The 288358-nt window shown below is 36.2% G+C and overlaps 10 protein-coding genes and 1 long non-coding RNA gene across 16 annotated transcripts; 5 read left to right on the top strand and 6 right to left on the bottom strand.

Annotated features, from left to right (window-relative positions):
- Positions 1-11416: 11416 nt before the first annotated feature.
- Positions 11417-46926, bottom strand: LOC125650732 (degenerin unc-8-like). Its single transcript, XM_048879255.2, has 11 exons — positions 46355-46926; positions 40184-40244; positions 38209-38400; positions 36622-36728; positions 33552-33715; positions 19943-20162; positions 19527-19593; positions 16144-16201; positions 15602-15669; positions 14135-14213; positions 11417-13288 (listed from the first exon to the last, which is right to left on the bottom strand). The coding sequence occupies exons 1-11, from the start codon at positions 46902-46904 to the stop codon at positions 13103-13105; spliced, it is 1752 nt and encodes a 583-aa protein (XP_048735212.2). The 5' UTR covers positions 46905-46926; the 3' UTR covers positions 11417-13102.
- A 42452-nt stretch (positions 46927-89378) lies between these two features.
- Positions 89379-91881, top strand: LOC125647629 (uncharacterized). The gene is made up of 4 exons (XR_007360032.2): positions 89379-89598; positions 90191-90349; positions 90516-90626; positions 90817-91881. It is a non-coding gene; the product is annotated as an uncharacterized LOC125647629 (long non-coding RNA).
- LOC125650752 (uncharacterized) lies at positions 91789-93655 on the bottom strand. 4 transcript variants are annotated; one of them, XR_008803307.1, is made up of 4 exons: positions 93408-93655; positions 92952-93085; positions 92458-92696; positions 91789-92114 (listed from the first exon to the last, which is right to left on the bottom strand). XR_008803307.1 is itself a non-coding variant. In XM_056166373.1 (3 exons), the coding sequence occupies exons 1-3, from the start codon at positions 93503-93505 to the stop codon at positions 92530-92532; spliced, it is 399 nt and encodes a 132-aa protein (XP_056022348.1). In that variant the 5' UTR covers positions 93506-93655; the 3' UTR covers positions 91789-92529. The 4 variants fall into 4 exon arrangements, 1 of the variants encoding a protein (XP_056022348.1); XR_007361083.2 differs by having other exon boundaries at positions 93386-93651; XR_007361084.2 differs by lacking the exon at positions 92952-93085 and having other exon boundaries at positions 93386-93655.
- Positions 93656-124794: 31139 nt separating this feature from the next.
- On the top strand, positions 124795-133121 carry LOC125650734 (uncharacterized). Its single transcript, XM_048879258.2, has 3 exons — positions 124795-125439; positions 130116-130488; positions 130872-133121. Exons 1-3 carry the CDS (start codon positions 125248-125250, stop codon positions 131939-131941), a joined length of 1635 nt encoding a protein of 544 aa, XP_048735215.1. The 5' UTR covers positions 124795-125247; the 3' UTR covers positions 131942-133121.
- Positions 133122-154393: 21272 nt separating this feature from the next.
- On the bottom strand, positions 154394-177035 carry LOC125650743 (calmodulin-lysine N-methyltransferase-like). The gene is made up of 11 exons (XM_048879272.2): positions 176922-177035; positions 176143-176309; positions 171827-171888; positions 170127-170187; positions 168041-168095; positions 167638-167701; positions 165714-165780; positions 161176-161250; positions 160806-160869; positions 158548-158676; positions 154394-154631 (listed from the first exon to the last, which is right to left on the bottom strand). Exons 1-11 carry the CDS (start codon positions 176997-176999, stop codon positions 154554-154556), a joined length of 900 nt encoding a protein of 299 aa, XP_048735229.1. The 5' UTR covers positions 177000-177035; the 3' UTR covers positions 154394-154553.
- A 173-nt stretch (positions 177036-177208) lies between these two features.
- LOC125650744 (3-hydroxybutyryl-CoA dehydrogenase-like) lies at positions 177209-194681 on the top strand. Its single transcript, XM_048879273.2, has 7 exons — positions 177209-177365; positions 179414-179550; positions 181236-181341; positions 185598-185692; positions 187508-187604; positions 191694-191792; positions 193435-194681. Exons 1-7 carry the CDS (start codon positions 177317-177319, stop codon positions 193725-193727), a joined length of 876 nt encoding a protein of 291 aa, XP_048735230.1. The 5' UTR covers positions 177209-177316; the 3' UTR covers positions 193728-194681.
- A 15942-nt stretch (positions 194682-210623) lies between these two features.
- Positions 210624-216211, top strand: LOC125652841 (uncharacterized). Of its 2 annotated transcripts, XM_048882274.2 has the most exons (5): positions 210624-210774; positions 212619-212735; positions 213595-213706; positions 213851-213974; positions 214288-216211. In XM_048882274.2, the coding sequence occupies exons 1-5, from the start codon at positions 210697-210699 to the stop codon at positions 214700-214702; spliced, it is 846 nt and encodes a 281-aa protein (XP_048738231.1). In that variant the 5' UTR covers positions 210624-210696; the 3' UTR covers positions 214703-216211. The 2 variants fall into 2 exon arrangements, with proteins under 2 accessions (XP_048738231.1, XP_048738232.1); XM_048882275.2 differs by lacking the exon at positions 213595-213706 and having other exon boundaries at positions 212619-212730.
- A 12159-nt stretch (positions 216212-228370) lies between these two features.
- Positions 228371-231438, bottom strand: LOC125651436 (uncharacterized). The gene has a single exon (XM_048880023.2). The coding sequence runs from the start codon at positions 231146-231148 to the stop codon at positions 230156-230158; it is 993 nt and encodes a 330-aa protein (XP_048735980.1). The 5' UTR covers positions 231149-231438; the 3' UTR covers positions 228371-230155.
- Positions 231439-233421: 1983 nt separating this feature from the next.
- Positions 233422-246768, bottom strand: LOC125651008 (neuroglobin-like). 2 transcript variants are annotated; one of them, XM_048879609.2, is made up of 4 exons: positions 246411-246768; positions 244025-244181; positions 236288-236519; positions 233422-234249 (listed from the first exon to the last, which is right to left on the bottom strand). In XM_048879609.2, the coding sequence occupies exons 2-4, from the start codon at positions 244174-244176 to the stop codon at positions 234094-234096; spliced, it is 540 nt and encodes a 179-aa protein (XP_048735566.2). In that variant the 5' UTR covers positions 244177-244181; positions 246411-246768; the 3' UTR covers positions 233422-234093. The 2 variants fall into 2 exon arrangements, with proteins under 2 accessions (XP_048735566.2, XP_048735567.2); XM_048879610.2 differs by lacking the exon at positions 246411-246768 and having other exon boundaries at positions 244025-244877.
- Positions 246769-277502: 30734 nt separating this feature from the next.
- LOC130055025 (uncharacterized) lies at positions 277503-279235 on the bottom strand. The gene is made up of 2 exons (XM_056166174.1): positions 279230-279235; positions 277503-277871 (listed from the first exon to the last, which is right to left on the bottom strand). The coding sequence occupies exons 1-2, from the start codon at positions 279233-279235 to the stop codon at positions 277503-277505; spliced, it is 375 nt and encodes a 124-aa protein (XP_056022149.1).
- A 423-nt stretch (positions 279236-279658) lies between these two features.
- LOC125650843 (uncharacterized) lies at positions 279659-286512 on the top strand. The gene is made up of 3 exons (XM_048879391.2): positions 279659-280438; positions 282041-282187; positions 285703-286512. Exons 1-3 carry the CDS (start codon positions 280273-280275, stop codon positions 285924-285926), a joined length of 537 nt encoding a protein of 178 aa, XP_048735348.2. The 5' UTR covers positions 279659-280272; the 3' UTR covers positions 285927-286512.
- Positions 286513-288358: the final 1846 nt, after the last annotated feature.

Raw genomic sequence — 288358 nt, 5'->3', positions numbered from 1 at the left:
ATCATACATAGACATGTAGCCCTAAGTAAACCATACATATACATGTAGTCCTAAATAAACCATACATATACATGTAGTCCTAAATAAACCATACATATACATGTAGTCCTAAATAAACCATACATATAGATGTAGTCCTAAATAAACCAAATAAATCATACATATACATGTAGTCCTAAATAAATCATACATATACATGTAGTCCTAAATAAATCATACATATACATGTAGACCTAAATAAATCATACATATACATGTAGTCCTAAATAAACCAAATAAATCATACATATACATGTAGTCCTAAATAAATCATACATATACATGTAGTCCTAAATAAACCAAATAAATCATACATATACATGTAGTCCTAAATAAACCATACATATACATGTAGTCCTAAATAAATCATACATATACATGTAGTCCGAAATAAATCATACATATACATGTAGTCCTAAATAAATCATACATATACATGTAGTCCTAAATAAATCATACATATACATGTAGTCCTAAATAAACCAAATAAATCATACATGTACATGTAGTCCTAAATAAACCATACATATACATGTAGTCCTAAATAAACCAAATATATCATACATATACAGGTAGTCCTCAATAAACCATACATATACATGTAGTCCTAAATAAATCATACATATACATATAGTTCTAAATAAATCATACATATACATGTACTCCTAAATGCACCATACATATACATGTAGTCCTAAATAAACCATACATATACATGTAGTCCTAAATAAACCATACATATACATGAAGTCCTAAATGCACCATACATATACATGTAGTTCTAAATAAATCATACATATACATGTAGTCAAAAATAAATCATACATATACATGTTGTCCAAAATCAACCATACATATACATGTAGTCCTAAATAAACCATAGATATACATGTAGTCCTAAATAAACCATACATATACATGTAGTCCTAAATAAATCATACATATACATGTAGTCCTAAATAAATCATACATATACATGTACTCCTAAATAAACCATACATATACATATAGTCCTAAATAAACCATAGATATACATGTAGTCCTAAATAAATCTTTCATATACATGTAGTCCTAAATAAATCATACATATACATGTAGTCCTAAATAAACCAAATAAATCATACATATACATGTAGAACTTATACGGTACCAATTTTGATGCACCAGATGCGCATTTCGACAAATAATGTCTCTTCAGTGATGCTCAACCAAAATGTTTGAAATCCGAAATACATGTAGTCCTAAATAAATAATACATTTACATGTTGTCCTAAATAAATCATACATATACATGTAGTCCTAAATAAACCAAATAAATCATACATATACATGTAGTCCGAAATAAACCAAATAAATCATACATATACATGTAGCCCTAAGTAAACCATACATATACATGTAGTCCTAAATAAACCATACATATACATGTAGTCCTAAATAAACCAAATAAATCATACATATACATGTAGTCCTAAATAAATCCTATGTATACATGTAGCCCTAAGTAAACCATACATATACATGTAGTCTTAAATAAACCATATATATACATGTAGTCCTAAATAAATCATACATATACATGTAGTCCTAAATAAACCATACATATAGATGTAGTCCTAAATAAACCAAATAAATCATACATATACATGTAGTCCTAAATAAACCATACATATACATGTAGTCCTAAATAAACCAAATATATCATACATATACAGGTAGTCCTCAATAAACCATACATATACATGTAGTCCTAAATAAATCATACATATACATATAGTCCTAAATAAATCATACATATACATGTACTCCTAAATGCACCATACATATACATGTAGTCCTAAATAAACCATACATATAGTCCTAAATAAACCATAGATATACATGAAGTCCTAAATGCACCATACATATACATGTAGTTCTAAATAAATCATACATATACATGTAGTCAAAAATAAATCATACATATACATGTTGTCCAAAATGAACCATACATATACATGTAGTCCTAAATAAACCATACATATACATGAAGTCCTAAATGCACCATACATATACATGTAGTTCTAAATAAATCATACATATACATGTAGTCAAAAATAAATCATACATATATATGTAGTCCAGAATGAACCATACATATACATGTAGTCCTAAATAAACCATACATATACATGTAGTCCTAAATGCACCATACATACACATGTAGTCCTCAATAAATCATACATATACATGTAGTCCTAAATGCACCATACATATACATGTAGTCCTAAATAAACCATAGATATACATGTAGTCCTAAATAAAACATACATATACATGTAGTCCTAAATAAACCAAATAAATCATACATATACATGTAGTCCTAAATAAACCAAATAAATCATACATATACATGTACTCCTAAATAAACCATACATATACATGTAGTCCTAAATAAACCAAATAAATCATACATATACATGTACTCCTAAATAAACCATACATATGCATGTAGTCCTAAATAAACCATACATATACATGTAGTCCTAAATAAATCATACATATACATGTAGTCGTAAATAAATCATACATATAGATGTAGCCCTAAATAAACCATACATATAGATGTAGTCCTAAATAAATCATACATATACATGTAGTCCTAAATAAACCAAATACATCATACATATACAGGTAGTCTTAAATAAACCATACATATACATGTAGTCCTAAATTCGGACTATCTTAATCAACAAAACAACGAAAATCATGGAGTCACATGATATAGAAATAAATGTCTTTGTATATATGTCTTGTAATACTAAATCAGTCTGTTTGGTATCGCAGTTTCAATTCATTTCGTCTTCCTTGCAATCATATTTCACCATCAGTTCAATATTGGTAGCTTTCACTCCACTGAAACTGAATATGTAACTAAAATATGAAATGTCAGAAAAATTACATCTTCATCACTCCACTGTGCTCCAAAGACCGTCAACAAGAAATTCCAATTATGCACTAATCAACCCATCACTCAAAATCACGACCACCGCATCTGAAGTAAAGAAACACATCACCCGTACCTGTTGTTCATGTGAACACTCAGGAAATCACACCACCAATTGTCTTCTTACTACTAGCAGTTCTGAGTCTGCCATTACCGCGTTATACTGCATCACTCAACATCGGGAGAAAACGCATACATTAAACCATGGAATTCGGATAGGATCAATGTCGTGCTATCTTACTACCAACTTTTGTTTGTTTGTTTACATTTGTTCGAGAAGTTTTGACTCATATCGAGATGTCACCAGCTGTAGATGAAGTGCCACAAATTTAAAACTGATGCTTGGGTTACCGGTACGAGCCGTATCAGTGAGGATCTTTTATCGTGTCTACGACAGGGTATCTCCATTTTTGAGGTAATATCCGAAAACCCCAGGACCCAAGATGCAGAGCGTTTGGCGAAAGAGCAACCTTTACCTTTGATTAACTCAGCCATGTCATGAGAGTGGCTCGAATTCACGACCTCTCAGACGTCCTAACCACTAACGGTTTAATATTGAACTTAAAGATCGATCGATGGTACGATGACATGATGGCGATGCCATTTGAATCTAACGTATCATCGTTTCATATATGTATCTCATCTTCCAGACATTGTTATAACGCCACAATCGGTCAACATTTCGATAGCAGGATAGCGAACGATTGCAAGTTAGCATGATAGCGAACAGCGTGCCTATATCCATATTATATATCAGACACTTTATAACAATGTAAAACTTATACGATGCGCATTTCGACAAATAATGTCTCTTCAGTGATGTTCAACCGAAAGTTTTGAAATCCGAAATAATAGTAAACTTGTAGGCCCTAAGAGCTATTTTAGGGACAAACAGAGTGCCAAAAAAAGTGGAGTCAAATTTGTCTAAGGATAAGAGCTATGCATGAGGGAGATAATCCTTAATTTTGAAATGAATTTCTAAATTTTATCACAGCAATTCAATATACATCCCTATTTTCAAGCTAGTAACGAAGTACTTAGCTACTGGGCTGTAGAGACCCTCGGGGACTAACAGTCCACCAGCAGAGGCATCGACCCAGGGGTCATACATTTCAACAGTTAAAAAGTTTGAAAAATATTTCTTGACTGAAAATAATGCTTTTCATAATTCAACCAAAGTGTTATGTTTCATTGAGAAGTGGGTTCTCAGAGAAACGGTTCTAACCGAAATTGAAGAGTTCCACAACTATCATTCTTCAATGAAACCCAGATGTATACACTGTATGTATTCGGAGAAGGAAAACAGTTCCAAGATCTTTTTCTCAATCAATTTTCTGGTTCCTTGCCTCTCCTACGTAACTTGGCAAAGATTAACCAGTCATTCGTTCAAATGAAATTTGCATTTTTATATTTGACTACTTCTTAAATAATCAAGACATTTCGAGTTTTTAGGGAGAGGGCTAAAATAGGCTATGCCTGCTGCCCGATCCCATTCACTTTGTGAATAAAATATAGTTAAGATTAAAGATATTTCGAGAAAATATTCTTTGAGGAAGAGTCCGGTGTCCTTTGATAGATAGATGTTTTTGAATTTTACCGGAAGGTCGCGAGTAAGAGCCCTACTCAATGCCATGGCCACGTACGTAGACGTGAACGTATGTAGTAATTTCTCCGTCGCCAAACGCTCGGCAGATAGAATCACGGGTCTTTCGGATATGACCTTACAAAATGGGATCCATGTCGCAGCATGCGTTGGCACTTTAAAGTGTCCCCACTGCTACTGTCGCTTGAGCGCTAAGTATGGGTCTATATTTGGGGCATAAATCAAGCAATCTATTTGTTTTGAAAAGCGGGTTGTGATTAGTGTGCTGTCGTTCGTCTGGACTTTTCCTAAAGAATGGAGTCGAAATTGGTCATTTTCCTGTAGATACTGATTAAAGGTTTCCCTGCAGACGGAGATACGGAGTAACAGCTCCATCTGTAGTTGTGTTCACGTCTAGTGCAGGGAAGTCCTGGGAAAAATACCATCTTCTTTCGTTTCCAAATTTCTCTCTGCAGATCATCGTTTATATCTTCTTGCCGACACATCTTACTGGAGAAAGATGTTATGTATTTATCTTGTTAGTATTGTAGTACTGTAGATTCCTGAGTATATGCGGGGATTTTTATCACGTCTATTAGCGAGAACCACCACTCGTTCAATAAAATTATTCGCTTTTATTTTCACATTGCATGATATACATGTACATGTAAAACCTTTTGATCAACAATCCACTCTCGAATTCATGTTCTCAGGAATTCGACATCTACGCGTCATTTCACGTGTAAAATAAGAGATGTACAGTAAATACTTTTTTGTGAAGAAAAAACCCATCTTATATGCTGTCTGTTCTATTATTCTGCTGTAGGTTTCATTGCGTTTACCGAAAGTGGTATTAATTTGGTCTTGATATTTTAACTGTTCTTAGAGGGTTTTTTAAAAAAAATTTAAGCTTTCACAGATCGAGTGCTTGACAGAGAATGGTGTAACATGACCAGAATACAATCTCTCACAATAGCTATTTATCTCATAATTAACGTGGTCAGAACATAGCTAATCAAGATCTGGTTACATGATGACGAGATGATTTATAGTCCAGACTTCCCGGCAGGTGCCCTGCTACGATTGGTCAGTTGTGACGAGGTATCGGTAGCGGTCGACCCTCGGGTCTTCTTAAAGATCTTGGGATCTAGTAGCAGTGGATAGGTGCTACATGTATACTGTATACGACAATTGATCAACTAGTGTAGTGACGCTAAAAAGCAGAACCATAGCAATATATTTGTGAATAATTTATTCTTGCTAATCTTCTGTGTGAATGAAAATATGACGATATAGAAGAAAGATTTATTTTATCATTTTTGTCAAGAATTGCACCGGTTCACCAGTAGTAGAATGACCCTTTGTTGATAAATCATTAAAAAAAAAGGTGTCATCAAATGTTATTTCAAATCTGTTAATGTGAGTCAATGTATGATTACAAGACGAACGAGACTGCGAATGATATGTTCTCCTCAAACAGTCCCTAAAAGAATGATTTGATGTCCCCTGGAACAGTCTTTGAAAGGCTGATTTTCCAGTCTCATCTACTGTAAATCACATTTTGTTTCGTGCGAATATTATTTACGCAAAACTTTAGTTCTCGCGAATAAACATTTATATGTCTAATAACATATTTAAGCAATAAATGATTCGTGAAAGTTATGTTTTGGGAATAAATACATCATTATATCCATGCGAAAATAAGGTCTCGCGACATATAAAATTTGTCTACAGTATTTCAGAACTAACATTTGGTTGCTGTTTTGTTTTCTTCTGAAATGATTAATCCGCCTGTGACATACATAAAAAGGTAGCAATAGCATTTGTAATTGTGTCAAAATATACACACAAGGCGTCCCGTCATAAATTTTGTAAAGGAAATCATGTACAGGGTAATCGTTTATAAAAATACAGCTGATCATGATGTATGTTATATTCATGTTCCACGTGGCATGTTTCGGTGAAAGAAAGAGAGATGTAATAGATAGATAGATAGCTAGCTATTGTATAACATGACGAAACAGAAGGTCAACAGAGTTTTGACCGACATCATCAAAGCAGGCACCGATGGTCACTGAACAAGCCAGCGGTGCTGAAATTATTCTACCGTGTAATTATGAAGTCTGCAATCAATTAATTGAAAGAGAAAGTGAACTTCCCACATGCATTTCCAACAAACAACAACAATGAAAATAATTGCAAAACACCATCTAATCAAAATTAGACTTGTAAATTTCCGCCCCTCCGCGATACACTCCATGCAATTTAATTAGTCTTGTTAATTCCTCTCCTCTGTGATACAGTTTATACACCGGGTTGTATGGAGTGAATTCGTAGAAGAGCGGAATTCATTATTAGTCTAAGTTTGATTTGATTGACAACAGTTCCTAAAGGAAAAGTCTCAGAGGTTAAAAATAGATCGCAAGTCGATCACACGCGTCTGACCGCTAGTCAAACGATTGGCTGGTTGGATGTATCCACTCAAGAATCTTTCACACATATGGAGACGTCACTATTGTCGGTGAGAGGCTGCAAAATTTAGGCCTATGCTCGGCACTTACGACCATGAGCAGGGAGGGATCTTTATCGTGCCACACCTGCAGTGACACGGGGCTCGGGTTTTGCAGTCTCATCTGAAGGACCACCCCATTTCGTCGCCTTTGACGAAAAGCAAGTGGTACTAAGTCGGTAAAACGATAAAAATTCAAGTCAAACAAATACTTGTTGAATGTACGTCATAATTAATATCTAAATTGATGTTGTCTTTTTATCCCAATTAACTTGTATGTATTGATATATTTTAAGAATAGAATTTTCAATGTCTAAGTGGTAATTTGATTTACTTCATAAATTGCAACAGATTAGAAGTCACAAGAAAGGAAAAAAATTATGTCTGGTGTTTTATATCTCAGATATTACTAATTACACTGCCCCCCGTCCCATTCTCATGATTGTAAGATGTTCCATTCTCATGATTGTAAGATGCCCCGTTTTCATGATTGCCCCATTTTCATGATTATAATATGCCCCATTTTCATGATTATCTAAAAGGTGAAGATAACGAACAGTGATCAATGTCATAACTCCTATAAGCAATACAAAACAGAGAGTTGGGCAAACATGGACCCCTTGATATGACAGAGGTGGGATGAGGTACCTAGGAGGAGTAAGTATCTACTGTCGACCGGTCACACCCGCCGTAAACCTTATATTTTGATCAGGTAAACAGAGTTGTCCAAAGTCAAAATGAGTATGTCAAGGACGGTCTGAAACACGTCAGACAGAATTTGACCCAATGATACATGTAGGTTGTATTGGCAAACTAGATCGTTTTAACGACCATAGAATTTGGGAAATGTTGACTTTAAACGAGACTGTTGGAACCCCTGCACTATCAACTTGTTTGTCAGTAGCCTGTTTCGATTTAAAAACTGACCATACGCAGAACAAGCTCTTGTGTATCGAATCAGTTGAGAGATATAAACACCATAATTATGTAGGTGATAATGGAATATTGCTATATAAATATGGGAATTTGACGATTGAGAAGCTGAAATCATCCCGTTTGTCATAAAGTTGAGTTGTTAGTTTGCCGTTAATATCTACTTTGAAGCATAAGTGGACGACTCTGTGGTGTATTTTACTTCGCGTTCACAGGGATATATCGAATCAACATATGACTGAAAATTATTATTGTTATTAGGTAAAACTTATACGGTACCAATTTTGATGCACCAGATGCGCATTTCCACAAATAATGTCTCTTCAGTGATGCTCAACCGAAATGTTTGAAATCCGGAATAACAATGAAGTTTTAGAGCTAAATAAAGCCAAAAACAGCGTGCCAAAAAAGTGGAGCCAAATTCGTCAAAGGATAAGAGCTATGCATGAGGGAGATAATCCTTAATTTTGAAATGAATTTAGATAATACGTCGTCGATATATTTAAATGTCGAATTGAAGGCCACAGCAAGAGAACTTTTATTCTGATGTAGAAGTTTTTGAATAAATTCTGCTTCACGTAAATATAAGAACAGGTCAGCTAACAAAGGAGCACAATTCGTGCCCATGGTAATTCAAACAGACTGTTGGAAGACTTGATCACCAAAGACCACAAAGATATTGTCAATGAGGAACTCCAGCATATTTTCTATTTGAACTTCAGAGTACTTGTGCGTGGAATCAGAGTGGCGTTTAACAAAGTAATTTTTGGATGACTGATCACTACATGTAGATAGGAATATTTGCGTTTTGCATTTTTGTTGAATACGGAAAGAAGCAGCTATCTATGATGTCAAAAAGTCTAGACTTCAATTTATCGTGAGGAATGGTCGTGTAAAGTGTTGAAAATCATACGTTTTGATGTTGTTGATTTGAGAAAAGTTTTGCGATTTCAAGTCTACTAAAAGTTCTTTAGAATTTTTTAGAATCCACATTTGATTTACACCATATGCGGAAGGCCGGGGTTCGAATCCCGGCCGCGACAGACCTCAGTCGTTAAAACAGGTAGTGGCAGTTCCATTGCCAAACGTTCGGCATTAGGTGTGAATGTCACGGGTCCTTGGAGATGACCTTAAAAATGGATGTCCAGTGTCACAGTAAGTTCGGCACGCTAAAGAACTCTCATTGCTCAATGGCCGTAAGCGCCGAGCAAAGGTCTAAATTTGAAGCCCTTCACCGGTTATGGTGACGACTCCATATAAGTGAAAAATTATCGAGAGAGACGTTAAACAAGATACAATCAATTAATCCTAGGAAATCCCTATGTCATAATGTCTGACAGGAAGAGTTTGGTTTGTGAGCAAACAAACTCTGATGGAAGTTTGCCCGAGTGTCATTTAAAATTACACAATATAGAAACCAAAGAACGCTACGTCATATAAAATTCACTCACTTAGTATAGAAATATCAACATTTATTTTCATCTACTAGGTAACGTTTTACCCATCTCCTCTGGCCGCCATCTTGAAATGGAAAAGTAGTCGGGTACTTCATGAAACGTACTCGCATCGGAATGTAAGGTGTTGAGAATGGCCAGCATGAAAATTGTGGATCTACAGATTAGAATGAGTGTTGTCAGGTTATTTGGAATAACTCCGGACACGTCCATTAAGTCCGGAAATTGTCCACGGTAAGTGGATATTTCAAAGCAGGGAGAGGATGTTGTTTCACATTTTCATGATTGCTGACGGAAATTAAGTATATATAAAATGCTGGTTCTAATTTGTCTTATGTTCACGTGACTTGTTGGCGGTGGAACCACGTGTCAAATTAGCAATGTTGTTGAATCTAATGTTGCAAAATAACGTTGGTGAATATCTTTAGCTTGTTTAAGAATGAGATAAGAAAGAAACCTTACTGCATTGGGCTAGACTCATTAAATCAAAGAACCATATAAATAAATGAATGAAAAAATCAAAATAAAACATTTTGAAGTGTGTTGAACGAATTTGACACTTAGTTTTCAGAGTACGCAGCTTTTTGAATTAAGTTATGTTGTAATAACGATACAAGTTTCATACTTTATCCCTTTATTCGTACTTCAAAAAGTGAAGAGGCATCATTCTATCCAGTTATACTTATTAGAAATTATTTTTATATGGATTCTGATGTTAGTTTTAAATACTGTGTGGAATCCATCCATAGTAAAATAAAATGAATTATCTCACATGTTTTGTAGTCATTGCATTTATTCATTGTAAATATGCATGAAATACTGCATTGTGTAGTTCTCTTTCCCTGTAACATAGGCGACAAGCACTTTCCAGATGATTGCAAATGGTTAAAGAGAGACAACTCTGCTTTCATGTAATGAGACTCCAATACTTCCCTAATGTACAGAGACTTCACCAGCTATAGGTGGAGTGTCCCACCTTAAGGCGCGTAGCCAGAAAGAAAATGAAGTATACGCGAAGTATGGCAAGTGGTCTGGGGGCCGCCTTGAGGAGTGTCTTACCTTTACCGGTCGCGGCAGCTCAGTTTCATAATCGGGATATAAAATATCCGAAAGACCCGTGATTCTCACTTTTAAATGCCGAGCATTTGGCGTAGGAGCAATCACTACCTATGTTAACGTTTTAGGTTTGACGCGACAATGACAGGAGTGAGACTCGAACTCACGATCCAAGTTACGAAGCAAACGCTCTACCGTAACATGGGACCTCCGTTTTTTAAGTCATATCCGAGAGACTCGCGACTTTCATTTATAATGCTGGGTGATTGGCGAAGAAGTAGGCATTCGCATATTTGGTTATAACATATATGTATAAGAGTGTGCAAGCGGATCTAACATCAAATTTGCTTATCTCCACCTTTCATCTCACAACTGATGCGATATGCAGGATCTTGTTCTGGGTATGATTAGTATTTAATCGAGGCAGGCTACCGACAAACAAATTGGTGTTACAGGGGTTTCAACAGTCGCGTTAAAGTCAGTATTTCCCAAATTCTACGGTCGGTATAATGATATCCTTTGCCAATACAACCTATCATTTGGGTCCAATGCTGTTTGACGTGTTTCATACCGATTGCTAGGCCGTTCTTGGTAGATTGATTTTGTCTACAAATTACCCAGCTTACCTAATCAAGATATAAGACTCACGGCAGGTGTGACCGTTCGACAGGGGGGGGGGGAATGCTTACTCCTCCTAGGCACCTGATCCCACCTCTGGTAGATTCGGGGATCAGTGTCTGTCCAACTCTTTATTATGTATTCCTTAAAGAAGTTCTGAGATCGATCACTGTTATCTTCACCTTTTACAATAGCAAACGAATTAAGCAGAATGTTGGTAACATAAAAACACCACACTGATTTGGAAATCCTTTATTCAGCATTACAGTGGTGTTTTGGAAAAAACTATATCAAAATGTGCTCTATATAAAGAAATGTGGTGAAAATAATTTTACAAATATTTTTGGGACGCCCTGTAACAAAAGAAATGTAGCTGAAAACATTCTTTCCAGTTCATCCCTGTTCGTTGAATATAAATGGTTAATTTGGAATGGGTAAAAATATCATGGTTTTAGGGGGAAATGAGTGGGTCTTAATATTGTATACAATCCTTTTAAAAAAAATTAATTTCACTTCCTCTTCTTCCTGAGATGGAGATTTGAGTTCTTGGGTATGTCCACACCGCGAAAAGTAGCAGTGTTGTCACCACTAAAACTGCAGTGTAAGTATATGTGGTGTAACAGTGGAATGGAAATTTTTCAGAGTTGTGCACCCTTTTCCGCTTTGGCTATGAATTCGAATTATATTATACCAATACAGGGGGTTTCGTCGCACGAAATTAACAAACAAATAAAACAATCAATATTTTAAACTAGTTTCTGAGAGGTTAACGGTATTTGTGTAACAATTTGCCAAGTAATTAGTTGAATTAACTGCAATTACTGGGTTACAATATATATATATATATTTCAATACTAATCAATATAACAACAGAAACAAAGCAAAATTATCCTGTAACATTCTGTCGAGTAATTTTACATGTCACGTGTAGACAAATGACGTTTCAAAAATATTTGTAGAAAACGCTATACATGTACAGTTATTGAACAGTGTAAGAACATATTCTCCATATATATTACGATGAAATGGAAGTGAATTGACAAAGCAGAAAATAGGATATTTCTTCTTTTTTTTCTGGAACTTTGTGTCTTAAGCATGGTATTCCTGTGAACGCCAGTCTGACCGAAAGTTAGATGAATTCTTTTTATAGTAAATAAAATCTCGAATAATTTACATCGTTGTAATACGAAAAGCGAAGCTTGAAAATTCAACGTTAAAGCAGCGAAAGCGTGATAATGTACATCAGCGAAAGCGTGGGGATTTACAGCAGTAAAAGCGTGGTGATTTACAGCAGCAAATACTTGTAGATTTACAGTAGCGATTGATCCTTGATAAAAAAACATTTATGTATGTAACAAACAGTGTCCAGAATCATGAAAGGTGGATGGATTTCCTAACAATATGGTACGAAGGGGAAGGTCGTGAAATGTCTAGACGAAAACAGTGTGTAATAGGCAGAACAATCACAAAACAACGTCATGTTTTATTGCAACAAATCTGATTCCGGATTTTATAAAGAATTGTTATTTCAAATTTCAAAACGGGAGATGGACACAAAAAAGCACTAATCCGCATCCTGAGGTGTTTTGCACAAATGCAATGTGACTGGGATTGGTTTGCTGTAACTGCGTTACATACATGTACGTGTAACAGGCACATCCTCTCGCTTCTTAAAAGCAAATTTAATTCAACTAAAACAGTCATCAAATCGAGCCACATTCTATTTGAAAATTAAAAAAAACCCCAAAAAACAAACAAAAGATCATCACGATATACCTGTGACGCTGGATTGTGAAACTAAAATTAGAATTTGATTTTAACATATCTTCAATTCAGGATTATGGAATTTAAATCGTAATCTGCTTTTGTTGCAATAAAACAAGACATAACATGTTGAGTTAACAGAATAATGAACAATGGTGATGTTAAGACGCAGGCGTGAACGTTTGTATTGGGGTGGAGTCCTCAGTGCGATGTCTCTTTGAGAAGAACTTCGCAGTACATAATCGGAATAGCGACATGGCGAACTCCACGATTTCACCGACAGTGATGGCAGACAACCCAAGCCACAGTCCTAACTGTCCCCCAACGTCCGAAATCAGGTTCATAGACTGCAAAGAACAAATCGGCGAATAAAAATCAGGTTCATAGACTTCAAAGAACAAATCAGCGTATAAAAATCAGTTAATAGACTGCAAAGAACAAATCAGCCTATCAAAACCAGATTCATAGACTGAAAGGAACAAATCAGCCAATTACACCAAGAAAGAAACGATTATGTTTGTAAAACATGTTTATTTCTTGTAGAGATAACTTTATACTTGCAAAACTACTGAATTAATGGCATGTATGCATCAGTTTATGGGAAATTGCGATGACAAGATGTTTTAAACGGACACCAAAACACATCAGCTGAGCCTCCAAACGATGTATAGTAATCTTTTTCTACACTATACATGTACATGTAACCTTTGGGTTTGAACAAATCAAACTCTCATAAATTCTAATCCAACTGTTTTGTAACCTGTATTTTGATTGGTAATTGTAATTAGGGTTGAAGAGGTAAAAACATTTGTTGTGGCGTCAGAATAAAATGATACACAATATAACGTTCGTGTCTCTAATTTACATGGTTTGTTTAATCAAAACAAGATAAGGAGCAAACGCTGTAATCAGCAAACAAAATATGGACAGATTCATTAGAGGGAGAATGACCGTCTCCTCTCCGGATCTGAGGACATCAACATGATGATCGCTACACCATATTAATGTCATCATATGAAAAGGCAGAGGCTAATTATTCCCTGTATAACATGACAAGGGATCGATATACACAAATGGCTGGCAGCAATTGATAATCAATCTAGATATCAAGTTTTGCTTTCAAAATTAATGACCTTATGAACACGTACATGTGTAGCCTGTCTGCGGAAAGCGGAAGAAAAGAAAAACCTCACCTCATATCCCTTTTGCGATTCGATGCTTTCATACATCATTTCTGCGAAATAGATTTCGAGTTTCACCAAATTACTGCCTCTGAAATTATTATGAATATATATATATATATATAAAAATAGATAGATAGATATAAAGCAGAGAAAATTTCACTTTATTTGGATAACCACTTCCGCCCCTACCCGGGAGTTGAACTCACGACATGCGGAAACAAATCTCCTAGCAGCTCATTGCTATTTCTGTGCTTTATATATATATATATATATATATATATATATATATATATATATATATAAAATAGTTACTTTTCGCAACGATCGGTAAAAGTATAGGTAAAAAATAAAACACGAAGACGTTTAGTAAAGCTTTAGCGCTTTCATTTCAAATCATCTGCTATTTGTGACGTAACGTCGATATGTTACTAAATGTAAAGCTTCTGAAGATCTGAAATGAAAGCGCTAAAGCTTTACTAAACGTCTTCGTGTTTCATTTTTATTTTTTACCTATATATATATATATATATATATATATATATATATATATATATATATATATATATAAATACACACACACACACACACACACATACACACACACACACACACACACAGAATGATACACTGTTGTACTGAGTGATAAAATGGTTTCGTTGTAAGCGTGTTTACTGACGATGGTGCAGAGAGACACTCTAAAACTCCAAAAGCTGAAAACAAACAAAACGTCTACATCTTAAAATCATCGAGTTTAATACGTGGCAATAGAAAAATCTGTTCCCACCGAGCATCAAGACTAAACCTTTTCAATTTAGTTTTCTAAAGTTATATATATATATATATATATATATATATATATATATATATATATAAAGCACTAAAATCAAACAACACTCAACATCCAAAGTGTCGGATCTAATAGTAGATACGGGGTCAAATAAAAAAGGATATAAAAAAAAAGCACTAAAAATGACCAACGACACAAACACCAGTGGATTGTCAACTTTTCGGGACGATAGAGTATTTACATAGAAAAGTAAGGAAACTAAAAATACAACTAAACTACAAAAGCTTATAAGAAACAAAACATCTAAATATTAAAATTATCGAGTGTAATATGTGGCAATAGAAAAGTTTGTTTCTATCGAGCGTCAAGACTAAACTGAAATAATCATTCCTACCCTATCAGACAATTCACTGTTGTTCGTCGAACAATCAGATTGTCAAATTTCCTTCTTTAGGACAAACGGAAAAGTTTACATAATATGGCTAATAGTAACAGCGAATGACGAAACAACAAATAAAATACATCTAGCCCTAAAACTACACTAAATCTTCAAACGTTTTTACACCACAGACTACATGTCTTATTTTGTATTAAAACCGCTATATTTTTTCTGCAATAAAGATTATCTATCTCATCAGAGTATGTTTTGAAAAAAAAACCCGAAGTCATGAATAACGGGAAAAGCATACATTTTGTCTGAATCCTCCCTTCCCATGAACTCGCTTGTTGTCATTTTCATCCGCGACTCAAGGTAATTCTGTAAGAAAGATGTTTCAAGAGTATGAGATAAAATTCCCCATCATTTCCAAAAGTAAAAAACGAATCAATGAACGAATACGCTAACAACGAATTCAAGCGAAGATGATATTTATTCCTCTGCGAAAGGAAAATAACGAAAATTCTATAGGATATAACGAACTCTCTTTATAACGAACTGTTTTTTGCTGGACTTGGAGAGTTTCTATAACCGGGGTGGTACAGACGTGAAAATCTTGAGAACTAAAACATCGTTTTCGTCATAAAGCATCTTCCAAACCTATTCATTGAAGAATTTTGCATTCTTCTACATCATTAAATTCGCAAGTGAATAATGTTTTCCAGCGAGATATAACAATGACGCGACCGCGTCTGATGGTAATGTAGGCGTGTTTTATTGACACTCGTCACAACATACCTTGTAGGCGTCTGATGGTAATGTAGGCGTGTTTTACTGACACTCGTCACAACATACCTTGTAGGCGTTTGATGGCCAGGTAGATGCAGTAACCGTTGTCTCATACTTATTTTCTCTGTAAGAAAAAATGAAGATAGTTAACTGATCAATCTCACAAATCCTAAAAAGAATACAAAATTAAGAGAAGGGCAAACACGAACCCATGTTCACACGCAACGTGGAATGAGGTGCCGAGGAGAAGTAAACAAACCTTGTTAACCGGTCACACCTAGCTGCAATAATGTAGCCCTCTCTGATTTTTTTTTTTTTAGGGAGAGGGCTACAACTCCTTAGGATCTCCGTAATGGTGCAAATGCGGGAGTGATTCACTCCCGCAACATTTGCGCTCATTCTAAACATTTCCTGACTTTCTTTACGTAAATAAAATGATATTCTATGTTTCTTAGTCATTATATAAATTTACAACCTGCAACTTTAGATTTGTGAGGCTCTATTCTACCGTTTTCAACAATTTCGATAAATTCCAATTTCTCGATTCATATTTGTGCGCCATGTTTGATGTACTGAAGTTTCAACTTCCGGTTGTCAAGTCATTTGCATATGCCATATAAGGTAGTATTTACATCAATGGACAAGTATGGAGGCGAAAGCTATTTCGTCGGTATTGAAAAGGTTTGAATTTAATATCAAGTTAAAAACCGAACAGCAGAGTGTAAATTCTTTCTGCAACAATATGATTTTCCTTTCTTTGTCGAAGTGGCTCGAGTAACTACATTTTCGCGCTGATTGTCAATGATTAGGCTTTTCATTAGATCCACCTACGAGATCTCGCGATAACAAGCATGGCGGAGCAGACGAAGAATTTTGCATGCTGTACATTATATTTAATGAAAAACACCTTTATTAGACGTGCCCGAGCACAAAGCTGGTACTCCTTTTGGTGTAAACAACATTTGGGAGTAATACACAGAGTTTATTATCGGTTATTCATAAAATTATTTTGCACCATTACGGAGATCCTATGGAATTGTAGCCCTATCCCGAAAACGTCAGAATAAAAAAAAAATTGGATAGGGCTACATTATTGCAGCTAGGTCACACCCGTCGTGACCCCAACACCTCACATACCGAATAAAGTTAATAGTGATAATGTAATATTGCTACACAAACATGGGAAGTTTAAGACATAAGGATAAACCTAAGGACAGTTTATATTTTGTAGATGAAGTTGTGTTGTTAGTTTGTCGTTGGGTGCTATGCTCAATAAAATCCAAATACGAAGCAGATATGGAAGAATCCGTGGGATCTTTTATTTCGAGTTCACTGAGATATATTGAATGATATAGCATGAATGAAAATGAATATTGTTAATAGATAAAAGCTGAAGATAACGAACAGTGATCAATCTCATAAATCCTATAAGCAATACAAAATAGATAGTTGGGCAAACACAGACCCCTGGACACACCAGAGGTGGGATCAGGTGCCTAGGAGGAGTAAGCATCTCCTGTCGACCGGTCACACCCGCCGTGAGACCTATATCCTGATCAGGTAAACGGACCAATCCGTAGTCAAAATCAGTGTGCCAAGAACGGCCTAACAATCAGGTAAACGGAGTCATCAGTAGTCAAAATTAGTGTGTCAAAAACGGCCTAACAATCGGTATGATACAAGTCAGACAGCATTTGACCCAATGTATTGGCAAACTACAATGTAGATTGTTATAACGACCATATAATTTGCGAAATACTGACGTTAAACGAGACTGTTGAATCCCCTGCACCATCAACTTGTTTGTCATTAGCCTGCCTCGATTTAAAAACTGATAATATGCAGAACAAGCTCTTGCGTATAGAACCAGTTGAGAGATATAAACACCATATGCAAATGATAATGGAATATTGCTACATAAATAAGGGAAGTTGACCATGTAAAAGTTAAAACTATCCCGTTTGTCGTAAAGTTGAGTTGTAGTTTGCCGTTAATATATGTTTTCAATAAAATATCTAAGTATGAAGCAGAATTGGATGACTCTGTGGTGTCTTTTATTTCGAGTTCACAGGGATATATCGAATCGACATATGAATGAAAATTATCATTGTTAACAGATAAAACGTCGTCGATATATCTAATTGTCGAATTGAAGACCACAGCAAAAGATGTTTTCTTCTCAAGAAGTTTTTGAATAAATTTGGCTTCATAAGAATATAAAAAAGGGTCAGCTAACAAAGGAACACAAGTCGTGCCCATTGGAATTCCAAGAGACTGTTGGAATACAAATGTTTCTCTTGACAAAAGTTAGTGCTAAGTAGAATGTGAAATAGATAAAACTTCTTCGATATATGTATCTAAATATCGAATTAAAGGCCACATTGTATTATACAATCATGTTAGCTTACGAAGGAGTCCAATTTGTGCCTATAGAAATTCCAAAATATTGCTCGAAGGTCTGATTACCAAAGACTATGTAAATATTATCAAATTCAACTTCAGAGTAGAATCAGTGTGATTAACAAAGTAATTGTTTGGATGACTGAGCACAATATATGAATATGTCTGTGAGTTTTTTTAATTGAAGAAACAGCTGTGTATGATTTCAAAAAGTCTAATCTCTAATTTACCCTAAGGAAACGTATAGTGTAAAGTGTTAAAATGTCGTACGTTTTGATGCTGTTGATTTGGGGAAAGTTTTGTACTTTAAGATGAACTAAAAGGTTTTTGGTTCTTTCCTTTACAGCAGTTAATATTTTCGTGATGAGTAAAGATAGGGTTGGGTAGAACATTTACTGGATCCTGCAATGTATCACTGTTGGTAAGTTTAATTGATACAAAATCACTTAATGATACAACATCCCATAGATATACAGCACCACTTCATGATAAATCACTTATTGACACGAGGCTTTTAAAACATGGATGCAAATGTAAATATAAGTAATATTTGTTTGTCTATTCATTTCAAACACCAATGCCTAGATGAGTAGCGCACTAGGTTAGCACGTCGACTGCTGAACTGTAAATCGTGGGTTCAAATCCAGGAGTTTTATTTTTTCTTTTCAGATTGCTTTCTACTAAAACTGCATTTTTGACTAATTAAAGTAAATTTGAAAGTTTTCGGTTTCAAAATATTGTTGTACATATCTTCCACTTTTCATCCATATCAAATTTCTCTGTTGTAGCATTCCTCCTTAAAATACAACATCACTAGATGTTTTATAGCATCACTGGGTGTTACTTTTATTACGTTAAGTGTTTCAACAGCAAAATGTACATGTAGTGTTTTTATCATTACGTTAATTATACATATATGTTTAATAGATGTACAAAGTTTTATAATTCTGTGTTTATTTCTTGATAATACTCGATTTCGTTTAACACGATCTCGCTAAATAAGAGATGGGTAACATTCTCACGAATAAACTCCAATACGCAATACTTACTGGCAGTTGTCCGGACATTTTTCATCACATGTGTCCCAAGTGGCGATAGATTTCATGCCGCAGATCGCTGTGAAAAAGTGTATTAAAAAACAAAAAATGTACAGAGAGTAATGTTTTACAAACAAGAAACCATCAACACTTGCATAGGAATCTAATAAAGATATATGAAGAATTAATTTTTACAAAGTGTTTTGTCGAACATTACTTCAAAATAACTGTTCCTTGATCAACAAATAGTTTAGGTAATGCCGTTTTTATTATCAGTTGACGAGGAAAAGTGATCTCTCTTGCAAATACTGAAGTCGCAATTGGGGGCATATTTGGCGAGTGAAATTTTGGCGGAAAGTTATCTAATCGATAAAATAAACCAAATTCATCACCCGCTATATGGTACGTTACTAACATAATATACCTACATGTGGTTTCATTGTTGAAATCACAGATACTGGTATAGTTCTTTGGAACGATGAAGTTTGAGCATGCGCAGTTACAATCTGTCATCAGTGTATGCTGGTAACACGACTTCATGCACGTGCGTTTAGTGTAGCTGTAGTCATATCTCTTCATGTACTCGTCTACGATGGTTGGATTTTTAGAACAGTTTCCATGTATGGGCTCCAAGCGGCTTACGTATACCTAAAGACATAGAGAGGCAGATATAGGGCAGATATCGAGATATATTGTAATGGTTTAGGTTAACCATTGTTGTTATTAAACCTATCCATGAATCATCAATACTTTTTAGCATCTAAACCTCCATCAGAGTCAACACCGTCATACTGGATGCGGTGGTAAAGTGGTGTAATCGTTCCTTTCGTGACCGAGAGGTCGTGGTTTCGAGCCACGCTTTCACACCAAGGCCGTATTGATAGTGATTGCTCTTTAGCCAAACGCTTTGCATTGAGAATCACGAGTCCTTCAGGTGGAATTATTAGAACCATGGTTTACTGTCCCGGCAGGCGTTGGTAGGTTAAAGAACCCTCACTACTACGGCCCTGAGAACCATGGTTTACTGTCGCGGCAGGCGTTGGCAGGTTAAGGAACCCTCACTACTACGACCCTGAGAATCATGGTTTACTGTCGCGGCAGGCGTTGGCAGGTTAAAGAACCCTCACTACTACGGCCCTGAGAACCTTGGTTTACTGTCGCGGCAGGCGTTGGCAGGTTAAAGAACCCCCACTACTACGGCCCTGAGAATCATGGTTTACTGTCGCGGCAGGCGTTGGTAGGTTAAAGAACCCTCACTACTACGGCCCTGAGAACCATGGTTTACTGTCGCGGCAGGCGTTGGCAGGTTAAAGAACCCTTACTACTACGGCCCTGAGAACCATGGTTTACTGTCGCGGCAGGCGTTGGCAGGTTAAGGAACCCTCACTACTACGACCCTGAGCGCCAATTCTACAGCTGGTGAAGTCTCAATATGAGCGCAAATTCTCGAATAATGAAGATCCCCCTGCTCAAAGGTCATAAGCGCCGAGCATAGGCCTACATTTTGCAGCCCTTCACCGGTAATGCTGACGCCTCCATATGAGTGAAAAATTCTCGAGCGAGACGTTAAACAATATGCAACCAACCTTACATTGCTACTTTGCGTATATATAAGTAATTGAAGTCTTGTTATACGACCGTCTTTAGACGGCATGTATTATGGTATAGCGATGTTTGTCCGTCCGGTTTTTATTTTCATTTCTCTGTTACATATCAACCAGAAACTTGCTATGTAACTTCCTGTTGAGTCACTTTAGATCATATTGCAGTTTTGATTCATTTCAATCTCTCATGCAGGAGTTTTATCCCTTTATTTTAAAATTAATGTTACATGAAGGGTATATGATTTTCTTCAACTGTTGAGAAAAGTATACGTTGTTGAACTTAGTCAGTTTATAGGAAATTTTATCAAGTGAGTGCATGGTTTTACCTTTTAACTCTTCAGTTTTCAAACCTATTGCCTTTGTAAATAATTAACGTGAAGATGTGCGGATTGCAATGGTTTTAATTTTCAATACTTTTCTAATTTTCTTCTATGCTTAATCTTCTTTAATTTTGGGGAAATATTTCCCACACAAAGCTCCTGGTTTGTCTATCTACCTCCTGTCACAAGTTTTTAAGCTAAGACATTCTATCCATATGATGCAAAATAAAGTATGTCACAGCTTTTTGATGGGTGATACTACCTTAAACAAGAGCCTCACAGGCCTTATCGGTCACCCGAATATTAGTTATAAGTATCACTAGTCTCAAGGCCTTTGAAATCTAGAAAAAAATGTCCTTGAAAGTGCCTATAGCGATGAAAGGCTCTACATACTATGATATACATGTATGCAACATTAACACAATATGACTACTTTGGACCCATCCTAAAGTTAATCCTTGGTGTTGCGAAATTCACAAGTTTGGTACATCCTTTTCTGCTTTTCCTAAATATGCATTTAGTTTTTATACCATATCAGCAAACTTCAAGAAGAATTTCAAATGATAAAGAAAATATAATCACTCTAATGATTTTGGTTCAACCCTGGAACCAAACCCTTACTCCCTAGAATCATGAAATTTACAATTCTGGTAAAGGACTACCTACTCCTTCTACATATCTATATAGTTTCAATTTTGTACATGTATCAATAGCATTAAAAAGGTATTATCTAAATCCTTTACATGTATATACCAAGTTTGGTCCCTTCCTGGAGTCAGAACCTCTACCCGGGGATCATGAAAGTTACAAATTTGTTGAAATTGGAGGGATACAGATTATCAAATTACTTTTTGCACTTTTATTTGAACTTCCACAAATATTGATATTTAATTATTACATTCGAGGTAAATTATAGATTATTGGTATTTTGAAAATAATTTACATACTCAAAAGAAGTCTTTACTCCATTAAAAAGTAATGCTTATTATGTAAAATAATTATCTCAAGTTTATGTTCTAAATACTGAACCTTTATAATTAGTAACTATTTCAAACGGTAACTAATATTTCTATAACGCTTGAGAAGTAGCAGGTGTAGCTATGAAGCCCGTGTTTGCTGTAAAGAAATTCGTGTTTGGAAATAGATAATTATGCAGATCAAACGTTGCGGTATCCGACCGTCAATTTTCTTTAATGATCCATTTGTCTGATTTTTTTCTATTGGTCAAAAATATTATTGGTATTGTTAACGTTTTTTTTTTTTTATTTCTGTACTAAGTATTAAGTTTATATAGTTTTATGCGCTTAAACGGAGCACATTAGAATGAAATATTTTCTTCAGTAGTATGATCGATATGATATACTTTTGTTGCTATTTTCCCCGCGCTTTTTTTGTTCGAAGCATAAATCACTAGTCTTAAAACCCGGAGTCCCATGCCACAGTAGGCATTGGAATGATACAGAGCCCTCAAATTTATTTATTTTCACTCACACCATCCATCAGTGGTACATGAGGTACAATAAATAATAAAAGATAATGGTAAGTCGTCTTAATTAAAGGGAAAGGCAATCCAAAAACTTTTTTACATGATAAATGATAGGATTAATTATATGATAAAAATTTGTCATACTATTCTGTTGATACACGGCCTAGGTTCGCCTCAGTAATAATTTTAAAACGTTAAAAATTGAAATTCCCGTAATCTATAGAGGCTGCCATGAAGCGGAACTCTTTTGTATTCAAGACCACAAAAATAAATAATTTTGACGTCACATCGTCTATTCCGTTATTGATGAGATTCTAAGATCATCAAAGATGTGTATGTGGTAGATTTTAAGAATACATTGTAAATAGGTGGACGCCTTCTTGTCAAGCAGTTAATTACACTAATGCGAAGGGGAGATGTGAAAAAAGCCCCCTCCCCCCCCCCCCCCCCGAAATTCCTGACCCAACAAATTTATTTGAAAAGAAAATACTATGTAAACTATGGATACATCATTTGCGTAATGACAAGTTGAGGTTTGAGACATGTACATGTATGAAGAAACGAGTACCATCTGCCTGGTCTACGACTCGACAGAACGTCTTCTTTTCTTAAATTCTTCTTGGGAAAGAACGGGCTCAAATATATACGACTCCAAACTTAACTGTTCGTGAACTGTCATGTTTACAGTGCTGCTGATGAAATATAAAGGAAACGACGGTGTGACGTAATGAATTAAACTTCAATGGCTGCTCTCTTAGCGGCGGGTAATTTGAAATATAAGATAGATTAATATTGATTTAATTGTTAAGCAAGGATTTTTGGTGTTAAAGAATGCCATTTACGATATCAATAAGTAATACTTTATTTATAAAGGCAACAATGTGGTTAAGGTTGCCTTTCCCTTTAATCGTGAATACACAAAAAACTAATAATAATAAAAAAGAAAATACAAGACAAATACATACTAAAGCTACAAACAAAGGAAAAGAAAAGGTAAGATATATAAGTTATGGAGGACAGACTGCATCATAAATTTTAGTTATAAAGAGACCGAAATTTTTCAACGATTTAAAACTTGTGTTTGACATAATCTCACTAAACTTAAGTTTATTTAGTTCATTACAAAATCTGGGATGTAAAAACTTTTTCCTGTAACTAGCTAATGAAAGGTGAAGGTAACCAACAGTGATCAATCTCATAACTCCTACAAGCAATACAAAATAGATAGTTGGGCAAACACGGATCCCTGGACACACCAGAGGTGGGATCAGGTGCCTAGGAGGAGTAAGCATCCCCTGTCGACCGGTCACACCCGCCATGAGCCCTATATCCTGATCAAGTAAACGGAGTTATCTGTAGTAAAAATTAGTGTGCCAACAATGGCCTAACAATCGGTATGAAACACGTCAGACAGCATTTGACCTAATGATAGGTTGTATTGACGAACTAGATCGTCATAACGACCATAGAATTTGCGAAATGCTGACTTCAATCGAGACTGTTGAAACCCCTGTACCATCAACTTGTTTGTCAGTAGCTTACCTCGATTTAAAAACTGACTATACACAGAACAAGCTCTTACATATCGAATCAGTTGAGATATATAAACACGAAATGCAGGTGATAATGGGATATTGCTAACTGAATATGGGAAGTTTACGATGAGGAAGCTGCAATCATCCCGTTTGTCATACAGTTGAGTTGTCAGTTTGCCGTTAAAGGGACTGGTTCGCGGTTGTTGTTTTTTTTAGAAAGAAATTTTTTATTTTTTATGTTAAGAATTAAGATTAGAGCTCATTTAATGTTGACAACCAAAATTTGGACCGTCTGAATGCAAGGATAAGAGCAATGTTTTAGGTTTTATTCTGTGTTATGTAAACAAAGACTCGAGTCTTTTTGTAAACAAACAAACCAGTGAAACGTTTATTTTGTAATTTTAGGCATCTTCATTTTGTGCCGTCACAAAATTTAACTTTTAAATGACACATTTTACCTAAAGTATACTTGATATGTGATATATATGATATACTTGGATCAATATCCATTTATTTTGAAAACCCCGTAAACAATAACACACCTCATTCTTTGTTTTCAAAACAAATAATAAACTCTCCATAATGAGCTTCTGTCATGATGAATAACCTTAATTTTTGGTGAAACCTTCTTAACATATTAGACTCTAGATTTTGATCATTTAAAGTGAAAAACAAAATTTGGAGGAAAATCGTGAATCAGTCCCTTTAATGTCTACTTTTAATAAAATATCTAAGTATAAAGCAGAAGTGGACGACTATGTGGTGTCCTTTATTTCGAGATCACAGGGATATATCAAATCGACATATGAATGAAAGTTATCATTGTTAATAGACAAAACGTCATCGATATATCTAAAAGTCGAACTGAAGGCCACAGCGAGAGATTTTTTCTTCTCACGTAGAAGTTTTTGAATAAATTTTGCTTCATATGAATATAGAAACAGGTCAGCTAACAAAGGAGCACAATTCGTTCCCGTGGGAATTTCCAACAGACTGTTGGAAGACCTGATCACCAAAGCCCACGAAGATATTGTCAATGAGGAACTCTAGCATATTTTTTATTTCAACTTCAGAGTACTTGTGCGTGGAATCAGAGTGGTGTTTAACAAAGTAAGTTTTTGAATGACTGATCACTAGATATGAATATTTCTGTTTTCCATTTTTGTTGACGAAGCAACTGTCTATGATGTCAAAACGCTCAGTCTTTAATCTATCGTGAGGAATGGTCGTGTATAGTGTTGAGAAGTTATAGGTTTTAATGTTATTGATTTGGGGAAAGTTCTGCGATTTCAAGTTTACCAAAAGTTCTTTAGAATTTTTTAAAATCCACATTCGATTAACACCACTTCTGGCATGTGTAGTCGCACAGTAAGTTTGAATTTTCTCCTTCACAGCTGTTAATATTTTCGTGAGGAGCACTTACTGGATCCAGCAATGTATCTTTGTTTGTAAGGATTTTTATGTAGTTTAGGAATTCAGTATAGGTACGGTAACTCATATTCATTCGACCCATTGACTGGAATATTAAATGTGTCTAAAACTGAAGCATGTTTTTGAATAATTTCATCTTCTGAATGGGCAGTTGGAGTATAAGTACGATTACCAAAAGTGGAATTAATGCCAAGTTCGTTTAAAATACAGTTGTAATAATGAGCCTTACAAACAAAGACAATGTTGTTACTAGCTTTGTCAGCTGGAACCACAAAACATATTCCTCATGTAACCTATCTAATTGTTTTATCATTTCTGATTCCTCTTATGCCTTTAACCCATTCTGACAATGTATCAAGTTCTTTTTCATATTTAGCCCATCGTCTGGCATAATCTTCGACAGAATTCATAATAGAGATGAAGCTCTGTCGCCAATTAAAAGACCGAGGTTCTCTGTATTTAGGACCATTTAGAATAAGAGATTTGAGGTCCTCATTTTCAACTATATCAACATCACCAGTAATGACATGCCCAACTGGAATATAGTTGAAAAAAGATGAAGAACAAGAACACGTTGGTGGATTACGTATAAGATGGTCTATATCTAGGCAATGCAAAGTTTGTTTTTAATTAAAAAGTTTGAATGCAACAGTAGAAGTATAGCTGTAGGAAATACAGGGTGTAGACTTGAACTTGAAATAAGTTGGAATACACGACTGAACCCTTTTATGACGAAAAATGTTGCTTATGTTGATGACATCTATTCCTTTGTTTGTAAATTTGAGCTTAAGGAACTGATGGCAGGATTTGGAAGGATTATCATCCATGACACGTGCTGGTTTAAAGAGCCTGTGATAGGCAACATCCATAATCATAGAGTTCAGTTTATATTCAGGTGTTGAAAAATCCAAGTATAGACTAGCCATAGCTTCTTCAAATAACGTGTGTAAAACTCTCAATGGAACAGAGTAAAGTTTTGTACGAATATGATGTGGACCTAATTGTTTGTTGATGTAAGGCAAAAGTGAATCAAACGTGACATCATTTCTACTTGGTCTTTTATATGAACGATGTCCATGACTCCGTTTCCGTCTTTGGTTATTGGGAAATAGTCCCATCACATTCACGTTATTTCCTTGTGAACTAGTCAAATTTCCTACATCATATACATTATCATTGCATCCATATGGAAATGCAGTGCCTAGGTTCCCGATCCAATTATTTGCATTCTAAAAACAATTACGGTCATGGGCGCCATGAATAGGTTAAAATTTGTGGCACTGCACCTAATACTGATAACTACGAAAGCCGGATAGGCTCATTTTTGAAAAGTAAAAAAAAATCCTTAACTCGTTATAACGAGTTAGTATCTCGTTATAACGAGTTAATTATCTCGTTATAACGAGTTAGTATCTCGTTATAACGAGTTAGCTATCTCGTTATAACGACTTGATTATCTCGTTATAACGAGTTAGTTATCTCGTTATAACGACTTAATTATCTCGTTATAACGAGTTAGTATCTCGTTATAACGAGTTAGTATCTCGTTATAACGACTTAATTATCTCGTTATAACGAGTTAGTATCTCGTTATAACGAGATAATTAACTCGTTATAACGAGATAATAAACTTGCAATAACAAGATATATTATGGAAACTTTGTAGGTCCTTCTCAAGATTGTTCCTGAAATCTAAGATTAGTTTTTAAACAAGTCGTTGCAATAATACAATTACATGTACTTAAAGAAATAAAAAAGAACCATTAAGAGAATCTGAAAATGTGTTCTTAATCTAGATTTTTCAGAGTAAAAAACACATATCAACTTTGTAAATTTTGGTATAAATGCCAGTATACTGTAAAAGTAAATCACCACAGTACCCTGTATATTAATTTACCGATGTTTGTAAGTAAATATATTACTTATCGGTTATACCTTTTTATGGTGATATAACATAAATAAATCCAATCTGCTGTTGGCTTGGGTCTATTAAAAGCATGAATTTAAAGTACATGTAGTATTAATTTTCTTTGCAAGACAGATATGTCCTGCTACCTGCTCTATCTTCATGAAAAGGTGAAGATAACGAACAGTGATCAATCTCATAACTCCTATAAGGAATACAAATTTAAAAAATGGGCAAACACGGACCCCTGCATATACCAGAGTTGGGATCAGGTGCCTAGGAGGAGTAAGCACCCCCTGCCGACCGGTCACATCCGCCAAGAGCACTATATCTTGATCAGGTAAACGGAGTAATCCGTAGTCAGAATCCGTGCGTCAAGAATAACCTAACAATTAGTATGAAACACATCAGACAGCATTTGACCCATGAATGATTCTGTTATTTATTGGTGGATTGATAATTCAAGCACGTAGAACTGTTTTTAAAGTGAGAGAAGTGGTAGGGGTAATCTTCTGAGAAGTTGACGTCACAATTGTCTATACATGTAATTCTTGACAAGCAAAATCAAATAAAAAAGAATGAAAATCCAAACTTTAAAATCCGGGATGGGGTGGGCGCAAGTGAAAGCACACCCACAATATTGTAATCAGAGGGGGCGGGGTTTAGCGAGTATTCGTCCTTTTCTACATGAGTTCAATTCATTATATCAATTGGTAGGACGTTCTTTACATAGTAATTTCAACCACGGATTACTTGTTTACCTGATCATTAAAACATTGTTGTGACGTTAGTTTTTTGTCTTGACAGTACTTTATTTTTCATACTGTACTGAACATAGTCCAGTATTATTAAGAGCAGGCCAATATTATGAGAAGTACTGTTTTAGACAGAACAATATTTTAAGTAAGATACAAGACTCCGATGGTCTATTATGTCAGATACGGGACTGATAACTCGCCGCTACGCGGATCGTACCAGTTCCGTATCTGACATGATAGACCATCGGAGTCTTGTATCTCTTACAGATATAGGGTTCACGGCTGTGTGACCGTCAACGTTCTTTACCTCTACTTGTTCAAGCCTACATCCTTAACACTCGATATACTTTGAAAAAAGGAAATAAAAGGGAGAATAACCCAAAATATCTTACTTTGGATTGCAAAGAAAGTTTTTAATGTAGAAAATAACGGTAAATCAACGCTGTTAAAAAGGGGGAAGGGAACTTTATTTCTTGTACTAACAAGCTTGCATAAGATGTATAAATATATCTATAATCTCAAAAGAATCATCAGCATCTAGGCTGGCTGATTTTTGCTCAAATATGAAATTAGCTCAAACATTTTGCCAAAGCATTGTTGTATTTACTCGACTTGTTATCAAAACGACACAATTTACATTTATTCTTGACAAGGGAAAGTAGGTATTTTTGTTGAGTAGGAAACAAAATGAATCATCACCTGTTAATTTGTTTGAAGCAATAACTAACATTTTCTTGTCATCTTTACGACAAATAAAATCTTGCACAATAGTCATTATGAAATAATCATCTGCAATTCAAAAAATTTCTAATCAGTTTGTCGAAATTTTGGAAAGTACAGGCCCTCCATAAATACTAATTCGTTATAACGAGATACTTAACTCGTTATAACGAGATAACTAACACGTTATAACGAGATAACTGACTCGTTATAACGAGATAACTAACTCGTTATAACGAGATAGTTAATTCGTTATAACGAGATACTAACTTGTTATAACGAGATAATCAACTCGTTATAACGAGATAACTAACTCGCTATAAAGAGATAATTAATTCGTTATAACGAGATGCTAACTCGTCATAACGAGATACTTAACTCATTATAACGAGATACTAACTCGTTATAACGAGATACTTAACTCGTTATAACGAGATACTAACTCGTTATAACGAGATACTTAACTCGTTATAACGAGATACTAACTCGTTATAACGAGATACTTAACTCGTTATAACGGGATACTAACTCGTTATAACGAGATACTAACTCGTTATAACGAGATAATTAACTCGTTATAACGAGATATTAAATCGTTATTACGAGATACTAACTCGTTATAACGAGTTAAATTTTTTTTTTTTTACTTTTTCAAATATGAGACTATCCGGCTTTCGTAGATAACATTCCTATTAAGACCGGGGAACATGAAGTGGCATAAATTAAACATACAGCATTAGTGGTGTTCATATGTTACATTCAAAATATTTGACGTCACAATGCAAAGCGCGGATGCTAACTCAACGCGGATTTTAAAAAAATCTCAGCTTATCGCCGCGCACGGGAGGGAACATTTTTCAGCATGGACTCCTTTGAAAAGATTGGATCGAAATTCCAATTTCTAAGTTGATTTTCAATTCACTTATATGTGTTCCAGTGTAGGTAAAGCCCAAATTCATACACTATCAGAGCAGGAGGAAAAACAGCTACTACTTGTGTGAGATTTATATAATAAAAGTATTTTCCTTGTACAAAAGAAACATAATTATTAGTTCAATCAGCTAATCACAGAACAATAAGCGGGTAACAGGCCCAAAAATATTTATGCAAAATTTAATTCAATCACGCATGTGGTCCGTATACTCATTGTAGCATATTTGTAGGTTAACATTTCAAGAAAACGCTGTATGTGTATATGGAACTTGATTTACGAAAAAGGCTGTCCCTATTTCTCATGCATATTTACGCATACTATATTGCTATCGCAAAAAAAGTTAATTGCAAGAACTAGGAGGACTCTCATCGTCAAGTATAGAACTGCGTTAAATTATATGTGTATATTGTATATAATAATAAATATTAATTGAAAGAAGAAAAAAAACCCACTAAATTAAATTTCAACACATGCGCTTTCAATTCAAAAAGGTTTTGCGGATCTTTAGTGCGTTTCTCAAAATGGCAGTTAGAGTCAGGAGTTGATGCTATGTAAAATTAGCGACTCAGATACGGCGAACATGGAGAACTTTATTAAGGTATGAGGAATTAAGTAGCGTATATTTGATGTGATATCTTAAGATCCGAAATCTTCCACTCTAGTCTGAATTTCGCTGCTGTCATGGGCGAGAAACCACCCGATGACCTGGATCGGTAAATGTCCTAGTAAAAATAAACTGAATGACGTATATATCGTTTATTTTAAGAACCCGTGGCTTGAAATTCGGCATGCGAGTAGTTAAAACGTTAATCTATGCAAGGAGACCGGCAAGTTACGCATATCACGCATAGTTTCTGATTTTTGGGGCATTTGAAGCGAGTGAGTAGATTTTTATCTAGGTCAGAATTAGACCCCTTTCTCTATATATGGTATCACTGAGTTCGGGCCCAAACGGGCTTAACCTCTGTGCATCCACCCGTTGCATTGTGACGTCAAATGCTTTGACTGTAACGATGGACATCACGAATGCTGTATATTTCATTTCTTGATTGAATATTGTTCTCGAGAATATTTCACTCATATGGAGACGTCACCACTGCCGGTGAAGGGTTGCAAAATTTAGACCTATGCTCGGCGCTTATGGCCTTTGAGCAGGGAGGGATATTTATCGTGCCACACCTGCTGTGACACGGGACCTCGGTTTTTGCTGTTTCATCCGAAGGACCATCCCATTTAGTGGCCTTCTATGACAAGCAAGGGGTACTGAGGACCTATTCTAAACCGGATCCCCACGGGAGCCACTTAATGTTCCCCGGTCTTACTTACGACCCTTTGAGCAAGGCATTATTATAGAAATAAATTTTGTTATCGAAAATAAATGAAATCAGAATGTTATACATATTAAGTATATGTATATATAACAGAAATTGTTTTTTATACATTGCAGGAAAACTGATATACATCAGGAACATTAGGGAATACAGAAAGAAAACTTGAAAACAAAACTTTTGATGTATAGAAAACACATAAAAAATGGAACCGTATATCATGAAAGTGAAAAATATAGAATGAAATGGGTAAAATTGTAGCAGTTGACATGCAATAGAAATGTCATTATGAAAGTGCATTTGCTTGTTTTTCAGAAATCTTTTTTATCTGATCCAATCGCATAAATACGCTATACAATCATTTAAGAAATAAATTTCGTGTTTAAAAATACATGAGGATATGAATTGCAACTCTCTTCACGTCGCCATACTTCTCACTGATTCACGTCGGCCAACTTCTCACTGATTCACGTCGGCCTACTTCTCACTGATTCACGTCGGCCTACTTCTCACTGATTCACGTCGGCATACTTCTCACTGATTCACGTCGGCATACTTTTCACTGATTCACATCGGCATACTTCTCACTGATTCACGTCGCCATACTTCTCACTGATTCACGTCGCCATACTTCTCACTGATTCACGTCGGCATACTTCTCACTGATTCACGTCGGCATACTTCTCACTGATTCACGTCGCCATACTTCTCACTGATTCACGTCGGCATACTTCTCACTGATTCACGTTGCCATACTTTTCACTGATTCACGTCGCCATACTTCTCACTTCTCACTGATTCACGTCGGCATACTTCTCACTGATTCACGTTGCCATACTTTTCACTGATTCACGTCGCCATATTTCTCACTGATTCACGTCGGCATACTTCTCACTGATTCACGTCGCCATACTTCTCACTGATTCACGTCGGCATACTTCTCACTGATTCACGTCGGCCTACTTCTCACTGATTCACGTCGGCATACATCTCACTGATTCACGTCGGCCTACTTCTCACTGATTCACGTCGGCCTACTTCTCACTGATTCACGTCGGCATACTTCTCACTGATTCACGTCGGCATACTTCTCACTGATTTACGTTGCCATACTTTTCACTGATTCACGTCGCCATATTTCTCACTGATTCACGTCGCCATACTTCTCACTTCTCACTGATTCACGTCGGCATACTTCTCACTGATTCACGTCGTCATACTTCTCACTGATTCACGTTGCCATACTTTTCACTGATTCACGTCGCCATATTTCTCACTGATTCACGTCGGCATACTTCTCACTGATTCACGTCGGCATACTTCTCACTGATTCACGTCGCCATACTTCTCACTGATTCACGTCGGCATACTTCTCACTGATTCACGTCGCCATACTTCTCACTGATTCACGTCGCCATACTTCTCACTGATTCACGTCGCCATAATTCTCACTGATTCACGTCGGCATACTTCTCACTGATTCACGTCGGCCTACTTCTCACTGATTCACGTCGGCCTACTTCTCACTGATTTACGTCGGCCTACTTCTCACTGATTCACGTCGCCATACTTCTCACTGATTCACGTCGGCCTACTTCTCACTGATTCACGTCGGCCTACTTCTCACTGATTCACTTCATGAAGTACGCCGGTGTGAAGCGTCGCAGTTTATCCTCATGTATTTTAAAAACAAACATTTCTTATATCTTCATTCTACTTTCATTTCTGTCGGGTTTCTTTGCCGTTGAAATAGACGTACTAAATTTATCAAGATTCATAAGCGCGCTGTTGACAACTGCTGCGCATTCATGAGGAATGACTATTACTGCAATTTCTAAAGAAATCAAACGCAAAATCATTGTAAATAATTATTGCAAATTCATTTGAATGAAATCAAATTCAATATACGCATATTGTTCAGCGTTTTCCAAAGCAGTTGTAAACACCTTTAAAATTCTGTATGCAAAAAGTAGTTCTCAATTCAAGCTGTAAGATACAGTTAAAACAATATTCACCCTTTTTAATGCGACAGAAGAGGCGAAGCCAGGTGCGATTGTGAAACCATCATCTTCCGGAAACGGGTACGTCCCTCGTTCGTGTATTGATACACGAATTCCGGCATCCGGTGCAAGAGCGGAAATGTACTCGGCTTGTTGGATGTTGAATTCAAGAGTCAGTCCTAAAATATTTAAAGAGATATTCATCTGACACATTTTTATCTAAGGACAGAACGTCAAAGTTAAATCATTTGGTATATGGAAAGTGAAGATAACAGTGATATCATAAGAATACAAAATTAAGAGCGGGGCAAATACGGACCCCTTGAAACACCAGACGTTGGGTCAGGTACCTAGAGGGAGTAAACAATCCCTATATACCGGTTACATATACCATGGGCCCTCCACCGTGATCCGGTAAATGGAGTAAACTATAGTTAAAGTAATTCTGAAAGAATCACAGTGACGTAGTGTCCTTTATTTTTGTACCCCTTATATAACAGTTCCTATTTAATTCTACACGAAAAATGTCCAATAATTTCACTGCTCCTGCGACTGTTGGACTGGAACTGTTAAATCGATTGTTATAAAAAGCTGTTGACCGACGTAACGTCATATTGCGCTAAAACGAGTTATCTTTCCTGTCGTTTGGTAAACAAATATGGCGGATGAACGACGCTTTGGCAGTGCATCTGAAGAAGAAATTCAGGCAATACTCAAAAGCAAATACAGCCGAAATATGAAAAATGTAAAAACAGCAGAAAACAAACTTAACGAATATCTTCTTATTTGTTTCCCCATATGGGTATAACAAAACAGTTGTTGACCAGGGTTTCGGGCAACAGTTGATCTGTCGGACCGTCAACCCCAGTCAGCAACTGTATATTGTGGCAAGTACTCATTATCTCGCTCGAGCTGTCGTTGAGCTTCTTGATTAAAGTTTGTCGACCGTTTATTCGTTCCCCTCCTGAGTTTGTTAATTAAGACGAATGAGTCTTTTAAGGAGAGATTATGAGGATGTAGTGAGAGCAGAGACATGTTGGTAAATACATCTCAAGAACTATTCGACCTGACGAAATCAATCAAGCTTGCTAGATTATACAATGATATCAAGTGTCTTAGAGTTATGACACCTGTCATATTACCTGTGGGGTTAATATTTCACTCAGAAGAACCACTCAGTTATGGTTTTTAACACACAACCAACATCATGTAATGTAGATTCAAGTTCCTTCAAACAAATAGCCTCTCTTTCTCTCACTCGGTGTCCATGAATGTTAAATAGATTATCTGGTCTAAAATATCTATTAACGCATTCTCCAGGTAGTTACGTGTATTGCAATAAATTGTGTGTTTTTACTTTTATTTCTGATGGACAGCTTAATGAGATTACACGGAATTTACGTATTAAGTGAAATACCATCGGTGTTGAAATGGATGGTCCATTCATGAAATATTTATTTCAATGAATTGAAAGAGACCCGAATGTTGATTGCAGTACTCCGACCTCATCCAGTTTTAATTGCTATTGATAAAAGCTTGATTTTTTCTGGCTCGGTTAACCAAACAATCCTCATGATTAACCTTTCCTTGCAGTAATTAATTGCAGTGTAGAATTTCTCCCCTCGACTTCAGCTTTGTTTGGTAGATTTTATCTCGACGACTGTTTTTGAGTAGTAGATCGATATCGAACAATTCCAAACAATTCATATACATGCTTATTGTCCCTTTCTTTTCACACACACATCAAATCGTAAAATAATTTCCTATTTTATGCACCCGTGAATCCCTCATTGAAAAAACAACCAAACAGTCTCACGTTGACATTAACCAGTTCAAAATACAAAACAAAAGGACTACTTCCATTGTCAATGCGATTAAATATACTTCACTTTATTTATACAGTTGATCAAATCATTAATTGGCGAAAGCAAAGAAGTCTCTTGGGAATTTGAGAACACATCAAAGAGAATATGAAATAATTACTATGAATTTCAAGTATTGTATTTCATATTGCAGGAAGCGAATGTGAATGACATACTGGAGTTAATTATTTCGTGTATGGGAACTTATAGATAGGTCATTTAAACGAATAAGTATTTACGTCATACATTTTTATTATGGCTTGTAGGTGATATTTGATGAAAACATAAACCAATCTCTTTAAATGGGAGATCACTTAGAATACATGTAACGGAAGTATTGTTAAATGGGAGATCACTTAGAATACATGTAACGGAAGTATTGTTAAATGGGAGATCACTTAGAATACATGTAACGGAAGTATTGTTAAATGGGAGATCACTTAGAATACATGTAACGGAAGTATTGTTAAATGGGAGATCACTTAGAATACATGTAACGGAAGTATTGTTAAATGGGAGATCACTTAGAATACATGTAACTGAAGTATTGTTAAATGGGAGATCACTTAGAATACATGTAACTGAAGTATTGTTAAATGGGAGATCACTTAGAATACATGTAACTGAAGTATTGTTAAATGGGAGATCACTTAGAATACATGTAACTGAAGTATTGTTGTCCCTAGTATTTCAGAATAGAGAAGTAAAATACAGGGGACTTTCGATAACTCAAAACCTTAATTCAACTTCGAGAGATCGGAGATCGAGTCCAATCCGGATATTAAAGGTCAGACCATAATGGTTCAGATTGTATAGTATGAAATAACTTAAATGGCCAAACATGTGAACGAGGACTGAAACTATTGGGAGTGAAGCAACAGTAAACTTACGGTGAAAAAATATAACATGCTGAAATTCAGTTGGTTGGTCGACCTCTGCACTTGATATATATAAATACTAGATACGATATAAATTAAATGCTATTATTTATAGTTCTAATTGCCTAGAATTTCTAACTGGCATCCTTTTTGAAGATTTTAGCTATATATTTAAAAATATTAACAAACAACGTTTTCAATTTTTATTTTTTTACCTACTTGTAAGGCTACTTTGCGTGTAAATATTGCTTCACATACCGACCTTGTAAATATTGCTTCACATACCGACCTTGAAGAGATTCTAAATCCTCACACCAGTACAGCTATATCTAGAAACAGCCTTACCCATCAACGGGCCCGCATAGAACGTATAGAGAGCAGGATTGGGGTCCTTAATGGAGTTGAACGTGTAACAGTTGCCGTATTTACTGTTATGCAGGTAGGTGAAATTCCTACAACAAAATCACGAACAAATTAAAACGTATTTTAACAACTGTATATCAATAGTGGCGTCGTGGACTGTTTTGAGTCTTCATTCCTCTGTATTCACAGATACTTTTTTGTTCTGAAGTCCCAAAAGATACAAATCTCGCCATTCTCTCACCAGTAGGGGAGTTAGGCAAGCTTCACTTGCACATCTGTCAACGCCTTTGTATATATCATTTACAGTGGGGGCTTCATCTTTCCGTTTCATATTATTTACTTTTAAAAACTGGTATACATTTTCACTCCAAACAGTAAATCTATTCGTTTTCACGGGCGTGCTTGCCACATTGAATGCATTACTGGATATTTTGGCCATCATTTCTATTGTTTATATACATATTATGTAATTAGAAATGGATTATTTTCCAAGCGTTGACAGATTGTGTAACGCGCCTTTTGGTGAGAGAATGAAATATTGTAAGCACTTTGACGCTTTTATTTGTGCTAGAAACCAATAAATGAATTAGCAAATAAAGACTTTGAATTCGTAAAGAGTATTGAAATGATTGCATTGTGTAATTCTACGTTCATATTTGAGAACGTGAAAATAATGAAAAGTGATCATATGGAAATATATCCAAGATAAACTAACAACCCAACTTTATTATAAACGGGATGATTTCAGCTTCTCCATAAATAAGTAGCGACATTCCTTTATCACCTGTGTATGGCGAGTATGTCTTTAAACAGATTCGACACGCGAGATCATGTCCTCCAAATGATCAATTTTTAAATCAAGGAATACTACTGATAAATAAGTCGATGTTAAAGGGTTTACAATAATCTCTTTTAAATACAGCATTTCACAAATCGATGGTCGGTATTATAATTCATATTATCACTACAAATAGGTCCGGTAGGAAAAATGAGATGATATTGTAACTAACGAAGGAAAATACACAGTGGGTATCTAAATAGTGTATTTGTTAGAAATCATTTGCCAATTGACTATCATATACGTCTTGATCAATGAAACAAATATAAAACTACACTATCGTAAATTCATTGATTGTATATTGTTTAACGTCCCTCTCGAGAATTTTTCACTCATATGGAGACGTCATCATTGCAGGTGAATGGTTGCAACATTTAGGTCTATGCTCGGTGCTTACGGCCTTTGAGCAGGAAGGGATATTTATCGTGCCATACCTGCTGTGACACGGGGCATCGGTTTTTGTAGTCTCATTCAAAGGACCGTTCTATTTAGTCGTCTGTTACAACAAGCTAGGGGTACTGAGGACCTATTCCGCTATCGTAGATAATCAATGTATCTCATACTGAATTTCTTCCTGTGTCATAACTGGATGTTTAGATTCACGCAATATCACGTCATTCAACTGCGCGTAACAATCGGAAGTACTGTTATCCAATGGGTGTCGGTTCAATCTATAGTTTTTCCAATAAATGACATATACCACATGTATTATAATATGGACAAAATCTTACGCAGGGGAGCACTGGTGCCCAGAGAAGACACAGTTGGTGATCATGTCTGTCTTTTGATGTCCGTATGCTTCTATAGCGTCATCGTCATATTGAAGCGCCAGGGAGGCGTATTGTGTCATGGCGTCCATCTCCGAGGAGCTGGTCTTGTAAAACGAGTCCGCAACTGAGGCGTTGTCTAGCCCGTCCCACATACTGTGAATAATCATGATAATAATTATATTATAATGTGGAAACTTCTTCTTTTGTATAATGTTCATACAGTAACACACGCTTATAAAGAATACTTTTATAACCAATCCACGCTTATTGCGAAGTGATATTTATTCCTATATGAGAGGAAAATAACGAAACTTTTATTGAATGTGACGAGGTTTGGGTATAAGGAAATGATTTTTCGCTGGCCCTTGAAATTCGCGATAAATATGTTTTACTGTAAATATTTTTTTTAATGTTTTACAAGCGACGGGGCCGGTTAAGATAGAGGTAGGAAACAGTGTAACCAGCTTTGGAATGCTGACGTCATACCGCGAGGATCTGTTTTTCCTTTACTTTGATAAAAATAAACGTTACACACGGTGCCTAACGGACGTAATTCTTTGTGTTAACGGCCATTGATGATATAATAATAATAAAAAAAAAAACACCAGTAAGCTTCACAATCCCAAATATTAGCGTTATACTTTTTAGCGTTAATGATTATAGGTTATAGACTTTGTATGGGAAAATATGACGACCGAGTTTTTGGCGCGTAGACGGACCGAGCTTGCGAGGTCCGTTAGCGACAAAAAACGAGGTCGTCATATTTCCCATACAAAGTCTATAACCTTTTTATTATATACTTTCAATTTCATTTAGAAACTAACAATAATTTTATTTTTAACAATAACTATCGGTTTAACTGAGTAAAAGATGAAAAATTTGAAAATTAACGGCGTAGAAATTTGATTGTGACGTAATGTTTGCGGGCCGGAATGTTTCCGGGCATATATCGTGTGATATATGCCCGTAAACTTTTAAAGAAAAAAGAAGAGATGAAATTGAAAGTATATAATAATTAAAGATATCGACCGTGGACTGATTTAAATAATAAAACTCATTTATTGTGTGTTGTTTTTGTCCTATCACCGGAACGCTTACTGAAACAGCTATATCATCGTTACAATACATTAACCAATCAATATCGATGTTACATCAAAGTTCCATTACTATTACGAATCTAAATTAGATACATAATCACAGCCCCGATCCCCACAAACCGTATGACTTGCGCAATACACGAGGCCATTAGGATTACCATTTCTACGACCCCCTGGTCTTATTGAATGACACCATCTATGTGTTAATTCCACGGATATATGTTGCATTAGCCCATGAAATTGATAACTAACAGACCAGATGAAGTTTTGTCTAGATTATTACGCTTTTATGAATCAACATAATATATAAATAAATCAGTGTTTTATTAGAACGATAAATAAGGCGTCTTCTTCTGATCAATGCTATCTTGACTACATATAAAAAATAATCATATTCTACGATTAACGAGTGCATCTCCACCCGGCAGTGTTTGACCCTTCAGATTTCCTGGAGGGAGATACCAACACAAAACTTTGATGACATTATTCCTTTTCAATCAATGATAAGTCGGTCACCTTAATTAAAATTTCACTTCTCGTGTCAGTTATTGAGAAAACATTTCCTGGTAGTGTTGAGCTTTGATAGCATCAACCCTTCAATTACATCAGCCTATACTCAGTATTGGAACATTTCCACCACCCACCACCCTTTTTTGTTACCCTCAGTATATATGTAGTCATAACAATGCATCTATTACATCTGGTGCATAAAAATTGGTACCGTATAAGTTTTACATGAAGACAATTTTGATATAAATAATAATGATATCTTTCTGTTATTATTACAAATTGCAAATGATACAACTACGAATATCATCAGCTTATGGTGGAAATTGAACCTGAATCCGAGCGTTTCTGCTAGTTCCGTCATGTTGTAAGGTTCCTGGTCGGGTCCGGTGCCTAGAAGGGATAAAAAGTTTTGTGTAAATCATCAAGACAGACTTTATTACAAATTATCATTTCAAGTATTTCTAAAAAAGAAAATGAAAGAAATATAATTTTATACACTGAACATGATTTGTTATTATTTCAATTGTTTTTCTAAAACATGCCATTCGAAAATATTCTGTATTAACTATATACTAATCAAAATTTGATAAGGATCACTAGGTTATATGTGTGTAATTTACCACTAACATAACAAAAGACATACATTTGACTCAGAAACGTGTTTACTCAGGTTATGAATTAAAATTCATGAACGGCATGAACTTTTATCAATACGGAATGCTTGAAATCTGATAACAACACCAAAAGGCATTTCATTACAAAAAGTTAACAGCAAACCAGAGAAAGAATTACACAGTTTTGGGGGATACTCCATCATTACACTTAGTCGATGAAGTGCCATTACCGGGTATGGCCTCTCCTTGCATCAATGACGGCTTGACAACGTCGAGCCATGCTGTCAATAAGCACCCGGATGTTTCCAATGGGAAGGTTGTTCCACTCTTCCACGAGGGCGTTTCCGAGTTCTGCCAAAGTCGTGGGTTGTGCTCTACGGCGTGAAAGGGCAACCTGCAGCATGTTCCATATATGCTCAATCGGGTTCAAGTCCGGCGAGCGCGCTGGCCAGTCCATACGGACAATTGTCTCCTGCTGAAGGTACTGCTCCACCACCCTGGCGCGATGAGGACGGGCGTTATCATCCATCAGGATGAACTCAGGGCCAACAGCACCAGCGTAGGGTCTGACGTAAACATCGAGGATCTCATCCCGGTACCGCACCCCCGTCATTGTTCCTCTCTCCAGGACATGAAAATCTGTTCTTCCATCCCTGCTGATTCCACCCCAGACCATGATGGAACCACCACCATAACGGTCATGTTCATTGATGTTGGCATCATGGAAACGTTCACGTTGTCGTCACCACACTCGGTGCCTCCTGTCTGTAAAGTCCAAATAATACCTGGACTCATCGGTGAACAGAACTTGAACCCAATCGTTCTGTGTCCAAGTGACATGATCTTCAGCCCAGTCCAATCGCTCCCGCCGGTGTCGAACAGTCAGAGGGACTCAAACACATGCCCTTCTCGAGTTGAGACCTGCATTGTGAAGCCGATTCCGTATCGTCTGAGTGGACACATTCACACCGAGGCGTTCAGGAGGTCGTTACGTAGGCTGGTTGCTGTCCAGAAGGGATGGCGTCGTGCCTGAAGAGCCACAAAATGGTCTTGGCGTTAAGTTGTCGACCTCTGACAACCACCTCCATGTCGGTGTGCTGCTGTACCAAAAGTTTGCTGTCGGTTCCAGGCCCGGTTTACAACGCTCTGGCTGACGTTTAGTGTATTTGCAACGTCACGTTGTGAATAGCCAGCGTTAAGCATTCCAATACATCTGTCCAGTTGTTCGGTCGTCAGGCGACGCCTTACACGTTGAGGGGGCATTGTGTTTGATAAACGTAGTGTAAACACTCAAGTGAGTTTGAAATTTTAGAAAGAATCAGACACCGATGCCTGAGTGAAAATCGTGCAATGGTAGCCAAAGCATAAACTGTGATGTGAAACGCATTTCCCATGGCATGAAATGCACGTGCAAGTTTGTTGAAGACGTTTTTGATTTCACTTGGACACAATATTGCCAGTTATGCAGTTATTAATTTTTTTAACAGAAAAATATCTATGATCCTTATCAAATTTTGAGTAGTATATTATTGAAGAAATGGTTATTTCCATTATGGGGTCATAAAACACTTCCTATGTTTCTATGTTCCCTACATTACAGACTCGATATTTAACCCTTTAACCCTGTCAGTCCATACTGTTAAAACTTATAAGTCACTCAGTTACTTGTGTGTCACAATGCTTTTATCAAGAAACACAAACAATGAAACATCAAAGGAATATTACCGACAAAACGTTGATGATGTAAATGTGCAGCATATTAACACACAATCAACGCAATATTAAGAGAATTTACTGTTAGCATTTCTAACATCAGGAGTCTCGTTTGAGGTTTTATTTTTAGCATTTCTAACGTCAGGAGTCTCGTTTGAGATTTTATTTTTAGCATTTCTAACGTCAGGAGTCTCGTTTGAGGTTTTATTTTTAGCATTTCTAACGTCAGGAGTCTCGTTTGAGATTTTATTGTTAGCATTTCTATCGTCAGGAGTCTCATTAGCAGAAAGGTGAAGATAACGAACAGTGATCAGCAGCACTATATTGAAAACTAGCTTTATCGCTTAATATGTAATCCTGGATAAATAAAGGCCTTATTATTATTATATCAATCTCATAAATCCCTTAAGCAATACAAAATAGATAGCTGAGCAAACACGGACCCCTGGACACACCAAAGGTGGGATCAGATGCCTAGGAGGAGTAAGCATCCCAGTCGATCGGTCACACCCGTCGTGAGCCCTATATCTTGATAAGGTTAACTTTAGAGTCTTTGTTCGGAGTTCGTTGTTGTTAATATATTTTACTATTAGCATTTCTATCGTCAGGGGTCTTTGTTAGCAGTTCGTGTTTGTTAATAGCATTTCTATCGTCAGGAGTCTTTGTTAGCAGTTCATGTTTGTTAAGATATTTTACTATTAGGAGTCCCGTTAGCAGTTCGTTTTCTGTGCTATATTCGATAATAATCTCTCGTGTGTTTCTTGTCGAATGCTCAACCCCCGGAAACTTTTTACTAATAGTATATGCAAGGTTTTCGGTTATTTTCTAGAAGCCTTGTCATTAGCAAGGAACTCAGTATTACTTTGCTATCAAAACATGTTTCTGTACATGGGATATGTTGAATTCCAAATAAGATTTTAAACGAATTTTCTTGTTTGGAAATCTGAAATTACCTACACTGTAATAATCTCCTTAAAATTGGGGAGGGGATCTTTTTTTTTTTTTTTTTTTTTTTATACATACGATATGATACTTGAAAACCAGTAGATATATATACAATCAAACATGAATTTCAACTAAAACTTCAAATTAACTTTGTGCGCATTTTTATGATTCAGTGTTTTTAAAAAATCATGCAATTTCTTATATACGAGGACTGTTCGGTATGTAATGTGTATTGTACCACAGCGCGATAACGCTTTGCACGATTTCATGGATGATGATACTCTCGAATAGCTCTATTCAATACCTCTACAACGGTATAAACATGGGCCTTTTTAAACTTACAGTCATTTCAATAGAGCCAGTCGTTGACCACTGTTGTAAAGATGTTTGGAAAACGGGTTGAGAATATTGGAAATTAGAACTTAATTAAAAGTTCGCACAAAACTCGGTCATTCGGTAATGCGGATTTTTACTGAATTGGGGGAAGTTTATAGGTCTGACAAGGTATTTTATGAGACAGTTGGTAGGTGGAGAAAGACATTTCTGACTGGCACAGAGTCTGTCAAAGATGGCAGATACACGATTCGTGATATTGCCAAAGCTGTTAGCATATCGCTATCGTGGGTGCATTTCATTTTGAACCGTTATTTTGAAAGTACGAAAGATTTCTGTCAGATGGATACCGCATATATTGACAGATGACCAAAAACGGGTACGAGTACAAACCGCTAAGCAATTGCTCAAAATGTTTCCCAAATTCAATCAAAGACAATTTGCAAACATTGTTACTAGTGACGAAACATGGGTTCATTATTTCGAACCAGTAAGAAAAATTGGAAACAAAGTATGGCTAACTAAACACGGTAGAAGGCCATTAGTTGTCAAAAGGACCATAAGCACAAAGAAGGTTCTTTTTTGCATATACTTTTCATGTGATGGTATAGTCATACAAATTCCGTTGCCGAAGGGCAAAAGTGTTACAGGTCGGTATTACCGAGATGTTATACTAAAAAAGCTAAAGAAATATTATCATCAACGACGCCTTGTGTCAGGATTTAGGCATGTTCGTCTACTTCATGATAATGCTCCATCACATACATCTGAGCTTGTGAAACAATGTTTGAAGTCGTCGGAGGTTACCGTCTTGCCACACCAACCATACTCTCCAGATATAGCCCCATGCGACTTTTTCCTTTTTCCAGAACTTAAAAACTTCTTATCTGGTCGTCGTTACAAGTCCCGGCAAGCCCTTGGCTCAGCCATCAGTCAGTGCCTCAGAGGTCTACCTAAATCAGCGCACCGTGACGTATTTCAGAAATGGATAATCAGAGATTGAAATTATGTATCTCAAACCGCGGAGAATACTTTCAAGGGATGTAATATTCATTTCACTATTTGAGTCGAATGCTTTTGAGATATCGTACAATACACATTTTATGTCGAACAGCCCTCGTACATATTTAAATATTGCAACAAAATAACAATTCCCAAAGTAACTAATGTAATAAATAATGTAAAAAAGTAACTAAGCTACACATTTATTTAAAATATACGGAAGCTCATTTAGGACCTATTTAAAAAAATTAGTTTGAAGTAACGAATTTCATAATTCGTTATTTCGAATCTATTTGTTATTTCAAACTTTAAAATTCGTTATTCATTAAATGTGTTATCAGGAATTTGTAAACTTTGTAATAACGGATTTCAAAATTTGAAATAAGGAATTAAATTTGAAATAAATAATTCTGAAATTCGTTATATCAAATTACAAATGTTCTTATTTCGTCACGAAATTGTTTTTATAAACTACTCGTTTTAACAGTTTTAACGAATTCATATCCGAATTAATGAATTCAAAAAAATTATAATTTCAAACCATTTAATATATTCTTACGAATTCTGTAATTCGTTATCACGAATTTATACTACATGTACTTCAATATCAACGATTTTATAAACTGTTATATCAAATTTGATATAACCGGGCCATTTCTAAAATTCTGGATTTCCCATGGGGACGAATTGTGCTCCTTTATAAGCCGATTCTTATGAGGCAGATATGAGAGACTGTGGTGTCTTTTATTTCGAGTTCACTGAAATATATTTTTATTAACTGATAATTCCTTTCATTTAGACGGAACAAATAACAATGTTGTGCTTACTCTTACAATGCTCAATGCAACACACACACACACACACACACACACATATATATATATATATATATATATATATATATATATATATCTCCAATAATAAAAGTCAAGAAACACAAAACTCGAATAACATTATGTTATTCGAGTTTTGTGTTTTTTGTGTTTCTTGACTTTTATTATTGGATGTATTTACTGTATCAAATACTGAATTCTTTTTTTACTATATATATATATATATATATATATATATATATATATATATATATATATATATAATCCAAATAGAAAGAGTTTATATATATCATACATACTAGGTAAAGTCCTAAGCTATCCACTATCAGAACAAGAGGAAACAGCTTAAATATGTGGGAATTATTTAATAAAAGTATTTGCCATATACAAAAGAAACTAAAAGTTAGTACTACAGCGAGTTCCTTTTATCTCATATATTTTCTTTCTTTTTTATTCTTTTACATGTACTTATGTACTGTTCTTTCTTTTCTTATTTGTTCTCACATTTTTATATTTTCATATATGTTATATGATACATTTTGTGTTGCTTGTAGGAGTTATGAGATTGATCACTGTTCGTTATCTTTACCTTGCATCATTACTATAGTATATTTATTTCTTGTGTACTCTCTGCAAGAAGGAATAAAGTATTGAAATAATGAATGAAGAAGAACATAATTATTAGTTCAATCAGCTGGAATAAGATATTGAATGAAAACGAATGAATAAATATAATTTATTATCTGGAAAAGTAATGGACAAATATAGCATTGCTAAATATGTTTCCTGGCAAACAGTTATATTCAATGAAAGTGGATCTCTTCACATATTCAAAAGCTCGTCAAAACCCGTTAATACTGATCAATTATCTTATAAAAGTTTTGGTGGGTATCTTGTGTTTGGAATGATAAAAAAGTGGTTCGTTTGGAAATAAACTATTTTAAAGTCCAAATTTCGCTGTGATGAGAACAGATATGTATTATGAGAAGAGAGATGTATAAACATTGTTCTAAGAGAGCCTGGTCAGATTTCGCAGTGACGAGAAGAAAGATGTACTTACTGGGAGAGCCCTGGTCAGCCGTTCGATCTCGCAATTTATCCATGGCTTCGTTGTAGAGTGTGTCGTCTGTTTTCAGATTAAACGTGTCCGTCAGCCCCGCAAACACCGATTCCCCGAGCTTACATTTCTTCAGTGGATTCCGGTTACACACGGTCACGCTGGGGAAAGCCAGTTTAGCCGCCGATTTTAACTCGACTTTGACTTCCACAGGGTAGCTGAAATATTTATCAAACAGCCAGTAGCACTGTAGACCCAGCCAGGCCATGGCGGCTATCACGAGAATTAGCCAGATAATCTTCTTCAGTATAGTGTTGGCTTTCACCACTCTAGCAATAGCAGTAAAACTAGTTTCGTTGATAAAGTCTTCAGTCCTTTCCTTCAAACTGATACGGTTTAGGTCATCCAGATTTTTCTTGACCAGTTCCCTAAAGTTTGGTTTTTTGTCCGTGAAGGCCTCCAAGGGCACAAGGTCAGTTTCGTTTACTTCGGGAGGGGGCAAATCTTTGGTCACTTTTTTTCTAATCACCCTTGGTTTTGGTTTGACGTCCATATTGGTAGCCTGTGTGGAATTTTCTGTTGGGGCTGCCGATAATATTTTTTGCATAATCGGATGGAAATCACGTGACTTTGCACGGAGTACTGGGTGTATTCAAGTTTTAATTGTTTGCTTCCATCGTTCGTGACTATACTTCAATTACGCTAATGCTTTGCAATACCATCCACGTGATAGAGATTGGCAAACATCGCTTAATTAACACGACTAGAGATAATGTGTATTAATTTGTGACTAAGCGATATTTCACATTAAATTCTCGTGATTCTTTCAAAACGGAACAAATTAATTAACAATTGTCTCTTAAATATTGGAAAGCAATTGTTTTCATGCATTGAAAATACTTTTGGTTCCTCATATTGGTATTTTTCTTTCTTTTTCGTCACGAATGTTTCACAAAAAATACAAAATAAAATCAACTTTTGTTTTGTTTAGCTTACTTATGACATTCATTCAACATCAAGTGATATGATTGAACTCTCTCGACATTGTGGATCACAATTTATTTGAAGATGGTAATTACCCCATAAATTCAGGCAGATAAATATTGAACCTAGTGCATATCAATACTGAACTTTAGGTAACTCAGTAGATACACTCTGATCGATTTATTCTACTACCTTTAAGCCTTTCAATTATAGTAATGATAATTGGGAATAATACACACAAGTTTTCATTTAATCAACTGAAGTATTCATTGCTTATATGCAAATGTAGCTAAAGATTAGGACAATTACAATTCATGATAAGACAAGTGTAATATAGATTACCTGAAGACATAATCTTTTCGCAAGAAAAAGAAACGCTAAAAGGAGATGAGTCAACAAGAAAAGCACAGAAATATAATTTTATATTGATACAAGATATTCGACAACATTGAAGAGATTTATAACAATGTTGTGCTTTTTCTTCTTAGGTAAAAGGTCAATTACGAAGTGAAAAGATTTAAAATATACCGAAAAGGAGAAAACTCACACATTCCACAAGCATAAGGGTTTATTCCCAGTTGTATTTATTTTTTTTTTTGGTCGAGCTCAATTATTTGGTTGACAAGCGTTTCATAATTCACAATCGTATCTTGTGAAAACGTCTGCCCTTACTTACTTTTACAAGCTGTTTTTGAAACGTCCAGTGGAAGTTGAGAGGATGACCAACCATAACTTGGCATCGACATTGTCTGTTGTATTTCTTTGCCACATCCTTAACACATTCTTCAAGAAGACCCGTTTCCCCGATTATACTGCGGGAGATCCGAGGGTCGATCAACTACAGATGTAGAATTGCAATACCTTTCATCAAAAAGCTATTCCCCAGATTCTATAGTAGGGATCCGTGGGCGATCGGCTAAAGTAAGAGGAAACGGACCCATCAACCACTTTCTGGATGACCCAATCATCCCTGATCTTTAATAAGACCCTTTCCTGTTCCCAGGGGGATCCGAGGGTCGGGGTCGATGAACACAGATAAAGAATTGAGTTAGTTTTCTTCAAGAAGCCCATCTCCCGATTATCGCGTGGAGATTCGTGGGCAATCGACTCCAGGAAGTGGATATGGACTCGCGCGTCATCTTTAGGAGGATCCAACCATCCCTGGAACCTCAAGAAGACCCGTCCCCACGCCAGGGAATCCGAGGGTCGACCGCCACCGACATCTCACCGCAAAAGTGTCGGGCAGTCTGCACTATAAATACATTCGTCATCAGAAGAGATCATTTAAGCGAGACAGTGCAAAAAGAAATGTATTAAAAGGCTAGGGTAAAATAAAGTTAAGACACCAGCAGGTAGTAGTTAATGGGGAATTAAAGTTCGGAATCGGGGTGCAGTAAATCGGAAGGAGATTTAGGCACCTGATTTCCATAGTGAAAGGTGAAGATAGCGAACAGTGATCAATCTAATGAAATAGGAAGCCGGTACAAGAATTACGTGGCGAAGGAACCCAGTCACAGAAAGAGACATCTACAGCCTCTGTTACGTAATTCAGATCAATCATTAGCGCTGATGTAGAGTTGTAAGGAAAATTAAATACATTCAGAAAACTCATCTGCACTTACAATCGGAGTGTGATATTCACGTTTTCTAATTTTTGAAACGTCACTTACTGGCAATTACATGTAACATACCACTTTAAACATCAAACGTTTCATACAATGTAGGGAGACATCTTTCCTGCCGGTGGCCATCTTTGTGTATGTCGAAATATTGTTTTCCCCATGTTTTGCGCTTGAGCTAGAAACTGTTTTCGCTGTCATTTTCATTTATTTACAAGTGTGTCATATGTCTATGTATAATTTTCGAGTGACGGTTTTAGGCTGAAGCTCATATTATTCACTATATAGGATATGTTTAATAATTTGTTCAAACTGTGTTATAAAAAAACCTCAGTAATCCAGAGCTAAGAGGCTAAACGCAGTGTTTGGACACGCGAATGACATGAAATAGTTTATCTTTAGAAACACGTGTTCACAGCTTTCTGTTATTCGTGTAAATGCCTTCCCTTCTAGACATCGACGTCATGTTCTATTCTGTTTAACAGAAGCTTCTGTTTATCGATGCCATTAGCTTTTACATTGTTTTTCTTTCACAGGAAATTATGAATCATATTTAGTATTCAGGTTGATTTAGCATTGTGATATTTACCGGTAGCTATTATCTTTTAGATCGTAGGGGCCCAACTGCAAATAACTTAGAAAAAACACTTCACGGTTTTCGAACGCATTAAGCATTCATGAATGAGTTATCATTCTTGGCAATACATCTATCACCAAATCAATATTATTGATAAATTAATGGAAAAATCACTATTCATTGTTACGCATGTTATCATGCACATCAATATTAGCTTTCGCATATTTGGAATACAAGTACGTTACAACAGAGAGAGGTTTTGTTTAAATGCACGGTTTCTTTATGGATTGTGTTGATTTTGACGAAATCAATTCCTATGTTTCTGTTTTTATCACTAATTCATTTAGATAGCCTGTCTCCGGAGTACAACCCACTCAACGTTTAAGTCCTCACAGATTGACACTAAACCGATGTTTCGCCAAATTAAATACTCGTGAAATATACATTGTTGTAAACGTACTTAATTCATTGAGTATTCCCGTGGGGATCCGGGTTAGAATATATCCTCAGTACTCCCTTGCTTGTCGTAAGAGGCGACTAAATGGGGCGGTCCTTCGGATGAGACCGCAAAAACTGAGGTCCCGTGTCACAGCAGGTGTGTCACGATAAAGATCATTCCCTGCTCAATTGCCATAAGCGCCGAGCATAGGCCTAAATTTTGCAGCCCTTCACCGGCAGTGATGACGTCTCTATATGAGTGAAATATTCACGAGAGGGACGTAAAAGAATATTCAATCAATCATAATTCAATGATGACCATATGATCCGTTTATTCATGATACGATAATAACATCTAAATTGCGCTAGCTGTTATACAAATTGTGTGTAAATATGAATCCATTTACTCCGCCGCTGCCTTCACATTTAAAAAAAATCTTTAAATATTTATTTCATATCATCAGGATAGATATGAATACGGAATACCAATCTTAATTATGATCTGTGTCGTTATTTCTTCTTTAATGTTCCATACTTGTCGGATTCAACAATAACTGTAATGGTATGAAAAGATGATTTTAAACAATGAGAGCTGGATTGTTAATGTAGAACATGATCTGTCAAGTATTGGTTTAGGATTGGTTTAGAATATTTGTTTGAAAAGTCGTGTGTGAATCAGCTTAAAGATTATAAAATAACAGAATTAAGAATACTGGATATTTACAAACAAAACATAATGTCATGTCTATCAAGTTCACCAAAGAGTGTTCTTGATCAACATTTAATAGATAACTTTTGCTTACAATCATATCTCAAAAGACCAATAAACTTAAACGAATAAAACATCATCACTAAATTCTTCACATTTTTTTATATTGAAAAAGGAAGACCTAACAATGTTGTAAGGACTGTGAGGCTTTGTAAATTATATTATTATAATGATAGAAAAGATGGGTTTCATTTAATCCTGAAATATCCATTTTACATCGATTTGAGAAAGAAATATACCAAGGGTTTCTATTATACAAAACCAAATGTCTTTAAATTAGTTAAGCTCTTCAGTGAAAGGTGAAGATAACGAACAGTGATCAATCTCATAACTCTCATAAGCAATACAAAATAGAGAGTTGGGCAAACACGGATCTCTGGATATACCAGAGGTTGGATCAGGTGCCAAGGAGAGTAAGCACAAATGAACGACTCTGTGGTGTCTTTTATTTCGAATTCACTGGGATATTTTGAATCGACATATGAATGAATTTTATTATTGTTAATAGACAATACATCATCGATATATCTAAATGTCGAATTGAAGGCCACAGCAAGATATTTTTTTCTTCTCATGTAGATTTTTTTTCTTCTCACGTAGAAGTTTTTGAATAAATTCTGCTTCATAGGAATATAAAAACAGGTCAGTAACAAAGGAGCACAATTCGTGCCCATGGATATTCTGACAGACTGTTGGAAGACCTGATCACCAAAGACCACGAACATATCAATGAGGAACTCCAGAATAATATTTTAATTCAACTTCAGAGTACGTGTGCGTGGAATCAGAGTGGCGCTTAAAAAAGTAATTTTTGGATGACTGATCAGTAGATTTAATAATTACGTTTTTCATTTCTGTTGAAGATGCAACTGTCTATGATATTAAAAGTCTAGTCTTTAATTTATTGTGACGAATAGTCGTGTAAAGAGTTGAATAGTCATACGTTTTGATGTTGTTGATTTGAGAAAAGTTTTGTGATTTAAAGTTTACTTAAAGTTCTTTAGAATTTTTTAGAATCCGCATTTGATTTACACCACTTCTAGTCGCACAGTACGTTTCAAGTTTCTCCTTCACAGCTGTTAATATTTCCATGAGGAGCAAAGATAGGGGCTGGTACAACATTTACTGGATCCAGCAATGTATCTTTGTTTGTAAGGGTTTTTATGAAGTTTAGTAATCCAGGTACGGTATAGGTACGGTAACTTATATTTATCCGTCCCATTGACTGGGATATTAAATGTGTCTAAAACTGAAGCATGGTTTTGAAGAATTTCGTCTTTTGAAAGGCCAGTTGGAGTATACCGGTAGGTACGATTACCAAAAGTGGAAGTAAAGTCAAGTTCGTTTAAAATACAGTTGTAATAATGAGTCACACAGTCAAAGACAATGTTGTTACAAGCTTTGTCAGCTGGAACCAAACATATTACCCATGTAACCTATCTAATTGTTTTGATCACTTCTGGTTTACTAAACACAGAAGGATAGATGGTACGTACTTTTGTATTCATATGCCTAATGCGGGATTTTAATATTCCTCTTTTACTTTTAATCCATTCTGACAATCTATCAAGTTCTTCTTTTTCATATTTAGCCCATCGTCTGGCATAATCCTCGACAGAATTCATAATGGAAATGAAGTTCTATCGCCAATTAAAAGACCGAGGTCCTCTGTATTTAGGACCTTTTAGAATTAAGTGATTTGAGGTCCTCGTTTTCAACTATATCAACGTCACCAATAATGACAAATCCAGCTGGATTATAGTTGAAAGAAGATGAAGAAGAAGAACACGTAGGTGGATCAAGTATAAGATGGCCTATATCTAGGCACTGCAAAGTTTGTTTATAAGTGAAAAGTTTGGATGCAATAGTAGAGGTATATTTGTAGGAAATACAGGGTGTAAACTTGAACTTGAAATAAGTTGGAATACACGACTGAACTTTTTTATGACGGAGAATGCTGCTGATGTTGACAGCATCTATTCCTTTCTTTGTAAATTTGAGCTTAAGAAACTGGCGGGAGGATTTGAAAGGAATATCAAACATGACCCGTGGTGGTTTAAAGAGCCTGTGATTGACAACATCCATAAGCAAAGAGTTCAGTCTATATTCAGGTGTTGAAAAAATCCAAGTATAGACTAGCTGTGGCTTCTTGAAATAACGTATGTAAAACTCTCAATGGAACAGAGTAGAGTTGTGTGCGAATATGATGTGGACCTAATTGTCTGTTAACGTAAGGTAAAAGTTAATCAAACGTGACATCATTTATACTTGGTCTTTTATATGAACGATGTCCATGACTGCGTTTCCGTCTTTGAATATTGGGAAAGAGTCCCATCACATTCACGTTATTTCCTTGTGGATTAGTCAAATTTCCCACACCATATACTTGTCATTACATACATATGAAAACGCGGTACCTACAGATATGTTAGGGTCCTGATCCAGTGATCTTCTCGTTATCTGCTTAATGTTGGACTATTTGTGTATTGGGAATTTTTTCCCCAAGTGTAGACAATACTAAAGAACTCAATAACTTGGGAAATGTTTTAGTACAAGCTGTGAAATTACGAAGTTTAGCGTTGGAAGTCAATATTGTAATTTCATAATGTTATTTTATTATATTTGTAATTTCTTCTCCTATCCACTCACCTGTTGTTACACCGTATAGTATTAGATTTATTGTATATACATGTACTAGATGTATTCCGATGAGTTGTATAACTCAAGGACAATAACGAATAAAGAATTGAATTGAATTGAATTGATCGCTGAAATAACCCAGTCTTCATCTTTGTAATTTACACTAAGAGTGGTCTGTTTGCTTGGCATAATTAAGAGTTACCTTTCATGTTTGTTCAGAAGTTTGTTCCCATCAGCATCACGAACATAAACTTACACTGTAATCAGACAAAGGCGTCATCAGAAATTCTTATGATTGCAATTCAATATAAATTCTAACAGGATGGCATATGTTCAGCTTGTTGACGGAGCATTAATTATACAGTATTTACATTAATCGGACTTCAAGATTTTGATTAAATCCTGATATTTAACGATGTGAAGGATCAATCGTGATCTATTTGTTTACTGATGACATTCCGTATTGACACACCTCAGTATTGTATTTTGGACACTGTAGTTTTCCTTTTAGCTCTTACAAGTTTATCGTTATTTCGAATTTCCAAAATTTTAGCTTGAGCATCACTGAAGAGACATTATTTGTCGAAATGCGAATCTGGTGCATCAAAATTGGTACCGTATAAGTTTTACATATACATGTAATGACATCCAGTGAACTATTAACTGTATCAACAATTGGATAGAGACCTTTTAAAAATGCATCTCCCTAAATTACCATTTGTACATTTTATCCCGAAACCAATACATGTATTCTATTCTTTTAACATAATGTTTTGCATGTTTTATAGTCATTTCAAGATTTTTCCCGCTTGTGTTTCTTGTATTACAGTCCGACTTTGAATTAAGATAATTTACTAAAACAATCAATGTTTTTGCAATCCTCAGTGCCTCAATACTGACAGGAAATTACTGAATCGAAAATGATATTCATTCAAAACAGATCTTTCTGCAGTCTTTCGCAATGAAATTGCATTCCTAGAAAGAATATAACAAAAAATAAAATAACAATATTTCATCTGAATAATGTCATCGGCTGCTTTTTGTTTTTGGTGCACTGATCTATTCCTTGAAATCATTTAATGCACCATAACCACGACCCTTAGAAGACAACTGTGCCCAGTACACAAATCTCTTACGACACGTGTTCTAGATGGTTACTGTTCCATGAACGCAATGTCCTTTGACGACTACTGTGCCCAGAAAGTAATACCTTACAAAACTCTTACGACATGAACATGATGTTCTGAATGACTATTGTGCCATAAATACGATGTCCTAGAGGATACCCAAGTGGACTACTGCTCCTTGAACTTGATATCCTTAAGGACGATTGTACCATTAACATGATGTCCAGGAGGTCGTTTTCGCCATGAACGCGATGTCCTGAAGGGATTTTGTGCCTTATAGTTCGGGACTACATTGCGACGTGAACACACAATGCCCTACAAGACAAACGCAACATGATGACTTCCCTTAGAATACTACGCCGCTATGAACACAGTACTTTATAGAACTAAATTATTCCATGTACATCACGCGAAAGAAGATTATTGCGCCATGTACACGATATTGTAGAAGACATTGATTTATGAACACATTGTTATAGGACATTACTGCTTCATGAACATCAGTCCTCCTACACATAAACACGATAACGAAGAATATTGCGCCTTGAACTTGATATCATTAAAGATAACTGCACCATAGACACGATATCCTAGAGGACTAAACCATGAACACGAGACCCAAAACGAATTATTTTGTCATGAACACGATGTTCTTGAAGAATTTACGTCATCAACAGTAAAGGAGCACAGAGATACATGAGCACAATGTCCTAGAGAACTGCATCATGTGAATACGATATACTCGAGGATTACTGCATCGTGAACACTGTACCCAAGCGGTCTTTTGCGCCGTGATAACGCTGTTCTATATGACTTACACCATGAACACGATGTTCTTTTAAAATAAATTTATCACGACGTGAAGAAAATAATCTAGACGAATACTACACATGAACACGAAAGTATACACATGAACACGATAGTATAGACAAATACTACACATGAACATGACACTCTCTACAACTACAGCACATGAACATGACACTCTCTACAACTACAGCACCTGAACATGATACTCTCTACAACTACAGCACATCAACATGACACTCTCTACAACTACAGCACATGAACATGATACTCTCTACAACTACAGCACATGAACACGATACTCTCTACAACAAATGAACATGACACTCTCTACAACGACTACACATGAATATGACACTCTCTACAACTACAGCACATGAACATGATACTCTCTACAACTACAGCACATCAACATGATACTCTCTACAACTACAGCACATGAACACGATACTCTCTACAACAACTGCACATGAACATGACACTCTCTACAACGACTACACATGCACATGACACTCTCTACAACTACAGCACATGAACATGATACTCTCTACAACGACTACACATGAACATGACACTCTCTACAACGACTACACATGAACGTGACACTCTCTACAACAACTGCACATGAACATGACACTCTCTACAACGACTACACATGAACATGACACTCTCTACAACGAATGCACATGAACATGACACTCTCTACAACTACAGCACATGAACACGATACTCTCTACAACAACTGCACATGAACACGATGCTCTCTACAACAACTGCACATGAACAAGACATTCTCCAACATGATACCCTAAACGGCAATGCTGTCCATGAACATGATACTCCAAAGGATTGGTTTCTTGTTTGTTTTACGTCCCGTCGAGAAATTTCCACTCCTATTGAGAGTTGTAGATGAAGTACCGCTACTTGTGTTTACATTTTAGGTTTGAAGCGGCCATGGCACGAGCGGTTGTTGAACTCACGACCTCCTGACTACGAATCGAACGCTCTACCACTGAGCTTCCGCCACCGGTCAACACAATACTCTAGACGACTATTGCAGATGAACACATTACTTTAGACGACTAGATTACACATGAACACAATATTCTAGATGTCTACTTTGGCATGAACACGAATAATTGACGACCAACATATTGTCTCGCATGGTGGTCAGAACATCTGAATTTTGCGAAAGGGAAGAAACGTCTTTAGTGTCTTAAATATGAAAAATATATTGGTTTGTTTTCTTCTGATATCAAACATGGCTTTTGAAATGATGACGACTGTTCTGGTGCATTACACGCTGTCGGCGACACCACGACAGCGATCTCTGTAACACTCATTTATTGTAATGGAATATTTATTGCTTGAATTGTGTAATTACATAACTATTAAATAAATAATCTTGCATGAGTAGCAAAGTATGTCAATCTAAATTTAAGTCACAGTTCAGCTATATTCTACAACTTCAAAGCGATCAAATATTGATGGTGAAATCTCTGTGTATTATATTGCAAAATGTACACAATGTTGACACATTAAGCAAATGTTTTACTCTTTACGACAATTATACACGATATCCAGTCATACAGTGCGCAACAACCCATCATGATGAAAATAATATACTCGGAGTTCGTTGACCCACTCATCGCACTTTAAAACAGTCATCAAAAATGTGATTTTCACATTTATGAAGGCTGTTCGATATGTTATGTGTATTGCACGATATCTCAAAAGCATTCGACTCAAACAATTTGATTAACGAATTTCAGAATTATTTATTTCAAATTTAATTCCTTATTTCAAATTTTGAAATCCGTTATTACAAAGTTTACGAATTCTTTATAACAGATTTAATGAATAACGAATTTTAAAGTTTGAAATAACAAATAGATTCGAAATAACGAATTATGAAATTCGTTACTTCAAATTAATTATTTTGAATAGGTCCTAAATGAGCTTCCGTATATTTTAAATAAATGTGTAGCTTAGTTACTTTGTGAATTGTTATTTTGTCGGAATATTTGAATATGTACGAGGGCTGTTCGACATAAAATGTGTATTGTACGATATCTCAAAAGCATTAAACTCAAATAGTGAAATGAACATTATATCCCTTCAAAGTATTCTCCGCGGTTTGAAATACATAATTTGAATTTCTGAAATGCGTCACGGTACGCTGATTTAGGTAGACCTCTGAGGCACTGACTGATGTCTGAGCCAAGGGCTTTGGGGTCTTGTAAAGACAACCATACAAGATTTTTTTAAGTTTTGAAAAAGTCGCATGGGGCTAGATCTGGAGACATTAACCTTCTCCAACTTCAAAAAGCTTCACAAGCTCAGATGTATGTGATGGAGCATTATCATGAAGTAGACGAACGTGCCTTAATCCTGACACAGGACGTCGTTTATGATAATATTTCTTGGGCTTGTTTAGTATAACATCTCGGTAATACCGACTTGTAGCACTTGTGCACTTCGGCAACGGAATTTGTACAGCTATACCATCACATGAGAAGAATATGCAATAAAGAACCTTCTTTGTGCTTATGGGTCTTTTGGCAACTATAGACCTTCTTCCATGTTTAGTTAGCCATACTCTGTTTCCAATTTTTCTTACTGGTTCGAAAAAGTGAACCCATGTTTTGTCGCCAGTAACAATGTTGGCAAATTGTCTTTTATGGAATTTGGGAAACGAATCGTGTATCTGCCATCATTTTCAATTATTTCCCTGACTTTTGAGACATTTGCCTTGCCTGTTACAGTCACAGGTCGGCCAGATTTTGCTGCATCTTTGACGGACTCTGTGCCAGTCAGAAATTTCTTTCTCCACCTACGAACTGCCCCATAAGATACCTTATCAGACCCATAAACTTCCCCCAATTCAGTAAAAATCTGCATTACCGAATGACCGAGTTTTGTGCACATTTTTATATAAGCTCTAATTTCTTTAATATTCTCAACCCGTTTCCCAACCATTTTTACAACAGTGGTCCACGACTGGTTCTATTGAAATGACTATAAGTTTAAAACTATGTAGAGCTGAAGACTCGTGTATATACCGTTGGAAAGGTATTGAATAGAGCTATTCAAGAGTATCATCATCCACAAAATCGTGCAAAGCGTCATCGTGCTGTGGTACAACACACATTACATATCGAACAGCCCTCGTACAATCGGTTTCGTTTTGATTTTGGCAGTCTTAGTATTATAGTAACGAGTAATGGCCAACTCGTAATATGGACCTTATAAAGTATGGTATGGTTACATATTATTTCGCACAGTGACTCCGTGCACCGCACAGTAAATCAAGTTACTCCGATTTAGAATTTACAGCTCAACTGCTAAGAATATCAAGATGAATCACAATTTACAGCCTAACTGCTAGCAAAGTCCAATATCATTATTTAAAGTCTAACTGCTCCCAATTTCCGAAATTCTTATAGTTTACAGTGCAGCATAGCCCCCCCTACTTCATTAATTGAATATTGTTTAACGTCCCTCTCGAGAATATTCCACTCATATGGAGACGTCACCATTGCTGCAAAATTTAGGCCTATGCTCGGCGCTTATGGCCATTGAGCAGGGAGGGATCTTTATCGTGCCACACCTGTTGTGACACAGGACCTCGGTTTTTGCGGTCTCATCCGAAGGACCGTCCCATTTAGTCGCCTTCTACGACAAGCAAGGGGTACTGAGGACCTATTCTAACCAGGATCTCCTCGGGATCCCAACTTATTGAATTTAGATTTTATCCTTACCCTTCCATAACTGTCATTCAACAATTTTGGAACAACCATGACAAGCAATTCTGGTTTTCTTTCCCTCTTAATTGGTCAGATTGACATGGTGAGACCAACGACGTGATTAAATTTTATGAACCATTAAAGCATGTTATATTTTTCATAGCAAAATCATGTTGCAATACAAATATTACCATATTAATATACCTCAGTATGAGAATTCTATGTAACGCGTAATCTGATTAACCTAGAGAGTTACGTGCCAGGGATGATTAAAATTATTATTATACCTCATATAAAAAATCACTAGTAAAACAGAATCTGATTGGCCGAGAAGGTCACGTGACCGTCGTGTTTGCCGTAACCGCAAATGAACCTCGTATGTGGGTCGACGCCATCAGAGTTGGTTGCTACGTATACATAAAGGTAACTTTGACGTCACAGTCGTACGTTACACTATGAAACGTGAACTTTCAAATGCATCTAAGATATTATACACATCTAAGGTATTGTGCCACTATCAATTTCCACTTACATGTTATGTATTAGAGTGAATAAGACGTTAATGATACCAAAACTGAATCTGTTGTGAAAATATAAATAACATATTATTCAGAGATTCGGTTCTGGCCTTTTAACACTCATCCACGGGTGCGCTTCAGGCGAAGAAATGCATCGATTTGATGCAATTCTTGCGCCGATCCACGTACGAGTCTTCTTACCGGTTACAGAAAAGGACGAGCGCGTGATCAGATTGAGGAGATGTCTATTCGTAAGTGACGTAATGAGGTCTCGACCTGGAGTTTGTCATTGTCCTTTGATAGTTCGTAAGGCACAAAATATGCGGGTATCTTATATACATTTAAATCGCTTGGTTTTGGTTGGTAGAAAAAGCAAGCAAGTAAATCAGCATCCATGGAGAATGGAAATACAAAAACTGGTTATCATATCACTGTAATTCGTTCTTTGTACCTCCTAATACGTTGACAGTGCGGTGTCACTGTTAAGGCAATCTCAGTTACATACAATGTACTTGTATAGCTGAGCGGACTCCAATTTCAAAATCATTTTTGTAGTCTTGCTTTGTTTCGGTATAATAAACAATTTATTGCATGAATGGTCGGGAATATGATTTTTCTTGGGTGAATAAATATTCATATCTCCCTCACTATCATACAATAAATGTATAATATCTCCCAATTAATATCTCTCAAACATCATGATATCTCCCCATCATAGCCCTTCGGCAACTTGTGGATTTTCTATATATTATACGGCAAGGTAGACGTAGTTTATTATGACGTCACAATAAATCAAAGTCACTGTGCTTCAGTCGACAAACTTCGGTAGATTCCGGTATCCTACGTTAGATAGATCGACCGAGGTGATCCGAGTGCTTTCATAGTTCATAAGGCGCAAAATATGCGGGTCTATAATACACAGCTAAACCGCCTAGTTTTGGTTGATACAAAAACAAGCAAGTAAATCTGCATTCAAGGAGAATGGAAATACAAAAACTGGTTATCATATCACTGTATTTCGTTGTTTGCACCTTCTACCGTAATACGTTAACGGCGCGGTGTTACCGTTAGGGCGATCTCAGCTACATGCAATGTATAGATGAGCCGACTCCAATTTTCTAATGCACTTTTTGTTTCGGTATAATAAACAATTTATTGCATGAATGTTCAGGAGATGTGAAGATTTATTCACCCAAGAAAAATCACATTCCCCTCGGGCGTTGCCCTCGGGGAATATGATTTTCCTTGGGTGAATAAATCTTCATAGCTTCCTCACTATCATGCAATAAATGTATATTAGCAATGACAAACTGCTTTTCGCTTGCCGGAGAGGCCCGAGAAGATGCGATTAAGCAAAATAAATGAAAAAATATGATAACTACCATTCAATATCTATATACTCGAGAGACTTCAAATATTGAGAGATCTCTATACATTTATTTGCTAATGAAGAAAATATAAAGCACAGGGTTAGCTTTCAATAAACATGCAGTGTTTATTACAATAACGAAAATCAAAACAAAATGGAATTAATTTAGCAATGATGAAATAAATTCAATACTTGCACAATACTTAATTGAAATGTGTGAAATGATGATAGTATATGAATGTCGATCCATCCTTTCCTTTTTGGGGCGATGAAAGAATTGTCGCATAAACTATGTTGCATGTATCTAAATACAAATTGCAATGTCGAAAGAATTTGGATTGGTATTATTGTTCTATGAAAACTACTTTATTTTTAACAGGTCCCAGTTTAGTAAGTGATTTAAAAAATATGTCCATTAACGAGGGAAAATAATTGTTCGAAAGAGTAATTAAATTGTTCTGCGAAAACTCACTCCTCTGATAGTGAGGACATTTTTCTTTGCGTGACCTATACTTGAATGCCACGGTACTCTTAAGATCGATTGATTACAGACAAAATAATTTTCTATTCCAGAAAGAGATATTGTTTAAATCATATCGGGTAAATTGAAGCCTTATTCCTCAAGTTTTCATATGCGGTTACATCCAAACAACGTTAACAAAACCAAACTTTGACAGTTTCATTGTGACTCCATTCTCCTCAAAAGAAAAGAAAAAAACTTTCTAATACTTAGAAACCACCTTTGTTACCATGTAGCTATTCGGAAACGCATAGCGGCAAAAGACAAGTAAATGGCGAAACTGGCTTTGAAATGTCACATTTTACATCCGATACCATGAGTACTAATAAACATTCTGTTTGAGTGTTTGTCCACTGATATCTATATCAGTGCTCATTTTTAAACAGGGCACGGTCTTGCGTGTAAAGCAGACGCCTTTTCACTCATTTCTGGAATTGCCATGTTCTAATTTTTGCGCCGGGTGGACGTAACTGAATGACTCATGATGCCCTACCCTTACGCAAAATCTAGAACATGACAACATCAACATGACCATCCGCGTTCTTCCAATATATTCATTTATCTCTCATTTGTTTCACCTTCGAATCCATTTAATAATAATACTTTCAAACAATAAATGAATTGTAGTAGAATTTGGAAATGGTTTGCATTTCGGCAATGACGCACAAAGTAGGGTATGAATTGATAAATCACCAATAATTGTGATCGACTCGTGCATCCTTTTGAAATTGAATACGTACAACTGCGTGTAAAGTGAATGAATTAGAAAATTTCATTTTAAATAACAAAAATGAAAATATATATATAAAAAAAAAATAATTGAAATAATAAAAAAACAACAAGTGGAGCCATAGAAGTGAGAATACCTACAGATAGAACGTCGTTTTGAGTATTTCTTTTCTCGTGTAGAGGATAAGATCGTTTCTCATGTAGAAAATGAGACCGTATCTCGTGTACAGCATAAGATCGTTTCTCGTGTAGAGGATAAGATCGTTTCTCATGTAGAAGATGAGATCGTTTCTCGTGTAGAGGGTAAGATCGTTTCTCGTGTAGAGGATAAGATCGTTTCTCATGTAGAAAATGAGACCGTATCTCGTGTAGAGGATAAGATCGTTTCTCGTGTAGAGGATAAGATCGTTTCTCATGTAGAAAATGAGACCGTATCTCGTGTAGAGGATAAGATCGTTTCTCGTGTAGAGGATAAGATCGTTTCTCATGTAGAAAATGAGACCGTATCTCGTGTAGAGGATAAGATCGTTTCTCGTGTAGAGGATAAGATCGTTTCTCGTGTAGAGGATAAGATCGTTTCTCATGTAGAAAATGAGACCGTATCTCGTGTAGAGGATAAGATCGTTTCTCGTGTAGAAGACGAGATCGTTTCTCATGTAGAAGATGAGATCGTTTCTCGTGTAGAAGATGAGATCGTTTCTCGTGTAGAGGATGAGATCGTTTCTCGTGTAGAAGATGAAATCGTTTCTCATAGTCAATACAATGTAGATGATCATCTTGCAATTACGAGAAATTATTTTTTTCTTCACACTAACTTTTCACGTCCAGATTTCCATTTTTCTCTTTTAGATGTCTTTGTTTTAGAGCACAAATTGCACTTGCTCCATCATTAATTACTGATATGAAACTATCAATGATACCGGGGTAAGCTAGTTTTAGTAATATAAGGTCTGGATTAGAAGAATGGCTATTGCGTAACTCAATACTTGAGGTTAGAACCGAACTCAAGCTATAATACAATGTATCTGAGATACTCGTTTATTCCAAATACATATATATGATGTAACAATAAACTACAGGTCATGGGGTAACAGAGGAGGGAAAGTGATGTGGCTGTTCTTTTCCCCACTCTGCCCACCTCATATATATTGTATGGAGGATCATATGATTTCATGGTAGGACAATTTAGTAAATTGCAGAAGGCTGTTCGCCGGATTATGATCTTCAATTTGTAATTTCATTTAAAGGAGTTTTCAATGAAAATTGGTTCCCATTAAAGTAATTTTGCAGTCATGACATTTCGGTCTTCTGTTCTTAATGGCGGCTGCATAACTCAATACTTCAAATCAGAACTGAACTGAAGCTGAATTTGATAGCTGAAATTCCGCAGGTGATAAAGGGTCGTGGAAGTATGAGAGTTTATTTAACGGGTTTGTGTTGAGATTTCGCGCAGTTTGTGTTCAAGCTTTACAAACGCCAAGAAATCAAAAGGACGATAACTCGTGGTACTATTTCTACAAATCTGGAGGTCTTAGACGCGTGGGGAATGGAAACATACAATCATCAAAGTTTGTTTCAATACGCAAGTTGTCTAAAACCGTAGTACTTTGTACAGACATGTTCGTTCGTGAAATTTTGAACCAATAATGCAGTTTTATTTCAATTCTACTCAAAATGATATCGTTTTATCGAAGTCTGAATTATAACCAAAAATGATAATACTAATAAAACTGGGGTTTTGAATTCAATCTGTAAGTATTCTCACTTCTATGGCTCCACTCGTTTTTTTGGGTTTTTTTCAATTATTTTGTTTTATTTATGAATTTGATTTGTTTTATTTTAAAAGTACTGTTTTGTTTAGATTGAAATTCTAACTAAAATAATACAATTTTGCTCATCAAAATAGTACTGTTTTCTAACCAAAATGATAATGTTTCATTTAATTTCATATTCATATTTGAATAAAAATTCAAACGGACAGTCACACGAGCATAAGATGAAAACACGGGGAACGAATTTTTAATCTCTCCATCTCTCTCTATCTTTCTATCTCAATTATTTGATCCAACTGTAATATTAAAAGGGTCGTTTGCTCAAGAAAAGGAATCAACATTCAAGCTTTTGGTTTTCGTCGATGTCACGTCTACCGTGGAAGTTAGATTAGTTTCTAACGTCTAGGGAATTTTCAAATAATGCTCCCTACTGCAATCACAACGCGGTCAATTTTTTAAAATTATTCCAGTGACCTTGCCCGTTTATATTTACCATTGAAAACCATTAGGAACTAATATCTTTGTGTAAGAGAAGACTCTTGCTAGTGCATTTCTGATCGAATAGAAAACACATGACAAAACTTGTTTGCAAGGGAATTAAGAATATCCATTCTTTTTTACTTCTTACATTTGTTCATGAAAATCAAGTTTCATTCCTGAAAGTTTGATGAAAATGTTGCTTAAGTTTTGGAACTTCGTAATTTTCCTTTCAGTGACCTTGGGCTTTGTATTCATCCCTGAAAACCAATGGGAACTAAGTTTTCTATGCCCATATTGGCACTAAGGAAATATAGGACTGATTCACGATTTTACCCAAAATTTTGTTTTTCACTTTTAATGATCAAAATATACTGTCTAATGTGTTTGAAAGATTTCACATGAAAATTAAGGTTATACATCATCACAGAAGCTCAATTTAGAGAGTTTATTATTTGTTTTGTAAACAAAGATTGCAGTATGCTATTGTTTACGAAATTTTCAAAAGAAATGGATATCGATCAAAGTATTATTATATCTTTCACATTTCAAGCATTTTTGAGGTGAAATGTGTCATCTAAAAGTTAAAATTTGTGTCTATGCAAAATTAAGATGCATTATATTACAAAATCAAAATTTCACTTGTTTGTTTGTTTACATAAAAAGACTCGAGTCTTTGTTTACATAACACATATTTAAGGCTAAAATATTGCTTTCATTCTTGCATTCAGAAGGTCAAAATTTGGCTGTCAACATTAAATGAGTTATATTTCTAATGTTTAACATGAAAAATATTTTTATCAAAAATCGTGAACCAGTCCCTTTAAATCTCATCCATATCACAAGATATTTCAGAATTTCCCAGTGAACTTGACCAATATAGACGACGTTTTATTTTTACTAATGCTCATTCATATGTCGATTCGATGTATCCCGGTGAATTCGAAATATAAAAGACACCACAGAGTCTTCCACATCTGCTCTATACAAAATATTTTATTGATCACAGATGTTAATGGCAAACTAATAACTCAACGTTATGAAAAACGGAATGACTTCAGTTTTCCACCGTCAACGTCCCATATTTATGTAGCAATATTCCATTATCACCTGCATATAGTGTGTATGCCTCTGAACTGATTCGTTACACAAAGGCATATTCTGCGTATGGTCAGCTTTTAAATCGAGGCAAATAAGATGATATTACAGGGGTTTCAACAGTCTCGTTTAAAGTCAGCATTTCCCAAATAATGTTTGTAATAACGATTTAATTTACAAACACAACCTGTTATTAGGTCGAATACTGTCTGACATGGTTAAAACCAATTGTTACGCTGTCCTTTCTATACTAAGTTTGACTACGGATTACTCCATTTATAAATTATATGACTCACGGCGGGTGTGATCGGTCAACGAGGGATGCTTACTCTTTCTGGACACCTTATCCTACTTCTGTCCAGATGTCCATGTTTGCCCTATACACTTCATTTTGTATTCTTTGTAGGAAATGTGAGATTGATAACTGTTCGTTATCTTCACTTTTTCATCTTATCCCTCTCATTCACACTTGAGACAACGAGATGACAGGTGTTTCAGATGGATTTTAGTCAAACACGGTGGTTTGAAAAATAGTTTCTTCAATTCCATCCTGACATTACATTCTTAAGTAATTATACTTCGAAATATGATAGTATGAATTTTGGCATATTACAGGCAGGTTCGACATTTTATTCATGAAATTTTTACATTTGGTATTAATATCAATAAAGTGTGCAAGCAGACGACATAACTATACACCAATTCTGGTTTCTTTAAATCATCTATTTTTCTCTGTAGTCTGTATCCATAAACCCGAGTGTTACATATGTACTCTACTAAGTTCGAATCACGTAAAGATGTTTTAAGCACTGGTCCTCAATTTACACTATAGGCGCCACGACTTAAGTACTTTATCACTGAATACGAGGCCCAGAATATTCTGACATTTGGTATTAAATTGAAAACTATACATATAATACATTATTCAAATATCGTCCCACTGAATGTGCTAGATTTATAAATTATTGTTTATTTATAAGGGAAATTTACACCGATTGGTGCCCAGGTCTTAAGAATTCTAAACTTTGTATTCCAATTCTGTTGATTGATGTAGGATAATTTTATGTAAATGTAAGAATGTTTATGCGGGGGTCCGCGGTGTATGAGCAATGCTGAAGTTTGAATGAGAAGAGCAGAAAAGGTGAGGAGTCCTAAAAGTGCTAACAGATTTGATATAAAGGTCAGATTTGATTCATAAATATAAAAACATACGATGATAGATGTGTTGGTAATATTGATTCATCTTATTTCATGACCTTCAATGACTCGTGCCTTTTCATTCTTATTTGAAATTCATTCAGGATTTGAATGACATCGACACGGTCGTGGTACCCTAGTGGTTAGGGCCCTTGTTTTGCAATCGGGGGACACGAGCCCAATCTCTATCACTGCGCTGCGTCGAACCTTAGAACAGAGACTGTTCCTTCACCAATCAGTTTCGGATATGACCTTACAGACGGAGATTTATCTACAATCAGTTTCGGATATGACCTTACAGACGGAGATTTATCTACAGTTTCGGATATGACCTTACAGACGGAGATTTATCTACAGTTTCGGATATGACCTTACAGACGGAGATTTATCTACAAGGAAGGTACTGGCACGGTAAAGGATTACGACTACTACGCCGTAAGGTCAAGATTTGTGGCACCTCACCTACAAGTGGTATCGTCTCTATATGAATGAACAATTATTTAATAGGACGTAAAACTAGATACAAATAAACAAGCAATGACACATGAAAACAAAAGTACGTACCATCTATCCTTCTGTGTTTAGTAAACCAGAAGTGATAAAAGAATTAGATAGGTTACATGAGGAATATGTTTTGGTTCCAGCTGACAAAGCTAGTAACAACATTGTCTTTGTTTGTAACGCTCATTATTACAACTGTATTTTAAACGAACTTGGCATTAATTCCACTTTTGGTAATCATACTTATACTCCAACTACCCTTTCAAAAGATGAAATTCTTCAAAATCATGCTTCAGTTTTAGACACATTTAATATTCCAGTCAATGGGTCGAATGAATATGAGTTACCCTACCTATACTGGATTCCTAAACTACATAAAAACCCTCACAAAGATACATTGCTGGATCCAGTAAGTGCTCTACCAAGCCCCTATCTTTGGTCCTCACGAAAATGTTAACAGCTGTGAAGGAGAAACTTCAAACTTACTGTGCAACTACATATGCCAGAAGTGGTGTTAATCAAATGTGGATTCTAAAAAATTCTAAAGAACTTTTAGTAAACTTGAAATCACAGAATTTTTCCCAAATCAATAGCATTAAACCTATAACTTTTCAACACTATACACGACCATTCCTCACGATAAATTAAAGACTAGACTTTTTGACATCATAGACAGTTGCTTCTTCAACAAAAACGGAAATATTCATATCCAGTGATCAGTCATTCAAAAACTTACTTTGTTAAACACCACTCCGATTCCACGCACAAGTACTCTGAAGTTGAAATAAAAAATATGCTAGAGTTCCTCATTGACAATATCTTTGTGGTCTTTGGTGATCAGGTCTTCCAACAGTCTGTTGGAATTGCCATGGGCACGAATTGTGCTCCTTTGTTAGCTGACCTGTTTTTATATTCATATGAAGCAGAATTTATTCAAAAACTTCTACGTGAGAAGAAAAAATCTCTCGCTGTGACCTTTAATTCGACTTTTAGATATATCGATGACGTTTTGTCGATTAACAATGATAGCTTTCATTCATATGTCGATCTGATATATCCCTGTGAGCTCGAAATAAAGGACACCACAGAGTCGTCCACTTCTGCTTCATACTTAGATATTTTATTGAAAGTAGACATTAACGGCAAACTGACAACTCAACTGTATGACAAACGGGATGACTTCAGCTTCTCCATCGTCAACTTCCCATATTTGTGTAGCAATATTCCATTATCACCTGCATATGGTGTTTATATATCTCAACTGATTCGATATGCAAGAGCTTGTTCTGGGTATAGTAAGTTTTTAAATCGAGGTAAGCAACTGACAAACAAGTTGATGGTACAGGGATTTCAACAGTCTCGATTGAAGTCAGCATTTCGCAAATTCTATGGTCGTTATGACGATCTAGTTCGTCAATACAACCTCGTATTGGGTCAAATGCTGTCTGACGTGTTTCATACCGATTGTTAAGCCGTTCTTGGCACGCTGGTTTTGACTGCGGATAACTCCGTTTACCTGATCAGGATATAGGGCTCACGGCGGGTGTGACCGGTCAACAGGGGATGCTTACTCCTCCTGGGCACCTGGTCCCACCTCTGGTGTGTCCGGGGGTCCGTGTTTGCCCAACTATCTATTTTGTATTGTTTGTGGGAGTTGTGAGATTGATCACTGTTCGTTATCTTCACCTTGCATAAGGAAAGTAATGATTCTTCTCATTTGATGTGAAAACATCTATCTTATAAATATCATGTACAACGAACACACTTGCTATTTGTTTTTAGTAAACAAAAGGACACTGAAACAGGTTCAAACAATTACGAGATCTTCCTTTTAATAACCATGAAATAGCATAAAACAAATGTTATCAAGCGCATAATTATCAAACAATGAAGTTTTTCTTAAAAATTTGTAAATGGTGTAAACTATAGCCTTTGAACAGTAGAAAATGAACGTCTACATGTAGGTTTGTTTGACGACATTTTGCTAACATGGGTTTTTGTGAAGTTTTAGAATCCATTAGACCTAACTCATAAATTGTAAATAAAGAAGTTGAAATAAGCAATATGCTGGAGTTCCTCATTGACAATATTCTCGTAGTCTTTGGTGATCAGGTTTTCCATCAATCTTTTGGAATTCCCATGGGCACGAATTGTATTCCTTTGTTAGCTGTCCTGCTTTTATATTCTTATGAAGCAGAGTTTATTCAAAACTTTCTACATGATAAGAAAAAAAATCTCTTGCTGTGGTCTTCAACTCAACAATAATCATTTTCATTTTCATTCATATGTCGATTCGATATATCCCAGTGAACTCGAAAAAAGACAACACTTAGCACTCCATATCTACTTTGTACACTGTACTTAAATATTTTATCAAAAATAAATATTCGGTGATTGTATATTGTTTAACGTCTCACTCGAAAATGTTTCACTCATATGAAGATGTCACCATTGTCAGTGAAGGGCTGCAAAATTTGGCCTATCCTCGGTGCTTACGGCCTTTGAGCAGGATGGGATCTTTTATCGTGCCACACCTGCAGTGACATGGGGCCTCGGTTTTTGCAGTCTCATCTGAAGGACCTCACTAGGATATTGTCGTCCCGTTTCATTAAAAAAAAATAATGTTGTTTCCTAGGATTAAGTCGTCTCTTATGACAAACAATGGGTACTGAGGACCTATTCTAATCCAGATCCCCACGGGACAAAATAGATATTAACGGCAAACTAACAACTAAACTTTATGACAAATGGGATGATTTCAGGTTCTCCGTCGTCAACCTCCCATATTTATGTAGCAACATTCCAATATCACCTGTATATGGTATTTATATCTCTCAACTGATTCGATACGCAAGAGCTTGTTTCGCGTATGATCAGGTTTAAATCGAGGCAGGCTATTGACAAACAAGGGGTTTCAACAATCTCGTTTAAAGTCATCATTTCGCAACTAAATTCTATGGTTGTTAGAATGATCTAGTTTGCCAATACAACCTATCATTGGGTCAAATGCTGTCTGACTTGTTTCATACCGAATCTTAGGATCGTTCCTGACACACTGATTTTGACTACGGATTACTTTGTTTACATGATCAAGATATATAGCTCACGACGAATGTGACCGGTCGACAGGGGATGCTCACTCCTCCTATGCGCCTGATTTTTCCTCTGGTATGTCCAGGGGTCCGTATTTGCCCAACTCTTTAATTTGTATTCCTTATAGGACTGATGAGATTTATCACTGTGTTCGTTATCTTCACCTTTCATTCATTCGTCCCATTTACTGGATTGTTAAACGTGTTTTTCCCTGAAACATGATTTTGAAGAATTCTGTCTTTGGAAAGGGAACTTGCAGTATAACTTACATTGCCAAAAGTGGAATTAAGATCAAGTACAAATAGAATACAGTTGTGATAATGAGCTTACAAAGTCAATGTTTTACAAGCTTTGTCAGCTGGAATCAGTACACATTCCTCTTGTCATTTACCTAATTCTTTCATCGCTTTTTGTTTACTAAACACAGAACGATAGATGGTGCGCATTTTTGCTTTGATAGGTCCAACAGAGATTTAAATATTCCTCTTATACTTTCTATCCATTCTGACAAGATGTCAAATTCTTCTACATATTTAGCCCATCGTCTGGCGGAACTTTCGACATAATTCGTAATAGAGATGAAGTTCTGTCGCCACTTGAAAAGTCGGGACTCTCTGAATTTAAGACCTTTTAAAATAAATGATTCAGGTCGTCATTTTCGACTACATTGTATATCGACATCTCCAGTAATGACAAGTGGTACAACCCAAATCGTCGCCCCATCCCAAATCGTCACCCCGGCGACAATTTGGGACAAAATTGCACTGTCATTAGGCATGTACTATTATACACCTCAAATCGTCGTCCGTCCTAAATCGTCGCCCGCTAATGTTTTATTGGCGTTTAAAGGATATATTACAAAGAAATTATTTTATTGTACCCCCTCTAATTATATGGGGATAGATAGGTTTCACTTGGTCTATTTGTCTGTCTGTCCGCACCCATATCTCTGGTGTTTGTCGACCTATTGCACTGGAATTTTGTCTGTAGATTACAAGTGACCCTCTGACATGCCTCCCCAAAAATGAGATTCTGGAATGAGAGCTTAAAGTGCCGCGAGCTGTGCACAATTTTCAGCAACTCTGCAATATCTCTGGTGTTCATGAACCACATGAAAGCTTAAAGCACTGCGAGCTGTAATCATAGCGAACTATTTTTGACTGTCACTCTGGTGTTTGTGAACCGATTGAGCTAAAGTTTTGTATGTAGGTTATATAGGATTAACCACATAGGTTTCATGTATGTGTTTGTTTGCTTGTTTGTTCATTTACTGGTTTAGAGAGAGTGGGGCAACGCAATGAGTTAAACAAACAAAAAATATTGAGAAATAATGAGGAAAGGTGGGTGTTTCTCGAAGTTTTCATGAGTGTCCAAACGGCGGCTAACAGGCGTAATCTAACATATTCTGAGGTCACTTACAAATCTGCGGTGCAAAAGACCTAACAACGCCACGCTCAGCAGAATGACCTTACAACAAAAGGCAAAATGATTTATTGTCGGACACATTCCTATATTTTTCTGGAGGACTGGACGAAAAAAAAATTCATATAGACAAGAATGACAACACCACCACCACCACCAACAACAACAACAACAAATACAATTCTTTCAATAGTAACAAAACCACTACCAACCAAAACAACAATAACAAATAATGTAATCATAATAAATCTTTTTTTTAAAAATATACAACAGAACAAGTAGAAGACGAAGTAGAAGATTAAAATGATTGTAAGGTCCAGAAAACCTTTTGTGGTTGTATGTAAATGATGTTTCCAAATCGTTTCCCATCCCAAATCGTCGCCGGCGACGATTTGGGGTGTAACAAGAAGTCCAGCTGGACGTTAGTTAAAAGAAGAAAAAGAACAGGTAGAGGTTTTTTCACACTGGTCTATCTTGGCACAGAAAGTTTGTAATTAAAACGTTTGGATGCATTAGTAGAAGTATTTGTAGGAAATACAAGGTGTAGACGACTTGAACTTGCAAGTTTGATGGAATATATCACTGAACTTTTTATGACGAAAAATTTTGCTTATGTTTTGTTTTAGTTTTTAGTTTTAAGGAACTGAGGGCATGGCATAATTTGCGTTATTGTTAATCATTTCCATTTCAGCCTCATATCACCTCTACTTTATATTATTTCTGAAGAAATACAAATGTATAAGAAAATACAACACTATCGGAATCTGAAGGATACTGTGAAATCATTTAAATTCATGTGGGCCAGGTTTCACTGGATGTGGAGATTTTACAGTGTAGTTGGTGTGTAACTTAATGAATATACTCTCTGTACATTGTTTCGTTTGTTGAGAATTTGTCACTCATATTGAGACGCCATCAGCTGTAGGTGAGGTACCACAACTTTAGACCTATGCTTAGCGCTTAGGGCCGTAGCAGTGAAGGGTTCTTTAGCGTTCCAATGCCTGCTGCGACACGGGACCTCCGTTTTTAAGGTTATATCCGAAAGACCTGTGGTTCTCACTTCTAAATGTCGAGCGTTTGGCGAAGGAGTAATCACTACCTATATTTACGTCTTAGGTTTGGTACGGTGATGGCACGAGCGGGGCTAGAACTCACGATCTCCCAGTTATGAAGCGAACGCTCTATGACATAGCTACCGCAACCGGATTCTGTATATAAATGACGTATTCCATTGTAGTTTGAAATTTGTGGGATAGAGATACCCTCCACGAAATTTAAGCCCCCACGAAATATGATGATTCCCACAGTATAACTGTTTCCTAGAATTATCAATGCCATTCTTTTATTTCGAAAACGCTGAATATATTTGTTAAATGGTAATGTAATGTACAGTTTCTAACATACAAATAATAAAAACAGAAACTCTGTTATTGATTAAAAAAAATTTTTTTAAAGGTACATGTAATTACTATGCAAATTATCGTTTCTCATATAAAAACTCGCGTGTACAGAATATCATGATTGTTTTGATAATACATGTAAAATTCACGCGATATTTGCATTTTGACGTAAAACAAAGAACGTCTGCCTTATCCATCGTTCAGTGCATAGCTTTTGTCAAATTAGTAGCATTTAGCTCAGAAAATAAACTGCCAACATGACGAACAACAATTACACCGGTGTAAGGTTCATATATGAGGTTGATGAAACCACTTTAACCAGGTACAAATTAGCACATTAAATTAATTTCCTTCTATGTTTAAAAAAAATGTTAATGCTATGTAAATAAGCACAGTGATTTAGTATTGCAAGTTGTCAACACTAATATAATTTCTTTTAGATATGAAGAAAGGAGAGAGCGATAAAACATAATCCAAACTATGAATGCAGCAACCCATAAACCGCACATATCAGCAAATTTCCATGACTCTTACATCATGAAAAGAAACCTGATTCCTATTTTCGGGGCCTAGAATAGTTTCTGTTAATGGCTTATGGCCCGATTAAAACATACATTTTCTGTTATGAATGTTTGTTTTTCTTCTTCGTTTGACCTGTCTGCAGCTTTAACCAATCCACGTGTGTTGAATAGAAATGTCAAACCCAGTGACCAGAAAGGTAAATCTGTATCACAGATTAATGTCAGTGCCGTGGTCAAAAATGGTCAAATGTACCACAGTAGGACTTGACCATGACCACGGTGAGTTAGGCCTATGGTTTAAACACCGTGGTTTGCTTACGGACTTGCTTCACATCAGAATTAGTATGTTAGGTCAATGGTTTAATACGATACTTAAGGAGTACGCCTCATATCTTGGCTGCCTTCATATTCCCCATACTTTGAAATAAAGATGTTTTAAAATTTGAAAATCGATTTTGCACGAATGTATTTTCCTCTCACAAAGAATGCAGATACACGAACTGAAATGACTCCAGTGTGACGTTGGTACATTTCATACGAAGAATAACGCCGAAGTCCCAAGAAATGGAATGAGTTTTTGTTATATGCTTCAAGAGAGGAATACTGCACACAGCCTTTACATTAAACATCAAAAGAGGGAATACCCAATATCATGTACATGTACAATGTTTTTACATGTGACGACGATCAAGTTCTTTAGGAAGCCAATGTGTGCCGCGACACGGAGCCTCTCATCAGAAAGACCTGTGACTCTCGCTTTTAAATGCTGAGCATTTGGCGGAGGAGTAGTTACTACCTATTTTTACTTCTTACACGATCAAGGCAAAAGTGAAGCTCAAACCCACGACCTTGCGGTTTCGAAGCGAACACTCCAACTACAGCGGCTCATAAGGGTAATACGGTTTTAAAAATCGAGGTCCAGTCACTAAATCTGACTCGAAAGATCGTATAAAATCCCAGAAAATTCTCATTATATATCAGTTTTGATACTTTCAAGATGTCGATATTTTGAGGTGAGGAAAAAATTCGGTTGATATATAGGATTGTCGATGGTTTTCGCTATTTGAATACTGTAATGCATGAATAAGCTTTACCACGGAACCACACATTCCAGCTTAGTGGAAATGAAAGGAGAGGACCGCTAATGTCAAGCATTAATGAACAATACTCCACTTGATTTTTCAAATTAGGACTACGTAGATTTATTAGTTGTATGATTGGTGGTGTTACTTTCACATCGTAAATTCCGAGGTTGTCTGTTCCTGGGTCAACATCATTAAAAGTGTATATCTATAACCAAGCTCACCATGCATTTTGAAAGTTATCTGCACCAGCATATTTTGATCCAGAACAATAGATTGTAAAATGTTCAGACACACTCATTTTTACTGCTGTAATTGAATTTTAGAATGTTTTGGATTGTGTATAACATGGATGTAGTAGTTCGCCCATACATGATAGAGTTTTAGATTTTATAGCAAGTTCCGGTCTGCTTTTATGGACACATCAAAGGAAATGCAAAATTTCCCATTACTTTGTTTATCATAAGGAAAAGTACTCCTCTTGTGGGTAGATGCATTGTTGATAGAAATTTGTCTTCATTGCAAATTAAAAGAGATTCTTTGATATTTTCTATAGAATAATGCAACAAAGAGATGTCGTACTTTCTAAGTGTTCGAGTGATTTCAGCGCCTTCTCACATTAAGGCATGATTCTAGACATATCTATTTGCTATATCAGGATAGAATCATCCTCGAATCACCGTGATCGTTCTGAGCTAGTAACTGATTGAAAATGACAGCTGACAAAATCAATGGTCGCCACATCATTAAATTCAGTGAATAATGACAGGTGAAGTTGGGAATTTACTAATCTACCTCCTTGCACCTATAGTTAAGTAAATGCATAGTTGACCGAATTAGTCAACATGATGTATTTTGATTGTCATCCACTCCAGTATGCTTCTGTTGTAGAGAAATCTCGATCATTCTGGTCGAGATGTAATGGGGAGGAAACTTGTTATTTCCAACTCTGACGCAGTAGAAAACAACAAAAGGCAACAAAGAACAACGGGGGTTTTTGATAAAAAAATAAAATAAATAAAATCATACTCTCAAACTAAAAACAAATTAATGCTTCTCGAAATGTCTCATTAACTGGTTTTGAGTCTTCGGAAAGTTTGTTATTTTGAGGTAGCAATATATTTATGAATTCAGTTGACATATGAAAACGTGAGGATAACGCACAATCGTCAATCTCATAATTCCTATAAAGAATATTTAAGAGTAGGACAAACATGGACCTCTGAACATATCAGAGGTGGAATAAAATGTCTAGAAGAACCATGGAAGGTGAAGATAACGAACAGTGATCAATCTCAATATCTCGTGAGTTAGGCAAACATGGACTCCTGGATATACCGGAGGTGGGATCAGGTACCTAGAATGAGTAAGCATTTCCTGTCGACCGGTTACATCCGCCGTGAGCCCTATATCTTGATCAGATAACGGAGCAATACATAGTCAAAATCAGTGTGTAAAGAACGGCCTAACAATCGGTATGAAACACGTCAAACAGCATTCGACCTAAAGACAGGTTGTATTTGTGAACTAGATCGTTATAATGACTACAGAATTTGGGAAATGCTGACTTTAAACGAGACTGTTGAAACCCCTGTAACATCAACTTATTTGTAAGTAGCCTGCCTCAATTTAAAAAGTGATAATACGCAGAACATGCTCTTATGTACAGACTGTATATATGATTTCTATTGCCGGTAGGTTTTGAATACGGTAATGTATGAATGGACTTTACCATGGAAATACACCTTCCAGTTGACAGAAAGTAAGACGAGAAGACCACTAGGTTCGACAGTATAAAACAAACACCTAATTCTCCATCGAATTGGAACTACACTACAGAGATTCGTGGGTTTTTTTTATGATTGGTGAGGTAGCTTTCACTTTTATGCTATAAATATCGGTGTCATCTGTTGTCCCAATGTTATGAAAAGACATGAATTTTAACCGTCCCCAATTACGAGAACGTCAACTACATGTCTTTAACCACGAAATGAAGGTGCTATAAATAATACACCTAAACTTGACCCATCGAAATGAATTTCTCAAGGACGTAAAAGAATACATTAAACTAAAATTCACATCACATTCTTTTTCGTCCATGTTCTATCGAAGAATAATATTATATCAATAACGCTCGGATCGTGAATATTGGGCTCTGGTTTAAAAATCCTGACATAGAAAAGAAAAAGATGAATACATACTCAGTTCATACTGACATACACCGTTAATACATGGATACTTACTCACACACTAACATACACAGTAAATACATGGATACTTACTCACACACTAACATACACAGTAAATACATGGATACTTACTCAGTTCACACTGACATAGACAGTAAATACATGGATACTTACTCAGTTCACACTGACATACACAGTAAATACATGGATACTTACTCACACACTAACATACACAGTACATACATGGATACTTACTCACACACTAACATACACAGTAAATACATGGATACTTACTCAGTTCACACTGACATAGACAGTAAATACATGGATACTTACTCACACACTAACATACACAGTAAATACATGGATACTTACTCACACACTAACATACACAGTACATACATGGATACTTACTCAGTTCACATTGACATAGACAGTAAATACATGGATACTTACTCACACACTGACATAGACAATAAATACATGGATACTTACTCAGTTTACACTGACATAGACAGTAAATACACGGATAATTACTCACACACTAACATACACAGTAAATACATGGATACTTACTCACACACTAACATACACAGTAAATACATGGATACTTACTCAGTTCACATTGACATAGACAGTAAATACATGGATACTTACTCACACACTAACATAGACAGTAAATACATGGATACTTACTCACACACTAACATAGACAGTAAATACATGGATACTTACTCACACACTAACATACACAGTAAATACATGGATACTTACTCACACACTAACATACACAGTAAATACATGGATACTTACTCACACACTAACATACACAGTAAATACATGGATACTTACTCACACACTAACATACACAGTAAATACATGGATACTTACTCACACACTGACATACACCGTAAATACATGGATACTTACTCACACACTAACATAGACAGTAAATACATGGATACTTACTCAGTTTACACTGATATAGACAGTATATACATAGATAATTACTCAGTTCACACTGACATGGACAGTAAATACATGGATACTTACTCAGTTCACACTGACGTAGACAGTAAATACATGGATACTTACTCAGTTCACACTGACATAGACAGTAAATACATAGATAATTACTCAGTTCACACTGACATGCACAGTAAATACATGGATATTTTCTCAGTTCACACTGACATGGACAGTAAATACATGGATACTTACTCAGTTCACACTGACATAGAGAGTAAATACATGAATACTTTCTCAGTTTACACTGACATGGACAGTAAACACATGGATACTTACTCAGTTCACAGGGACATACACATTAAATACTTGGATACTTACTCAGTTCACACTGACATGGACAGTAAATGCATGAATACTTACTCAGTTCACACTGACATGGATAGTGAATACATGGATACTTTCTCAGTTCACACTGACATACACAGGAAATACATGGATACTTACTCAGTTCACACTGACATGGACAGTATAAATACATGGATACTTACCCAGTTCATACTGATATGGACAGTAAATACATGGATACTTACTCAGTTCACAAGAGTAGCCAGTGCCAGAACAGGGAAGTAAAGCTTCTGAGAACTATCTTTTCTTTATTTTCAAACTTTTAACCTGTAAGATATTGGGCTCACGGCGGGTGTGACCGGTCGATAGGGGATGCTTACACCTCCAAAGCACCCGATCCTCCTCTGGTATGTCCAGCGATCCGTCTTTCTCCTACTCTTAATGTTATGTTCCGTACAGGAATTATAAGATTCTGAATTTTGTGGGTTTATGAGATTGGTCACTGTTTGTTATCTTTGCTATTTCATTGATTACTATTCTGGAAAAATAAGATTTGTTGACTCAACATAACACTATCAATCTTCGTTGAATAAACTACAGGTCTTTCATGTTTAAAAAGTTTGAAAGAAGTAAACCAATGCTTTTTCAAAACCAAACGTATATAGCGATATTTCATATCACAATTTATCCTCATTAATTAATAAATGGTCACCGAATACACAGACATTCATTCAGCAAAATCAGTTTCCCTCTTTGAATGACATAAAGAAAGATTGTTATAAAAGTGCATCAAAGCCCTTTTATTTTCATTTAATAATGATTAAGAATATGGAACTAAATCTAATAAAACTGTATGATTCTTGATATGAAATAACGATGTAAAGCAATGTTGATGTTGTCTGTCATGTGGATAGCGATTTGATTTTTCAACATGGTGTGTACCTGAGTTTTCAGATTAGGATGAATTCTTGACCTTGTGTCAGATTACCATAAAAGTAAATCAACTAAGTGCCGTATGCATGACTTTAAACAAATTATCCTGCTTCTCTGCCATTAAAATTGAATTCATTGAAACACATAGTTTAATTAAAGTCTCATGGTGAAAACACTTTATGCGGTAAAATTACGACACACAAAACAAAAGGACATTTACGTCATTGAAGAAGATTATAACATTTTCTCCCCACAATTTTCCTGCAGCGGAAACTGAGAAAGAAATCCTGGTGACGTCATTAAAGGCGTTGACGAGCAATTTAAAAAATATAATGCAGGCCATTAAAACTTTTTAACTTATAACGTTCGAATACAAAATACCGTATTAAAATTATTGTAACGAATTCAAATGGCAAATTCTTGACTCATTTTGGAATTATCACCATACATTGCATGACGATGATATAAATTTTAATTATGCAACGTCTAAATATTAATCCATATCGTTGCTCTATTGTGTATAATATCTCACAGATTTATATCATACATGATTTTGATTGGGGGGATTTAAAAGATAAAGTTCGCGTTTTCGTGGATGTTGCAGGATAACCAGCAAAGTCGAGAAATGTTGTTTTGAAATATATAAGTCGCCTCGGTTAGCCTGTACATTTCAAACAACATTTTGAGACCGAGGTAATCTACAACAAAATTCACCATTGCATATAACATTGTCGCAATACGGGACTTTCGAGATACGGATCCACTCTGACTTTTATAACGCGTTGAACGTAATTTGTTGTGCATGTCACTTCCGGGTTACAATAACAACTAAGTTAACAAGCATGAAATATTTCAATAGGCACGTTTCGAGTTCATCCGGAACACCCGGGATTTTTCGCATTTAGCCACGCCGATCACGTGACATGAACAAAATGTTCAGCAGGGGTACTTCCGGTTGATATTGTTTACTCTGGTAACAAAACTGTCTTTAACAAAATATGCATTTTGTGGTACGAAAGGTCGCAATTCAGATAATGGAAAGAAAGGGGTGTACATGTATATCTACTTTGGGTGATGTTAAAGTTCACCCTTTCCCAACCCTGGAAAAAAATGTCCACGCAAAGGAAACGATGGCGTCATTTGTTTAGAGAACCAGGAGCAGCAGAACAGTGCAGAAAATTAGAGCGATTATTACATTCCGTAAAAGCTGAACCAACACAGAAGCATCCCTGTTCTAGCCATTTCACCATATGAAAGGCGAAGATAACAAACAGTGATCCAAGTTTTAAGAAAGCCAAGAGGTTTGTACTGTCCTTTACAAATAGGCCTAGTTGATACATGTACCCTCATCCACATAGATTTGAGCAATGTATGCATTTTACAATGGTGATCATGTGGCACTAAATAGATAGTAGATTATCATATATCAGAGAATTTACACTTCGAACTCATGGTTTAGGCTCATAGGCAATTTCGGGGGGGGGGGTATAATTAAAATATTGGGGGATCTATTCTTACAGATTAGGATTTGCAATAATCATTCAACCAAGCTCCATACAGATAGTTCATTTACTTCCAAATAAATTTCAATTCATATCAAATAACTCTCATTTATCTTTGCTCCAATTTGACCAAGCAGTGTGCTTTGTATACATCAGAAATTACATGTATGTACACTTCCACTCATATTTATGTGCTCTCCCATTTAGTAAGAAAAATGAGAATGATTTTCTTTCTTCATAATCTATTCAACATATATACACAGGTTGATAACAATCACTGCACTCCTGATGTTGACTGGAATTATTGACTGTTATGCAGTAAAACAGCTGAGGGAAAGTTCAACTATTAATTCAGTTCAGCCGGGTAAGAATCAATATCCTTTTGTGTATTATACATCTGCAATTCTTTCCTTTTGCTGCTTCAAATCTAGTGTATTTGAAATTTTAATTCTGATATTTTGGTATCATTATAGGTAGTCTGGCAGTATTATAGGTAATCTGGCAGTAATGGCATGACATCATGAGAGCTAACCAACATGGTTAATGATGTATAGAGACACTGCCTGAAGACCTCGAGGGAAAGGCAAGGAAAATGGATGATCCACTTCCTATATCCATGTAAAAAAGAGGAAGGATACCACAATATTGAAGATAAATTATTGTCAATTCAAGAAGCAAAGTTGTGAAAATGCAAAAACAATATTTAATGTATTTGTTAGAAAAATATCATTAACTGCATATATATTTCTTGACCTTATTCAGGAATACATCAGATGTAGTCATTCATATTAAAACTGAATCTATGAATTTTCATAACTTTTATCAATAAAGTTTACTATATTTATTTTACATGAATCTAATTTCCCTAATACATTGTACTCATGGGAGTTTGCTTGCATTCACTGTTCTGACATGAATCCGAAAATGTGCATATTTCATCACAAGAGCCCTCCTGGGCACTAAGCATGTGTCATGTATAAAGCAGACTCAAACAAGATCTACCAACATAATATTTGAATGAACACAAACGGTCTTAGATACTCTTTCTTTTCCTCTGCAATATATGGCATTAAACAGCATTAATTCTTTTTTTTTTTCAATTTTGTTAATATATACAAGTCAATTAACTTTTCTCAAACTTTTGATGCATATAATGGATTTTCTCTGTACTGCTACATCTATGTGCACATAATGGAAATGATGTCACTAAGAGGAATATACCTTAATCATGAGCAGATATATTTTGTTCAATGATAACAATTTGAGCAATGATCACAAATACTCATGACATTGGAATTATGAAAAGTCATTGTAATGCATGTATCTACTAGAGTCACTTTCATACTAAAAATTCTTCTTATTAAATGAGTCACTTATAAATGAAAGACTTGTGACGCAATTATTAGTTGATAAATAATAATTTTCAAATATTGATGTTTAAATTAGGGAGGATATCATTTATAACTTAGTAGATATGATATTAAATTATTCTCACCCATATAACATTTTTGTTTTGTCTTGGTCATTTTTGGTCGCATATATCGCATTCTGTTGTGTCTTTGATGAGTATGATGATCATTTATGTAGAAATATTCCACAGCTTTGACATAATCAGCATGGTCATTCATTCACAGATGATATCACTGTCCTGTCCATAGTTTAATAGCAAACCATTCAGACCAAAGCAGGTCATATATGTACACCATCACAGCACCTGCAAGATATATATCTGATTTTACAAGCATGCATGTATCGAACAAAAAAATTTTAGTTCAAAATTGCTTCACTTATTTTGTGAAATCTTTAGGTACATGAACAGCTCCAGTACAATCTCTATATTAAGCTATAGAGCTTGATTTAGCTATTTCAAATCTTTTATGAAATTAACTTTGAAAAGTGTAAAAATCCAATTTCAGTGAATGATAAAATTTCACCAATGTACATGTTGTAGTTGCAAAATTTTTCAAAAATAATATATTGTAAACTACATTCCTCAGAAATATAATTTTGATTCACAAATGTTACTTTTCAAAAATGTCTCACTGCACCTTAGAAAGAGTTTCTCAAATCAGCATGAATTGATTTAATTATGAATGAGGATCAACAAAATAATGGATATTAGGCAATCTGAGTTTACATAGTGTAATATCTTTGGAAACGAGGGGATTATTTATATTTGGTTTCTTTTACATCATATATGAAAACAAATTATTTTTTTTATAAAATTGTTAGAAAATCAAAATCAGTAAAATTCAAAAGGCTTTCCAAAAATTATGACATTGTTGAATTTGTTTATAGAAAAAACAAAAAGCTGTCCAGGTCTAGTTTTGTACTTTAAAAAATGCAGCGAAATATTTGTGAGACTTTACACCCGCACTAGGAATGAACAAATACATTGTATAAATAGCCTAACCCCCTCATTTCCACAGAAATCAGTGCTGGGCACGATGTCGGCTTTATAAATCACTTTAAGACATTGTGTTTTGTTTAATCATATATAACGTTCTACAAAAAAGTAGTAACTATTTTGATTTACCTATTTGGTAGGTTTCACCGAGTCTAATACGTTCTTTTCATGTCCCACTATGGCTAGTACTGTACTAGACAGGGCTATAGGGCCTAGGGTTCCTAGACAGTTAGGCCTTCTGCATAGATCTGCAAGTTACACTGCAACATCGTCGTCTTCTCTGAGTCTTCCGTTGAATTTGACCAATGGTAGCTTATCAAACGTTGACAAACAAATGCATACCCCCATACATCCCAAACTAATACATTTAATATGCGAAGTGTTGGTAAACAACGAGAAACCGGAAGTAACCCTGCTGAACATTTTTGAAGCGGTGTGACTAAACACAGAATAAAAACCGTGTTCCGGGGGAACTCGAAACACGGATATTGCTATCAAATTCATGTAATAGCGAGCGCAGCAAGCCGGTGCGAAGCGCTGGCTCGTACTGCGAGCTCCAATGACTAGAGCGTGTGAAATAATCCGAGCTAAATCTAAACCTCTAAAATGCAAAAAAAATTTGACGCCAATCCAAGAACTCCCTTGTCAAAAATGGCGGAGATCTCGCAAAGTCACACCTTAGAATATGATTGTGAAGTTGCGTGGATTATCATCCTAATCTTGTAGCCCCCTAGCTCCAATATTCAGTGCACCATTAGGCGAAATGCTTCACGAAGTGCAATGTTTATGAAAGGTAGGCTAAGATGATGTGTGACGTCATGTCTACGTTTTGACGTACGTCATAATAAGACTGACAGTGGCGGATCTAAATATGTACTTGTTATTTTCATTTGTAAAACTACCAGTACAATATTGATTATACGTAAACATTAGGCATAGTACATAATATGGCATTGAATACAAATTGTGTATAATCGACTGCAAACCACAAATCTTATTAAAATACTAAATTCTCAATGAGAATCTATTATTCTAAGAAGACAAAAGGTTAAATTGTTAGAATATGGGAGGGAATACAGGTACTGAATTAGTGCTATTTAAAAAATATCTATGGAATTCGGTCGGATTGAAAACATTTTTTTTAATTATTTTTTTTCGCGACTAAAAATAACAAGTGCTTGAATCCATTTCCTTTTAATGTCTAGTAAAGCAAACCACGATGACCCCTCCCCCTCCATCCTCATGATAACCAACCATGCCACTTGCAATTAACGACTGAAAAATCATTAATTAATTCTAGTTTTGTGAATAATCTTGATTAATATATCCTTACAACAACAGTGGAGAGGAGCTTAATTATGTTGCAATTTTATTCAATAATTATATGTGAATGCTGAAATATTTCATCATTGTGTTACAACTAGGATTATGTACATTGCACAATATTATAGAAATTGTTCTAATTTTCTCTTTTGGAACATACCATTGCTACAAGGGGATTATCATATGAATTTCATTTGTTTAAAAATTAGATAGGAGCGCATGGTGGTGGGTGGGGGTGATCCGCGCATATATATGTATATGCCCAATAGTTGAATTTATCGATTTATTTAAATTTATCATTATATTGAAATGCGTTTTATGTTCCAAGGCATTGCTGTTTAGGCCCCCCAAAAATATGTGCGTTTCCGGTTACCCGACCGACACTACTGCCGAATTCCCGACCTTAAACTTTTTTTTCACGATGTTGGTGAAAAATTAAAAATTCCGGAAATTTTATCGTGTTCTTTCCGGAAACGTCTCTTTTTATTGCAAATCGTAATGGCGGCGCACTTGTTGGCAGCAACGAGTTTGCTGGCCGTGAGGGTTGATAAATGCCAGCACCTTAAAACAGATAAAAACGCAATATTGTGCATTGAGAACAGGAGGTCACTGTTAGATGTTTTACTGAAAATCATGGAGAACTACCGAAGGGCTTTGAACTGACGGTATCCTGAAACACCGCTCTGACCGATACACAGAATAACACATCATTCGATGTCCAACCAAATATGCTGATTGGAGATCTGACCGCTACCTTCAACATAAAACGTTTGGAGTTCACTTGCTCATGGATTTCTTTCTCAATGAAAAGATATGGGATAAGAGTCAGGGAGACCACACTACACTATTTCTACAAAAGTAGAACAGTATGTCCATATCCATTTTTTTGAGCAAATATTGCTGAAATACACAACTTTAAGTACACATAATTCGAATCTGGCAGATCTATTTTCAACCTACCACCGACCCTATTTCAAAACACACATCTTTTTTTTTTGGCCTTACACAGTTTTACAAATTTGACAGGTTTGGGCATTTTTATCATACAATTACACTGTAGTAACTTAAAAAAAATGAGAGTAGAAAAAAGGAAAGTAGAGGCAGTCGACTGCTGAGAGCATACAGTTCAGAACATATTTCGTGCGTCACAGTGAAGGCAGCAGAAATGAAATGTATATATAGCATAAGAATATTTCAATCGCATTAATGTAGAGGACTATACATCTTTTAATGATTTTTAATATAAAACCCTGGGCGAAAACTAAACATGAATCTGCGCTCGCTCAAACGGTAGCACCGTCAACATATTATTATGTTTACGGTGTGACTGTTGAGACGAGTGAAGACCCATAACACTTTAAACCAATATTCATTTAACGTGGGAAATATAACGCCGTTGATGTAAACAGTGCATTGTGTCGTCATCATTAGCTGCGATAGTTTTTCTTTCAAACCAAGCAATACGGAACTTTCGGGATATGCCGGAACGACCGATTATATTTGACGTTTATACACCACGGTCACGTGATAATGACCAATTGTAGGGCAAAGTTGACATTGATACATATGGTGTTTCGCTAACAGACGGCCCTTAAAGCAGAGTTGTCGAAAACTGTCGGTCCTGTCGGCACGGCCGGTAAAATTTTCGCTGGACCGATAATTTTCTAGAAAATGTCGGTCCAAATGACCGTTTGAAAATATCGGGTGTGATCCGATTATTTTAGAGCTCGGGTTCGAGATGTGCAGGTGAAGGTCACTCAAACAACATGGCCGCACGGCCGATTAAATTTATGAAAGGTTCTCTACCCAGGAAGAAAAGACTGGTCGTGGTAGCTCAGTTGTAGACCGTTGGCTTCGTAACTGGAAGGTCGTGAGTTTGAGTTATGCTTGTGCCATGACCATGTCAAACCTAAGATGTAAATATATCCTCGCCAAACGCTCGGCATTTAGCAGTGAGAGTTACAGGTCTTTCGGATATGACCTCCAATGTTGCGGCAGGTTTTAAGTTACACGTTAAAGAACCGTAAAGTACAAAGCATAGGTCTAAATTTGTGGTGTTTTACCTACAGCTGGTCACGTCTCATTATGAGAAGAACATTTCTGACGGGACATAAAACAAACAAACAACTTGGTAAGAAAAGAAAAAATGCTGAACCTGGACCACTTAGAAAATTACAAAGGCTTCCGTGTTGTTCTGGAGTTACAAGATGGTTGGAAAATTGACCGTATTTGGCTGGAAATTATGAGTGGAAGATGCATTGCTGTTAAAACAATATAGGGGATTTTGGTGCAGTTTTTCTTCTTCGTTCTTTTTATGCAATACAAGGTACTTTTATCTGGTCTGACAAAACTTTGTCTGGTCTGACAGAACCTTTAACTCTGTCAGACCAAATGTCTGACAGTGATTTAAAAATGTCGACAACTCTGTAAAGAGCTATGCGCAGTCCCACGATGACGATCCAAGTCATTATTGGTGCTTAGTACCTGGGTGTAAATTAGATGGAAGGGAAAAGGCGCATTTAGACGCGTACCATTGGATGCAAGGCGTGAAGTTTTACCGATATCCTCAAGATATTCCCTAGATTTATTTCCCGCGCCGACTCGCATAATTTAATCAATTGTATTTTCCTAAAAAATGGTTGTAGTTATTCCTTTCCATCAAAGATAGCATTTAAATGCAGGAAATTGATAGCAATTGAAATATTCCATGTTTGTTTACTTAGTTGTTATTGTAATCCGGAAGTGACATGCCCTACAATTACGTTCAACACGCGATAAAAGTCAAAGTGGATCCGTATCTCGAAAGTCCCGTATTATCCACAACAAAACGTACGGATGTCTGGAAAAGCCGGTCTGGAATTTAAAATCATTTGTGATACTTTCCAAACTATTTATTTGTTTTATCTGCGGAGTTGTCGATGAAGTATACTGCAGTGACGGCGACATTTTTCCGGAGGCATTGTGGGTAGTTCGCATCATTTTTCAGCTGAAGAGCAAATTACGTGACTCAATTGTGTAATCATTGGAACGAGCTCGTAGCGTCGTATGTATATACCGTTGGACCGAGCGAAGCATGAAATGGTCATTGGAGTGTCCCAAGTAATAATCATAATTCTTTTGAGTACGGTGAATTAATAGCGAGCGAAGCTCGCGTCTCAAAGCGACGCGACGAGCTCGCTCCAACGATTACACATATGAGTCACGTGATTTGCTCTTCATCAGATGAAAAAAGATGAGTAATATGATTACGGTGTGACCGTTGGGGCGAGCGCAGCATATCTGAATACATTTTCAAAAAATTTATATTGAAAACAAGGAAAACTGATTAGGATTATTGTCTTGCTCTTCTCGCCAATGTAGGAACCAGTTTAGCGGGAAATGCAACGAGCGTGTTGTGACGTAGCATGGTAGTTGTGATGTAACTGTTTACATTTCTTTAGACAATATTTTAAAAAGAAAGGGGGAAGAATATGATTGTCATCCTTTCCTTTCAAATAAGAAAGGTTTGTAGTACTTCAAAGATTTTTTTTATTATTATTTTACGAATCGGACCATCCGCCATTTTGTACGAGGGACTTCTGGGATTGGCGTCCAAAAAAAATTCTTGTTAGAGGTTGAGATTTAGCTCGGATTATTTCCCGCGCTCTAGTCATTAGAGCTCGCAGTACGAGCCAGCGCTCCGCGCTGGCTCGCTATTACCCATAATGCTTCTGGAAAAATATCGCCGTCACTGCGGTATACTTCATGGACAAACCCGTAATTAAAATAATTACTGTAGATTGTTTAGAAAGTACCATAAACGTTTTTAAATTCCAGACAAGCTTTCTTATAGCTTCAAACGTTTTGTTTTGCTTGGTTTGAGTGAAGAAGAAAAAACATTGCAGCTAATATGACGTCACAATATAACTGTTTACATCCACCGCGTTATATTTCCCGCGTTAAATGAAGAGGCGGATAAAATGTCTATAAGTCGTGTTGCAAGATGTTAATGGGCTTCGCTCGTCTCAACGGTCACACCGTAAAACATATTATGTATACAGTGTGACCGTTGAAACGAGCGAAGACCCATAATATCTTACCGTTTTTAAGGGCGAAGCAAAAAATATTGGTATTAGTATCTAGATCCATAACAGGACAAAAAATATCCCGAAATATTTGCACCTGACGTGTGAGGGCATAGCTCAATCAAAGTATTCTAACTTTGGACATTTTTATCCGCCTATTCATTGAATGTGGGAAACTCTATGCAACTGATGTAAACAATGTATTGTGACGTCATATTCAGCGTCGGTGTTTAGCAAATACACAAACATAGGAGACATGGTACAATCGCATTAATCGAGAATTGATTATAGAGGGCGAAGCCCTCTCACGGTTCTCCCTATAGGTAACACGTATATACATGTACATGTTTAAAAGGAAACTACAGAAAACTAATGAAAAATTAAACCATACCTATGAACTTGAAAAGTTTGATCCCAATGGCGTCGATTCGAATATTAGCGCGTGGACATGTATTTCTCCATTTTGAATCTCGTCTACCCTAGTTCACGTCGTTCTGAGATGTTACATAAAATCCGTAAAAGCATGATGATTGTGATACACAAGACCCCACTCAAAATAAAAAAAAAAAATAAAAAAAATTCCTGGGTCTGGATAAGCAAGAGAATTCTAGTAATAGAACTGGAAACGGATACATAGCTAAAATGTAAGAAGGGGGGGGGTACTGTCATTTAGGGGGAAATTCTATACTGGGGCGGTTTTTCCTAGCGGGAATTGGGCCCGGGTTAATTTTTCCTAAGGGGAAATTCTATGCCAGGCCCATCTTTCCGGGGGGAATGTCTATCCCGGGTCCGTTTTTCCGGGGGAAAAGTCTATGCGGGAGAAAATTCTATGCTACAACACCGGCACATCCCGAAATATCAGTATTAATCCAACACAGTAAGATATAGGGTCTGTAAGTCTCGTTTGGTTTCACTTTCGGTTTTACTACTTCCGGGTACAACAACATGTGGAATATATAAAGTCGTAACAGAGAATCGGCGCCAATATGTAATTTGGTGTATTGTTAAGCGATCAGCTGCATACATGATACTGGAAAAACCCTGCCATGTAGTTTATTTAGGTTCCTAGTCGATGCTACAGTAAGGAAGCGGTGGATATAAAGATGTAGGTACGTAATATTATCACAATTCAACGAATAATCATGTCAAATTAACACACGTGTGTATAAACTGACAGAATATACTGGATGTGTTGTTTAAATATTTCAGAGGGGGTAGGCCTACAAAAGATTTTGACAGACGAACTGATAAAAATAAAATAATAAGAGCAAAAAATTACATGTACTACAATTTCATAAATAGGGGGGGGGGGGTAAGTTTTTCTTCGTCATCGATTTCAACATTTATTAACATCTTTTACTACATAATTCCCTTCTGTCTGAAGAGGCAAGGAACACTTATTTATTGTATCAATATAGAAAAATAACCTTGCTAGGAAAAGGGGAAAGGGTTGACAGGACACTCTTGATACTACTTGCCTTTATATAGGCTCCTGCATGATTAAATTTTGTATTGTGTTTCAAGAGAACTGGCATATATCTTTATTGTATAATTATGTAAAAGTGACGCATGGCCTTGAAAAGAATGATTGTAACACTCATATTCTGTGCTTATTTCAGAAACTACAACTTTGTTGTGTATAAGTGAGCCACTTTAAGTCAATAAAAACAGCAACTTATGGTATATTACTTTTTTTCATAGACACAAAGTTACGAAACCTGCTGAAGCAGAAGCATCTGCTTCAAACGTACATGTAGGAACCGAAGTTGATACTGCTACCAATATATCTGTACCAGACAACAATGAAGTGCATCTACATGATCACGAATATACAGCACCAAACCCTCAACATTTAAAAAGGTACATTGTACGATACAAGTATTCTAGTACATCAAACCAGGAAGTTACAACGGTTGTTAAGTTTAGTGTCAGGTGGTTTTTCTGTATTTTCTTCATTCTCATTTCAGTGTTATCTAAATTTATATGCACACCAAATACTATAATGGTATTGCTTTTGTTCTTACAGCTTCCCTTGAAGACTATGATGTTGTAAACTTGCAGTGAGAAATATACCTGCTTAATTAAAGGAAACCATCCTTGACAATTGGGAACATCATAATTCAAAGACCCTGGAAAGGTATGTTTTAGCGGTTCGTTAAGGAAAAATGAACAACGCACTTTCTATACACTGACTAGTTATCAATTTCACAGGTCAGCGCAGATTTCACAGTATTCAATTACCTAGTAATTTTAGGGGGGTATAAATGTTGCTGTATACACCATTTTCTGTGGATATTTTTCATATATTCTTGAAATTTTGTTTGAAGGGATCATGAACACTGTTGGGAGTGTCCATTCAACTGAAATATAAAAGTCAGAAGAATTGAAGATTGCAATGGATGCAACAGAAGTGACCTAATATGACCAAATTGATATGAATAGCCAGTTTTTCGCTTGCAGTAATGACAAGAGTCGCCACAAAGAAAAGACCTTAATGTGTATTACACCTAATGCAGCTTATTTCCAATCTGTATGTTGGATACAAATCTAATTTGGCAATTGTGAACCATTGTGGCATTTTAGAGAAGTTGCAAGTTGGTGATATATTCCTGGTGGACAAAGGATTTTGTATATTTGACAAATTTCCAAATGACATGACACTTAATATCCCATTCTTTCTTACAAATAAATCCTACTTCTCAAAAGAGGATGCACAACTTTGCTATAAAATTTCCAGATGCAGAATCCATGTTGGATGGGAAAATGAGAGAATAATTTTTTTTTTAAATTCCTTAGCCATATTCTATCATAGTCAAGATATTGATCTGACAAAATATTTCAGATTTGTGTGGATCATGTGAATTTGCAGGTTCCCCTTTTGAAGGAGATTGCAGATAAATCCTACAAACTTATTAGATTAATTGCATGTATATATATACCTTAAATCTGCACATACCTGCCACATTGAGTTTTTAAAGTTAAAAGTAATGAATACCATATATGCAATATAACTTTTCTACATATTTATATAAATATAAAGCCTTTTATATTCATATGAATATAAAGCCCTTTGGAACGTCTCCATCAGAATGAAATATTCTCGAGAGGAATGTTAAACAATATACAATCAAACATAAAGCCTTTTGTTCTCATTCTGAAGGTTTTCAAATCTGCATTATTAAAAAAGAAGTAAAATCCATTGTTTTAGTAAATGCATGTAATTGAATGATTTTTGTAAAGCTGGACACTGTGTCTATACATGTATATATGTATTTTGGTTCATCTAAAATAAGAAAAACTCTGTCTATAATGTTTATTCAATAAATATACATGTAATTACATAATTTTGATAGATGCACCACTGATATCATAATAAAGTATATGTACATGTGGTTATGTGTGTGTGTTTTAGACTGCAAAAATACTTCATTATTATAATTAAACTCTATCCCACTTGAAAGGTTGACATAATACATCTTTGTCGATGTGAATTATTTGAGTGTCACTAGGAATCCACACTAGCAAATCACAGCATTGGGTGTCTTTCAGGTGTTGTCCTTGAATTTGATGCCAATATTCATATTTTGTTTTGAGGTGCAGCGAACCATCCCTTGCATCACTTTTTCTAAAATGGCAAATGTCATTACATGTATTGATAAAATATACATGATTTACAAGTGCTCTGATTAGTGGTGAAAGTATTATACTGTAATATGCATACTTATTTTGACATAGATGTACTGCAGTATTCAAAATTTGATGCAAGTAAAGTTTATAAAGAACATTAGCAGTTCAATATCACAATGAAGCCTAAGTAGTATTTGTATTTCATTCATAAAATGTTACTTTAAAGTTATAATAAACTTGGATACATCCATAATGATATATATGAATACATATATGTACAGCTTATGTACAAGTATTGGGTACACATACACATAATTGTTCAATCTATAATGCTGACTTACCAAGAGGGAAATCCCAACATTTGCACAGGCCTCTTTAATTGTCATTGTTCGAGCTGAAAATGGGCACTTAGCCTAAATTAAGAATTTCAGGGGTTGCTGAAAATGGCCTGTTGCCCTGCGGAATGAGGATGCAGTTAATTCCTTCATTGTTGTTGTGAACTTTGACTGTGTCGACTTTGGATGTTTTATCCAACTACTGGCGTATTTTACATTGAACAGTTTTATTTGCCTTCTTATATCTGAAAAATTCCAATATATCTACATGTAAAAATTTTATCTTCACAGTTCGAACCCATTTATTACCTACTTTGGGTATAGATAAGATAAGTTTATTCCAATTTTGGGCCCAGAGGGCATAACAGCAAGACAGTTTATAAAGAAAGAAATTTCTAAAAAGAAAGAAAGTTTACAAAATATAAACTTATAATTATTATAATCATAATAGATATAGATCCAAACATGTATTGACATCATTTTATCTTTAAATTGTGTACCTGCCTTTGAAAATTTGCTGTCATATGAAGATCGACACTTATACTGCCCCATTATGGGCATACTGGCATCAGACATCCACATTAATGATGAATGCACAATGCACAACACCTTTATCCTCAGATTCAAGGCATATCTATAAAATATTTTAAAGATATTAAACAATCTTAACCCATCTGTGATGTAACTGATATAGATAGGCATATTTAATGCGCTTTATTTATTGAATATACAACTGTACACTGCAGGTGCGTAAATGTAGTTTCGTTGTTCACCCCCCCCCCACCCCACCCAGTACGTTCGTATAAATACAAAGCAAGTTTTATGCATAATCCGTTTTTATTTTCAAGTATTAATATACTTTCAATTGGAATGATTTGAGAATATAAAAACGTATCGTACATCTCTCTAGTTCATAGATTATGCTTTTACCAACCTGCTCTTTCTGCAAGACGTACCCGGCCTCGTCGATGCTTGTACACTGGCGGTTAATACGTAATTCGTCAAGCACGAAGCGAAGAATCCTCGACCACTCCACTAATGCTTCAATTCCCATGTTTATCTCGTTAAAACCTCCACATAATCGATTGATAACGCTATATCTATGTATACCACTCTCTTCACAGTGCAATCTGAGATGTTGATGTACCCGGAAGTTAATAATCTCGCTAAATCTCGGCAATCACATGACGAGACTTACAGACCCTATTGGCAAATGTACATAATCGCGATCCCCGTTGCAAATGTGGCGTGACGTCATCAGCTAAAACATGACGCACTTATTTATGCTTTGAGAGAGCGATCAAGTAATTTTCCTCCACAGTAAAAACTATATTTGAAAATGAAACAAAGCAAAATTTACAAATATCATTTCGAATTAATTTTGCATTATTTTGAATATGATATCATTGTTTCACATCATTAAACATTGTAGCTCAATTTATTGCGTACAAATATGTCTAATTTGACACAATATGCCGAACAGAAGTATTCTATTTTTTAATAATTCCGTTGATTTTCTATTTCATAGTAGACCTACCAGTTAACAGTGATGGAAATGAAAGTAGTTCCGTTTTGGGTTGTCAAGGGGGCGTGTATCCATGCCAAGGCTATGACCTGAATTTTTCAGTCTCAGTCAATTAAATTGCGTGCTATGAGTAAAAATGAATTATTCAAGGAATTAATCAAATTTTGGACATATTATGCAATATAACGTTGTTTGGGTTAGTTTACGCTTTATAATCCGCTCGATGGGAATGTTTTACAAGAGTTCTAACTTCACTTAAGAGTAATTGCAGATAGAAAAAAGAAATTGATATATAAGATAAACAAATTTTGCCAGTGCTGGACGTATAAATTGGACTTTTAGTTTGTATGATTCGATATACCAGTGCCGATGTCTGTACCTAGAATTGGTACCATCTTACTGATGAAAACCAACAAATCCCAAAGATTTACTTATAGGTCATTGACGGAATGTCAGGAAATATCACCGTCCTTGGTCTTTGTGGTAAAGCGGACCCAATGTGCAAGGCCCCCTTCCACGCTAAAACCGAGGACAGATATTTCCCAATATTCAGTAAATGACCTTTTCATTACATATTTTTCAATTTCTATACATTTCTAAATATATAAGAGCACATTCGTTTACAATTTGGGCAAACAAAGTGTGTACGACCATTTTATTTGTACACATAACCAAATGTGATGTCACAATTGAATTTCGAATTTCCCACTCAGTATATGTAAAGTAAAACGCCCATATATATATATATATATATATATATATATATATATATATATATATATATATATAATAGAAAAATTAGAACGCCGAAAATAACTCAACCGGTTTCATTTTCAATTTTCAACTCAATGATAGCTCTTGAAAATGAAACCGGTTGAGTTATTTTCGGCGTTCTAATATTTCTTTATTATACTATTACTTGTGTGGATATTTACTTATATTTTGGATTATATATATATATATATATATATATATATATATATATATATATATATATATATGTGTGTGTGTGTGTGTGTGTGTGTGTGTGTGTGTGTGTGTGTGTATAGGTGAATTATAGCAGTCCCCGCGCTTTTATAGGGTTATCTTTTATACGTCTTGTATGGATCGGGAAAAGCCAGGGTACTCTCTTAAGAATCTGTAGATTGATTTTGCTTGTTTCATGTCCCTTTGAGAATTTTTCACTTGTACGAAGATGGCAACAGCTGTAAATGAAATACTACAAATATACCTATATTTGGCGCCCATGGCTGCAACATTGTGGGTTCTAGAACGTGTCAATGGCTGTCGTGACACGGGTGTTTGAATGTCTTATCCAACCTGCAACACTCACTGAATGTATGGCGAAGAAGCAGTCACTCTCTACATATATTTTCACGTCTTAGGTTAGACGCGGTCATAGCACGTATGGATCTCGAACTTGCGACCTCCATGTCAAACACCCTAACCACTGGGCCACCGTAGGTGGTTAGAGAATATATCCAAAGTATGTTATGTCAATTTCATCATTAGTGCCTACATGACAGTCTATGGGGATCCGCGTTAGAATAGGTCCTAAGTACCCCTTGTTTGTCGTAAATGGCGACTAAATTGGGTGGTCCTTCGGAGGAGACCGCAGATGCGGCACATTAAAGATCCCTACCTGCTCAAAGGCCATAAGCACCGAGCATAAGCCTAACTTTTGCAGCCCTTTACCGGCAATGGTGATGTCTCCATATGAGTGAAATATTCTCGAGAGGGATGTTAAACAATATACAATCAATCAAGACTGTGTAAATGTACCTCAGCCTGTCCCCCAGTCCTCATGATAATAGAGAAGACGACAGAAACTGTCCAATCCCTGTCCTCATGATAATAGAGAAGACGATAGAAACTGTCCAATCCCTGTCCTCATGATAATAGAGAAGACGACAGAAACTGTCCAGCCCCTGTCCTCATGATAATAGAGAAGACGATAGAAACTGTCGTAATCCTGTCCTCATGATAATAGAGAAGACGACAGAAACTGTCCAATCCCTGTCCTCAGGATAATAGAGAAGACGATAGAAACTGTCCAATCCCTGTCCTCATGATAATAGAGAAGACGACAGAAACTGTCCAATCCCTGTCCTCATGATAATAGAGAAGACGATAGAAACTGTCCAATCCCTGTCCTCATGATAATAGAGAAGACGATAGAAACTGTCCAATCCCTGTCCTCATGATAATAGAGAAGACGAGAGAAACTGTCCAATCCCTGTCCTCATGATAATAGAGAAGACGATAGAAACTGTCCAATCCCTGTCCTCATGATAATAGAGAAGACGATAGAAACTGTCCAATCCCTGTCCTCATGATAATAGAGAAGACGATAGAAACTGTCCAATCCCTGTCCTCATGATAATAGATAAGACGATAGAAACTGTCCAATCCCTGTCCTCATGATAATAGAGAAGACGACAGAAACTGTCCAATCCCTGTCCTCATGATAATAGATAAGACGATAGAAACTGTCCAATCCCTGTCCTCATGATAATAGAGAAGACGACAGAAACTGTCCAACCCCTGTCCTCATGATAATACAGAAGACGACAGAAACTGTCCAATCCCTGTCCTCATGATAATAGAGAAGACGACAGAAACTGTCCAATCCCTGTCCTCATGATAATAGAGAAGACGACAGAAACTGTCCAATCCCTGTCCTCATGATAATAGAGAAGACGACAGAAACTGTCCAACCCCTGTCCTCATGATAATACAGAAGACGACAGAAACTGTCCAATCCCTGTCCTCATGATAATAGAGAAGACGACAGAAACTGTCCAACCCCTGTCCTCATGATAATACAGAAGACGACAGAAACTGTCCAATCCCTGTCCTCATGATAATAGAGAAGACGATAGAAACTGTCCAATCCCTGTCCTCATGATAATAGAGAAGACGACAGAAACTGTCCAATCCCTGTCCTCATGATAATAGAGAAGACGACAGAAACTGTCCAACCCCTGTCCTCATGATAATAGAGAAGACGATAGAAACTGTCCAACCCCTGTCCTCATGATAATAGAGAAGACGACAGAAACTGTCCAATCCCTGTCCTCATGATAATAGAGAAGACGATAGAAACTGTCCAATCCCTGTCCTCATGATAATAGAGAAGACGACAGAAACTGTCCAATCCCTGTCCTCATGATAATAGAGAAGACGATAGAAACTGTCCAATCCCTGTCCTCATGATAATAGAGAAGACGACAGAAACTGTCCAACCCCTGTCCTCATGATAATAGAGAAGACGATAGAAACTGTCCAGCCCCTGTCCTCATGATAATAGAGAAGACGACAGAAACTGTCCAATCCCTGTCCTCATGATAATAGAGAAGACGATAGAAACTGTCCAATCCCTGTCCTCAGGGTGATAGAGTTTACGACAGAGACTGTCCAATCCATTGTCTGGACAGGAATGTGATTTTTGTGTCATTGTTTAGATTGTTCTCCAACTACTATAAAACGATTTACATGCGCTTTCTTAAATCTGTTCTATTTTAGATTATGAAGCACTAAAATATTCCCTCATGCATACCATGGAAAATATGTACACATTTTGCATGTTACTGCGGAATTTCTCGCCAGCTGTCCGGCTCTCGTAAAATCATTAATAAATTATTAATTCTCATTCCCATGCTAATTTGTGATTATCACAACTTACCTTTAAGATTCTGACGAGTAATTATGCAATTCATCAACAAGTATGACATTTATATTCCAATTAAAATAGCCCAGCTAGTTCGGAGCTTGTCATAAATTAAAATTATCTGGGTCAGGTTGCTAATGATGAACTGCAGCGAAGACGTTTTACGGCCCGTGGATTCAATCTGCGACTTCTTTTATGGGGTCATGTAAACTCTGAACGCGGAATAAGCCTCCAAAACCTGCCCAGCTTTCACAGGGCATTGTCTCTATGTTTTATATATATGCATACTAGGAAACGCCCCTTCCGCCTTCAGCGATCCCAAAGGTAATTGGAAATTTTACGAAATAAGATATCAGCCTGTTAAGTGTATTCTGAATTTGTTTTGTTGTAAATTTCCGTCATCCTCTCTTTCTGCATCTGCTTGATTCGGCAGTCTACATGTACTTCAGGACTGAATTTATTCAAGAGGAATCTGTGATATGGATCTTGTTTAGCCAGGCGTGGTCCGGCAAGGTGCTGTTGTTTCTGTATTTATAAAGACACATAGCTGGACACTGTTTTATCACAGTTACTTCGTATGTGCAGCTTGAGGTTATGGGCTTTTTACTATGTATGTGCAGCTTGAGGTTATGGGCTTTCTAGTACATGTATAAGGGTCGGATCCAGGAATTATGGTTACGGGGGCGCCACTTTATGAGGCAGTGGGTCCAGGGTGAAGCCCTGGTGGGGTCCCAGAGGGCGAAGCCCCCGGAAGCTCCTGGCTTTTACAGATTTTATGGGGCTTGAAATATGTCTCCAATTTAGTCATTTGTACTATTTTCTATCATTTTTTATAAGGTGAAATTAATAAAATTACGCAAATTTTAAGGGTTTTTGGAAAAAATTAAGTTCTCCCAATAAAGTAATTCAAGAAATCAAAAGATTTTGTCATTTATTTCTACGGGAGTGGAAGAAATTATTGCTTCTTTTATCATTTAGTACATTTTTCTAATTAAGATACCACGATTTACCTTGAATTTGAAAATAATTAGGGGGGGGGGGGCGGCTGCGCCCCCCTTAAATCCGCCACTGTGTATGTATGTACAGCTTGAAGTTATGGGAGTTTTACTTTGTATGTACAAGTTGAGGTTATGGGCGTTTTACTTTGTATGTACAAGTTGAGGTTATGGGCGTCTTACTATGCAAGTACAGCTTGATTTAGGTAATGGGCGTTTTTCTATGTCTGTAGAGTTTGGGCTACTGATGTGTACGTATTTGCTTATGTGTACAGCTTGCGGTCACAGGCGTTCATTTGTCGGTACCGTTTGAAACTTTTGGGGGTTTTATATGTGCGCAGTGTGACGTCATTGGTGTTCTTTTAAGTGTGAACACTCTGAGGCAATGGATGTTGGGCTATGTCTATACAGGTTAGAGATAAGGACGTTATTCTATTATTTCTGAAGCTTAAGGCAATGAAGGTTTAGCAAGTTCGTGTGGCTTGGGACAGTGAGCATTCTCCTATGTTGGGACAGTGAGCATTCTCCTATGTTGGGACAGTGAGCATTCTCCTATGTTTGTACAGCTTAACGCTAGAGGCTTTCATTTATCTCTGTTCAGCCTGAGGTTTTGGTTGTTCGTTATGTCTCTACAGCTTGAGGACGGGCGTATTGCTATGTCTATATAACTTGAGATTATTGACTGTCATCTATGTCCATACAATGATATTTCTTATGTTTGTAAACCTGAATCCGTGGACATTTGTTGAACGTATGTCGGAATGCAGAGAAACATTGCAGACAAACACAAATGTTAAAATTAAATGTGTTGTTATTTTTCTTTTCTCAGTTGAAGCTATTTCACAAAGCTTCATCATCATTATCCATTGCAACACATTTTTTAAGGAATGTTCTTACTCGAGTACCTGTGTGCACATGCTTGCGAGGTTCTTGCATAAATTTCTATTAAAGACGTTTGGAATAGGAAAAAGGTTATCGTCTTTGTTTTATGATTAACAATGTCCTGTCTTGCTGATATTGTTTAAGCAATACTAGTGCCATGAGATAAATTGAATATCGAGTATTATCTGTAATTATACTATTTTACTAGGTACATGAAGTGCTTACTTTCTTACATGCGCAACGGCCTCCGTGGCCGAGTGGTTAAAGCATCGCGCTCAAAATCACACAGCCTCTCACCTCTGGTCGGCACGGGTTCGAATCCCGCTCGCGCCGGTAAATGAGAAATTTTCCCTGTTTACTTTCGGAAGGTCGGTGGTTTCTTCCCAGGTACATTATATCTGGGTTCTTTCTTCCACCAATAAAAACTGGGCGCCACCAGATAACTGAAAAATTGTTGAGTGTGCCGGAAAACAGCCAAATTAATCAATCTTACAGGCGCGTATAGCTGCTTATACGCGACTGCGTACACATCATTTTAGAGAGAGCTCTATCGTTGAAATATTTGCGCCTCAAAAATAACTTTGCGTTATGTACATGTAGTTCCTATTCATAATTTATTCAACATTATAATGCTTATTCAATCAAATTTAGTCCTTTTGGAATTTCAAATTATTAATTATGCAAACAAAGGAAGAAGAAAAAGGTGATTTTTGTCAAACTCAGGAGCTTCCAGGACCTCGAGGCGGCCACCAGACCCTTTACCGTATCTAGCGTACACTTCATTTTCTTTCTGGCTACGCACCTGTCTTACCTAGTCAACTAACAAGAAAATAGGATACCTGGCATAGCATGCGTGACATAACATGCTGACATGTACCTCTGTGCCATCTCAGTTTTTGACAAATGATTCAACACTTATTATCACGTCCATTAAACCCATCTTGCAAAATTCCCTAATTAACGTGGACTTTTGTATATCATATGTCTGTATCCATGGTATAGTAATTCTTGCTCTCAGTTCTCGCTTTGCCTTGAAATGAAGCAATCCATGAACTGAGAAGAAAGTTTCTTCTTTACTGGTAGTTGATAGTGCAAAGTGGATAAACATGTTTTCTGCATTGATAGGAATTACATGTGAGTTATCTTAAACTGTGAAACCATCTGTTGCACATCATCTAAATAGTTTCCTATCCATGGTCCAAGTCACACTTATAGTTGTTACAAACAGCAATATTTGTTACTTTTCATAAGCTTTGTGTTTGTAGCTATGACGTATATCTAGTTGGTGTTTCATAAGCTTTATGTTTGTAGCTATGACGTATATCTAGTTGGTGTTTCATAAGCTTTATGTTTGTAGCTATGACTTATATCTAGTTGGTGTTTCATAATCTTTATGTTTGTAGCTATGACGTATATCTAGTTGGTGTTTCATAAGCTTTGTGTTTGTAGCTATGACGTATATCCGGGAGATGACCGATATTGTGCACTTTGTTCAACAGTTTTGAAAATTGTCTGATGACCGGATGCATGTTTTCATTAACTCTGCTACCACCGATTGTCTGATGACCGGATGCATGTTTTCATTAACTCTGCTACCACCGATTGTCTGATGACCGGATGTTTTCATTAACTCTGACCGATTCCTGCGTGTCTCTTTTCTATAGCCACACTATTGTTTTGTTCTTGTTCTGTTGTTGAGGTGGTGATTCCGTGGATGTGTCACAAATAGTTTCGTCGATCCGTTCTTTTGATGAGACCTATACTTGATGTTCCCTCTTTTAGAAAACAAAAAGTGTCTTTAGTTGATCAACTGATTTCGTTGTTAGACACCACCTTAAATACAACAGAAAACTGGGTTTCAACGAAAAACATTCACAGTATTTTAGAACGTTTATTTTATAGTATTGTCTGATTGCACTTGGAATATTGTGTGTGTGTCTGTGTTTGCTTCAAATCTTTCCACATATTGAAGTAAACTTTAACGATTGATTGAATATTGTTTAACGTCCCTCTCGAGAATCTTTCATTCATATGGATACGTCACTATTGCCAGTGATTTGATATGTAAACATATTAAATTGACATACATGTAGTGATTTCAGTTTGGTAAGAATAGATGGAAATAATGTAAATGCCGGCGCTGGACGACGAAAGGTGTTAAAAACTGAAATGTTTCCCCCTACTCAACCCAACAAAATCCCAGAACTAAGAAAAGATGACAAGACCATGGGCCACATCGCTCACCTAAGTCACTTTGGCCCTGTCGTTATTCAATTGTTGTGATTTGTAAAGATAATTTATCAATATTTATTCCCATGAATATTTTTGACCATATACTGTGACCCCCAACATAGTACCAAAGGATCACAACATAAATGAAAATGAATTAACATAACACAGAAATGCGTCAACAACAATATGACTAACACGATCTTGCTGTTCTGGATAAGACCAAGGTCATAGTACATGGTATGATATCTTACCATAAGAAATCTAAAGACTATATACAAAATATGACAGCTTTATCTTAGATGAAAGGTGAAGATAACGAACAGTGATCAATCTCATAACTACTATAAGCAATACAAAATAGATATTTGGGCAAACACGGACCCTGGACACACCAGAGGTAGATACTCCAGGAGGTATTGAGTACAGTGTAAGTCAGATTTTTATCAAAACTAGGTCAAACTTTCAAGTCAAGGTCACAAGTTCAAGCATCAACCTATAACAAGGTCTTGCCACAAAGAATCTATAAACAAAATATTGAAGGTTTACTTTGAAATAGTTCAAGAGATATTGATTAGGTCAGATTGTTAAGAAATTGGGTCAATGTCATAAGATCAAATATGATTGTATCACAACGTCTTGTCAATATATGAAAGCCATACCTTGAACAGTTTTGGAGATATTTTACAGGTTACGTTTTTTAAAACATGTCAAATTCCAAGGTCAAAGGTCATAACATGAAATGAAATGTTGATTGTATATTGTTTAACGTCCATCGAGAGAATATTTCACTCATATGGAGAAGTCACCATTGCCGGTGAAGGGCTGCAAAATTTAGACCTATGCTCGGCGCTTACGGTCTTTGTGCAGGGAGAGATCTTTATTGTGCCACACCTGCTGTGACACGAGACCTCGGTTTTTGCTGTCTCATCCGAAGGACTGACCCATTTAGTTGCCTCTTACGACAACCAAGGGGTACCGAGGATCTATTTTAACCCGGATCCCCTCTCGACTGAAAGGTCATGCCATATAAAATATACATACAAAATATGAAAGATCTACGTTATATAAATCAGGAGATTTTGAATAGGTCAGAGATTTAAAAGGTAGATCCAACTCTAAGGTCAAGGCCATAAGGTCAAACTTCATGGAAAAATAAGGTCTTCCCACTCCGAATCTATAAACAAAATATAAAAACCCTAGCTTAAATAGTTCAAGAGATATTTTTAAAGATTGTTTCCTATATATCTGCATATAACACTTTGATCCCCTATTGTGACCCCATCCTACCCCCCGGGACTATGAATAACACAAACTTGGATCTACATTTACTCTATGTAAGGAGGCTTTCGTGTGAATTTCCATTTTCTGGCCCTATGGTTATTGAAAAGTAGATTTTTAAAAAAAAATTCCCTCAATACTAGTATGTAAACATTTGATCCCATATTGTGGCCCCAACCTACTCTTCGAGGCCATGATCTTTACAAACTTGATTTTGCACTATATCAGGAAGATGTTATGTATATTTGAACTTTCCTGGCTTAGTGGTTTTTGGAGAAGAAGGTTTTCCCTATATATTTGTATGTAAAACTTTGATCCCCTATTGTGGCCCTAGCCTACTCCCAGGGATCATGATTTTAACAAACTTGAATCTTCAAGATGTCAGGAAACTTTCGTGTAAATTTGTTTTTTAAAAAGATTTTCCCAATATATATCCATGTATCTTGAGAAGAAGGTTTTCCCTATATATTTGTATGTAAAACTTTGATCCCATATTTTGGTCCCATCCTACCCCTGGGGTCTTGATTTTAACAAACTTGAATCTGCACTATGTCAGAAAGCTTCCCTAGCCTAGTGGTTCTTCAGAAGAGTTTTAGAGATTTTCCCAATATATTTACAAGTAAGACTTTGACCCCCTAATGTGGCCCCATCCTACCCCCGGGGTCATGATTTTAACAGAGTTTAATCCGCACTATGTCTAAATTTGAACTTTCCTGGCCAAGTAATTTTTGAGAATTTTTTTTAAAGATTGTCCCTAAATATATGTATGTAAAATCTTGATCCCCTTCTGTGACCCCAGCCTACCCCCGGGGCCATAATTTTAACAAAGTTGAGTCTTCACTATGTCAGAAAACTTTCATATGAATTTGAACTTTTCTGGCCCAGCGGTTCTTGAAAAGATTTTTAAATGACCCTACTCTATTTTTGCATTTTCCTCATTAACTCGCTTTTGAAGGGGGCATGACCCTTCATTTGAACAAACATGAATCCCTTTCACCCATAGATGATTTATATTAATTCAGTTTTAAATTGACCCAGTTTTTCTGGAGAAGATGAAAATGTGAAACATTTACATACAGATAGAGGACAGACAAAATGTGGTCAGAATATAGCTACAATCGGAGACAAAGTTAAAAGGGGAAAAGCATAATATCAATAGAAGATCCAATAACAATTAAGTATAGCACTTAATAAACATCATCTTGAAGGGTAAGAATAAAACTATCCCCTTGGATAGGCTCCCGCCAGAATATCCATCCGACCCACTTCATAACAACAGTCAGCCCAGTTTTCGTTAGAGAAGTTGATTGAACTAAAACGTCGGGAAAAGGGATCAACTAAACTGCCATCTCCGCCCACCCAATTCTTGAAAATTGAGGAGCTATTCATAGAATGTGGTAAAACAAGAATGCTTGTTGATGAATGGATTGTCTAAAGTCAAGTTATTGTTTTACTTGCAGAATGTAATCATAACAAGACCACAGACCTCTGTTCTATCGACTTGTGTAGGTGATGGACAGCTGTTGACAAACTAAACCAGAGCGTCTGGGGTTTATTGATTTCATTGAAGTGTCTAATGATAACCCTCTAGGCATGTGGAATCAGAAAGTATCCATCATAATTATATGTGATACATTCATCTGTCTATATTTATCCATTTTCATATAAATGTGATTGATAACTTTGCCCATACATGTATTTTGTTTTTTAAGAGTCACTGAGTACTTTGTGATAAACAAGTCTGAACTGAGTTATTGTTAACATGTATATATATATATATATATATATATAGAGAGAGAGAGAGAGAGAGAGAGAGAGAGAGAGAGAGAGAGAGAAATTGATACTGTAAAAGTTTTACATTACGATCTCTGGGACGAGGCCTCTGCTGGTGGACTGTTAGTCCCAGAGGGTTTCTATAGCCCAGTAGCTAACTACATGCACTTCGTTACTAGCTTGAAAATACGGATGTATATTTAATTGCTGCGATAAAATTTAGAAATTCATTTCAAAATTAAGGAATATCTCCCTCATGCATAGCTCTGATCCTTAGATGAATTTGACTCCAGTCTTTGGCACTCTGTTTTTCTTTTTAGTTCTTACAAGTGTATTGTTATTTCGGATTTCCAATATTTCGGCTTGAGCATCACTGAAGAGACATTATTTGTCGCTAAAAGATAAAACATTAAAACCATAGAGGCGAAGTCGCTAAAATATAAACTACTGGAGAACATATAGGCGAAGGCGCTAAAAATAAACCACTGAACACCATAGCGGCGAAGGCGCTAAAAATAAACCACTGAACACCATAGCGGCGAAGGCGCTAAAAATAAACCACTGAATACCATAGCGGCGAAGGCGTTATAGATTAAAAACGTGACATCTGCAACCGCATTTTCTTTATTCTTACCTTTACCAAGAACTTGTTTAATTCTTAAAATTCATGCATATAGTCATTAACCAGTAAAATGGAAAAACAAATAGGATATCGAATGAAGAACAAGACCTTGAACAGATTGTGCAAACAGTTCCAAGACAAAATTGTCATTTAGGCGATGTTCACAGTTCTTAAACTCTAATCCTCTCATAAATTAAAAGTCATTAAACCATTTGACATTCAGATAATTCGTACAGAATACATAATGAAACTGTTTAGACTTCTGACATTATGAACTGGATAATAAGTAGATTTTAGAAATATTATTAAAATTTTAAAAAGATTCAGGGAGGACCATAAACAGTACATGACATGTTTTACAGAATTCGGTTAAATGTAGAAATTTACATTTCAACGGAGTAATTTATACGACCACTATATCGCTAGTGTCCAAGGCCACATGATAACGATCGCCATACAAGGAAATACTATGACGATAACAATCAATATCGTTATTATTATCACTATCATCATCATTATATCATAACACCTCAAAAGAGGCAAAAATATCCTCGCCTGATTTTCTCTACACCATGATATTTGATAAATTGCTTGCTTAAATTAATGGCTAAAATATAAGTTAGCTTAATAAAACTTATGATGAAATGGAAAGTAAAAATTCATTATGTTTGAAGTTTTCACCACATTTTCTTTAGACATATCAATAATGCTGCCAAATGGTACAAATTATGAAAAGTAACCAATTCTAATTTCACAAACATGAAATTATTTGTCAACTGACATAAGTCACTATATGCGAGAAAGAAATGTGTGTAAAATTTCAAACCTTTTGTGGTTTTCAAACGTTTTCGTTTTTTGTTTTTTTTTAAATCCGTTAGCTCTCCCAGAAGTCGGTTAATCGTGCGAGAACTTAGTATTTTCTACCTGATTAGGAGCATGCATATTCTGTACATTATGTCAAAACTTTTACAAACGCCCACACATGCTGATGTTTCTCTTTAATTCCTTTATCATTGTCTTTAAAACTTTACTTATTACATATTCTCTCCGGGGATAAAATCTTATTGGGTTGTACCTGGTATTTTGATTTCTTAGTTGAAAATACGACTTCTTTACCTTTAACGTAGTTGTAGAAATTTAGAATTTCCGGACATGCCCCCCCCCCCCCCCCCCCCTCGAGAAGATTATTGATCATGCAGTATCCCCACGAATATATCAATTGCTGTGAAGGAAAAACTTCAGACGTATTGTTCCACAACATATGCAAGAAGTGATGTACAAAGCAAACGTGTATTCTCATCAATTCCAAAGAACATTTAGTGAAATTACAAATCAACAGCATCAAAATGTACGACTTTTCATCACTTTTCTTTATTTTCTCACGACAAATTAAATTCTGTTCTATCAAACCTCTATCTTTGCTTCTCACGAAAATATTTACTCTGAAACTTCAGACGTGTTGTGGATCTAAAAGATTCAAAAGAACTTTCAGTACGTAAATTTGAAATCGCAAAACTTTTCTCAAATCAAGAACATAAAAACGTATAACTTTTCAACATTTTACACTACAATTACTCACGATAAACTAAAGACTAGACTTTTCACATAATAGAAAATTGCGTCGTGATTAAAAGTGGAAAAAAGGAAATGTTCACAAATTGTGATCAGTCGTTTAAAAAAAAAATGTGTTAAGTGCTACTCTGATTCTAAGCTCAAGTACTCTGAAGTTGATTTTAAAACGATGCTGAATTTCCTCATTGACAATATCTTTGTAGCCTTTACCTTTTCTACAATGAAAAGGTGAAGATAACGAACAGTGATCAATTTCATAACTCCTATAAGCAATAAGAAATAGAGAGTTGAGCAAACACGACACCCTGGATACACCAGAGGTGAGATCAGGTGTCTTGGAGGAGTAAGCATCCCCTGTCGACCGGTCACAACCACCGTGAACCCTATATCTTGATCAGGTAAACAAGTTATCCGTACTCAAAATGAAAGTGCCAAGAACGGCCAAACAATTTGTATGAAACATGTCATACAGTATTTGACCCAATGATGGGTTGTATTCGCAAACTAGATCATCATGACGACCATAGAATTTGCAAAATGCAGACTTTAAACAAGACTGCTAAAACCCCTGTAACATCAACTTGTTTATCAGTAGCCTGCTTCGATTTAAAAACTGACCATACCCAGAAGAAGCTCTTGCGTATCGAATCAGTTAAGAGATATAAACACCATATGCAGGTGATAATGGAACATTGCTATATAAATGTGGGAAGTTGACGATGGAGAAGTTGAAATCATCCCGTTTGTCATAAACAGAAGTTGTTAGCTTGCCGTTAATATTCATTCCCGATAAAATATCTAAATACAGAGCAGTTGTGGAGGACTCTGTGATGTCTTTTATTTCGAGTTCACAGGGATACATCGAATCGACATATGAATGAAAATGATTATTGTTAATAGATAAAACGTCCTCGATATACAACTGTATCTAAATGTCGAGAGTTGAGGGCTACAGTCAGATATATTTCCTTCTCATGTAGAAGCTATTGAATAAACTCTGCTTTATAAGAAACAGGTCAGCTAACAAAGGAGCACAATTCGTGGAAATTCCATCAAACTGTTGGAAGACTTGATCGCCCAAAACTACAAGGATATTGTCAATAAGGAACTCCAGCATATTTTCTATATCAACTTCAGAGTACTTGTGCGTGGACTCAGAGTGGTGTTTAACAAACTATTTTTCATGACTGATCACTGGATATATTTTTTTTCTTTTTCCATTTTTCTTAAAGAAGTCACTGTCTATGATGTTAGAAAGTCTAGTCTTTAATTTATCGTGAGAAATAATCGTGCAAAGAATTGAAATGTCATACATTTTGATGTTGATTTGAAAAATGTTTTGCGATTTCAAATTTACAAAGAGTTCTTTAGCATATTGTAGAATCCACATTTGATTTACAATGTAACACTTCTGGCATATGTCGTGGCACAGTACGTTTGAAGATTCACCTTCACATCTGTTGATATTTTCGTGAGCAAAATTCTCTACTGTTGCCTTCAACTCGACATTTAAATATATCGACGACGTTTTATCTATTAACAATAATCATATTTATTCGTATATTGATTTCATATATCTCAGTGAACTTGAAATAAAAGACATCACAGTCTTCAATATTTGCTTCATGCTTAGATATTTCATTGAACATATACATGTATATCAACGGCAAACTAACAACTCCACTTTATGACAAAAGTGATCACTTCAGTTTCTCCATCGTGAACTTCCCATATTTATGTAGCAATATTCTATTATTACCTGTATATTGTGTTTATGTCTATCAACTGATTTGATACACATGTGCTTGCTTTGCGTATGGTCAGTTTTTAAATCGAGGCAGGCTACTGAGAAAAAAAATTGATGTTAATGGGATTTCAACAGTGTCGTTTAAAGTTAGCATTTCGCAAATTCTATGGTCGTTATGATGATCTTTACCAATACAACATGTCATTGGGTAAAATGCTGTTTGACGTGTTTCATACCAGTTGAGACTGTTATTTGCACACTGATTTTGACTGTGAATTACTCCGTTTAACCTATCGAGATATAGGGCTCACGGCGGGTTTGACCAGTCGATAGGGGATGCTTACTCCTCCTAGATACCTGATTCCACTTCTGGTATGTCCAGGGGTCTGAGTTTACGATGCTCTTAATTTTGTATTCTTTATAGGAGCTTTGAAATTGATCGTTGTTTGTTATCTTCACCTTTTCATTAAGGACTTGTATTTTTTGCTTCCTCAATAAAACCGGAAATCGAAAAAAAATTGTATCTTATGATTAATAACCAAAATATACTTTGCTAAACACCATTCACTGTACTCACAAATACTGTAAACAGAGATGGCATAATTGAAAAATGCAATTGTAGTTAGCTGTATTAAAACATTTTATCATAAAGTAGGATGTATTTGTAATTGACTCTGCTTTCAATTACAAGTAATTGAATGTATTTCAATACATTAAAAAAAGTCAAGTATTTTCAATTACATTTAATTGCGTTTCAATTATGTTCTTTATTCAAAAAAGTTTGAAAATGATGGAATGAAAGTGTCTGATAATAATGGCGTTAGAATGTTTCACTCTTTGCCATGTTGTGTTTATGCAATAATTTAATGTCTCATTATTTCTATATAATTGATGAAGCAAAAAGCCATAGTTCCCAGGACTAATTTTGTTTATGTGTGAACCCCTCTCATACCTGAGAACAAAAGCACAGGTAGAAAAAATACATGAGGAAGAGTTAACTTAACCCAGACAATATATTCAAAACTAAACCTGACTTTAAATGTATTGGATGAATTCCATGTTCCAGAAACTGCAACTGGAAATTTCAAAGCCAGATGCAAACAATGCGAATCTCATGATGATAAAACTGAACGCAAAATTGTAAAACAAAATTGCAATGCTTTGTGTATGGATTTGCTCAAGAGTTTTGAAGATTTTGAAATAAACTTCAGTAACCGAAATATATTTGATTGCATTCTTCTAAGTAATTGAGAGTAATTAATTGCATTGGTTAAAATGAATGTAATAATTATTGTAACTACAAGTAATTGACAAAATTAACAATGTAACTGAAAATTTCGTTCACATTTTCAATATAGTTTATCTCAACCCCGACTTTAATTTCGATATTTAAAAATGCTGGAGTTTGACAATATCTATGTGGGTTTTCTAACATTCTGTTGGAATTCCCATGGGCGTAAGTTTTTCTCCTTTATTAGTTGGTCCGATTTTGGTATTCCTGGGGTTAATTGTATTCAAAAGTTTCTTTAGGAGACGAAACTTTATGCAGTGGCATTCAACTCGACATTTAGGTGCATCGAAGACGTTTATCCATCAACAATGTTCATTTTCTTTCATATACATGTATCTACTCAATATATCCCAGTGATCAAAATAAAAGACACAACAACATTTTCCCATTTGTCTCGTACATTTTCGATATTTTACTGAACATGGGCATTAACGGTAAACAAACAACTCGGTTTTATGGTAAACAGGATATATTTAAATTTTCCATCGTCAACTTCCCATATCTATGAAGAAATATTCCATTAACACATGCATATCGCATTTATATCTCGCAATTAATTTGATATCCTAGAGCATATTCTGTGGATGATCAAATTTTGAATCGATACAGGCTACTGACAAATAAGTTACATAGGTTTCAACAGCCTCGTCTAAAGTTATCATTTTGCAAATACTGCGGTCATTATAATGATCTTATTTGCAAATACAACCTGTCATTAGCTCGAATGCTGCCTTAATGAAAGGTGAAGATAACGAACAGTGATCAATCTCATAACGCGTATAAGCAATACAATATAGATAGTTGGGCAAACACGGGCCCCTGGACGCACCAGAGGTGGGATCAGGTGTCAAGGAGGAGTAAGCATCCCCTGTCGACCGTGTTTCAAACCAATACGCCAGTTTCGAGATACTAACTCTTCTGTATAGGAGGTGCATTTAGTGGAACTTTGAATGCCTAAGTGGGACAGAGTGGATATACAGTCAACGAGGAAGACGATGAAATGTATTAAAAGCGGCTTCTCTTTAAATATGTAAATGTGGGATATACTAAATACTATCGAGAGAAATGTTTTACCGAAGTGGAAACATACAAACAATGTCATATTTGCAAGAAATATCTTGGATATGGTACTTATGAATAACGAAATAACGTGATAGGATAAGAATTTTATGTATTTAAATACTCTCTAAATACTTATCACTTACTTTGTTTGTGTATCAATCGAATTCGGGTTATCAAACAGCATATGAGAAACTTACTGAGTACATTCACTTACGCTGCGATGAATATCTGTCCCACCCCCGCGTGTAAACAAATTCTTTCGCGCCTTACTATGTACGAGAGTTCTCCAAAGGGAAATAACTCGGACGTATCTCGAAACCGGCGTATTGTTAGGCCGTTTTACATACCGAATTTGACTACGGATTACTCCGTTCACCTGATCAAGATATATGATTTACTGTTAGTCCCCGAGGGTCTCTACAGCCCAGTAGCTAAGTACTTCGTTACTGGCTTGAAAATACGGATGTATATTTAATTGCTGTTATAAAATTTAGAAATTCATTTCAAAATTAAGGATTATCTCCCTCACGCATAGCTCTTATCCTTAGACGAATTTGACTCCACTTTTTTTGGCACGCTGTTTTTGGCTATAATAGCTCTAAAACTTCATTGTTATTTCGGATTTCAAACATTTCGGTTGATCATCACTGAAGAGACATTATTTGTCGAAATGCGCATCTGGTGCATCAAAATTGGTACCGTATAAGTTTTACATTATGACCCCTGGGTCGAGGCCTCTGCTAGTGGACTGTTAGTCCCCGAGGGTCTCTACAGCCCAGTAGCTAAATACTTCGTTACTAGCTTGAAAATACGGATGTATATTTAATTGCTGTTATAAAATTTAGAAATTCATTTCAAAATTAAGGATTATCTCCCTCGTGCATAGCTCTTATCCTTAGACGAATTTGATTCCACTTTTTTGGTACACTGTTTTTGGCCATAATAGCTCTAAAACGTCATTGTTATTTCGGATTTCAAACATTTCGGTTGAGCATCACTGAAGAGACATTATTTGTCGAAATGCGCATCTGGTGCATCAAAATTGGTACCGTATAAGTTTTACATGATTTACGGAGGATGTGACAGGTCAACAGGGGATGCTTACTCCTCCTAGGTACCTGTTCCCGCCCCATTCTTTATAGGATTTGTGAGGTTGATTACTGTTCGTTAGCTTGACTTTTTCAGTCATGTAAAAGGGACTGAAATATTGCAACAATTTAAGTTGTTTTGTTTTTATTTATTATTTTTCAACAAACATTCTGTAAAAATTCATGGTATATACATGTAATATAGAACTACAGAAGTGTTTAGTTATTTCAGAGAGAGAAGGAAGGAAAGAAAGAAAGAGTGAGAGAACTATGAAAACATTTGGTTCCATCTGTTCCAAAGGGCATCAAATTTATCAATATCACCATTTCTATAAGAAATAATTTTTTGTGTTTCATAGAATAATTTTAACAATGATACTGCAAAACGCACACAACAATTTAAAGTTTATAAAACAGACGTGCAGAGAGACAGCGACAGGAGGAGATGAGTTAACGATCTTGATGACTATCGGGGGAAATATAGTAGATACAGGTAAATTTTTGCCCAAGTTTTCTATTTACCCATTTCAACCTTATTCGAATGGGGAGGTTTAAAAGTCAATCACTAGTACTACATGATGATAGACAAATTAGAATTTGGATATCTGATTGGTTATTTAGAGTTCCCATGGATTCATGTTCATAAAGGATTACAAATGGTCATTAAATGTGTTCTATAATCTTTGGTTAACTTCAGGAAATTGCAAATACTATTTCAGCAATACATGTTTATAATTTTTAATCATTTTTATTGTTTATTATTTGATGATTATTCTGTTGCTATGCAACGATGTGCTGATATTAGACAAAATACTAACGCAATTTGCTTGCACATAGTTGCGTATTATTAGCATGTCAAAAATAAACATTTAACGTTTATATTTACATTAATTTCGTGTTTGATTATTTGAGGGAAAAAGATGAAATTGACGAAAAGTGATCAATCTTATAGATATTTGTTATATTACAAATATGAAATAAAGAATAGTACAAACATGAAACCCAAAAAGTGGGACAAGTTCGTAGTGCTACTACCCGAACTTTCTGTACCGGAACAGCCATGAAACAGATAATTTCATAAATGATTGTCGGAATTGTATTGTGACGTCAGAATTATTGCGAGCTTCAAATTGAATTTTTTTCATAGTAATATCATGTTGGAAAGTAAATATTGAATTTTAAGGTTAATCACATTGTATTTGGTTCATTGATTGTACATTGTTTAACATCCCGCTCGAAATTTTTTCACTCATATGCAGACGTCGCCATTGCCGGTGAAGGGCTGCAACATTTAGGCATATATGCTCGGCGCTTACGGACTTTGAGCAGGGATGAATCTTCATCGTGCCACACCTGCTGTGACACGGGACCTCGGTTTCATCCGAAGGACCGCCCCATTTAGTCGCCTCTTACGACAAACAAGGGGTACTGGGTACCTATTCTAACCCGGATCCCCACAGGGGAAAATTATATCATGTTGAAAAGTAAATAATGAATATTAAGTTTTTTAGATTGTATTCGCTTAAGAAAAAAATTAAAAATATCGATGTAATTATACGGGTATAAGTATGATGTGATTTAATCGTATCCGAAGACAACAGACGTGGATGTTATATTAAATGTTGTTAACTTACAATCTTGAAATAGTCTAGGGAAAAAAGTGAAATTACATAGTACCCTTTTCCTTCATGTTTTAGCAGATGTAATTAAGTAAAAAGAATGCTCCATCTTGTTTACTTTCTGGTAGTAATTGTATCAGTTTGTACATACAAGTGCAATGAAAAAGTGAAGGCAATGAAGAGTGACCAATATCACTATAAAGTCAGACATTTCCTTCGGAAGGTAGGTAGCAAATTCAAAACCAGTACGAACAGCAGACGGTGAAATTTCAAGTACGAGAACTCTACCATCATCAAATCAAGACCACACAAAGTCGCAATTTTTTTAAACCACGAAAATTTGACCCTAGAAAAATAAGCGATTCTATTGTAACGCCCTAAAAGGCGTTGTTCAAGATATATACATACTCCTGTTGTATTACCTTTCATTATGCGAACCTACATTTACTTTTAAGAAATCATTTAACGGTTGAATTGGAATTCAGAGAACGTTTTGTTCGTGTTGTCTTGTCTGAGACGACAACTCACACCCTCCCTGTAAGGTCCGCGCGTGACTATGATTGGCAGATGACATGTCACAAATGAAATCAGTCTAATTAATTTCAACATGGTTTTAATTGACAAAAAAGTAAAACGTTTCCCTTTTAATTTTATCACCTGTAACTTGCATTTAACAAATCGATGACGGAGCGCTATAATAACATCGATAAATCAAACTTTAATTGAAATCATTTTGATTATTCCGTCTATGAATAGAACTACCTGTTTAGTTTCACGAACTCTAAAACACACTTTGCATGAAGAAATTATGCTCCCAATGCCGCTTTGAGTTTATTGCCTACCGAGATTTTGTTATACCAGATGCGAGTATATCTGATGTATGTACACGCTGCTACTGCCTACTACATATATATATATATATATATATATATATATATATATATATATATATGTACAACTTATACGGGACCAATTTTGATGCACCAGATGCGCATTTCAACAAATTATGTCTCTTCAGTGATGCTCAACCGAAATGTTTGAAATCCGAAATAACAATGAAGTTTTAGACCTATTATAGGGAAAAACAGTGTACCAAAAAAGTGGAATCAAATTCGTCCAAGGATAAGAGCTATGCGTGAGGGAGATAATCTTTAATTTTGACATGAATTTCTAAATTTTATAACAGCTATTAAATATACATCCGTATATTCAAGCTAGTAACGAAATACTTAGCTACTGGGCTGTAGAGACCATGAGGAACTAACAGTCCACCAGCAGAGGCCTCGACCCAGGGGTCATAATGTAAAACTTATACGGTACCAATTTTGATGCACCAGATGCACATTTCGACAAATAATGTCTCTTCAGTGATGCTCAACCGAAATGTTTGAAATCCGAAATAACAATGAAGTTTTAGACATATTATAGGGAAAAACAGTGTACCAAAAAAGTGGAATCAAATTCGTCCAAGGATAAGAGCTATGCGTGAGGGAGATAATCTTTAATTTTGACATGAATTTCTAAATTTTATAACAGCTATTAAATATACATCCGTATTTTCAAGCTAGTAACGAAATACTTAGCTACTGGGCTGTAGAGACCCTCGGGGACTAACAGTCCACCAGCAGAGGCCTCGACCCAGGGGTCATAATGTAAAACTTATACGGTACCAATTTTGATGCACCAGATGCGCATTTCAACAAATTATGTCTCTTCAGTATATATGTATATATATATATATATATATATATATATATATATATATATATATATATATATATATATATATATATATTACACCAGTGACCGTGATGGCAGAAAAACACAATTTGGAGATATCTATATATATATCTATATATATATATATATATATATATATATATATATATATATATCGATGAGTACCCATGATCCACATTTAATTAATTACACTTAGCACTTTCGCCGTGTAGTTCGGCTCTTCAAAGTGTAACAATTTTTACAAAAAGAGTACAATGAACTTGTTATGACATTGTGACGTCACGATAACGACGTCTTAACTACAATGTATGTATATACCGAAATGTGTCTGATCTTGAAATAGATAATAGAAATCATATAAAGCACTAAAATGATCCAACGACATTAACAATGAAATCTAAAATTTTCGAGACATCCTGTCGTATCCATATGATAAAAAATAATTATATATGGAAAAGAAACAAATCAGAAACACTTTATTTTACACTCAACTAACTATTACTACCGTCTTCAATATTGTTTTGAATTGGATATAGAACTTAATGAAACACTTCTGATCAGTGAAAATTGTAAAAACATTTTAACATTATCATCATCATCTTCATTAACATCATTATCATCATCAATTATCTGAACACATGTGAAAGAACCTGCAGATAAAAGATGTTTTAAATTTCGTTTAAGGTTCATGTCAATTCTGTAATCTTTTTCAAGTGGTGTAAATTTGGATATAATTGGTTTTAATTTACCGGAAATGTTTTGTGAACGATGTGTAAATAATTGTTTCATTTAATTAACTACGCATACAATGTATGTAAACATGCTTAAGTCATCGTGAATGAACAATTCGTTACAAAAAGCCACCTGTTTAGAAGATATTTGTGTTTTAACCATATTATCATCCTCAAATCAATCTGGAATTTTTAATTAGAAGACTAACTAGCTGTACCTTTTGGTTGATGACATTCTCAATCAAACTGACTTGACAGTAGATTTTTAGAAAATGACTTACCGTATTTAGTAACATTATGCTAATTATGAAATAAATCCTTAAACAATATCATTGATTTTTGATTTTCATTGATACACCTTAATTCTCATTGTCAGACCGACGGGCGCGATTGAATAAACTGGTATTATCATTTCACTCAGTGAAAATAACACTGAGCACTTAATTGCACTTAACACGTGGGAAATCAAATCCACGCTTCCATCGAATGTTGTATCTAAATACTCTTCCTTCCATAAACAACAAAATGGGACTTTGAATATCAGGAAAATTACATAAATGTTCCCAAATAATGTTTTAAAATTATTTTAATGCTTTCTCCCAGTCGTAGAATAGTGTCTGAGTATGTTTTTTTTTATTTTATCGTGCTTTATAGATAAAAGGAACAATAGATTGGCCTTTGCAATCAGACGGAAGGAGAGCCTGAGAAACGGTCAAGTTCATCTAAATAGCTAATAATACATAACAAAATCTGTATCATACGCGGATCGATCCGATAATCTACATTTCAAATGAACTGGGATGTATCAGATTGACAGAAGAATGAACAAGGAATATTATCTTAAAACAGATAAAACGTCATCCACGTATCCAACTATTAAGTTGAAGCCCATAGCACGATATTTTCTTCTCTTGTAAAGGCGTCTGCTTCATAAGAATGCAACAAAAAAAACAAAAAAACAACAGGTCACCTAATAAAGGAACACAATTTGTGCCCATGGGAATTCTAGCTGACTGTTGCAAGACCTGATCACCAAAGACCACGAAGATATTGTCAATTAGAAACTCCATCATGTTTTAAATATCAACTCGAGAGTAGCTGTGTGTGTAGAATCAAAGTGGTGTTAACAAAGTTGTTATGTTTTTTATGACTGAACAATTTTAAAGACATGAATATTCTCAATTTCTCTTTTTATTGAAGACGTGAAATATATATTTTTTAAAAAAGCATACTCTTTTATTTATCGTGAGGAATGGGGGTGTAAAGTGATGATGATTCCTTTGTTTTGATGTTGTTGGCTTTGGAAAATATTTCAAATTTACTAAAAGGTCTTTAGAATTTTTGAGAATCCACCTTTGATTTACACTACTTCGCGTATATGTCGTGGCACAACACGTCTGAAGTTACTCCTTCATAGTAGTTGATATTTTTGTGAGTAGTAAAGAGAGGGACGTGGTAGGACGTCAGTCAGATTAAAACCAGACCTTCAATCTCGCTCCCCCTTTTTCTATGTCCGCTCTTTAGATACTAATTCTGACTATGGATTGTTCGAGATAGAGGACTTACGGCGGGTGTGACCAATTAACAGGGGGTGGGGGGGGGTTACTCCTTTTAGGCACCCGATCCGACCTCTGGTGTGTCAAGGGGTCCTATTTTGCTCTTAAGTAAGTACTATTTGTGGGAATTTTGAGATGGATCACTTTTATCTTCACTATCATAAAGTGAATAACTTTTGATGTAACATTTATCTATCTATGCTTGGTCTGTAACAAAAGAAGATTATTTTTATTGACCCTGCCCATGCTGTCCAATCCTATTTGTGCATGTATTTACAATATGTATATATACATAGATAAAACACTGTTCAAATCAAATAAACCTATTGGTGCTTTAAAATGGTATATAACTGTATCTCTCAATATTAATGATAACAAGAATATGAAATCTTGAGAGTGAGATTTTCTACAGCCTACTTAGAGTGCAGCGACTTGATTATAACGACCACCCACAATCTCAACACAGGTTCCCCCAATAAAAGTACAAGTACATAAAAATGAAGAATTGACGCCCTGAAAACCTTTGTAGAATTTTAAATTCAAGTGTACCACATGTCGTTTTGAAAATCTTGTCCCTTTAGTTTGACAAAACAATTTTGGTAGCTCTTAAAAGTAGCAATTCTTTATACAAATCGGGGCACGTTGAATTAACGACATTTACAAATTTCGTGAACAAATTCATATCGATTCTATTTAAGTTGTCGGTTATGTAATAAATGTTACTTGATTAAACTTTTGCAATAATTTGTCAAAGATATGATGTAGCACATTTCACAGTCAATGTCAAAATTAAAATATGACATATGAGCATTCAAATTTGGAAATTTTGGAGAGCATGGCTCATAAAATGGTTCTGTAAATTTAAACTTCAAATAAGGAAAAATTATAAAATAGCGTCCAATCGCTTTATGGAATTTGAAAGGAGAGTTGCTATTTATGATCCTGCAACCCATTTACCAAAACATTTGAACTTTGCAACGTTCACAATGCACATTAAATTTCATAATATTTCCACACCTTTTCCGTCTATAATATGTCTTATTCGAATTACTTATACACAATACGTTACTGAAATAGAATGAATCTTTGAATTTTATTAATACTATGAAACGGTGAAGATGGCAAACAGTGATAAATTTCATAACTCCTAGAAGGAATTTAATCAATTTAGTTAACTCTTTAGCATAACACTTCAGAGTATCATGACTAAAAAGAACTAACATTCAAACAATGGACATTTGAATTTGTATATGTTTCTAAATTGAATATGATCGGAAGAAGACTGTAAAAGTTATTTTAGTACACAGTGAATAAATTTTATCCTCTGAAAGCTATTCATATAAAGCTTATAGGAGTTATGAGATTGATCTTCACCTTTCATTCACCAAATTTTACCTCACCTAAATTCATATTTTCGATGAAAAGATTAATCATGCTTTTGTTTTGAAGTTGTTGATCAACTGTACAAAAACTCGTTTAACTTGCAATACATACACCTATTGTCGTATTTTGAATGTGGAAAACCTGCATCTATACACTCCTTACTTAATGACAGAAAACAGCACTTAATTTACTTTAATTAAGTTCGTTGAAGTTCTACAGTGTGCGTGGTTATACTTCCAGACCTCCCCTCTGATATTTCTTTCTCTTTTTACACATGTACTTGGATTTCTAAGTTTAAATTTTAAAGGGAATTTCAGCATGCAGTATGAAATTTTCCATTCAATTACTGTAACAATTACGTTAGTATGGATGCTAAATTTTATAAATTCTTTAAAGAATACAAAACCAAGAGTAGGGCAAACACTAAACCATGGACATAGCAGAGGTGGTATCAGGTGACTAGGAGGAGTGACCATCCCATATTGGACGGTCATACCCACCGTGAGCTCTCAAGTAAACGTGGCAATCCGTAGTCAAAATCAATATTCGACCGTACGACAGGATCGGTCCCAATACCTCAGGTGTAGAACTTTCGTTTCGTAACTGGGGGGGGGGGGGGGGTCGTGAGTTCGAGCCCCGATCGTGCCATTGCCACGTCAAACCTTATTCGTAAAGATAGGTAGTGATTGCTTCTTCGCCAAATTCGTGGCATTTAGGGGGTGAAGATCAAGGGTCTTTTGGATATGACCTCAAAACGGAGTCCCGTGTCGCGACAAGTATTGGCAAGTTAACCCTCACTGCTACGGCCCTGAACCCTAGACATAGGTCCAAATTCGTTGTACTTCACCTACAGCTAGTGACGTCTCAATATCAGTGAACAATTCTCGACGGGACGTAAAACAAACACAATCTAACGGCAGGGTGTAGCTGCAAATAAGATCATTATAACTGTAATTTTAGAATTTGCAAAATGCTGGCTTCAAACGAGATTGTTTAAACTCGTTTAACATAAATCTGATTGATTTGTCAGTAGCTTGCCTCGATTTCCAATCGATCATACGTTGATCATCATCTCGCATATCGAATAAGTTGAGAGAAGGAAACACCATGTGCAGGAAATAATAGAATATTATCCCCGATCAACAGAGGATGCTTACTCCTCCTAGACACCTGATCCCACTGGTGTGTCCAGGGGTTTGTATTTGCCCAACTCTCTGTTTTGTATCGTTTTTAGGAGTTATGAGATTGATCACTGTTCGTTATCTTCACTTTTCTTTAATATACAAACGTGGAAAGTTGAGGATGGAGAAGCTGATGTCATCCAGTTTGTCACAAAGTTGGGTTGAATCGAATGATTCATATAATTAAAAGAATATAGAATAAAGAGTAGGACAAACACGGACCCCTGCGCACAACAGATTTGGGATCAGGTGCCTATGAAGAGTAAGCATCCGCTGTTTAACGGACACATGAAAAGGTGAAGATAACGAACAGTGATCAATTTCATAATCCTAAAAGGAATACAAAATACAGAGTAGGGCAAACATGAAACCCTGGATCCGTCAGAGGTGGGACCAGGTGCCTAGGAGTAGTAAGCATCCTCTGTCGACCGGTCACACCCATCTTGAACCCTACATCCGAGGTGAGTCTTGTACCTTGATAAGGTAATCGAAGTAATTAGTATGTTAATTGGTTGCTGTATATTGTTTAAAGCCCCGATCGAGAATTTTTCACCCATATGGAGACGTCACCATTCCCGGTAAAGGGCTCCAAAATCATGGCCTATGTTCAGCGCATTACGGTCTTTGAGCAGGGTGAGATCTTTATCGTGGCACACCTGCTGTGAGATGGGGCCTATGTTTTTGCGGTCGCATCCAAAATACTGCCCCATTTAGTCACCTCTTATGACAAGCAAGGGGTATTGAGGACCTATTTTAACCCAGATTCCCAAAGGTATAAAATCAATATGTAAAGAACAGTCTTACAATTATCGTGAAATACGTCAGACGGCATTTGACCCAATGACAGGTTGTATTTGTGAATTAGATTTTTTTAACGACCGTAGAATTTGCGAAATGCAGATTTTGAACACGACTGTTGAAACCTCTTTACCAACGTATTTGTCAGTAAAAACATTTATGTTAAAAAAAAAAATCCAAATATGAAGCAGATATGTATTCAGATGTAAAGAACGGCCTAACAGATGGTACGAAATGCGTCAGACAGTATTCGACTCATTGATGAGCACAATCTGATTAAAACCAGATCTTCAAACGCGACATGGCCAATAGAGGAGCGGATTGAAGATCTGGTTTTAATCAGATTGTGATGAACATTTAAGTACTCGTAAAAATACCTCTATTTTAAATCGCACCTGTTATACAATCAAAACAGATCTATTATGTTAGTTGCATATGAAAAAGAACCATCTAAAACAAAAACTACAGAGTTCAATGAGAAGGCAGATTTGCTTTCAATGCATTGGTGTACAACATCGACTAATTTCAGTATGAATTACATGCAATCATTAATACGAGACAATAACATAATAATGTATTGATTGAAAAGAACACGGGTTCTCTCACTGTTATATAATGAACAATTGAACAAAGAATCAGTTCTATTCTGTGTGAATATCACCCATTGTCCTCATTCTAGATAATCAGTTAAAAGTCTACAATTCATCATTCAAATTACAACTATTTCTGGATTAGCAATGATAAACTAGTAGTCTTTTCTTTATATGAAACATATCTGCAGTTCAAGTCATGTTTAATTTTAAGGAATCTTTGCAAATGTAGTTTAAACTATATTTTGATTTAGCTGCTCCGTCGCTAATTCGCCTCATTTATGAAAAAGTGACGAGAACGAACAGTGTTCAATCTCATAATTCCTATAAAGAATACAAAATTAAAAAGTAGGGAAAACACTTACCCCTAGACACATCAGATGTGGGATCAGGTGCCTCGGAGGAGTAAGCATCCCCTGTTGACCGTGAGCCTTCTATCTTGATCAGTTAGATGGAGTATTCCGTAGTCAAAATTAGTATGTAAAGAACACTCTTGCAATTGGTATATGACGCGTCAGACAGCATTTGACCTAATGACATGTAGATCGTTACATGTATATAACGACCATAGAATTTGCGAAATGCTGACCATAAACGATATTGGTGAAACCTCTATAATACCAACTTATTTTTCAGTAGCCTGCCTCGGTTTGAAAAATTGATTACACTCAGAACATGCTCTAGCATATCGAATCAGTTGAAAGACATAAATCCTATATGTTGGTGATAATGGAATATCGCTACATAAATATGGGGGAGGAGCTGAAGTCATCTGGTTACAATACATGTATTTATGTAACAATATTCCATAATGACATGTATATAATGATTATGTCACCCAACTGATTCGATACACGAGAGCATGTTCAGTGTATTGTCCATTTCTAAACGGAGACAGGCCGCAGGTATACTTATTTAGAAGTTTTGATTTACACAGATTTCAACAATCTTGTTTAAAGTAAGCATTTAGCAAATTCTATAACCGTTATAATGATTTTATTTGTAGATACAATCTATCATATGGATGAATGCTGTATGATATGTTTCATAGCAATTGTTATACCGATCTTTTAAATTCTGATTTTGACTTCGGAGTGTTACGGTCCTGTACGGATCCGGGTTAGAATAGTACCCCTTGCTTGTCGTAAGAGGCGACTAAATGGGGCGGTCCTTCGGACGAGACCGCAAGAACCGAGGTCTCGTGTCACAGTAGGTGTGGCACGATAAAGATCCCTCCGTGCTCAATGTCCATAAACGCCGAGCATTGGCCTAAATTTTGCAGACCTTCACCGGCAGTGGTGACGTCTCCATATAATTGAAATATTCTCGAGAGGAATATTCAATCAATCGGATTGTTCTGTTTACCTGATAAAATTGAGGTCATACCGCGGGTGAGACCAGTCAACAGGGGATGCTTCTTTCCTCTGGAGACCTGGTACCACTTCTGGTGTTTCTGGGGGTCCTTGTTTGCACTTTTCTAGATTTCCACACTATATAAGTTTTATGAGATTGATTCATGATCTTAACTCTTTCATTAGGGGATGCTTACTCCTCTTAGGCACATAATCCTACCTCTGGTATACCCAGAGGTCAGTGTTTGCCCAACTCTCTATTTTGTATTCCTTATACGAGTTATGAGATTGATTTCTGTTCGTTATTTTTCCTCTTCATTGTTTAATTTTTGGAAAATTAACGTTTTTCACTTTTATTCTAATCACTGAAAATAAAAATGTAGAAGCTATGGGGAATTGCATTGACATTAAATTCGGAAAACAATGCCACGTGTATTGAAAGTCAAATAAAAAACCCTGGAATTTATCTATTCGCAATTTCGCATTCAATTGTTTTCTTTCGTAATCATCCAACTATCAAAATAAAGTACTACAAAGGTACGCGTTTCCGGACTCTTAACAAGCCGTGGTCACTAAAACATTCTACATCGGTGGCAGTTTAACAATCTCATTTGCATTTTGTATACATTAAAAATAATCATAATTTGGTAAATGATAATAGTTACTATAAGAAGGTTGTATATTTCCTCGTACGTTTATCAATTCAGTGGGACGAAGTTCTTGTAGACATTCCGATGCCCGGGAATCACCGCTCTCTAGAGGTATCAATGCACCATTGTTTGACGGACCATCACAGAAAGGAATCCCCGGAAGTGTAAGTAATATTTGGAAAAGGAAATGCCCATTCTGATATGTCATGGTCATTTACTTTTATTTCATGTTCATTTATCTTATTTCTGAGACATTTGTATAATTTTTTGAAAGTACAAATGAATTCAAGTCTAACAATTGAATGATAGATACAAATCAAGGTACTGAAAAGAGTTGAAACACTCAAATGGCTGTTTGCATGTTGATAATCATTGCATGTAGCGTATCTGATAAGTGACAAATTTCATATAAAAAAGAAATAAAAATATGACATTCCTTAGCCAGATTATAGCCTTTGTGTCTAGTTTTCATAATGTCTGTACTAAACAACACAATTATCTTTCAGTTTGAAAACAGGACATTAGTAAAGTAAATTCAACCTTGACACTTGCCCTTGGGGAACTTGTCTACGTTTGCAACAAGGGCTACTAATTATTATGCCATTTAAGTGGAGTGTCTTGGTATCTCCCTTAATTAATAATAACCGAGGGAAATCCTATTCATATGGACTTTGTCACCATAACGAGGCCAATTTGTTCGGAGCGTTGAATTTTGATTGTTAATTAACTGTATATTTGTATATCGACTGCGTATTGAACGATCAAGGTTTTTTGGTTGTATTTTTACCTCGTCAACGAGTGATTAGCCCCGACGCCTCACACAACTGTCAAATTCTTCTTTTTTGAAGAGTTTAATGAATTATGCATGATGAACATCATACTTAATACACAAAAGCCGGCGGTGATTAACGTACGACGAGATGACAAAGCAGTAGACGGATTTTATGTATAAATATGAAGGAATTAACAAATCACTAAGACTATCAGTAGTCGGGATGTACACCACGTCATGCTATTGAATCTGCTCCTCAGCAGTCTTCCGACTCCAGTCGTCTTGATGACACCAGCGACCGAAGGTTAATGGAAACCGTGTATCAACTACATGCCAAATCAGTTACACAATAGTAAAACTTGAAAACATCGCCGCATTGCTGCCGATCAACGGCAGTGGGGTTGTTCTTCTATATAATACATGGCAGGAAATAGTTTGGACAAGAAATCTGGACGAATAAACTGGATATAGATGTGAACTCTCTTCCTTTAAATTATCATCACCATGAACTGTTAATCAAAGAACAGGAAATGGAACTCTTTACCTGTTTAAAGTTATAAAAGCGAGAGTCCTTGGCTTTAAAACCTCGGTATTACCAAATGCATGCGATGGAGTGAATAATGCAGTCTGACGCACAGCTTTGTGAGAATCCATGGATTATAACTATACGATAATTGGTGTGCTACAATGTGCTGTAAGTTTGTTTTCTTCTCTATATTTCTGATGCTATACGTTGGTTCCGTTACGACACAACCCAAGTGGACTCACGGGCGACGTGCCCTCATGTTGGAGCCCCCTCAACGAAGTTCTCTGTGGAGATTTGGCAACGAAACTCCTCTCAATATTAACGACAGTGCTCTCAATTGCGGGGGATTTGAGGTAAGTTGTAGAAGCTCGTTTTTTAAAAGGATCAAACATGCAAATAGATTAAGAATTTAAACAATTCACCAATTTCCTACTATCCATGAGATTAATATTTGTAAAAAATGACTCCATAATTGAATTGAACGGCAAGGAGTATTTTTTTTAATACAAATTAAAATAGATTGCTATTTTAAGTTTAATAATTTGTGTTAAGTTTGCTAATAAACATGTATTTAGAATCAGAAGGCAACAAAAACAAATTAAGACAAAGAAAAATGTGTAAAAACACAAGGCTACACAGTACCAAATATATTTTCAAAATTACAAAAATGTGCTTTAAAAATATAGGTGTACTGCTGAACTAATATCTGAACAGAAAGGATCATTAACAATACCAATATGCTGTTAATTGGTACTGCGATTTAACAATACTAATATATCTTGAACTTGGGTAACATTACAGTAATAACAAAAGTTGATTAATAATATAAATACGCCAGGACTTTCACAACACCAATGCACTGTAAAGTGGTAAAGACATATAGGGGAGTGTTAGGCAATCTGATACAGCACTTGATATGTTACTTTATCTGCTGAGGTTCCGACTTGTTCTGGTTTTCATTTCACATAACTATTGGCATAGAGTGATGTCTATGAAACATGTAAACCGAGATGTGTTATATTTAGAGACGGGGTGTAGTTTTTTTCAAATCAATTTGGTTTTGCTTTTTTAAAGCAAACCCACCGCATCCTTCTGGTGCAAGACACTGCTATAGTGCCCCAAAGAAAACTCAGTTTGTGGTTCTGATAGAAAACCTGCTTTTTTCTGGCAATACGGTTTAATGTCACGTAAACAATACCTGTCAGAAAGGTGTGTGTTCTGGATTTTATATGCGATAAAAGACAACACTAATCTTCATTATGTCATTAATAAGCCATGATAAAAGTAGTTATCAAAACACCACTAGCTCAGGACAAAGGCCTATGTCATCCATCAATGGCTAAAAAAAAATTCCCCCGCTATCGAAAGGTAAAAATGCATGTTATGCACAAGCTATTTTAGAAGTAAAACAAATAGATTGGTGCAATAGTTAGACTACAAGTTTATGCCCTCACATATATGCTGTACAAAACATTGTTCATAATATGATAATGACATCAAATAGCCTCACTTATTCATCAAATACAAGCATTTCAAAGGTAAAATTCCATACTGTATAGTGTATATACAAAATATTCTCTTTACAAAAACGAAAATACACATGAAAGGTGAAGATAACGAACAGTGATACAAAATTAAAGGTAAGGCACACCAGAGTTGGGATCGGGTGCCCAGGAGGAGTAATGATAAATGGTTAAAATTTAACAATGATTAGATACTTGATTTCATTCTTATACATGTATACATACGATATCAAAATATTGCAATTTCATGAAGTTTGGCATAAAATATGGAGGAAAACGCATTTCAAAAACGCAAAATAGTGTCACTGATTAGAGGAAATGGAAATGTATTATTTCAAATCAAACATTTGACCAATTTCTCACTTCCAGAAATGATGTACATGTTCCGTAGGTTGTGTATATCTTGTCTGCATGTGTTTATAATATATATATATTTTCTACCAAGTTAGTAAGTGACATATATTCTGATGGGCCAAATAGGGAAGAGTTTATGAGATTTCTAGGAAATTTATCACTGTTTGTTATCTTCACCATTTCCCTTCAGGAAATTTCAAAACTAAACACAGTGATTCTAATCATTTTACGTACATATTCACAAAACAATTTAATAGTTAATATCTGCAGTTTGTGCGCAAAACTCACCAATGCTGCATTTCTTTGCAGATTGTTAATATTTGTCATGATGTCTTTTTTTTTTTTTTTTTTTTTTTTTTTTTAGAAATATCAAATTTAACTCTTAAAAAACCCCTCAATTTCCCCAAGACCTAAGCAACAGCAAAAACAACCGTAGACATTAAAATGAAACGGCTGTTTTATTGTCCTGTACAACGAATTATATCAAGGGCACTCTAACCTTTATCGGAGGTTGATTACCGTTTCGTGGTTCCAAAACATAGTAAGAAATGTTATCAAGATCAACCTTTGGAAATGACTCCTAGAAGAATAATACATATACGACGCGACATGCATTGAAAATCAAGTAGCACATTCTACATTAAGACTCATTTGTTGATAATTTTGCAGTTAGTGAGGAAGACCCCTTGTTGTGGTTATGTAGGTTAATTGTAATTGTCGTAGGTTATTGGCTACGTTACGTCTTGCAAATTCTATTTTTAGCAGTTGTTAACATACATATTTGATATATATTTCAGATATTTCTCCTAAACACAAAAAGAAGTTGTTTAACTTCTAAACATATTTCATTATATTGCGTATAAGGGCTTGGCATTTCTGAATGAAGAAATGTGTTGTTCCTTGATCCCGTCTGTAGTTTCCCGGGGAATTTCTTAGCTCTGTCATCCATAAAGTCGATGGCTTATTATCACTTACACATTATTTTACTGTTCATTATTTCTTGAGTCATTAATCAACTTTTGTTCTCTATTTATAGATGACATAAGCGAGCTGTATGGTTTTGTTAATGATGCAAGCGGTGGTGGTTCCTAACACAGGACAATCACAATTCGTGCTCTTGAAATTAATTTCATAGGATACATGTTCGATTGATAACATGGAATTTGTAATCAGCTCATGCACAATGATAAGATTGATTAGTAGTTATCACTGAATCTTGTCGACACGATCTATAAATCATGCAGGGTTAGGGTGAATGAGCCCGACAGCTTGAAGTACGACTGTGTCAGAAAGCGCCCCGCCAAGGCGCTGAAGCGCTCATCAATCAATGGGTGCTGACAGTTCTACTACGTTTATTGATTTGGAGAAAATTAGATATTGATAAATTTCTGAATTTCAGTCGATAAAAGTTTGATGAATAAGATCGATGTATCTTTGGGAACACCTATATTTATTAGAGGCATGTAGTTTTTAGCAATTAATAATATATAATACACTCTTTTGTGTTGGCTGTGAACAGATGCTCAGTGCACTATGATAAAAATGTCAATAGGAAGAGAGTACATCTATCAATGTCATTCAAAAGATGCATCCTTTTGAAATGCATTATGACATCTAATAATACATCAACATATAATCAAAACTTAATTACTTTCTTAACCCCAAATTGGTCACGAAATTAAATCGAGACTTATCCTTCTCGAAATTTAATTAGATTGTATGAAAGGTGAAGATAACGAAACGTGATCAATCTCATAACTTCTATAAGGAATACAAAATTAAGAGTTGAGCAAACACGGACCCCTGGATATACATGTACCAGAGGTGGGATCAGGTGTCTAGGACCAATATCTATAAATGTTTAGTCTCTATCGTTCTCAAAATCGAATTTACAATGGATATTGAGAATTGTGTTAATTAGAATTAAACACAGCGGATGTACGTATAATACACTTAGATAAAACCTGTATGAAAGCTTCATTGCTTTGAAATATTAAGTCGAATTCAATAAAACGTTAAAAAATTCCATTACATTGCTACAATCTTGTGCTCTATACCATGATCTGAATGCCCTACATCAACTGTTCGCATACCATCGGCGTACTTTAAGAAAATCCCAAATCTTAATTTATACTGTGATAAGAAAATGATAATAATAATTATGTCTATTCTCAATAAATTAATGTACAATGTCGTCAAAACCTTCTACACCTTAAAAAGAACCAACCACAACAAACCGCTGTCCCTTTTTACATCGAATACACATTTGTTTTTTATGAATACATTTCTGACGTCCTCTAGGATGAATTCATGTGGTTTGACTTAGACATTGCTTTTCAGTTGGTTGTTATTTTCAGCACCCTATCACCACTTCCTTTAAGTTTACTGCCTTAAATTTATTCATATGCTTTGACTGCTTGATTATTTAATAGCATATCTTTAGGCGAGACTGGTGTTCTATTTACTATTACAAACGGAAGTGATCAAGAAGGCACAAATCTCTGTTTCTACTGTTGCCATTCTTCCGTTTCAGAAGTTCATCAGGGAAATCTAGACCAATGTCATCAAGACGATAAAAATAACCATCTTGATGACTTTGGTTTACATTTCTAGTCATCAGATAGCAAACATCATCTGTAGAATGTAATCCATTTTCACAATGGATGTTATCTCTTTTGGTAGTTCAAGGCTATAGGCGTAGGATGCGCTTAGCAGTAAAACGTCTTTGAGAATAGAAATTCCTAGACGGTATGCTACCTGAATGTAAATTCCACTCCATAAATCAGTGCTTAAACATCGTGACAGGTGACCTTTAAGAGACAAACTCCCCACAAATGTGAATTGCCATCTTCCAAGTAACATTTGGTCTCAATCAGCTTCATAAATGCAAGCTGCAGTTATGAAAATTGTTAAAAATATAAAGATATCTAAATAATCTTTGAGAGAAAGTATTGTAGTTTCGAAAAATTACATGTTGAATATAAGCAATATCATCTACCAATCTCCAAACGTTCTTGTCTAAAAACTCAAGTAAAGATACATGTATGTTGTTGGATGATCTCTACAGATATGTTATGTAATACTATACAACATGCTAGTATAGGAAAGAAGCGATAGAAAAAAGATGTGAATAGAATGTTATGTCATTTCAGAGGCAATGGGAGAAAAATAACGGTGCATGTGGAATCTGCGGTGATCCCGCAGACGGACCCCAGGACCATGATGAAAATGGGATATACGACAGCAATATCATTGTGAAAACCTACACGGAGGGGGGTTACGTTAATATTACGGTGGAAGTGGAAAGCAACATGCTGGGCTACTTCGAGTTCAGACTATGTGACAGGAACTCCTCTGACGAACCTCTAACTCAAGAATGTTTCGATAAAAATCTCTTGTGGATTGAAGAGTCCTGGAATTTTAGATATTATGTCGGAAGTCATGGTGGATTGTTTGATCTTCACGTTCGCCTGGGCGAAAACGTGATTTGTTCTCACTGCGTGTTACAGTGGAAATACAGCACAGGTAATTGTGATACTGTAAAACATTTTCTTATTCACGAAAAGTTTGTTTTCAGTTATTTTTACGCGAAAATGATGTTCTTGTTAATATATGTTGTATGCATATGTATTGATGAAGAAAATATTTCTCGCGAAAATTATGTTTTGCAGTTAAATCTACCAAGACAAAGTTATTGAAATAAAGTCTCGTGAAACGTAGCATGAGAATTGCCCATGCTGAACTTCATTTCTTGAACTATCAACATTGTAATAATTGGATATTTTCAATTGAATAGTTGTAGAAATTTACACACTAATATTTTGACGTTTTTTATTTAGAAAATTTCAAATGGATTCAAAATATGACATATTAAACAGATACACAGATATTTCTTTTTCTTTCGTCAGGGCACCGAATGGGTGGAGTAAACAGCTGTGCAGAAATGGGCTCAGGAAGACAGGAGCAGTTCTATAACTGTGCTGATGTAGAGATTGTTTCTAAACGCAAGGATGCTATGTATGAACGACCGCTGTTATCAATACACGAAAATATTTACTTGGTACCGCATGAATTAACGTATAATTTGACTGCTGAAGAGCTGGACTTATTAAAGGACGAAATACGAAAGATTACTCCTGGAATGAAACAAACCATCCCAAATGGATTTCTTGAACCCCTTGAATTTAATTATACTTTACCTATTCCATTTGATAAATTCTTCAGTAAATCTGTCAGTGATCTGCATGGACCATGGCATTGGCTTGAAAATGTCACCCACACAGATGGGCACCATGATCACACCCATCATGATCACACCCATCATGATCACGCCCATCATGATCACACTCATTCAGTGACAACCACAGACACTATTACACCTCCCCCTATCAAACCAATGCAGACAGAACCTCCCCCTGATATTCTGAGGGATGGAATGATTGTCCCGCCTCCTCCTTCAATAGAGTTGACAATGGAGGATGGTCTTAACGAATCCAGAAGAAGACAAACCGGTGATCCTGTCGGTGATCAGAGACGCATTGTCGCTCCAAGAAAAAGTCCCATGTATGCGATTGGTGATTCTTTCGTCTTTCCTGTGTTTAGAAAGAATCGAATTCGTGATAGAGTGACGAGTATGCAATCTACAACATCTAGTTCAGTATCAACTGATAACGGAGTTTCCGCTACTCTAGAAGAGTGTACGGTGCACTCGCCGAAATTCCATTGTGTAGGAAAGGGTCAATACAAAGACAACAAAGGTATCAATAAATGGTGTCTAAACCACTGCCAAAAGGACAGTTGTGTTGAATTCATGTGTGAATGTGGATGTCATACACCTGTTGTTAAACCGAAGTGTAGAGCCAATGGCCCTTTCCAAATCATGCCTTTCATGAATGAGTGGTGTAAAGATACATGTGATGCAGGAATATGTCCCCCAAATATATGCATTGTCGATGAATGTTTGCCAAAAAAGAGCTAGCATAAAACTGAAGACGATTCATAGCATCTACTTCGCAATTTAGATGTCTTTTCAATTCCAGAAATTAAATTATTCACAATGCATTGATAGTGGTACACAGGCATGGATTTGGTGCAAATTTTTGGTATCTAATACTAAATGTTCAAACTCATCTCAACGTCTTCCTTTGCACAACAGTACCTATACCAGAACTGGTTGTATTTACGGTTGATCAGGGTACACCGCCTTCAACACGAAATATTTGTCTTGGAGACAAAAATATGGTTAAGTATTGTGGGATATGTGTTTAAAATACCACTTGAATATGTTTCCTTAGAATGTAGGTTGTTGTGAAATCAAAATCGAACTACTGTAGTTGAAATGGCATTTCATCTTTATAACTGGCTAACATATAACACATTTTTTTTCCAATATCCAAACTAGTCATCATTATACTATGAGGGAATTGTTTAACTTAAAATCATAGATATCATTAAATGGCACTTTTTAGCATTCACCGTAAATATGAAAGATAAACTTGAGGACAATTTGCCACATTTGTAGCTATATGTCATAAAGTTAGGTAATATAGATTGAGCTATGACTCTGAACACGTGACTAAAAAGCATGCAGTAAGACTTTTTTTGTTGTTTGGGAAATTAAATCTGTTATAAAATCCATTATGAAAGCAGTTTAGATTTATTTGGTTTAATAATGGATGTAATGAGAGAAAATATCTTGTGAATGCATGGTGATATGTTAGCAAGATATAGAGTTTACGTCGTTTTGGTTACACCATTCATTATTTCTGTATGCTTTTCGAAAGAAATGTAAATGCATAGCAAATTATTTTTAACAGTTAAAGCCGATGACATGAAATGCAGGTATGAATGTGTTCTTCATTGTATTTAATGTATACCAATTACATGAACAAATGATGATATAAAATATCTATGCATATATCATTTACATTTTTATTTATTATTTATTCAATGTGAACATGGAAGTGTGCGTATATCAGTTCATGTATGTAGTTTCCATGCTATGATTGTCGTGCAGAGGCGTTTGTCAATTTATGAAATCTATTATATGAATTTGTGTGCAAAAGAAATGTTTATAGATTTCACTGTAGTCTTTGGATGTTTGTTTTACATTATTAGTTTTCTTTTTTAATTTGATGAATAAATCTTAAATTCCAATTATTGGTGCGTCGTTTATTTATTAAATTACTGAATTAGACCACAAGAGATCACATCAAGACACAGACCTCATGGCGGGTATGGCCGGTTGACAGGGGATGCTTAATCCTCCTAGGTACCTGATCCCACCTCTAGTGTGTCCAGGGGTCCGTGTTTGCCCAACTCTCTACTTTGTATTGCTTATAGGAGTTATCAGATTGATCTCTGTTCGTTATCTTTACCTTTCGTTATCTTCACCTTTTCATTCTAGTATGATTCAGATACATTTATGTTGTGTTGGTCATCAGCAGTTCACTTCGTCATCGGATCCACTCTTGAGGAGATGCACGAGGTAATCTCTTGGTGTGATCTTCAACTTGGCGACGTTTTACCTATTAACAATATTCATTTTCATTCATATGCCGATTCAATATATCCCAGTAAATTCAAAATAAAATCTTCCATATCTAATTCATACTTGGATATCTTATTGAACATAGATGTTAACGGTAGCAACATTCCATTATCACAAATTAGGTAGTGATTATTCGTCTCCTGTCATCCAGATGATAGGAAAGTGAAGCATACAGGTCATTTAGATGGAAATGGGGTATGTTGTTACGACAGGCAACAGTACAAAAGAAACACACATTCCTGCCTGAATCCCTAGTTCGTGTCTAAATTTGGTGTACCTATAACTTCCCAATGTCGCCTTGAAATAGTAAGACTTCATGTAATTAATCAATCGAACGATCAATCAAGTAACCGGACCGTTATTCCTTTCTTTCAAATGATTCAGTACAGCTGGAGGGCGAAAGGACGAAGCATTAAGGATCAAAACATCATCCTTGGCGAGTCATGTGACCGGTTAACAGGGTGTTCTTAATCTTCTCTGGCATCTGATTCCACCCCTGGTGTTTCCACAGTCCCTTCTTAGCGCGCTCTTTTCGATTTTGGAAATTTTATTATAAAAGGATTTATGTTAGGAGTTATGAAATTGATTACTGTTCGTTATCTTCACCTTTCATTGAGCACCGTTCGTTATCTTTTTCACCCTTACATTATCGTAGGAATTTTCATCCTTTATTATATTATTGCTGTGGACAAATCTGTGACACCCTGACTGGCTCTATGAAGATATTTTATTAATTTAAAATATGATTCAAGGAAATTTTTATTATTCTTTTCAAATACAAATACATGTAAATTTCCAACATAAGAAAAAAGAGAAACCAAGTTAATTTATTTTTTCAAAAAGTGAGTGGGAAAATATCTATGTTATCATTCAACTGTACAAATGAAACAAATATACATCTACAATGTTTACAATTTCAAATTCGACACTGAGTTCCTGCAACAAATTACTACATATATCAAATTGTCGTCACCATGCTGCTATTATCAGCAAATGCTCAACACAAAAGGTCACTTGTTTTCGAAACTTCAGTTAGTAAAAGATTTATGGCGTGACATTGAAAACTTTTTACACATTGAAATAAATTTTAATAGAAACTGACACGGTATGGCAAAATAATTTATTTTGTCTGAAAGTGTGTTGATATTGATAATGAAAAGCTTGATCTCTGCCGGCAAATTCAACGGATCAAATTAAAACAGGTTAAAAATGTATAAATATGTAATTTTGAACAGATTGCATGTTGTAAAGAAAAATTATTACTCAAAAATACAACAATACAACAACTATTTTTCAGATGGATTTACTGTAAAAGAACACCATTACTCGTCTTAGAATCTCCTATTATATCTGATTTACTTCTTCTGTTATATGCCTTGTCCTTTTCCCTCTTGGTTTAAATTTAAGATAACAATAACTGTCGCACTGGTGAAAGTGTTCGGTTTCTGACCGGGAGGTTCTGGGTTCGAGTCCTCTTCGTGTCACAACCGCGTCAAACCTAAGACATAAACATAGGTAGCGATTACACTTTTGCCAAGCGCTCGGCATTTGGAAGTGAGAGCGTGGGACTTTCGAATTAGACCTTGAAAATGGAGATCCCATGTCGCAGTGGGCATAGGAACTTCAAAACTCCTTCACTTCTACGGTCCTGAGTGCCAAGCAAAGGTCTCCACTGGTATTTCACCTACATCTGATGACGTTTCAAAATGAGTTATACAGACATTTGAGTGAAATATTCTCGAGAGGGACGTTAAACAATATTCAATCAATCAATCAATCAAAATGAGTAAAACATTTGCAAAAGAACTGTGACGATATGAATAGTCAATGTATGTTTATTGTGTGAAAACGGGTTCCATTATGATATGCACCTAATGGGCGTGTGAGTGATGTGAGTTTATACTTACATTAACAATTTTCTGGAATTGGATAGCTTTTGTTCATATCATCAGACACTACTTGGAAGTCTGAATATATTTAGCAGTCTATGATCCATGGTAAACACAATTTAACACCAATAGAGGAGAATCTACGAACGATCGGGAATACAAAACAGCTGTGGGGGAAATCCCAGTAGGTGGGAAAGGCTAATTAGTCTCTCGTTTTATTGACAAACCACAAGTATTTTAATAGAGTTTGTTTATATTTAGCTCGATAAAGGCCCAACAAGTCACGTGTCTTCATCTGTAGGGACTAAACCTTGGCATGCAGCTAACAAATGGGATTTTCATGCAAAAAAATGTACTTCAGATTCAGAAAGACTGTTGTTTGTGAGAAAATCAAAGAATGTGCTATTTACAGATGATTTAACAGCATGGAGGAGGTAAATTGGCAATTAGTCCCAATTAAGACATGAAATGTCAGAAAAATGAAATAAAATGTGTATATCAAGAACAAACATGGCATCTGTGGATTGTAATCTGGAATTCATGGAATTTTACTGCATTTGAGTTTATATGGAGTCATCGTGATTATAGACCCTTAATTACCTTTCATCAAAATAATTGCGGATACCATCAAATCACACAAAACCCCATTTAATACTATTTCCTATTGAAATTCCAGGGCAAGATAGGCAGTAGTAATGGCATGGTTAATAGATTCATTAAATCACATTTTTTTTATTTTTACTATGGATTAAATCATTTATCTGATCAAGATATAGGGTCATAGTGGGTGTGACTGATCAACAGAGGTCCCAACACTTCTATATCTAGGGATCAGTGTTTGCCCAACTCTTAATTTTGTATTCTTAATAGGATTTATGAGATTGATCACTGTTCGGTGTCGTCACTTGTTTATTTACTTACATAGACGCTATGACCAAATAATGAAACATAGAAAGAATCCCGTTCCGAATCACATGTGTGTATTTTATCCAATGGAAGAAAGGGACATTTCATTCTGGATGAAGTTTGTTCAATGGACCTACTAAATATATTGGTGTAGATGAATTAGGGGCTAGTCCCCTTACTCTTTGGATAAAGGGTTAGTCTCATATTTTTATTGATCTAAATATGATACAGACATGGGAAACTCTCTCTATCATTCAAAGAAAGATGAACTAGAAGTTTTGGAATTGATCATTGAACCGCCTGCAACACTATTATAAACTATGCTTCGCATATGCAATTAAAAGATTCTTTAAAACGACAAGATAGACAAATGTTATGCAATATATAATCATCTGATTTGAAATACATCAGATATGAATGATTAACAAGGGATGCTTACTCCTTCTAGACACCTGGGGCGCGTTTACAAAAGAACTTACGACCAACTTTACATACTGGAATTTCCCAGTTTATTGTAAGATCATTCACTCCAAATGCAAAATTTTTTTTTAATATTGAAAATTAAGCCTCAAAAAGTTTTACTTCATTCACTCAAAGTAATAACAGTGTAATACAATTAATACTTGCGACTCTGTCGTAAGTTGTTTTGTAAAATGGGTCCCAGATCCCACCTCTTGTGTGTCCAGGAATCTCTTAATGTTGTATCTTTCAGAAGATGTATGACATTGATCACTGTTCATCACCTGGATGACATTTGTCTCTTATCGTGTAGAGGCATATATTTGGCAAAGTACTAAATGTGGCCTATTTTTGACGATATGTTTCAAATAACCAACCTGTCAATCATTACATAGCAGTCCTTTTGATTTTATAGAATTGATATTACATGAACTGCCAAATTTATAGTGGTCAAAAATTATTAACATACCTTTATTTCTTAAATTCGTTTCATTTTCCACAAGCCAAAAATACCAGCTATAAGGCACATTGCTATATGGGGAAACATAAATATAACAGATTATTGGATTCCCTTAAAACTGTATCTTTTAACCATTCTGAACTAAAGACAAATAAATGATATACACAAATATAATAAAGTTAATTTCGAGTAATGTAATTCATAAATTTCAGCCCAAACACGGCTGTAATAGATAATCGTACACGTAATATTCGTAGCTTCATTAGATTGTTACAATGTGGTACCTATATCATACAATTGTAACTGTACAAACACAGCATGAATTCAGCAATTACTTTTTGTTTAATTAATGTAGAATCGTCTTTTTATATCATCTTGAACTTTTAAAGGAAAATTCTTGGTTTCCCGTCAATATAAAATTCTCCTTTAACAGCATAATTTGAGGTCAGTGCAGTGACCCTATGTAACGTGGGTGATCATGGGATGCAGACCCCTAACGTAGGAATAAATAGGACGGGGATTTATATAGCTAGTCTCCTAACGTATGAATAAGGACGGGGATTTATATAACTTGTCTCCTAACGTATGAATAATAAGGACGGGGATTTACATAACTAGTCTCCTAACTTATGAATAATAAGGACGGGGATTTACATAACTAGTCTCCTAACGTATGAATAATAAGGACGGGGATTTACATAACTAGTCTCCTAACTTATGAATAATAAGGACGGGGATTTATATAACTTGTCTCCTAACGTAGGAATAATAAGGACGGGGATTTACATAACTTATCTCCTAACTTATGAATAATAAGGACGGGGATTTACATGACATGTCTCCTAACTTATGAATAATAAGGATGGGGATTTACATAACTTGTCTCCTAACTTATGAATAATAAGGACGGGGATTTATATAACTTGTCTCCTAACGTATGAATAATAAGGACGGGGATTTATATAACTAGTCTCCTAACTTATGAATAATAAGGACGGGGATTTACATAACTAGTCTCCTAACTTATGAATAAATAGGACGGGGATTTATATAACTTGTCTCCTAACATATGAATAATAAGGACGGGAATTTACATAACTTGTCTCCTAACGTAGGAATAATAAGGACGGGGATTTATATAACTTGTCTCCTAACGTAGGAATAATAAGGACGGGGATTTATATAACTAGTCTCCTAACTTATGAATAATAAGGACGGGGATTTACACAATTAGTCTCCTAACGTATAGATTAATAGGGTGGGGATTTACATAATTAGTCTCCTAATGTATGAATAAATAGGACAAAGATTTAAATAATTAGTCTCCTAACGTATGAATAATAAGGACAGGGATTTACACAATTAGTCTCCTAACGTATAGATTAATAGGGTGGGGATTTACATAATTAGTCTCCTAATGTATGAATAAATAGGACAAAGATTTAAATACTTAGTCTCCTAACGTAGGAATAATAAGGACGGGGATTTATATAACTTGTCTCCTAACGTATGAATAATAAGGACGGGGATTTATATAACTTGTCTCCTAACGTAGGAATAATAAGGACGGGGATTTATATAACTAGTCTCCTAACTTATGAATAATAAGGACGGGGATTTATATAACTAGTCTCCTAACTTATGAATAATAAGGACGGGGATTTACATAACTAGTCTCCTAACTTATGAATAATAAGGACGGGGATTTACATAACTAGTCTCCTAACTTATGAATAAATAGGACGGGGATTTATATAACTTGTCTCCTAACGTATAAATAATAAGGACGGGGATTTACATAACATGTCTCCTAACTTATGAATAATAAGGACGGGGATTTACATAACTTGTCTCCTAACTTATGAATAATAAGGACAGCGATTTACATAACTAGTCTCCTAACGTATGAATAATAAGGACAGGGATTTACACAATTAGTCTCCTAACGTATAGATTAATAGGGTGGGGATTTACATAATTAGTCTCCTAATGTATGAATAAATAGGACAAAGATTTAAATAATTAGTCTCCTAACGTATGAATAATAAGGACGGGGATTTACATAATTAGTCTCCTAATGTATGAATAAATAGATCAGGGATTTACATAATTAGTCTCCTAATGTATGAATAAATAGATCAGGGATTTACATAATTAGTCTCCTAATGTATGAATAAATAGATCAGGGATTTACATAATTAGTCTCCTAATGTATGAATAAATAGATCAGGGATTTACATAATTAGTCTCCTAATGTATGAATAAATAGATCAGGGATTTACATAATTAGTCTCCTAATGTATGAATAAATAGATCAGGGATTTACATAATTAGTGGGGAAAGAATATGCGTGTTGTACTTTACTATTTATTCTCACCATTAAAACGTATTCTTGCAAGTAGGTTTTCTACAGTTTCTAAATTAGGCAGTAATCTTAATTATTAATAAACAACTTTACCTAAGCATCAAAGATATCAAGCCTCGGAAGCTGAAATAAATCGATCAATTTTGTACATCCCTTCAGGACGACGAGTCAATTGTGAAGGCCTATTTCAATTTAGCAGCAGATTTGTAACTCTCTGGGAAATAGTGGGACAGACCATTGAGCTACAGATCCACCACTTATAAAAACCTTCGATGTACGGCGCACACAAAAATGCGCACAGTTGAGGCTTTATATCGTTGTATTCTTGCATCACCATCTCAAAATTTTAATATAGAAATTCCTAACATATTTTCCTACTATACTTGTGTCCAACATACCTACAAATATTCATTAAAGTCCCATGCGACCCGAAAACTCACAGTTTCAAATGATTCCGTTTGTTGACGTAGCCAATTTAGGTAACCAATCAAATTGAACCCTGTTGATTTTTTGTATCTACCATTATTAATAATATCCTATTCGAGGTATGGATTCGGTCTTCATTAATCATAAACACGAATAATTAATGTAAATGAAACATGTTTCATTTCTCATTTTCTCTACATGTAGTTCTTGATTACTGAAAAGTAATCCCGATATGTCATGAAACCATAGCCTGGTCCTCGCACTCACCACTGATAGCGAGGTATAATGAAAACGTGAATTTAATTCAATATTCAAATCTATATAAACAATTATTTTCAAACAAACTGGAATGATTTCATCCAAAATATCTACCCAAAATATTTGTGGGGGAATATTTGTACACATAGACATTATTGTTTTTAAAAAAATAGTACAAATATGAAAATGAACGGAGTTCGATTTGACTGTCTGGCTAACATGGCTACGTCAAGGTGAAGATAACGAACAGTGATCAATCTAATAACTCCTATAAGGAATACAAAATAGAGAGTCGAGCACGGACCCCTGGATATACCAGAGGTGGGACCAGGTGCCTAGAAGGAGTAAGCATCCCCTTTTGTCCGGTCACACCCGCTGTGAGCCCTATATCTTATCAGGTAAACAGAGTAATCTATAGTCAAAATCAGGTGCCAAGCAATTGGTATGAAACACATCAGACAGCAGTTGTCCCAATGAAAGGTTGTATTGGCAAACTAGATCATTATCATATAACGATCACCATAGAATTTGCAAAATACTAATTTTAAGGTATTCAATGTATAACGAAAGGATAATTAACAATTTTGAAGGATTTAAATCAACATAAATGTTTATTGTTAAATAATGATAAAAGTGAAGTAGATGGAATTGATATGGTTGGTAAATAATTAGAATCTGACATTTTTGCACTTGAGACTTTTTGAAGAGTTATCTGCCCTTTGTAAAAAAATATATATAAGCAAAATCTAATTTTCTAAAAACGTGTGTGGTAAATGATTAATTTTATTTCGTATTTTCATAAAGAGAAAGTATGTAACTTTCTATTAAGAAATATGTATGAAAATATAATTTCTTTCAAAATAGTTTAATAAAACATGCTCTTCCCATAGACTTCAATGTTAAATTTTAGGTAAAATAAATCAAGCAGTAAGCAAAATTTTGAAAATACATATGGTGGATTATTTTTATTTGATAAATCCTTCAAAATGATACCATGTTTACAAAAATCCCACCATCCAATTAACAGATATGAAATATGGTCGTTATACATTGAATACCTTAAACGAAACTTTTGGAACCCCTGTGATATAAACTTGTTTGTCAGTAGCCTGCCTCGATTTAAAAACTGTTCATACGCAGAACAAGCTCTTGCATATCGAATCAGTTGAGAGATATAAACACCTGCTAGTGATGGTGGAATATTGATTCATAAATATAGGACGTTGACGATGGAGATAAAGTTGAGTACTTAGTTTGTCGTTAATCTTTATTTTCAATAAGATATATAAGTACGAAGCAGATGTGGAAGACTCGGTGGTGTCTTTTATTTCGAACCCACAGTGATATATTGAATCGACATATGAATAATAAATAATGATTGTCAATAGATAAAACATTGTCGATATATCTAAATATCGACTTGAAGGCCACAGCAAGAGATTTTTTCTTCTCATGTAGAGGCTTTTGAATAAAATCTGCTTCATAAGAATATAAAAACAAGTCAGCTAACAAAAAAGGAGCACACTTCTTGCTCATGGGAATTCCAACGTATTGGAACAGAATGCGCTTTTGCGCGGACTATAATGATGGTGTCACGTCATCCGATTGAAAATGGTGGTGCTGATATAACACTCGGATCTCCTCAGCTGATTCCATCAAATGTTACGTATGTAGATGTAGGGTATCGAAATCTGCAGAAGTCAGCCGGATGGCAAATTTTGTTTTTGTTTGTTCGGAGTTTTGTGTCGCTTTCTAGATTCTGTCACTTATGCACAGTGTCTCAAATCTAGACCTATACATGACACCCAATACCAAATATTTTATCGTGCCAACATCAGCCGTGACACTTGACCTCCGTTAACGTTTCAATCATCTCTAACTAAAACTGAGAAGCTTTTTTTGAATGCCGCTGTATAAAAATTGTTTATTTGGTTCAAGTGGATCGTCTCTGGAACGACATAATATTTTCGTCCCAATACCATGACTAGGCACGAGTCAATTCCCTTTTAGATTGCATATCAATAAATTGCTGAATAAATGACAACATCCATGTCCTTCATTTTGATAAAACTGGGTTATTTCCCTTAGTAAACTTTCATAGCCCAGACAGACTTACCACAAGATAAGCAGACGTGGGCTTTTATTATTAATTCCTTTTGAGGGAAGTGCACGATATCGTTATTTAACGTCAGTGAATGCTGAACACACGGAAGTGAAAACCATGACTGTGACTACAGAAGCTCCTCACAAGCTGCTATTCAAGATTGAGCAATAAAAATGGTTCCTTAGAACGACCTGCTTGTTTTTATACATTTTAAACGTCCTCATCCCCACGGCCCTACAGAGAGGTGATGACCTATATTTCGAATTGGTCACACCTCATGATTTACACCTGTAACATTATTATGTAACTGAATATAATACACATTCATGAATAAAGGATTTGGTTTAGTTTTTTTTTTCTTCTTTTCTTTCATAAATGTCAAAGATCAAAAAGTTTCTCTTCGCAGTGCATAGGAAGGAAATCAAATTGAATCATACATGTCAATTAAAAGATAAAAAAAAATGTTAATGGTAATAAAATCACAAAACGGTATTTCCTAAATGATAACATAACCTCATATTTAAAAAAAAAACACTGAAGAAAACCGTCGATTGTTTTGCAATTAAGAAATGTCCTGGAATTTCCTGTTTAGTCCTCAACTGACGGAAAAACTGTTCTGAACTTTGCTGACTTGTTCAACATTTTATAAGATGAAAAGCCCGGATAAGATTTCGTCAAAAACGGAATTTCTGAAACAATGCCCCCGAGCGGTGAAACAAAGCCAAACAATCAAACGAACATCAAATGAAAACGTATGTGGATCCAAGTTCTATGATACATAAGAGGCCCAAACCTACCCCGTCCAGAAACTCTTCACATAAAAGATCCAAGCCATTCACCAGTCCGCGAAAGAACAGTAACTACCAGTTTAAAACAACAGCTACTACCCGTTTAAAAGACTGTTACATGTACTCACGATCTCCTGTTCTCAAAAACAAATGTTCTGTCACAGACTCACAGGCGAGAGGTACATAAAGCTGTATAGGTTAATGTGTCTTTCCTTAAACAAGAATGCGTTGGATAGTAGGGCCGTTTTTCTGAAATATTTACCATAAAACATTAAAATTTATGTTCATTAATGTATATAAAGTCGACATAATGGAGGGATGGTAACGTATAACGTAACGGGATACAAATAGGATCAAATCAATGGCCAGGAAAGATTATCACAACTCTGCCAAATCGGGAAAGAAATTAATTTCCATTATACGTCATCAAGCACCTGCTCCCATCTATCCTCTCGTCGTCTGATAAAGTATTTCTCTTCATACTCCTTCAAAAATATATGCATAATGAAACGTATGACAGAGTTTTGCTGCATCTCTGTTTATTAAATATCTAATTGCTAAATATTAGGGATTTTCAAAACTTACATTTACATAGAAATACACTTCCTCTAAATTTTTGAATGGATGATTCAGTCGAACAGAAATGTTCTGTTTTGTGATAGCCTTGCGCTAAGTGTCTTATCCTTTTAGAATTTTCTCACATTAAGGACTGATTTCCGAATTCAATAGCAAAGGTAGTATAAGAATACAATAAAATGTGAAATTGATAATATCAAAACGCTATCAAGCGACATTTTACAACTCAATTTCCTAGTTTTCCGTTAATTCTTTCAGTACCCAGGATCCTATGGTGTCCGTTTAGGGCCATTTACAAAAGTGTGACAGCGCGTTAGTAGCAACACGCCGTCACGCCAATAAGCAACTCGTCTTCAACGTGCCGTCACGCTACATGTAACACAACTCTACACAACTCGCCTTCGCGCAGACGCGAAGGTGAGTTGTGTGCATGCGCGTCTGCGCGAAGGAGAGTTGTGTAAAGTTGTGTTAGCGTAACGGCGCGTTGCTTGTTGGCGTAACGGCGTGTTGTGACTAACGCGCTGTCACGCTTTAGCGAATGGTCTTATCAGGACACCATACGATCTCCTATATCTACCACCTCTACTCATCTACGTATCTCCCTGAGATAAACTGGAAGTCATTAAGTAATGTGTTGCACTTTTGATTGTTTGATTGATTGATTCGAGAATTTTTCAATCATATAGTGACGTCACATTATGCTAAAAGATGCAAATCGTGACGTGCGCATGGCGCTGAAGTGATGGTTCTTCAACATGTCAACGCCTGCCGTGACACGGGACTTCCATTTTTAAGATCATATCCGAAAGACCTGTGACTTTCCCTCTTAAAGTCGGGCGCTTGGCGAAGGAACAGTCACTACCCATGCTAAACGTTTTTGATTGGACGCAGCACGGGATCAAACCCGGTTTTGTTCACCCGCACGTGTCTTCGAGGTGAATATAACATTTGATTTTACAAACATCATGTCAAAAAGAAATTGGGGATTCCAAAATTGTTTTGATTGTTATCTTTTTGGTCACTCAATAAAGTCTTCAAACATCTTAGGTTTAACGCAGTCGCCTAAATTCAGACCAGGGGTCACTGGGTTGCTAACCTAGCGCTTCAATCACTTGGCCTTCACCTCGCGGTGTTATTTTTAGTATATTAGGCACAATCGAATGCTGCCGTTCTTTTCTGAATATCATCACAAGCTGAAAACAAAAATTCTTGTTCAGCAGAGATTCTTACGGAATATTAATTTCTAGGAGGCCTTAAATCTTGATAAAGTTCAAAAATGAATAATGCATCCACAGACATTCCAATGACCCGATCATCAAAACTGTCAATGTAATTTTGGATTTATGTAATTGCTTGGCAGAGTTTATCAATTAAATTAAAATGGGACGAAAAATTTAGGATGTTTGTTGCACTATATGTGACAATTTAGATATAAAGAAGTTGTCTATGATTTGCATAACGCGTGTACATGTATTATTGATACATTATGTATGTATCAAACACTCTAAATCCAAAATATAGTGAATTGATAATTGGTTTCTTTAAAAACTAAATTGCATGTGTTTATACAATATATGATTGATTCTATATTGTTTAAGTGGGAACTCGAGAATTTTTCACTCATATGGAGACGTCACCGTTGCCAGTGAGGAGCTGTAAAATTTAAGCCTACTGTATACAGGGTTATTTTCGCCCCGTGTTACTTTCGCCTTTCTACACTTGCAGACATTTTCACCCCGTTTTAAATTTGCCCAAACATAGTTGTATGAAAAGAGAGAAAACAGTTTCGCCCAGTCTTAAATTCGCAGTGACAACGAAGGCGAAAGGAGCGAAAATAAAACGGGGCGAATATTGCCTGTATACAGTATGATCGGTGCTTACGGCCTTTGAGCAGGGAATTATTTTTATCGTGCCACACCTGCTGTGACACGGTACAGTGTACCTCGGTTTTTGCGATCTCATCCGAAGGACCGCTACATTCAGTAGCAGATGTTTGTTTTACTTCCCGTCAAATATTTTCCACCCCATACGGAGACGCCACCAGCTGTTTGACGCGGTCATATGGCACCGGCGGAGCTCGAACTCACGACCTCCTGTTTACGAAGCAGATACCACTGAGTTACAGCTCGAGAACACTGTAAAACAAACTCTGATTGCTTCTAAATGTACTCCCCTTCGTACCTGGCTTCCAAGAATCCTAAATAGTTCTAGTTTACATACATACATTTTTCATAATATATGTTACGTTTTGAATCTATAATTGAACAAATACAGGAAATAGATAAATAAAAAAAAGTTTATATCATGTAACTACATGTATTCATTAGATTCATCGTGATTAATACTGAACCTAACTTTCAAATTTAAGAGGACATTTTAATTATCAATTGAAATTTATAAAATTTCTGATTACCTAATTTTTATCATGTTCAATCTCATAACGTCAAATGTTACATTAAATGTTCTAAATGACCACCGTCTCTTCTAACAACAAGTAAAAGCCGTTTTTAGACATTTTTCACAACATTGTCAGGGCTCGAAATTAGCGAGAAATACTCGCAAAATGCGAGTACATTTGAAAAATAGCGAGTAATGGACACTCGAAAATCTTAGCGAGTGGTGATTTACAAACCATGATCGTATCGTATCCGTTTTATACGGTGATGCGCTATTCGCTTTTCTCAAACTTGCACTCTGAATCATACAAACGCTTACATGAACGACCGATTTCAATAACCGTTTTTATCCGGATTTTTCTTTTATGATTTTTTAAGAAATTCGGAGTCAAACAAATGCTTTAGAGATCGGACATCGCATATCGACATGTGCCACGAGTCCTGTTCACCTATAGGGGTGATTAAATTGAATAATTCTAAGTATGATGTTTTTGTTATTCATTTATCAACAAAAAATATCGGAGTCTATGTTTTACCAAGTCTTCCGGTAGTTATTTTTATCAGAATCATGAGAATGTCCTATCTAAATTTATTGTCATATTGAGGTCGGGTTGTAGTGACGACACGGGTGCATTTCTCACCGCGTAAACGATTATCAAAAAAGTCATAGGACTCGTGATCGTGCTGCTTATAAAACCATGAGTCCTGTATTCGCTTTAAAAAATCACTAGTGACAACCCTGATGTGGCATGAAATTGGAAGACTGGATCTAGACCTGCGGTAAACAAGTCGTGGATTAGACTGTTAGAGGTGCGATAATCAAGAGACCTAGACATTGCACCATATGACTTACGTAACTTAGTGTCTTGTCCAAACACTGCCTGTTGACCCACTAGGCTCAGTAATGATGGGGAAAATCATTGATTGAAAAAAATATATATAAAAAGAGCACTGTTTCATTATTTTTATTTTAGCTTGTAGGTTTTCATTTTAGCCTGTGGATTTTTTACCCACAGGCTAAAATTAGCCTGTGGTAGAAAAAAAAGTTAATTTCGATCCCTGATTGTCACACATTTCTACTGAGACACTCCTTGTATGAAATTTAATTTTCCTTTTGAGTTCGTCTAGTGTCTGTGGTTTTGATATGTATACCCTTATCTTTTAAGAATCCCCATAGAAAAAAGTCCAAAGGGTTTAGATCCGGTGAATGCGGAGACCATACTGTTTGTGTTCTGTATGATATCAATCTGTTCACAAATGTTTCCTCTAACCAATGTAAAACAGCAAAAGAAGTGTGGGGTGCAGTTCCATCCTGTTGAAACCAAACAGTCTGTAGATCTCCATATTTTCTTCGCAAGATTGGGAGAAATTTGGTTCTCAATAAGTGGAGGTAGCGTTCTGGGTTTACTGTTGCTGTTTCACCATTTTCTTAAAAAAAAAAAGAAGGGTCCAATGACTCCCTGACTACTCAATGCAGCCCATACTGTCACCTTTTGTGAATGAAGAGGTTTTTCTTGGTGAAATTCTGGTTTTTCTGTTGACCAGTATCGCACATTTTGCTTATTCACTTCACAGTCTAAGTAAACATGAGCCTCATCCGAAAACCAAATTTTCTGGAAAATGTCATTTCCTTACTGAAGCAACCACCTTGAGAATTCAAGTCGGGGTTGGATATCTGATTCCTTGAGGTGCTGCATTACTGAAGACTTGTACGGTGTCAACTTCATGTCATATTTCAAAGTTCTGTAAACACTGGAAATACTGGTATTTTCAGCATTAATTTCCGTAAACATCTGTCTGACACTTTCCTGAAGAGTTTCTGTAACTAAATTCTTCACTTCATTGATAAAGTCATCGGTTCTTGAAGTCCTTGGTCTTCCCGGGTTGCCATGTCTTTTATCACATACTGTCTCTGTCTTCTCAAACTTTGTCACTATAACCTCCTGATGAGCATTCTAGAGAGCTTCTTCTCCTTTGGCATATTTTCCTTCATTAACTTCTGAACGAATTTTGGTGATTTATATTGGTAATAGAGTTTTACAATTTCAGCCTTCTGTTGATCGATCCATTTTGAAAGGCATTAAAATTGTGGCATCATCGTTCATGTCACAATTAAGCTTAATGACGCAATAATTTCCCAAACCTTATCACAAGAATAAAAATGTAGGATTTGATGTTTAATTAAAATGATGTATGGTGTGTGTAAAAAGTATGATAAGTAACAAAGATATATAAAGTTAAAAATGTAACATATACATGTATTATGAAACACCCTGTATATCGAATTCCGTACAAAATGATCAGGCGAACATGTGGTCCGTGGACCTGTTATGATAGTTTTTCATATCATACATTCATTACTAGTCTAAAATCATTTAGCGTTTGCATGGTTCCATTAAACTAAGATGACTGTACAGGCCCATGGGCATCTCGTTGTAGAAAAACGTCATTTTTCGACCTTTAATTCGTCCCCAGGATGAAAATGAAACGAATTCTAAAACCATTTTACATATCTTCAATACTCCACCAATCATACTCCCAACGACTGCTTAAAATGTAAGAGAGCTTCTTGTCACCCCCCCCCCCCAAAACCCCGTTGTTCAAACCCTTTATTGCAAATCTATAGGACGCCATCAATCATATTGCAAAGGATGATTTGGCTACTGCTTAAAATGAAAGAGGAGTTTGAGGAAGAAGATAGCGTGACGGACGGGTGGGGGTAGCAATAATATACCTGAACTTTCTTTAGAAAGTGCGGGTAAAGTAAATAATGTTCATAGAGGTTAAATTTTCGTTGTTTTACCACCAATTCCCATTCTCTAAATTGCACATAAAACAAGAACTTCATCATTTACTCAAGTAAAGAAAATTCGATCTCATGTGATTTAATCGATATGCACTAAAATTCTATTTAAATGTTTAAAAAATACAAAGTACTACGCAAAATATGAACTCTTCAAAGAAATTCCCCACGACCATCCGAACCAGTCACTTTTTTTCCCAAGCACTTTCCAAACCACTGACAGAGGGTGGTCGGCTACCAGGTTTTGTCTTCTAAGGAAATTATAAAATGCTTTTATTCATAATGCAGCTTCTGTTGACTGTTGTGTCAATCTTAAACAGGTAACCACAATTCCTGGTGTGTGTGTCAACGGTAAACATGTCAGGTGACATTTGTTGCGGTCATTCAAAGGTTCTATCACAAGGAATCCTTTCAATCAAAAATTTAAGAACTCCTTGGTTCTGAAATACAAGTTTAACTGGTTTATTTCCTTTTATGTACGACAAATGTACACAAAAACATGATTGTTTAATGTTGAACACGGAAGACATGTTTTATTACACAGAGTCTCGTTTGTATTTATTCTTGTCTTCCTTCGTACCTACAAAGTACCTAATGCGCATGCCTAGTTTAGCCATGTTAGAATTACTTTATACACGATGATAATATGATACATTGCGAAATTTCTTTCACCCAATTGTCCCCTGTCACTCAAATGCAAGACCGTCACTTCTCTCACCATGAAAGTAATCATAATAAAATAGAAATGGCTTTTTAGCTCATTGCGTAGATGTGGAACATGTAGCAAATATGGACAAGTATGTGAGCGATTGTGAGGGTACACATAGGAAGGGTCAATATTTATATCGATATAGCGGCCACCATAACTTCCGTTTACACACTTTGATCTCGATGATGAGAACTTCCGTTTTCACACTTTGATCTCGATGGTGAGTCAAATCATTCAAAATTCAGGGCCAGGTAGGGGTAGTCTCAATCATGACCACTGTAGTTTAATGAACCGAGGTATGGTAACACACCAGTGGAAAATTGTGATCACAGTGCTAGTCAGTTCGTCTGCTGGTTCTTTTTAAATTCTTTGGGGGTTTTTCCCTTTCGACCTCTTCCCGCTATTGTTTCAATGTTGTTTATTCTCACGAATTCAAAAGACAATGAAGTTTTGACTGCTTGTTTGTATCTTATTCTAAGTTGCATTCAAAAATTGTTTCCTGTGATGTAAAAACGCCACATGCTTTATCTGAAGTGTCTCAAAGTTTGCCCTTTAATATGCTTAGCAGAGAAGGGTGTAGCTTTCCTGCCTTTGTTTCTAAGGTCATATCCCAAGACTGGCGACTTTCACCTCTAGTGATGGGTGCTAGGCGAAGGAACAGTGGCTATCTATATTTAACGTCTTAATCATATTGCCATCTGTATTGCTCATAATTTGATTTCATCCTCAATAAACAATTTACATGAACAGCATAGATGTATTTTTCTTTAAGAATAGGGGGTTTAGAATATCTACATGTGTCAATATACAGTGGGTGGACACTGATTCTTAACATTGTTAACACATATCTATCGCATTTTTCTAAAGGTAGCCTTAGATAATGTTGCAGTCTGTATTCATTTTGATTTACGATTTTGCTATAAGCTAATTTTCCAGAGTCTGATTTACATATAATGTTTTAGTTGTTTATGTATCTTGTTTTGATAATACTCTTGTATAATTTATTTTTTAGGGTTGTATGAGAAATGTACAAAGAAGTGATATCCAGTTTTTGTAGCGATGTTTAATTGTGCTCATTAAAAGCATGTTAGCTGGAATCACACCCATTCCGAGGTAATTGATTCAAAAAGTCTAGCACAATTCCCTCGAAGCCATCTGAATTTTATACTTTCACGGAATAAGACGTTTTCTTATCCTCAATGATTACCGATGTGAAAAAATGGCATTATAGGCATATTTTCAAGAGTCATCCTGGACTAAATTTCTTGATACCTGGGCTCATTTCCAGATCTGGTTTAATCAGCACCATGAGATAGTCTTTGATCTCTAACTGAACCAACCTGTTAGACAGGATTTCGTAAAAAAAAATAATAATAATAAATTAAGTTATATGGTGTTGATCTATTAGGAAATATATAACCAGTATTTTTTATAAAGGATTTCAAGACTGGACCTGTTTCTATCCGATTCCTTTTTGGTGTTCAAGCCTTGCTGCCGACACAGTCAAGCAAATAATATCCGTGAAGAAACAGAATATCTAGACATTGAAAAAGTGACGACAGGAGGATGGAGGACAGACACCTGCTGTAAATTGTTCTACAGGTGCTCCGGCAGGTGCCCGCAACGGCTTCATTCTGGGAATATTTTAATGAACGTGCTCTCTAGTAATTGTGTGAGTTTTCCTACCTAAAGTGCAGTGTGTTTATCAAAACAAAAGAGAAATGTTAACGTTGTGTAACGTTGATACTTATGGACAAAATGATAAATGAAGTATGGCGAATTACACTCCATTAGTGAAGAAAGTGCACGGAGGTCAAGCATACGTGTGTGAGCTAAACTCGGTCATAATACTCCATCAAAGTCGTCCTCGCTTGCAACAGCACAATCGCTCAGTGTAGAGGACCTCTTCTTTGTCATATGATACGGTAACTTTTCCGTGTGTGCATATTTGCGTCCGGGACGATTTTTTTTTCGTCGGTGCGTACTAATATTTGCGTCGGGAACAACGCTGTGAACACATTTTATATTCCATAGTTTTCAGAGATGGTAGGGGGAATTCCGGATGAAAAGTCTATATATAGACCATGGTTATGGACAGCAAATACATACAATGCAGGCAATAAAGGTGTGGTCTGCTTTATCAAGCCTTTGTTCATTTAAACCGCCTTTGGTTTACGTCATATTATGCAAAGTATACATATGGTGTGCCGTTCTGGTACTGAAATCAAGTGACCGGTCAACAGGGGATGCTTACTCCTCCTAGACACCACCTTTTGCGTTTCTGGGGGTCCGTATTTGCCCTACTCTTAATTTTGTATTCTTGATAGAATTTATGAGATTGATCAATGTATGTTATCTTCACTTTTTCATCGATAAAACAAAACTGATTGAATTTATGGGAAGTGAAATCAGCCATTTATCACTCGTAGATCGATACCTTAAAATAAATAGATGATTATTCGTTTTTCCACGTTTTAGTTAATTCATTGACAATGATCACAAAGGTTCGCTCCCCTTAAAATTATAAACAATACTATATTTATATTCTAGAATATACGTATTGTGTACATTTTTGTTAGCGGAAGCAAGCCCCTGAGCTGGGATCCTGGAAAGGGCACAAAACAATGGCATCACTCAATTCTAACAAATCATATGAAAATCATGCTTTCTGTATGAATTTTCAGCTGTAGCGGATTACGGTGTGTAAAACATACATTAACTTTAACAAATTAAACAGCATCAAACTCATCACCCATTATCTGATTTAAAGTTTCCTACATCCAAGTCAGTGAAAAATGATTGTCTGGAATAGAGTCATTGCTATAGTTTATTGTCTGGAATAGAGTAATTGCTATAGTTTACTGGCTGGAATAGAGTCATTGCTATAGTTTACTGGCTGGAATAGAGTCATTGCTATAGTTTACTGTCTGGAATAGAGTCATTGCTATAGTTTACTGGCTGGAATAGAGTCATTGCTATAGTTTATTGTCTGGAATAGAGTCATTGCTATAGTTTATTGTCTGGAATAGTCATTGCTATAGTTTATTGTCTGGAATAGAGTCATTGCTATAGTTTACTGGCTGGAATAGAGTCATTGCTATAGTTTATTGGCCTCTTTTTCTGTTCGGGATGTTTTGTACCCGAACACATTATTTTTCTGTCTGTCTGTCGCCCTACTTGGTGCTTTTATTCCAATCTTTTAACATTCACCACATTATTACAGGTTTTCCGTATGTTGGGGAAAATCATTTAATCTACATGTCTTTTAATTATTTTACCAGTTTTTCCCACATGCAGATTTCAAATTGAAAAAAAAACTTACAACGGCGGACCCTGTGTCCGTTTTTAACATTTGTAGCGTTGACATGCTTCATTTCTTAATTGTTGTAAGACTACTGAATTTTTATCATGATCACCAGATTTACATATAACAATATATGTACAAGTTTCCAACCACTGTATCATTCTAAGAAATCGTAAATTTCTCATTTCTTCTACAACCACTGTATCATTCTAAGAAATCATAAATATCTCATTTCTTCTACAAACACTGTAAATATTGCAATAAATCAATTTCGATAGTTGCATATTGATTTCATAAGAAAATATTATCGTAAAATTCTCCAATTTCTGGAAAGGTCTGAGAAAATGTGTACTTCCTTCGCGTGCGCACGCATACATGTAATCTTAGTTATATTTGATGTCGTATCAATCAACACATTTTTCCCTTTTTGTGTCTAACAAAGACCTAAAATCTGGTGACGTCTCTACAAAAGTGAAAAATTCTTGAATAGGACGTAAATCAACAAGCACACAAACGAAGCAAAGGCGTGTTGATGTTTGACAATTATGGAAATGATTAAAACTCTATATTAAGCCCACCTTCTGCATGAAAATCGTCTTTGAAGTTTAGCTACGAAAAAATCCTTAATGATTGAAAATTCAAAAAATTGAATTCTCAGAATAGATATACATGTAATTACTATATAAGTCCAGAATGATGTGCAATTAAACTCAAAATGTTGGGCGCCAGATGGAATATTTTAATTACCGTATAATAATGCACTATATGATGTAAATAAACACAGACAAACATCTGAAAGCACAGAACTGAGAAAAGATTTTATAGTTTTCCTACGCATTAATATGACGCCATTATAGAACGTGTTGAAAATTGTTCGCCACTTCAAAAAGTTCATCGACTTTAAACGTCAACTTGTTTAATAACAATTGTTGTCACTTTCTTCTTAGCGCATTAATTAAAATCTTAATTCAGACATTCATCTACTTTAATCACATCTAATTTTATCCAAAGGAATTTTAACCTTCTCCCTTTCAAGAAATATCGACATCAAACAGCGTAGGTGTTTCAGCGGAAGATTATAATCCGATGAATTTTTGTTCCCTTTTCTATGTGTCGACAAACACTCTAATGGTGCTCTCTCTTACACAGAAGCGTGTTAAAAAAAACAACAACAGACATATCGATTATCAGCCTGAAGTACACACCTCAAAAGATCGTTTTTAAACCTCCACCATCACCGCGTCATGTAGCCATTTGTGTTCACAAAACACCTACCACAAGTACATTTTGAGACAAACATTGAAGATTTCATGAATTAGCTTCCGAGCAACTGGATCCAGTTTGTGGTTAAAACCAATAGAAACTGTATGCTCTGCGTCACAGCCAGAAATCTTAAGACCTTGCAAAAAAAAAAAAAAAAAAAAAAAAGACCGAGAGGACTTTTTAAAATGTTATATTTTATGTTACAACACACTGACATACAGAATATACACACGCAGTACAGCATGTCAAATCAGCAAAACTTGGACGCACATGTATGATATGAATTTTTGGAATTCTTAATATCACAGACAGTAGTTGACCGCAGCATGTGACGTCAGCTGTGTTTAGTTAAAGTCATCAGAAGTGGAAAATGTATATTCTCGTCATATATTCCACTTTCATTCATCTTCATCTGAAACAGAGATCAACAGCAGATCTAATTGTCGTTAACTTAATATTTTTGGGGGTGTTTTTTTTTTTGGTGTCCCCCCCACACACTTGGGGAGGGGGGGGGATGAACAAATCCACGATTTCAAATGCTTTACTAAACTGCCCAGATGTAAATTACAATAAGGAACTAATTTCATTCATTGAAGACCTATCAAAATAAGATTTGAATTTGGGGTTGGAGGTAGGTGGGTTAAAAATCAAAAATTGATTTTACAATATGATCGAGGAATCCTATCTTATGCAGTATGTGTGTCCTTTAGGACCCCCACAGGAGCACATGTGCGTGAGATGACCAAGAATGCAACCGTTCTGAAGTAGAAATATTTCTTTCAACAGAAACATATATATGTCTGCTTTCCATCAGACCCCACTGAATTCACGCAACACACCCCACCACATGGCGATCATGTGGTGACGAAGTTGCATACTTGAGCTATATGGTCACATGATGACACCTAATCTCGGTTGAGATTCGGCTCGGCTGAATATTTGGACTAACGCCTTCACCGAATCTCGGAGCAGTCCTTCATAATTCATGTCTGGAAATGACACTGCTGTTCGTTTCAAATAAGTGATTTGACTGTTAAACTAACTCTCTATCACTATTAATTTTGCATTGCTTACCGTCTAGGTATGAACATCCTAAATTGAAAAGAATTACTAAATTTTCCGTTCAAATGATAACTTCCCTGGCACAATAGTTTATCTCCTGAAATTGAAGAGTTCCTATAGTCTGTATTGTCTAGTTACTGATACATTGTTTCTCCACATACCGTCTTGTATATCGCTAATTTAAAGAACAAACTATAGCAACTCTATAGAAACTCTTCAATTTCGGGAGATAAAATATTGCGCCATGGAAGTTATCATTTCAACAGAAAATTTGGTAATAGTTTATTTTATGGAATTCACATACTTAGACGGTAAGTAATGCAGCATTAATAGTGAAAAAGATTTGGTATAATAGTCAAGTAACTTATTTGAAGCGAACAGCAGTGTCACCTAAGTGCACAATAATTGCTAGAACCGGCTGAAGCTGAAAGTAAATGTATGAAGGCGTCAGTCCAAATATTCAGCCAAGCCGAATCTCTGCCGAGATTAGATGACACCATGTCATACTTCTATTAGAACACATGGTGGCGCTGTTGTGTAATTCAAATATAAGACCACGTGATGAAGTTGTGGCGCACATACATGTACTTCTTACATAATGCAATGACAAAGTGGTGTACTATTTGTTACGATATTAGGTCACGTGGTGACACCTTTATTATATAGAGGAATGTTGGATGGGGGGGGGGGGGGGGGTGAAGTTGCCAAAAAGCGGCCCTAACACAAAAAAGTAATGTGACGTTTTGAGTCTAGTAAGAATTTCAAGAAGTAACCCAATTACATCATCACATAAAATAAGTTTTACACAAAGATGTGATACATCACTGAATGGAACTGATTAAATAAAGGATGTGAGGATAAGCAGTACCAGTATTAATTCAATGTCTATCAATGTCTTTATTTCAAGTAGTCCTATGACATCATTTAGAGTATGATGAAAGTAACTTTTAATTTCTACTTTTTCACAAGTTTGATGAATTCTTGCACTTTATTTACTGATAGGAACATGTGAAACCAGCATCACTTTGTTTTCTTGAAAAACCTTAGCTAAATGTATTCCTTACAACCTCTGCTTTCCATAAGATACCAATAATTTATTAATACAATCTGTTTGGGGTTAGATGCTGTCTGACGTGTTTCACACCCATTCTTAGACCGCTCGTTACACCCTGATTTTGACTACTGATCACTCCATTTATCTGATAAAGATGTAGAGCTCAAGGCGAGCACCAGATCCTACCTCTGGTATGTCCAGGGGTCCTTGTTTGCCTACTCTTAATTTTGTTTCTATATAGAATTTATGAGGTTCATCACTGCCATCTTCACCCGTTTATACAGTGATTTGACACTCAACTATATCTTTGATTATAAATGAAGAATCAATGGGGCTTCAAGCGGTAGTATCCTGGTAAAAAAGTATTTGTTCATGAAGGTGGTTTCACATCATTGTGATGTCGTATTGTCAGAATAAGGACTTTGGTATTTCAAAACACACTTAATACATATCTTCATTAATGGGTATCAAGAATTGAATCAAATCTATTTCCTTCCTATTTAATTATGCAGTTCTTGATCTCATTATAAGTCTATTTGCTATTCAGATTTCAACTGTTCTGTCCATACTTATTTTACTTTCATTAATTGTCATTGACCTTGACTCACTCATTATAAACAACTTGTGTGTGTGCAACACCACATTCCTGACTTTGGCAAAGTCTATTAATGGCAAATTCAACTTTTAGCCTACACTTTGAATTTCAATAATCAAAATATTATGATCAAGGGTTAAAATTTGGACAGACTGACTGGAAAAAAACCCCCCATATCTACGATCTTCAATTCAAAATATTTAAAACGAAAAATGAACTCGGAGATGAACTGGGAAATAGAGAATATGGTATCATCAACTTCCTTGTAATAAACAAAGGACAAATCAAGCAAAGCATGAAAAATACCACGTTATATTTACCACATCAATACCGCGCTTCTAAATATGGAGGAACATGTAAATATATGCTGATAACTGTAATAACATTATTCCAGAAAGGTTCTAAATATATTATCACTATTTAAATGAGAAATTGTGACATTTTCATTTTTTTTTTTTTTTGGCTATTACATGTATGTTGTTTAAAGAGAAATGAGTAATTCCGATGCACTTTTGTATGAAGACACTACAGGCATACAGGAAAACCTTGTGGTAAATGATTTTAGAACTGGAATACATTATACAGATACAAAACAGAATATTCCTAAAATGGCTCTACATGAATTCAATCTGTCGCTCAGTGTTTACTATTATAAGCCACAAATGTCCCAGATGTTTTATTCACAAAATAAATCTCGGAGAGAAAGGTCAGAGATGTTTGCAGTGCCAATTTCAGTTGATTTAAGTGTGATGTAATAATTAATGCAAAACCATTTGTAGGAATCCATCTATATATTAAAGAGTGAACTTTTTAAGCAATACATACAATGTGGTTATCATTTTACATTTTCTCACCTTTATAAATGTAAATAAAACATTCTAAATTTTGATTTTATGAAATGGCATCATAAGTTGGAATTTTTACTGAATTTCATTTAATTAAATTTGGGTAATTTTTCCAATTTAAATGCATGCAATGTACAAAAGGAGCAAAAAGAACTTAATGTTTTACAAAATTCAAAATACTTGAAAGTTTTTTCACCAGAAACCTAGAGACATTGAGTGCATAAATTAAGAATGATCACACTTCAAGGCAGAATTTTCTGTTTTCTTGGAATTTTAATTTCACAACACTGACATGAACAAAGATATTGAATATTACATGAGTGAATTAGCCACCAGCTGTGAGAAAGAAAAATGAATTATTCTTATGTCAGAAAGTTACAATGGTGAATGGTTTAATCTCTTCATCAAATGATTGGGGGCAGTTAGTGTACAATGTGTTTCCAAAGACATTTAGAAAATTAACTGTCACCTATAAATATACTGATTCAGACAGAAAGGTGCAGATACATTTTTGTATATGATGATGACTCTGGGGTGTTCTTTCTTCCTGATATGACGAACATTTCATCTCCACTCACAGTACCAGGGGTCAAGATGACTTTCATATTTGTTTGACAGTTGGATTTTCACATGCATGTAAGATTTTCTCCCTGAATGTCACTGTGCTTTACAAACAACACAAACTTTAGCTGCAGATCTGTAGCTCTCTGGGAAAATATTGGGACCAGAGAGCTGCAGGTCTGCAGCTACACAAAAATGTATCCCATCATACCTTGCAGTGCAGATCCCAGACCTCGGGGCTGTACTTTTCCTGAGCATCTACATGGAACTGTTTCTGGGCTAGATCTCTGAAGGATTCAAATGTGGGGCCTCTATGTGGAGCATATATGATGGCTTTGCCCTGTTGCAAAATTGACAAAAAATTTACTAAGCATAAAATCATATTCTTAGTTCATACAAAGAGAAATTAATACATTCACTCAGGAACATGCACACACATGTTGGGGTCTCCAAAGATTCAGTCTTGGTTTACGGTATGTTTACAGTTGGGGATAATTGTGAACTGGGACATCTGTCAGCACACTGGAGTATTTTCTGCCAATATTTCCCTGCACCACAGGCACTACACTGTCAATAGCTTTTTTAGAAAAACCTTTTAAAGTTTCTTGCATACATCATTTATATTTTAAACTAAATATTTGGTCATATTATGAAATACTTTTTGTGCCATCAAATTGCTTATTACTGTAAACTTTTGAAAATAGCTGTTTTCTGACCCTGAATTTGGAACTACTTTGTATAATACACTTATGAGTGTAGGGCATTCAATGATGGAAATTTAATGTCAACATGGAATTAAAAATAAGAGACAAACAGCTGGATGCTTTATGTTCTTTATGAAATGGTAAAGGCATGCTTATGAATGTGCCAGTGGGTTGTGACAATTGCCTGAACTTTTATAAAGAGAGAAAAGGAACAATAACTCTAGGTAGAGAATAAGATTGTTTATATCATAATGGTGATGTGATGCAGAAACTATTTTCCAAGTGTTAACAGAGGTGTAGTGAAACTTGTGTAAAGCGCCCTCTGGTGAGAGAAGGAGTCTCCATCTGAGGCAACTCGAGAGAAAACAGAATTTACATAATTTACAATTTCCTAACATTTCAAGTGAAAAATGGTGACAAAAACTCTCTATATACACAAACAATATGAGAAGTTTTTATTATTCATTTGATTAAATCAAATTACTCTTCTTTAATTTTGCAGAATTTCAGTAGCACTAATTACTACCATGGGAGAAATGAAAAGTTCAAAGTTGAATTTATTGATAAGTACAAAAAGCTTAATATAGCTCACCAAAAACACACTGAGCTCCAGATTTCTTTTAAGAATATTTCAATTCTTCATTTAAAATATACATATGAAAATACTTTTTTCCTTTAAACGGTTTCATGCTAAACCAAATAAAATGTTCTTCTTTTCAATTACATTATTATACACCCCCCCCCCCCCCCCCCCCCCCCCAACAAGCTGTGGGGGGGGGGGGTATACTGGAATCGGGTTGTCCGTCTGTCCGTCCGTCCGTCTGTATACGCAATGGTTTCCGGGCTCTAAAGCATTATCCTTTCCACCTACCATCACCATATCATACATATGGACTACCCATGGGATGAAGATGTTCCCTATCGATTTTGGGGTCAAAAGGTCAAAGGTCACACGCACTAGACATCGAAGTAGCAATATGGTTCGGTTTGTCATGCCATTTGTTTTTTACACTCAGAAAAGAGGTAGTTTATACCTATTACCAACACCCTTTTGGAGATTGGGGTAAGCGGGGGGTATTCTTCGTGAGCATTGCTCACAGTACCTCTTGTTATTCATAAAGCTAACTTTTGAGGATGGTTATGTTTAAACTTACATACTGTAAATTCCTAAATATACGTGAGGAATTTATTATCGCATAATTTTGCGAGAAACATCACTCGAGAAAAAATATTTCTCGCTTTTATTTTTATATTGCTAAAATACATGCAAAAACACTTGATCAACAGAGCACTCGCAAATTTATTTCAACGCAATTTGAAGTATATGAGTCATTTCACGATAATAAGTACTCACGTAAAATAAGGAATCTACAGTAATATTGGGTTTAAGGATATCAAAGATTTAAACTTACATTAGGTTTAAGGATATCAAAGATTTAAACTTACATTAGGATTAAGGATATCAAAGATTTAAACTTACATTAGGATTAAGGATATCAAAGATTTAAACTGTTCCAAAGTGTTATATGATATGATAAATAGTAATGATCTCATACCCAAATCAACTAAAAACTGGAATACGAAATAATCTATACATTAGGATTAAGGATATCAAAGAATTAAACTTACATTAGGTTTAAAGATATCAAAGATTTAAACTTACATTAGGATTAAGGATATCAAAGATTTAAACTTACATTAGGATTAAGGATATCAAAGATTTAAACTTACATTAGGTTTAAGGATATCAAAGATTTAAACTTACATTAGGTTTAAGGATATCAAATATCAAGTCTGCTAGATCAGCTCTGCCATCATCAAAGAACAGACTGTAAAACAATAAAATCACAAAAGATTCAAAATCATCAACAGAGAACACAACATGTACAAGATAAAACTGTCTACAGTATTCCTTCTTCTTTTTATGGCTTGCACATCACAGCTTAGTCGACAAAGTGTTGCACATCACAGCTTAGTCGACAAAGTGCTGCACATCACAGCTTAGTCGACAAAGTGTTGCACATCACAGCTTAGTCGACAAAGTGTTGCACATCACAGTTTAGTCAACAAAGTGTTGCACATCACAGCTTAGTCGACAAAGTGTTTAACAAGACCACAGAGAGGGATTTACTCACCAGTCTGCACAAAGGACAAAATCAAATCTTCCCTCCAAGTCCTCATGTTTAGTGTCACCACCCCAGCGAATGAGTCTACAAGGCAGGAGCTCATTAAACTGAGGTACATTTACAAACAGTTGTGAACTTTGGAAAAGATTTTATCAGTAATTTACTTCACAAACTAAATGAAGATTTTGGTAAGATAGTATACACTTCAGAGTTGGATTATTTTCTTTAATTCTGTAAAGATGTACATTGACTATTCCTGTGAGTATTCTTAGTTCAGATTATCAGTATAAAACAATATTTCAATGCCAGCACGTTATAATGAATAATTATGTTCCCCAAACAAAGTTTGGGAACATATTGTTTTTACTCTGTTTCTTATTATTATTATTATTAAGGTCTTCCGTCTCCTGCGGAAGACCTTACTATTATTCTTCGCGTTCTTCTTCTTCATTATTATTATTATTTTCCTTGGTAGTACACGCGTTTTTCTCAGCCATTTCTCGATCGATTTTCACGAAATTTTCAGGAAAGATGTCTTTTGGTGACGAGACTTTGCTTGCAAAATTTCGTGCTTGACGTCACTTCCGGTCAGGAGTTATCTCTCTTTTAGTGACTTTTTGAAGGGCCTTGTTGTCCACACATCTCCTCCGTTACTTTTGAACCTAGAGTCTTGAAATTTCTACACAAGATAGAGTAAACATTTTAGAAGATTTGTGGGGGATTCAATTTTACCGGAGGCGATTTGCCTAAACGCTCGCCTGGACCTGAAAAAATGGATGCCAAAAATTTTCGCCGATTTCGGCAATTTTTGACCTTTGATCTCCAATATCTTTTTTCTTGCAAATATTTTGTTAAGACATGTAGAACAAAAGTTGTGCACATTTACGAGATCTTTTCGAAAATATCAAGATTTAGGGGCTAGCCCCTTAAATTAGGGATCTAGAAGGGCTCAAAGTCTAGATCAAATATCTCAAAAATCGTTAATATTTTGGTATAAGTCAAAGAACAAAAAATGTTCATCTCAACAATCCAAATCTATTCATATAAAAATTTAGGTCATATGTTACGTAATAAGGGATTTTAAGGGCCAAAACCATAATTTTTTTACCCCTTGTATCTCGAAAACGACAAATATTTTGAAAAGCAATAAAGAACAAAAGTTGTTCAGAATGATGATCTGAACAATATGCATATTTCGTTTTTACCCTATGTGGCCCCGTTAGGGAACTACAGTTTGGCCCCTAAAAATTACTTCTAGAAATAACTCGAGAACGGTAAAGAATTTCTAAATACTTGTTGAACAAAAAATGTTTGAAATGTCATGACCTTTCTTACGATATCAAGCAAAAGGGGCTGACCCTTTAAATTAGGGGCCCAGAAGGGTCCAAAGGTTTATGAGAATATCTCAGAAACTATTAATATTTTGTAATAAGTCATTGAAGCGGAAATGTTCATCTAAACGAGCTTGTTCTTATCAAATCAAAAAGTAGGTCATATGTTACGTAATAAGGGATTTTAAGGGCCAAAATCATAAATAATTGACGCCTCATATCTTGAAAACGACAAATATTTTGAAAAGCATTATTGAACAAAAGTTGTTCAGAATGATAATGTAAACAATATGTACATTTCGTTTTTTCCCTATGTGGCCCCGTTAGGGAGCTACAGTTTGGCCCCTAAATATTTCTTGTAGAGATAACTCGAGAACGGTAAAGAATTTCTGAATACTTGTTGAGCAAAAAATGTTTAAAATGACAAAGCCTTTCTTACGATATCAAGCAAAACGGGCTGGCCCTTTAAATTAGGGGTTCAGAAGGGTCCAAATGTTTTTGAGAATATCTCAGAAACTATTAATATTTTATAATAAGTTGTAGAAGCGGAAATGTTCATCTCAACGAGCTTGATCTTATCAAATCAAAAAGTAGGTCATATGTTACGTAATTAGAGATTTTAAGGGCCAAAATCGTAAATATTTCACGCCTCATATCTTTAAAACGACATATTTTTTGAAAAGCATTATTGAACAAAAGTTGTTCAATGTGTCATAACCTATCGATCAATATCAAAAAATGGGTCTGTGGGCCTCATGGCTCGCCTGTAGAGTCGATTTTTGTCGATATCAGTCGATTTCAAAAACTTGTAACTGGTAAATATTTTGTAAGGACATATTGAACAAAAGTTGTTCAGTTTATCGAGATCTATCGATTGATATCAAGAAATAGGCCTATGGTCCTAATGGCTCGCCTGTAGAGTCGATTTTTTGTCGATATCGGTCGATCTCAATAACTTTTTACAGGTAAATATTTTGTAAAGACATATAGAACTAAAGTTGTTGAGTCTATAGAGGGCTAACAAATGACATCATGAAATATGCCCTCGGGCCTTATGGCTCGCCTGGAGAGTCGAATTTCAAACGAATTTCACCGCAACTTTGCTTCAGAAGCTTATGATATGAAAAATTGATTATATCTAAAGTGTCTAAAGAGTTAAGTGTCTTAACTCCGAGTGCATCAACAAATCAGACGGAAGACCTACTCGTTGCTCGCAACGAGATCGTGTCTAGTTATTATTATCATTCTTTTTCTCTGGTACTTTTTTGTCCGGTAGTGTTCTCAGAAACTACAAAAGGGATCGATATGAAACTTTCCAGGATGATAGTATAACGTTTGTAGATGTGCATAGTGATAGTCATTTTGTTTGCACGTGCATGCACGCGCGCGCACGTGCATTGCAATTTTGGTACAAAAAATGGAAAATCAGAATATTGAAGGAAGCGATATAAAACCTAAATAGGATGATAGTATATCATTTGTACATATGAAATATAATAGTTATTTTGTCAGCACGCGCATTACAAAATTTGTACGCTAACTTTGGAATCAGTCTAACTTTTTTGTTGTTCATTGAAATGGCTTGAAATTCATATCATAGGTAGATATTGAGACCCTTAACTGATTTACATGGTCAAAATTACCAATTTGCACGCGCATGCACGTGCGCTTCATTTTGATTGGATAATACTAAAACGTTTGTAACTATCTTATTTATGAAGCGAATGAGATGATATTCACAGCATATGTAGACAATATGTGTATCTATATGTTGGTGTAACAAAAAATGCCAACGCACACGCGCATGCGCGTGCAACGTTTTTTAAATGTTCAATTTTTAAAGGACGATAACGTTTTTGTTTTTCATCAAATTCTATTCATATTAGGGGTTTAGATGTATCTTGGTACTCCTTACAAATTGCTGTGGTTAGAATTACTGCTCAGCACGTGCATGCACGTGTGCTGAATTCTGATTGGACGATTTTAAAATCGCTTTAACTTCCTTATATTTGGTGGAAACGTTATGAAATTCATACTGTGGGTATATGATACAAATGCCTGTTGAACGACATCAACAAAAATTCAGAATCATACACGCGTGCGCGTGTATGCACGTGCAACACTTTCTTTCATTTCTTGGTACTGAAATGACCATATTGAACGTACTACATGTAATTAAAGGCTAAAATAAAATGATTTTTTCCTATAGATTCACAAGGACATCACTTTTTAATTGGGGGAGGTTTGGGGAACATCTGTAACGGTCCCCGTTACAATTAGAACTAGTTATCTTTGTTCGTATCCCCATTTTGAATGACCTTGCTAAAATTCCCCTACCTCACTACTACAAACCAAACAAGAGGCCCATGGGCAACATCGCTCACCTGAGTCACCTTGGCCAATATTTAAAGATTTCCCCTATATATCTGCATGTAAAACTTTGATCCCCCTTGTGGCCCCAACTTACCCCTGAGGGCCACGATTTTTACAAACTTGAATCTGCACTGCATTAGAAAGCTTTCAGGCAAATGTAAATTTCTTTGGCCCAATTGTTCTTCAAAAGATTTTCCCTATATATTTGTATGTAAAACTTTGATTCCCAATTGTGGCCCCATCCTACCCTAGGGGTCATGATCTTTACAAACTTGAATCTGCACTATGTCAGGCAGCTTTCATGTAAATTTCAGCCCTTCCAGCACAGTGGTTCTTGAGAAGAAGATTTTTAAATTGCCACACCCTATTTTTGTGATTATATCCCCTTCGAAAGGGGCATGGCCCTTCATTTGAACAAATTTGAAAGACCTTCACCCAAGGATGCTTTTTGGCAAGTTTGGTTGAAATTTACGAAGTGGTTCTGGAGAAGAAGTTGAAAATGTAAAATGTTTACAGACAGACGGACAACAGGCAATCAGAAAAGCTCACTTGAGCTTTCAGCTCAGGTGAGCTAAAAAGGTCTTGCTACATCTTCTCAAAAGAAATCTATTTTCAAAGTACAAGCATTGCAAAATCAATGTTTTATGTACATGTATTTAATCATATTGACAATGCTCAGAAAAAAGATATCAAAAGGCATATCAAATTACTCATCAAAAGTGAATACACTTTTGGTAAAAAATTACACATATTCCCTACTTTTAACTATAGATCAAAGTTATAGGGTCGCAAATGGGGTTAACATTTCTAATTAAGACCTTACTGTAATAAACTAAAATTTACCTTGAAGAAACTTTTGTGTTATCAAATTGCGACTGGTTGTCTTGATGACTGAGTATAACATTAAGATCTGCAAAAGATAACGTCTTGTAAGATGCTAAGTCAGAGATTGCTTCACGGCAAGCGTTTGCTTCATTTACGTTTTATTTGTCTCAGTACAGATATAAAAATACTGGGTATACAACCATAGGTGCTTATTTGTAGAGAGCACATTTTCAAAAACAGACCTTTTCTTTTCAGACCTATACTCGGCCTACGTCACAATCAAATGTAAATGCAGAACCACGCTTCCGTTTTCCGAAATGTGATATTTTAACGATATCCATTTAATTTTCACATGGCGATACGAGATATGAATATCCGATATCAATTCCTTCCTGAGTGTTCTTATCTTCTTATCAGTAAAATCTTAAGTTGAGATTTTGTGGGGTTTTTTTTTTTAAAAGGGGGGGGGGGGGAATGGAGATGATTATAGCTTTAGAAAAAAATCGGTTGGAGAACAAACATAGTGGATGGGGTTGTGTCAATTACATTGTACATGTCTGTGAACCATTCAGTGTACACTGACTATTCATGTATGTAAAAGTTTTACTATGATCCTAATGTTCAACATATGGAATTGCGGGGTATCAGAAAGTGGGGGAGACAGATGGGAAAGGTGGAGGTCAGACCAATTCAGATTTCCACGAGCATCATGATAATATTTCTTTTGTTTGGATCCAGGTTAGAATAGGTTCCAAATTTTCATCAACAAATACATGGTACGCTCGTGTAAAAAGAAAAGTTCACACTTCGCTGCTCCAGTGACCACAGATATCGTAGTTGTGTTCGCTGCTACAATGTTACCGATATTGACGCAAGCTTCAAAGATCAGCTGCAAATAATTTGTTTTATTTCACCGAACGTCATGAAGGTAATTTTTCCCTCATCCTCTCCTTTTTCAAAATTATTGGGACGGCATCTATTAGTTCCTTATTGATATTGCATCTACTTAGACCAGCGTAAGTGGTGTACATGTACATACATCCAATTTATGTACATGTAAATGATTTCATGACCTGTAGAGATTCATATAAAACTTTGTCTCAGTATATAAAATATATCACACATTATACGTACATATATGCATTAATCATATTTAAGCAAAATCATTGAAATTCAGTTTGTTACTTTCGTTTTACATTTATATTGTGCAAAGCCTTCTCTAGAATTTTTTTCCAGATAAAATGTAAAATTTAATTGTAAACCACGTGTATCTTATAATAGTTATAGTTTAGCATAGTTCAAATTATTATCCAAGGTTGTAAATATGCTCAAATTTAACGTCTTACAAAGATATGATAATGTATAATTTTTCAAGATTTTAGGGAGGGGTGTACTTGTTGTAGAGCTGATAGCTTCTAAAATAACACGTCAACATATGATTTTCTTACTCGAATCCTTATTCTAAGATAATAATCTGTAAATTAAAAACAATTAATTCAAGGTTTAGTCCATAAAAATTAGGGAAAAGATCAATATTGACGTCAAATGGTATTTCCTACAGTATTTCTTTTAACATGTTTGGGCTCACAAAGTATACATTATGAAAATATCTATTCCAATTTATTAGAATAAATGATTACATATCATTAAATAAAGGGTATATGGTCTGTTGCTTATTACAGCCCATTTGTTTGGGGAAATAATAATTATTAAGAAAAATAAAGAAGGAGGAGTGCATTTTCCTTAATGTTGATGGGGTGCTTACTTTTGAGAAGCAATAACAATGAAAATAGCAAGTCAACATATATATTTTTCAATGTCTATCTATTACTGGAATATATATTTATCTTGTAAAGACAATTTTGTCATGATTGAGTCGATTTAAGGCCGAGTATAGATCTACCTTAAGATAATACATTCAAGTAAATTTTACAGATCTTACTTTCGACAGAGTCTTCATTCCCATCACTTATTAGCACACTGGTTGCTTTGGATACGATGGCCAGCTAAAATGGTAAAAATGAGTGGATAGCAACTAATGAGGAGAGGTAAAAAATCCTGTCCATCATATAAACACGTCGCAGTGACCAAACTTTACATGAATGTTTCTTTTACCTTTAATTCATAAATTTGCTGAAAAATTACGGACACTTATTTCAAAGCATTTGATATGATGTAAACAATGAATTAATCTATGTTAGGCATATATGTGCGTGCTGCAACCTTGAATAAGACATTTTTACCATGCTAGACGTTTTGAAATAAAATGTGTAAAAATATATGCACAATTATATTCAACAGTTTACAATCATATTTAACATTATACAAGCATATTGATAACTCACAGCAAGCCCAGCCAAGCATGTCATACCCCCTCCTAACTCACAAACTGAGCAGTCCCTACAAAACAAGAGCAGCATTCACCACGCTACATATCAAAGCTACCAAATTTAAAGGTTTCATCTCCAGCATCATCGACAATGTCATCAATCCAGCACCAATGTCATCAACCCAACAACTGATTTCAAAAACTCTGTCCAGGTTGTCAAATACAATTTACTAGTGTCCCTGATCTTAAGTTTCCACTTCTTAATATTCAATGTGAGTTATGTCCCTTTGTAGAGTCAGTTGTTGGAAAGCCAACTTTTCCTTTTTTACCAAATATAAGAGATTACAACTGTGATCTATTTAAGAATTGAACAGCACTTTTGAGCTGTTTATGCTCAATATGAACGGATTTGGATTTGATGCAAATTCTGTGAATCCCGCTAGCAATTCACAGAGAATTTGCCTCAAATCCAAATACGTTCATATTGACCATGAACAGCTTAAAAGTGCTGTTCAATTCTTATATTTATATCAATTTACTAAATCACTGTCTCTTTACATTGCTTCTATATAAGTCATGAAATATTTTATTGCATAGAACGAACTCCTAAGATCCGCCTATGTCACAGTTATATTGTGACGTACGTCAAACCATAGACATGACATCACACTTCGTCTTACCCTGCCTTTTATCAATAGTGCATGGTGCACTGTATTTTGGAGTTAGGAGACCACAAGATTGGGATGATAATTCATGTAAGTTCACAATCTTAATACGAGGTGTGATTTGGGAGATTTGTTGTATTTTTCAAATCATTACGCTCTCTCAGTCACGTGTTTAAACTAGTTCATAATCCGTTCATAGTTAATATGAACGGATTGTGTCGCATGCTGAAATTGGTTGGTTCATAGAGGAGAATGCGATTTGTAATATAAATATAGAGATATGATTATTAAGTGTACTTAAAAGTTTATGGTTGCCCCACCCTATTGTAGTTGATGAAAAAAATAACAAATGTCAAAGCTACAAATCAGAAAATTACAAAGGCCAATGTAGGGGAGTATGATTTTTTCACCACAAGATGGCGGACAAGGAATGTAACTTGCACAAAGTGTTGATACAAGTATGTAAAGGTCTTGATATGTGTTGCATGGTGCCCACAGTGCCTGGTTCTATTAATACAAGGTGTTCTTAGTGCATGGTGCTTTCAGTGTAAGGTGCAATTAGTGGGAGGTACACTTGGTATGAGATGTAGTGTAAGGTGCTCTTGATGCATGATGTTCTTAGTGTAAGGTGCAATTAGTGTAAGGTGCAGTTAGTGTAAGGTGCAATTAGTGTAAGGTGCAATTAGTGTGATATGCAATTAGTGTAAGGTGCTCTTAATGTAAGGTGCTCTTGATGCATGGTGTTCTTAGTGTAAGGTGCAATTAGTGTGATATACAATTAGTGTAAGGTGCAATTAGTGTGATATGCAATTAGTGTAAGGTGCTCTTAATGTAAGGTGCTCTTAATGTGAGGTGCAGTTAGTGTGAGGTGTTATGGTGCTCCAAGTGCATACTCATCTTAGAGCATGGCGTGATGACTTTAGCTGCCTATCCCTAATCAGTAGACTGAATGCCAATTATTCTACTTTCACTGTCAAATTTTAAATCTTCAATAGTCCAAATCTATCTAATCTATCTGCACTATTTCTCTGAAGTCTTCCAACATCTATCTTTGGTTAGTTTTACTCTGACATTTGTCCTTGGATGCAATTTTGAGGAATCATTGATCTGTCCCCTCATCTGTTAAATTACATGTAGTAATAATTGTTTGAGAAATCAATGTTTTGTCTGATAATAGGAATACAAGCAGTGACTTTCGTAACATGACTTTCAAATTGACGGAAGAACAATGGACATTGGCACAGTTTGTGTAGTGGCAATAAAAGTGAAATCTGGCTGAAATAATGCCAAATCTGTGTAAAACATCACAATACAAACAAAACATTTGAATTACCTTACCTGAATTGTTCTGAGTTTTTTGAATTACCTTACCTGAATTGTTCTGAGTTTTTTGAATTACCTTACCTGAATTGTTCTGAGTTTTTTGAATTACCTTACCTGAATTGTTCTGAGTTTTTTAAACAGTAATCAGTCATTACTTCTTCTGCAGGCCAAACACCTGAAATCAAAAAAATCAATCTGGAAATACCAGGTGCACAGGTTTATGTGATTTAAAACATTTCCACAAATTCTCATAAAAATGAAATGAACAGTACGTGTCGGAGACAATTTCCAGACAAAACGTAAGTACGGAGATATGAATGGACAAGATGGAATGAAACCAACATAACAGAACATTTGTGATGGATGACCTATAAGTAAAATGTCATGCATATTTTGTCTAATACATTAAAACAAAGGGGTTTGGGGGGGGGGGGGGGGGGGAAGAAGGGTTATATGCATCATATTGCACCGTTTAGGTCAAAATAGATTCCATCAAAAAATTTAAGCTGCATGTCCATCTTGTTTTTCAGACCAGTCAGCTCTATAGATCTACATCCAGGACAAACCTATACTCACAAGCATTCTCAGTATTGTTAAATCCTGACAACTCACAAACATTCTCAGTATTGTTAAATCCTGACTACTCACAAACATTCTCAGTATTGTTAAATCCTGACTACTCAAACATTCTCAGTGTTGTTAAATCCTAACAACTCACAAACATTCTCAGTATTGTTAAATCCTAACAGTGTGTACTCACAAACATTCTCAGTATTGTTATTCCTAACAACTCACAAGCATTCTCAGTGTTGTTAAATCCTAACAACTCACAAACATTCTCAGTATTGTTAAATCCTAACAGTGTGTACTCACAAACATTCTCAGTATTGTTAAATCCTAACAACTCACAAACATTCTCAGTATTGTTAAATCCTAACAGTGTGTATCCACAAGCATTCTCAGTATTGTTAAATCCTAACAACTCACAAACATTCTCAGTATTGTTAAATCCTAACAGTGTGTACTCACAAACATTCTCAGTATTGTTAAATCCTAACAGTGTGTACTCTCAAACATTCTCAGTATTGTTAAATCCTAACAACTCACAAACATTCTCAGTATTGTTAAATCCTAACAACTCACAAACATTCTCAGTATTGTTAAATCCGAACAACTCACAAACATTCTCAGTATTGTTAAATCCTAACAGTGTGTACTCACAAACATTCTCAGTGTTGTTAAATCCTAACAACTCACAAACATTCTCAGTATTGTTAAATCCTGACAACTCACAAACATTCTCAGTATTGTTAAATCCTAACTACTCACATTCTCAGTATTGTTAAATCCTAACAGTGTGTACTCACAAACATTCTCAGTGTTGTTAAATCCTAACTACTCACAAACATTCTCAGTATTGTTAAATCCTAACAACTCACAAACATTCTCAGTATTGTTAAATCCTGACAACTCGCAAACATTCTCAGTGTTGTTAAATCCTAACTACTCGCAAACATTGTCAGTATTGTTAAATCCTAACAACTGTACTCAAAAACATTCCGAGTATTGTTAAATCCTAACAGTGTGTACTCACAAACATTCTCAGTATTGTTAAATCCTAACAACTCACAAACATTCTCAGTATTGTTAAATCCTAACTACTCACAAACATTCTCAGTGTTGTTAAATCCTAACAACTGTACTCAAAACATTCCGAGTATTGTTAAATCCTAACTACTCACAAACATTCTCAGTATTGTTAAATCCTAACTACTCACAAACATTCTCAGTATTGTTAAATCCTAACTACTCACAAACATTCCCAGTGTTGTTAAATCCTAACAATGTGCTGGCATCAATGGTTCCTGGTAAATGCCTAAAAAGAAAGTCAATATCATTAATGTTAAGTCTTCAATAACAAATTAATTTAAATCTATTTAAACTAGAATTGTCCTAAGCATGCTTATGGGGCTAATACCCCAAGCAGGGCACATTGAATGGTGGAAAATACTGAATTTGTGCTCATTGAATAAATGGTTTTTAAGATGTACTCTGGAAAAGGACACCATAACACCCTCCCCATCAAAAAATCCATAACTTCCTTAAATGCTAAATAATCTCCTCCCCATCAAAAAATCCATAACTTCCTTAAATGCTAAATAATCTCCTCCCCATCAAAAAATCCATAACTTCCTTAAATGCTAAATATATAATCCCCTCCCCATCAAAAAATCCATAACTTCCTTAAATGCTAAATAATCTCCTCCCCATCAAAAAATCCATAACTTCCTTAAATGCTAAATAATCTCCTCCCCATCAAAAAATCCATAACTTCCTTAAATGCTAAATAATCTCCTCCCCATCAAAAAATCCATAACTTCCTTAAATGCTAAATAATCTCCTCCCCATCAAAAAATCCATAACTTCCTTAAATGCTAAATATATAATCCCCTCCCCATCAAAAAATCCATAACTTCCTTAAATGCTAAATAATCTCCTCCCCATCAAAAAATCCATAACTTCCTTAAATACTAAATAATCTCCTCCCCATCAAAAAATCCATAACTTCCTTAAATGCTAAATAATCTCCTCCCCATCAAAAAATCCATAACTTCCTTAAATGCTAAATAATCTCCTCCCCATCAAAAAATCCATAACTTCCTTAAATGCTAAATAATCTCCTCCCCATCAAAAAATCCATAACTTCCTTAAATACTAAATAATCTCCTCCCCATCAAAGAATCCATAACTTCCTTAAATGCTAAATAATCTCCTCCCCATCAAAAAATCCATAACTTCCTTAAATGCTAAATAATCTCCTCCCCATCAAAAAATCCATAACTTCCTTAAATGCTAATAATCTCAATCAAAATAGCAGGTGACCAACTTCATTATTAATATATTAAGATATACATAAAGTTTTAATGAAATCTGTTCTTTAGTGTTAAAGATATCCTCTGGTCGTGGACAAATGATGTCTACGGACGGACGGACAGACAAGGTGATTCCAGTATAAAAAACCCTTAAGCTAATTGATTTGAAGTTTTAAAATCTGCTAGACATATTAAGTTTGCTATTTCTTTACATTACCTGATCATCATGAACACAGTAAAATCAAAAGTATATACATTAATTACGAACTGGATGGCTCAGTCTGGCTTACCTAAGCGATAATAAAATTATTACTGACCCTCCAGAAAATCAGTCCAGAACATTATGAAAAAAACTGTACTGCAGCCATGTATTACAGTTTTCCATAATGGAGTTATCTATGACAGTTCATAAATGAACAGCAAAACATGCTTATAACAAACCCATTTAAAATGAACATGTGTAATAAAAAAAAACTAAATAACAAATTTACGATGATTGTGAAGTGATATTTATTATTCCCCTATGTGAGGAATTGAGAGTGAATTAAAATCTATACCAGGAGGGAAATTCAATAATTCATCAAGGAAATTCACGTGATCAAGACACTTCTCTGCAATTGTAGCAGATTTTGCTCCCGTGAACCCAGAGCATCTGAGAACAGACCCCTGGCCATGACAGCAATTAGTAACCTCCCCCACCCCCACCCCTGGTAATTTCTGACTACATAAGCTGAAGAGGGTCCTTGGTATGAGTTTTGCACATGTTTGTGTAAGGAGGTCACTGGTGTCAGAGGAAGCCAGATAAAACCCTAGTGTCCATCATTACTGGTAATGAGGATCAAACCCGGGTCTCAAATTGAGATGGAAAGTGAGTGCACTACCCCTGCGCTACACCCAGACACCTACTATTAAATGGGCCTATTATGGAAAACTCTTATAGTACTGTAGCAAAATCTAAATTATGGAAAACAGTAATTAATACAAATTCTGCTGGAGATTCAATGAATCCATCAAGAAACTGTCTGATGTATTTCCACTTTGTATGAGAGAGTGCAAATCTCTGGAGGAAATGGTGGTATAAATAGAATTATTCATTAGTAAGAGTGTAGGATTGGGAAATCTCATGAAGGAAACACGATTCGCAGTCTAGGATGAGGCTCATAGGATATATTTACCTATATACATGCATAATAAACCTTAGGTATCAACACAAATTGTTATTTAAATTGTAAGCAATATGACATTATTTGCTGTGAGCTAGAGGCAGATTTCCGTATGATAAGGGAGATAAATGTATCCACAAAAATAACTTAACTTAGCAGATCAGAGTAAACACCGTAGCATACAATATATCAAATGCCCAATCCATGACATCAAACCTGAGGTTCTAGCATAAATTTAAACCTGTTGTGACATTTCCTGCTCCTCTAACCTCAATGTTAGTTGTTGTCCGTTCATTTTAATTTACGTGCAGATGTCTGGCTGGCTGCACACATGGCAAATCTCACCTCAGATTTTCATTTATTCCGGTCATGAGGGTCGGCAGTAGAGAGCTTCCATTCTCTTCAATCTTTCTCCGTCAGCTCTCTCCATGATAGCATATTGGCTGACCAACTCTATGCCTACCAGGAACTTGTATGTTTTGAGTGCACTTGACTGCACTGCTGGATCTGGCAACATGGACATACCAGCGGAGTCTCAGGCTTGATGTTGCAGATCTGTCTTATCATGGCCCTGTCATTGCACTGTAGGTGATGAAGATTTGGCTTGGTCAGTGCCCAGGTCTCACTGGCATTGAGCATAGCGCTCCATACACAAGTGTTATACACTCAACCACAGGTCTTGTATGACAGGTGGCATGATGTCAGGACTGGTAGCAGCTCCTTGAACTTCCTCCAAGCGGTTTTCACACACGTAGTGGTCGCGAGGTCACAGACACCAACTTCGGAAAGCATGTCTCTGAGGTAGCAGAAGGAACCTACAACCTCCAACTTGTCCAGACGAACTTGGAAATCACTCTGCGGCTTGCCGTTAAGAGGACGAGCTGTTCCCCTGCATCTTGAGCATCTAAAGTCAGGGTCCACAAACAAGTGCATGAGCCCACTGCATTTCTTGTGCATCCAGTGCTTGCAGCCATTGCAGAAAATACCATTGCTGCCTACACCTGTACGACAGACAGCACATGGTAAGCTGCCTGAGTCCTGAAGTAGGTCAAGACCCGTACCGCAGATCATGATCTTGGTTTTGCCCGCATTCACTCTCAGTCCTTTCCTTTCCATAGCCTCTTTCCAAGTCAGGAGCCTCTTGAAACATTCATCCAATGAGTCAGCAATGATAACCAGGTCATCTGCATACAGATCCTTCCAGGGAACTTCAATGCAAAATTGTGTGAAAGAGCCTCGGGCATGTTGATGGAAAGCAGAGGGCTGAGTACTGACCCCTGATGACTCCGACCTTCATAGCAAACTCTTCACTGTAGCCATCACCAACGCGGACACAGCTACAGGCATTTGCATACATCCCCTGCACCAGACGTACAATCCACTCTTCCACACCAAGTTTTCGCAATGCCCACCAGAATACCTTCCGAGGAACACGGTCAAATGCCTTTTCGAGGTCCACGAATGCCATATAGAGCCGTTTGTTTACTGTAAGATTTTTTTCTTGCAGCTGCCAAACAACAAATATTGTGTCAGTTGTACCTCTGCCAGGGACGAAGCCAAACTGGGAGTCATTGATTGTCACCAACTGCCTAATGAGGCTGTCCACAATCCTCTCCAGGACTTTCATGACTTGTTCTGTCAGTTTAAGTCCACGGTAGTTGCCCCTGTCCAGAGCATCACCCTTGCTCTTGTAGAGGCAGACAATGAAGCTCTACTCCCAGTCAGTGGGGACCTTGCCATCAAGTACGATTGAGGATGCAAGGTCAGGGATCATGGATACACCTGTGTCACCTGAGGCTCTGATCATCTCCACTACTATTCCCGATGGTCCAGCTGCTTTACCCAACTTCATCTTGGAGATGACTTTTTCACCATATCAATCGTGATTGGGATAAGTGGTTCATCGGTGAGGTGTTCAGGGTCCTAGTCAAATTCCACATTTAGGAGCCTTTCATAGTGCTCTAGCCAAGCTTTCTCCTTTGCTTCTTTGTTCAACAAATATGAAAAAAATTATTGGACCATAAACAATTTATGCCATCAAGGTACATATTTGCAGAGATAAAACCTAAAATCAGTGATTCATAAACCCCTCACCTCACAGACATAGCGAATCCTGGTTGACTGGGTGCCGTATATTGATACCACACACTACCCTCTGGCGTCATTGATAACTTCTCCGTCTTCAGCAGACCGTAACCGGAAAATCTTCGAATTGAGCCATCACTAGTACGAGTCTCAGATGAGCGGCTGCCTGTCAATGCCTGCAATAATCATTCAGGAAAATAGTTACTAACCGTGTATTACATTCTTATCATAACTTCAAAATTCTCTATCACTACAACTGTAAATTACATTAGCTAAGTCGTCAGATAATATTGCAAGGGTCATGGGTTTGATCCCTCAGGTCCAGCAATAAACTCAAATTTCTCCTTTTCTTAACAATAGTAAATAGATCTAAGTAAATTTTATTTTAGTAAAGTCGGTACTATATACAATCAACAAGTCAACACAAACTCTGTAGAGCTTTTTAACCGACTATCACAATCATATATCAAAGACACAAAGCATGCATGTACATTTATACACAGAGTACCATATATCATAAAATAAATCATTAAATCTAAAATTGAGTGACTGATGAGGCATAGTGTTTAGAGTATGTGGTTGTGGGGAAGTAATATGTGCTTCGTACATTTTCGTATACTATTTTAAATAACCTTGTATAACACTAAACTCTCGTGTTAAACTTATTGTCTGATTGTTACCATGTGCATAACGTGGAAACAAATCCACTTCAAGTTATAACTCGGATATTAATCACTGTTCCTGCATGGCGTTAGACATTTGCATTATCAATTATTAACAAAGGGCACCTGTTTCAGGATCTTCCATCGCTGCAGTGCTATGGTTTTCCTGTCATTGCTGAGAGTCGGAGAGTGCACTTTATTCATTCCTGTTTATAGTTACCGCCCTTGAACACGATGGGAGAAAATATTATTTGGTATTTATCTCAAGTGGGTTTTACTCTAATTCATTTTTTTGTGGAATAAATATCCCATTAATCAATATAAAATACATCATAAAATATTGATAAACTCAGAAATTTCATCAAACTTATTATCAAAAGGTAAACTATATTTGTTACAATTTAAAATAATATACGCTCCCTCATTAATCAAGATGGCGGAATGTAACGTAAACAAACTCGCATTCACATGAAAATATACGCAATTATCCCTCGTTATATTCAAGTAATAGTACCATAGCTATGAAAATTGCCGTCTTAGGTTGTGGAATACTAGGTACCAAAATAGCAGGTAAGACTGGTTCGGTTATTGGGGTTTCCCTTGTACCGTTCGTCATTTCACGGTTTTGTCGGAGGTGTTGGCCTTTATCTGTTTATCAGTATTTTTGGGAATGGGTATATTGCCAACAATTTTTATATCGCGATATTTAAACTGTTTTTGATATGAAATTGCAATATCTACCATGAAATAATAAGGTTAAAAATTAAGTCAAGATTTACCCTTTTTTAAATTTATTTTCTACACAGAGAGAGAGAGAGAGAGATTATAATTTTCAACAATAAATCATAATTTGGTAAAATTTTGTTTGTAAATCTATTTGTAGAGTGAAGGAACAGAAAGTATATATATACATATATATAATATCTTATGTTTTAACCTTTAATTATTTGTCAGAAAATGGGGAAATCTTTGCAAGCCAATACACTAGCTAGCTGACCAATATATTGAAGAAAATGTATTGCAATATGTCAGAAAAATTTTAGTATACCATATTGCTATACTGGAGTATTGATATTATTTCCCAGCCCTAGCCCTTTTGAATACATTGCGACTTTTTCAGCCCTTTTCAGATATTATAGTCGGTGAGAGAGCTAGCACAAATACTAATTAAGTGATTCAAGATCTAATTTTAAGTCCTGAATACGTACATGTACTAGCTGTCATCACAATTGAAAATTAAGTCACCCAGATGATCTGGGTTGGAACCACTTTAGAGCTTACAGAGAGACAATTAAAAATGAAGTTACTGAGATGGTTCCACTCTAGGACTTACAGGAAATAAGTTGTTTGTGTTGGTCAGACTCACTAAATGGTATTAGTTAAAACTTAATGCCATCGACTATTATTAAACACTGATCTGTTGATGATGGTGGTGTTATTCCCTCATAAACTTAGATGCAGATGGCCTTGAGTCTTAGGTGTGAGGTTTCTCTGAGATGGAGACTGTAATATCTTCTTGATCTTGTAGGTCAGTCTGATTCTGATGCCTGTCTGTAACCTACATCATTTTAAATTGTTTAGCACGGCTGTCTTTAACCCACATCATTTTAAGAGTATGCATGTGTTCTTTTAACTACAGCACACCTTATCTTTAAATGCATGGTACATTCATGACACACCAAATGAACGTTATCCTGTTTTCTTGATTTGATGTAGCATAAGAATAGTTTCATATCATTGTTCTCAGTTTCATTTGGTTTTATTTTGCTCATCTTCACTAGCCACTTTTTTTTTAGGGCTTACGATCCACTCAATCCGCTTCTCTAGCAAAGATGTACTCTGCTTTACTGATTACACTCATTACTTCTGTGTTGTAATGTAATCTGTTTACTCATTGTTCTGTTTTGGTTATGTGTATAATTATAGTCATCAATTCTGTTTCAACATTTTCTTAATTTTCTTGCTTTACCCGTGGGAGTACATTGTAATGAGGTTTTAAGGCCCTGTTTGTGGCTAACTTTATATACGTCAATTTTATTTCTCAAAAGTTCCGGGATTGCACAGCTTAATGGATCAATATAAACATAATTAATTTTCCCCAATATAATTCACTACTCTTTTCTCTAAAATCAGACTTTAAATTAATTTCATGCTAAAATATTTTGAAAATCGTACCATTGAATTTATGATTAAATGTACAATCGTGACATATTCATCTAAAGTTTTAGTTTAGTAAATATTTTGAATAATTCAAAATGGTAGATTGCAAATCTAGGATGTTTCATGATTTGAATATATTACACTCAAGCCAAATTTAATTTTCACTTGAAGATTAAATGTTGCCAAAGTACTGATGATCATGATAATATTGATTTTGACATCAAAATTCATGTTCACATTTTAGATCATGAATATTATGCTAGCTGCTGTAGTAAAGCTTTGATAAAATCTTCTCTAGTCTGCTGCCATTTGTAGGTAGCAGACATCTAATTTCTAAAATATTGGAAAAGTAAATGTTTTATGTTTGAACAGTGAGTTAATGAGCATGAAGAAAGTTATAGGCCTTATCTATTGATTGAATTACCAATCATCAACTGTATAACTTTTTTTGGCTTCAGGAGAGCTAGCGTACCATGGCCACAGGGTCAAGATCTGGGATGTTAACATTGAAGCACTCAATGCGGTTTATAGAATCCTAGAGGAAGACAAGAAACAGCTCACGGAAGATGGGCTGCTGTTCCAGAAAAATTTTGTGGTGAGTGAGAGAAAGGCAAATATTACTGGTACTTTGATTTAGATTTCAGTACAATAAATTAAAGATTTAGGTCTATAGGTATACAATAAATTAGTGATTTAGGTCTAGGTATACAATAAACTAGAGATTTAGGTCTAGGAATACAATAAATTAGAGATTTAGGTCTAGGAATACAATAAATTAAAGATTTAGGTCTAGATATACAATAAATTAGTGATTTAGGTCTAGGTATACAATAAATTAGAGATTTAGGTCTAGGTATACAATAAATTAGAGATTTGGGTCTAGGAATACAATAAATTAGTGATTTGGGTCTAGGAATACAATAAATTAGTGATTTAGGTCTATATTAAAGATTTAGATCTAGGTATACAATAAATTAGAGATTTAGGTCTAGGTATACAATAAATTAGAGATTTAGGTCTAGGTATACAATAAATTAAAGATTTAGGTCTAGGTATATAATAAATTAGAGATTTAGGTCTAAGTATACTATAAATTAAAGATTTATAGGTCTAGGTATACAATAAATTAAAGATTTATAGGTCAGGTATACAATAAATTAGAGATTTACATGTGTGTCTAGGTATACAATAAATTAGTGATTTAGGTCTAGGTATACAATAAATTAGAGATTTATGTCTAGGTATACAATAAATTCGTGATTTAGATCTAGGTATACAATAAATTAGTGATCTAGATTTAAATACAATAGATTAGATCTAAGTATGATGAATTAGAGATTTAGATCTAGGTACGATAGATATGAGAATTAGGTCTACAGTCTAGGTACAATAGATTAGATATTTAGATCTAATTGAACTGTCAGAGGCTGGTAGAAAACTGTCTGTAAGATTATGAGTGGCATTTAGTACTGTCCTCTTTATGAATTTCAGTTGGTATTGTGAACCATTAATGCACTACATGTAAATCTACATGCTGGGTTGATCAGGGGATTCGTTATTAAATGTTGTCACCAGTGATTAATGTCATTTTTAACTACGTCTCCATTAAAGGAAATGTAAAGGAAATATAAAGTCATGCCATGTACCTCATGATGTATCATTAAGTAGATTGTTTTTATTTGGTGCAATGTCTCAACACAAAACTTTATTTATATATATATTTTCCCCATTTGTTATTAGGATATTAAGATATAAGTTCTCAGATGTACTCTATATTTTCATGTAGTTATATCTGAAGTCTATCTGATTCCTGTGCATATGCTCCCACATTATATTTTTTTATGATATCTATAACGATAACTGAAGGACCCGGAACTCAGCCCAATAGCTTCTCCGGGTTTTCCTGGTATAACAATGTCTGACATGCTTCTAATTTTTTCAATAGTGTTTATCATAAATGTATTTATAAGTTACCCGACATAGAATTCCCTTTTACTCAATATAATTATTTTATTAACATGGTGCTATTTTTTTAAAGTTTGTTTTGTGTTATAATTGCATGATGGTATTAAATTGTATAGTAAATAAATCTATCTAACTCTTATATAGAATTACACACACATGCCTTAATCCTCCAGCCAGTGTTTATCAGAGTGAAGACTGCAGCATACATTTTTCATTGCTCTGAGGGAAATTAATTTTGAGCTTTCAAATTTATAACAAAATGCTCTTAGAAATGTAAGATAATCTGCAGTTATACGTATATATTTTTTCTACCAGGGCCAGGTTTTGTGCATGAGTCGTTTAGAGGAAACTGTAAATGATGCAGACTTTATTTTTGAGGCTGTGAAGGAAGATTTAGAGATCAAGAAAGATTTATTAGAAAGTAAGTACAGGGTTACCTTCAATGCGATGCAGTATCAACCAGACTCAGTCTGACACCTAAATCAATTAGACCAAACTTCACAAGTAATTCAATCATATCTAACCAGACCCAACATCACATCCAAGTCAAGCAGCCCCAACATCACAACCATTCAAGTCAATCAGACTCAACCTTATACCCAAGTCACCCAGACCCAACATCACACCCAAGTCACCCAGACCCAACATCACATCCAAGTCAACCAGACCCAACATCACATCCAAGTCAACCAGACCCAACATCACATCCAAGTCAACCAGACTCAACCTTATACCCAAGTCACCCAGACCCAACATCACACCCAAGTCACCCAGACCCAACATCACACCCAAGTCACCCAGAACCAACATCATACCCAAGTCACCCAGACCCAACATCACACCCAAGTCAACCAGACTCAACCTTATACCCAAGTCACCCAGCCCCAACATCACAACCAAGTCAACAGACTCAATATCACATCCAAATCAACAGACTCGATATCACATCCAAGTCACCCAGAACCAACATCACATCCAAGTCACCCAGAACCAACATCACACCCAAGTCACCCAGAACCAACATCACACCCAAGTCACCCAGACCCAACATCACACCCAAGTCACCCAGACCCAACATCACACCCAAGTCAACCAGACTCAACCTTATACCCAAGTCACCCAGACCCAACATCACATCCAAGTCACCCAGACCCAACATCATACCCAAGTCACCCAGACCCAACATCACACCCAAGTCACCCAGATCCAACATCACACCCAAGTCAACCAGACACAACATCACACCCAAGTCACCCAGAACCAACATCACACCCAAGTCACCCAGACCCAACATCACACCCAAGTCACCCAGACCCAACATCACAGCCAAGTCAACCAGAACCAACATCATACCCAAGTCACCCAGACCCAACATCATACCCAAGTCACCCAGACCCAACATCACACCCAAGTCAACCAGACTCAACCTTATACCCAAGTCACCCAGCCCCAACATCACATCCAAGTCAACCAGACCCAACATCACATCCAAGTCAACCAGACTCAACCTTATACCCAAGTCACCCAGACCCAACATCACACCCAAGTCACCCAGACCCAACATCACACCCAAGTCACCCAGAACCAACATCATACCCAAGTCACCCAGACCCAACATCACACCCAAGTCAACCAGACTCAACCTTATACCCAAGTCACCCAGCCCCAACATCACAACCAAGTCAACAGACTCAATATCACATCCAAATCAACAGACTCGATATCACATCCAAGTCACCCAGAACCAACATCACATCCAAGTCACCCAGAACCAACATCACACCCAAGTCACCCAGAACCAACATCACACCCAAGTCACCCAGACCCAACATCACACCCAAGTCACCCAGACCCAACATCACACCCAAGTCAACCAGACTCAACCTTATACCCAAGTCACCCAGACCCAACATCACATCCAAGTCACCCAGACCCAACATCATACCCAAGTCACCCAGACCCAACATCACACCCAAGTCACCCAGATCCAACATCACACCCAAGTCAACCAGACACAACATCACACCCAAGTCACCCAGAACCAACATCACACCCAAGTCACCCAGACCCAACATCACACCCAAGTCACCCAGACCCAACATCACAGCCAAGTCAACCAGAACCAACATCATACCCAAGTCACCCAGACCCAACATCATACCCAAGTCACCCAGACCCAACATCACACCCAAGTCAACCAGACTCAACCTTATACCCAAGTCACCCAGCCCCAACATCACAACCAAGTCAACAGACTCAATATCACATCCAAGTCAACCAGACTCAACCTTATACCCAAGTCACCCAGCCCCAACATCACAACCAAGTCAACAGACTCAATATCACATCCAAGTCAACAGACTCGATATCACATCCAAGTCACCCAGAACCAACATCACATCCAAGTCACCCAGATCCAACATCACACCCAAGTCAACCAGACTCAACCTTATACCCAAGTCAACCATCCCCAACATCACACCCAAGTCACCCAGCCCCAACATCACACCCAAGTCACCCAGAACCAACATCACACCCAAGTCACCCAGAACCAACATCACACCCAAGTCTCCCAGACTCAACATCACACCCAAGTCAACCAGACCCATCCTTATACCCAAGTCAACCAGACCCAACTTCAAACCCAAGTCAACCAGACCGAACACCAAACCTAAGTCAACCACACCCATCTTAACACCAAAGTTGCTGACACCCAACTTCACACCAAAATCAACTCCCCAGCTTTACAAGGGGCCTCCTTGACCGAGTGGTTAGAGCATCGCGCTCAAAATCACTCAGTCTCTCACCTCTGGTCAGCGCGGGTTTGAATCCCGCTTGCGACGGTAAGTAAGAAAGTTTCCCAGTTTACTTGCGGAAGGTCGGTGGTCTCTTCCCAGGTACATTGTATCTGGGTTCTCTCTTCCACCAATAAAAAACTGGGTGCCACCAGATAACTGAAAAATTGTTGAGTGTGCATGGTGAAAAACATCAATCAATCACTCCCAGCTTTACAGACCTGTCAATCACACCCAAGTCAACCGCACCCATTTTTACACCCAAGTCATCCAAAGCCATCCTTACACCCAAGTCAAAACCCAGAAAGCGGACCCAGGTTTTGCTTTTGGTCAACATTCAGTTAGGTTGATTCTTGTTGATACTGTGATATATCTGGTCAATATTGTGACATGTCTGGTCAATACTGTGATATGTCTGGTCAATACTGTGATATATCTGGTCAATATGTCTGGTCAATACTGTGATATGTCTGGTCAATACTGTGATATATCTGGTCAATACTGTGATATATCTGGTCAATACTGTGATATGTCTGCTCAATACTGTGACATGTCTGGTCAATACTGTGATATGTCTGGTCAATACTGTGATGTGTCTGGTCAATACTGTGATATGTTTGGTCAATACTGTGATATATCTGCTCAATACTGTGGTCAATACTGTGACATGTCTGGTCAATTCTGTGATATGTCTGGTCAATACTGTGATGTGTCTGGTTAATACTGTGATATGTGACCCAGAGTTTCCGAAAACCAAATATTTCTATCAGTCATTTGGACTAATAACATAGTGTGTTCTACCAGTCTGAAGCAAATTCTATCAGTCCAAATAAATTCCAATCTAATTTTCACTTTAACAAATTGTTGTTCAATGTTGTTCTGTTAAGTGTTTTTAAACTCACGGATACGAGTTTCTTCGTACTTTTTTTTCTCAGTCACACCATTCTGTACCAAGGGGGCTTTTCGTTTTTAATACCAGGCTTTGAACCTGGTACAAACTTTATCGGCCACATGGCAATATATCAGAGTATAGTAAGCGCTTAAATAAAAATGAAATTTTGCACTCTCTAAAGCGTTTTTGAGATTACGATGAAAAGAAAAAACTCTCCGGATACAAAGAAAAATTCCGGATTGTTAAGAAAACAATAATCGGTCACGTGGACTGATACTATAGCGAGTTTTATCAGACATTTCGATTTTCTATCGGTTTTGCTGGTAGGACCGATGGTTTTCGGAAACTCTCTATGTCTGGTCAATACTGTGATATGTCTGATTGATACTGTGATATATAGCAGTATATACTACCTAATTACTTATTGATTCAATTATACTCAGTAAATGTTACCTGACTTGTGATGGACAATTATGGATACATTTCCACTTCAAAAATCTTGACTATTCGCAGTAGCTCAATGGTAGAGTGTTCCCCTCGTAACCAGTAGGTTGTGAGTTCGAGCCCCGCTCGTGCCACACCTCATATTTTAGTGATTGCTCCTTTGCCAGACACTCGATCAGCATTTAGAAGTGAGAATCACAGGTCTTTTGGATATGACCATAAAAATGGAGGTATTATGTCGCGACAGGCATTGGGACGATAAAAAACCCTCACTGTTACGGCCCTGAGCGCTAAGCATACATGTAGGTCTAAATTTGTGGTACTTCACCTACAGCTGGTGTTGTCTCAATGAGTGAAAAATTCTCGACAGGACATAAAACAACAATCAATCAAAAGTCTTGTACCTAGAGTGATTTGCCCTTGAATTCTCAAATGATGCATTATTTTTAGTTAAATTAATTTTGTCTGTAGCATTCCAACCCAGACTGCTTGACTAAGTGTATGTGATTGTGCACTAAATGAAATGTGATTCTTTTTTAATATAAGGGGTCTCTCACCTGTGTAAAGGGGACACAATCATTGGAAGCAACACCTTACGACTGAGAATTAATGGTGTGATGGCGTGTGTGATGAACAAGGATGTAAGTTAACAGACTATTTGAAGGTGACAACTTGACAATAAATGAGCCCATAGTGTGATTTTAATCACTTTGAAAATATTGTAGCTGTTACAGACAATTTCTTCAGCGACATTCAGAACATCAAGCTATTCTTCTTGACTATGCTTGTGTTCCTGTCAGTTACTAATGAATTGGAAATTTGCTGCATGTTGTTTTGTGTATGAAATGGATGCTATAAATATGATACATGTATTAGTCATGTAGCTCAAATCAGGGATGTTAGGGAATTTACATGAAGTTGTATTTCAATACACCTTAAGGAATTATACCCTAAGTTGTTGGACATTCTGAAATATAACCTTAGGTAAGTTCTCACTACTTGTCATTAGGCCTAGATACATAATTATAACAAATCTACATGTATTTCCTTGTGACATCCACATATTTATACCCCCCGCAACAAGTTGTGGGGGGGTGGGGGGGTATACTGGAATCGGGTTGTCCGTCTGTCTGTCCGTCCGTCTGTCTGTAGATGCAATGGTTTCCGGGCTCTAAAGCATTATCCTTTCCACCTACTGTCACCATATCATATATATGGACTACCCATGGGATGAAGATGTTCCCTATCGATTTTGGGGTCAAAAGGTAAAAGGTCAAGTGCACTGGACATCGAAGTAGCAATATGGTTTCCGGGCTCTAAAGCGTTATCTTTTCCACCTACAGTCACCATATCATACATATGGACTACCCATGGGATGAAGATGTTCCCTATTGATTTTGGGGTCAAAAGGTCAAAGGTAAAGCGCACTGGACATTGAAGTAGCAATATGGTTTCTGGGCTCTAAAGCGTTATCCTTTCCACCTACAGTCACCATATCATACATATGGACTACCCATGGGATGAAGATGTTCCCTATTGATTTTGGGGTCAAAAGATCAAAGGTCACGTGCACTGGACATCGAAGTAGCAATATGGTTTCCATTTAAATTCTTTAACGGATTTTTTCATCGCATGGAGATGCTGTGTTCCTAGAAACGAAAATACCCAAGGTTTGTCATGCCATTTGTTTTTTACACTCAGAAAAGAGGTAGTTTATACCTATTACCAACACCCTTTGGGAGATTGGGGTAAGCGGGGGGTATTCTTAGTGATCATTGCTCACAGTACCTCTTGTTATACCCAGGCACAGCTAGCGGTGTGATTAGTTATATCCAGGTACAACTAGGGATGTGGTTATTTATACCCAGGTACAACTAGCGATGTGGTTATTTATATCCAGCTACAACTAGGGGTGTTGTTATTTATACTCAGGTACAACTAGGGGTGTGGTTATCTATACCCAGATACAACTAGGGTTGTAGTTATTTAAACCTAGGTACAACTAGGGGTGTGGCTATTTATAGTCAGGTACAACTAGGGGTGTGGTTATTTATAGTCAGGTACAACTAGGGGTGTGGTTATCTATACCCAGATACAACTAGGGGTGTGGTTATTTATACTCAGGTACAACTAGGGGTGTGGTTATTTATCACAGGCTAAAAGTGAGTAGTCAGTTAATCAGAATGTGTTCATCTAGTCACATTTGAAAAATTTGGTTTGTTTATTGTAGAGATCTCTAGGACTATAGTTTGTTTATTTTGTGTATGAGATTTGTTTGTATTGTAGAGATCTCTAGGACTATACAGTTTGTGTATTCTGTGTATGATTTTTGTTTGTATTGTAGAGATCTCTAGGACTACGTTTTGTGTGTTCTGTGTATGATTTTTGTTTGTATTGTAGAGATCTCTAGGACTACATTTTGTTTATTTTGTGTATGATTTTTGTTTGTATTGTAGAGATCTCTAGGACTACGGTTCCTCTACCCTGTGTACTATATTCCCGAGGTTGAGATTAATCCTGCCAGTTTTACCTCACAAACATCAATCCAGAGAGGTAATTTAATTATACCCCCCGCAACAAGTTGTGGGGGGGGGGGGGGGTTATACTGGAATTGGGTTGTCCATCTGTCTGTCCGTCCGTCCGTCTGTCTGTAGATGCAATGGTTTCCGGGCTCTAAAGTGTTATCCTTTCCACCTACCGTCACCATATCATATATATGGACTACCCATGGGTTGAAGATGTCCCCTATCGATTTTGGAGTCAAAAGGTCAAAGGTCATGCGCACTGGACATCGAAGTAGCAATATGGTTTCCGGGCTCTAAAGCGTTATCCTTTCCACCTACAGTCACCATATCATACATATGGACTACCCATGGGATGAAGATGTTCCCTATCGATTTTGGGGTCAAAAGGTCAAAGTTCACGTGCACTGGACATCGAAGTAGCAATATGGTTCGGTTTGTCATGCCATTTGTTTTTTACACTCAGAAAAGAGGTAGTTTATGCCTATTACCAACACCCATTGGGAGATTGGGGTAAGCGGGGGGTATTCTTAGTGAGCATTGCTCACAGTACCTCTTGTTTTGAATTATCTGATTATGGTATGAATTAGGCAATTTTTGATATTTTTTACCAATTTGAAATGGACTCCACAAACCATGCGATTTTCATTTGGAGATCAGTTATCTAAAGTCTGAGAACGCAGTACCATGAGAAACCTGTCATACTTTGGATTTAAGTAAACTATTCATATAATTAATACTATATCTATATATACCCAGTACCATGAGAAATCTGTCATACTATGGATTTAAGTAAACTATCTATATAATTAATACTATATCTTATCTAAAGTTGCCACTTGAGTAAGATTCAAATAAAAATGTGTATTGAAATATACTGTAAAATCATTAGATTTTGTGGAGGTTCAATTTTCATGGGTTTCATGGATACTCCTATCACATTTCAAACAACAACGAAATACAAAATTTATACAATGTTTCAATATACAGAAACCACATCCACAAAACTACATCCCAACCAAACTGTAAAATCTCCACAATCTACGAAAATTACATCCCAACGAAACAGTAAAATCTCCACAATCTACAAAAACTACATTCCAACGAAACTGTAAAATCTCCACAATCCACGAAAACTACATCCCAACGAAACAGTAAAATCTCCACAATCTACGAAAATTACATCCCAACGAAACAGTAAAATCTCCACAATCCACGAAAATTACATCCCAACGAAACAGTAAAATCTCCACAATTTACGAAAATTACATCCCAACGAAACAGTAAAATCTCCACAATCCACGAAACTACATCCCAATGAAAAAGTAAAATCTCCACAATCTACGAAAATTACATCGCAACCAAAAAGTAAACTCTCCACAATTTACGAAAACTACATCCCAACGAAACAGTAAAATCTCCACAATCCACGAAAATTACATCCCAACCAAAAAGTAAAATCTCCACAATCTACGAAAACTACATCCCAACCAGACAATAAAATCTCCACAATCCACGAAAACTACATCCCAATGAAACAGTAAAATCTCCACAATCCACAAAAATTACATCCCAACGAAACAGTAAAATCTCCACAATCTACGAAAACTACATCCCAATGAAACTAAAATCTCCACAATCCACAAAAACTACATCCCAATGAAACAGTAAAATCTCCACAATCTATGAAAATTACATCCCAACGAAACTGTCAAATCTCCACACTCCACGAAAATAACATCGAAACGAAACAGTAAAATCTCCACACTCCACGAAAATTACATCGCAATGAAGCAGTAAAATCTTCATAATCTATGAAAATTGAGCCCCACAAATTTAAATGATTCCACAGGATATTCATGAAATAAATGCATCTTTAGCTATCTGTATTGAGTTGAGGATTTGCTTGGTGATTAGATATCTGTATTGAGTTGAGGATTTGCTTGGTGATTAGATATCTGTATTGAGTTGAGGATTTGCTTGGTGATTAGATATCTGTATTGAGTTGAGGATTTGCTCAGGGATTAGATATCTGTTTTGAGTTGAGGATTTGCTCAGTGATTGGATATCTACATTAAGTTGAGGATTTGCTCAGTGATTGGATATCTACTTTGAGTTGAGGATTTACTCAATGATTTTGCTCAGTGATTAGATATCTGTATTGAGTTGAGGATTTGCTTGGTGATTAGATATCTGCATTGAGTTGAGGATTTGCTCAGTGATGAGATATCTACATTGAGTTCAGGATTTGCTCAGTGATTAGATATCTGCATTGAGTTGAGGATTTGCTCAGTGATTATATATATCTGTATTACGTTGAGGATTCCCTCAGTAGATATCTGTATTGATGGAGGATTTGCTCAATGATTAGATATCTGTATTGAGTTGAGGATTTGCTCAGTGATTAGATGTCTGTATTGAGTTGAGGATTTGCTCAGTGATTAGATATCTACATTGAGTTGAGGATTTGCTCAGTGATTATATGTATCTACATTGAGTTGAGGATTTGCTCAGTGATTATATGTATCTACATTGAGTTGAGGATTTGCTCAGTGATTATATATATCTGCATTGAGTTGAGGATTTGCTCAGTGATTAGATATCTGCATTGAGTTAAGGATTTGCTCAGTGATTATATATATCTGCATTGAGTTGAGGATTCCCTCAGTAGATATCTGTATTGCATTGAGGATTTACTCAGTGATTAGATGTCTGTATTGAGTTGAGGATTTGCTCAGTGATTATAGATATCTGTATTGAGTTGAGGATTTTACTCAGTGATTATAGATATCTACATTGAGTTGAGTATTTGCTCAGTGATTAGATATCTACATTGAGTTAAGGATTTGCTCAGTGATTATATATATATCTGCATTGAGATGAGGATTCCCTCAGTAGATATCTGTATTGCATTGAGGATTTGCTCAGTGATTATAGATATCTGTATTGAGTTGAGGATTTGCTCAGTGATTAGATATCTACATTGAGTTGATGATTTGCTCAGTGATTAGATATCTACATTGAGTTGTGGATTTGCTCAGTGATTAGATGTCTGTATTGAGTTGAGGATTTGGTCAGTGATTAAATATCTGCATTGAGTTGCAGATTTGCTCAGTAATTAGGTATCTGTTTTGAGTTGAGGATTTCCTCAGTGATTAGATATGTACATTAAGTTGAGGATTTGCTATGGGGATATTTACATTGGGGTGAGGATTTGCACAGTGATTAGATATGTACATTAAGTTGATTGCTTCTTTTTTAATGTCTTGCTCGAGAATTTTTCACTCATATGGAGATGTCACCAAGACCGGTGAAGGGCTTCAAATTTAGGCCTATGCTCGGCGTTTACTGCCATTGAGCAGTGAGGGTTCTTTAGTGTGCCACACCTACTGTGACACAGGTCATCCATTTTTAAGGTCATCTCCAAGGACCCATGACATTCACACCTGATATCGTGCGTTTGGCGATGGAACTGTCACTACCTATTTTTTACGACTTACCGTAGGTCTGTCACGGCCGGGATTCGAACCCTGGCCTTCCGCATGCGGGGCGAACGCTCTAACCTCTTGGCCACCGTGGAGGATTTAATCAGTAGATATCTATATTGAGTTTAGAATTTGATCTCTGACACAAGAAGTGAAATATGATCAGAGTCTTTAAATTTAGAAATGGTGATATTGGAGTCTCAGCCAAAACGTAAGAAAAAGTACCAATTTTCAAATAAGCTTTAAAAAGTCTTCATTGTCATCAAAAGAACACTATAAACCAGAAAATTTAAATCTGCATGGCTATCTTGTATTAAGTGGTGTCAACTCTGTAGTGCAATTGGAAAAAAAACTGTGGATATGACATCAAAGATTACAGGGACCCTACATTGTAATCAATTTGTGCAACTGTTCTGTGTCACGTCAAGTATTTTTCAACCTGCAAATTCCAATTTCAGTCTGTAAAGTTAAAATAATGAGAGAAAGTCATCTGAATAAAAATTATGTCAAAAGTCAAGGTCACAATCAGGTCATGGTTATACATGGATACTAGAGTCTCAGTAATGGAATTTTCTTCTTTATGAAGTTAAATGCTTTTTAATTCATTTGTTGATAAAAAAAAATTTCTGTTACAGTGCGTGAAATGCTGGAGAAGATGGGCAAAACTTTATTTTTCCGATCTGGTAATCACCCTCTAATTTTGTCTGAAGAACAGAGAGAAGAAAGGAAAGCGTGTAAGTTAGAGAGAGAGAGATGGACACATTGTACATGTGGTGATTTATTCATCAATATACATTACTTAACACTTTGTCCTTATAAATACATCTGACCTGCATTGAAGTTTAGACTTGAATGACAATATAGACTGTATATGCTGTATGCATGATTACTATTAATAAGCATATTCAAGAAGCACTAAGATTGCTGGTCATCAAATACTGGTACTTGTAGTTATAAATTAGCTGTCATGTTTTGCAGTATGGGAGGTGCATGATCATCACGACAGAAAGTTTGTTAATTAGCACCATATCAAATACATGTATTACATACAAGATATTTATTTAGATTCTTTAAGGCATGGATCTATGGTATTAGGAGATGTTAGACTCTGATTGGAGTTTGTGGTGTTTCTCAGTGCCTTCAAGTGATAGTGATATTGTGAATTATTCATATACTACAGGGGTTCCAACCGTCTTGTTTGTAAATTCTATGGTCATTATAATGATCTTATTTGCAAATACAACCTGTCATTAGGCTGAATGCTGTCTGACGTGTTTCATACCGATTGTCTTTACATACTGAATTTGACTACAGATTACTCCATTTACCTGATCAAGATAGAGGGCTCATGATGGATGTGACCAGTCAACAGGGGATGTTTACCCCTCCTAGGCACTCTGGTGTGTCCAGGGGTCCATGTTTGCCCTACTCTTAATTTTGTATTTATGTCTCCCCACTTCCAGGGGGAGACATATTGTTTTTATATTGTCTGTCCGTCCTTCTGCCTGTCTGTTACAAAATCTTGTGAACACTTCTCCTCCTATATAGCTTATCGAGTAGATTCAAAACTTTGTACAATGCTTCATTGCCATTTGTAGACGTGCATATTATAGGGACAGGAGGATCCAATGATTTTCCTAAAAGTTATAGTGGATCTTAGAGGAGTGGAGGTGGTAAAATAGCTTGTGAACACTTCTCCTATATGGCTTATCTTATTGACTTGAAACTTTGTACAATGCTGCATTGTCATTTGCAGATGTGCATATTGTCAGGACAGGGATCCAATTATCTTCCTAAAAGTTATTGTGGATCTAAGAGGGGTGGAGGATGTTAAAATAGCTTGTGAACACTTTATATATAAGACTTATTTGATAGACTTGACTTCAATGACATTTGTAGATGTGGATAATGTAGAGACATGAGGATCCTATTGTTATCCTTAAAGCTGTAGTGGATCTGAGGGGTTGAGGGTGTGACATAGTTTGTGAGCACTTCTTCTATGAGGTTTATCGGAGTTCATAATGTCCATGTTCCTGCCCTTGCTTTCTCCTCCATACCATGCAGTACATTAAGGGGAGGAGGTTTCATTTGGAGCACTTACAATTTGGGGACCTGGGGAGGCATTTGTTTTTCATAAAAACAATCTCTAGTTTTTATGGGATTCATGAGATTATTTACTGTTGATAATCTTCACTTTTCATTTATCTTTATGAAATTTTTACACATGTACAATTTTTTTATGTTTAAACTCAGAATAAATTCCATTTACATTGTAAGTCACTGAAATCAGTTGATTTCATGATGCAAGTCTACAAACGTTTTGATAACCTCTTGTACATGTATTCAAAATTTTGTGATATTATTTTCTTGTTGCAGTAAGAGTAGAGCAACTGCTGAATTCCTCTGGCATTCCCTGTATGTTTGAGAAGAAAATCCCTGTTTTGTCACACGAGGGCAATGTGGCTCCAGTGAAGGAGACCCGTCGAGAATCAACCAATGTGGAAACAGAGTGCGGGATTTGTATGAATCGAATGCGGGACTGTCTCTTGTGCCCATGTCATCACATGATCACGTGTTACGAGTGTTCCAAAATGTTACACAATCGTCGCGATTGTTGTCCCATCTGTAGGAAAGACATTACTGAGGTTATTCGTGTCTATCATTCCTGAGTGGGACAGACAGATGGACAGACAGCTGGACAGACAGATGGAGACGGACGGACAGACAGATAGATAATCTGTATTTATTTTCATTATATTTTAGTCACCAAGTCTTTCACAATACTTATTTTTTGCATAATTATACCTCTGGAACCCATACTTTTTTACCATGTTACATATGTTCAATGTCCTTCTTTTTAATAATGTTGCAAAGAAATAGAAAATACAATGGGCATTCCCACTTTATTGTTGTTCATTTGTTTGTGATTGTAAATATGGAGTATTGATTTTTACAGATAGAATGTGAGAAAGGTTAATGTGTTAAGTTTGGTAAAGTTTAAAATTACTGGTACTGTATTTTGTAAAACGTTGATTAAAGTACACCAGATGTAGGTGGTGCCCAATTTAGACAAATGCTAGGGGCTTGGGTCAAGACTGTTAAGGGTTTGGGTCAAAGCAGTGACCATTTTCTACCCTACCAATATCTACTTAGATAAGATATAAATGTATCTTGAATTTGAAGGTCTTATCTGAAAGACTTGTGGTTTTCTCTTCTGACAGTGAAGAATCCCTGTTATAAAGTTCCTAATTATAGATCTGCAAATATAACATGGCATCCCACTCAAAAATAGAAACTGGCACCGATTAAAGAAATGAAGTGAGTTCTATGTTACTTAAAACTGATGGAGCTGTTAAAGTATCATATAATACATGTATATTGCAATTAATGAAATCAAGCATAGTCATATTTCACAACACACTGTACAGATATATGTTTTCCTTTCAGTAAACTATATATGTATCTTGAATGTCAAAGCACACTGCACAAATATATGTTAATTTCCTTCAATGTTTGAATGGTCAAATTAAAATTAATTGAGAACTTCATAGATATGAATTGTTGTCTAGTTTTTGTTGCTTAAATGTTTTCATTGTGATCACTATTAAATACAGCAAATTACAGTTTTGTTTCATTTTATTACACACCTTATCAATCCAGTTTATTAGGGATAGACAATGTTAAATCTATTGCAAAACAATCTTGAATCATAATTGCAGCATGTTTTTTTTTTTATATTGCTATATCAATAAACTGCACTATCCATAATGTGCAAGGCCTTTTATATTTAAAATTATGTCTCATTCAAATCTTACTTTCTGTTTTAATATTAACACACTTTTATAATTACATGTATAAGGCTCTGCATCAAAATGTTGACATCCTACTTTCATTATTACGAGTGATGTTGACATCCTACTTTCATTATTACGAGTGATGTTGACATCCTACTTTCATTATTACTTTTGTAATTATTACGAGTAATTTGAAAAGTATAAGGTTTTACAATGTACATCCAGATGTGGACAACCTATCACACTTTTGTGCTATATATTACTTTTTGCTTGAAAAACAGTCATCATATTTTGATCCGTTACGAATGTCACGATTAACCATTCGGATTACGGGGTATATCGGGGTTTTATGCGAACTAATACGTTCTTATATGATTTGATGCGCCAAAGTCGCGATAGATAAATTTCAGTTGACACTATGTGTCACATTCTTTGTAAAACTTTGATCCCCTATTGAAGCCCCAATCCCACCCCCTCCCTCGGCCAGGATTTGAATTGACTTGAATCTGAACTACCTGGGGATGCTTGCATACTAAAATCACTAATCACAAAGTTTCTTCGCGAAGTGTTTGGGAAGTTGCGCGTCTTTTGAATTCGACATTAAAACCAAAGGCCCCGTGTCCAGCGCATGTATATTAATGCGTTGACACGATAAAAAATAATTCTTTAAAGAATATAGTAATAAATAAATAAAAGCCGTCACTGGTACAGCTTTGAGAGCCATACAATGATCAAAATTTGTGGCGCTTCACCTACAGCTGGTGACGTCTCTATGAGTTGATGGTATAACTATTTATGTAAATCATTTCTTATGTGAGTAATTTTATAGAATGTATGCGTAAACATGGACTGACAAAAAAGGCTACGTAAGGTCAAGTGAATTACAGCCAGCGAAAACTAATATTGTGGATGTGTGTTTTACTTAAAGGTTTTTACTGGTTCTCATCTCAGGTACTATGTATAAATTACGTAAAATCTGTCGCAAGCCCTTACCAATGCTTAATATTCTATTTCCACTTGTTTCACTTTGAGAAAGAGTCCTACTTACAAAACATACCGCTTTCGTCTACTCTCCTTGGTTCTGTACTAAACAGCTCCGAAGTCTGGCATTAGCAGGAAACATAAGCCAAGAAGAGCAGCGGAAACGGTTAATAATACGCCACGCTTATGCAAGCTTACGTAGGGTGTTTTATTATGATTGAATGTATTTTGTTTAACACCCCGCTAGAGAATCTTTCACTCATATAGAGACGTCACCATTGCCAGTGAAGGGCTGCAAAATCTAGGCCTATACTCGGCACTTACGGCCTTTGAGCAAGGAGGGGTCTTTATCGTGACACACCTGCTGTGACACGGGACCTCGGTTTTTGCTGTGTCATCTGTAAGACCGCCCCATTTAGTCGCCTTTTACGACCAGTAAGGGGTACTGAGGACCTATTCAAACCCTGATCCCCAAGGGACTGTTTTTAGTATGGTGTTTGTTTCCTATGACAAACATTACAAAACGTACTCTGGTGACGACTTACTCTCTGTGTAATATATTCCTCAAAACTCACTATAAGTCCAACATCTTGTAATTTTCTTTTTAAAAAATCAAGAAAATCGAATTCCTTGCCACATGCATATCTTCAATACTAATGCATGTACAAGCATTTTGTAAAATGATAACAAGGTCCTAATTTGGAAACTTGGGGGGGGGGGGGGTAGACGGACGAACCATGTACACATTACAATGGCGCAAAACTCCTGCAAAGGAGGTCGAAGTGGGTCAAAATTACATGAATTAGAATGGTCTGCAAAGAAGCTACGCTTGATATGTATCAAGAGAAATTAGAATAGAAACAGAACGGACGGACAAAAACTATAACTTCTAACATGAGCTTCAGATGCTATGTTAGATCACTGAACCAAACACGACCCCATTTTCCATTTTGGTGCATCTGAAACATCTAGATGTCGCCACACTCTTTAACAAATGTAATCTTACGAGTTACCCCCCTTTTTACAATAGTCAATCTGATTAAAATCAGATCCTTTGATCCGCCCACATAGATCGCTACATAAGGACCTGAAGTAAAATCCGCATAGAATGAATCATAATGCTTTACGGTGTAACCATCGAGACGAGCGAAGTCCCTTAACATTTTGCAACATAAGACTTGTCTGGTTATCAAAAATGTTTGTGGTATTTTTCATACAATCTATTTTATCAACTTTTTTATGAAGTACCACAGTGATGGCGATATTTTTCTAAAGCACCTTGGGTAATTCCGATCAATTTTCAGCTGATGAAGAGCAAAAAAATACGTGACCAACATATGCAATCATCGGAGCGAGCTTCGTTCGCCATCACCTCTGTCTAATCTGTAGAACATTTCATACTACCTAAAGGAATTCAAAGCATTCATACTGATAGAAGAAAGCTGTTGATGACCACATTTATTACTAATGTAGCGGGCAGTATAGAGGGAACTTGTACTGCCTAGAGGTTCTAGCTTATACTGAGCTAGCTTTTCTAGTGATGTGGTTTCTTTCTTGATCACGCAAGTTCAGCATCGGCGAGCGTAATCAGTCCTTGGCTGGGTGACCGCTACACATTACATAATGGTAGCAACGTAGTGACTCTGGTGTTTGGTGGGAGGCCTTCTTCAGGTAGAGTCTCTTCAGAGCTCTGGGACTTAGTGTCCATGGACGGACATGGTTTCGTCCGTGATGACGGTGGTTGTCGTCGGGAACGGCGGATGCGGTTGCTGAAGAGACGCCAAGCATTCAGAGACAACTCACGGGACGAATCTTCCCTGAGCCTTGGGAGTGTAGTGGACTGTGAACTTACACTGCCTTTTTAGCTCACCTGAGCCGAAGGCTAGTATCCAAAACTTTCAGCAGTAATAATTAGGTTAGTATCCGAAACGTTCAACAGTAATAACTACATGTAGGTTAATATCCAAAACTTTTAACTGTAATAATTAGGTTAGTATCCGAAACTTTTAGCAGTGTAATATTTAGGTTAGTATCCGATACTTTTAACAGTGTAATAGTAACAATGGGGATAATATACTATATTTCCAACAACACAGATGTAAGTTAGAATCCTGACTTTTCAACTTTACAGCCTGAGCAACACAGATGTAAGTTAGAATCCTGACTTTTCAACTTTACAGCCTGAGCAACACAGATGTAAGTTAGAATCCTGACTTTTCAACTTTACAGCCTGAGCAACACAGATGTAAGTTAGAATCCTGACTTCTCAACTTTACAGACTGAGCAACACAGATGTAAGTTGGAATCCTGACTTCTCAACTTTACAGCCTGAGCAACACAGATGTAAGTTAGAATCCTGACTTCTCAACTTTACAGACTGAGCACCACAGATGTAAGTTGGAATCCTGACTTCTCAACTTTACAGACTGAGCACCACAGATGTAAGTTAGAATCCTGACTTTTCAACTTTACAGACTGAGCAACACAGATGTAAGTTGGAATCCTGACTTCTCAACTTTACAGACTGAGCACCACAGATGTAAGTTAGAATCCTGACTTTTCAACTTTACAGCCTGAGCAACACAGATGTAAGTTGGAATCCTGACTTCTCAACTTTACAGACTGAGCAACACAGATGTAAGTTAGAATCCTGACTTTTCAACTTTACAGACTGAGCAACACAGATTAAGTTAGAATCCTGACTTTTCAACTTTACAGACTGAGCAACACAGATGTAAGTTGGAATCCTAACTTCTCAACTTTACAGACTGAGCACCACAGATGTAAGTTAGAATCCTGACTTCTCAACTTTACAGACTGAGCAACACAGATTAAGTTAGAATCCTGACTTCTCATCTTTACAGCCTGAGATACCTTTAGACACAACAGCAGTGAGGATAGCATTCTGGTTTTTCTTCAGTGGAATGAGTAAACAATTACATTCACTGTATATTTCAATATTTTCACCTCGCCTTATTTTAGCTTCTCTGCAATAGAAACGAATTTGGTCATCAGGCTTTTTTATTATTAGGATCTAAAGTGATGAATAAACCTGTGTTCACCCAGGTTTTAATTCACATATTTCTGATAAGGAGGAAATAAGCGAAATTAAATCGGGCACGAAAAGAACCCGGTATACACTGACTATAACAAAAGTGCAGTGATGGGGGGGTGGGGGGGGTGGGGTGGGGGTGGACGTCTGTATGTGTTGTTATATGTAGAGACATTTATAATTCCTTATGTACAAGATTCTAAAACTAAAAAAAAAACCGCTTTGCATTTTATATCATTAACTGGAATCTCACACAAAGTTCTGGTCCCCACTGGGTATTAAGTTTAGATTGTCAAAGATCAATTAAGGGCACTAAAGAGCACTTCTTGGATTAGGCTTAGGTATCGAGGCCATCGTGTACCGCTTTCAGTGCTTTGCGAGATCGCACGAATTCGCACGTTTTGAAAAGAAATTTCTATAATGATATATGCGAAATTAAATGCGGACCTCATAACTATTGTGCCGTTTTAGTGAGACTCTCCAGCATAAAAAATAATTCTAATAAAACAATCTACAAGGTTTTGACAGATTGAAATCAAACCTTCACTAGCTCAGTGTTTAGAATTTTGATTGTGGATAGTGAAGGTTTCATTTTAATCAGACGGAAGATTTTGATAGCTTTATTCAAAAGAGCCTGCCTTTATGTAATGGTTTCATGCAATATGTCAAACATCGTATTAAGAATTTATTCAAAAACTTCTACGTGAGAAGAAAAAATCTCTCGCTGTGACCTTCAATTCGACTTTTAGATAATATATCGATGACGTTTTGTCTATTAACAATGATAGCTTTCATTCATATGTCGATTTGATATATCCCTGTGAGCTCGAAATAAAGGACACCACAGAGTCGTCCACTTCTGCTTCATACTTAGATATTTTATTGAAAGTAGATATTAACGGCAAACTGACAACTCAACTGTATGACAAACGGGATGATTTCAGCTTCTCCATCGTCAACTTCCCATATTTGTGTAGCAATATTCCATTATCACCTGCATATGGTGTTTATATATCTCAACTGATTCGATATGCAAGAGCTTGTTCTGGGTATAGTCAGTTTTTAAATCGAGGTAAGTTACTGACAAACAAGTTGATGGTACAGGGATTTCAACAGTCTCGATTGAAGTCAGCATTTCGCAAATTCTATGGTCGTTATAACGATCTAGTTCGTCAATACAACCTCGCATTGGGTCAAATGCTGTCTGACGTGTTTCATACCGATTGTTAAGCCGTTCTTGGCACACTGATTTTGACTGCGGATGGTTCCGTTTACCTGATCAGGATGTAGGGCTCACGGCGGGTGTGACCGGTCAACAGGGGATGCTTACTCCTTCTAGGCACCTGATCCCACCTCTGGTGTGTCCAGGGGTCCATGTTTGCCCAACTATCTATTTTGTATTGCTTGTAGGAGTTATGAGATTGATCACTGTTCGTTATCTTCACCTTGCATTAAGCACACTAGATGAAACCCATCGCAAGCGCGGGAAATCACAATTTAATACACTGTAATATTGCATAGAGGAAGGACTTCTATAATGCGTGCTAATTGTTGCGCACATGGATTGAATTAATGATATCTTTCATTCAAATGAATTTAAGAAAAATTTTTGAATAATTGCGTGCATTAGTCATATTATATTGATTCATATTATATACAGTAAATAAAACTTGATTTTTAGGAAGTCACTTGGAGCTCCAAATTAAATGTTCCTTATGTAACATAAATGATCTCTCTCCGAATTGAAAATTAGATAATGATTTTACGAAAGCAATTGGATTCCGTCATGCCGATAGTTGACCAAAAACAAAATGAACGGTCGTTCTTAATTTCAAAATTTGAAACTCAGTATTGCGAATGTCTTTATAATGGAAGTTTTCGTCCAGTGTGACAAATTAAGGACGAAGTTATGAATACACATCGTTTCTAGCTTCTCGTCAAACGCAATAATCGAAAACATAATGCATGATTTCATTAATATTTACCAGATCAAAAGTCGCTGCTTGCTCCGTCATGTTATCGAACTCGAAGAGCAGACGATACATACCGTAATCTGTCCACTTAGGACTACCAGTCAGTGCCCAACGCCATCAAGTTGACTATTCTGCCACGTCATCACTAGGCCTACATGTGTATGTGTGTTGTTTCTTTAAATTGATTTGTATTTTATTCACATCTATGGTTGTGTTTATTTTTGGTAGCATCAAACGAATACATTTCGTTTACAATGAATGTGTAGAAATTCCCGTTCAATAAATAACGCTAAAATTAGAACGGCCGTTAATGGGGAAGACGCATTCCAGAGAAAAGTAGTCCCGCGTGTTCAGTGCAGATGAACTCCGGACGATTTGGGGGGGGGACACAGAAATCAAACGAATTTTTCATCCAATCAGCGTTGTTGTTAAGTCATCACTTTAAAAGTTATTAAATGATTTACTAATCAAGTAAGATCCTATTATAGCTTACGGACTTCACCTCACACATGGCACAATATTAAAGGTACAAGCAGTAACTCTGGAGCATGCGTTTAGGACTTTATTGACAAAATTTGTTAATTTATAAGTATAGATGTGTTTTGTGCGCACGTAATCATGTATATATAGAGTGGCTCTATAATATATAGTATATACTGATATATACCATATAATGTACCACCTGAGTAGTTCTAGTTTATACCATGTGTACCAACAGAGTGGTTCTAATATATACCATACAATTTACCACCAGAGTGGCTCTAATATATACCATATGAACCACCTGAGTGGCTCTAGTTTAAATACCATATAATGTACCACCTGAGTGGCTCTAGTTTATACCATGTGTACCACCTGAGTGGCTCTAGTTTATACCATGTGTACCACCTGAGTGGCTCTAGTATATACCATCTAATGTACCACCTAAGTGGTTCTAATGTATACCATATAATGTACCACCTGAGTGGTTTAAGTATTGTTATATGTACCACCTGAGTGGTGCAAGTATTACTATTCCGGATTTTCGTAATGTTTGCAGGTATGAGTTATCGTTCGTGCGGAACGGTATGTACAATACTTTCGGTTGGTCTACGAAGGTGGAAAAACATGGGTAAATATTACTGCTGTGTTACAAACTGTCACAATTTCAGTGGCAGAATTGGAAAATTTGGAAAGTAAGTGAACTCGTGGAAGGTACATGTAGTCTTTCGTGAAATACGCACCATACATAAATAGATTGTAAGAAAACACATATGTTGTAAGGAAATCTGCGATGTTATTGTTTCCGTGATGAACAGAGTGATGTGCTTAGAACATGAGTCTTTATCCTGTGTTTCAGGACAAACAACCACTTTATATCGACAGGACATATTCGCTCAGACTAAGCACAATTATCCCCATCTCCTACTGAGCTCATTCAACAAACGTCTTCATCATGAAAACAACAAACATGCATCAATGACATTCAATGCACAAATCAATAGTATTTAGCACTCCTGAAAAGGAGAATCTAATTCAGCAATGATAATCAGCGACATGCACTTTCTATTGGCGGATCCAGACGGGGTGGTGGGGGTGGTGGTGGTGGTGGTCGTTAAGTTTTATCGGTTGGTTGTTATCTCTAACTCATATAGAGACGTCACCATTGCCAGTGAAGGGCTGCAAAATGTAGGTCTATGCTCGGCGCTTACGGCCTTTGGGCAGGGAGTGATCCTCATCGTGCTACACCTGCGGTGACACGGGACCTCGGTTTTTGCGTTCTCATCCGAAGAACCGCCCCATCTAATCGTCTTTTACAACAAGCAAGGGGTAAAGGCGATGAAGACAAGTTCGACAACAATGTGAACCTGATCTTATGACGCAAAATCGAGATATAACAGAGGATGTTATCGTGGTAAGATGCGACCTTAACCTTTCATTTGAGCAAGTATGACATTTGCATTCGTTTTCATACCCGACTGGTGAGCCCTAGCTGTACTCAGTAACCAATGTCAGCAGGGAGTATGATCGGGTTGTCAGTGATCGGTTGATTGAATAACTTTTCACTCATATGGAAACGTCACCGTTGCCGGCGAAGGACTGCGAAGTTTAGGTCTATGTTCAGCGCTTACAGCCTTCGAGCAGGTGGGGTTCTTTATCGTGCTACACCAGTGACACGGGACCTCGGTTTTTGCGGTCTCATCCGAAGGATCGTCCCATGCAGTCGCCTCTCACGACAAGCAAGGGGTACTGAGGACCTATTATAACCTAGATCGCCCTCTCACGACAAGCAAGGGGTACTGAGGACCTATTGTAACCTAGATCCCCACGGGACTGGGGTAGTCAGTGTAACAAAGTTTCATTCTTTACCCGTAGCAGGAAGCTTGCATAACGCGCCCTCCGGTGAGAGAATGATGAAATTTCACAATAATGACTATTGAATTTACAGCTGGGTGTTGATGACACTAAAAACTCCCGATACCAGTGGATATTTTCAGAAAATATGAAGTAGTGAGTTCAATACTATCATAGAACTGTATTAAACTCACACCCTTTATCTGAGATCTCATCTTCAGCGAAATTTCGGACTTCTGACAATAAATTCGCCCTTATAACTCCATTCGTTTTAATTTTCACTTCCATTATCATTGATATCAAATACTTTAATAACCCGTTGGTTGATATGTTTCTTCCCTATTATAAAATGACATCTATGATGAAAGTCCCTTTCATGTAAATGCAAGTTTTCATTCATTGAGATAATTGGCTTTAAATATACACAATGTCATGTTTCAAGAACGAGTAGGTTGGTAAGAATTAATTACATGTAAGTCCTCAGTATTCAAGTGTATCAAACACTGGTCTTTTTTGCCACCGGACGATTTTCACTGTCACAAACTGCAATTAAAGCTTTCCAATTTATTGAAAGAGTTTTAAATCTCCAATGTTGCCATTAGAGTGTCGCAAATATAATTAGAGAAATTGGCGTTTAAAAGGCGTAATCTTTATCCGCGCAGTAAAGAAGCGCATCGGTTAGAGAACCCCTGGAGTTCATCTTGTTTCTTTTATATTTACGGATTTTCTACAAGTGGTTGGCGGTTTCTCGTCAGATAATCCTCAGCGAGAGATAGGGTATATTTACCTTAATAGGCACAAGTTATCGTTAGAGATTAATATCTGATTGTATTGATGTGTCACCTCGGGCGCTCCATGCTTCTTTACAACAATCACTTGCTACAATCTTAAGTAGACGTTGTTTTATGTTTTCTTCAAGGATTATTCTGATTTTTCGGTCAATCACGTTGTTTAATTGTTCCGAAAAGTTTCCACAACAAGTGTTCATACCGTACGGTCTTTGAAACGATGTGACCAACAGTTTTCGGTGTAAAGTTTTTTCCCCTCCTTTTATCTGGAACAATATGGTGGATGTTAGTGGGGTCAAATATTTTGATGCCATATCAAACAACAAGCGACATGAATACAAACTCAAAGAAGCGGAACATAAAATTGACGATTCAAAGAGACGAATGTTACTGAAATTTTGGAAAGAGAAATATGACTTAATGAATGATCTAGTCCTGCTTCACGTGAAAACTCCTGAGTTTGTGTCACCGGATAAAATGAAATCTTTGACATTACCACCAGCAAACGGAAGGAGAATAGAGATTCGAAATATGAGTCTGGATAGTCAACTCCTGACGAACAAACCCACGACCACGGGCCGGAAGCGACCGGTGTTAAGTTCCTCCCCTGTAATCGACATTAAGGGAGAGGATGCGATATGTTACCCAAACAAACAAGCTAAACATGGACGGACGGTACATATGAATTATCCTCTCAGGAGGCGACTTGAAGTGGTTAGGAAATTAGAATATTCACTGATTTCACTTGAACTACGGAAAGACTTCCGGACTGAGCACGCGGAGAAATACGATAGGAATGGAGGATGGAGTGCGCTGCGCCCTAAAACGACGGGAAGGTTAAAGAAAAAGGAGTTTGTCAGTGATTTGTCATATCACAGAGCGAAGACATCTGTGGGGTTCAGTAGTTTACGTGGGTAATTTAACTGTGTAATGGCTGAGTTTGTGTGAAGTAATGTACTAATTTTGTAATTTTTGTTGTTAAAAAATGTATGAATGTTGTTACATGTTCAAATGTGATGGTGCTTATTTCATATCGTCAAACAACTTAATTTGACTCTTTCAAACATTAGTGCAATCAATGTCATACTGTTATAGATCATTTTATGATAAAAAGGGACCAAAGTTATTTCTTTTATCCTTTTAAATGTTGCGGTTTTACCAACCAAACCTTTGCTATCACTGCTACCAAAATAAATGAACACAGAGATTGGATTTAAAATTTATCATCCATTATTAATAAATAGGAAAATTAATGAATATTTAATCCCGACATTAACAAAGACACCACAACGTTTGATGTGAAGATTAAATCAATATAAATGGAAGGTCGTGCTGTGACAGGTATCCATCCAATTTGTTTTCTTTGGATATTTTACATCCGTCCAATTAACACGCAATTAATTGAACACGGGGCCGAAGTAATGACTTCGAACCTTGTGGAGATTGTTAAAAATGTCTTCCCTTTGATAAGTGACCATAATGTGAGAATCAAGAATTGTAAAACGAAACCTACGAAACAGAACGACGTGTCTGGTGATTTAGCAAATGAAATACCGAGAAATTATCAGACATTTACAGGGAAGATTTAATAAATCAAGAGATACTAAATCAATTTAAATAAAGGTCCGGAAAGCTGGATTTTGGTATCCGGTTTATCAAATCTTTAGCATACAAATTGCATTGTCGTGTTGCTGCTATACGATGTCTGCGTTTGAGCTAGTTGGTTTGTTTTTGCACCTTTTATTAAATGACTCTCATAATGTTATAATAAACTTCAAACTTTTAATCTCACCGATAGACACTGATAACTGGATGCGATCGGTTCGTTGTTTTTGTATCTTATTAAATGATTCTCGCTCTGTTATGACAAACTTCTACAATAATCTTACCGATAGGCAACTCGGTCGTACAACTGAAAATTTTAAGATAGATTTTGAATTAAAGACTCGTTTCCAAAAAGAGTTAAACCATACAGGAAGCATGTTACATGCGCACTGATATCCGTAGTTAATGAAATGAAGTCAATCGTTAGGAAAACAATAACATCAAATCATCATCGTCAAACATCGATCAACATACCGATGATTGATTGATTGAATGTTGTTTAACGTCCCTTTCGAGAATCTTTCACTCATATGGAGACGTTACCACTGCTGGTGAAGGGCTGCAAAATTTAGGCCTATGTTCGGCGCTTATGGCCATTGAGCAGGGAGGGATCTTTATCGTGCTACATCAGCTGTGACACGGGACCTCGGTTTTTGCGGTCTCATCCGAAGGACCGCCCCATTTAGTCGCCTCTTACGACAAGCAAGGGGATACTGAGGACCTATTCTAACCCAGATCCCCAAGGGACAACATACCGATGAAATATATGAAGCATTTATATATTGCTGTAAATAGGTAATTAAAATGAAGACAGTAAACTCATTCTCTCTTGACGATGTTTATTTCAAAATCAAATTTTTGTCGGGTAATTTAATAGCTTTAAAAGTAACGCTCAATATTATAAAATTAAGGATCCACATAGACGCCTAGTGATCGCATTTTCAAAAACTTTCAAATCTTAGGCAATCAAAATAAGATGAAATTGTCAATCTTTACATTAAAAATAAACGTTAGCTTTTGTGATTTTACCACCCTTAATCTCCGTGGTATATACAAGAACACGTGTTTTATTGACGATACTTAAAGGACACATCTTGTGTTTTCAAAGTATACAGAATTATATGCATTTTGTCTTCCTTATGCTTATAGAAATTAATTGTAATAGTTCGTTTGCTGAAGTATTGCGATAATTAGCCACAATACGGACTTAAATCTAAGCCCCGATTTCAAAAAGCCTAGTTAATTAGATAGGTAGTCACGTGGTACAGTGACGTCATATGCGACCTTCGTCCATCAACTTGTTGTAAAAGTAGTGTTAGATATTTTTTAAAACTCGGGTTTTAGGGGCCTAATTTATTTACCATGGATAACATTTATTTCGATGTTGACAAATTTCCCGAGTCTTATATCTTTTAGCCACCAGTGCATACAAATAGCGACCCAAATGTAGCGAGAAAAGCGAGTATGAAATCTGCATAAATTTGCGAGTAAATAATGTTTACATCGGATCACTGTCTAAACACAATTTGGTAATGCCATTTCTGTAAACAACTGTAATTAGCGGTGTTGCTTTTCTAAAATAAACAGTGCAACTATTATTAAATTTATTTTTGGAGAAGTTAGATAGGCCTAAATTATGATACGATTGTGTATCATTGACAACTAGGCCTACTGTCACGGGTGCATTTCGAAAAAGAAATAATAATAATAATAATCAAACTTATTGTGAAAATCACAATACTTTTAAATTATTTTATTAAAGCAATTTTATTAGGCCTAATAATTATTTTTGGTTATCAACACGTTGTTACTTAGGAAGTGGGAGCGCGGCGTGCTGTTGTTGTAAACACATACGCGTTCCTTAAAAAAAATGTAAGCATTATAATTCAATTCAAAGTCGGGAAATATTATATTTTATTATTTATAATTGAAAGTTCAATTATCTTTTATCTTTAAATTTCTTTTTTAAAACTACCAGTTGGTAGACACTGCTAGCAAAGTTCTGCCTTTATGTTGTTACAAGGTGAAGGTCAGATGGTGCGAGTGTGTATTGAATTCGAGAGCAGAACGGAAAGCATATGCCGTAGGCCTATATGTAACAGTGCGTAGCTTCGATAGAACCATTTTCTCGCAGTTTATCTACGTATTTGTCCAAGTGCTTATTTGAAAACGTACAGGGACAAATTCTACTGGGGGGTTTTATGGCAAAGTCGTTGTGCCGACAAAAAATATTCACGTCTTGTCCCTCGTACCTTCCTTCGAAAATTGAAAAAAACACAGTCCAAATCTTCTCTACTGACAGCAAGTACACCTTTAAACGGCACAAAACACCCTAATGCAGTGTTATTTACAAACTGTTAATGTGATAATTGTTTGTTTGTCAATTAAATCTAATCTGTTTATGAAATGACTATCAACTGTTTTCAAATCTTCTCGCTCGAGGTCGCATATGACGTCACAGATAATGGCGCGTAAAATATCGAAGAAAATATGCATATCGCAAGATTTGAATTTCATCGCTTTCAAACTCGAAAACTACGCAAAGTGTTTCATTTAAAACACATGTAAAGTAGTTTTAGGCATGAAATGAATTAATTTTGCTGAAAAAATTAAAAAGTTTACAAACATGCGATGTGTCCTTTAAGAACAAACTTCATTTTTGAAAATACATGAGGATTTGAACTGTAATGTTTCACGCTAACGCGGTTCATAAAATATGCCAGCGTTAAGAATCGCCGTTCTTTTTCAAATATTAATTTTTTTTTATACATACACTATACTTTCATTTCTGTCGGAATTCCAAGCAGGTAGGAGACAGAAGTACTATATTTATCAATATTCAAACGCACGTTATTTGCAACGTAAATAATTCGTTGAAAAATGGCTATCATTACGGTACAATTTGTAAAGATGATAAAGGCAAAAACATCGGAAATTTAGATAATTATAATAGAATTTATCACTCAGAATTTATGCTAATACTGGATTGGCTTACGACCTTCGAATTGTATCCACTAAATCTTAGATCTGCCCCAGCGCAAAGTTTTAACCGAACCCGATGTTTTAATGTAATAGTAGCAAAAAGCAAGCGGAGTGTTTGCCAGACAGTGGTGTATGACAATAAGAAATAGAATGATAGATGTATCTGTGTATAGTTGTGAGACATTTCAATAAAATACCAAGGAATCAGCGAAAAATTAATTTGACAGAGAAATTTAATAAATCAAGACATGTTAAATATCAAAAGGTCCGGGAACCTGGATGTTCGTATCCGGTTTCTGATTCTTTCACATACAATATGAAAATGCGTGTCCGTAAGACGTCTCTGCTTGAGCGGATGCTTATAGATGCGATGATTGTTTAGTTTTACTGTGTGTGTCTTGCAATCGTTTGTTAACTTTACTAGTTTTATCTTAAATTTAAATAATAAAAACAATACATATTAAGATGCTGTCTATAAAAGAGTTGGGAATCAAGTTTAACAATTGTATATTGGCCAGAAGTAGTCATTGACTATGAATTGAAGACTATGAAAACTTTATCATCAAAAACAACATGCCGATCGATGAAATGACAAAATTAAAACCTATTTATGAATCATTGTATTGTTATACTTGAGTAGTTAGATAGATAGTGAAAAGTATCACTAGTACTGTGTAATTCACGTTACCAAGGGTCAACAAAGCGTTTCCCTAGCAACAAGGTGGATTTAGATGCAGAGGCACCTAGTGAGTGCTCCCTTCCTCTATAAATACGTAAATAATGCATGAACAGTCAAACTAAATTGAAAATGTTCTTGTAATCGAATCGGCTCATGGTCTCCCTTGATCCGTCCTGCGCAACATAAATTATTTGGAGTTTCCACATCTTCGCTAGCCAAGGGTTTTCGGTCCACTCCGCTCCCCAGCAAGTTTATGGGGAGAGGAGTGGACCGAAACCTCTTGGCTAGCGAAGGTAGGGTTTCTACCGAACCCGATGTAAATCTCAACTTTTAGTTTTTAGTTTAAACAATATTTATTCGTAAATAATTCGATAATGTTTACAAACAATGTCTTATACATGAAATAGATTGAGAAACAAGCCAAAAGGCTTATATTAATCTCGCTCTAAGATACTTACGTTTCCTGCGTAGGGATGATAAATACTCGGTTTACTATTACCAATATTTCAGCATTACTGAGTGTTAATGAATCACGAGTTAATGACTGCAGTAGTGTAGAGCTTCAATATGTGTACAAATGACTACCTATTTATAATAAATATATATCACACCTAATAAGAACTGTATGCCCCAGTGGTGCAAAATTGAAAATAGTTATGCATATGTATCATTTACAAGTAATTGATAGTATCAAAACAATTCAAGACATTGAGCGGACAATATTTTCCTATGTCCAGAGTGGATTGGCCTTTGACCATGTGACCTAAAAATCAATAGGGATCATGTACTCCCTAGGATGTACCAGTGTACCAAGTTTGGTATCATCAAGCAAAGGATTCTCAAAATGTAGGAGATAATATATTACTATGTCGAGTTTGACCCTTGGCCATGTGAACCCAAATTCAGTAGGGTTCATATATTCCTTACGATATACCAAGTTTGATGTATGTCAAGGAAAGGGTTCTCAAGATATTGAGCAGACAGTATCTTCCTGTGTATTACTATGTCCAGTTTGACCTTTGACCATATAAACTCAAAATCAATAGGGTTCATTTACTCCTTACGATGTACCAGTGATGCCTGTCAAAGAAATGCTTCTCGAGATATTTCAAGAACGGACAGTGTCTTCCTATGTTTAGAGTGGATTGACCTTTGATCATATGAACTCAAAATCAATAGTGGTCATTTACTTCTTAAGATGTACGAGTGTACCAAGTTTAATGTATGTCAAGCAAAGGGTTCTCAAAATATTGTGTGGATAAGACTTGATCTGCAGACAGACCGACCAACAGGTGCAAAACGACTTTATTAAGGGGGCATAAAATTATAACACATGCTTGACAAATGGATTACACTGCCATTGAGCGATATAACGGCGGGAAGTTGACAGCAGCGATAAGACACTGGGTCGGATAAAACTAGATAAAGCTATCTCTACTGTGTCTCTATCATGGCTGTCAGAGTTCCATTTGAAAATCTTGCAAAAATTCTAACCCAGCTCGCCATAGGACTACCCTACACCGCTCAGGTAAGTAGCAGCTCAACTGCAAGGTGAATGTAAATCACGGACATTAGTGTGTCTGTCTGTTGGTTACTCCGTATATCCTAATTAAAATCACGCAGATCGATTAAAAGGAATGCAAAGTGATTAATCACAATAAAAGTCAAATCCGGTCTATACTTGCTCTTTACAAACCTATACAGTCATTATCTTATCCTATAATATCTCAAAGCTTAATCTCATATTATTTCAATGTTAGATCTTTTTTAAAAAAAAATTACACATATATCAATATCTCCAAACATCAAAATCTGCGGAAAACAAATTAACTTAAGGGTCATTAACTCTTGTAAAACTGGGTCAACTCAGACAAAGGTCCTTCTTCATCAGGAAGTTTATTTTTTATAAACTCTTCAGAGCAGAAAGAAAACAAGTGCGGAGAATGATAATGAAGCATTGAGAGACAGAAGGAAGATTGGACGAAAAAAAACCCCAGACGGATGTCAAGAAGCATGATGCTAAATGTCCATTCCCTCATCAGCATCTCCCATAAACTTAATAATCATTTTTGGGAATTTCATTGGAAACTGAGCATGCGTAGATAGCATTATGGGATATAAAAATTAGCTAAATCAATCCTAAAAACTTCAGAATAACATCACAATTTTCCACCGTTGTGGGTTGTTTTGTTGAAGTTTCCTAACAGATAAGAATATCGGGGGAGAAAAGATAAAATGATGAATCTTTACTTTCGATACATGCATATCTTAATAAAAATTATGGGGGGAAACTTAAATTAGATGTTAAAGAAAATCCCACTCTGTATAGTACATGCGTTCTATTTCTTCTTTTATTCATAGAAATGCAAAATATATATTATTACTACAGTAACTGTAGTAATGATAAATTTATTATATACCCCCTTCTGCCTTTTAAATCCACATTTATAAGATACTAAATGCAATCCAAATTATCAAAAACACAGACATACCATGAAATTATGTTTTGTGTACGCAGTTTCGTTTGTGACGCGGTCAACATTTTCCACAAATAACGTTTCGTTGATGCATTGTGACGTCATTGTAACGGCATCAGTTTCAGAGGATACTGATACGGAATCAGAAAACCACAGTGTGGTGATCCGGAAAACCGGATCACACGCTGTGAAATCCACAGTATCAATGAACGATACATTGATGGGTATATAATAAATATATATTATTACTACAGTAACTTGATTCGAAGAGTCGGATCACGTCGAGTTGAAAGGCGTGGATCATCAGATCACACGAGACGCGAAGCGTCGAGTTTGATCTGATGATCCGCGCCTGTCAACGAGACGTGATCCAACTCTTCGGATCAAGTTACTGTAGTAATGATAAATTTATTATATACCCCCTTCTGCATTTTAAATCCACATTTATAAGATGATAAATGTAATCCAAATTATCAAAAACAGACATACCATGAAATTATGTTTTGTGTACGTAGTTTTGTTTTGTGACGCGGTCAATATTTTCCACAAATAACGTTGCGTTGATGCATTGTGACGTCATTGTGACGGCATCAGTTTCAGAGGATACTGATACGGAATCAGAAAACCACAGTGTGGTGATCCGGAAAACCGGATCACACGCTGTGAAATCCACAGTATCAACGAACGATACATTGATGGGTATATAATAAACTTCAATACCAGCTTTCCTGGTAGCGTGTAGTATTTTCTAGCATTTTGTTTTTTGTACAAGAAAAGGAGGAACTATCGACAACTTCCATTATATAGACGAGTAAACTCCCCTTTTCAAAAATCAAAAGCCATTGACTGATTTGCGTGGTTTTTCCAAAAGCTAATTTTTGTAATTATTTTTTAGATGTACGGTGTGGTTCGAAGTTTCATTAGAAGAGTTCCGAGTGGTTTGGAATTGTGGGTAAACAATTTAGATTTACCGCAGGTTTTCATAGTCAGCGCCAACCAAACTAAGAGTAAGGTTTGTTTGAATTCTACTTAAAGTAAAATCAATATTTGTTTGCTTGTTTGTTTTACGTCTCTTCGAGGATATTGTGAGGTCAATAGCTGTAAGCGAAGTATCATTAATACAATAATTAATTATATGATATTACTGTATATGTATACTCCAGGCGCGGTAGTTCAGCGGTTAGAGTGCTCGCTTTGTAACCGGGCTACCGGGAGGTCGTGAGTTCGATCTTGGTTGCGTCAAATATCCCAAAATAGATAGTCGCTGCTCTTTCGCCAACGGCTCGATATTTAGGAGTGAGAATCACGGGGTTTTTTTTGGATAAAACCTTTAAAACTGATGTCCCGCATCCCCCTGTTACATGCATTGGCACGTTAAAGAACCATGTTATTGCTACAGCCCTAAGTACCTTACATACATGCATGCCTTTTGTGGCTGGTGAGTGAAAAGACAGGCTTGCTCCAGTTAATTGCATTTCACAGGAAAATTGTTTCAAGTAGCTTGAAATTAGATGGCGTTGGTTTTAATGAACGTGTAGGACTTTTTGGTGATAAGTCATTTGATCATCACAAAATCGTATCGACCATGCATCGTTCATTGATTGAATTTGGCCGCACAAATCATAAATTACCATTTTAAGCTCATCATCTACAACAGGGGATGCTTACTCCTCCTGGTGTGTCCAGGGGTCCGTGTTTGCCCAACTATCTATTTTGTATTGCTTGTAGGAGTTATGAGATTGATCACTGTTCATTATCTTCACCTTGCATGTAGTAGTTGGTTATAATATGTATTGTCTGAGATATCATCGTAAATAATTCGTGCAATCCCACTTAGAAAATGAAGAGATTATTCTTACATTGTTTTTCAGAATATCTACTGCAGTTCACTGGTCAACGTTTATTGTAGAAACCATGACGATCTCCGTGACGTCATACTGACGCCAGGAGTGTTGAATCCGAAACAAGAATTATTCTTCAGAGGTTATAAACAACAATCTGTGTTTTGTATTTCTTAGAGACGGACGTTTGTCTATGTGAATGAAAAGATGAACAATTTGTAGCAGCATTACTGCATTGTCTGATTACTGGGTTTTTTAATAAAAATGTAAATAATGATAATTTCAGGTGTGAACTCAGAAACATTAGAACGCTTAGAAGACATTTTTCCTCCAGGAAGTTTTCATGATGTATCCGTCCCCGGAACAACTCGTCTGTATTTCACCTCCCTAGAGTCAGATATAATGGAAGTGTAAGGAAAATTATTATCATAAAAAGAAATGAGAGTTTAAAGGATTTTTAAAGAAGGTATAAAATATTTAATGAGCAATCTAATTAAAATTAGATCCTTTGATCCGCTCATATATATCGTTACACCTTTATTGCTACACAAGGTGTAGCGATATACGTGAGCGGATCAAAGGATCTAATTTTAATTAGATTGTTTAATGAGATGCAGACTATTTTTGCAATAAAGAACAATCTCTTTTGTCGATTCCCAATTTGGTTAAGAGTGAAAAAAGGAAAATAGATTAACCGAGTTGTTTGCTATTGTTGTTGTGTAGTAATATTCCGGACGATTTCCTCATTGGTCCATTCAATGAGGAAGTATCCAATAGGATCGAAGAAGTCTGGAAATTCACACCACGTGGTATCAGTCAGATGAAGCTGGATGAACGCAAGTGGGGGCTTCCTGGATTCGCTGTATATCACAAAACTTCCGGTAGTCTCGCCGGATGGGCCGTGCAAAACATCGATGGAATTATGGGACATTTATTTGTGGAAGACGAATATCGCAATAGAGGTGTGGCCAAATTTCTGACATCGATTCTCACTAGGAGCATAATAAAACGAGACGGTTTTGTAGCAGCGGAGATCATGAAAAATAATGCTTTGTCTCAGACTGTGACGAGTTATATTGGGCTGACAGAAGTAAAAAATGTCGAGTTCAAGTGTAGAATGTTTAAATTTAAATCGTGAACTGACTGTTGGGCATCTTCCTGAGTCAATATATTTGTGATCTACCACATTTCTCACAAATGCTTCGTTACTAATATCGCCATCTATTTTTTAAAATTTATTTTTTTGGTTATTGACCCGAGTTGAACCTTGACGTCTAACCAATTAGAGTTCAAGGTTATATATGCAATACTAGATACACACATCCGGGGACTGTGCACAAGTTGTACGAGCCTTCTCTGTCTCTTTAACAGAGCCTAAACTCAACAGATATCTTCGTTAGTGGCGGCTATAATTCGTTAATAATAACATAGATGTGATACCCAGACTGGAACAAGTGTGTCGCCATTATCTGATTATGTGTTGGATGAAGCCTGTCCGAGTTGAGGTATCCGGTCCCCAAATGTCGGTGGTTTGTGAGGAACTTGGTAGATCACAGACGTTTGACTTCAGATTGATTGATTGATTTTTTTTACGCCGTTTTGGCAATATTTCAGCCATTTTACGGCGGTTTTTAGGTTGATCTTGAACTCCATGTTTAGTTTGAAATAAAATGCTAAAATTTCATTATAAAACTAAGGTTTTGGCGCAGAATATTTTCAGAGTAAAAATCTTTATGATTGAAACGACTTTGAGTGTGTGACGTTAAGACTCGTGAGTAAAATTTGAATGTAGAGTTTTCAATATTCATGGAGGATATAAACTGTAGTGCATATACATTCCTGTATAACTAGCTATGATATGTTTACGTCTGAGTGCAGAATGTATTTAAGACTCAATTCATGAATGTTCATATTAAATATATACCATATGAGCTGAGCTATGTGTACATATTACATACACCATGAGCTGAAGAACAGATTCCAATCATGTCCCGAGTTCAGAAATATTCAGGGTTAGGTTTTGTTGTGTACTGGATATTTTCTTTACTTATGAACTCATTTTGACCAAGAAATATTCAAGTTTATATGGTGACCAGAGTTCGGGTACATAGAATAGACACGAATTGTTACTAGGAATTCAAATTTTTATCAACAAACACTGTTTAATATACATTTATACTTTTTATTGCTCAATACGGACGTCTTTTTGCATACCTGTATTCATTGAAATTGTATAGCATGGTGATTTTACAGAAAATGCAACATTATTACGTAATTTAAATACATAATGAAGACATTTCCCTAAGTTACACAGCTCTTTAAAATTCTTTGCACTTAATAGTTGTATACCTTTAAAACTGATAGGTTTTCCCCCAGTAATATACTTTAATCTATATCCTACACAATTCGTTTAAGTAAGGACATTTCAAAACAAATCAATATTCACGACACAGTTTACAATTGCTACATTAAAGTGGTGTCTGCTTTCACTGGAAGACTATTTCTACTCATTTGTTTCTTATATACACGTGATAGTGACTTCATCAAGTAAAATAATAATGAAAAATTGTCATAAATGTGCATATAAATTTTACACTGTATCTTAATGAAGATTTGATTTGTTCAATAAATATTCTACATAAACATATCAGAAATTCTTTGCTTGATAATTGGAAAATAGGCATTACAAGGCATGCTAGAATATTCCTGATTACACCAAAAGTGACCCGCTTGTTTCAAAATACACTATGATAACTTTATTTGTATTTGCCCTGCTACCCAGTATAGACTTACAGTATTCCAATGAAATGAATGAATGAAATCAACTACAAAATCAATTAATCAAATGGATTAGAAGTGCTTAAGTTGCCTACATTGAAATTGATCCCCCCCCCCCCCCGAAATATTCTCCTCTTACGAACCTGAGATGGGGGTGCAGTGGACCTATAATTGTTAGAGGTCGGATCCGATGATGATCGCAATTGACTAAATAGATTAGAAGATACACTGTATGTGCATGTAATTTCTTCATTTATAAAACATGTTGGTTATGAAGACATATTCCTCTTCTTATACTTACAGATGTAAAATTTAACGCTAGGATGGGATCTGGGGAATTTGAATATTCAATGAAATCAGCGACGTAGTAAAATATCACTTTATTTCCTTGCTTGAAATCGAAAATACTGACAAAAGTAAGAGTTTCTCTAAATCCGCCACTGTACCCCTACTTTATTTAAATCCGCCACTGCACCCCTACTTTATTTCATTTCACTATGCACCTTTGTTACACGAGTGTTACCAGCTGAAAAAAGTTCAAAGAAACTAAGTAGGAAAAGCTGAAGCGAACGCTCTACCATGGAGCTACGGGTCTCCAATATGGGAAGAATCGATTTATTTGATCGATAGTTGTAAAGACAGCTACATTTTAAAAGTTAAAGTAGGGGTCTAGTAGCGTGACGTCATGTCCGGATCGAACTCTGGTATTGGTTCACGTACTATTATTATCAAACGTATTTTTACATTTACCTGGATGTTTTTTAATTTAGAAAATGAATACAATAACACTCAATCACTTATATTTGAGTAGACTATGGCTCCAATCTTCTTTCCCTTTTTTGTCATCTAATTCACACATAAAACCAGAGGTACATATTTGTTTAATTGATATACAGGGGTATTACATGTTAAAATTATCTGTAAATTAAAAAAAACTTCATGATATGCGATAATGCACTTGTGGAATTAAATAAAACAATTCTGCACTTGTTATATATTTGTTATCTTGTTATATATTTGTTATCTTCTATTATGTGAAAATCATTTTCAAAATGGCTATTTTGGCCAAAAAATGTAAACATAAATTGAGATGCTGTGAAAATATTATGCTGAGAAAGGGCAGATTTTTTAAATGTATTTAAACAAGCATTCATATATGAACATAATATGTGAGTTTGAATGAAAAATCACAAGTCAAATTTTTAAAATATTCATATTAGTGGTGTTGCAGTGCCGTATTTTTGACTGCCGAGGGCCTGTATTGAGTTCAATTTTGTACCACCATTATTAAAAAACATGAAACTGTGTTAAAATTTCACTTTTAATTATTTAGTTAAACATATTTATTTCATATTTGAGGAAAAAAATTGCATCATACCTCAAACAAAATTTTATGGACATATTCTAGGACTTCTTCAATGAATTCTGATATTGCCATTTGACAAATGGGGGTACACGTAATAAAAATACCATAATTTACTCATTATACTGACAACCCCCCATTTTTTTGTTTTTATCATACCCTCAAATGAACAATCTAAGTATTTAAACTCAAATTTTTGAGAAATCACAAGTAGGCCCAGGACTAGGGACCTACCTTAAAGGTAATGAATCAGAGAAAGATTGAAATATGCTTCTTCCTTTATAAGTTGTTTCATTTTCTATTTGTTTTTCAATTATTGCTCGACCATATAGTCTAATATAAATGTTTAGGGAGCGGGACTTCTATGCCCTATCCCCAGACCCTTCAGATGATACTTCCTGCACGCCACACACGGGTGTTTTTAGGGGTGGTAGTGGTAGTTTATTGATGCAGAGCAGCCGTAGTCTTTCCTGATATTTTACAAACTTTTACTGGACTACTTGCTAGTTTAAAAATTATAGATTAAGAATGGTGTTTAACTTAACTGATCATTATAAGATATAGATATACAAGGATTTATTGAACTAATTAATCTGAAAGCAAATGATAATAATTATTACAGTTCATTTGTGCTAGACTTTTCCACTATTGACCAATTATGTTTCAGTACGAGTTTTACACCTGCACTAATTATCAAACCCAGCCAATACTGATGATCTCGATTAGGCCTAAAGGATAAAAATTACAGGTAACATTTTAAAAACCGAAACCACAAAGCGTTTAATTACCCTTGTGAAACATGCATTAAGAATGTTGTTGAACTTTTCTCACGTCACTCGATTTGGCCCATCGCTTCGCTCGATACCAAATCTCTTGGTGCCCACTCGAGAAAATTTTACGAACAATACCAAATTTTGCTTGTATTCCGTTTAATATATGCAATTTTAAAATTTTAAGTACCAGGTGTCAATCTATCCTCACTCACCTTTCTAGCTCCATTTCACAACCCTCAGGATATTGTTTAATGTATCTCACCCCCCACGTGCGACCTCGCTCATGAGGGACCTTAAAAATTATGAAATATTGCTACTTTTCAAACCAAATAGCAAGAGCTATAAATTTTTATACTTATGCTATTTTAATAACACAAAACTTCATATACAAAACTTACTTATCAAAAATTATTTCATACTTTTTTTCATAAAAAAAAAAGCATTTGATAAATTAATTTCGTAAAAAAATTAATCTTGTTTACTTATTATTTGTAAATTATCATCAATGAATTTAACGTAATAATATTTTATTAAATAATTTTACATTAAGAGACAGATAACTCCTGTCGCACTACCGAATTTGGAATGTCAAGAGGGATAACCTCAAGTTATTTTCGAGAAAGCTATTTAAATTTCCGAGGATAATATCAATTTATCCCTATTCAAGAACATACATGTTTAGACAAAGTATCTAAGTGGAAGACACATTTATCATTTTCACACGAGATATTTTTCCCTGATGTGAAAATAGTACCACACGTATTTTTTCATATCGTAATTGTAATTAAAAGATTTATACAGCACCCTATCAACATTAGTTCTCTAAAGCGCTTTACAAATGTGAAAGAAAAGATAATATAAAATCGATGTGCACATATATTCATAGTGTCAGAATTAAAATGCATAAATATTATGATTAATATATAGCGATATGATATGATTACCCTAATAACATATGAAGCAATTTAAAACAACCCTTAGGAATAATTAAATACATAAAAAAGGACATAGGCATAATATCAAACAGCAGGGGTTTTTTTGGGTGGGGGGGGTGTTAACAGCACTGTAAGATCTGTATGTAAGAGCACTAAGTATATAAAAATCTGGATTTACAGGGTTTTCCGGATGTGCGTTTGTTTGGATCCATATGATCAGTTTTTAAATCGAGGAAAGCTACCGACATATAAGTTGCTGGTGCAGGGTTTCAACAGTCTCGTTTAAGTGAGCATTTCGCAAATTCTATGGTCGTTATAATGTAAAACTTATACGGTACCAATTTTGATGCACCAGATGCGCATTTCGACAAATAATGTCTCTTCAGTGATGCTCAACCGAAATGTTTGAAATCCGAAATAATTATGAAGTTTTACAGCTAGATATAGCCAAAAACAGCGTGCCAAAAAGTGGAGCCAAATTCGTCCAAGGATAAGAGCTATGCATGAGGGAGATAATCCTTAATTTTGAAATAAATTTCTAAATTTTATAACAGCAATTAAATATACATCCGTATTTTCAAGCTAGTAACGAAGTACTTAGCTACTGGGCTCTATTTTGCCAATACAACCTATCTTTGGGTCAAATGTTGTCTGACGTGTTAGACCGTTCTTGGTACACTGATTTTGACTACGGATAATTCTGTTTACCTTATCAAGATATAGGGTTAATGCGGGTGCGACTTGTCGACAAGGAATGCTTACGCCTCCTAGGCACCTGATCCCACCTCTGGTATATCCAGGGATAAACATAGCAATTAAGTACAACATATTTGATCAACTGAAGGTACCAAGGGACGATGCATAGGGAACACATTGTCATAAACATCGTTACTGTAGATGTATTTATATCCATTTGTACACACGTTCCATTCACGAATGTGTAATTCATAAAAAGGTTAACAGATTTGTTTCATCTCGTTCCATACATGAACTAGTCACAATACAAGTTTATGAGTTTGGAAGCAGACATAAGAATTCTGGGATTTTCACTATTCATTAACCATATAAATTTGTCCAAGTCTTGTAGACAACTGAAATTAATAGAACATTCTTCATTTATTACCTTTAACATTTCTAGTCTTTCAAAATTAAACTTATCACAACACAATAAAAAATGCATTTCATCACCCACAGCACCAGAATTACAATGTGAGCATATTCTAAGATGTGCAGGTATATTTTTGTATCTACAAGTTTCAATGATTAATTTATGACATGATATTCTGAACCTGCTGAAGCTTTTCTGTAACCATAATTTTTAATAATTGATAAATAAATCTTTCTTTGAAAAAAAATTGAACTTAGTATATGTTCTAAGCTTAGAATATGACTGTTAGTGTCTAGTATCCACCCAATGGGTCAAGTAGAATGATCTGAGAGTAGTGTGTACTTGTTTCTTAAAAGTGTTCTCAGATACAGTCTTTGTTTTTGTAAAATTTACATGTATATTTAAGGAAAAATGCAAATCTGTTTGCAAGCTTTTTGTCCTCTCGAAATTCTCTTAAGGAGATACTCTACATCGTCATAATGACTGACTTCCTTGTAAAACATGGATAAAAATATAAATATCAGCAATATTTGTTCTATTCATTTCAAACAACATTGCCTTGCTGAGTAGCTCAGTAGGTTAGCACGTCGACTGCTGACCGTGAGTACAAGTACAGCAGCAGTTTTAATTTTTCAGATAGCTTTCTACTAAAACTGCATTTTTGACTAAATAAAATAAAGTATTCAATTTCAAAATATTGTTGTACATATCCTCCATTTTTCATTCATATCAAATTTCTCCGGTGTAGCATTCCTCCTTAAGAAATATTTGTAAAACTTATACGGTACACATTTTGATGCACCAGATGCGCATTTCGACAAATAATGTCTCTTCAGTGATGCTCAACCGAAATGTTTGAAATCCGAAATAACAATAAACTTGTAAGAGCTAGAAAAGGGGAAAACAGAGTGTCAAAAACTGGAGTCAATATTTCATTTTTGAAAACGTATATGAACTGCAACGCTTCACGAAACGCGTTAGTACTTCACGAAACGCGTCAGTACTTCATGAAACGCGTCAGTACTTCATGAAACGCGTCAGTACTTCACGAAACGCGTTAGTACTTCACGAAACACGTCAGTACTTCACGAAACGCGTCAGTACTTCAGGAAACGCGTCAGTACTTCATGAAACGCGTCAGTACTTCACGAAACGCGTTAGTACTTCACGAAACACATCAGTACTTCACGAAACGCGTCAGTACTTCATGAAACGCGTCAGTACTTCACGAAACGCGTTAGTACTTCACGAAACGCGTCAGTACTTCACGAAACGCGTCAGTACTTCACGAAACGCGTCAGTACTTCACGAAACGCGTCAGTACTTCACGAAACGCGTTAGTACTTCACGAAACACGTCAGTACTTCACGAAACGCGTTAGTACTTCATGAAAAGAAGCGTTACAATGCATACCCTAATGTATTTTCAACAAGAGGCCCATGGGTCACATTGCTAACCTTGAGCAGCAGTTCCTAGCAATAAACAAGCTTGATCGAGCAATGCTATCATTATACAAGCAGCTTCATTAAAAAATATTTTCAAGATGACTGTAAATTCATTAATTATCAAACTTAATTATTAAACTTGACAACATATTCATGACCAAATTATGCCCTTGTAGACGGGTATGCCCTTTCATTTTAACAAATTTCATTTATGGATGCTTTGTGCCAAGTTTTGTTCCCTATACATTCGCTTCCCGTGGGGATCCGGGTTAGAATAGGTCCTCAATACCCCTTACTCGTCGCAAAAGGCGATTAAATGGGACAGTCCTTTGGATGAGACCGCAAAACCGAGGTCCCGTGTCACAGCAGGTGTGGCACGATAAAGATCCCTCCCTGCTCAAAGGCCATAAGCGCCGAGCACAGGCCGACATTTTGCAGCCCTTCACTGGCAGTGGTGACGTCTCCATATGAGTGAAATATTCTCGAGAGGGACGTTAAACAATATTCAATCAATCAATCAATCAACTATACAATCGCATATACAACTTTGATCCCCTATTGTGACCCCACCCTAACTCCAGGGGTAATGATTTTTACAAACTTAAATTTCCACTTTGTTAGTAAACTTTCATGTAAATCTCAGCTCTTTTGACCCAGTGGTTCTTGAAAAGAAGATTTTTAAATGACTCCACCATATTTTTGCATTTTGTGATTATCTCTCATATGAAGGGGGCGCGGCCCTTCATTTCAAGATACTTGAATCCCAATCACCTATGGATGATTTGTATTAAGTTTGATTGAAATTGGCCCAGTTGTTCTGGAGAAGATTTTTCTATATATCAGCATGTAAAATTTTATATCCCCTGCTACCCTCGGGACCATGATCTGAACAAATTTAAATCTATTTTATATCAGGAGGTTTTCACTTAAAAATATCCACTCTTATGGCCAGGTGGTTCTTGAGAAGAATTTTTTTAAAAAATTCCCTATATATTCGCATGTATAACTCTAATCCCCTATTGTGTAGCGACATAACAATAACGGAGCGGATCAATGGTCTGATTTGAATCAGATTGGAGATTAGTCGAAGATTATGCCCGACGATGGGCTAAATATAAAAAAGAACTTCATATATTGTCAAAATGGATTAAAAGTGTAAGAGGAATATTAAAACCTCACATTATACACATCAAAACAAAAGTATGTACCATGAAAGGTGAAGATAACGAGCAGTGATCAAGTCCCATAAGTAATACAAAATAGAGAGTTGGGCAAATACGGACCCCTGGACACACCAAAGGTGGGATCAGGTGCAAAGGAGGAGTAAGCATCCTCTGTCGACCGGTCACACCCGCCGTGAGTCCTATATCCCGATAAGGTAAACGGAGATATCCGTAGTCAAAATCAGTGTGCCACGAACGGTCTAACAATCGGTCTGAAACACGTTAAATAGCATATGACCCAATGATAGGTTGTATTGGCAAACTAGATCGTTATAACGACAATAGAATTTGCGAAATGCTGATTTTAAACTAGACTGTTGAAACCCCTGTACCATCAACCTGTTTGTCAGTAGCTTGCCTCGATTTAAAAACTGACCATACGCAGAACAAGCTCTTGCGTATCGAATCAGTTGAGAGATATCAACACCATGTGCAGGTGATAATGGAATATTGCTACATCTATCCTTCTTCGCTTATTGAACCAGAAGTGATAAACGAATTAGATATATTACCACCGCGGGTGTGACCAGTCGATAGGGGATGCTTACTCCTCCTAGGCACCTGATCCCACCTCTGGTGTATCCAGGGGTCCGTGTTTGCCCAACTATCTATTTTGTATTGCTTATAGGAGTTATGAGATTGATCACTGTTCGTTATCTTCACATTTCATATGTTACCAGAGGAATATGTTTTGGTTCCAGCTGACAAAGCTTGTAACAACATTGTCTTTGTTTGTAAGGCTCATTATCACAACTGTAATTTAAACGAACTTGGCATTACATCCACTTTTGGTATTCGTACTTATACTCCAACCCATACTTCAGTATTAGACACATTTGATATCCCAGTCAATGGGACGAATGAATATGAGTTACCGTACCTATACTGGATTCACCGGCAGTAGTGACGTCTCCATATGAGTGAAAGATCTTTGAGAGGGACGTTAAACAATAATTAATCAATCAATCAACCGTACCTATACTGGATTCCGAAACGTCATAAAACCCTTTCAAACAAAGATACTTTGCTGAATCCAGTCAATGTTCTACCAAGCACCTATCTTTGCTCCTCACAGCTGTGAAGGAGAAACTTGAAACGTACTTTGCCACTACATATACCAGAAGTGGTGTAAATCAGATGTGAATTCTAAAATATTCTAAAGAACCTTTAGTAAACTTGAAATCGCAAAACTTTTCTCAAATCAACAATATCAGAATGTATGACAATATCAAAAACGTAGGACTTATCAACACTTTACAGACCTCACGAAAAATTAAAGACTAGACTTTTTGACATCATAGACTGTTGTTTCTTCAACAACAAGAGGTACTATGAGCAATGCTCACTAAGAATACCCCCCGCTTACCCCAATCTCCCAAAGGGTGTTGGTAATAGGTAAAACTTCAGTATTATGATCCAAAAGGTATCTAGGATCACAGCATCTCCATGCGATGAAAAAAGCCATTAAAGAATTTAAATGGAAACCATATTGCTACTTCGATGTCCAGTGCGCGTGACCTTTGACCTTTTGACCCCAAAATCGATAGGGAACATCTTCATCCCATGGGCAGTCCATATGTTCGATATGGTGACTGTAGGTGGAAAGGATAACGCTTTAGAGCCCGGACACCATATTGCTACTTCAATGTCCAGTGCGCTTGACCTTTGACCTTTTGACCCCATAATCGATAGGGAACATCTTCATCCCATGGGTAGTCCATATGTACGATATGGTGACTGTAGGTGGAAAGGATAACGCTTTAGAGCCCGGAAACCATATTGCTACTTCGATGTCCAGTGCGCTTGACCTTTGGACCCCAAAATCGATAGGAAACATCTTCATCCCATGGGTAGTCCATATGTATGATATGGTGACTGTAGGTGGAAAGGATAACGCTTTAGAGCCCGGAAACCATATTGCTACTTCGATGTCCAGTGCGCTTGACCTTTGACCTTTTGACCCTAAAATCAATAGGGAACATCTTCATCCCATGGGTAGTCCATATATATGATATGGTGATGGTAGGTGGAAAGGATAATGCTTTAGAGCCCGGAAACCATTGCGTCTACAGACGGACGGACGGACAGACAGACGGACAACCCGATTCCAGTATACCCCCCCCCCCCCCCACAACTTGTTGCGGGGGGTATAAAAATGGAAAACGAAAATATTCATATCTATTGATCAGTCATCCAAAAAAAAAAAAGTACTTTGTTAAACACCACTTTGATTCCACGCACAAGTATCTGAAGTTGAAATAAAAAATATGCTATGCTAGAATTCCTCATTGACAATATCTTCGTAGTCTTTCGTGATCAGGTCTTCCAACAGTCTGATGGCATTCCCAGGCACGAATTGTGCTCCTTTGTTAGCTGATCTTTTTTTATATTCTTATAAAGAAGAATTTATTCAAAAACTTCGACGTGAGAAGAAAAATCACTTGTTGTGGCCTTCAATTCGACATTTAGATATATCGACGACGTTTTGTCTATTAACAATGATAACTTTCATTAATATGTCGATTCGATATATTCTTGAGAGCTCGAAATAAAAGACACCACAGAGTCGTCCACTTCTGCTTCATACTTAGATATTTTATTGAAAGTAGACATTAACGGCAAACTGACAACTCAACTGTATGACAAACGGGATGATTTCAGCTTCTCCATCGTCAACTTCCCATATCTATGTAGAAATATTCCATTATCACCTGCATATAGTGTTTATATCTCTCAACTGATTCGATACACAAGAGCTTGTTCTGCGTATAGTCAGTTTTTAAATCAAGGCAAGCTACTGACAAACTAGTTGATGGTACAGGAGTTTTAACAATCTCGATTGAAGTCAGCATTTCGCAAATTCTATGGTCTTTATAACGATCTAGTTCGTCAATACAACCTATCATTGAGTCATATGCTTTCTGACGTGTTTCATACGATTGTTAGGCCGTTCTTGGTACACTGATTTTGACTACGGATAACTCCGTTTACCTGATCAGGATATAGGGCTCACGGCGGGTGTGGCAGGTCGACAGGGGGTGCTTACTCCTCTTAGGCACCTGATCCCACCTCTGGTGTGTCCAGGGGTCCGTGTTTCCCCAACTATCTATTTTGTATTGCTTATAGGAGTTATGAGATTGATCACTGTTCGTTATCTTCACCTTTCATAATCTGTTAACATCAAACTAAAATCTTACATTTTTTCAAAATAGATTTAGAATACCCCTACCATCTCACCTTCGTCAGTAGGTCATCTTGGAAACCTACCGCCGCATGTGGAAGGCCGGGGTTCGAATTCTGGCCGCGACAGACCTAGTAAGTCGTTAAAACAGATATTGACAGTTCTATCGTCAAACGCTCGGCATCAGGAGTGAATGTCACGGGTCCTCGGTGATGACCTTAATAACGGATGCCCCGTGTCACAGTAGTTGTTGCACGCTAAAGAATCCTCACTGCTCAATGGCCGTAAGTGCCGAGTATAGGTCCTTCCCCGGTCTTGGTGACGTGTTCATATGAGTGAAAAATTCACGAAAGAAACGTTAAACAAGATACAATCAATCATTTTAGAAACTACCATGACATCACAGTGACCTAATTCGTAGCTATATAGGAACACGATTGTACATATATTTCTGAGCCATAGTAGAATCGTCTTCGCTAGCCAAGGGTTTACGATCCACTCCGTTTCTCTACTAACTGGCAGATCTCTGCGATTTTCGTAGCTTTGAGTGGCGCCCTCTAGCGGATAGAGATAACAATCCTGTTTGGATTACATCATGCTTATCCAATGAAAATGCGTGTTTCAGCTACTATTTAAAAGTTGTTTAGAAATGGCTGCCCTCGTTGTTTAGTAATGGCTGCGCTCAGAGAGTAACGCAATGTGGTATGCAAATCAGTCAAAATATTAATAATAAATTTAACTATCTCTTAGAAAATAAACATGCGTGAACCCGTGAAATATATGTAGTCGTTGAGACTACTTCTAAAAATAACCCTACATGTGCCAGGTGAATTCCAAATTGTGGAAAATAGCTCTGACGCAACTGTCTAAATCTGGGATAGATAGCACATAAAACAACAAGAAATGTTTCATATTAAACTTATGGTACGGTACTGTAGTAAATAAAATGCACTTCTTTACGCAGATACGAGTCTGAACTGCGCACGTGGCATCATTGGTTTGGATATGTATTTGGTACACGGCCGAGTGACAGTTGTAGATATTTAAATTCCTTTATTTTGCACGTGATCTAACGTAACACCTTCTCCGATTGAGCAGTGGAATTTCCCTGCGTTCAATCATATGCTGACAGTTGAGGCTATGATTGATTGATTGTATCTTGCTTAACGTCTCGCTCGAGAATTTTTCACTCATATGGAGACGTCACCTAGACCGGTGAAGGGCTTCAAATTTAGGCCTATGCTCGGCGCTTACGGCCATTGAGCAGTGAGGGTTCTTTAGCGTGCCACATCTACTGTGACTCGGGTCATTCGTTTTAAAGGTCATCTCCGAGAACTCGTGACATTCACACCTGATGCCGAGTGTTTGGCAATGGAACTGTCATTACCTGTTATAACGACTTAGGTATGTCGCGGCCGGGATTCGAACCCCGGCCTTCCGCATGCGGGGCGAACTGAAAATCGCACTAATTCTGCCAAGGGTTTGTACAAAAGTGGAGCGGATCGTAAACCCTTGGCTAGCGAAGATGTAGTAGAATAGAGATAAAGTTATTGTTTTCGTGCAGTGCGATCATTATTTCTCAATTGTATTACTGTTACCAAACAGTCTACTTCATCCAATATTATTGTACCATGAAAGGTTAAGATAACGAACAGTGATCAATCTCATAAATCCCATGAGCAATACAAAATAAATAGTTGGGCAAACACGGACCCCTGGACACACCAGAGGTGGAATCAGGTGCCTAGGAGGAGTAAGCATCCCCTGTCGACCGGTCACACCCGCCATGAGCTCTTTATCTTGATCAGGTAAACAGTTATCCGTAGTCAAAATCAGTGTGCCACGAACGGTCTAACAAGTCAGACAGCATTTGACCCAATCATAGGTTGTAATGGCAACAAGATCGTTATATAACGACTATATATTAAATTAGCATACAACTTCCAAACACACCAATAATCTACACTTTGTTGTTACTAACAGTTTATTTAATACAATATTATAATAATGTTTTATCGTTATTATTCTTCTGTATTTATACAAACACGTAATCAAACATTTCTCTATCTGCATGGCCTTGACTATGTATTTTGTATGGAGAGCGCATATTGACAATGCCTGCTGTTCAATCAAATCAACATTATAAAAATTAAATTCAAGAGGGTACATGAACCTAGTGTCGTGACAAATTGTTGGTATTGCGGAAAAGAAAATTGGTTGATTTTAGTTGTTTTGGCCGATTTTTTATTTGTTTGCTTTTGTTAAAAATAAATTCTAGTTTGAACATATTTATCAAATTCTATTTCAAAAGTTCATAATGCAAGAAAAAAATAGAGAACGCCCAAATTTAGACATTTCACACGGTTCAGATATCATAGAATTTAAATAATACGACAAATAAGTATGTTTCCAAAAGATATTCGTTTGCAAGTGACAGTTACATGTAAACCTGGCAGACGAACGGGAAAAGGGAATTACCAGATCAAAATATACAACACTTATCATGAAAAAGGGTGAAAATAACGAACTCTGATCAATCTCATTAATCCTAAAAAGAATGATATTCTTTTTTGATTGAGAGTAGGACGAACCCAGGCCTCTTGAAACACCAAAGGTGTGATGTAGATGCCTAGGAAGAGTAAGCATCCTCTGTTGACCGGCCACATCCACCGAGGACCCTCTATCTTGATCAGGTAAATTGAGAAGTTGGTTGTATGGTTGTTTTACGCTCCGTCAAGAATTTTTCACTCATAATGAGACGTCCTCAGTTGAAGGTTAAAAATTTAGACTTGTGCTTGGCTCTTGCGGCCGTAATGCGCAGTGGGAGTTCTTTAATGTGTCAACGCCTGCCGTGACCTTTTATGTAATATCCGAAAGATCCGTGATTCTTACTTCTTAATGCCAAGCGTTTGGCGAAGGAGCAATTAGTACAAATGTTAACGTTTTAGGTTTGACGCGACAATGGCACGAGCGGGGCTCAAACTCATGACCTCCAGGTTACGAAGCGAACGCTCTACCACTGAGATACCGCGACCGGTGGCATGCCGATGATAAATGGAGTAATTAATTATAGTCAAATTCAGTATGTAAAGAAAGCCCTAACAATACGGAACTTTCGGAATGTGCCGGAACGACCGATTATATTTGACGTTTATACACCACGGTCACGTGATAATAACCAATTATAGGGCAAAGTTGACATCGATACAAATGGTGTTTTGCTAGCAGACGGTCCGTAAAGAGCCACGCGTAGTCCCAAGATGACGATCCAAATCACTATTGGTGCTTAGTACCTGGGTGTAAATTAGATGGAAGGGAAAAGGTGCATTTCTAAAGACGCGTAGCAAGCGATGCAAGGCGTGAAGTTTTATCGATATCCTCAATATACATGTATTCCCTAAATGTATTTCCCTCGCCAACTCACATATTTTAAATTAAATGCATTTTCCTATAATAAAGGTTGTAGTGATTCCTTTCTTTCAAAGATGGCATTTAAATGCAGAAATTTAATAGCAATTGAAGAATTCCATGCTTGTTTACTTAGTTGTTAATGTAATCCGGAAGTGACATACCCTACAAATTACGTTCAACGCGCGATAAAAGTCGGAGTGGATCCGTATCTCGAAAGTCCCGTATTGGTATGAACACATCAGACAGCATTCGACTTAATGACTTCATGGTTGTACATGTATTTATGAATAAGATAATTAATTAGTATATTACAGTGTATGATAAAAAAAAATTCGTGTGACTAGCTGAACAATATATTACTGCACATGCTTTTCCTAATCCACTAATGTCCGTCTATATCGAGCTGTAATCGTTACTAGGAGAGGTTCCCTGATCTCGTTCTCATCGACCGCCATTTTCTGCCTATATAACTGCCACACTTCCGGTATCGTTCCCCTGTTGTGTGCATTGACCTTGAACTCAGACAGGTCAAAATCCTCGGACATGGATGGTTGGGCCTTGTGTGACCAAAGGGCCTCTGATGATGGTGTGTCACTAGCGACCTTGTTCGTAATGGCGGCAAGGTTAGGTAGAGTAGGAAATGAGACATTTTCCGGCGGCACAGTCTCCTTTTTCTCAATATCTGGGACACTAGTTGTTTGATCTTTTTTGCCAACATCATGTTCGGACGCATTACCGAGAATTTTCTCTAAGTTATGCGTTGTATCCGATTCTTTGAAATACACTCGGGATTTCTGTAAAAGTTCTTCGTTATCCTTCCTTACGTTTCTGAGTAAAATTTCCCTCTCGACTTTTCGTCGTTGTTGTTTCTCGTACAGTTTGCAAAGAGATTTTGTGACATTGTTCACTTTTCTGACGTACATCTGAGATTTACTACGGGACAGCTGAAGGTCACTGGATCCAACTGAGGAGGAACTTACACCGGAAGTTTGTGAGGAGGCGCCCGAGATGCGGGAAAGAGCAGCAGACGTACACTTAGAGGGAAAAGCAGACGACAGCGTGCTCCGACTAACGACGCTGAAGGACTTTGATCTCCTTAGCGACTCCTGTTTCAGTCCGTTTCTAAGTGACGGTGTACGGAGGTTAATGTCCTCTAACTTGTGACGGACAATAATTTCTTCAAGTTCCATTCTGCGCAAGTTGATATCTTGTGCCTTCTTCAGATGTTTAGTGAAGTCGTCCAGCTGGCGTCTTTCGCGCGCATTTCTTTGCCTCGTTTTGAAAATTTCCTGAACGTCCAGTGCGGTGTAAGCATTGCTAATGCTGAAATCGTGATAAAGATGTCCAAGAGTAGGGTTAACTGTCATTGTACATGTAAAAGCGTTCCAACAGCTCTACCTTTTGATTCGCTGATCTGTGCCTGTTGAAGCCAACAATGTGTTAAGATATATGAATTTTAATACACCTGAGGTCGTGTTACGTATATCCATTTAGTCGTGTACGTCGCTGTTTTATTCTTTTCTCACCGCTCTTTGATGCGATATTTCACAGCTATTACGAGCTGATATATCCCGGTACGTGAATCACTTTGAAGGAATCTGTTTTATTAACTCAACTTGCCTTATCCATGAGAATCGAACACTTTATCATAAAACGATCGGAAGATTTTTTTTTCTCTGTCGCTTCTCTCCATTGACGTTCCTCGGTTTTTTTTTCCAGTTTAATGTACTAACTTTATACAAATTTCTGAATGAACAACAAATATTGCATTATTGTACATAGTTTATAGCCTCGGAAGCTTAATCGAGGTGGATTTTAAAACACTTGGTCCACTCTCGTACACAGCCGTAAGTCTGTCGGTAAACATAACAGTCTGTTGACACATTAAACAATGTCTAATTGTCAGTGTGTTCTAACTTTGTCGGGTGAAGATGCCTTCAAAAATAAAATCACCGGGTTCCTAGGCAGTGCGAGTGTTCACGTCACGGCCCCGCTCAATCATCCTCTTCAGAGGGCACCAGGACCCATTATTAGCTCTTCATTTGGGGTTAATCGGTTTTACACGGAACATAAGGTTCCCTCCGTGTACAATGATGTCCAAACTATAAGACAAGACACGCACGGCTTTTTTTTTTGTTCCTGGTAACATGTCATTTAACGCATGAGGGGTGAAAACTGTGAAATACGGCAACAGATTGTTATCATGCAGATCCATTAAATTACATTTATTGAGTTAATAGATCCGACATTGCATTTCTGCGAATGTTGAGAATTTAATAAAAAGATAACGTTTGACTGGGCTGCCATTTGGAGAGTTTTGTAAATAAGGTGGAGTTATTTATGTGGTGAAAGTCAACGGGGGGATTAGTGGCCCATGTTCACAGAATGACAGCAAAAAAAGGGGCCATTTATAAACACGAAAATACGACACATGAAATGCCGCCAGGAAAATGCGTAATTTTTAAAAAATAAAATATAACATTCAATTAGTAGCCTAACTTTCACATCAAATTAAAATTAAAGAGAAAAAGCATGCAAGATAAGACTCTATATGTAACGCACTTTCCATTGCTGTTTCTCGTGAGAGTATTTTAGGGTAATGTACTCTATTGATCTGCATGGGATTTAAAAGCAAAAAGATGTAGTAGATGATAGCTTAATTCAGCCATTGATGTTTGAGTATTTTTCTAAAAGTTCACAATCTGCAATTTTCCGTGTCAGAAAATATAAATCTGATTATCTGTTTTGATCATTAAACTGGAGAATTTTAGAATAACATTGAAGCGATTATAAACTAAAAATAATTAGAGAATAACAAAACAACGAAACTACATTAAAACAGTTTGAAATTCCAATTGTCGTGTCAGTTTGCGATTTTCAAAATCACCATAAATTAAAATATACTTCTGCGAGGAATTTTATTTTAATTACAGTGTAGGTATAATTTTGAATCCAGTATACTAATCTGTAGAAGTTTTTATTTAGCATAGGGGGTAGTACATGTATAAATCAAGACAGTGACAAGACCCTGCAGCTCATTGAAACTTGACTACGGCCTCCCATTTAAAATTAAATTCGGAACACTATATCAATGCCACATGTCAGTATAAAAGTAAAATAAGTCATGTGTGTGTTTATTCGAAAATTTATTTCATGATCCCCTCACCACAGTGTGGAGGCTAAATTCAGAACGTTTAGGAGTTGCCACAGCGTGGAAATTATGCTCAGTATACGTTCGGAAGTCTCCACAACGTAGAGGTTATGTTCAGTACGTTCGGAAGTCTCCACAACGTAGAGGTTATGTTCAGTACGTTCGGAAGTCGCCACAACGTAGAGGTTATGTTCAGGACGTTCGGAAGTCGCCACAACGTAGAGGTTATGTTCAGTGCGTTCGGAAGTCGCCACAATGTGGAGGTTATGTTCAGTGCGTTCGGAAGTCGTCACAGCGTGATCAGTCATCGATACGTTCAAGAGGCGTCACTGCGTGGAGGCTAATTTCACGTTCGGGAGTCGCCACAGTGTAGAGGTTCTACGTTAGAGAACGCCATATAGCGTTGGACTATCATTGCTAAGTTCATGAGGCGTAAATGTTTGGAAATTACCACAGCGATAAAACTATGTTCATCATGATTGGGGGTGATTTATCGTTCAGTAACAGATTTATTCGGTATAACGATCAGAATTCCCACATTCTACTCAGTATCAAAAGCAATCAATATATTCATGACAGGAAAATACCATATCCTATGATGAAATGCACAGCAATCAAGCACACCATAAAAAGAACATCATATAGATCTCACAAATGTTAAGTGTCACTTAGGACTAATACTAAGGCGAGAAACTTATAGAAGAATTTTATTAGAATATGGACATGTAGTGAATATTTGATTATCAGAGCGCGTAATTTCTTTACCTCTTGCGTAATTTACATTTGATTACATAAAATTCATACCACTTTTAAAAATATTTAATTACGATGATAGAGATATATGTTTCATTTGTATGACAAATTGCGCTTACTGTTTCATCTGTCAAGTCACATTGAAGTAATTGATTAATTAAATAAAACCAACAGTATACAGAACTTTCATAATTCACTATAACATATTTTGAGTTAATGACTATACATACACATGGCGTCTATAAGTCAATTTAGACCAGTCGTGAATAAATGGTGTTTAATCAATATGACGTAACGTTGTCGTCGCAGTCGATGAATTCCGAATGGTTCGTCCTCTCGCCTTGTATATCAAAGAGAACACTGCATCAGGATATAAGTCAAAAGTTGTCAACACTTTCTAAATCTCGCTCATATCTCGTTTTTCTGATTCCGTCCTCTCCGAATTCCCTCCTGAAATCTCGCTTTTAGATAGTCAAACACATGTGTCCATGCGCGTGCAATATCGGGAGTGAAATCGTCCTCCAGCTTTTCTTTGAATGTGTCTCGAATGGCAGGCCATAAAAGCTAAAATCAATGAAACATTTATTGAATTTATTTCCATAAGTTAATGAACTCCTCGTGTCTTATCTTTAAAGACGACAAATACTTGATATGTTCAAAATTATATTTTCGAAACCAAATATTTTGAGACATGCATTTCTAAATGAGTATCTGACTGTACAAGTTATAAATGTATAATCACATTTTCTCTTTTTCCTCCTGAATTGGTAATATTCTTTTCCCCGTCCACTCTTTTTTTTTTTTTTTTTTTTTTTATAACTTTTTGTTTTGTAAACTTTACTTCGTATGCAAATAATTTTATATATATGCTCCAATCCCTTACGATAATATCATATACTTTTTTGCTTATAATTTACACTTCATATATATTATTCATTATTATAATATCAATTGTACATGATGTACACCAAAAGAAAAGTATTAATTAAGCTCCACATCCAGCCTTTCCATGTATCGCTTTACATAATAAATATTTATCAGTATTTTTAAACCCGAATTTCGGAGTAAATTCTCAAAGACAGACTTCCAACTACTGAATTTTATATTGTTACATACGAGGGCTGTTTAATATGTAATGTGTATTTTACCACAGCGCGATAACGCTTTGCACAATTTCTTAGATGATGATACTCTTGAATAGCTCTATTTAATACCTTTCCAACGGTATGAACACATGCATTTAGCTCCACATAGTTTTAAACTTAGAGTCATTTCAATAGAGTCGGTCGTTAACCACTGTTGTAAAAATGATTGGGAAACGGGTTGAGAATATTGAAGAAATTAGAGCTTATATCAAAGTTCGCACAAAACTCGGCCATTCGGTAATGCAGATTTTTACTGAATTGGGGGACGTTTATGGGTCTGATAAGGTATCTTATGAGACAGTTCGTAGGTGGAGAAAGAAATTTCTGACTGGCACAGAATCCGTCAAAGATGCAGCAAAATCTGGCCGACCTGTGACTGTAAAAGGCAAGGCAAATGTCTCAAAAGTCAGGGAAATAATTGAAAGTAATGGCAGATACACGATTCGTGATATTGCCAAAGCTGTTGGTATATCGCGGGTGCATTTCATTTTGAAGCGTATTTTAAAAGTACGAAAGATTTCTGCCAAATGGATACCGCATATATTGACAGATGACCAATAACGGGTACGAGTACAAACCGCTAAGCAATTGCTCAAAATGTTTCCCAAATTCAATCAAAGACAATTTGCAAACATTGTTACTGGTGACGAACCATGGGTTCACCATTTCGAACCAGTAAGAAAAATTGGAAACAAAATATGTCTAACTAAACACGCCGGTAGAAGGCCTGTAGTTGACAAAAGAACCAAAGCACAAAGAAGGTTTTTATTGCATATTCTTCTCATGTGATGGTATAGCCGTACAAAATCCGGTGCCGAAGGGCAAAAGTGTTACAGGGTGGTATTACCAAGATGTTATACTAAAAAAAAAAAGATCAAGAAATATTATCATAAACGACGCCAGGATCTAGGCATGTTCGTCTACTTCATGATAATGCTCCATCGCATACATCTGAGCTTGTGAAGCAATTTTTGAAGTCGTAGAAGGTTATCGTCTTGCCACACCTACATACTCTCCAGATCTAGCCTCATGCGGGTTTTTTTTCCTTTTTCCAAAACTTTAAATGTTCTTATCTGATCGCCGTTTCAAGTCCTGACAAGCCCTTGGCTCAGCTATCAGTCAGTGCCTCAGAGGTCTACCTAAATCAGCGTACTGTGACGCATTTCAGAAATGGATTCAGAGATTGAAATTTTTATTTCAAACCGCGGAGAACACTTTGAAGGGATGTAATGCTCATTTCACTATTTGAGTCGAATGCTTTTGGGATATCGCACAATACACATTGCATATTGAACAGCCCTCGTATGTAGTTATTCACTGCAACTGCTGAAGTTAATTTTGTTTTCAAGAATAACCATGTACCCATTATTATATAGTTACGTAGCTCGAAAGAAAATAAAGCATATATTGATATTATCACCTCACAACTTCCAGAATTTATTTATAGTAACACTTACGCTGACCATTTCCGGTCGGACATTGTAGGAGGCGTGTCGTTCCCCCATCACTATCAGGATATTGGTCAGTATAACGGAGTCCTCTAGACTCTCCACGGCAGCCCCCAAACCGTCCATCACGATCCGGGAATGCGTCTGGAGTTTTTCCTCGTCCAGCACCACCTCCCCGTCAACCTCCACGCTGGTCAAATTGTGGAACAGCTTCTTCAGGTCTTTGTTCTTTTCAAACAACCTAAGCGAACAAGATAAGTTATTCTGGCATTGTAAAAGAATTTACCGAAAGGGGTACTTTTTATGAGCTTGCTTTTTTTAAAGATGAAAGCGGATTTACAAAAGCCATTGTGTGATTTGTTTTCCCAATCTCTCTTGATATTAAATTGTAGTTTGTAATTATCGTCATTAATTAAACGAATAAAATATTACCTAAAATACCGTATTGATGCATGTCATGAATGCAAAGAAAGCTTAATATGTTGTTACATATATATTTAGGCTGCAGTTTGGTTTAAATTTTCCCGCAAAACATGTGAATTGGAAATTGTTATATTAAACTATGGTTCAAAAATTTGGATATCTGATTTTAAACCTCCTCCCAAAATTTAGATTTTATTCCTGCTAACCCCCCCCCCCCCAATCAAATATTGATGGAACTTTTTTTGCAAATCATTCAAATTTCTTTTTTTAAATCATGTTGAAAGTACACAATAAATCATCCAGTTTAATAGTCAGAACAGGGTGGTTTTGGTAAATTTATGAAGACTTGCTTTGAAATGCTAGGTAGACCAAAGAACTTGGTAAAATCAATTGACTAAGAAATAAAGTTCGTTTTCGTGGATGTTGCAGGATAACCTCCGAGGTCGGGAAATGTTTTTTATTTTGAAATGTAAAAGCCGTGGCGTTAGTTGAGGCTTTTATATTTCAAACAACATTTCGAAATCAAGGAGGTTATCCTGCATCATCCATGATAATAAGAACTTTATTTCTATTCTACTACGACTCAGAAATATACAGCCGATTGTTTACTAAAGCCCTTTCACACATTCACGGATGAGACACCTGATCATCCTGGATTGTCAATCCGTGATAATCGGTCATCACCGTGCACAAACCGTATACGCATCCGGCGTTGTCCGGGACCATCCGGCATGGTCAAACCCAATACCACCTTCACGAATTTTTCTTACGAGTCCCTTACGGATCTCCGACTCGTAATCAATCGCAAATCACTCGTAAGGATCCGTGAAAGTAGGGGCAAAATTTTTGACATGTCAAAAAAATTTCACGATTGTCCACGGATTTCATTTTCCGTAAATAACTTGTAACAATCCGTAAGTATCGTAAACTGCTCGTAAGAATCTGTAAAACACTCGTAAAAAGTTTTTTTTTTTTTTTTACGAATCTTTGCGGTTAGTTTACGATATGTTACGAATACTTTAACGAGTTGTTTACGGATTATTACGAATGCCTAAGTGATATTTACGATTTTATTCACGTCGGGTTACAATCGCTTTACGGATTGTTCAGAGTCATTTCGAGCGCTTTACGTATAGACACGATGCAAAATCTGACAGTTTCTTTCAGTTATCAAGACATTAAAAAAGTTACACATCTTACATACAATATACATACATGCTGTTCCAAGTAATGTCAGTTGTCGAATGATGATACAAAGCCAATTGCGAACACTTTTGAGTCAAAAACGTAAACAATCGTAACTAACTCCTAACTATTCGTAACAGCACGTTATCAATACGTTAACAGGTCGTGATTTACACGTAAAAGCTAAGCTAAATCGTAATATACTCGTAACAATCCCTTAAAAGCTCATAAATTGCTCGTATTTATCCGTGTTCACTCGCAACAAATCGTAAATGTTTGCCGTAAATGCATCACAAGAACTCGTAATAAACCGTAAATAGCCAGTAAATACTCTTAAAAAGTTCTTAAATAGCTCTTTAAAGTGTGTAAGTCGTAACAATCCTTGGAATCTTACGAATTTGTGGAATGCGTAAGGATCCGTAAGAAAAATCCGAGAATGTGAAGGTACCATAACCGGGGGAAAAATTAAACATGTTTAATTTTTTCCTCGGGTCGTCCTGGAAGAAAATCCTCCGTAATGATCCGTGTATCAACCGAGAGGTCCGTGTATCAACCGAGACGTCAATGTAGCCACCGAAGAATCCGTGTAAAGTCCGGGGTCCTCCGTGTACGAAACTTTTCTGCTGAAGAACACGAATGTCCACGGATTGTTCCCGGAAACTACACGGACAGTCACGATAAACGCAAGGGAGAAAGATCGTGATAATCCGTGGACATTCGCGGATCTCCGTGGATTGACCGGCAGAAACCGTGATTTTCCGTACGATCCGTGATCACGATGGCACCGATCAGGGCTGCGTTCAAGATCGTAGTTGCTAGGCTAGATATCTAGGTATTTTGAACGCACTGTAGCTTACTTCGAATCATTTTAAATTTCAGTCATGTCGATGACCTTCCAATATGACCCGACTTACAGGAAGCCGTTTATAATTTGCAAATTGTTGTTTATACGAAGGTAGACGCCTTTATTTAACTCAAACACAATATTTCTTACGTCGTAATATTTTTACTGTAGAGATATTGAAGTGTTAACTGTGAAGTATTTCACATAGTGTTGGTAGATCCCTTGTAAATAGATACTTTAAGTAGTTGGGATCCCGAGGGAATCCGGATTAGAATAAGTCCTCAGTACCCCTTGCTTGTCATAAGAGGCGACTAAATGGGGCGATCCTTCGGATGAGACCGCAAAAACCGAGCCCCGTGTCACAGCGGGTGTGGCACGATAAAGATCCCTCTCTGCTCAATGGCCATAAGCGCCGAGCATAGGCCTAAATTTCGCAGCCCTTCACCGGCAGTAGTGACGTCTGCATATGAGTCAACCATACAAGTTCCTCTCTTTGATAATTTACGTGTCTGAGATAAGGTATGATAATAAGACCAATTTATATTTGTATATACATGAGTGTGTACATGTAATATGGTATTTTTTTCTGCCATCCCCTAGAAAGTCATGAAACAAATTGGTTCTAACTCTTCTTTTTTCTCTCTCTCATTTTTTTTTTTTTTTTTACAAAGTGTTGTATTCGCTTGTAAACATACTACCTGTATTTATGATACATGTACATCCCTTTCCCTTCCGCACAGAAAAGAAAGAAATAAGTGTAAATAACAACGAAATGCCTATGCACTGGAAAGCATATCTACAAAGATAAGAAATACCTTATTTACTACGTACATGTAAATACGGCATGTAAACACCTAGAGTGTTTTATAACCCATAGAACAATGTTTTCAATCAGCCAGTACTTTCCATTTGTGTAATATTGTGAATATTGATGAACTAATCTCGCAACCAATGAGAATGTAGGTCACCATTTGACAGGCAGCAAATACGTAACGTTAAGAAAGTCACGCCCTACTGAAAGTCCATGGCAAACAGAGATTTGTACTACGACGTCACAGAAACCAATGACACCAGAAGACTAGAATTTTGCACCCGGCGTTGGCCGGCTCCTGATCCGTGAATGTATGAAAGGGACTTTCTACAGCTACGAATTATGTCACCGTGACGTCATGGCAGTTTCCGAAATGGACTAGGCCTACATGTTTTTTGCTGATGAGAAGGGTAGGATGGTATCTATTTTGAAAAAAAATTTTTTTAAGTATTTTGTTTGATGTTTACGAATTGTATCAACTGTTTTGAATACACCACAGGGGCTAAGCCCGTTTGGGCCCGAACTCTGTGATACCATCAATAAAGAAAGAGGTCTAACTCTGACCCAGATGAAAGAAAACTACCTACTCGCTTCAAGTACCTACAAAATCAGAAACTAGGTGTGATATGCAGGATTTGTCGGTCTCCCTGTATAGATTAATGTTTCAACTACTTGCATGCCAAATTTCAAGCCACGGCTTTTATATTTCAAAGCAGCATTTCTCGACCTCGGAGGTTATTCAACAATATACACAAATACGTGATCATCATTTCTCAAATAAATATTGATATGTACACAGAAATTATGTAAATCTACCAGAATCGTCGATAAATCTGAAGAGTAGAAAAATTAAGCATGAGCATCTTACACATCTAAGTAAAGTGCCACTATCTCAAGTAGAAGTATTTAATTCATTCAAACTGAATAATTGATCAAAAGATTGTTTCAAGCCTTAACATCTTTTTTCTCTTTCTACGTGAACGGTCGATAGAAGCAATAATATTAAATCTAAAATAATAGTGTGAATTGAAATTATATTGTAATTTAGTATGGATTTTATTTATTCTACACCCGCTAGGAACCTTGATCATCATGGAGAGATTTATCAAATTCAAAATCTACAGTGCATATGGATATGAATATCATTAAGCAAGACGTTTCATGTCAAGGTTAAGATTTTGTTTTAGAAATATATTATATAGAGAGTTGAAACAAACTAATCTCATTCAATTAAGAAAACTGGCTGAGTTCACCATTTATCAGTAATTGTAAAGCTAAAAATGCAATCACACTAGTGACAATTTTTATTCTAATCAAGCTGAGAATAAGGCTTCGTCGATAATGCATTGAACTGGTAGACAAACTGCAAACCCATTATCGCCATTGAGAACATATGATGTTTCTACTGTACACAGATTGTAAAGATCGAAGGAAGTCTTCTAGTCCCGGTTCCATGTAAACATTTAAAAGATAATTCACAATTTTTTCTTCTATCAAACCCAGTGTGTCCGTTATTCTAAGTGCAAATAATCTTGTAACAGCAACAGGAATATAAACATGTTTTACACCGCCACGGTTAGAGCGTTCGCCCTGCATATGAAAGGCCGGGGTTCAAATCCCAGCGGTTACAGACCTAAGTCGGTCGTTAAAACAGGTAGTGACAGTTCCATCGCCAAACGCTCGGCATCAGGTGTGAATGCCACGGGTCCTCGGAGATGACCTTAAAAAACGGATGTCCCGTGTCACTGTAGGTGTGGCACGCTAAAGAACCCTCACTGCTCAATGGCCGTAAGCGCCGAGCAATCTCTCACCAGAGGGCGTATTACGCTGCGCTACAACACCTCTGTCAACGTCTGAATGTCAAGATTCTTGGCAAAACTTATTTTTACCTATTTCATTATAAAGTATGATTTTACAAGTTTTAGTGTTAAGCTTAAAACCTTACAGTAAGTTCACAAAAACAACGAATTCCATGATTATTCTAGTATTATTGGATGAATGAATATTTATATAAAATCTTTTAATTCGCTCAGGTGTCTCATATTTACCAGCTTCTGTGTTTATAAAATTCAGACAAGTGTTTGATTTGCTTAGATATGATCATTACAGTTTGATATACTAAGTTAGTTTTAGTACGTTTTGATATGATTTTTAGACGTTGACAGAGGTATTAGTGGAGCATAGCGGGAACGATAACTCTGGGTAGAGATTGAGCGCCGAGCATAGACCTAAATTTGAAGCCCTTCACCGGTCTTGGTGACGTCTTCATATGAGTGAGAAATTCTCGAGACAGACGTTAAACAAGATACAATCAATCATATACATGTTTACACGTGTAGACATTTGTAGGAATAAGATTGACATTGTTCCTGAATGTGTAACAGTATTTTGATTATTAAATTTTCATCATCCTTGTGTATTCGATTGTGCCAGTTGAGCTGGCAGAGTTTGTGTATAGTTTTGCTCCTTGATATGTAATTGCCAAAATCCATTGCTCCTCGAGAGCAGTGATGCACATTCTCCTCGCGTTACCCCGTTTACCTGTTCAATATAGAGAACTCAAAGCGGGTGTGAACGGTCAACTGGGATGCTTATACCCCTCCTTGACACCCGATCTCACCTCTGGTATGTCTAGGAGTCCATGTTTAACCTGTATTCTTTATGGGATTTATGCGATTGACTGCTGTTTAAGATCTTCTCTTTTAATGTATGTTTCAATTTACACACCGCCATACAATGCCATCTTTCAATGTACATGTAGTATTAACTAGATATGTATACATATTACGTTGATGTGATAAGATGTCTGTCTTGTGCAATAAAAGAGATTACTACTAGTAACACCCAATCAAGTAGAGTTCCTAATAAAGTTACGTCATTTCAACTTTGATTTCTACCCAATTCGAATCGGGCTTCCGGTCAAAGTTGATGGAGTTCAAAGACGGCGGCGGGAATAAACGTTGATAGTTGTAAGTGAAAAAAGATAAATCAAACATGAATAAGTTGTTTACGTTTCAAAATATTCATTGTACTTTGATTATATATAATTGTGCTGGAAGTACATGTATATAATGTATTATGCAAAATTCATTTTCAGAAGAAAACAAGATATTTTTGTGAAACACAAATGCCCCCCGATAATGAACAATTCCAAAGATGGCCAAAGTCACAAGAACAATTATCTTGGTACAATGTACCAGTAAAAAGATCTTGTCACAAGAAATGTGCAACATGAAAGTTCTAATATAAATTTACCATTTTGAAGTTATGACCAATGTCAATTTTTTTAAAGTAGGTCAAACTCCAAGGTCAAGGTCACAGGGTCAAACATTTTGGTATCCACGGAAAGGTCTTGTCACAAGGAATACGCATGTAAAATATCAAGCTCTAGCACTTACTGTTCAAAAGTTATTAGCAAGGTTAAAGTTTCTGACAGAATGACAGACAGGACAAAAACAATACCCCCCCCCCCCCCATCTTCTATCTCGTCACTCATGTATCTTATTACAGAAAATGTCACAAGTTATGTAAATTGGGAAAATATATCTATCAGTGTTCAACATTAAGAGCAGAAATTCAATATATTAATACAAGCTTATCCTCACTACTATTATTGTACTTCATATATTAGAGTTGATATAACATGCATTATTGATTGATTGAATATTGTTTTACGTCCCTCTCGAGAATATTTCACTTATATGGAGACGTCACCACTGCCGGTGAAGGACTGCCAAAATTAGGCCTATGCTTAGTGCTTACAGCCTTTGAACAGGGAGAGATCTTTATTGCGCCACACCTGCTGTGACACGGACCTCGGGTTTTTTTTTGGGGGGGGGGGGTTGCGGTCTCATCCGAAGGACCACCCCATTTTGTCGCCTCTTCCGACAAGCAAGAAGTACTGGGGACCTTTCCTTACCCGGATCTCCACGGTACTCTATTACTCACGCTTTCGTATAATAAACAATTGTAATAAAGTTACAATATTATTATTCCGCATAGTCTTATTCATTGTGTCATGCTTTATTTTATGTTAAACATTTTATTATACAAATAATTTGTCCCGTGGGGATCCGGGTTAGAATAGGTCCCCAGTACCCCTTGCTTGTCGTAAGAGGCGACTAAATGGGGCGGTCCTTCGGACGAGACCGCAAAAACCGAGGTCCCGTTGCACAGCTGGTGTGGCACGATAAAGATCCCTCCCTGTTCAAAGGCCGTATGCGCCGAGCATAGGCCTAAATTTCGCAGCCCTTGACGGCAGTGGTGACATCTCCATATGAGTGAAATATTCTTGAAAAGGGCGTTAAACAATATTAAATCAATCATACAAATGATTTAATGTATATACATGTACGTTAAACCTATGAACTGTATGGTTCTTGGTAAAAATAAACAAACATACCTATACTATCCATGTATAGTATCATTCATTATGTAGTTGGACAAATAATAATAATAAAAAAAGAGATTAATGGACACTTACTTATGAAATATCATCATCCCTGCTCCGTTTAAATCTTGTCCAACGATTTTCCAGCTTTCCTTTACTAATCGGATGTCCTCGGGCGTCACATATGTCTCCAGCTCCCGCTTTTCGTGGCTGCCCTCTTCGATTCCAGAAAGGTTACAACCCATTTCGTCTAAGTTTAATTACCAAATTAGAAACAGAAAATCAGTATATGCACGCAGGGGTGCATGAGCCGAGTTGCATGGGATACATTGTAAAGCCAGGTATGACGTGGTATATTTATAATTGTGAAGAACTAATTTCAGTTTTAAACTTTTCGAGTTACTGTCCAGAAACCATATTTGTATGAAGTTTTCAATCTATATTCGGTCACTGTGACCTTGACCTTTGTTCTCCAAAATCAATAGGGGCCTTGCTTTGCTGGTATCCAACAATATATCCAAGTTTCATTTGATTCAAATTAAAAAATTTCTAGTTATCCTCCGGAAACCAAAATCCTTTTGGAATTTTAAATATATTTTCAGTCACTGTGACCTTGACCTTTGACCTATTTTCTCCAAAGTCAATAGGGGTCTTCCTTACCTGGTACATAACAATATCTTCAAGTATCATTTGATTCGGATTTAAACTTTCTGAGTTTTCATCCGGAAATCAAATATTTATGAAATTTTCATTTTATATTCGGTCACTGTGACCTTGACCTTTGACCTTTTTTCTCCAAAATCATTAGGGGTCTTCCTTACCTGGTACCCAACAATATATCAAAGTTTCATTTGATTTGGATTTAAACTTTCGGAGTTATCATTCGGAAACCAAATTTTCATTCTATTTTCGGTCACTGTGACCTTGACCTTTGATCATTTTTCTCCAAAATCAATAGGGGTCTTCCTTACCTGGTACCAACAAATATATATTAAAGTTTCATTTGATTAGATTGTAAACTTTTCGAGTTATCATTCGAAAACCAATTGTTGACGCCCGCCCGCATCACCAAACCAATAGCCGAGTTCAACTTCGTTGCAACTCGGCTAACAATGCTAAAACGCGTCTGATAGATAATTGTACACTTAGATTACACTCTATACTGTAGTTCGGTGGTGATATTAGTTAGCGATGGGGTGTTGCTAAAACGCGGAACGGAATTTAAGAATTCGAATGATTAATGTAAACAAGATAGCACCAAAAAATCGGGGAAAATGTTTCATTTTGATTACAATCAATATTTTGGGAATTGTTTACAAGCGGTAAAACAATTTTATCTTAAAATTTTGCATCATAAATTGATTAAGCGAATCAAGTTAAACGTTTGTATAAGAATTTACAAAGCCTTTTACAAGAATTTTGAAATTTCGGCATGGGCAGGTGTTAGCGAGCAGCGACACCCACGGGTAGAGAATGAAAAGAACACACGTGATTTATAACACCCAACACCCCCTGGCAAAACGTCATTAACGCACATGTACACGTATTTACACATAATAGTTACCGTGTATGTGTGTACTTACAACAGGGAGTGTGATATGTATAAATCAATAATAATTCATGATCTTATTAAGTCAACAACTTAAAAATCTTGTGTTTGATTTGTTATTTTTTAACTAACAGAGAATTAGTGACCGTTGCACTCCAATCCTAAATAGGAAGGACTTCTGGCAGTTCATTTCTAAACTAAATACTTGTATCTTAACATTTAGATTAATAATGAGATGACTTTTCATTCCATCCAAGCATAAATTCTCTGTTAACCTTTTAGCTATTTTATATATTATGAAATAAATCTGTTGATTCCTCTTACGATGGATCGTAAACTTCACTTTGTTTTTCATTGGTTCTGTTTCAATCTTGCTGTGTGTCTTCGAGTTCAACACTAATCTACAGGATTTAGGTAAATGTACGAACTTTCACATAAATTCATCCCAAATGAGGCAAACCTTTTATACAATAAAATTACTATCCAAAATATTTTCCGTAACCGGTAAGAAGAAGTTCTATTCTAACCCGGATCCCCACGGGATCTTGTTGTGGCCCAACCTACCCCCCCCCCCCCCCCCAATGTGTCATGGTAAGTTTGTTCAAACCATAACTCCATTCATAATAGGATGCTAAAAAATATCATTCTCCTCGATGATTTAGTAACCCCCCCCCCAATTTGTCATGCAAACTTTTTCTTGTGAGCAATGTCTTCAAATCATTGTGAAATTCCGTACTTAAATAAAAGTAAACACTGGTGGTGATTTGTTGCATTGTTTCTTGGAAGTTATTGATAGTCAAATCATATTATATCTTATTTTCATATTTTATTTTCAATTTACCCTGTACATAACATCCAAACACTTTAACGTCTTTCCAAATAAATCAAATTTGAATTAAATTTTTGTGTTACCATTCTAAATGTACTCACTATTTTGCCTATTCCTCTAGTTGTCGAGCGAAAACATCGTCACTGGTCGAATCTGGGGTTGTTTTTTTTTCTGTGATGTTAAAATAACAAGCCAAATATGACTAATCAATAAAAGTCCGACAAAGTAACTCCTAAAACTTGCATAAATCATAAATAATTGATGAATACGTTTAAAAAGAAATTTTTACCCATGCATACATACAAACGATCTTACATTTGATTTTGAGATAGAAAATTGATAATTGTTCCTTAGTCTAGTATATAGCGTTAGTGGGTGTATGTACATGGGCGTTGTGATGACACGTGCGTTAGGGTGTGGGTCAATTAGTAATCCAAATAGCAGAAAGCGGAAAATTGAAAGTTGGAGCTTCAATCACAGAACGAAAGTCAACACAGCAAATGAAACAAAGAAAACTTCACTTTACACGAAAGTCAATATTTCCTTGTCTTTGCAAGAGTGTTATTTTAGGAGACAATGTTCAGTTGATGGCGACAGAATTAATTAGGTATACCATGATTTGTTTAAGTAACGAAGACAATAATTGTAGCTGATGAGGGGAGGATTTAATGGGCATATCTGTGATTAATGGATAGATATTTGGGAATTGTTTTTGTGTATAATGAAATGTTTCTTTATCTTAGCACGCTGCGTACTTTTCCTCTAAGTAAAAATATTGAGAAACTCTGTCATCAAGCACGAAATATTTTCATTTAAGATTCTGAGCGATCTGGCGAATAACAAGGACTTTAACTAGGACTGTAAGCCAAGAGGGATGCAAGTGGGGTTCTAGGAAAGCCAGTTTTCAAAGATCAGTCCGCACCCCTTCTGGGAAATCCTGATTACGGGCCCCGGACGATAATTCCCCGGCACACTGACTGCTTAGGTCAATATTGGAACTAATTGTAACGTATACATTGTTTTTCAGCGCTGGTCGAAAAGGCCCGAGGAGTTGAAATTGAAATAAAACCTCCCGGAACTTTCTAATATAGATATCCCTGTTTAGCGATATGCCACTAACATCATGTCTTGTACGTTATTTTTACGTCCCGACCGAGACTTCTCCAGTTTTAGGTAGAGTGCCACTAATTTGACCTATGCATGACCTTAAGCGTTTGGGTCATGATATCGTCGGTTACCCACGGCTGCTTCTCCTTGATTCTCTCTATTATCAGAGGGAGAGTGTGTACACTCAAAGCCGGGGGTTGCGACGGTGGGGTCATGGATAATGTAAATAGACCATAGAGAAAATTTGGACCATTATCGTAACATTTCCCCCAATATATGATGTGAATTTTTAGTTTTCTGTTATCTATTTTGCTTTTAATATAACAAAAACTAATTTAACATACGTTCATAGTCCCTAAAACGTTCTACTTTCCCACTTGAACAGTAAGCAAATGATGAGTGAATGATGAAGAACGCTGAACAAACGGTATGTGAACGAAAAACGCAACTTGGTGAACGGTTAGTGTACGGTAAACGAACACAGAGCGCAAACATGAACACTTAAAGTGAACAGTGGACGCAAGATGAAACGATTTATTCGAAATATCTCTGGTATATTATCCTTGCATGAGTCCCCCGAGGGATGCATTCTCTCACCAGAGGGCACGTTACGCAAGCTTCTCTTAATAATTCTTTATTGCGAAAGACATACATCTTTTAGCATTATAACAATATTGAACATGGATAATAATTACAAAGCTGAAAATAAACGGCCAATTCTTACAAAGACATCTAGCAGATGTAAATACAATAGTATAACGAGCTATAACTGTGTTGGGATGCCAACACAAATGTCTCCGAACACCTCCCCACGCCAGAAATGGTTTTTGATGCCAGAAATGGACTCAGAATCCTCCATCAAACTTAGAGAGTAAATTAGGTTGAAATTCGACGGACTGGAATTTTCGCCGCCATTTTCTTCAATGGCGGCCATTTTGAAACATTTGAAAATTGATTGGAAGGAAATACTGATGCTAGAAATGAACTGTTGACGCTCAATTGACCCCAGAACCCTAATGTTGTAGAGATTTTAACACTTTTAAAAATTTCGGTATATGGCGGCCATTTTGAAAATGGCCGCTCAAAAAAAAAAAATTGATGGTGGAAATGGACTCGGGGTCACAATTTTACTCTAGAAATAAAAATTGGTTGAAATCCGACAATTTTGAGTTTTTGACTTTTTTGGCCGCCATCTTGAAACGGCGGCCATTTTGAAAATTTGAAAAGTTGATTGCACCCCTCCTCATGACCCCCTATCAGTTTACAAAGTTTGAAGTGGATCTGTCGAAGCACTTTCATACAATCGAGCGGACAAATTTCTCAGGAAAGAAGAGGAATAAGAAGAAGAAGAAAATAAGAATAACTAGATTCGATCTCGTTGCGAGCAACGAGTGGGTCTTCCGTCCAAATTTAGATGTGATTAGATAAGAATTTGACTGACATTTTCGTTCATAAATAATGATACAAATATATTGTCTAGACGTACAATTTAGCTTTGGTAATGTTTTACAAATATTGATCATTTAAATGTTATAAATTAAAGACTCTCTCTACCTCTCGGCAACTAATTAAAGGGGTCAGCTTTTTTTCGAGAAAACAATTAATAATGTTATTTACTGCGATACAGATTCGACTGATCATGCGAGTCATGCCGCCCGGAGGCCTATTTTTTTTTTATATCATTCTAGATATATCTTGCAAAACTGAACAAATTTTGTTCTACATGTCCTATGGAAATTTTCTTAAGAAAAAAGTTATTGATTGCGACATTTATCAGACTGTTAAGGCGAGTCATAAGGCCCGTGGGCCTTTTTCTTGATATCGTTTGAAAGATCTTGCAAACCTGAACAACTTTTGGTCTACATGTTTTATCAAAAGTTTCTCCAGAAAAAAGCTATTGATTGTGACACTAATCAAACTCTTCAGGCGAGCCATGAGGCCCGTTCGCCTTTTTCATGATGTTGTTTGAAACATCTTGCAAAACTGAACAACTTTTGCTCTAGATGTCTCATTAAAAGTTTCTTGACTAAAATGTTATAGATTACAACAATAACCCAACTGTTCAGGTGAGTCATGAGACCCGCAGGCCTTATTCTTAACACCGTTAGTAACGCTTGCGAATCTGAACAACTTTTGTTCTACATGTCTTATCAAAAGTTTCTCGAGAAAAAAGTTATTAATGTTATTAATTGTGATACAAATTCGACTGTTCAGGCGAGCCATGACCCCCGCAGGCCTATTTTTTGATATCATTAGATAGATCTTGCAAAACTGAACAACTTTTATTCTACATGTTTCATCAAAGTTTCGTGAGGAAAAAGTTAATCATTGTAACAGAAATTCAATGGTTCAGGCGAGCCATGAAGCCCATGGGCCCATTTCTTGATACGGTACGAAAGATCTCAATAAACTGTAGAACTTTTGTTATATATGTCTAAAAAAAATATTTACGAGTATAACGTTATGCGACATTTATCACTGTTAAGGCGAGTCATAAGGCCCGTGGGCCTTTTTCTTGATATCGTTTGAAAGATCTTGCAAAACTGAACAACTTTTGTTCTACATGTCTTATCAAAAGATTCTCGAGAAAAAAGTTAGTAATTGTGACACTGATCAAACTGTTCAGGCGAGCCATGAGGCCCGTTGGCCTTTTTCATGATGTTGTTCGAAAGATCTTGCAAAACTGAACAACTTTTGTTCAAGATGTCTTATTAAAAGTTTCTTGACAAAAATGTTATAGATTGCAACAATAACCCAACTGTTCAGGTGAGCCATGAGACCCGCAGGCCTATTTATTAACATCGTTAGTTAACCCTTGCGAAACTGAACAACTTTTGTTCTACATGTCTTGTCAAAAGTTTCTCGAGAAAAAAGTTATTAATGTTATTAATTGTGATACAAATTCGACTGTTCAGGCGAGCCATGACGCCCTGAGGCCTAGTTTTTGATATCATTAGATAGATCTTGCAAACCTGAACAAATTTTATTCTACATGTCTTATCAAAAGTTTCGTGAGAAAAAAGTTAATCATTGTAACAGAAATTCAATGGTTCAGGCGAGCCATGAGGCCTATGGGCCCATTTCTTGATATGACACGAAAGATCTCAATAAACTGTACAACTTTTGTTATATATGTCTAAGCAAAATATTTACGAGTAAATAGTTATGATTTAAAACGTGGAGAAAAATGAGACACTTTTTAAAACTCCATTTTCGACCCCTACCGAGCTTCCATACTAGGCACTTCCGGAAATTTTGAAAACCCAGGTGCACAACTACAACATGTCGTCTAACATCACTGAAAGTTTCAGCACTCTAGCTTTTATCGTTTTTGAGTTTTTGTCTGGACAAAATGGTCATCTGAAAATCGATAAAAGGGGGATAACTTCCAACCGGAAGTGATTTTTCAAAAATTGAAACGGCGGTACAAACTTCAAATGGCAACGCATCAATCCTGAAAATTTGAAGCAAATTGATCCAGCCATCTCCGAGAAATCTTCTGCACAAAAATCGGTAAGGAGAAAAAAAAAGAATAATAATAATAAGAAAAGTGAAAAATCAACAATAGAATAATAGAAGGGTCTTCCGCTGAAGACGGAAGACCCTAATAAGAAACGGAGCAAAAACAATAAGTCTCCGACACTTTGTGTTCGGAGACATAATGATAGTAAAAAAAGGAGAATGACGATACATATTATGGACTGTTCTTAGTTCAAAACCTTCAATTCGACTTTTAGATATATCGATGACGTTTTGTCTATTAACAATGATAGCTTTCATTCATATGTCGATTTGATATATCCCTGTGAGCTCGAAATAAAGGACACCACAGAGGCGTCCACTTCTGCTTCATACTTAGATATTTTATTGAAAGTAGACATTAACGGCAAACTGACAACTCAACTGTATGACAAACGGGATTATTTCAGCTTCTCCATCGTCAACTTCCCATATTTATGTAGCAATATTCCATTATCACCTGCATATGGTGTTTATATATCTCAACTGATTCGATATACAAGAGTTTGTTCTGGATATAGTCAGTTTTTAAATCGAGGTAAGCTACTGACAAACAAGTTGATGGTACAGGGATTTCAACAGTCTCGATTGAAGTCAGCATTTTGCAAATTCTATGGTCGTTATAACGATCAAGTTCGTCAATACAACCTCGCATTGGGTCAAATGCTGTCTGACGTGTTTCATACCGATTGTTAAGCCGTTCTTGGCACACTGATTTTGACTGCGGATAACTCCATTTACCTGATCAGGATATGGGGCTCACGGCGGGTGTGACCGGTCAACAGGGGATGTTTACTCCTCCTAGGCACCTGATCCCACCTCTGGTGTGTCCAGGGGTCCGTGTTTGCCCAACTATCTATTTTGTATTGCTTGTAGGAGTTATGAGATTGATCACTGTTCGTTATCTTCACCTTACAAATAAATTTTCCTAAGTTACAAAGTTCTTTAACATTGTTCACACTTAATAGTTGTATAAATTTGAACATGGAGGGTTTACTCCAGTAATACTTTTTCACTAATTTAGCTCTAATCTGACAATATGCAGACTAACAAAAAGTGGTATTCATCCTCAATTTCAGTGATACATGTTCTACAAAACCTTTTTTCACGTGGTACATTTTTATGTTTTATGTCTGCCAATTTCTATGGATAAATTATGTGATGATAATCTTATTTGGAGATATCCTTTTTGTACAATTTAGGAATAGATTTTTCTAGGTAATATTGCAAGCAAAAATTATCAACCAAATGTTTATACATGTAAATAGTGCATTTTGATTCATACTGCATCTTGTTATGTAACTTTTGAATAAAATGATCCTTCAATCTTTGCTGTATTATACATTGGCAAACAAACATGGCTATTTAAGTTATTTTGATCGTGCCACGTATAACTAAGTCCCAAACAATCAAGTTGTTCCTTGATAAAAGTAGCCCAGTTACACCTCTGTCAACGCTTGGAATCACGTGACAATATAATCACATGATATAAACAATCATTCTCGTTTCCTTTCCCTCATCAGACTCTTTTCATAGCCCACTGGCACTTTGTTAACTACATGTTCACCATTTAGCTGTTTGTCTCTTACTTTACAAGTTTTATCGTATTGTTTACAGCCTTTCTTCCTTTTGATTCCATGTTTATATTAAATCACCACGTGAATATTCATACACATATTACGAAATAGTTCCAAATTTAGGATCAGAAAATACGCGATTTTAAATAATTTATGGAAAGCATCAATTTAATTGTACCAAAAACACTTAATATGGTTAAATATTTAGTCCAAAACATAAATGTTAAATACTAAAAACTTTTACAAGATTTCTATAAAAAGCCGTTGACAGAGGCATAGTGCGAGTAGCGCACGGTACTCTGGGTAGAGAATGCGGGGGATGCTGTACACGAGGTTCCGATGCATCTAGAGGGAAAGGTGTAAGCTCAATCATGTGATTTGTTCAACCAATAAAATTAATTTTCAATAACCGTAGTAAAATTATCGCCCCATCGGCATTTCGCCCCATGCACGAGCGCCTCAAAGTATTTTATGGTCGCCCCAAAACAGATCCACATAGTCGAATATCGAACGCCCCAAACTACAATTACGAACGCCCCAAAGTCTTATTATGAAAGCCCGAAGTCTTTTACGAACGCCCCATATAATGTAATAGATCAGTTTATCATTTTGACATAATAAGTAATCGCCACCATTGAAAAAAAAGTACTTGAAATAATTTAAAGTCATAATTACGATCACCCACAATAATGTGCTGGATTTATTTCTTCATTTTGCCTGTATAAATAATCGTCATCGTGAAAAAAAAAGCGTACTTGAAAATAGTCTTTTACGAACACCCCAAATAATGTACCGATGTACTGAATTTTTTTCTCTTTCTTTTTGCCTTCACAAATAATCGTGGCCACCTTTAATAAAAGTTATATATTGATTTAGTTAAAAATAATTACATGGTAATTATTATAATCAAACAAATACAGAAAAGCACCAAAGTCTTAGTACCTGAATGAACGCTCCACGAATCGAATTATACGAACACCCCAAATAATTTACTTAATTATTTCCTAACTTTGCCTTCGTGAATATTCACCATTATTGAAATAAATGTACATACAATAAAAGATTAACAATAATATTATAAATTTTAGTAAGTTAATGATAATCAACTGAAGAAATATGGTTTAACTTGATTTTCATTTCCATATCGGGTATTTGATATAATAATTAATTGTCGATACAAAATGCCGTGTTTGGATTGCATACATTAGATCAATCAGTTAGTATTTATTTATGTGTTATGCTGCTCAGTCAAATTCAATGAATTATGCTTTGATGCTTTAAGTTCACAAACTAAGTAGTAATATGATAACAAGGGCACTGTGGTTCAACAATTTTAAATTTATTCGCATATTGAAAACAATAAATTCAAAGTACGAAAGTAGACTTTAAAGTTTGGATACTGTCATTTCGTTTTAACTTTGTGGATATTTTTCATCAACCACGCCTGGGACCACAGACCTTGTAGAACTGCTGTAGTAACTGGCGTCCAGTCAGGAGACCCTCCTCATATTATCCCCACAAATCCTCATAGCGCTGTTGTCTCTCGGACCTCCTTCCTCTGCAATCTCTGGAGAGATCCCTCGGCCACCATTTGCCTTTGAAGCGGTAACTTCTCAGCCTCACTGTACAGCATTGGAACCAGGATGTAGAATGGTGGCGCAAGTATTAAAAGATTCCTGTGCCATCCCTCGCAATCGTTATTTGTCCTCGTGTCTTTCTTAAAAACGTTCCATGGTGGAATGGAAAGGTGTTGCTTTCCACCCAGTTCCTCTCCACGTAAGTCACAAGTGATGCAAATGCTGGATTTGACTCTACATCCTCTTTGATGCTGGTAAAGGCCTCCTGCACGATGTCAAATGGGAGGGCGAGAATTTTTCGCACTTTGGTGTACACATGGCGATCCTCGGTGTACAGGGTCTGTAGACCAACTTCCTGGACCTTTCTCCAGACTGCCTACGACCAGTGAAAATTAGACCCGAAAAGGGACACTCCAAGAATTGTTGTTCGCACTGCAGACCACATTGCATTTTCAAAATCTGCCACTACTGTCTGCACAGCGGCTCGTCTCGGAAGGATGTTGATTACTTCACGGAAAACTGTGATATAATCCGAAGTTTGTCTCCTTGTCATGAAAGCAAACAGAAGGTGAACTTGCTTCTGTTGATTTCCAAGAAACCCATGAATTGAAAACAGTTGCAAAAAAGGAGATCTCACAACCTTGAAAGTCCCGTCAACAAACCAGGTCTGGGGGTCAGCAAGGACGTCGAGTTGTTCCTCTGTCGCAAATAACAAGTAGCGTTGACCATCGGAAGTTATGTCGGCCTTAAGGAATCCCGTGGACAGGTAGCCGTCAGCCAGGACAAAGTCAGGGTACTTCGGCTCTTGGGGTCGCAACTTTTCCCTTGTCCTGTTAGCTATACGAACTATGTTGGCAAGCTTCGGGTGACTCTGTGGCGGAAGGTTGGCATCGCCCAGAGAAAACAAGGCTTTCTCAGCGATTGTCCCTGCGCTTACAAACACATTTTTAACGGACTGTTCTTTTACGGTCATTTTCTTAGCTGTCAGCAGGCCTGGGGTCCCCTCGTGGCAATGGCGTTGTTTTCCCATTGCGAAAGAGTTGCCACGCTCTTTTACAGTTGCCATGCAGTAAATGGATTTCTGCCGAACATCGCAGACGGAGGTAGCATCTCTGGAGACTGAAGGACTGGAACTAGCAGCTTTGGGGATGGAGGCGATGGATTGGGAGAGGGAATTCTGGGAACTGCAAAATACGGTGACGAAACATTAGGAGTTAACTGGAATGGAAATCGAATTCTCTCTGGAGACTCCGGAACAAGGATGCACTGTGAACAATGCCACTGGCGTTCCAAAGTTCCTTTCACCATGCATCTATATTCTGTATACGATACTCCTGAAATTAAAAAAACAAACATATTATATTACTCATAAAATATTTTAGATTGCTACCATATGCAATATTGTAAGAATAATAACTGTTAATTAAGAATGAATTCATCAAGATCAATACATGCTGATCTATTTAATCATTTTCTGAGGGAAGTCTGTGTGGAAATATTTCTGAAACTGTATTTCACTTTGCAATTGCCGTTACATTCATCCATTGAACCTATTTTGATAAAGATAACAATCTTACATTCAACCAAAATATTGTAGTATTTAGAACTGTGCATGAATTTATCCTGTCTATAAAGAGATTTGTGTAAACCAATTTCATAAGCAGTTATTTAATCGATGACTTTCATAAACAATATTACGTAAGAAAGGCCAATCCTAACAAGTATCAAAAATAGATAACAAAACTGAGACTCTCTTTTCATACATTAGCCATTGTATAAAATGAAAGGGTGATTCAAATGGTTTACTCAAACAATTTCATTCCAGAACTTCAATCATTCATTCAAAAACGAATAATACATAATATGTAATGTGTTACGACAATAAGTTCATTAATACTATCAATATCATATTGTAAGGTAAAATTTCAAGATGATTTCGTAAATACCCATGTGTTATTATATATATACATTTTAATTCTTTTTAAATTCAATGAATGTATACTCGGTCTTAATTACGATTTTAAAGAGGTAAAACGTCACTTACCACCTTCTTGCACCGTAAGCACTTCTCCATGTCTCGAAAAACCGAATGGAAATGAAACCGTATAAATTTTCATTCTGCAACTCAACTACGATAATTATGAGAGTTTAATATTGCTACAAAAACACAGCATTTCTTTTTATCAGTCGCACGTTCGGTGCTCCTCCCTTGAAGTGAAAAAATTTAATTAATAGGATACATAATTAGAGGGATTTGGTTTTAAAATACCACAACACGTAATGGTAAGAAAGCAGCTGGCAAATTGTGTAAATAATTCAAACAATGTATTTGCAATTTTAATTGTATCTCACATCTATCTCAGATTGAAATACCATCTTCTCTTTTACATAAAATTGATCGTATTAATAATATGTTTTAGAAAAAAATATATCACCAATAACATGGAATGTATTGACTACAATTTAACATGGACACAGACACCCCCCAAATAATCAATACATTCATGATTTCGTAACCACCTCCAGTCTACAGACAATCGGAAATTATTGTTTTTCTATATCAAGTATAATTATACTTTGATAAATTATGAAATTCAGATTCAAACCAATACGATTCTCTTTTAAAATAATATTATAAAACCTATAAGAAGATAATATTAGTGGGGCGCCCGTAAAAGACTTGGGGCGTTCATAATAAGACTTTGGGGCGTTCGTAATTGTAGTTTGGGGCGTTCGATATTCGACTATGGGGCGTTGTGTATCTGTTTTGGGGCGACCATAAAATACTTTGGGGCGCTCGTGCATGGGGCGAAAGTGAACAGTTCTCATGCTTCGTAGTGTGCAAAAGGAATATGTTTATAATGGGTTTGTGAGATACAGTTTCATCACCGACCATGTACGTGATCAGCATTCAAGGAATTTAAATATATATATATATATATATATATATATATATATATATATATATATATATATATATAGTTTACATAATTTATAGGCATGACTTGCAAATATACAGCCTAAAGGACACGGGTAATTAACAAACAACAAATTATGAATTTTTTATACTGTGATTAAGAGTCGTCTCCCGCCGTCTTCCACCGCTGAGGTGTTGACATGGGGTACCTCAGTACCGTTCCTTGTTTGTTAAATGCATATGTTGTTTTACTGCGATACAACGACAGTGACCCGATAAAACACTTAATTAATAAAACACCCTCATCCTATATTTTACGAAAGAAAATAATATGATCAATCAACTATCAGAATGTAGGCATGAGATGTCATATCTAAATTAACGAGAAATGGGGGGTAAAATATTCTGATATATTCTGTTTTTGTCGAATAAAAAATCTGAGACCGGACCGAAGTCCGGGTTTTAGTCACGGGACCGAGACCGAAGACCGGGACCAAGACCGGGTTTTAGTCAGTACCGGAGGATCTTCATCTTCCATAATTTCTATGTATTTAATCTAAACATATCATATAATATAAAATTACATTGCTCATAAAATGATAATAACTTAACACCATCGATATACATGCAGAGTTGGCGAAAGAGCGTAAAAAAAACTACCAGACATTATGTCCTGTAAATTAGGGATAATTTAGAAAATCTACCAGACAAGAAAATTCAGCAGAGATATTCGGTAGTCCGGTGTCTTTCGCTAACTTTGTACATGCAGGAAGCATGCGCAGATAAAATATATCTATTATGTACAGTGTATATTATATAAGGTGTATAGAGCGTTACATGCACCAGAGTCTCTGCATGTACAGATAAATGGAAAAGTAGAAAAAAATACACATCATATTCCAATATTTAGACTTCTTTGTGTGTTTATTATAAATCAAGAACGTGGTATTAGGTTTTAACTAATGATATATCTAAAAAAAAAAAAAAAAAAAAATTAAAAAAATACACAAGTCATTTGATTTTTTATGCACGAGTATGTATGTATGTATGTATGTATGTATGTATGTATGTATATATATATATATATATATATATAGGTAAAGAATAAAAAAAGAAAAGTAACTATTATCTATCTATCTATCTATATATATATATATATATATGGGGGGGGGGGGGTGTAAGATTAACTCGTAATTAGCTTGGTGGTGACACCCATAATTTATAGGCATGACTTGCAAATATACAGCCTAAAGGATACGGGTAATTAACAAACAACAAATTATGAATTTTTTATACTGTAATTAAGAGTCGTTTCCCGCCGTCTTCCACCGCGGAGGTGTTGACATGGGGTACCTCAATACCGTTCCTTGTTTGTTAAATGCATATGTTGTTTTACTGCGATACAACGACAGCGATCCGAGGCACGGTTTCAGGGAATAATCCCGGAATTGTAAATCATAGTAAAGAAAAATAATTTTTTTTTTAGAGAAACGCGTTACAAAAGTTTCAAATCCCAAAGGTCAATATCAGCACTTAGTAAGCTGGAATTACTTTTTGAGTGTAATGGGTGTATGTTTCCTTTAAGGTAGCGAAATGCATGTAGATTATCAAAATTAAAATGAGATCAATAATAATTAAAGTTATTAGAAGTCTAGACTTATTTCATCTTTGTGGAAATATTTAACAACACAAATCAATATGTATTCAATATATGCAATAAACCTCTTTCCACTCTTACACAAAGGTTCCTTTTTATGCCCCCCGAACGAAGTTCAGAGGGAGGGGGGGAATATAGGAATCACTCTGTCCGTCCGTCTGTCTGTGCAGATTCGTGTCCAGGCCATAACTTCTTTGTTCTTTGACATAGGCATACCATATTTGGCACACAAGTTGATCACCATGAGACGATGTGTCGAGTACCTTCATGACCTCTATATGACCTTGACCATTGACCTCTATGTCAAAATTAAAGGTGTTTTACAATGGATTCGTGTCCGGGCCATAACTTCTTTGTTCTTTGACATGAGTGTATCACCATGAGACGATGTGCCATGACCTCTATATGACCTTGACCCTTGACCTCAAAATTAAAGTTGTTTTTTTTACAATGGATTCGTGTCCGGGTCATGAGACGATATGTCAGGTACCTCCATGACCTCTATATGACCTTGAACTTATAGGGTTTTGACATAGTCATACCATAAGACATGGGTGTATCACCATGAGACTATGTGTCATTCATGACCTCTTTATGACCTTGACCTTTGATCTCAAGGTCAAAATTATATAGATTTATACCATGGATTTGTGTTCGGACTATATCTTCCATTTTCTTCTACAAAGGCATACCATATTTTTACACTCAGGAAAGAGGTAATTTATACCTATTAACAACACCCTTTGGGAGATTGGGGTAAGCGGGGGGGGGGGGGGGGGGTATTCTTAGTGAGCATTGCTTACAGTACCTCTTGTTCATTTTGTACTCGTTAGAAAAAAAATCGATCTTTTCACTTCGGAGTTCAAAATGATTATGAAGAAACGAAACAAAAACTGAATGATGAGTGAACACTGAACGAATGGGTCACGTGGGATGGTCCTTCGGATGAGACCGCAAAAGAAACCGAGGTCCCGTGTCACAGCAGGTGTGGCACGATAAAAATCCCTCCCTGCTCAGAGGCCGTAAGGCCGAGCATAGACCTAACTTTTGCAGCCCTTCACCGGCAATGTTGACGTCTCCGTATGAGGAAAAAATTCTTGAGAGGGACGTTAAACAATATTCAATCAATCAATCTGAACGAACGGTGAGCGAACGATGAACGCTTTGTGAACGGTGAACCCGAGCGGTTGGTGAATGTCGAACGCAAAACTAAACAGAAAGCAAACCCTGAAAGCACGGGGAACGCAAGACGAACGAACCGCGAGTGAACGATCAGCTAACGGTGAGTCAACGATGACCGAACAAAAAATGGGAAAGTAGAACGTTTCAGGGACTGTGAAAATGGACCTCATCCACCGCATATATTTTAAAGTTTCTTTTTTATTATGTATGAGTAAACCTTACAACTCACAGAAAAGTTTCATTATTTGTAAAATTGAACTATCAACATCACAGACAATTGTACATGGATAAAAGGTTCCAATTATCCAAATAGTTTATCCCAAGGCTAGGGTGGGATCACATTAATTAGTTCTTATTGACAAACAATATCCTTTATCTTACAAGGTTATTTTCCTGGTAATTGTTATCTGTACAAGTATATGTTACTAATTTTACAGCAACAATTAATTTTTCTCTGTATCAATTATTCCAATTTGGCTACATGTTACTTATTTTACAGCAACCATTATATGTTGTTCTCTAATTACTAGTTTTACACTATTCTTTGATTTAGTCTAACCAATCAGTTGTGCTTATTTTGGTCATGTGACCATTATTAAAGGAAAAGCCACGCTTGATCTGCTGTTTGAATTTTATTGACACACCAATCACCCTTTCTGCCACCAGCTAATGTGTAGTTTAGAATATTTAGGGCCTTAAAAAGTTGGTCGCATGGTTGTTACTCTTTTTTTTTCTTTAGGCCAGGCAGCTATTTTTGTGACATTTTTATGTTTTGATTCCTATTATCAATATTTTATATCGTCCGGGAATCGGGGGGTCAGCTTGCATAATATGCCAAATTGATATGTCCACTGTTTACTAGTCTACTGACCCCCTTCATATATATTCAGTATTTTGTATATACTGAATATTTCAATAATATTTAAATAATAAATGACAAGTTTCAATTCAGTTAGTGTTGAGTTTTGCCTACCTAAAAAAAACGAAGCAAAATCTCCTTGGCGTTGGAACATAAACATTATAAAATTTCATACAAAGATGTTTTTAAAATAGCTATCTTTAATAAACATTTAACTCTAATAAACAACAAAATACAACGGTAAAATACGCTTATAAAGTAGTGTCTTCATTCCTTTATGAGAGGAAAATAACAAAAATTGTCTGACGAGGTTTGGTTATAACGAACTGTTTTTCGCTAGCCCTAGAGACTCCCTAAAACCGTGTTTTACTGTAGTTGTTTTATGAAGTATCAACATATAATGTGTCGGCTTATATTCAGAAAGGCTGCGTACATGTATTATCAGCTATGGAAGTATTCTCATGATGAAATATTCAAGTTTACTCAAATCTTGACCTACCCACCCACCCCCTCCATGGTTGGATAACATCAATTAAGGTATCAACAGGTAACCAAAGCTCATTTTATTCATTTCCTAAATGTTTTAGTAATTTCTACGGTAATTAGCAGTGGTTAATTATAATACATTACCTAGCCCTAATTCATTACCCTGATATGCAAATAAAGCAATCAAATATTAAGTGAAACATTGAAGGTACCTGCCTAAAAGTTGTTTGCTAAAATCGAGATGCATTTTTTCAATATCATTACCCTATCATCTTCGCAAGCAGATCGAGATCCAGACTAGCGAATATGTCCTTCTGTCTGTGTACATATGTATATGCTAGGGAAGATGCCCTTCTGTCTGTCTATTTGGTATCTAATATGTCCCTCTGTCTGTGTATATGCTAGTGAAGATGTCCATCTGTTAGTGTATATGCTAGCGAAGATGTCTATCTTCTGTCTATATGGTAGTGAAGATGTCCTTCTGTTTGTCTATATGCTAGTGAAGATGTACTTCTGTCTGTCTATATGTCAGAAACATGATTAACGGAGGAATTCAACAGAAGCATAATCAATAGAGGCATACTGAATTAACAGAAGCATAATCATTAGAGGCGTGCTGAATTAACAGAAGCATAATCAATAGAGGCATGCTGAATTAACAGAAGCATAATCATTAGAGGCATGCTGAATTAACAGAAGCATAATCAACAGAAGCATGATTAACGGAAGCATAATCAACATGAACATGATTAAAAGATGTACAATCAACAGAAGTAAAACTTACTTTCCAGTGTATCATTTATCGGTTTATCTTACCTCCATTTCTAAAAATCACAATTTTCAACTTTTGTAACATAAATTCACATTTACACATTAATTTTGACTACGGATTATTCCGTTTACCTGATCACGGCGGGAGTGACCGGTCGACAGGAGATCCTTACTCCTTCTATATACCTGATACCATCACAGAGCTGATATGTCCAGGGGTCCGTGTTTGCCCAACTCTTAATTTAGTATTCCTTATAGGAGTCATGAAATTGATCACTGTTTTTTATAGGTAAACACAGATTCAGGAAGGATAATCCATGATGAAGAATCGGTGAAAATGCTTCTCTTTTGTATTGAACCAATATTACCTCGAACTTAATCTTTCGTTTGGCCATTTACACCAACGTAAGCTTTAACGCTACATCAAACTTTATCCACTCACTAGTTTGCCTTATCTGTCCACTGTGGACGGCTTTAAACATAACTTTGATCTATCCTCAGAATCAGAAACCATTTTAGAGTCATTGAATACATCGTACATTTTTCCCCGGACAATGTGTTGGTAATTAAGGTAGGGAGAGCAACATTTATCGACAAACGTGACGAGGTGCGGCTTGAATTGATACATTTTCTACACTCTGTGCATGATAATCCACCAGCCTCTAATATTACAAGGGATTTAATATACAGAGCGTTAGTAAAAAAAAAAAATTATTATTAACTTTTTTTCTTTTTTTTTTTTTTTTTACAAATTTTAGCTCACCCTTGTATATTCTGTAAATCAGTTCCTTAGGTGATGAACGCCACTTTTGGTAAAAGTCATTTGGATAAGTTTAACTTTCGATTTTATCTATTTTAATTAGATTTGATTCTGCAAAAGATTTGCAACTCCATAAGTATCTAAAATTGATTTAACACTTTCAATCCGAGCATCCCCCCTTGCCACGATGTATAGGCTATTGACAATCTTTGTCCACTTGTGAAACTTGACTTGTAAGTTACTATGCGTGTATGTATAGGCTATTGACAATCTTTGTCCACTAGTAAGTTACTATGCGTGTATGTATAGGCTATTGACAATCTTTGTCCACTAGTAAGTTACTATGCGTGTTTGAATTTTCAATTGAATTGACAATCACATTATGGACAATGACCATGCTCACCATAAATCCTAAAGTCAGGCCATGTTTAGATGAACTCCTTCTATAACTTCATTGATCTAAAATCCCCCAAATATCACATCCTCACAGAAGAATTTATACAACGCTTGCTTCCCAACCCATCCACGAAATTACACTAAAGCATACCTTATAGAACATGGATACATGTAAATAGTAAAATGAATGTAAACAGTTTACCTTTAAACAACGTGTCATCTGAAACATCCTCTATCATGCCATCTAAAATCCTCCTTTCTTAGTGAAATTGAACTGGATGAGGAGGTTGTCGTGAATCAGAGATTATTATCGGACTTCATGTTGTATAAATAACCGTGTACTTTTCTGTGACGGTGTGAATGATATCGCTATAATCGTTATTATGTTAGTATATGGGGACAAAACATGACTTGTGTTGAACGTCATTTTGGCTTTTGTCGCGGTATCATCGTGTAATTAGCGCCTATTTGTTGAAACCTCTTTAATTAAGCGAACGAGTCGGGTGCTGTTGAGAAAATGAAGTAACAGCTTAGAATTGAACAAGGTAGATATAATGGCACAGCAAGACAAGATCGATTGTGTGAATTTTGTAATGTGAACGAAATTGAGGACGAATATCATTTTATTTTAATATGTCCTTTGTACGAAAACCTCAGATCTGCATATATAAAAGAGTGTTATTGGTACAATTGATGTCAATTCATAATAGAAAACAACTCTGTAATCTGGGTAAATTTTTAAAAAGGGCTAAATACTCTTACGATCTAGCCAAACTATCATCCAATGTATATGCTGGTTTTTGTTGGTTTCTTTTTTAATGTAAACTTGACTTATGACTCTCTTCATGTATGTCCATCCTCTAATATTCACTCCACTTTTCATATTGTATACACCTTTTTGTTTATACTCTGTAATTGAATATGTATTATGCTTATAAACCGTAAGGCTTAAAGCCAATAAACAATAATTTGATGCTTGGATCCATTAAGGCCCAATATGGTGTTGATTTTGTGTTACTAGCAAGTCGGAACAGAGAGTGTACTCTTGGATATTATAACAACAGGGTCTGAACAGTTTCCGCAAATCGCATTCTTCGGTAACATGTAAGAGTTACAAAGCACATCTTCACAGCTGATGAGATGCTGATAATGATAAATCGACTTGCTATCGTCACAGTATTTGACAAGAAAAGACATGTACACTTGAATCAATTTAAAATTCATGACGACGGACGAAGGCGTACCGCAAGATCGCCCTTTATGTTATTATTCAACTGCCCTAATTTTTCGGCTTGGGGAGTTAGTCCATGCTACATATAATCACGTCAACTGTGTCAGTTTGGTGCATTAGCAATCATTTTATAGATTTTTACGAATTTGTAACAAAGGTTATGAAAGAATGATTAATGTGATACTGCAATTTTTGTTAATTGATTCACAGTAATTAAGTACGGCTGAACTAAAGTGTATACATTTTGTATAGATAATAGTGTTTTATTGTTAACACAGGGGATATGACGGTCGCCAGGAGAATTTCAACGACGCAATTACACGCTCATCATTTCATTTTCGATGCTGGCAACCACGAAATATTCCTTTTGATGACAACAAAGACGTATTTGAAAGATTTCTAATGCAGTGAATCCTAAATTGATAAGGCACAGTACAAAACAAAAGTATTGGAGTTGGTAATGTGCAGATTGATATCTGAATGCGATGAAACAGTAATTTCTGCCAAAGAAGTAGTTCTAGGGGGTCGTATACCCGTCACACTGGAAAGCAAGAATTGGACTTAGTTCAATTTTTTTAATCTAGTGTAACGTTACATGTAAATGATTCGATTATTAAATTTTCAGCATAAGCAGCCACACTAATAAAACTATACATTCAGCTTATTGACAATGTGTATAACTGAAATACGAAGGATAGCATGTTGATAATGAGCCTAGCTGATATGAAAGTACATGTTTAAAAACTAAACCCTACTACATCCCCCTACCTGTTTGAGAATGATGTCCCAATCATTTAAGAAAATGAATAATAGATTTCAGATAATTAAAAGAAATTATGTACTTGTAGTTCCCATGACTGCTGATAAAACCTGCTCTTCTCCTGTCCTGTGAATGACGGATTTTTCGAAACTTTTAGAAGAAACACAGCTTTGTTTTTTCCAACAACAATTTTCGCAACACGTACATAAATTAACTTAAGTTTTCACCCTTCTCCACCTTTTTCAGCCGAAAGTTTCTTGATCAACGAAGCTAGCTCCTTCTACTATACTTTTGACGCCTATCTTACATCCGGTAGATTAATCCTATCTAATTAAGGATCACCCCTAAAAGGGATAATTTCGTATTAAATATTAAACTGTAAATATCAGCTTTGTAATATCTGTGCAGTATAACACCATCACCTCCAAAAAAAAAAACACTAGAAAGTATGTACATCGTATAAAACGGATTAGAATCCATAGTGTTTATTTCAAAGTTACGAGCAAAGTTAAATATAAAATAACGGTTCGCAGGCACTGTCGAATTAAGTAAGGAGGTACTCATTGTATGCAGTCCATGAGTCCATAGCAAAAAGTTGTAATCATGCCTTCTAGTTCTTGATAGTTGATAAGTTTCATGCGATTTATTCAGATGATGATGGTTCTAGAATGAGTTTTGATAAGAATCCTTCTTCCTGTAGCTTATGGAAACAGTCGGTATCCTGATAGGTTTCGATATAGGCTATCTTGCTATGATTGTCAAGAATTCGAGCCTTACTTCTGATAATAATCCACATTTCAGTAGAAAGTGTTTTGTGTCTTTTACACAAGAGACAGGTGTTACTTTCACGACCATTCGTGAATTTTGATCGATTGATTGATTGATGTTTTCTGCCACACTTAACAATTTTTCAGTTATCTGGTGCGCCCCCTTTTTTTATTGGTGGAAGAGAGAAGAGAGACCACCAATCTTCCGAAAGTAAAACCGGCGCTAAAACCAAAAATGTTTGTCAGCGAATCCCGCGCCGACAGAGGTGAGCGGCCATGTGATTTTGAGCGCGATGCTCTAACCACTCGGCCACGGAGGCCCCTGACTGCAATATGTCATAGTGAAAGGTTTGGCTTTCACCTCTACTGTTCTAACTTCTAGCATGTTGTTTGGTAGATGTTTCCATATTTGGTGCACTCTCTTGACTGGTCTACTATCTAAATATTCGGAGTACATCTTTCCTCCTCCTCTACCTTCATATACATGTACATGTAGTTCTCTAGATGTTTGTCAAGTGATTTTCTGTCTTTTTCCAATCTTTTTATCTGGGGGTTTCCCCTATTAGCATATGATTAGCATGGTCTAATTTCATTTAATTAATTTCAATGAAGTTCTTTTTCATTTTCGCAATTTGTAATTTTGCTCTATTTTATACCTGTTTCGAATTCATCATTGCTTTTATTTAATCTTGGGACGCCTGTACATAATATAATTTAGTTTGTGTATTCGTTATGTTTCTAACTAAATAATTAACAATTTCATTTTCATTTCCATGAAAAATTTAATTACGATGACTTAACATATTACTTGTAACGTATAACGTAATTCTTGTCAATATACAGGTATTTCGCAATATAGTGCCCAATTGGACCCGATGGAACCTTAGTGTGCTCTGGTTTGAGGAAGGCGGAAAATTTCACCATTCTCTCAAAGCTGAATATCGTATCATTATGTATTTACACCATTACTTTCACTTTGATCTTTATCAAATGACATAGTCCCTCTAAAACACCCCAGGAACATCCCATACAACAGACCAGAACTTAAAACTAGTATCCCAGGAACATCCCATACAACAGACCAGAAGTTAAAACTAGTATCGGAATGTCGAATCTGATTTAGAGATTTGCAGGGAAAATGACCTATGTCAAGAAGAGGATGATGAACAACTATATTTTCGGAGGAGCTCTAAAGCCTTTCTACTTAAACACACTACTGGTTTTCGCAAGATGTTTTTTCATCCTTGTTTTCATCAGATGTAGACAGTTCTTCGATTCTGTATCACATCTTGAGACAATTCAGGTTCAAAAGTGTTATGATATATTGATCTGTAGATGCCGCATCCAAATCATCTCTACACTGTTTTCCAGACTTAAGTTTGTTATGTCAGATATATTATAAAGATCGACTTGCTCCAGACTTAAGTTTGTTATGTCAGATATATTATAAAGATCGACTTGCTCCAGACTTAAGTTTGTTATGTCAGATATATTATAAAGATCGACTTGCTCCAGACTTAAGTTTGTTATGTCAGATATATTATAAAGATCGACTTGCTCCAGACTTAAGTTTGTAATGTCAGATATATTATAAAGATCGACTTGCTCCAGACTTAAGTTTGTTATGTCAGATATATTATAAAGATCGACTTGCTCCAGACTTAAGTTTGTTATGTCAGATATATTATAAAGATCGACTTGCTCCAGACTTAAGTTTGTTATGTCAGATATATTATAAAGATCGACTTGCTCCAGACTAAAGTTTGTTATGTCAGATATATTATAAAGATCGACTTGCTCCAGACTTAAGTTTGTTATGACAGATATATTATAAAGATCGACTTGCGTTTGCCATTGTGTTCACTGAATATTTGCCGACACGGGGAGAATTTTTAAAATTCTTGTGATCTGACAATGTTTCTAATGTAATTTTTTCATATCCTCAATACAAAGTTTGTATGATTTCCGAAATAGGTTTAAATCTTATATTGTAGTTATATTACCAAATAGTTTACATCGATCTGGGTAGCACCTACCGGTAACTCGTATCGTAAGGGTCCCGGGTTCGATACGCGATTGTTCCAAAGATTAACACAAAAGTAACACATAAAGACGGACCTTGTAACAACCACTTCAATGTTTTACTCATTATTTACTCATTTACCAAGTCATTTCTGTAGGCGTTACCCTAGTCATAAATTTGCTTTACCGTAATCATGGTGGATTTTTCTTCCTGCTATATTGCTGCAATAGGTGCTGTCCATGCAAATTTTATTGTTCAAATATTTACCTTTTACTATTTAAACTATTACAACATTAACCACCACTTTTGCAACACACACGTATACTTCATATATTTGTACTTTGATTCTTCGTCAAAATTTAAATTCCATATACAAAAAATTAAGTATTTGCACTCTGAAATCATACGCAAAGAGGAGAGCATCTTAAAATGATTTTGAAATATTAATGTAATTTATTTCCATAACAACGATCATACTGTTCGTTGGAATGGAAACTTTATTCACAAGGAGGGCGGTCGGGGCCCAAACTCATAAAATATGTAGTTTTTAAAAGTACTGACATCATGTTTGCTTGGTAATGTTTAAGCAAAAATTGTGAAATTCATGTCCCTTGGGTTTGGAGTTCTAGTGTTAGGACGAGGTACAGTAACTTGGGTACCTGTAAAGTGCGAAACGAAATCGAAACGAAATCTACCGAAACGAAACGAAACCCTACGAACGAAACGAAACCTACCGAAACGAAACGAAACAGATTGTATGATCGAACTCTTTTAATTATAATAATTGAAAATGGTATCTTAGGCCCCTGTTAAAGTTTACACATATAAATAAAATTCGCCTCCCCTTTGATGTAGGCTTTCGGCTTGACTGATACAAAGTTTTAAGAGTTGGAAGGGGGGGGGGGGGGTAAGCACAAAACTTGTTCTGGGTATAGTCAGTTTTTAAATCGAGGTAAGCTACTGACAAACAAGTTGATGGTACAGGGATTTCAACAGTCTCGATTGAAGTCAGCATTTCGCAAATTCTATGGTCGTTATAACGATCTAGTTCGTCAATACAACCTCGCATTGGGTCAAATGCTGTCTGACGTGTTTCATACTGATTGTTAAGCCGTTCTTGGCACACTGATTTTGACTGTGGATAACTCCGTTTACCTGATCAGGATATAGGGCTCACGGCGGGTGTGACCGGTCAACAGGGGATGCTTACTCCTCCTAGGCACCTGATCCCACCTCTGGTGTGTCCAGGGGTCCGTGTTTGCCCAACTATCTATTTTGTATTGCTTGTAGGAGTTATGAGATTGATCACTGTTCGTTATCTTCACCTTACATAAATACCATGTGCAATTAGCTTCGGATCCATAAATTTCAGAACGGAAGGTTACTGTCTCACAGGTCAGAGGTCTGGGGAAACACACTAAACGAGGGATGGGGTCGTCGGCGTTGAATCCGATTTTGGGCATAAATACATGTTTCAGTATCTTTTGCTCTAAAGACAAATATATGTATACATGTGGATATTGTGTATTTGTATGTAGTATATCAAACGGTGGATTCTGAATATGTCCTCCCGTTCTCTTTGTGATTTCTGCTTAAAATCCCCTTGTTCATAAGCCTTTTCAGTTTACAAAATGCCGACCTCCTCCTAATATTATTGCATTAAAAAAAATCCGTTTTCCGTCCCGTTTTCAATTCCCCGTCTTAGCAACATCCCAAATGTATAGAGTTTTTCCATTATTGAAAGTACTCGCACCTCAGCAGTTAGAGATAAAATAAGAGGTTAAGAGCTCTTCCTGCTTTCAATTTTCTCAGACACCAGCTTCTTCAAACAATGTATCTATGCCCAAAGGCAGATCCAACGTCGGCGACCCCACCCCTCGTATAGTGTGTTTCCCCAGATCTCTGAGACTGTAACCCTCGGTTCTGAAATTTATGGATCCGAAACTAATTGTACATGGCATTTAATCAACTACGGATATGTACTTTGTGCTTACTCCCCCCTTTCCAACTTTTAAAACTTTGTAACAGTCAAGCCGAAAGCCTACATCAAAGGGGAGGCGAATTTTATTTATATGTGGTAACTTTTACAGGGGCCTAAGATACCATTTTTAATTATTATAATTAAAAGAGTTCGGTTATACAATCTGTTTCGTTTCGGTAGGTTTCGCTTCGTTTCGGTGGGTTTCGTTTCGTTTCGGTAGATTTCGTTTCGTTTCGGTAGATTTCGTTTCGCACTTTACAGGTACCCACAGTAACTTACAGTAGAAATGCATTTCTTTAAGACTTCCTCTTCCTCGTGACTCTGGAAATCAAGCAAGCGAATAGAGTGCAAAATGTTAGCAAACTGGAAGGCTTCTACTGAAATTCTTAAATCTATTTCCCCTGGGTCACATGATAAAACGGGAGGTTCTAATTCAATGACAAGGCATTGTATGATATTTCTATAATAATTGTGGAATTTATCCCCCGAGTCAAGGGGAGTGAGTGGTTATTTGGTTGGTTGTATAATGTTCGAAAATTTTCCACTCGCATGCATATGAAGACGTCACCCGTGCCGGTGAAGGGCTGCAAACTGTAGGCCTATGTTCGACGCTTATGGCCTTTGAGCAGGGAAGGATCGTTATCGTGCCACACCCGGTGTGACCACGGGGCCTCCGTTTTTATGGTCTCATCCGAAGGACCGCCCCTTTTAGTCGCCTCTTCCGACAAGTGGTACTGAGGACCTAATCTAACCCGGATCCCCCACGGTATGGTTACTTGGAATATATACGTGTACATGCATAATGAAAATACTTCAAATATTTTTCAATTTTCTTTATTCTTAAGCATAAAATACCTAAAATGGGTGCACAATCATAACGAAGTAAGAGGTCTATACCAAAATGGTGAAAATGATTCATTCGGGGTCTGTTGTTCGGGTCCGAGCGCGGGGTTATACGGGTCATATTTATTGATAAAGAACGTGTTCCGTCCTTCCATCCTCCACTGTGTCTGATTTATAAATTTTGTATTCATCACAAAGATTACTATGGCGATATTTCAGGGACATTGAGTCAGGGTTATATCGTCAAGGTGAAGGTCATTAGTAAAACTGTATTCAGGTCATAACTTGTCAATAGAGAGACATTAAACATTAGAATAGTTTGCTTATAACCAAACGAAGTGTCCACGCCCTAACCCAAGGGTATTTGGCCATGTTCAAGGTTGTTTGGAGACAATTATAAACAAAACGTCAAAAACACAGTTTATAGTTTGATCAGGAGACAGCTGAATGGAAAGACGTTAAAAGTTTATACTAGCTACACTGAATTATTATGACCAAACAGTGTGCCTAGACTGAAGGTCATTTATATAACCAAACAATGTGTATAGATTGAATAAGGTCATTTGTATGACCAAATATTGTGTTCAGACTTAATAAGGTAATTTTTGTGACCAAACATTGTGTTCAGACTGAATAAGGTCATTTTTATCACCAAACAATGTGAATAGATTGAATAAGGTCACTTTTATTCCCAAACAATGTGTTTAAACTAAATAAGGTCATTAGCCAAGGTTAACAGGATCACTGATGAAACGAAAACGCAATCCTTGTTTGGGTTACGACTTGGCTGACCAAACAGTCTGTCGCAACCTTGAGTTCCAATGTCACTGGTTCTATAGAAAAAAGTTAAGAAATATTTGTTTCAGGCGATAATTTTTTAGTGGAGAGACAGTGGAAGCTCACATTTCACACAAATTATGACCTGACAATCTGATATGGGTTGTAAAAATGGACAATGGTAGTTTGGACAAGATCTGGTGGTCGATAAAAAGAAAAACAGACGGTATTCATTCCTCGGAGTAAGATGCACTTGGTGCACCATTAAAATGTTACACGTAATTGATGCTTGCCGTAGCGTGATACTCAGGAGACCATCAGACCATCTTGTTTTGAGATTGTTTTTCCACCAGGAAGACATTTTAGATCTGATATTGCGAAAGAATATATCCTGATTTAAAACATATGTACAGTAAATAAAAGATACTCTCAGTGATTTGATCCGTAGATTTGAATACAAAATTACAAAACGAAATGCGAGTTTATTTAGCTATTATTTGTTTTACGTCTTTCAAAACAAATCCTGGATAACTGTAACGGCAATCGCAAATTACTCAAACTTTGGAGTAGTTTCTGTCTTTGTAAATTGTATTTTGGACAATTCATGAAAAAGTGAAACACAATTTCAGAAATATTTCCACACAGATCACATATTTGATTTTCCCTCAGAAAATGATTAAATAAATCAGCATGTAAATTGCTAGCATTATTTCGCAGTTGACAGTGAAGTCTATTTGCTTTTCGATTTCCATAATTATAATATGTCCTACATGTAGGTTTTAGGCAATAAAGTTTTTTTATTGCTGACTTAAAGGCTGATAATGTTGGAAGACTTCTAATTTCAAGGTATGAGTCATTTCATAGTTTTATAGTTGAAGGAATAAAGCTATCCATATATGAGACAGATTTAGCTAATGGAACATTAAACTTAAGATGGTCCTGAGTTCTTAGGGGTAATAATTCTGAGGTGGAAAACATGGTTGCAGTAAGTCTAGTAAATATTGGCGGAGTTAATCCATAAACTACTTCATAAAATAATACAAGTTTGTGTATTTGTCTCCTAGTTGTTAGAGAGTCCCATCCAAGTTCATCATACAGTATTGATCATGATGAATTTATTCTTAAACCAGTTATTATTCTCGCAGCTGCAATTTGAACAGTAATTTGGCATCTCTTTCTGAGCAGTTATCCCAAACAATATCCGAGTACAGGTCGTACAAAAGCAAAGTAATTTTTTATCAATGAATCCCTTTTAAGGGTATGTTTCAACATTCTTAATATATTCAATTTACTGCATGCTTTCGTATGGATATTTAGTATGTGTGTTCTCCAATTACCATCCTGTTGGAAATTTAATCCTAAATACATTGAGTATCAACCTTTTCTATTACTGGCCCATCTCTGTCAACTGAGATTGCAGAATGACTTATATTTTTACTGATAAAATCGAGGTTTACAGTTTTTCTGGGGTTAAACTCAATAGCCCATTTATTAGACCATCTATTAATTTTCCCAAGATCATTGGATAATGAATTTGCAGATTTAACAATATCATCATCAACTATTACATATATAGATGTACATGTATCGTCAGCAAAAACTCACAAAAGTTGTTAAATCGGTACTTATATCATTAATATTATATATATAATAAGAATAAGAAGGGTCTCAATACTGATCCTTGAGGCACCCCTGAGTTGGTAGCTCTTGAAGTTGATGTAAAACCATCTAACACCACTTTTGGGGTTCTATCAGACAAATAGTTTTCAGCCCACTTAATTAATTTTTCAGCTATACCACAATGTTTTAATTTGAAAAGAATGCTCTTGTGCCATACTCTGTCAAATGCTTTAGAGATAATCCGGAAGACAAAATAATCGAACATATTTACCTTTATATAAATTTGATATTATTGTGTTGTATATTTCAAGCAATTGGTTAGTGGCGGAATCACCAACTTGAAATCCAGATTGATATTTATTATATTATTATCTAGACAGTATAATCATTGATATGTCTAAATATATTTTTTCCAAAATTTTACATACAATAGACGTTATTGAAATAGGCCGGTTAACATGATGAGTATTTCCCTTATTTTTAAATATAAGAGTGATATATGAAGTTTTCCAAGCATCAGTGACTGCTCGATCAAAGGACACGTGTGCTGTTATTGGAACGATAGTAGATGGGGAAAATACATCAAGTGCTAGATGCCTAAGGGGATGAAATCTGATTAAAGTCAGTATATGTACCTTTATTAGCTTTTATTTCCTATTTCAAATATCACATGGAAAGTTGACCTTGCCTGCCGTGACCTATATTCGTTATACAATGCACTTTCTCTGTATTCTACTAGCCTAAGGCGATACAGCGTCCTTGGTTCAAGGTCAAAACATTAACATTCCGTTTCATAAAACCCTTATGTTCTTATTCGTTCCACTCAAACGAACATAAATAATTTATAAAATAAACACAAACACGTATAATAGGATGTGAAGCGCTCTGATAGTGCAGTTTAATTATTTCAACTATATACAATATTCATATCTTCTTTATCTTCCTATCTACAAAACAAAACAAACTTTAAGTAACAATCTAAAAAACATGTAAACCAAGGGCGGGCGGGTGGGTATTCAGTTATCTGCACTTAAAAGAGCCTTCGAATGGCTATAAGTCTTTCCGCGCTAACAGCGGTCAGTTAAAACCCGTGCTATGAATATTTAATTGTCACCTGACAAGGTGACCAGCATTACAACCAATAGATTACACGTATAAATAAACACGAACACGTGTTATTCCACCTTTAATAAATACATTTTCATTCTTATAGCAAGATCCAAGAGAGACAACTAGCAGTTCAAACACAATATCCTGTGAAGGAGATGGTTCAAGCATTGTATAATGTCATTGCCATTTAACAGACTTGGTCACAGAAAAGAAGCACGGGTCTGACCTTACGTGGAGATCGGAGTTCCATCTCTATGTAAATATAGGAAAATCCATAAATACTTTTTGAAATGTTAGTTCTAGACCCCAACGAGTGTTTTTACTCTCACTAGTATATATATACACATAACACGGATTTACATGCAGGTACGTACGTGTGCACTGGGAAAAGAAAATGAATACGGATAGACATTGTGATGGCAAAGAAAAATCCACATGTTTTCAAGTTCATTACAAAATCAAGTTCCATATACATGTAATCCAAATAGAAAGAGTTGATATCACACAGTCAAAATAATTCAATAAAAAAGCAGGAAAATAAGCAGTTGCAAAATATATTTAAATCACTAGCGCTTTCTGGATTTCCAAAATATATTTAAATCACTAGCGCTTTCAATTTCAATTTTTGTATTCACCTGAGGATGGATGTTAAAATCCAGAAAGTGCTAGTGATTTAAATATATTTTGGAACTGAAAATATGCAGTTTCAAAATTTATTTAAATCACTAGCGCTTTCTGGATCAATAAAAAAGCAGGAAAATATGCAGTTCAATAAAAAAGCAGGAAAATATCCAGTATTATATATATACACACACACACATTTCTATATTTCATCAATGCGCGCATTGGTGAGTTTTCTGTCTAATTTCCACTATGATACCGCCATTTAGAAAGAAATTATAATATTCATTTCTTATCAAATGAAGAAATGAAATACATGTATATATTTTATATGTGCATATATATTTTACTTTCGGCTCGGCCATGTGAACTCCCTGTCGGTGTGATTAGTGAATGAAAATCCCACAGTTAACAGAAACCTTTCTCTCTTCTCTTTGAAAGGCATTGCGTTCAATTAGAGTTATCTCTCTTTATACATGTAGACAGGTTTTTCTCCACCTGACCTGTGCTTTGAGGGCAGAAAGTGCACTATGAAGATCCCATAAATATCACCCACATATTTGATTAGTGAGGGACAAGAGGAGTGGGGACTTGTTCGTACTGATATTCTCTCGCACAAATCTAGGATAAACTTTTATAAGTGTCGCTATAAAAACCAGCTAAGCTAATATTTTTTTCGTCTTTCTAATAACACACGTGTCCATTCTATTCTTAAACGTAAATTGTGGGGACGTGCGCGCGCACGCGAGAGAGAGAGAGAGAGAGAGAGAGAGAGAGAGAGAGAGAGAGAGACGGGGGTTGTTAACATGCTTTTTAATTTGACTTTATCCGTAGGATCCCTTATGTAAGCAGTTTCCTTTAATTCAAATTACTTCTGATCATAAATTCCACCTGCTTAAGATTTTATCAACGAAAATCTTTTACTTGACGTAGGTCTGGATGGTAGATAAAGACAGGAGTGGTTTCAATCAGCTGCGTATCTGCCTGTCATCAGGAAGACACTTAAACTACAGTAAAATGAACCTATACGTTGGCTATATAAAGTTAAAAGAATTAATCTTTTGTTTTTAACGAACGTCTTTATACAAGTGTAAAACACTCTCTAACCCTTGACATTGTTTGCATAACTAGTCGGGAAAACACAAAGTTTAATTCATGCAGACCAGGCGTGCATCCAGTTTTTCTGCTAGTGACATACCCCAGGGTCGGGGTGGAGGGGTTAGGGGGGATATATACTTTAGTTTTGATGACTTTTGTATTCCACTATATCCATAAAACCCATGAATTGGAGGGAAAAGAAAACCGAGACGATAAAACAAAAACAAAAAACCATAAAACGGAGGTACGTGTTACCATGGCAACAAGTTTAAAATACAGATTTTCCTCTGGTCACGCCCAAATGTGGCTTACATATGTCAATCAGCTGTAACACACTCTATAACAAGTATATTTGACATTGCGTTCTTGAAATACTGCAACTTGAATTCATAGTGTAAATTTCCGTTATTTAGAATGAATTGTTGGGAACTCCACTCACTTAAATGACTGTGACTTCACACCCACTCGTTCTTATTAAGCTATTTTTATGTGTAATGCACAATTTCATCAACTCGTAGCCTTCATTCTTCTAGTGTTAATCATTCTTACATCTCTACAATGGAGAATGTTTTATAGATAAGTGTACAATATATTTCATTGAGCATTGGATTAAGAGCTTCGGAGGCCATTTTAACTTACAAGTGGGTAATCAGAACAAAGCAATTAAAAATGCACAATTCTCCTGAATTTGAATTATGCTCTCAATGCAATATGAAGGAGGTTGAGAGTTCATTTCTTGTTGATTTGTTCAAAATATGATAATGAAAGATTATATACTTTAATGGAAACTATATAAACAATGTAATCAAACTTTTCTTTTATAAATAACACCTGGTGAGAAAGTATTGTGGATCTTTTTAAATGATGTTTTGTGCTTGCTTGGAAAATTTATCTCTGAAAACAGTAAAATAAAAAATACACACATTTATAAGTAGACTTATTAGGATGTACAGGTAAACTTGATTATTATTATTGTCGTTGGAAAAAGTGTATTATATAAGCTGATTATTTGTATTATATAAGCTGATTATTTGTATTATGTAAGCTGATTATTTGTATTATATAAGCTGATTATTTGTATTATGCAAGCTGATTATTTGTATTATATAAGCTGATTATTTGTATTATGTAAGCTGATTATTTGTATTATATAAGCTGATTATTTGTATTATATAAGCTGATTATTTGTATTATGTAAGCTGATTATTTGTATTATGTAAGCTGATTATTTGTATTATATAAGCTGATTATTTGTATTATATAAGCTGATTATTTGTATTATGTAAGCTGATTATTTGTATTATGTAAGCTGATTATTTGTATTATATAAGCTGATTATTTGTATTATATAAGCTGATTATTTGTATTATGTAAGCTGATTATTTGTTTTACTGGCCGTGAACGTTTCTGATCATTTTAATCCTCACGTGGTTTTACTGCGCATTGATGATTATGACAATTTCATATTTTGTTTTGGACGAATGTTTAAAATATTCTGGGTGATGTTGAGGGGATTAGGGTGATGTTGAGGAGGTAGTGGTGATGTTGAGGTGGTTAGGGTGATGTTGAGGGGGATGGATGATGCTGAGGGGGTCGGGGTGATGTAGAGGGCATAAGGTGATGTAGAGGGGGTTTGGGTGATGTTGAGGGCGTTGCGGTGATGTTGAGGGGGTTAGGGTGATGTTGAGGAGTTGGGTGATGTTGAGGGGATTGGGTGATGTTGAGGGCGTTTGGTGATGTTGAGAGCGTTGGGGTGATGTTGAGGAGGTTAGGGTGATGTTGAGGGGGTTGGGGTGATGTTGAGGGAGTTGTGGTGATGTTAAGGGGGCTGTGATGATGTTGAGGGGTTGTGGTGATGTTGAGGGTGTGAGGGGAGTTGAGGTGAGGGATGATGATGTTGAGGATATGAGGGGGGTTGACTAGCTGCAATAATGTAGCCCTCTCTGATTTTTTTTTTTTTTTTTTTTTTTTTTTTTTTTAGGGAGAGGGCTACAACTCCTTAGGATCTCCGTAATGGTGCAAATGCGGGAGTGATTCACTCCCGCAACATTTGCGCTCATTCTAAACATTTCCTGACTTTCTTTACGTAAATAAAATGATATTCTATGTTTCTTAGTCAATATATAAATTTACAACCTGCAACTTTAGATTTGTGAGGCTCTATTCTACCGTTTTCAACAATTTCGATAAATTCCAATTTCTCGATTCATATTTGTGCGCCATGTTTGATGTACTGAAGTTTCAACTTCCGGTTGTCAAGTCATTTGCATATGCCATATAAGGTAGTATTTACATCAATGGACAAGTATGGAGGCGAAAGCTATTTCGTCGGTATTGAAAAGGTTTGAATTTAATATCAAGTTAAAAACCGAACAGCAGAGTGTAAATTCTTTCTGCAATAATATGATTTTCCTTTCTTTGTCGAAGTGGCTCGAGTAACTACATTTTCGCGCTGATTGTCAATGTTTATGCTTTTCATTAGATCCACCTACGAGATCTCGCGATAACAAGCATGGCGGAGCAGACGAAGAATTTTGCATGCTGTACATTATATTTAATGAAAAACACCTTTATTAGACATGCCCGAGCACAAAGTTGGTACTCCTTTTGGTGTAAACAACATTTGGGACTAATACACAGAGTTTATTGTCGGTTATTCATAAAATTATTTTGCACCATTACGGAGATCCTATGGAATTGTAGCCCTATCCCGAAAACGTCAGAATAAAAAAAAAAATTGGATAGGGCTACATTATTGCAGCTAGGGGTTGACTACAACATTGTATATATATAGGAGGTTTTGTTAACACTAAACAATGCGTAGTTTATTGTCTATGACTAGTATGTAATATCGCGTTACTGGCCCATTAATTGCTGTTTTGACTTCTGTATATACAACAGATTCACGATGTTTTATTGATACAAAATATTTTATTAACCAATCAAGAGCACCGGAAGGTACAACGCCATCAACATCACAACCCCTTCAACATCACCCTACGCCCTCAACATCACCCCTACCCCCTCAAGATCACCCTAATCCCCTCAACATAACCCCAACCTCATCAACACCATCTCAACCCCCCTCAACATCACCACTACCCCCTCAACATCACCCCGACCCCCTCAACATCACTCTCTCACTACAACCTCCCTCACCATTACCACAACCCTTTCAACATCACCCTCTCACTATCACTCCCAATCTCCCACACTATGATTACCCTAACCTCTCTCATCATCACCAATAACTTAGCCCCTAATTAAGACCCTACCCTTACCACCATCACCTCCAAAACAAGTCAATACCTTAATACACATTTCAGCAACATCAGATCAATTAAAAAGTAAAAAATTAAGTTTGGATGTATATCTATTTTAGTGATATTTGAACTAACAGTAAATTCTATGTGAGGAGTGAGCAGTTTTTATATCATCATTTATTCATTGACACCTCAATGTTGAAATGCAGCCAAACTAATAATAATGGAGAAAATATTTTCGACATAAATACAAACTTTAAACATGCAAGATATCAACCAGAGTCATTAAGTTTCTCAAAGGGCATAGATTTTATTTCCTGCGCATAAAACGTTAGTCTCATAACCCCAAAAATACCAATCCAGATAGAAAGAAATCGCCACGGCGACCACTTGTTTACGTCTATACTAATATCACGTACGTGTGGACGGCAACATTAATGACAATGTCACGCATTCATGGAGAGATAATTGTGATCTGCTAAAGATTAAGTAATAAATTTAGAATACTAAATACTGAATAATACAGGAAATCTATTAAACTATAATACCGTGTAAAAACGTAAGGCACACATGCAATTTGATTAAAATACACAGCGCTATTTGAGAGATCTGTATTTTAATCAGATTGGCACACATGTTTACACAGAATGCAGATTGTGTGTACCACGCCTTTTTGTGGAATCTCTCTCTCTCTCTCTCTCTCTCTCAGAATATAGTGGAACATATTTTTCACTTTTTTTAATCAATTAAAAATTTAACGCATACAATCGAAATATTGAGTGCAGAGTAGGATATATTCTCTTAATATAGCCCCACAAAACTAGTTTCCTCCTTCCATGATTTAATCACTGAGCATAAAGGCGCACGCTCCGGAGATATATAAGATTGTGGGCGGCCGCTCTGAAGGAATTTTGGCGCTGAATCATCACACAGTGGATATTTTGTCACGGTGTGTGTGCTTACTTGAAACTTCCATTGCTTTCCCGAGGGATAAGTTACATTTCGTTTAGGATATTATCATACCGTGCAGTCAATATCGATATTTACTGACCGTCGCAGCCATGTTGGTGATGTCTACGTTGTTGAAGGTGGCCCTGGGCCTCCTTATTGGGGCCACGATCTGTCAACTTTTGGGCTTTGCTTGTCCTTATTGGGTGTCCTGGTCATATGGAAATTACGGGCTCTGGCAATACTGCAGGGACGGCCTCGGATGTTCCGAAGGTTATGGTAAGTCTGATAGTGTATCACAATATGTTTTTATATTGATCAATACGACAAACCTTGGACTAGCTGCAGATCTTGACAGGGACGGGCCTAGGACAAAGGTTGATAAAACCCTAACTAGCGTTTACATGAAACCCCTCTGAGCATGGTGCAGGTCGACCTCGTTCGTCTTTCTGTCCAAACCTCTGAGAAAATAAATGGCATACACCATACGTGTTATTGTTTGTAACAGGAAAATCCCAATACAATGAAAATTCGTCCGAGAAATGCCATTATGTTTTGACCCCACCCCATTTAATCCTTCTCTTCTTACCAGGTTGTATTCGAAACGGTAATAAATGTTTCATCGCTTGCCCTGCAACATCTGATGCATAGTGTGTGTATATAAATAAATATAGAATTAAGAAAATTGTTTATTCACCAATCAAGGGGCCTCCAAGGGATGTGAACAATTTTCACAATATTATTAATTTAGATACATTATGGCACAAAGCATTTACGTGTGAGTTTCTACATTGGTCTAAACTTGTATCATGGGAATATTGAAGATGTACAATGATACAGACGATGCACTAGGTATGGAATAAAGATTGTAACACACTATGGTATAATAGTACAATGAAGGGCCTGTGTTGCATAGTCTGATCAACTTATATATTCAGTAGCATCAGACTTGTACTCAGGCCTGGGAGAGTTTCACCACCACCACCACCCCCATTAAATGCCCCAAAATATTATAATTTTCCCCTATTGCTCATGAGTGTCGCTCACAAGACACCCCCGCCCCCTCTTCGCCTTGGTTTAAATCGGAGACTACGGCTTCATCTTAGCTGCATGGTATAGCTCTCTGAAGAAATAAATTCCCCGTTGAAATTCTTTCTTTTTTTCTCTCCCGAGATCGAGCTATAGAACTTCAGCTAGCTATTCTGTTACCCCCTTTCCTTGTCTGGAACTTCAGCTAGATATTCCGCAAATCCCCTCTCCTTGTCTCGTGGAAATTTTTGTGTTCGGCACGACCAACCTGGGACAGCTTCCCCGAGATATGCACGTGGACAAACCGATGTTAAAATTGATTAGGTTTACATCACTTTGTTGTGTACCGTCTCGGGAGACATGAATGTCAGGAAAAGGGGGTGGATTGGGAAACAGTGCGTGGGGTTAATGTGTACATGTACCGCCAGGTGATGTTTTCTGGGAGGCAGAGAAAGAGATGGTTATAATTTATAGAAATCATCTTTCTTTTTTTTTGGTGGCTGTCCGTATAGAAGCACTCCGACCACCATACCACTGTGCAGACTGAATTTTTATCAATATTTTGATAATACAACAATGGACGGTGATTTCAGTATGCACGTGTAAGGGGTGGATCTAGAATTTCTCCTACAGTCATTACTGTGTCTGTTATTGAAGAGATATATTTGTTTTTCTGAGTTTTCGTTGGGAGGTCTCATTACCCCACCCCACCCCACCCCACCCCCGTTCGTCACATGATCCACCCATACACTAGCATCATCTTAGATTGGGAAACGAGAGAATGAGAACACACGCCCCTCTATATGGACCCCCGACAATTATCTACAACAAGTTCTGTGTATGTTGTTATAGGTGGTGGATCTATGGGCGCGATCCGGGCCTTTGAGACGATCGCCTTCATTCTGCTGGTCATCATCTTGATTTTGTTGTTGGTCCACATCTGCGCCAGCCCCAACCTCCAACTGGTACTGGCCTCTGCCATTTGCGCATTTGTAGCAGGTAAGTGATTATAACATCGTGTTAGCTGGCTTTGGTCACTTTTTCATTTTCTCTAGCCTTGAAATCCGATTCGCTACTCTCATTTCCACATGAACCTATAGCGGATCAGGACAGTGGCTATCCACTAACTTCGTTTGATTGATTGTATCTTGCTTAACGTCTCACTCGAGAATTTTTCACTCATATGGAGACGCCACCAAGACCGGTGAATGACTTCAAATTTAGGCTTATGCTCGACGCTGACGGCCATTGAGCAGTGAGAGTTCTTTAGCGTGCCACACCTACTCTGACACGGGTCATCCGTTTTTAAGATCATCTCCGAGGACCCGTGACATTCACACCTGATGCCGAGCGCTTGGCGATGGAACTGTCACTACCTGTTCTAACGACTTTGGTCTATCGCGGCCGGGATTCGAACACCCGGGATTCGAACACCGGCCTTCCGCATGCGGGGCGAACGTTCTAACTTCTCGGCCACCGCGGAGGTATATCATTTCGTTTGAAGATGAGAGTAACGTATCGGGAGCTATTGCTAGTGATCTTCACATGGAAATATCGAATGAGGACCATTGGCTAGCCAACTTTGAGTAAATGAAGGCTGTAGAATGTCGTTTACTCTGTTTTTGTTGCAATAGGGGTCTATATCATACCATCCCCTAATATCGTTTTTTATAAGGGGATGGTAGGGAAAAATTAGACCCATTGCAGACGAAATTACCAGTTCCTGTGGTTGTGCTCTATAAAGCAAAATCGTAAATATCATGTTGGTGTTGACTGCATATGCTGGCAGCTGCTTCGTGAAAAACACAAGGTGCCCGTCTCTGGTGTGCAAGAGGATGAATAACCTGCCACCGATGTTACGATGTTCTGTTGCTATGTAACAGAGACAGACATTGATGAGAAATCACCGTGCTATGCGCACAAGCGTTGTGCTGAATCAGATGTCGTGTACATTTCGTATCTGATTCTAGATAGCTAGACCTACAAACACAAAATGTGTGTATTACATGAACGAATGCGTGACATTACATCTGATAGTGTCCCACTATTATAGTTTTACTAATTTATGTCGCTTTATTGCGCAAAACCGCGTGTGTCACGAAATCCAGCAAAAAGTTGCACTGAATACCAAATATTTTCTTTACTGCACACCCATGCAATTTGTTTATGACTAACTAGATGATATATTACGCCATTCACAACCTACTAGACTGTTTCGGAAATTATGTACGACTTGACAAACTTCCAAAACTGTTGGCCATGATTCCTCATCAAAATGAACAAGTAAACAGACCCGTCGTAGATTTTGTGTAATTGGCAAATCTGTATGGCACACTCCATTTGTTTTGTTTTTTAGAAATGTAGTTTCTTGTAGATAAACACTTAATTGTTTTGTTTTCTGCCGCACGTTATCTCAAATATCATTGAAGTTTTTAGCAAAGGATACTTCGCATGAAGCATTTCCATGATTTGATTTTATATATATATATATATATATATATATATATATATATATATATATATATATATATTAGGGCTGGGACGATTCAGGGTTAGCTCGATTCGGTTCGGTTTCGATTCAGAACAGCACGGTTCGGTTATTTTCGATTCGGTTCATGTTAGGTCCAATTTATCTAATGACACCACAAAAATTAACAATTTTAATGAGTAGCATATTTGATTTGATTTTATTCAAGTTATATAACTATATGTCGTCATTTGTAAACATCATATCTATTCATAATGACATTTTATAACTTTGATAGAAAAAAGAAAACACTGACAGTCTATCAATATTTGTTATATCAATGTGCTACATAAGTTTTGGATTATTAAACAAATCTATAGTGAATCTAAAATGTATATGATATTGCTTTCATTGATATGCAAAAATTCAATAATTCTATCAATTGAGAGTCTTTGAAAATCTCTCCTTTATTGATTTACTTCTCTCATATTAACTGTCAAATCTGTTTCATTACCTACGATGTTGATTTCATTCCACCACTGACAAAAATGCTTTATGTCATGTAAAGATAAACTGCAATGATCTTACGGACCATATTCTGTTGGTATATGAGTGGTGAAAATGCTAACTCTCAACACAGTAGTGATTTAAATCTCTGTTGCATAAAAATCCACATGTTTTCAACATCACTCGGACGCCATATTTGTTGTTTTGGTGTAAGTAAAATCTAAACCGAACCGAACCGAAATCCGGAATTTGTAATCGGTGCATCGAATCGAATGGTATGAATCGCGGTGCACCGAAATTTTCGGTGCACCGCACAGCCCTAATATATATATATATAAGATAAGTTTATTCCAAATTTGGGCCTCTCCATATATATATAAATATATATATAATTTTGTTGGTCAAAACGTCGAAGGTCAAGTTTACCAATTAAGAAATATCCAACACATTTCAAGAACTCTACACGAGTCTGTATCGATGTTGTCTTATGTCAAAAGGTCAAGGTAACAGGATTATACTACGATATCGGGCAGTGGCGGATTTAGGAGGGTTTGGGACCCCCTCCCCTTGCTCTTCTTTTCTTTTCTTTTTTAACCACATCCGAACCTATAAAGGATGTGGTTACTATAAATGAAAGGAAGAAGGAACAAGAATTTCAGTCGAAAATGCACCTTTTTAAAATTTTCGCGGGGGATGCCCTCCTCCCAATGGGAGAGGATAATCCCCTCTCATGCCCTCCCCCTTCGGGCCTCACCCCCACCCCCTAAAGTAAGGTCTAGATCCGCCACTTGCGGGTGATATATCAAATATTTTTAACACTGCAACTTTATATGATAAGTCTATAGCAAACTATGCCGTATGGCCCATTGTTTTATGATAAGTCTTTAGCAAACTATGCCGTATGGCCCATTGTTTTATGATAAGTCTTTAGCAAACTATGCCGTATGGCCCATTGTTTATGGGTCAACGTCACCGGGTCGCATAAAGTGAGAATTGTGTTCACATAATTCATGAAATAATTTAGACAGTGTCTCTATCACAAAATAAGACCCCTATCCCGGTCAAAGTAACGAGGTTCCATATGACTGTCCAAGAAGTGTTGGCAGACTTACGAAAAATCAGCAGAAATCACGGGGGGGGGGGGGGGGGGGCATAATAAATTAAAGTCCATCTGTGTAAGGAAGATATTTCTTTCTTTACGTTTTACATTTCGTTATTTTCCGAATACAATTCGCGGGTTTTTGAGCTCATGCACTAGCGCTTTTGCGCTTAGTATAAAATATACTACTACTTTTGTATTTCTGTGTCTTAGCCTTCCCTCCCACCCAGCCCTTTTCAGTTTTGAATTCATATGCTTTCATTAGTAATTTTTCAGCTTTGTCGATTTGATGTTTGCTTATTAAAAGCGATCTTGTAACGAACGCAACCAACCTATTCACTTTTTCTGTTTTGTTTTATTATCAAATAGTCAAGAAAATATTTATTTTCGGACGAGGGCGAAAATAAGCAGTATTATATATGTTTATCTTTTTCATTACAGCCGGCCTGATCATCTTAGGAATTTTGATATTTGTGATTGACCAGACCAAACATAATTTGTCGTGGGCTTTCGCTCTCTGTATCATCGCTGCCATCCTCGCCCTCATCGGCGGAATCCTCCTCATTGTAGATCGACGATCTCATGTCATCATCGTCGGCGGATCTAGCGGGGGCGCGGTGCGAACTACCCGCACCACCACGACAGTCACCGTGGCTCGGAGATAGATATGCTACCTTCATAACTGCAAGATATCTTGCATAATATAGTTTTATTTAATTTCATCCGCAGAAGTCGGAACAGTTTATTCAATCAAAGCTGCTGATAATAGATACACATACCTTTCTTGTCTTCATTTTGAATATATATGTCGGCTATATTTTTGCATATATATATATCCTCGTGCCATATATTTTCGACGGAGTTACTGCCCTTGTCCCAGCCTCTAATGTTTGCCTTATGTAGTTTCCTTTTAATACTTGATTTAAGAAAATTAGCAAAGAACTAACTTTTCCTGCTTGAAATCAATAATAAATTAAAAGTTTACTTGCATAAAATTGAGCACGGAAAATGACTGACATTTATATATGTTTATAAGAGGAAATTATTAAACACCACAAATTTTTACGAGAGCAAGAAGGAAGTCTTTTGACAGAAATAGCCTAAGTATTGAAGTGCCTATTTTTACTGAAATGAAGCAAGATAGATTATTTTACATTTCTCTTTATATATATACATATATGAAATTGTGTTTTTAGATTTATTTTTTTTTCTGAGTTTTGTATGTAATAAAATTAAATTTTTTAGGGAAAACATTGTTTGGTTCTATATAGAACGTGCTCAGAAACCTGTATCACACACGCCGAGAAGAAACAGCGGCGTATTGTGAGTAATGGAATGTGCGAGCTGACTTGTGATAGATGCTTTACTCATGGAGAGAATACTGTTGCTGAAGAGAGGGATAAACATATGGTATATTTCATCGATAATCTCGTGGGGGTGGGCAGGATAAGTAAGGTGGAAGACAAAGAGAGAAAAAATTGCATTAAACTTCACTTCGGACTCCCTAGCAGTGTCGGGGAACTCGGACCTATATATCATTGAAAAAGAAATAAATTATTCGGTATATACATACATACATTTATATATAAATACCAAAGATAACCTATGAAAACTCGAAAATTTATTTCCAATGGGGTCCTTTTGATGCACGGATGTTCGCGCTAGGGGCCATTTATGTGGGAGTAAACCGGAGGAAACCCAAATGTCCGAACGGGTGACCACCATACCCTCTCACATACAACCACTACATATCACAGGGATCGAACTAGGGAAGCGAGAGCGCTACCCGGACACCCCAGAACATTTCATAAAATTAAGCTACTAAAACACTTGGAATACATAGAATATAGGCAAGTTCCAATAAAACTAGGCTCATGTGAACGCTCGTTCTAGATACAACTGATCCAAAAGTACGCAGAGGACACGCATACTCCCAATCCTTTAACCCCAACCCCCCCTTCAGTACCTCATGTATTGTTTCACGTAAAGATTACCCGTCCTTTCACAATAGACTTGACACTCCTTATCGTGGTCTACGATCACCTCAAAGTCCACATTTATAAACAAAGTTTTAAATCTAACTATGTGTAAGCGAACGATTTCGAATAAAATTTGACAATCAAATCTAAGAAGATCCAGAATTTTACAGAAACTACTAGTATTTGGCCTCAGGAATATATTGTCGTTTGCGCCCTATCCTCCTCCTGTGAACCAACCTGATATTGTACCTGTATGGGATGTGGTGTTTCCCAGGTTTCATTCACCACAACTTTAATATAGTTTAAGTGAAAGGACGTGTAATCTTTACGTGAAACAATGATTTACACACAGTTGCTAGTGCATGTGAACGCATCCAATTTACATTTACACACTAGGAGTAAAATTTACACCTGTGTGGGTAAATGGGCGCATGTGAAGGGGGCTGAAGACTGGGACTTTCATCTTTGGATACTTCTTTCTATGACCAGGCCGTCGCTCATTTACAAAATGATGGAATTCGATGATCAGCTAGAATACATATCTACATGTATTACACTGTGCAACCGCCGCTCATTAAAATAATTTTTACATTTATAGGTATTAATATCCGTCTTCATTAAAATCAATAACTAGTCTGATCCGTCATCTTGCATAGACACATGTCACCACACGGTACAGAAATCGTACCAATCAATAATTCTTTATTTATGGGTTTCGGGCAAATGATATTCAGAAGAAATATGGTAGTTTAGAAATCGATTGGCAGTCATGTGTATGAAGTGCTGCATGTTGATATTTATTATAACTATATCACCACCACCATTTCCCCTCCATGCGAGAAGAACGCGATCCAGTTTTTGGATGACTACTATTATTGGAATTAAACTCCAAAAGGGGGGATTGAAGTTGAAATCCATAACAACCAAAAATTGGCCACATCATCTTAATTAAAGATCACAGTACCCTAACTTCCACGTGTGACATTCTAACCGAGATACATCAGCTGACAAAGTTTGAAGATTGTAGGAAGTTCTGAACCGGACACGAAAAACCCCGACAGACAGACGGACATATCGTCATACTACGTCCTGTCTTAGACGGGCGTATAAAAAACGAG

Source organism: Ostrea edulis, chromosome 5 (genome assembly GCF_947568905.1).
Source record: "Ostrea edulis chromosome 5, xbOstEdul1.1, whole genome shotgun sequence".
NCBI lineage: Eukaryota > Metazoa > Mollusca > Bivalvia > Ostreida > Ostreidae > Ostrea > Ostrea edulis.
This window is presented reverse-complemented; position numbering and strand designations above follow the sequence as displayed.

Excerpts from the sequence above, each read along its gene's own strand:
- LOC125650732 (XM_048879255.2), bottom strand. The coding sequence starts at position 46,904 with ATGGACGTCAAACCAAAACCAAGGGTGATTAGAAAAAAAGTGACCAAA. Across the intron at positions 38,401-40,183 it reads GCAGAAACGCTCGGATTCAG|TATGTGGGACGGGCTAGACA; the intron begins GTTCAATTTCCA and ends GATTATTCACAG. Across the intron at positions 14,214-15,601 it reads AGGGAGGATTCAGACAAAAT|AGGCAGTAATTTGGTGAAAC; the intron begins GTATGCTTTTCC and ends TAATAATTTCAG.
- LOC125650752 (XM_056166373.1), bottom strand. The coding sequence starts at position 93,505 with ATGGGAATTGAAGCATTAGTGGAGTGGTCGAGGATTCTTCGCTTCGTG. Across the intron at positions 93,086-93,407 it reads ACAAGCATCGACGAGGCCGG|ATATGCCTTGAATCTGAGGA; the intron begins GTACGTCTTGCA and ends AATATTTTATAG. Across the intron at positions 92,697-92,951 it reads CAGCAAATTTTCAAAGGCAG|ATATAAGAAGGCAAATAAAA; the intron begins GTACACAATTTA and ends GGAATTTTTCAG.
- LOC125650734 (XM_048879258.2), top strand. The coding sequence starts at position 125,248 with ATGTGCTGTAAGTTTGTTTTCTTCTCTATATTTCTGATGCTATACGTT. Across the intron at positions 125,440-130,115 it reads TCAATTGCGGGGGATTTGAG|AGGCAATGGGAGAAAAATAA; the intron begins GTAAGTTGTAGA and ends ATGTCATTTCAG. Across the intron at positions 130,489-130,871 it reads ACAGTGGAAATACAGCACAG|GGCACCGAATGGGTGGAGTA; the intron begins GTAATTGTGATA and ends TTCTTTCGTCAG.
- LOC125650743 (XM_048879272.2), bottom strand. The coding sequence starts at position 176,999 with ATGAATAAAGTGCACTCTCCGACTCTCAGCAATGACAGGAAAACCATA. Across the intron at positions 170,188-171,826 it reads TAACAACACTGGGAATGTTT|GTGTTTGGCCTGCAGAAGAA; the intron begins GTGAGTAGTTAG and ends TTTTGATTTCAG. Across the intron at positions 168,096-170,126 it reads AAAAACTCAGAACAATTCAG|GGACTGCTCAGTTTGTGAGT; the intron begins GTAAGGTAATTC and ends CTTGTTTTGTAG.
- LOC125650744 (XM_048879273.2), top strand. The coding sequence starts at position 177,317 with ATGAAAATTGCCGTCTTAGGTTGTGGAATACTAGGTACCAAAATAGCA. Across the intron at positions 181,342-185,597 it reads CAAGAAAGATTTATTAGAAA|GGGTCTCTCACCTGTGTAAA; the intron begins GTAAGTACAGGG and ends TTTTAATATAAG. Across the intron at positions 187,605-191,693 it reads ACAAACATCAATCCAGAGAG|TGCGTGAAATGCTGGAGAAG; the intron begins GTAATTTAATTA and ends TTTCTGTTACAG.
- LOC125652841 (XM_048882274.2), top strand. The coding sequence starts at position 210,697 with ATGGCTGTCAGAGTTCCATTTGAAAATCTTGCAAAAATTCTAACCCAG. Across the intron at positions 213,707-213,850 it reads ACAAGAATTATTCTTCAGAG|GTGTGAACTCAGAAACATTA; the intron begins GTTATAAACAAC and ends TGATAATTTCAG. Across the intron at positions 213,975-214,287 it reads GAGTCAGATATAATGGAAGT|TAATATTCCGGACGATTTCC; the intron begins GTAAGGAAAATT and ends GTTGTTGTGTAG.
- LOC125651436 (XM_048880023.2), bottom strand. The coding sequence starts at position 231,148 with ATGACAGTTAACCCTACTCTTGGACATCTTTATCACGATTTCAGCATT.
- LOC125651008 (XM_048879609.2), bottom strand. The coding sequence starts at position 244,176 with ATGGGTTGTAACCTTTCTGGAATCGAAGAGGGCAGCCACGAAAAGCGG. Across the intron at positions 236,520-244,024 it reads GGGATGATGATATTTCATAA|GTTGTTTGAAAAGAACAAAG; the intron begins GTAAGTGTCCAT and ends TTGTTCGCTTAG. Across the intron at positions 234,250-236,287 it reads TCCGACCGGAAATGGTCAGC|CTTTTATGGCCTGCCATTCG; the intron begins GTAAGTGTTACT and ends CATTGATTTTAG.
- LOC125650843 (XM_048879391.2), top strand. The coding sequence starts at position 280,273 with ATGTTGGTGATGTCTACGTTGTTGAAGGTGGCCCTGGGCCTCCTTATT. Across the intron at positions 280,439-282,040 it reads CGGATGTTCCGAAGGTTATG|GTGGTGGATCTATGGGCGCG; the intron begins GTAAGTCTGATA and ends ATGTTGTTATAG. Across the intron at positions 282,188-285,702 it reads CATTTGCGCATTTGTAGCAG|CCGGCCTGATCATCTTAGGA; the intron begins GTAAGTGATTAT and ends TTTTCATTACAG.